General features: G+C 41.2%; 1 protein-coding gene and 1 pseudogene across 1 annotated transcript; both read left to right on the forward strand.

Annotated features, from left to right (window-relative positions):
- The first annotated feature begins 21,976 nt into the window (after positions 1-21,976).
- Positions 21,977-161,655, forward strand: Dchs2 (dachsous cadherin-related 2). The gene is made up of 21 exons (XM_090356547.1): positions 21,977-22,149; positions 22,249-24,508; positions 91,290-91,481; positions 98,557-98,788; positions 108,692-108,928; positions 110,056-111,072; positions 115,224-115,411; positions 117,030-117,139; positions 117,887-118,073; positions 119,441-120,254; positions 126,159-126,398; positions 133,402-133,536; positions 133,750-133,959; positions 134,569-135,426; positions 140,612-140,725; positions 148,080-148,291; positions 149,461-149,612; positions 154,059-154,189; positions 156,311-156,597; positions 157,447-157,576; positions 158,707-161,655. The coding sequence occupies exons 1-21, from the start codon at positions 21,977-21,979 to the stop codon at positions 161,289-161,291; spliced, it is 10,464 nt and encodes a 3,487-aa protein (XP_090212673.1). The 3' UTR covers positions 161,292-161,655.
- On the forward strand, positions 145,919-146,675 carry LOC150047411 (ATP synthase peripheral stalk subunit b, mitochondrial pseudogene; annotated as a pseudogene).
- Positions 161,656-208,021: the final 46,366 nt, after the last annotated feature.

Here is a 208,021-nt window from a genome sequence, read left to right on the forward strand (position 1 = left end):
GAGAACATGTGCCTGGCTGCATGTACTGGTGGGATGTTGCCCATGGATTAGTTGTCATTCTTAGGAGCAACCTACATCTAAGCGCATGGTTAGTGCTAGCTCATCTAAGGAAGAGGCAGGGAGATCCTCTTCTTCCAGCACTTTCCAAGGGGTGCCAAGCAGTACGGTCTCCCAGAAGCCACAGATAAACTGGAAAAATGTGGTATCAGTGTAGTGATTAAATAGATTGTTTTTCTTTGTAGCCAGACACTGGTCAGTCATGATTGTAGTCCTATTTACTCAGACTGAGATCTGAGGATTAGAGTTCAAAGCTAGCCTGGGCTGGAAATCTAGGGAGATTCTTATCTCCCACTAACCACCCAAAAGCCAGAAATGGAGTTGCGGGTTAAGTGGTTGAGTACTAGCCTTGAGCATAAGAGCTCAGAGACTGCACCTGGGTTCAAGCTCCAGGACCAGCACACATAGAAATATTTCCTTTATAAAACTCACCTTCTTAGTCCCATTCAGAGACTCTTTTACTGCTTAAACAGTCAAGGGAAGCGAGTATTTCAGCTTCAGACTGTTCACAATGCTGAAATTCATAATACAGTATTCTGTGGGTGGTCAATGTAAAAAAAAAGGCCTGAGAGTGGATTTTTAAAACAGGGGCTAAAGACATTTGTAAGACAGATTATAGTTATTATCATTATTAATAATTATTCTTTAATGAGTAGTTACTATGTGCCAGGCTATATATATTTAATGAATTATGGAGGAACTCTCATTTCATTCCTACAACTGTAAGTGGGGGGATTAGAAATGATAGTGATTAGAAAAGTTGCCTGGACAATTGCAGGTGTTGGGTAACCATGATATACTGGAATCTTTGTGTGAAGGTCAGAAACGGGGAGAGGACTCATTCTTTCTTCATGTTGTGTTTTTTCCCCTATTTATTTTCTTTGTAGTCTTTTTTTTTTTTTGCCAGTCTTGGGCTTGGGCTCAGGGCCTGAGCACTCTCCTTGGACTTTCTCAAGGCTAAAGCTCTACCACTTGAGCCTCAGCACCACTTCCGGCTTTTTTCTATGTATGTGGTACTGAGGAATCAAACCTGGGTCTTTGTGCATGCTAGGCAAGCACTCTACCACTAGGCCAAACTCCCGGTCCCTTTCCCCCTATTTATTGAATGATGTGTCTGGACCGTGTGATTTTTAAAGATTTACAGAACTCAAGTCAGGGAGAAATAGAATGAAACAATAGGTATTGGATATGAGACTGATGTATCTTTGATAGATAGTTTACAGTAATTTACACATTTCAAGTTCTATTTTTTAAAAATGTTTATCTTTGATTATTGACCACAACTCCTGCGTGGGGGAAAGCAGGGTAGATTTTGCCTCACCACCCTTGGGAACAAGCCTGAGAATATTATTCTTTTTTTCTTTTTAAGAAATACTAATGAGAGGACAGTCCGCTTTTGTTTTTTTTCTTGCAGTCAAAGCTGTGGGAAAAGTAAATGAAAGGTTCTGTGATTGCTAAAACAAATATACAAAGAATTGTAAAAGCTTGGCTTTTTGCATTGTCCACTGCAAACAGTTTTACAAATTTTCATGTTATCAAAGGAGAAAAAAAATCATGCGAATTGTTTCTTTTGACTTGAAAAGGCAATTCAGTCTCCTAGCAACCAACACTTCTCCAAATGAGAAACATGTCTGGAGGAAGGGAGAAATTGCAATTACACAATGAATAGGGTAGAATTCTCAGGAGCCTGGAAGAGAATCATAAAAGGTATCCTTACTCCATTTCCGTTCTTCCAGTGATGGCTCTGGGATCCTTTGTGGCTCTAAGCAGGGTCATAGTGTTTGCCAGGCAGGACACATTCAATGGCCCATCTCTTGTTTCTGCCGGTGCAGTGGCAGCTTCTTTCTTATCCTCTTATCCACTTAGAAGTTTACCCTTTGCAAAATAAAAATGAACAGCAAGGCCGGGAGTTTGGCCTAGTGGTTAAAGTGCTTGCCTAGCATGCATGAAGACCCAGGTTCGATTCCTCGGTACCACATACATAGAAAAAAGCCGGAAGTGGTGCTGAGGCTCAAGTGGTAGAGCTCTAGCCTTGAGAAAAAAACCCAAGGACAGTGCTCAGGCCCTGAGCTCAAGCCCAGGACTGGCAAAAAAAAAAAAAAAAAAAAAAAAAAATGAACAGCAACAAGAACAAAAACAACCCAACTCAAACCAACTATGACAACAATAAAACAGCATTTATATAACCAAGGCCTAGAAACCTTCCAGACCAGCCCTATCAACAGAAATGGTAGCCAATAGCTACATACTGTGTGTGTGTGTGTGTGTGTGTGTATGTGTGTACGTGAATGTACTAGAGCCTAAACTCAGGATGTGAGCACTGTTCAAGCTGATACACTTTATCATTTGATCCACAGCTCTACTTATAGCTTTTTGTTGATTAATTGGAGATAAGGAAAACTGCTTACTTACCAGATTACCAGTTCATTACCAAGAGAAGCAGCCAATAACGAGATGCATAAGGGAAGTGTGGGGATGAGGGTGGCAGTTCCTCGGGGGACTACCTTTCCTCCAGAAAACTGATGTTTTCTACAGATCTAAGTCTCCAGGTTCTGGCAACAGTCATAATGGGAGGTCACAAACAATAAAATTTCACCTCCAGATAGTACAGGATTGTTTGATTGTCTTAGCAGTCCCTTTATTTGACCAGCAGGCAGGGAAGCCTTTGCATTCATGCTTCGGAATGGATCAGGATTTTCAAAGGTAGGATGGGATACTTGTTTCTCCTGGATTTCATCAGACCTGTTTCTTTTTTTATTTTATTTTATTTTTTTATTGTAATTAGTAAAAGGGTTACATGATATTTGCCAGATAGAAGGTGCATTAATTCACGTACATTGATACTCTTTCACATGTCTTGGTACCCATTTCCCTCCCCCCCCACCCCCCAAGACCTGTTTCTTTCTATCGAGTGCCTTCATCAGCTCTTTGGATGGCCCATCCAATTTGAAGTACTCACAAGGAGGAGATGGAGAAGATGAAGCTGCAAAAGACAGAGATTGGACATTCCAGTGATGTTTTTTACCTTTGAATTTGCTTGGTGCTGAGGATGAACCCACAGGTTGGGCATACAAAGCAAGTCTTCTCCATGGGGCCAGTCTCCCAGCCAAGCTTACATTCTGGATCCATCTGGGTTGCAATCAGGAGAGGACTGGGGTGGTATGCCTCAGAGCTAGTTGTAAAGTGCCAGTACAGGCCACCCGGCACAAATCCATGCCTCAGCCCTAACTCCCAGGGCTGCTGGTGTCCCGCAGAGCCAAAATGTGTGCCATCGATGCTTATGGTGGACAACCTTGACCACTGATGGATGGAGGGTCTTCCTACAATGCTGGAGTGAGTAACTGGGCTGGATCCTTAAGTTACTGAGCAAAGAAATATCTTACGCTACAGGTTTTGTTTTTGTTTTCTTTTTTTCCATTTTGATTCTAGGGCTTTCACAGTTAAGACCACATTCATGAAAATGTATCTTCTGCCACTGAAAGGTGAGTCAATCTTCCATAGATTGAAAATGTTTTCTTCAGAAACAATTCTTCTCACATGTAAGTTGCCAGAAGACCTTTAAGCTGAGAAGTATCTGTCAGTGTGAGGGGAAATGGTAGGAGCAAAACCAAGAAATCTTTGAAACTTTGAAGTATAAAAGTGTGAATTATTATGAAATGATGGATTCTTCAAGGACCTTGCAATCTTGCTTGCCCATGAGACAGAAGCATGATATGACTAACAATGCCAGCCAGGAGGATGCCTGCTGACGTGCTGGGGCATGACAGAGCATGTCTATTCCTGCCCATGGGGAATTGATTTGAAATTAGGATCCAAGCCAGAATTGATCCATTAACTCTAGTCAAGCACACCCTCCCACATGGCCACCATATGGTGGGAGCAGATCATGGCAGAGAAAGAGCCAGATGCGTAAAACTGAAAGGTGCAGGTTCATGATCCTGTTTCTCCAGCAACTCCATCTGGCAGCCAGCAATCTTGAACTGAGAGAAAAGAAGATAACAAAAGCCATCTTCCTTCCTGGAAATCACCCAGTAAGCCAACATAAACACTGAAAAAGACTCAGGTTTCAGGAACTTCCTTTATGGATACCAACTGACATCCTCAAGTCCCCATTTTAGTCTAGGAATAGAGAACACATAAAGCTATAGATGAACATAAAAAAAAAAATCCTTGCAAGTCCTTTCAAGTCAACCACACTCAATCACTTCAGGTTAGAAGTAAGGTCAAACTGGGATTTGAACTTACTGAGTAGACTATTCTCCCTCCTCCCTCCCCACATCCCCGCTCCATGCCCCACACTTTCATTCCTGCATGTGAGCTCTGGAAATCTCCTGCGTGGTGCACGGTATAGCAGGATTCATCCAGGTTGAGGGGGGCACTCTGAAGCTGTCATCTCCCTGAGTTATGTTTAGGAAGGAGACTCTGGTCTTGGATACCAAAGCATACTTGAAGATTCCTGTTTCCTTCTGGGAAGCGCAAAGTCGCCCTTGTAATCCGTGTCTAAACACCTTTGTGCTTGACTGTCTCCCACATCCATCCCGTTCTTTCCAGCCCAAGGTTTATTCTTGCTCCCCTTTGGGTAGAGAGAAACTGTGTTTATTCTATAGTTATTCTACTGATCATTCTTTCTTGTCTCATCATTTCCAGCATGAAGTCGCCTTGATTTGGGAACTATACATTCATGTCTCCTTCAACTAAGCTAGGTTCTTGCAAATGAATGACACATTTTCTAGTTTGTTATTTCTGTAGCAGATATATACAAATTAAGTTACTGCATCAGTGGATGTCTTTGCTCTTCTCCACTGATCCATTCCTGAAGAGCCCAGAGGTAAGTAGAAACTGGGAATAAAGAAAATGCATCAGCTACTAGGTCCCCTGTAATGACAGGAGGGTGGTAACATTAGATGTTGAGATGTAGGATGGGCTGGGCACTGACCTAAGACTTCTCTTTATCTGTCTCATGGAGTACTCAGAAGGAGTCTGAAATAGGCCCAATTTCCATCTGACATGTCTAATAGTGAAACAAGCTTCAGCCAGAAAATATGACTAGGATGCTGTAGGTAGGAGATGGAGAAGGAGAGGCCATGAGTTTGGACAAGCTGACCCTTGATTAGAAGCCCCCATGTATCCTTTCTTCCTGAACATTCTTCCAACTAAAGATAAACAGCAGCAAAAAATCATCAAAGCACTCTCACCAGTTGGTGTTAACTTTTTCACACTTTCACTGACAGATAATACCACAACAAAATGGTATCAGAACATTTAAAAAGGAAACAAACAACCAATTCAACTGATTTTCGGTAATTTTAATGTGCTAATATGAGCTGGAAATAGGAAGAGAGATGGCCTTCAAATGAAGCGATAATTTCCCGAAGCTGTATATGCGTTGTAGCTGTCTAAAAACACCTATTTAATTCGTTATTTTATCTCTTCCTATCCCAAACTCAGTTCCTTTACCTGCTAGCAGTACTTGGTGGTCCTGAAAAAACTGGCACTTATCTATAACAACAGACATAACATCATATGATGGGTTAGATTCTTGTTCATTCGCATTAAAGAATGTTGCCCAGTAGTTCTTTAAGGTTCTGTTAAGTTTAGATTTTGAGACTTCCTCATTGAGGCACCATGCAGGCCACATGCAAGCATGCTGGCTTTTAAACATCGCCAGTTTGTTCTCTAACCATGAAAGCTGACCCTGCTACATAGCAAGAGTAAAAGCATGAGCTATGAGGATAGCTGTAAATGTAGAGATTCATAAATGTCTTGGCATGTATTAGACAAGTATAATATAATGATCCACCACACCCAAGTGAAGCTTGATCTAGAATATTAATGGGCAAGTCCTCTAGGAATCAACACATGGAAAGCAACAAAGAGGCTCAAAAAATAATAAAATATGTTAAAATGAAAAGAGAAGCAAGTTCAGGCTGGGTATTTTATATAGCAAGAAACAGCTTCCTGGACCTCAGCGTGTGTCCCGAGGGCCCTGGAAAAATGAAGTCATATGGTGTTCTCACTCTTAAGAGGAGAGGTCTGAATATTTTATTTAAGAGGCAGAATGCAAGCAAGACATTAAAATACATGTAAAAAGTCCATTCAGAAATCATTAAAGGGACTTTTACATAAAAGGGAGAAAATTATCTGGAAATGTTACCTCCATTCTTTGACAGTGGTTAGTTGGATAAATCATTAATTTGTACATCACAAGATGTTTGAAAAAAAAAGTTAAAGAACAAGACAAACTGCTTCCTTTCCATAAGGTCTTTATCAAGTGTCTGTCTGTGGGAGATTAATAAGTGTGCAAACGAATGTGTAAAAAGAATGCAAGGTGTAAAAGTGAAGGGTAGGGGCCAACAGAGGCTAGCATGGGGGAGCCCAGGAAACAACCATTCCCATGAGCCTCATGCAGAGCTGGAGTGTATGTTCTAGAACATTTGTCTAGTAGAAAGTGCTGGATTTTATGCGGGCAAGCCAAAAAAGGGATGCTCACCTGTGCACATCCTGAGATTCCATTACACAGTCAGACATTTCCACAGTTACTGTTACAGACAAATCCAGTTATTCTAAAAAATTACTCTGTCATTAGATTCATTTCTATAGAATCAAGGCACTCACACAAAGAGATTCTTAGTGTTGAAAGTATGACTCAACTGGTAGAAGAACCCAGGGGTTCAATCCTCAGGTGGGAGAGAGGAGAGAGAGAGGGGGGGGCACCAGGGAATAGCTTTCCTATCAGTAAATTGGTTAAAATAATGGCATCTTAGATAAAGAACTATCTCCATTAGCTCTCATTTACTGTTTGCCTCTGATCACACTTAAGGGTAGCTAGCTACCAGCACACGCGCATGCGTGCACACACACACACACACACACACACACACACACACACACATACACACAGAGCATGGAAATGACAGGTGAAGAATGGCAAGTTGATTCTTCATTCGATTTTAGAGTCGACAGTCCCAGGAGCCTCCAGTCCTACTAAGCTGAAAGACAACCTTTGAAGTATTTGTTTTTTAAATCAGTCTTATAGGCGTTTCAAAATCTATCTTTTAAAAATATGTTTATAGTTATTCTTTTTTTTCCCCAGTCCTCGTTCTTGGGCTCAGGGCCTGAGCACTGTTCTTGGGCTTTCTCAAGGCTAGAACTCTACCATGTGAGCCACAGCACCACTTCTGGCTTTTTCTATGTAGGTGCTACCGAGAAATCGAACCCGGGCCTCATGCACTCTACCAGTAGGCCAAACTCCTGGCCTCTAGTTATTCTTTATGGTTCTCTTTTCTTCTTTTATGCTATCGTCTTAAAGTAGCTTTACAAAAAAAGGCTCCATCTTAAAATGTGCATTTATAAGTGCAGTGCATTGTGACCAGTGACAGCCCTTCCAGCATTCGCCCACCCCAGTCTATCCTTTCCATGACCCCTGAAGTTTCGTCGTCCTGCTTTCACATATGTACATTGAGTATAATAATGACTGTGCCCACCACCATTCCTCTGTCTATATAGGAAAGACTACTTTGTGCATTTGATTTTTTTTTTTTTAAGTTTGAGATGGAGACGCAAACTCAGTACCTGATGTTTTCCCTCACTGGCTGACATTCTACGACTTAGCCACACCTCCAAGCCCTTGTGTATTTGAAAAGATAGATGGTTTCTTCTTATTACTTGCTGGGTCTTCCACCAAAGGGGATGGAGGCTTGCGGCTTTATCTTTGGGTTGTAGGAAAGCTGTGCTGATATGTTTTGTTGTTGTTGTTGTTGTTGTTGTTGTTGTTTTAATTAGGATGGCATGACTAGCTGCAGAAGATTGAGTCTTTCAGAATACATTGGAATTCCAATGGAAAACACATGAGGCCACATAGATTCTGGATCCTTCCACCCAGAGTCAACGTCTGACTGTTGCATCTCTGACTCTGGAGCTAAGCCATCTTGGCTTCTTTGCCTTTGCAGGCTATTGTTTCCTTTTGCTTACTTGGCTTTCAACTCAACCAGGCAGTAAAAATTTGTGTTTTATCCAGGGATCAGTCATAATGAAAATCTTGAAGGATCATTGAATCCCTGGCGGGGGTGTTTCATTAAAAACTGTCACCCTAGAAGTGCATTTTGATATATGCGCCAGTGATATGTGCAGTTTAGCTAAGTGAACTGATAGGTGCCAGACACGAGGAGCTGGTGTGTTTGTTGGGGAGCTGTGTGTGGAGGAGCTGGTGCTGTGTGTGTGTGGTGGGGGGAATTTCTCTAGTGTCAATCCTCACTGTGCCAAAACAGGTGTGTTACACAGATCGCTAATCTTGAAAGACCAAGAAATGACATGAGAGTCACTAAACTCAGTGGTAATATTCAAGTTTGCTGTCTGATCAGTCAACTAATTATTTTTGTGATAAATTCACTTAGACTGGTTTTTCAATATAAATCTATTTATAGGTCAGGAACTGGTAATTTGTTCTTGAATCTGTGAAAAACAAATTATCTATAAAAACATGTATTCTAAAATACCACATGATACGAATGAGACTTAGAATGGCTGTTGACTTTTCTAAGGAGTTGACATCTGAGTATAAGACTTTAGTGGCTGTCATGCTGTTTGTAAAATATCCTGTTTGGGGAGTGTGTGTGTCCGCGCACATGCATTGGTCCTGGGGCTTGAATCTCCAGTTCAAGTGGAGATTTGCAGCTCCAATGTTACCTGAAACTTTTCTAGCTGCATGTGCTCTGATTGGTTGTTCCTATGGTGATTAGTTGTTTTGGAAGGTGACACTTTATTGGTTGGGTCCCACTCTGATTAGTTGTTAATTTGTAATCAGGCCTCTTCTGTAAATCTTTTTTGATTTGGGCATGGAAGAGGCAAGATAATTTGAAACAATGTCTCGTTTGCATCTAGTGTCTACCTACTAGGTCAAGATGTATCCAGAAGTCCTGGGTCCTAACTAATTTACTCTTTCACTGTTTGAAGGTTATACTGGCAGATAGTGTCAAACAACCCATTGCTTACTTGGAGAGCTGCTAGAGGAGATATGGAGTATGTAACAGATCTTTAAAAATAAAGGAATGAAGTGGTGAATAAATCCAGTTTTCAGGATCTTTCTAAAATAATTCCCGGTACTTTGTGGTTCATCCTCTTTGTGGCCACTAGATGGCGGCGTTTCTGACCTTTCATTCATACTGTGAGCAGATTGTTGCAGGAAACCTGAGTACCTGAATTTAAAACAACCAGCAAATACTAAAAACCGGGTTGCTCACTTTTATTTTTTTGTTTGTTTACAGTATTGGTTTGCATTTCTGATGGAGTAAGCTTGTGCCTACTGTATTGAATGCATCTGAAAGCTTGGGAAGATGGGGTTGGATGGGGAAGTCAGCTGGGGCTCTGTAACACTGGGCATCATATAGTGGACTAAGGAGATTTGATTTTGAATCTCAGTGGACAATGTTGGTGACAGGCATCATCAGATTGTATTTCGGAAGGGGGACCAGAGCGCTATTTTAGGGTTGTCAATGGGAGATGGGCACCATGAGACACCAGAGGCAGGCTAGCTTGCCATAATATCCATCCAATGCTTTAAGTCACACCTAGTTACCTAGATTAAGATGAGAATTGCCTTGCAGTTGAAGTTTCATCTGTAGGATTCTGATTGTTTTGAGTCAGCTGAGGGAGGCAGAGGGAGAGGAAGGGATAGGGGAGAGTGGGGAGCTTACTATATGGAGCTTACCTATTCTAACTCAGCAAATTGTATCAGATAAAGAAAGCAAGTTTAGGAAAGTAAGTGGTGCTTTGGTAGAGGAGGGATCTCTTCAAATATCAGTTACACTGCCATCAGTTCGGAGTCAGGGAGAAAGCAAGCATAGGATCTTAAAGTCACAGTTTGTTAGTATAAGATAGAGGTCATGGGAGGGGACAAATGCAGGAGTGTAAATATGGGATACTTTGTTTCCCACCCCCCTAAATAACCACCATAGTAATAATGGCAGCTTACATTTTTGTGAATCTATAACTCATGAGTACACAGCAATACAGTAATTGTTTTATGGCAAGTTGTTTTTATCTGGGCATCTTGATTAAATTTCCCACTTGTAGAGATCTGGAAATACATATGGCAAATGAAAGAAATGTGTTTCCCATGCGATGATGGCTAAGTGGGCTAGAGGTGAGTTTTAGGCTAGTGGTTCCTGCCCACCCTCCACCCCATCTGGAAAGTCACCTTTTGACCAGGGGAAGCGGTTGTCAGCTTTGCTTGTGTCATCACAGTTCCCTAGGGCTCTTCCCAAAGGCTCCATCTATGGAGACTTTGATTTAATGGGTCTCAGTCAATGCCCCAAGAAACATTTAAGGGAAGGAAGATCTGGTCATTCTTGTCCAAGGCAGTGGAAAGGCCAAGTAACATGTAAATAAGACTGTGCTAGACAGGGCTGCTAAGGAAGCACTAAAGCCTCTAGCAGGGACATTGTCATGGGCAGGCATGGAGGTAGATTGTTGAAAAACTGAACCGAGCAGTGAGGGATGGGGTGAGGTGAGAGGGCTCTTATCACTCAAGGAGCGATTTAGTGACTAAAAGAGATTAGAACCTATGGATTTTTCTTTAAAGAGAAACTATAAAACTGAATTAATTTAACAAGGTAATAAAGTCTTCTGTTTTTCTTTAACTGTTACGTCTTCCTATCAATTTAATGACCTAAAGCTGATCATGAAACTGTCTAAAATGGAATCATTAAGACTGGAAGAATCCAAATCATGGCTCTGAAAGATTCTAGGACTTCAGTCTAACTTGACAAAGAAATCTCCTTTCGACAGTTATTCCTCATGTTTCAGCTTCTGATATTTTTCTCATCTTTACAAATCAACATGTTTTTGTGTACCTTCAGGTTGCCAAATCTCAGCAGAAATATTTAAATTTCCCTTTAAAATCTGTATTTGACTTTTGAATGCATTTCATTCATGAGAAGCATTTCATTTAGGAGAGAATTCAGGTTCTAGGCCTGGGCAAGTTGAGCAAGTGGATTTTTCCTGGTTCAGGACTGGCTTTCTCCTGTTGTCTTGCCTGGTTTTCAGTAAATGCTTGACAGCAGAGGAGGATTTCTTGGTATTAGAGTTTGAACTCATGACCTTGTGCTTCCTAGAGAGGCATTCAATTGCTTGGGCTATGGCTTCCAGTGCTGTTTTTTCCCCTGGTTATTTTTGAAGGTAGAGTCTTACCTAGGCTCTCCTGGAAATCAATGCGCCCTTTTACGCTTCCTTTCCACCACAGGTGGATGACAAGTATATCCCACCATGCCCAGTATCTTGTGTTAAGATGGGGACTCATGGGACTTTTCTGCTTGGAATTATCTGGAACCCAAATCCTCCCGATTTCCACTTCCCAAGTAGGTAGAAATGCTGGGTGTAAGCCACTGGCACCAAGCAAAGCAAGGGATTGTTAATATCCTCCTGGCTGCCACCCCATATCTACATCTACTTCCTAGAAGCCTTTATTTGTACCCATCACTTTCCACGAGCGGCCATATCCTTCCACACAAAACAAAACTTTTTGATGGAATTTGATGGGCTTACAAAACAAAGTTAGAAAAATAATTTTTTTCTGGGCTATGAAGAATTTTCCTAGACTCCCAGAATAGTGGATTGCATACATATCGGCTTAATATCACAACACTGTCCTGATTCTCAACAGAGCAGAGTAGGCTCGGCTTCTCTCTTATTATTGTTATAATTTTTAATCAAAGTGTCAGGAGACAGTCATTTACATTATAGTTTATTGACTTGTTACATTTTAGTGGCAAGAGCAAAGTCATTTCGACAGAGGGCAATTTAAAATAATTGCTTCCCTCAAAATGGAAGGGAAATCAGCCAGGCTGGTAGATCCACACACGTCTCCTTATGTCAGCTCCCTCTCTGCACCACCTGCTCGAGCCCTCATCAGGAACATAGACCAATGAATCACTGCAGCAAGCTATAGATCCTGGATGAGTTAACTGGTTTGCTTTTGCTTGGTAATGAGGAGAGTGTCTCTGGAAAATAGGAAATTGGAATCTGTCAGCTCTCAGCAAACTAATGAGTGATTGCTGTTGTTTTGTATCTCGGTGGGGTTAGCAGAGCTTATTAGCGATTCCTCAGCCCCTGGGGTTTACTGTCACTCCTCTTTTCAAGTCACCGGGTGAGAAGGGTGTCTCCTAACACAGCTGTGAAAAACACAGTGATAGTGATTTTCCTATCAGGCTTAGGGCCCAGCTGCAGTTGTCTTGTGTGGTTCTTAGCCATGAGTAGAGGAAGGTGATTTTTCAAGGTGACACTGGCTAACAGCATAAATCAAAGTGATCTCTGGAAGTAGCTCAAGATGCTCCCAAATTTCCTAAAATCAAAATTCATAATCCCTAATGCTAATATATACAGCAACGCTTTTAACCACATCCTGTCTTGATGAGGAAGACATTGGAGTTTAGAATTGATAATTAAGGAACAGGAAGGAGTCAAGATTCTTTTCGTAGAACCATGTTTTATGAAATGAACTTGCTGGAAAAAGCAATCCAAGATGTTAGTTATTCCTTCATTGTATTACGAAAGAAACTTGGGAACTAGAAAAAAACCATTAGCACAGAGTTGGAAGAGATCTTAAAGATATCTAGTTCTAAACTATCTTTTCATTTACAGTTACAAAGGTAATCATGAATAAACAGTCACAGCTAAACTGGGAAAATACCTGCTTCAGTGAGAAATAGGACAGTTGATGCCTTTAAGTTCCTGGTTATTTAAGCACTTGTTAGTTTGGGTCATTATTTCCTGAAATAGCAATGGAAGAGTTAAGGGGGCTGGTTCAGTAGTAAACTGAGTTTCCTGCATACATGAGGCTGTGAGTTCAGTCCCTGCATGACATAAGGCAAAACAACCAACTGAACAAACACAAATAAAAAAAAAACCAAAATTGAGAATAATATCCATAAACAGGAAATTTCAGAATCAATGTCACAATGTAAGCAGGGTGAAATGAAACTATCGTTTCAATTACATTGTGCACTTTGTATGCCTTAGGATATGAGCTGTATTTCTTCCAATGGCTCAACAAGGCCTGGAAAACTGTGTTTCCACTTGAGATTAGGGAAGTAAAAAGAAGTAGATGCTTTGTGTGTGCACTGGCAGAATCCCTACTTCTGCAGCAAGTGACCTCTATTGAGTAGATTTCATGGTCCATTATAGAACACTTAGGCATGTATTCACAGTTAGAATTTATTTCTCTCTACAATATAACCAGAACCCCATTTTCTGGTTGTTGGGCCAAGTACATTTCTTTTTTGTTGTACTTAACTCTCTCAAAAGGCTCTCTTTTCTCCTTGGGAACAATTGTGATTACTTCTCAACTGTATTTCAATTCGCCTCTACAGTTTTAACAATCCCAATTGTGTCTTATTTGCACAATTATTTCTTTTGCCTTTTAAACCAGAGTGTTCTTTTGTAGGAGATCTTTTTTCCCCCCCAAAGACAATACTTGGGATAATGCCTTTCAATCAAAAATAAATTTCATCCTAACATTGTAGGAAACACATTTTGCTAGATCTGCCAAATTTCCAGCTGGGTAGATCCTTGGGGATAGAGTTGGCTAGAAGCAAAGCCAGTGCTGGGATAAATTCCACCCCCTGTGCCATGAGAACCTGAATGTTTTCAAGAGATGATGGTATTGGGAGTGTGATGTTCAGGAAGAGAGAACGCAGTGAGGAAAGCTGCCTTGAGACCGTGTGGCTATCATTTCCCATGCTGCTGCTACTGCTATTGCAACAAACCATCACATACTTAGTGGCTTAAGATAGCACAGGCTTACTATCTGCTCCACAGGTCAGTCCAGCTCTGTCCTCGCTGGGCTGACAAAGGCAGGATGTGGAGCTCTGGAGGGAGATTCCAATTCCTTGCTTGGATTCTGGGACTCATGGCTTTTTCACTAGGTCCTCTGCTTTAGTGGTCCCAGCTCCTCCTTTGACTGGTTCCTCTGGTTCTCTCTAAAGGCTCATGAGATCCAATCTTTGGGTCTCAAGTTCCCTACCTTAATGACATCTGCATCTTCCTGTTTGGATGCAAAAGTGCATTCCCATGATTCAGGATTAGGATGGATTTCCTGGAGAGGGAGGATGGGAGTCTGCCTACCACAGGGGACTGAGAAGATGTGTCTAGAAGGAAGGGAAAGTCAAGTTCTTAATATTCCAGCAGGTTCCTGTGTTTGTGAATAAGGCTTTGCTGCTGGTGACATCTATGCAGAAGAAGGGCCGTGGTCCTGGAGACTTGCATTCTGGGCACCTGCAGTGTGGAGGGACTGGGGGCTTCAGCCACTCTCGACAGCTACACTCCACGTCTGGTATGTCTTCACCTTTTTGTCTCTCCAGTTCAACCACACACTTGCACCTGGATGCGGGTGACTCAGGCTTGCCATCCTAGCTGCTCAGAACTCTGACGATCACCGTTCAAGCTAGTCAGGACAGGAAAATCTGGGAGACTCTTATTTCTAACAAAGCCAGAAGTAGAGCTCTGGCTCAAATGGTAGAGCTCTATCCTTGAACAAAAATGCTCACGCACGGTGCTCAGACCCTGAGTTCAAGCCCCAGGATGAGTGCTCACACACACACACGAGTGGTTGCATCTGCAATGGCTGGTGGTTGCTTCACAGCACTTACCTTCATCTGTATCTCTTTATCATTTATGTCTTTAGAGCATCTCTTCTATGCTACATGTTTTATGGCTGTTATTTTATATTCCTCTTTGTTATGCCTGGATGGGAGACCAAGACTTAAGAGCAAGAAGGTGGAGCAGAGTAAACTGGGGATCAGAATGCAGGAGATTAGCACACAGCAAAACTATAGAAGCTGCATTTGTAAGTGAAGCCAAGGTTTGGAGGATAAAAGTCCAGGAAGGCAGAGAAAAAGTAGACAGGTTTGCAGATACAGGAAGCAGCTTCTGAAGGCCCGCTTCTGCAAATGCAGTCTTGTTGCTTGCTGGCAATCCTGGCCTGATGGTGAAAACATTCCATGACCAGTGGTCAGAGTGGAGTTCACTGGCCATGGGAGCGAGGCTTGCTTTCCTGAAAGACCATGGGGTAGTCTTGCCAAGCATCTGGAATTTTGTTCCTCTATATTTCTTTCTTTTATGTTGAGATAGAAATAGTGATGGAAAATAAAGATCTGTAAGGTGTGTGTGTGAGGGTGTGTGTGTGTGTGTGTGTGTGTGTGCTGGTATTAGGGTTTTAATTCAGGGCCTGAGCTTTTTGCACAAGTCTGGCATTTGGTAGCTTGAACCACACCTCTGCTTCTGGCATTATTACTATTAGTATTTACTATTGAACTGAGCCTGAAGTGCTTTATTTTCAATAAAGAAATATTCACATCGTACAATTTTCATGCAGATTTACAGGATATAGATTTGGCTGTTTGATGGTCAGTTGGAGGTTAGAGTTTCTTGGATTTGTCTGCGTGGGCTGGCTTTGATCCTCAATCCTCAGATGTCTGCCTTCTGAGTTGGTAGGATTTCAGATGTGAGCTGCTGGCGTCTGGCGAGAATTGGGGGCTGACAGAGGAAGTCAAGAAATAGTTGAGTGTGGAGCAGTTTCTTCTTCACAACACAAGGTCCTGTACATGACCTTGGGTGGAAGAATCTCTCAGAACTCAGGGCCTCAGGATGCCCTTCAACTTGAGCTGTGCGATTCTCAAAGCTTAGGCTTTCTCTTCTGGGTTACCATGCCTGTCAATTAAAATAATTTATTAAGGATTTAGAAATATGCAGCTATTGTGTTAGTATTAAGAAATCATTGAAAGCAATAATTGAAAGTAAGACCCTGTAACAAAGAACAATGCACTCAACAAATATCAATCATAACGTAGTTTGTCAGGTGTGAGATGACAGGAATGTCAGTCTGTGGGTAGTTTATCATTTTTGTTTAGGATTTAATACTTTCACTGTTTTAGTCCTAGAAAAAATTAAACAATCAAAAAGGATAGTAAAAAAACACATTTTTACAGAGATTAATCACTGACTTGCTTAAATAGGCGAATTCCTAAATACACTGATTATTTAAGGCATGGGCATATTTACCTAATTTTCAGATTAATTTTGGGGCCAATCAAGGTATTTTTAAATTGTAGATTGTCTTAAAAATTGAAAAAATGTAGTGCAAATATTACATTAGACCCCAAACAAGTTTTTATGCCAGTGAGAAAAACAGGGAGAGGGAGAGGAAGATGAGGGAGGGTAGGAGAGAGAGAGAGAGAGAGAGAGGGAGAGAGAGAGAGAGAGAGATGAAACTATATAAACTGGGATGATAGACAATCATGTGTTTTTCAAAAGGCTTTTATGCCATGGCATTGTTGACCTTTCTAAAGGAGAAGGAGATTGACTTAGTTTTGTGTTTCTCTACACACACACATGCTAGCAGACCTGTGTGATCCAGGCACCTGTAATCAGATCCTCTGACAGAACCAAGAACCTAGGGCAGCATTTTCCTCCCAAATGTGTGTGCACCGAAGGAGCTGCTCCTAGATGGTTTCTGTCCCCAGGACGTCCCCGCCTCTGTGTGTTGGTCATGAACTCTGCTCCAATCCATTAGGACCTACCTATTTCTAACAGGACTGAGCCTTGATCAAATGGGATTCATGTGTGCATGTCATACGGCGTAGACGCACTGGGCCGGATGTGGCCCTGTTCCCTGCCTGCCCTGATTCAATGCAATGCAGGCATTTTCCAACTGAACAGCTGTGGCTTGGGAAGCATCCAGGTGTTTTTCTCACTGAATATTTGCGGATTGGCAGGATCACAGGTATTTCCTTTGCTTTTTCTTGCCTAAAATGATTATAACATACTATACATATAGTATTATGTATTTATAAACTTTGCCTTGTCTTAGAAAACAAGTAGGTTTCTTGAGTTTCACACAAGTGACAATAGCACCAAGAAAAACAGGACTAGGATGAATGTCATTTATCTGTTGCAACTGCTAACTATATCTTTAATTTGGTCTTATAAAATACATGACCATTTGAAAAGTTCCTTAGTGTAACATCAAGTAGATTAGACTTTTGCATGGAATAATGATCCACTTGGAAGATGCTGCTTTATTGGAGAGGTGAGAGGGAGAAGTTACACTTGTTCTGACACCTCCTTGTGAAGAACCTGTTGGATCTGGCTTTGATTTCTGATGGAGGAAGCCAGTCTGCCTTCGGAGATTTGGCAAGAATAGTCCTTGTTAGAAAATGGTGTGTGGTTTTGGTTCTTACATCTTATATGATATGTAGGAAAACTGGAAAGAGTTCAGAGAACAGAAATAAAATGATTAAAGGGTTGGGGAAATAAGAAGCAGGGATTATTTCAACTCAAGAAAAGCAAGATGCCGAAGACAGAGCCAGGGAAGACAAATCTTGGTTGCCACATGGTGAGCAATTGTTTCTGGTTATTCCTTGAAGGCCATCCTGAGTGAGAAGGAGGGGAAGCTAGTCTACCTGAGCGGCTAAGAAGAGGAAATAAGCAAGCTGAGAAAGAAAGACAGCCCTGGCAAGGGCCCAAAAAATATTGCTTCAGTTAGGGACTCTTTTGTTGTTGTTGTGGGGCTTGAACTCAGAGCCTGGGTGCTACCCCTGAGCTCTTTTACTCATGGCTAGTGCCCTACCATTTTCAGCCGAGGCTCCACTTTCAGTTTTCTTGGAGTGTAACTGAGTCATGTACATTTTCCTATCTGGGCTGGCTTTGAACCGTGATCCACAGATCCCAGCCTCTTGAACAGTTAGGATTACAGGCATGAGCCACCAGTGCCCAGGAAGTTAAGGATTCATCTCACACCTACAATCTTCAGAGGCAGGGATAACTTCAGTACAAATACTACTTGGTTTGCAATGGTTCTGCATTACAAAAGGTACATTTTCATAGACATAAACCATCAATGGAAAATACTGTTAATTGGAAAAATGTATTTAATACACCTAACCAACCTGGTGAAGTGACTCATGTCTTTAATACCAGCTACTGGGAAGGGAGAGATAGCAAAGATTACAGTTTGAGGCCAATCCAGGTAGAAATCTAGTGAGATCCCATCCTAACAAAAATGCTGGATGTGGTCATATGCACAGTGATGTGCGGTCCCAGATCTGCAGGACAAATATAGAGAAAGATTGGGGTCCAGGCCTGCCTGGCAAGATGAAAGAAAGCTGACTAACACTGGCAGATGAGCACATTGCAAACTCTGCCCACATTTCTCCGTGACACACTTGAGAATGCAGGTTTTGTTCTGTGGGATACCTCCATGAAATAAAAGAATGTATCTTGAAGGCTTTCAACTGACTAGACTTTACACATCATGTAAAGTGTACCGATTGTAGTTTTCCATCATGTCCGCAATATACTTTCACAGCAACATCTAGACTGCTGTTTGACTCATCAACTGAGTGCCAACAGCCTGAACCTAAAAACGTGAACCTCTCAAGCTTTAAAATGCGCTTGCCCTCAAATCTTTTCAGAAATTTGACACATACACTGCAATGTTAAGGGGTTTTGTTGTCATGTACCCTACTGCCTTCTCTACTCCCACAGGGAGGGGGGAAGATGGGAAGAAATCAGTTCATAGGCCCCTTGTCACTCACCTGTAAGTATCATCTCCTCTGTGTCTCCCTTCATCCACCCAAGAGTACACACTTGTCAGATTCCTGCTACTTCCTCCCAGGTCTTTCTCGAACTTGCATCCCTATACTGATGTCAATGGGAGTTCAGGGGACAATCTGCTTAAAGAAAATGGCAGAGGCAGTAACTGACCAGTAGGGGCTCAGTGACTGACTGGTGAAGAGGCTGAGCATGGGCCCGAGGTCCCATCCACTACTCTCTTCCTGTGGGACCTCAATATCTCTGAATCTCAATTTCCTCATTTGCAAGACCAAGGTAATTATGGTGGAGCCTGGTGACTTACCACCTGTAATCCTAGGTGCTCAGGTGGCTGAGATCTGAGGGCTGCAGCTTGAAGCCAGCCTGGGTAGGAAAGTCTGTAAGACTCTTATTTCCAGGTAAGTGAAAACAAGACAAAAATCTTGTGAGTGGAGCTGTGGCTCAAGTGATAGTGGTAGACAGCTATCCTTAAGCAGAACAGCTCAGGGACAGCTCAGGCCCTAAGTTTAAGCCCAAGCTCTGCTTGGTCACCCCAACAGATAATTATAAGGGTTGATGTGAGGGGCTTTGAATACTGTTTTTGAGCACAAGTATCTATTCACTGAACTATTATAAAGTATGGGAGTGAATGAATTTGGACAGACCACCTGTAACCTCGTGGCACTTTGTGAAGATTTGCCTGTACCACTCCATTTCAGACTGTAGGACTTTTACCTCCTCCCTCTTCAGGTATTTGGGGGAGGTGGGCTAAGGAGTCAGAGTTGGAGATTGCTGAGAGTTCTGAAACAATTCATCCCTAAGACATCCCCCCCTGCCCACCCAGCGAAAGGAGCACCAATCCACACGTAGAAAGACATTTAAGTTAGATGTAAGATTCCCAACTTAAAGGAGGAAATGGAAGCTTAGCAAATTGGCACAACTTGCCTCCAATTTGCAGGGCCGAATGAGGGTTTCCCAGCTTCAATGCCAAAGCAGATCTTGATCTGTTTCTTGAAGGTCACTGAAACCTGTGCTATTAAAAGATTTTTTCCCCACATATTTGAGAAATGTTCTGATCTGGTTCCATTTACTAAATTGTATTTGTAATTCTAGGCTGTTGCTCAAATCATACTGTCACAAAGTGGATCAAAGCCCTGCATTGCATGTACTTGGATTAGAAAGCTAAGGAGCCATGGGAGCCTAGAAGCTCTAGACTTTCCCCATGTTTCTATAAAAACAAAACAAAATACTGTTTACAAAGAACACAGCAGTGAAAGATGCAGAAGAGCCCTGGTTATCCTTTTTGTCTATACTCAAGTAATTATTGGATAACAGTATAGCTTACAATCTAAGTTGAAAAAGCTCTGAAATAAGCCCAAGAAGCTTCACAGGATGATTAAAATGAGTTAGGCTATAAAGGTAGAATTCATAGCAGTAAAAATTCATTCTCAGTTGTGGCTTCAGTTCTTTGCTTTAACAAACTCATCTATCAGTTACCCGCTGTCCTCCCAGTTACCCACGTATTTGGTGACTAGAGACCAACTATAGGGGTAAATTACTGCTTTAAATCTATTAAGAGAGTTGAGACTAATAATCAAATAAATAGATGACAAATGCTAGCTGATATTAGGGCTTAATGGTTGTTATGAATGACTAAAATGTGATACTCCAGGGTTTATGGTGAAGGAATAAATAAAAGGTGATACTGTAGGGTTTGTGGTGAGAGGCTGGGTTAGGAGGTCAGAGAAGGATTCTGTGAATAATTGTCAGAGTTGAACCGGACATGAAAAGCTATAGCAATTCAAAGGGTCCATGATCAGACAGAAGGCAATATGGTGGCTCCATTGTGTGGTGAGGCAACAGCAAGGTACTTTAAGAAAGGGTCTGAGTGATAATCCAAATGTAAGATGGCTTGAGTCCGACTGAAAATCATCAAAGTGAACGCTATTATCCTAACTACTCAGGAAACTGCAATAGGAAGATCATGGCTCTGAGCCAGCCTGGACAGGAAAGTCTGAGACTTTGATCTCCAATTAACCACCGAAGCAGCTAAAAGTGAAGCTGTGGCTTAAGTGGTAGAGCACCAACCCTGAGTGATTAAGATAAGGGACAGTGCCCAGATCCTGAATTCAGGCCCCAGTACAGGTACACAAACTTGAATGTGGGGGAGAGAATGGCTTATAACCCCGGGAAAGAGCAGAGGACAGAGGATTTCTTACCATGAGATTGCAGAGGCGGAGGAGAAATAAAACTCCAAACACTCATACCAATCTCATAAATCAAGGACAATTCATCAAGAAAACTGCAGTTCTTTTAATCATGGCCCCGTGTGTTACAAATCTACTACAAAAACAAATTGATTGGTACAGAGGATGGCCTGGCTCTGGATTAGCAATGATACACAGGCCTGTGCATAAAAGGAGGTATTTGGCTGGAGCTAGAAACCACCACAATGCAGGACCTTTTGGGCCATCCAACAGGTAGACAGTGTCTACCAAAATAATTTTTTCCTCTGGCATAACTGCAAAATTGCAGAAACCACTGGCAAAAGATGGCTGGCCATTCTTAAAGGGCAGAGCGCTTACCTAACCCTGAGACCCTGGGGACTGGCCGGCTCAGGCACAAGCTAATTTGAAAGTGGGTATCTGGAGAATAGGGGCCCTGGGTGAAAACTTCCTTGCTTAGGGAAGGTGGGGGAGGCCGTGGGCCTGGGCCGCCGGTCTTTCTGCCCATATATCAGCATCATAAAACGTCCTACAAGTGTGATGATGGCCGCGGAATGCGTAAAACAGGTTCACAAGCTCCATCTACCGGGCTCCTTCAGTGCTGGCAGAGGACAGTGACACCCATGACTGGATAGTGGCGCGGCAGAATAAAGCCTGGAGAGCACCATGTGTGCCACAGATTTCCCCGGGTTTTCTCGAAGGCTTCTCTCTCCACCCGCCCCACCCCCCACACACCCCTTTCCAATTCTGCCTCCCCTCGCTGCAGTCATCCTGGCTCCAGCTGTGCCTTTGACTCCATCTGTCCTTCCGCTGGGAACCGGTTTCTCCGGGGCAAATGGAGAACACAAGTTTGGCTCTGCAAAGTGATTCCAGTCCCCCACCTCCCCGTGTGCGCAAGGCCAAGCGTCAGGGCAACGGGCGGCCCGGGGAGGCAGCGGGCGGCCCGGAGACGCGCGGCCCCTCGGCACCCACCGCCCTCGGCGTGCCAGGCCGGGCAGGGAAGGGCCCCGCCGGCGTCCGCCCCGCCATCCACGTCTTGCTCTTGCTCCTCTCCCGCCCGGCCGCCGAGCCCGGGCGCGCAGGTTGGCTCTGATGCTCGTGGGCGCCGCGTCATGCGCGGGGCGGGGAAGGAAGCCGGGGCGGAGGGGGCGCCGCGGGGTCCGCGAGACGCCGCCGCGGGGAGTGGCCGCCCCCGGAGGAGCCGCCCCTCCCACCGCCCCCTCCTCACCCCGCCCTTGACTCCACCCCCTTCCCCGGCCCGAGCCCGGCTCCTCCGTGAGAGCGTGCCTTAAATAATTTCCTCCTCCTCCTCCTCCTTTTTTTTTTTCTTTTCTTTTTGGCAAAAGAAACAATGCACCTGACTTCACCCGGGGGAAACGAGCAGCCGGGCCGAGCGAGGCGCAGATGGAAGAGGAATAAAAGGAGAGAGGAAAAGAGATGAGACGCGGTTAGAGCCATCCCGGGGCCGAAGCGGCGGCGGGCGCCGCCCCGTCGGTCTGCGTGCGCGGCGGGCCGGGCGCCGATGTGACCGCGGCAACTCCGGGCTCTGCGGGCTTCTTTTTGGCTCACGCGCCGCGGCCGCTCCTGCCATTGCGCCACCCGCTGGCAGAGATCCCGGAGCGTTCCCGGGGGCTGGCGGGCCGCTGAGCCCCTGTGGGCGGAGGATGGGCGCCGGGCGTCCTGGCCAGGGGGCTCCGGTGCGGAAGCGCCGTGGGCTCCGCGGACTGAGCCGCTCGCCCCGTGGGTGGCCAGGCGGTGGCGGCTCCGGGGCGCAGCGCGCCTTGCTCGGGCTCTGCGTGCACGCGTGGCTGTGGGCGTCCGCGGGCTCCTCCGCGCAGGTCTTCAACCTGAGCCTTTCGGTGGACGAGGGGCTGCCCCCCGACACGCTGGTGGGCGACCTTCGCGCGGCTCTGGCGGCCGCGCAGCCGCAGGGGGGAGACGGCTTCCTCCTGTCCGAGGACTCGGACGACTCCCCGTTGCTGGACGACTTCCACGTGCACCCGGACACCGGCATCATCCGCACGGCGCGGCGGCTGGATCGCGAGCGGCGCGATCGCTACCGCTTCGTGGCCGCCACGCTGCTGGGCGCCGTGGTGCAGGTGGAGATCCGAGTCAACGACGTGAACGACCACTCGCCCCGCTTTCCGCGCGACTCCGTGCAGCTCGACGTGTCGGAGCTCAGCCCGCCGGGCACCGCCTTCCGCCTGCCCGGTGCCCACGACCCCGACGCCGGGCTGTTTGGCACGCAGGGCTATACCTTGGTGCAGCTATCGGATGGGCCCGAGGACCCCGAGGGGCCGTTCTTCCAGCTGCGGTACGACGCTCCGGGGCCGCCAGCCCCGGCGTCGTCGTCGCCGCCCCTGGAACCGCTGGACTTGGTGCTGCTGCGGCGTCTGGACCGGGAGACGACGGCGGCGCACGAGCTGCAGATCGAGGCGTGGGACGGCGGCAGCCCGCGGCGCCGCGGCCGCCTGCGCGTGGAGCTGCGCGTGCTGGACGAGAACGACAACGCGCCGGTCTTCCAGCAGGACGAGTACCGCGCCGCGGTGCGCGAGGACGCCCCGCCGGGCGCCGAGGTGTGTCGCGTGCGCGCCACCGACCGTGACCTGGGACCCAACGGGCTCGTGCGCTACCGCATCCGCGCCCGCCCCGGGCCCCGCTCAGCGGGCGACGCCGCCTTCTTCACCGTGGAGGAGCTGAGCGGCGCGGTGCGGGTGCGGAGGCCCCTGGACCGCGAGGCGCAGGCCTGGCACCAGCTGGTGATCGAGGCCCGGGACGGAGGCGCCGAGCCCGAGGTCGCCACGGCACGCGTGTCCATCGCCGTGCTGGACGTGAATGACAACCGGCCGGCCATCCACCTGCTCTTCCTCACCGAAGGAGCGGCGCCCCGCGTCTCCGAGGGAGCCCGGCCAGGGGACTACGTGGCTCGCGTGTCCGTGTCCGACGCGGATGGCGACCCCGAGAGGGCAGAGGCGGCATCCGGGGAGCCGGGCCCAGGCCTTGGGGGCGGGGGCGTCTCGCTGGCCCTGGAGGGCGGGGAGGGGGCCTTCGCGCTGCGCCCCGGGGCCTCCCCGGGAGTCTTTTTCCTTTGCGTGGAGGGGGCCCTGGACAGGGAGAGCCGGGATCTGTATGAGTTACGACTGGTGGCCACCGACGCGGGGGCCCCGCCATTGAGTGCAGAGGAGACGCTGCTGCTCCTGGTCACTGACCTCAACGACCAGCCGCCTGTCTTCAGCCAGGAGCTTTACCGGGCCTCGGTATCCGAGGCTGCCGGCCCTGGCACCACGGTGCTGTGGGTCGAGGCCTCTGATGGCGACGAGCCGGGCACCGATCACGCCCGGCTCCGCTATGCGCTCGTCCAGCTCCAGGCAGGCTGCGACCCGGAGGCCGAGGAGTGTGCACCGGCCTTCGCCATCCATCCCGAAAGCGGTGCGGTGCGCACCGTCCGGGCTCTGGACCGCGAGGCCCAGGAGGAGGTGGAGCTGAGGGTGGTGGCCCGGGACCTGGGAGAACCCCCGCTCTCCGCCACCTGCCGGGTGCTCGTCACCGTGGACGACGTGAACGACCACGAGCCGGTGTTCCCCAGGCAGGTGTACAACGTCACGCTGGCCGAGCACGCCCCGCTGGGACACTGCTTTCTGCAGGTGAGTCTGGACCGGAGCCACGCCCGCCCTGCGTGCGTCTTTGGGAACTCAGAGTCAAGTTCATGCTCATTGTGTGGTCTAAGAACCCCACCCCCACCCACCCCGAGGTGTTCCCCGGACTCTGAGGAGTAGGGGGCCCGGTTATGTTTTATGTTGGGGCTCTGTATCTTGTACTGGGGATTAAACTCAGGGCCTTGAGCTCTCGTTTGGATTTTTTTTTTTTTTTTTGCTCAGTGCTGGTGCTCTGCCCCTTGAGCCACACCTGTATTTGTGGCCTTTTGGTCGTTTATTGGAGATAAGTGCCTCCCAGACTTTTCTGCCCACCTTAGCCTCAATCCTCAGATTTTAACCTCCTGAGTTGCTAGGATTATAAGCATGAGCCGTCGGTGCCTTGGCTGCCTTGTTGTTTGATTGTTTGTTTGCTTGTTGAGAATCTGATATGATATAGGTTGGCTGGTCATCCTCTATTTAAGAGGGAGACAGACCTAGAGTGACTTCTCTTAGTTCTACCAATACTGTGTTGAGTAGAGTCACATTTCGAGGATTTAGGTGTACTGCAAAGGAGATGGAGAGGAGGGCAGGCCGAGGATATCCTTTTAACAGCAAAGTCATAGCAAGTGGGAGGTTGGGCTAGTTGAGTCCCAAGATGTCTTCCCTCTGGAGGCCCTTACGGGTCTCATACAAAATTGAACTACTTGGATGCATTGGAGGAACAAGGAACAAGAAATTAAGGTGGGGTAATTGTGACTTCTGTGACTAGAGAGCACTTTCAGGATTCTCTTAAATTGGGAGACGATTCCTCCATGTGTGAGGTGTGTATTTATCTTGTTCCCATGACTGGGGCCATGGAGCCTCTAGGGCTGACCTCCTGGGAAATGCACATCCAGCAGTTGCACAAGGCCCTTTCCACCTCACCAAGTGTTTCTACAGATGGTGTGATCTGTCTGGAAATTTCAAGGTGTAGCCCTTCAAAATTTGCAAAAGCCCCCTCATTCAGCGGGCCCTGGCGGCCACCCCAGAGCAGTTGTGGGGAGCTTCCATGTCCCATCCACCCACTTCTGTCCCCTGAATTCCAGAGTGAGCGTCACTGAAGTGTTACCTTTTCATGTCTTTATTCCACTTTGCACAATCTGACCTCATCCTAGTCTTTGAATCTTAGGGCCTCTGCTGTGTTCCAGGGCTTGGCTTAGTTCCGGTGGGCATATTTTTAACAATTGTACTCCTTTTTTCTTGTTCTGGACCAATCTACCTTCTTTAGAACTCAGTACCTACTCAGTATCTGTCTGTCTTCCAAAATCAAATAACAAAAGCATGACAAACAGCAGGAAAAAGTTCTTTCCTGCATTTCCTATAAGGAATACCATGTTACTTAATTATATAATTAATACAATTAATGGATAATTTATATACAATTGTTAATAATTAATTACATAATTATTACTTAATTAGAACACAACCTGGAAACTCCAGGATTGTTTGCAGTCAATTGTTCACTGACAGAGCAATAAGACCAACTGTTATGCAGTCATTGAGTACATCCTCTAAAATGGAGCCACTTGTCTGTCTGTCTGTCTGTCTGTCTGTCTGTCTGTCTATCTCTGCTATCTGTCACCTATTCAATCTCTCATCTGTATAATCTATTATATATCTGTCTGTTCGTCTGTCCATTTGTCTGTCCGTCTGTCCATCCATCACCTACTTTCTGGGATTGAACTTTATGTCTTGCATAAGGCCACAAGTATTCTACTAATTGAGTATTTATTTGTCCTAGGGTCTTCCTACTATGTCTGCCTAGGCTGGCTTAGAATTCACACCTTGTCTGTGTCTACCTCCTGAGTGCCAGGGATTACGATCCAGTGTCCCTCCATCTAGGCTAATAACTCTTTACATGACTTTCTTCTTTTAAGTATGTTACAGTTCTCGTATGGTGACTAACAACTTTGCAGGTATTTCCCTGGATCTATTAACTCTGCTCCATACTTACCCTATGTGTACCTGTCCATTCTCAACACCCAGCCCCTTTCCAATTCCTGTGACTTTCCTGGTCCAAACAGAGAGGGTCTCTATTCAGGACACTCCAGTTCTAGTGTCTGACTGGATTCTCTTTTTCTCACATGACTACCCTTTCAATTGTGAACTGTACTTGCTTGCAGCCTTTCCTTGTAACCAGATCTGAAAACAGTGCCAACTCCAGCATTCAGGCATGGATTACCCATATGCGAGGACAAGCTGATATTTACATACTCCCTCTGATGCCATGCTAATTCATTCTTCCATCCACCCATTGAGTCAACAACAACCAGAAAGTGTCTTTGGTTCTAGGGATACAGCAGTGAGCAGGGTTCTGTGCTAGCAGTGCTCTGTCTTGTGTTTCTCCATCTCTGTTCCTTCCCCCAGCAGGTCATTTCCTGATTACGCTTCTGACCTTCCTCTCCTACTACACTAAATCCTGCCTCTCAAGTGCATGTGTCTGTGTGCTTCTGTTTCAAATGCAATGGACTTTCCATGGTCACAGCCTCACTCCTTCTCCCTGAAGCATATTGGCGGGTTGCCCATTCCACTTCCTCTTCCTGTGAATCTTTTGTCCCTTTGCCTTTCCTTTCTGTCCCTCCCTTGACTGGTCTTTGCTGCCTCGGCACACCCACTGTGCTAGAAGTGTCTCCAAGGCTCTCTGTCTTTTTTGCCTGTCTCTTCTTCCCCCACTTTCTTGTATATTACCAGAATCCCTTTCTCTTTTGTTTTTACACCTCTCCATCTGGTCACACTCCTTTACAAGTTTCAGATTAAGCATTTTTCTGTCTGCCCTTTTAATTGGTTTGAATTCATGGCTTCACATTCCTATTTGGCTTTTTCTATCGACGCACATCATAGTCTACCACTTGAGTTGAGCTACATCTCCACTTCCAGATTTTTTTTTTTGGTTAGTCCTGATGCTTGAACTTAGGGTTTAGATGTTGTCCCTGAGATCTTTTGCTCAAGGCTATGCCTCTACCACTTTGAGCCACAGGCCCACTTCCAGTTTTGGAGTGGTTAATTGGAGATAAGAGTCTCACAAGGACTCTCCTGCCTAGGTTGGCTTTAAACTCTGATCCTCAGATCTCAGCTTCCTGAGTAGCTAGGATTACCAACATAAGCCACGAGCACCCAGCTGCTTCCAGCTTTTTTTCTGGTGAAGTGGAGATAAGGATTTCTTCAATTTGTCTGCCTGCCCTGGCTTTGGCTCTCCTCACATCATCAGATCTCAGCCTCCTGTGTAGCTAGGACTATAGGAATGAGCCACCTTGTCTAGAAAGAGCCAGTCTTTCTCTTCTTCCATTTTGTCATCCTCTTCTTTTTCCATTTTTAGAGCTCATGTCTACTGAAATCATTTTTTTGTTCAAATCAAACACATGCAAGATGAGAAAGAAAAAAAAATTGCTCCTAGGTTTCCCAGGAGGAAATAGTAGCTTACATAGTAACCTAATTATCTCCCTTGCTTGGCTCCTAGCCATCTATTCTTTTAGGAAACTCCTGCTTTAGATAATGTAGCTTTTCAGTAGATGTGTTTACACTTTTGCTGCTCGTCTGTGTGTGTATTTGCTGTGTGCTGGTGTGATTCCCTTTCGCATTGTTGAAAACTGTCAGAATATAGAGAGGAAGGTCATGTCCTGTGCCAATCCCTTGGGCAAAGAGCCGACCTTGAGATTCCAAACTGGCTGTGGGAGAGAACAGCTGGCTGTGGTCTGACTTTGAGAAGCCCATGGGGGTTGGCTGGGGTGGAGGTGGGGTTGAGGGGGACCATGATGAGAAGGCCTGATCCCTACTCTGCCTTGTGAGCTAGAAAGGACTAAAGCAGATCTGTTTCTTTGGGGACTACTTCCCCTCAGTGGGGAGTAAAGTCTTTCTACAGCTTTGCCTCAACCATATTATGGAAATAGAATTGGAGTACCATAAATTCCCCCAAGGGGCCAGTATGTTTAGAGCCGGCTTGTTAATCAGTCATGTGTCCTGAATGAACAAGACTGTGAACAATGATGGCTCTTAGGGAGAGCATGGGCACTTTTTAATACTGTGCATTTCTCTCCATATCTGACCACAGTATATGACGAGGCCTTGTCGTATCTGTTGCATCTACCTGTCCATTCTCTAATGCTCACTGGCGTGACCTGGTTCTGTCCACTGTCACTGTTGTCCTAGCATGCTTAGCATTCCTTCACACTGGGGAGCTTGATGGCTCCAGGGCCACCTCCTTCCCCTCTGTGGCTTCTTACTCTATCCACTTCAGTCCTTAATGTTCCTCATGGTGTTACGGCTGTTTCCTTGTGTTAGGAAAAACAATAGATTGGGGGTACCAGGAAAGGGGGGGTGATATTTACTGGTATTTGAGCCCTCTCTAGTTTTCAGCTTCTTTAATCTTGTCAACTAGAAGATCATTAGCTGCTGTTCAGGCTGGCTTTGATCCGTGATCCTCAGCTCACAGCCCCCAGCGTGGCTAGGACTACAGGCGAGTGAGCCATTGGCTCCTGTCTCTTCTGTCTCTATTTTTATATGTCGTACAGTATATCGCTTTGATACCTCTCATGAAATCAAGTAAATTACTTATTTGTATTCACTTTATAGAAGTTAAAACTTGTGTTTTCTATTTTAAATGGTTGTAGTAATTTTTTTATTGGTTCAATATTTGCTTTGATGACATTGGTGATTTATTTTACATGAGAGCCTCAGACAAGAAAATACAATCTGTGCCAAGAGCAAGAGGGCCTGGCAGTGAGGCTTTGCTTTCCTCAGTGGGGCAGCAAGGGGGATAGAACATCACAGAACCCCGCAAACCCAGTGGGGTTAGCTGTCCCTCTGAACATCCTACCAGAATGCTCCACCTGCAGGTTTCGACTATCTTGAAATCTTTTCTGTTCTTCACTTGAAGTAACTTTGCAGACTGGCTAGTGGTATGTTTTGAAGAGATTAAACACAATTGTGTGGTGTACTGTAAACAGTGGTCTAGTTTTGATTGAACAGTGGTCTACTTGGAAAGCTCTCATGTTCTATGTTTCTACATCTAGAAACTCAAGGCAAGTTTGTGTTTACTGAGGGCTTGTCTTGTCCAGCGTGGAAGCATGTGCGTTGTACCAGAAACGGGCGAGGAGGTGAGGAGAGAGCTAAGCCTGTGTACTGTTGATGCTCCTTTGAAGGTAAAAGTCTTTGAGATCACTACAAAGGCTTCTGTGTTCCATAGGCACAAACAAAGCCCTGTTTTCAGGTGCAGGTCGAGTTCCTGGGCTCAGTTTACCAGGATCTTTTAATGGTGTGTGTGTTTGTGTAGAATCTCATTGTCTTGTTGATGGCTTTCTCACTTCCATTGCCTCTAACAGCATCCAGCATAAAAAGAGGTGACAGGAAAGACATGGTGAATTCGAATTTCACAGTTCCCAAAGAGATGGTCTTGCTTGGTTACATTAAATGTACAGGTTTCATAAATTTTTCCTTGTTTCCATTAAGCATGTAGAGGCCATATTTATGGCAATGTACTCTTAATATCATAACGTGAATTTAATACTTTTACCTTGAGTCTTGTAGCTTACTACATATTTGCTTTGTGTTAGTATGAGTGTTTGAACCTGGGGACCAGGTGCTCTCTTTGTTTGCTCAAGGTTAGAACTGTGCTATTTGAGCCACATCCACTTCTAGTTTTCTGGGGTTTTCTTGGGTGTTGGTGGTGGTGAATTGGAGATTAGAATCTCACAGATTTCCCCATCTGGCCTGGCTTTGGACTTCAATCCTCAGATCTCGGCCTTGTGAGTAGCTAGGCTTACAGGTGTGAGCCACTGGCACAGGCCTCATGTCCTTCAGACGCGTAGCGGAAGGGCGAGGAATTCCTTCTCGCCACACACTGAAGCCCTGGCTTGAGCTCCACCACGTTGCCACTTTGACCTTATGCTCCAGCCTTCAGATCTGTGAGGAATCAACATCTGCTATGGAGTTGTGTTATGACAGCTCAGCATGGCCAAGGCCCTGGATGCTTCCGTTATGTGGAATGTGCTGTCCTACAGTCCCTCTGCCAATGGCTCTCTCCCTTTCTGGCTCTGACTTGTTCCTGAAAGCATCATAGCCTTAGGAGACCTTCTCTCACCAGCAGACACCCCTGTGATCACAGATAGTCTCCTCCGTCTTGTAGATACTTGCAGATCATACGTGTCATACCGTAAGCCCTGTTGGAAGCACACCTTGCCTGGGTAGTTGTTTAGTTTTGGATGATGGCAGAGATCTTATCTGACTTTCTTATTGCGAAGCACTGCCTAGAAAGCCAAGCACATAATGCAGTAAGCTCTGTTCAGTGATCAGATGCACTGTGGATGACACGCTGTGGGCAAAAAGGCCACTGGCTTTGGGAACTAGGCATGTCACAGGTAGCTGGGAGGCGTGTCTAACAGTTTTCATACTCCTCACCACTTCTCCAAATGCTCTCCTCTGGAAACATCTGCCACCAACTCATACCACAGGGCGATGGGTAATTCTGTTTTTTTTTGTTTTTATGCTGTAATTTAGTACCAGACACATCTTTTCATTTCATGTATAAAACAGGATGGTTCTCAGGGCCTCTTTTTTACTGTCAGCACATAAAGACTCGAGAGTGTACACATGTTAGCAGACATATTACAAAGACTCAGTTCTAAAATGTGCCAAGTTAATGGTTTGCTGTTGAGCTTCAAACCTGGCTGGAACAAGCACACAGGCTTCTCAGTGGTGGTCCCCAAACAAGTGGCTTGCAGTTTTGCTTGAGAAGATGGCAGTATTTTAACCTTTCAGTTGCATCTGTCTCTACAAAAAAATAAACAAACCAGTGTAGAACTTGCAAAAAGGAATAATTATAGGAGATGTATTTCCACTTGCATTTGGAAGAAGGCCAAGCTGGTGGAACCCTTTTCCAAATCCTCTGAAGCAGAATACAAATTGACTTATTAATAATCATGTGCTCAGTGGGAGAGATTGCAGAGACACTGAGTATCTTGCTCTGCTTTTGAGGGAGATGTGAATTATATTTCCTTTCTGACTGACAGAAAAGAAAATGAAACTAGACTATATCCTGTGAGGTTTAAGTCAGGTTGAACATGCCTGTTTTTGCGGATATTTATTTGTTTGTTTGTGGTGCCATTAGAGGGTCTTTGTGCTCAGTGCTAGCATTCTGCCACTTGAGTCACATTTCTACTTCCAGGTTTTTGCTAGTGAATTGAAGACAAGAGTCCCCTAGATATGTATGTGCAAGCAGGCTTCGAACTGAGATCCTCAGATCTCAAGCTCTTCAGTAGTGAGGGTTATAGACCAGTACTGAGCTTTACCATAAAGATGATGTACAGAAGGGTTACAGTTACATGAGGTAGATAAAGTGTATGCCAGTGTATTTTTTTTTTTTTTACCATTTAGTACGGTTACTTGTTTCTTTATAGGCCCATTCTACCTATGGGAACATCATTGGGGGAATCCAGTCCTCTGGCCTTTTGAAGTGTATGGGGCACGTACAGTGCTCCACTGTGTGGCAGGAGAGCTTCCTAGCCTTCTGTGACTATGGCATAGGACTGTAAACCAACCTTTCTTCTTCACGCTACTTCCTGGCCTCTATGCCCATCTTCTATGGGACCAAATTCTTCATGTTCCACGTATGATATCATGTGGTACCTGTCCTTCTTTGTCTACCTTATGTGACTTAATGTAATGACCTCCTGTGCCATTCACGTTTGTCACCAATACAGGATTCCTATTCTCTTTCATGGGCAAATAGTACTCCATTATATGTAGGTGCCGTGTTTTCTTGATCTGTTGACAGGCATTTCACTTGTTTTCATGTTTTGACAGTTGTGATAATGCTGCAGTGAACATAGGAATGCCTTTGTTTTCCAGACAACCTGTTGTGCTTTTCTCATGGACTGTGGTCCTCTTGTCTATGCCTTTCACCTAGCTGGCATGCGCTACCACATCTAGCCCTATTTTTGTTTTGTTGAGGAGCCTCTATACTGCTTTCTGTAGTGGCTGTGCCAACTTAACATCTCATCAACACTGTACACGCGCTGCCTTTTCTCCCATTTGGACCAGCACTTGTTACTGTGGTCTCTTTTGAGGCGATGGCACCTTGTCACATGCACTGAAGCAGACATGGTTCGAAGCCTGTCTTTCATGGACCTGGGTGAACTTGCATGAGGCATCATGGGAAAGGTTCACTGCCCGAGGCAAACAGAAAGTGAGCCCTTTGTCTGCTGGGCTCATTTTCCTTATTTGCAGTGATTTTTCCCGTCCCAACATATAATGAGATTGGACCAGGTCATAAATGATACAGCCTAATACTGAGGAACACTAATTTAAAATATGCCACCCAAATGTAAGATGTGTGGCCAGCGCTTTCATGATGTCAGCGTATAAATTGTTTAAGAATACACCTTCAGCATTAGAATTTGGTTGGATGTGTGCAGTTATGCCAAGTTAATTTTAGGGTGACTTTCATGGAGAAGATTACTGTGATTGAAAAACTGACAGTTGAGTCTGTTGTCATAGTAAGAACATGACAGTGTTTATTCCAGGATGTTTTAATTATTATGTGATTTAGAAGAAGGCAAATGTCAGCAAGATTCCTTTCATTGTCCTGTAATCACAAATGCTAGACTTGGATGAGATCTTGGGTACAGAGAATTACAATCATTGTCAAGGGGATAAAGGCTACAAAGAGAAAAGAGCCTTGGAAAACTGAGGATTATTTACATATGTGCCACACTGTTGACAATGGTCCAGAGAACTCCTCTGTGCTTCCCTATCCTGAAGCTTTGCTGCCATGTTAATTAATAACTTCTTGTAACTCCAGCCACTTTCTTTGCCCAAAGCTGTGCTGTAAATAGCAAGTTGTTTTTGTTAGAGACTCACAGCCATAAGGCCAGCAGTGTGTGTAGTGATCTGTTGTGATATCAATGTCAATTTAGATACCACGACATTTTTCAGCATAAAAACAGTGGGAGGTTCAAGTCCCCTAGCTACCTGTAGACCATCTGCTCTGTCTGCTTAATCTGTGAAGTGAACTTTTATTTCTCTTCTCTGCCTTGGTGACACTTTTTTTTTTGGTGTGTGCCAGTCTTGGGATTTGAACTCAGGGCATTTGTCACTGCCCCTGAGCTTCCTTTGTTCAAAGCTGGCACTCTACCACTTTGAGTCATCACCCCACGTCTGGTTTTCTGGTGCCTGATTGGAAATAAGAATCTCAGCGACTTTCTTACCTGGGCTGGCTTTGAACTGTGATCCTTAGGTCTAAGTGTCCTGAATAGGCAGGATAACCGGTGTGAGCCAGTGGCACCTAGCTAGCACTTTTATCTTCTTTGGTGAGGATTTGGCAAAGAATTGCTGAAATGAGACTCTAAAGTATTCTCTGAAAACATAGGAGGGTGGACCAGGAGCCCTTGTTCCTATGTCAGTAGTTGGCTGTATCTCTGGGCTAGCAGAAGGGGTTGTTCTCCGCCACTGTCTTTCTAGTTCATGGCAGCAGGGTCTGTGGGCATGAAATCTGAGCCTGGATTTAGAAAGCAAGCAATGGAGGTGTGATGCCTGGGAACAGCCAGATAGGTCTTTTTGTTTGTGCTGGTCCTGGCACTTGAACTCGGGGTCTGGACGCTATTCCCTGAGCTTCTTTTACTCAAGGCTAGCACTCTACCTCTTGAGCCACAGAGCCACTTCTGACCTTTTCTGAGTAGTTAATTGGAGGACTCATGGACTGGGCTGGTTTCGCAATATGAGCCTCAGATCACAGCCCCTGAATAGCTAGGACTACAGGTGTGAGCTGCCAGCACCTGGCTGGCAGATAACTTTTAAGATAAACCCTTTGACGCAACCAGAAATGTTACATCTTACAGTGACATTGCATGGAGAGGGAGGCCTACTGGGAGTGGATAGGGAAGCTTTCACACCAGTGACACATGTTGTGTGTCATGAGAAGAGCATGATCAGAAACACATTTCTTTAAAAAACAATAACAACCATTTAATGCTGGCTTAAATCACACACATGAGCCTCCACAGATGTAAACTATAGGGAGGAATCTTTATATGAGCAATTGTGTGGTTTGTGGGATCATTGGGCTACAAAACTGGGCTGTCAGAAACCCTGTGGAGTGGAACCGTTTCTTATCTTCTTCCTTTCTTCTCTCCCCCTTTCTTTCCTTGTCCTGGGGTTTGAACTCTGGGCCTGGGTGCTGTCCTTGAGCTTTTGTGCTCAAAGCTATTATTCTACCACTTGAATCACAGCTGCACTTTCTGCTCTTGTTGTCGTTTAAAGGAGATAGGAGTTTCAGGAACTTTTCTACCTGGGCTGACTTCAAACCTCGATCCTCAGATCTCAGCCTCCTGAGTAGCTAGGATTATGGGTATGAGACACTGATACCCAGTTAACGTGCAGTTTTTAAGCGAGTCAGTGTGTCCCGAGGCTGCGTGGCAATGGCTACATGAGCCAGCCAGCAGATGCATGCATACATACACATATAAGCACACGCATATAAGCACTATGTGTGCATACACACATATGCACACACATGGCATGCAGTTATAATACACACATATCACACACATACATATCTACATATGCAGGATGTTAAATTCTAGGCCAATAATAGGCTAGTTCTGAGCTTAAACTCAGGGCCCGGGCACTGTCCCAAGCTTTATCTGCTCAATGCTAGCACTCTACCACTTAAGCCATAGCTCTTCTTCCAGCCTTTTGGTAGTTAATTGGATATAAGAGCCTCATGCTTTCTGAGTCTCCATGGGCACCCAGCTAAGTGCTTGGCATTTTAATGAATAGATGACTTTTACTACCAGCTAGTAGACCTATATCTTACAGCCAAGTCTGTATATAGTGGTGATATCAGTGACTAGATTTAATGATTAAGTTAGTCAATGTAAGGATTTTCTTTGAAGGCAAACCACAGTAAAATAAGAACAAGGAATGTTGTTATAGAGTGGACTACCTTGACTTATTTAACTAAATGCTATTAGGACATAAATTACGGTGATATTCCATTAGTGCATGACTTTGGAGCGAATGAAATCTTATACTGTGTGGCAGATGAGAAATTTAATGAAAACATTCATAAGGAAACACAGGCCATGAACACACTGGAAGGTTAGCATCGTGGATTGGCCAGGCAAAAGGGTAATTCTGAGAGGGAAAAGTTTTCATTAGGGAACGTCAAATGACACAAATACTCAAGAAAATCCTGGGAACGTTTAAGAAATAAAATGATTCAATTTCCCTCTGTGAAACTCACATATCCGTATACCTTATGCATTTCATAATATTACTATATATTTTAGTCCTGATTTGTGTTATGATTTGTATCTAGATGGGTCGAAGGAACAGCTAAAAACACTTAAAATGTGATATTACTGTTTGCAAAACGTGCATGCACAGTAAAAGTTTCCAGTCACGGTGCAAAAATGTTGAGCTGGAGTACTGCCTGCAGTTAGTAATTTTTTGTAAATGATACAACAAATTGGAAAGCACCATGAACCCAAAAAGGCCAGCACATAGACAAGGGTTTTGCTTTCAGAGCAATGGTGGCAGCTCATTGAAATGAACTGCTGAGTTAGACGGCGATAAATGCGTTCTTCCAGATTGTACACACTACAACCACTATGCACAGGGCACACGCATGTTTCAGCAACGTGTTTTTCATACTTGTACAATGATCTTGGCATGGACATATGGCAGAATGATTTCATCAGGCCTTGGGGAATTTGATATTAAATAACATTTTGTAAACCTTTCCAAGGCATGGAACAATGTGACTGCTTTGAAACAATTGTAAATTCTAAAGATGTACCTCTTTTCTAAGGCAAGATTACTTTATAGATGATTTCTTCAAAATTGCCTTTCTGTAGCATTTTTTATCTTATATTCACATGGTATCTCAATTTGTAATTGTCACCTACTTTTATTCAGTGTTCCTTCAGAAGCAGAAAGAATAGATCATTATATGTATAGTAATGGGTACTATTTGAACTTTGAATAGTTCTTTTTTCTTTTTGTCCAGTCCTAGGGCTTGAACTCAGGGTCTGGGCACTGTCCCTGAGCTTCTTTTGCTCAAGTCTAGCACTCTACCCCTTGAGCCATAGCGCCATTTTTGGCTTTTTCTATTTATGTGGTACTGAAGAATCAAATCCAGGGCTTCATGCATGCTAGGCAAGCACTCTACCACTAAGCCACATTCTCAGCCCAAACTTTGAATATTCCTGTAAAGTCTTCACAGTAATTGGCTAATAGTTCTGTTGAACAGTTTCATTATCCATTTTCAGAGGCAGATTCCTCTGCTTAAATGATGGTAGCAACGGCTGTTAACATTTAGAATGAAAGCCACTTAAAATCTAGTTGTGATAAAAATGGGAAGTATTAATATATCATATTTTGTTAAGGAGAGAGATGAATGAAGAGGAGAAAAGAGGAAAAACGGTCAAGAATTCAGTGTATATGCTTCAAAACTAAGGAAGGGAAGGGAAGAGGCTGGTGGGTAGGTGAGAATGTTAAAAGGGGTGGCACTGATCAACTTTACACATTGTATTAATAACTGTATTATATTCATATGTGGCAACTCCTTTGAACAACTACTTAAAGATAATAAGAAACTAAGTAAAAAATGTAGCACACTGTCACTTTGTGTCTGGGAATGCTTTTGTAAGAGTCAAGTGAAGAGTGCAACATAATAGAATCCTGAGTGTCAGGATTCTTTCTCAACAGCCAACACCTCTGTGGATGTCAAGGTTGTAAATAACCTTTCTTCCACATGGACAGACACTGATATATCTGATAGTATGAACAGTTTCTGTATCCATGCACAAACCTCAGTTTTTTCTCTTGGTAGGAAGCATTCCAGATTAGAAAGGATGATTATTATAGGTAATTGGAACTATCTCTTGCTGAGGACATTACTAAAAAACAATTCTTTTGGCCCAATAAACTTGTATAACGTTGTAGATTTTGCTGTGAACACTTAGACCACTTGTTTTTTTCTGTCAGGTTTTTTTTTCTATTTTTTTTATTGTAATTAGTAAAAGGGTTACATGATATTTGCCAGATAGAAGGTGCATTAATTCACATACATTGATACCCTTTCACATGTCTTGGTACCCATTTCCCTCCCTCCCCCACACCCCCCATTCTGTCAGGTTTTTAAGACCGGTGGATATGGCAACAAGAGGCAGTAGAGCTCTTTTGGAACTTTGTTGATGAAGTATCACTTAAATGCTAGTAAGAGAAACTATAATTTAAAAAAGGAATTATAGTAAAACTTATTTAAATCTTAAAATTGCCCTTTAGTTAAAAAAAATAGAGTATACCTTGCCTATATTTTTTGAGCTTAAAGAAAAGGTCTTAGATCTATTGCCTAAATCTAACTCTAGCATTAATGCTCTTGCTTGATTAATAAACATTTTAAGCATAAACAATCTGGTCTCTTACTTTGGCAAAGAATTGCTGAGCTTTTAGAGCTGTCCTTCTGACTTCATTATCATGATTTACTTGGATAAAACACACTTAGTGTTAAACCGAGGTCAATTTCCCATCGGTCCTGCGTGTCTTCCTGGCTGTGTGGAGAATGTAAATGTAAATGTACTGATGGCTCTTTACCTGGATCATTCATTTATCAGGTTAGCAATTTCAGCAAGAGGCCTAGAGGGATGAAGTATTAGTCCATCCAGGACAAAGAGCAGGGGGGTTGCTGACTCCTCGATGTACCTAGCGCGTTCTTCCAGCTCTTTGTTTCAGCAATGGTTCTGCTTTGCACAGCATCCTTGAGATGAGGACTTGGAGAAATGATGTGGAGGTGCCCTGCTCCCGCCTCTCTCTTGCTGTGAGTAATGAAGCTTTTTGTCTCTGCTCCAAGAGGCTTGGTGGTGTCAGATCCTAGTATAAGTAATTGTAAGGAAGTCTTGTTTATGCTCCATTCATGGATCACAGTTTTGATGTTTAAAAAGTCGTTTCCTGTCTGTCATCTGCCAGCAGCTCATGCTTGTAATGCTAGCATTTCAGGAAGCTGGTACCTGGAATATTTGTTTGAAGCCAACTCAGGCAGAAAAGTCTGTGAGACTCCATTTCGAATTGACCAACAAAAAGTGGGATAGAGGCATGGCTCAAGTGGTAGAATACTATCTGTGAACAAATGAGCCTGTAATAAGAGCATGAAGCTCTGAGTTCTTTCCAGTGCCAGTACCAACACTCAAATACATAGAAGTTATTTCCTGTGTTTTGTCCAATAGTCCATTCCAAAGTAACATTGTTATTCCTACAAGTAGAAGTTGATTGTATAATTAAATTAAACTCCTTTGGTTTGATAAAATTTGTCATTTTTTGTTTTTAATCTCAATGAACAGAATACATGCACAGCTTCTCTGACAATCCATATCCCGCACTTGGGGCTTAATGGATCTGTTTTTAGCTTTGCATTCTTGGTGACCTTTGATGACATGAGGATATTGAATTTCTAGAACTGTTTTAAATAAACCGAGACATAGGATGACTGGAGGCCAGCCTCTAACATGCCCCCCAAGCCTCCGTGAGTTCATGAACAACTGGCTTGGTAACTTGTTTCTAGTTGGAAATGAAAGTGGCAGGATTGAAGCCATGACTCAGTTGAGTAGAGTGCAAGCCAGTGAGCAAAAGGGTCAGCTCCTGAGTTTGAGTCCCAGTATCCAACCTTAAAAAAAGAAAAGAAAATGGTGGCCCAAAGGGTAGGCAACTAGTCTTTAGCAAAAAGTCAAGCAAGAGCGAGAGGCCCTGAGTTCAAGACCCAGTGCAGGCATCACACACACACACACACACACACACACACACACACACACACACACAGAGCAGAAGAAATGCCATGTTCCCTTTGTGATTAGATACAAGAAAACTCTTTACTTTTGGCTTGTACACTTGTGAGTTATTTGATTTTCACCTTTTCATCAGTCATTTTTTAGAGATTGAGAAGGTGCACATGTTTCACAATGTTATGCTAGTATTAAAGAATGCTGAAGCCAGATGCCAGTGGCTCACGCCTGTAATCCTAGCTACTCAGGAGGCTGAGATGTAAGTATCATGATTCAAAACCAGCCCAGGCTGGAAATTCTATGAGACCCTAATCCCCAATCAACTACTCAGAAAATGCCAGAAGTAGTGCTGTGACTTAAGTGGTAGAGCACTAGTTTTGAGCACAGAGAGGCTCAGGGACAGAGCAGAGCCAGGCCCCACATCTGGGGAGAGAGAGAGAGAGAGAAAGAGAAAAAGAGAGAGAGGGAGAGGGAGAGGGAGAGAAAGAGAAAAAGAGAGAGAGGGAGAGGGAGAGGGAGAGGGAGAGAGAGAGAGGGAGAGGGAGAGGGAGAGGGAGAGGGAGAGAAGGAGAGAGGGAGGGAGGGAGAGAGGGAGAAGAAGAGGGAGGGAGGGATAGGGAGGGAAGGAGAGGGAGGGAGGGAAGGAGAGAGAGAGAGAGGGAGAGAGGGGGGGAGAGAAAAACGTGTTTACTAGGTGTCTGGAGTTTGACTCATCTTTAGCTATGGATTTTATGTACATGAAAATCTCTTAGGCTACTTTTTCCCACTCCATTCAAATGTTTAATGTTTTCTTTGGTTGTATATCTTACAATTACTAAGTCACCGTGAGTCGGATTTCAAGTTCAAATTGTTGGCTATTTGTTTATACAAGACTCAGCGCCAGCAGTTTTGGAAGGAATTTAAGTTCTATCATTTAATAGTTTGACGGCCTGTGTGACGACATTAAGCAGCCATTTTGCTCTCTTCTTTCTTCTTCCATCTGGTACATAGAGCAGTATTAGCAGCTATTTTCCAGACAGTTTTCTGAGACTATGACTAATGATAAGGTCTTTCTCATATATCTTCTAGGATGATGATGAAGAGAGACAAATAATTCATAGGAAAGTTTTTGTACTCTGTAAAGCAATGTGCAAACAGAAAGTATGATTCTTTGTAGTCTATTAATAGAGGGTACCGAGACGTCCTTCTTTCCACACTTTGAAGTAGGATAAGATAGCTATTGAAAGAAACAGAGAGTATTTATGGAGCCAGAAATGCAAGTAAAAAATTTATTTATCACTCGTAACTCAAGGAAAAAAGAGAAAGAGATCCAGAACAGCTACCCTGTGTTGAGAAATGGGATAATCACTCCAGCTGGCTCTGAAGAGGAGGAAGTGGAGACATCTCTTGGTGGTGGTGGGGTGTGGAGAGAGAGGAGAGTGTTGTTGCCAGATGGCTCTGTCCTTTTCCTCTCTCTGCATTTAGAAAGCATGACCTCCCTCTTGTGCTTTTGATTAGTTTAACATCAAGTACAGGGCATTGGATATATTGGCTCTTGACCTCAGGGAGAACTTTCTGGAAAGCAAAGCTGTGGAAAGCAAATGAAGATGGTTAAGTCTTCCTCCTGCAAACTTCCTCTTCTAATTCCTTTGCTTTTGTCCACTGAAAATGTGCAGATTCTGCTTGCATTTCTCCCAATGATAAATCCAGCTACTTAAGGATGGAGCTGATGGGACCATATAGAAACATCCTAAAAGCATGGGAGGAATAAACGCCACTTTCACATTGTCTCGCTCTCTGTCTCTGACTGTGTCTGTCTGTCCGTTTGTCTGTCTGTGTTGTGTTTGTCCTGAGGATTTGAATTCATGTACTGGGTGCTGTTCCTGAACTACTTTCTTACTCAAGGCTCTACCATTTGAGCCATAGCTCCACTTCTTGCTTTTTTGGTATTTAATTGGAGATAAGAGTCTTAAAGACTTTTGTGCTTGGGCTGGCTTTGAACCACACTTGTCAAATCTCAACCTCCTGAGTAGATAGGATTATGAGTGATTATAGGCACCAGTGAGTATCTGGCTTTTGGTTCTATTCTTTTAAGTCTGAGACTGGGACTTGAACTTGGTATCTGAAGCTTTTGCTCTTTGGCTAGCCCCAGAATGTAGGGCTCCAATTCCTTAGCTCTTCTTATATGTGATTTATGTACTTCCTCTCTGCTTTCCCTACTCTTTCTTAGAAAATAGCCCTATTAGGATAGATAAAAACAAAATTTCCATTGAAATATGTTAAATAGGGAGAAATCCTGAGATAAAAAATAGAATCATTTGTTTTCATGGTTTCTAAACCATGTGCTTCCTTAAGAGAACAGAAAATGGTATTTTTTAGAACAAGGGGGGATAAATGTATTCTTCTTGAAAAGATTCTAAATTCTCAGATGTTGGGCCTAAGTTTTGGGGGTGCTTTAGTATGCTCATAGATTACTTCTTTCCTTTTTATTTGCTTTTCTTGCCTGGAACCTCATTTAGAAAACACTGGTAATTCCATTAAAATTTTTAGTTCAAAGCTGAAGCTGGAAATAGAGTCTGTATATATTCTATGGATATTTTAGGCTCATAGTTTATTATTGTTGTTATTATTATTTTAATCAAATGCATAGCCTACAAAGGTTTTCTTTTCCTTTTAGTTCTTTCCAGTTACTAGCATGAAGTTATAGCTGACTATAAAATAATAGCTAACATGTATTGTTGTCTGACTATGTGCTTTGCATTTACTTTATGGGGAATATCTGACTTAGTCTTCATAACAGCCCCATGCAGTAAGACCTGTGAGGAAATCAATAGGGAGATGTGTATTGAGGTTTAAATAGAAGTAAAACAGCATTCTCAAGATCAAACAAAGGGCATATGAAAGAATCAAGATGATTATGTTGGGGAATTTGCACTCTTCTAGGAGACAACTCATCCTTAGAAAAGAAGTTCCACTTTATACTTAGGAAAGTATGTACATAACCATCTACTAAGTTGCTCAGCAAAAAGTTTATCCAAAAAGAAATTTGGGCCATCAAAATTCTTTTTCTCATTTGTGTAGAAGTATGTTCTCTTGTTTTGTCCCTTCTATACTTATATCTCTGATAAAGCCATTGGAGACATTTGAAAATTAAATCCGTGTGATTAATGCTAGCATACGATGTAAAGTGTGATCCATTTGAAATGGTAGAAATGGGCTGGAGGGCCCTGTGCAACCTTGATATTGTCCAGCTTCTCTTGCTTTGTTGCTGTACAGAGAAGATGGGGTCAGCTGCCATTCTAACAGGTATAATTGGTGACCTGGAAGATATAGTGATTGGAAAATTCTACTTATTTCCTGTAGAATTAACAAAGTCCGTGTAGGGGTGCGCGTGTGCACACACACACACACACACACACACATACTGGTCTTGGGGCTTTAACTCAGGGCTTGAGTACTGTCCTTGAGCATTTTTTCTTCAGACTAGTGCTCTGCTACTTGAGCCACAGCTTCTCTTCTGGCCTTGTTGGTGGTTAATTGGAGATAAGAGGCTCACAGACTTTCCTGCCATGCCTAGCCTTAAACCAGAATCCTCAGATCTCAGCCTCTTGAGTAGCTAGGATTATAGGTGTAATCATTTAGATCTTGTGTGTGTGTGTGTGTGTGTGTGTGTGTGTGTGTGTAAAGAGAGTGAGAAAGAGAAAATGTTAGGGAAATTGAATATAGATTGCTATTTGATATATTGAAGGAGTTCTAAGTTGTGTGTGTGTGTGTGTGTGTGTGTGTATCTGTGTGTACACACATAAACACAAAGTAAGAACCCATTCTCCTGTGCTATCATCTCATTATGTAAATATAACCAGAAGCCAGTTAACAAGGGCCCCACAGTGAGGCCGACTGGCGGCCAGAGCAGAGCAGCAGAGCAGCGGGGCTGCCCTGCGTGGCTGGCCAGCCTGGAGAGCACAGTGGTCAGTGCTGAGTTTCTTCTGTGTTTCACGAGAGAAGAGAGGGAACACTCCTGGTTTGGGGAGCTATTTCCTGACGCATACAGACTCATTTATTTCTTCTTGGAACATGATGAGGACTGTAAAAGGACGTTGTCATTTCGGATTCTCATGGATTTTCCTGTCCAGGCTGGCTTTGACCTGTGATCTTCGGATCTCAGCCTTCTGAGCAGCTAGGATTATAGGCATGAGCCACCGGCACTTGCTAATTTCCTTCATTTAATTACAAATTGATGATTTATAATTAAGCAAGTTTACAAGATCCAAAATAATGTTATAATTTATGAATACAATGTGGACTAGTTAAATCAATCTAAGTAACATATCTATCATCTCAGATATTTAATGTTTGATTAAATATTTTGTTGGTAATATGGATTTTTGAACCATTGAGGAGAGCAACTTATTTTTTTCTTGTGGTGATTTCTATACCTAAGTGGGGAGCAATTCTACACAATGTTTCCAGACTCATGAGGAAGAGATGTTTTCTCTTTGAGAACTTCTCAAGTAAGACTGGAAAGGGAAGAGCTGTTTGGGAAATAGTTTTATTACTATAGTATTTTCTGTTGCCAAGTCTTCACGACATTTTTTGGGGGGAAAGATTCGATATATACGTTTTGTAAGTATGTGTTTATTGTGTAATAGATACTAGAGTTGCTTTGCTTTCTGTGGAATCTTTGTATACACTCGTAAAAAGATGAATCATTAGAGAAAAACAATTGGAATGCATAAATTTCTGGAACTTCATAAGCCCTGAGCCAAATAAGGAATCATCAATCACCCTTTAAACTTCAAAACAAACTAGGTGATGCCAAGAAGCATGGCAAATGGCTATATCCCATCACTTGGGAGGCTAAGCAGGAAGATTTTGAGTTCAAGGCCCACCTGGGCTTCATAGTGAGACTCTTGTCTCAAAACATTAAGAATAGCCAGGCACTAGTGGCTCAGGCCTGTAAGCCTAGCTACTGAGAAGGGTGAAATCTGAAGATCAAGGTTCAAAGCCAGCATAAACAGGAAAGTCCAAGAGACTCCTATCTTTAGTTAACTGCCAGAAAACCAGAAGTGGTACTGTGGCTCAAGTGTTAGAGCCCTAGCCTTGATTTGAAGAGCTCAGGGACAGCACCCAGGCCCAGAGTTCATGCCTCATGACCGACCAAAAAAGAAAAGGAAAGAAAAAAAAAGAACAAAAAACTTACAAACAAACAAGGCAGACACACTGTGAGAGTTTCTATTCCAAGTTCGTGTCTGTAAAAGTAAGGCTTGCTTGAGAAAAACTGGGCCAGCTGATTCCTGATGTGTCCTTAGGAACCACAGCTTCTGCATTCAGAGTTTATGATCCAAGTAACTCGATTCTGTAATGAAAATCCCATTCCTTTGGAAAGAGGACGCAGATTTTCTTTTTGAACAGTTAGACATCTTTATTTAGACCTTAGCAAATCTCTGTTTCTCTTTGCATGAAACAAACCTGTTGAAAAGTAAAATATTTAATTTCAAAATAGTGCTGTTTTAATTGTGTACAATTACCCATCCTTTGGTAACTGTTTTCTTTTAACTGGTTGCATTTAGCAAAAGCATGAATGAGTGTGTTTTCATTAAGAAAATTATTTGTGTGAGCATTTATTTCTATATTTATTTGAAGATTGATGTGGGAGAAAATGTCTTCCTCATATCACCTATAAGGGCACAGTGAATGCTGCTTTCCTTGCAATAATGGAATTATCTGGTGTTATTGCAATGCTTTTGTGCTCAATATTGGTAAAACTGTTTTCCAGATCATTAGCTTTCAAATTGTTCTCATCCCTGTGGCATCAGTGTCACTTGAGAACCTGAGGCTCCCTTAGGCCTACTGAGGCAGAAAAGTTGGGTGGGAGGAGGGACAGAGAGAGAGAAGGAAGGGCAACCTGTGTTTTTTTTTGACAGTCCTGAGGCTTGAACTTGGCCTGAGCACCGTCCTTGGGCTTTCTCAAGGCTAGAGCTCTTCCACTTGAGCCACAGAACCACTTCTGGCTTTTTCTATGTATGTGGTACTAAGGAATCGAACCTGGTCTTCGTGCATGCTAGGCAAGCACTCTATCACTAGGCCAAACTCCTGTCCCCCTTTATTTTAACATGACTTCCTGGTGATTCTGTGCATACTAGAATAATTACTATAATTTTATATTGCTTGTTAATTCAGATTGTTCTTTTGTCAAATTAATAAATGGCATAGATACTCTTTAAAAAATGACAAAAAAACCCCCAGCCACAATAAACATTGGGACTGGGGCTGTAACTATTTTGTGTAGTTAGCAGGACAAAAAATGACAAAGATGAGTATGAATCACACAGAACACTAGCTACGTGTAATCTGTGCAGTTGTTTGTTCAGCCAGCATGTACCTGCTCTTGGTGTAGGAGCATCAGCAATGAAGAAAACACACATTCCCATGGAATGTGGGTTCTCAGCAGGTTCTAGTTGTATTTAAATAGCTACATATTTGAATTTAGCTGTGAAAGCATATGTAAGTAAATTGAGATTTGTGGGAAGAAATGTAATCAGAATAGCCTCATGTGGAAGAAAGACAGTTTACTTACTCACAGGTCAATTTCAAATGACCATTTCCAATGAGAATGAGAAAGGAGTGTCTGCAAATGGAAGTCAGACACCAGTAAATTCCTTTACTGATCCCTTACTACCTCCTTTGCCTCTAACTCTGACTCAGTTCATTTCACAGAATGGCTTACTTGACTCACTTTGAAGGTGCTCAAGTTTCCTAAATCCATCAAGCCTGCTCTTTTTTTTTTTTTGAAAAGGTGATGAGCAAGGAGGCATTACATAATGCATAAATAATGTAATGAGTACATTTGCTTTTTTAATTAAAAGATTTACTAACACTGATCTTTTACATCATATTTCAAATGTCAAGTTTAACAAACAAGTATTCATGAATGGAATCTCTGTATGGAATCCCTGGCACATAAATTTAAGACCAAAATTAAAATTAAGCTGAGAGTTTTTTGTATGTCATAGTTCATGTCGATCTATACATCACTATGTCTATACAATGTATAACCCATCATAGTTTTTATGTCTGTGTAGTTATATTTACATCTCCAAGATCATGTCAGTGACTGAGTACCGAGGATTGAGTCATTGCTCTTGCACGGTTTGGATCTAATGTCCAAATACCAAGGAGACCGCGCACCTTTTGTTCCTTTGGTCGTGGCTTATCTCACTCAACATGATTTGCTCTAGTTTCATCCACTTCCCAGCGAATGCCGTTATTTTATCTTGTCTGGTGGCTATGTAGAATTCCATTGTATATATGTATCACATTTTTTGGTAGCCTTTCATTTGTAGTGGGGCATCTGAGTTGTTTCTTTGCTTGGCTATTGTAAATAGTGCAGAGATGAACATAGCTGAGCAGGTGTCCTTATCATATCCTGGGTTATGATGTTCAGGATAGATGCCCAGGAGTGGTATGGCGGGATCGTAGGGAAGGTCTATTTTTAGTTTTTTGAAGAACCTCCATACTGCCTTCCCGAGTGGCTGAACTAGTTCACATTCCCACCAGCAGTGCAGTAGGGTTCCTCTTTCTCCACATCGCTGCCAGCATTTGTCGTTGTCTCACTTCAGAATATTGGCCATTCTGATTGGAGTAGGGTGATATCTTAGGGTTGTTTTTATTTGCATTTCCTTTATGACCATGAATGATAAGCATTTTCTCATATGTTTCTTTGCTATTTTAACCTCTTCTTTTGATAAGTCTCTCTTTAGTTCCCTTACCCATTTAGCGATTGGTTTGTTGGTTTGGGGGGGGGATTAGTTTCTTGAGCTCCCTGTAGATATTGGATATTAAGCATTTATCTGATGTATTATTGGTAAATATTTTTTCCCATTTGGTTGGCTGTCTTTCTACTTTAGTAGTTATGCCTTTGTCTGGGCAGAAATTTTTATTTTTAGGTAATCCCATCTATCGAGTCTCTCTCCAATCTGTTGTGACCCTGGGATTCTGTTTAGAAATTTTTTGCCTGTGCCTATGAGTTCCAGTGTCTCTCCAACTCTTATCGTGTAGCAGTTTCAAGGTTTCCAGTCTGATATTGAGGTCTTTGATCCATTTGGAGTTAATATTTGTGCATGGTGACAGGGTGTGATCAATTTTTAGTTTGCATGTGACTGCCCCTTTTTCCCAGCACCAATAATTGAAAAAAGCCTGCTCTTTAAAAAAAAAATTTTGTTCCTGAGATGCCCTTACTTTCCTCTTTTCACTCAATGGAATCATGCGTATTTTGCAAACAAGGAACCATTCTCAGGTTTCAGCATCTTCTGTGAACTCCCTTAGCTTCTCAATCTGTAGAAAGCTTGCTCTAAGCCTGGATAAAGCTCTAAGCCTGGATAAAGACCAAGTCCTGGGGGTTTTGGGGATCCAGCATCATCTACACCCAATTTTACTACTGATTACACAAAGGAAAAGCTAAAGAAATACATGTTGAAGAGCCAGTGTGACATGGTACTCTGATTTCCACTTTGCCTCCTCTTTCGAGGTAGCAAATTCTAAGAGTTCAAGCTAGGTGTTGCGCTGTGTGCCTGTAGTTCATCTACTACTTAGAAGGCTGAGTAGAAAAAAATGCTTGAGTCCAGGAAATAAATACATTTTAAGGATTTCTTCCTTGGAGAAAATTATGATAGCAGGAAAGTAAGGATTCTTATAACTTTATAGTAAAGGTGAAACCAAAAAAAAATATGTGTGTGTAAAAGCACATACATATATACATATATACGTGCATAAGTACATACATACATATATAAACCTGAATTACAAGAGAAATGGTAACCAAATGCAACCCTAAAGTGAAAGGAAAATTAAAAGATATTCAGATATTTACGTTTGCTGAGGTAGTGGGCATTGGTGGGCATGCCTGTGATCCTTGATATTCAAGAGCTACTCAAGATCCTGGGATCTCAGTACACCTGAGGTTTGGAGACAGTGGTTTGCAGCCTGGGAAGGGAAAAAAAATAATTCTGTGATTGTCTTATCTCTCCTAAACTATAAAAAAGTCAGGGGTGGAGCTATAGCTCAGGTAGTCTAGCCTGTGTCAAAGAAGCTTAGGGATAGCACCTCGGCCCTGAGTTTAAGTCTCAGGACCAGCACCAAAGGAAAATAAAATCTATTGAAGTAGCTGCATAAAGATAAAAAGCATTTGTTCTCCACTATATCTGGCTCTGGGGAGCTGATAGCCAGAGACTTAGTGTTGCAGAACCCATTTCACTCTTAAAAATTAGAAAGTTGTCAGGCGTCAGTAGCTGACACTTGTAACCTTAGCTACTCAGGAGGCTGAGATATGAGGACTGCAGTTTAAAACCAGACAGGGCAGGAAAGTAGACTTTTATCTCCAAGTAGCTACCATAAAGCTGAAGTGGACGTGTGGCTCAAATGGCAGAGTGCTAGCCTTGAACAGAGAAGCTTGAGTGGAAGCTCCCGTTTTAAAAAAAATGTTAAAAAATGTATTAGAATGTTTTGTTTTCATTGTTTGTTTCATTGTTGTGCATGTTAAGTACAATGCTGTGTCACTGAGCTATACCTTCAGTTCAGAACATTGTTCTGGGAACTCACTCCTATCTCAAATGTGATGTTAGTGACATTAACTAAATTGGTTTATCTAACAGTATGACTTTTTATTACTTTCACTCTAGTGGCATTCTCTTCCAGGATAAAATATTGTACCTTATAGAATAGCTAGAAAATATACTTTCACATCATTCTCATACTTCGATTAGAACCTAGCTTTCACAAGGCTTTACAGAGCTTTCCCAGGCTTTACAGAGACACTTGTGAGTATATTTTTGCTAACACCCTCTTGGAATTTTGTGTTGGTTGAACAAAGTGGGACATGATGCAGTGCACAAAGGTGTGGATGGGATTCTTGTTTGTGATCTGGTCCCTGTCTGCCACATAATCAATGTCTTATCCAAATCTCTAAGAATCCACCAGTAGTCTTTTCCTTTTCTATAAAGTGGGACCAAACAAATTTGGGGCAGAGTTATTTTGATAATTAAATATGGTGTGTGTAAAAGCATTTAATAAACAAAGACCGCTCTCGGGAATGGTGGGAACTTCCATACAAAATCTAGGTTAAGGGACAGGATTCAAGCAATGGCCAAAAGTATCTAATGTTTCCATTCCCATCTCTTCCTTCCTATAGATATTTCCCCTGACAGTTTATGGAGTCAGATGAGTCTTTGTTTATATAAAATGGCCCGAATCCAGTTCTCATGAGTTAGCCTGGATCTTTCTCAAGTAGGTTTGTTACTGAACTTAAAGGGTTGGTAAATTAATTATACATTTTAAAGGAGGAAATCAGATGTTCAAAAACAGAACCACAATAACAGCCGTAGACCTGGTAAGTTTAACCATGGCTGGGATTTTGAAAGCTTGTGAAAGAGCATTGACTACTGGACAGGCTGTGGGCTCATTGCTGTTGTTTAACATTTTGTCTTCACATGAGTCATAAGCAGCTGCCTCCATTAGCATCTTCCATGATGAAAATCTTCTGTGACACCCATTGACAAGAATGGTTCAGAGAACTGCAGTTTAGCATAAGTTCTGAAGTCAACTGCATCTCGTGTCAGTTCCTGCAAGCTGCCCCTCTCTGTCTTCTCCCTTTTAGGTCCAGATCATCTCACAGGATAACTGGACAGAACACATTTGACTGGAGTAGCTCACATTCTATTTGTCCTCCATAGCAGCTGTGTTATAAGCTAGTCTAACTTATTAACACCCCAAAGGGTGAAACATATCCCAAGATTTATCAGAAAGAAAAATACATTCAGAAGTCAATGGAACATTTGGGCTTGGAGATGGGCTGAAAGAAAACCCAGAGCCTGGGGTGTGGTGTAGGGAGGGGAGGCCTGGAGGGAAATGGGTGGGAGAACTTGAACTACAGTGGTCAACACCAGGAAGACAAGCAGAGCAGGGTGTAGGAAAAAGAGCTTGGAAAGACTGAAAATGAAGAGGAAGGTGTTTTGAGCACTCTCATCTCCTATGCAGTTTTTCTTGGCTGTGTACTCAAGGAGGCTGCACAGAAAAGCCAGACAAAAACATTTGTTTGATGACAACCAACATAGTCTAAAGTATAATTGCATTCGGTACATGGATATTATTATTCAATTGGTAGTTAGTACATATATTGCTGACTTCTTGGAGGGAATGAATTTCCCTTGAAAGGATATATACATAGTTTAGAAAGCTGTGCATTTGTTGTCTGAACCACAGGGTATATAAAACCATTGGATCACTCTAAAACAGCCATAGTTAATACTTAATATTGTATTCTTATCATTGTGTATATTCAATAATAGTTTTAGTGTAAAGCTCAGGGCTGTACAAGTATTTGTCACCTGAATGCTTTTAGGCATAAGTGTTGCAGCTTCTTCATGAAATTTAACGGGCTATGCACTGAGAATAACAGTACGTCCTTCTTGTGAAACCATCTGCAGGCTCGTATGAACTGCCACCATGGGCTATAATAGCCAGCTGAGGTGCTTCGATAGAGTTGTGAAGGAGGTGAGGGGAACAGGATAGATGAGGACAGAGACAGCCACGCAGCGGTGGAGGGAAAAGAGTGGGGTGGTCCTCAGCGGACCTTGATAAGTGAAACACTGGACAGGGATGGCCCCGCCTCACTGGGCTCCATCAATGTCAGGGAGTCACTGAGGAAGAGGTTGTCCCTACCCTGCACACCTGGAGGCTTTCAGGTGATTGCCCCGCCCCCTCCAGCAGGTGCCTGTATTAGTGTAAAATTATCAATTAAATAACCACTAGGCTTTTTATTAAAAGATTTTATTAACACTGATTTTTAGGGTAATACTTTTAAATTTTTTAATTACTGTATTTTATTCTCAGGGTAATGTAGAGAGGGCTACAGTAACGTTCTTCAGGAGGTGGGTACAGTACTTCTTGAACCTTGATATCCCGTCTCATGATTTTCTCCCACCGCCTCTCATCATTTTGTACCAAGTCATTTTTTTATGACAAAGATGATTGTATCCCAAGAATTGATCTTTATAACACTGATTTTTTTACATCATATTTCAAATGTCAAGCTTAACAAACAAGTATTCATGAATGGAATCTCTCTATATAATCCTGGCACATAAACGTAAGACCAAAATTAAAATTAAGCGGAGAGTTTTTTGTATGTCATGGTACATATCAATCTATATATGTCACTATGTCTATAGAATATATATCCCATCATAGCCTTATATGTCTATATACTTATATTTATATCTCCAAGTTCATGTCAATGACCCGAAGTACCTGATTATTGAGTCATCGCTCTTGTATTGTTTGGATCTAATATCCACATATCAAGGACACCATGCGCCCTTTGTTCCTTTGGTCGTGGCTTATCTCACTCAACATGATTTGCTCTAGTTTCATCCACTTCCCAGCGAATGCTGTTATTTTATCTTGTCTGGTGGCTGTGTAGAATTCCATTGTACATATGTACCACATTTTTTGTATTCATTCATCTGTAGTGGGGCATCTGGGTTATTCCCATTGCTTGGCTATTGTATCTACTAGGCATTAAAATTCACTTCCTAAATAGGCAGTGTAAACTATGGGAATTTTACATATGGGGGTATAGGGAATGAAAAATATCCTGCCCGAAGTTTCTCTATAAGCATAGGAGATCATCTTATTGGACCTGAAGATTTATAGTCATTGTTGGATTTCATTATTTATTTTATTCTATATCTAGGATCTAGGAAGTAGTACTAGCTTTCTTTTAAAATAATCTTAGTGGCGTTCTCTAAGTGTAATCTACAGTCATTAAAAATGATATAGCTGGATGTCAGTGGCTCATGTCTATAATCCCAGCTACTTTGGGGCTGAAAGATGAGGATTATGGTTCAAGGCCAGCCTGGACAGGAAAGTCTGTGAAACTCTTATCTCTAGTTAACTACCAAAGCTAGAAGTGGAGCTGTGGATTCAGTTGTAGCACGCCATGCTTGAGCAAAACAATCATTAAACAGAAAATCAGACACAGCACCTAGGCCCTAAGTTCAAACCCCAGTTCCAGCATAAAAGAAATACAGGAATCACTCTAGAGTTTTCCTTCCTAAAAATGGAAATCTCTAATCCTTCAACCTGAAAATGAATTAATGAATGCTCAGCTAACTTGTTGGTATCTCTGGGCACGAATATATATATATATATATATATACATGTATATATATACATATGTATGGATGTATACATAGGTATACATACATATATATATGTATAGGATTTGAATTCAGGGTCTCATGCTTGTGCATTACCACTAGAGCAGTTTCTTTATTTAGCAAACTCTTTTTTATTTTGTTTATTTTTTAAGCTGGGGAGGTTTCATTTTTGTCCAAGTGGTTTCAGACCATGCCCCTCCCATGTGTGTCTACCGCCTGGCTGGGTTTTCCCTGTGCCCTTTACGATGGTTTGAAAAATATGCACACAGCACAGAGATTGTTAAGAGTGTCTGCAAATATCCCAACAACTGGCGGGATTTGCTGTTTTCTGTGAGAAACCTCCCCGCAGATGGAGCTCATCTGGGAGCTGGTGTCGGTGGCCTATGGAGTACCCTGGTGTGTGGGCTCATGCCCAGGGAGGAAAGACCCAACTGCACCCATCCTACCCCGAAAATACAGCTGGAGCCCACTCTAGGAGGGGGAACTCACATACAGCTATTGTCATTGATAGGTGTTTGTTAGCCCCAGAGCTACAGAACTCTTGTCTTGATCTGATCCTGCAGAGACCTGTTTAAGAAAACGCCACAACCCAAGGAGCAGGGCTTTGAGTTCACAGCGAGTGTGCCTAGAGAGACAGCCTCCTGTGCTGATGGTCTTGGGAAGGGAAGGAGGTAGGGAGGACTTGGAGAGTACATAGTAGGCTGAGAGGGTGCACAGTGGGTGTTCAGAACATCACTGGAGTGCCTGGCTGTGAAATTGGAAAATACCTGAGATTCTGTGGATGTGCCGAGGTAATGCAGTGTGGCTCACACCTATAATCCAAGCTGTTCAGGAGGCTGAGATCTGAGGGTCAAAGTGTGAAATCAGCCTGGGCAGGAAAGTCTGCAGCAATGTTATCTCCAGTGAACTCACCAGAAAGCCAGAAGTAGAGCTGTGGCTCAAGTAGTAGAGTGACAGCCTTGAGTGAAAAAGCCAAGCAAGTGTGAAGCTCTGAATTCAAGCTCCAGTACTGGCACAAATAAATCAAATCAAGCTTCCTGGTAGCACATCAAATAGAAACTTCAGAGGCCAATGTGTGAGGGGCTGGTCAGAGCCACTGAAGCTGGGCTATGGCTTCAAGTCTGACTCCATGTGTCATTGGAGTCTGAGGAGATGCTCTCTGAGTGTGTGTGTGTGTGTGTGTGTGTGTGTGTGTGGTGTTTATGGGGCTGGAGAGGAAGGGGAAGGTGTGAAGGAGAAGAAGGAACGAAGGAAGGAAGGAAGGAAGGAAGGAAGGAAGGAAGGAAGGAAGGAGAAAAGAAGGGGAGAAGGACAAAGACAGAAGCAGATCAGGTTGCAAATGGATCATAAAATAATTTTCCATTCTGCTTTTCAGTTAACACTCCATTGAATGGCTGCATATTGCAACCATTTAATTTCCCTTGAAAATATGGTTTTAAAAATGGGTATGGATTGTTACATCATATGTGGGTGCAATCATGAATTTAATTCTTCCATTTATGCATGCTTAGGATTTCATCATTTCAATTTGATGGTATGATGAACATATCCTTTCTTCTCTCATTTGTCATATTTTACGTCATTTCTTTAATAGCATTCTCTCCAGTGGGATTTCTGAGTGAAAACATCTCTTCTCCTGATTTTTGCCACACATCGTCTATTTACTTTCAATAGAAGTTTATTCTTCCGCTGGCAGTAATGAGATGGACTACCTCCCTAAGGCCACTTTGCCATTTCAAACTTCTGTGTAGCAAGTCATTCTTTTCTTTTTAAATCTTCCATGCTTGGATGAAAAAAGAATCACTTAAGTACTTGGAATAAAATTGAGTTGGAGTTTCAAACCACATGCCAAAATTAATTCCAGCTGCAATAGGAATTAAATAGAAAAGAAGTCATAAAAATTCTGTTTGCTATAAAGAGGGGTTTGTTGGTTCCCCATTATGGTCTGGTTTGCTGCTGTTGCAGTGAGATCCCTAGAGCCCATAGTGGAAGGACGAGTTTCCATGTCCAGGTCCTTCTCTAACTAGGTGGAATTAGATAGGCATTCTGCTCTTACAGCCTGCAGTCATTCACCACCACAGCAGGATCCTGGCTTAGTGCCCAAGAGAATGGTTTTGGAAGCCTGATGCAGTCCTTAGACCTTGGCTTTCTAGAAATACTGAGTACATGTGATTTCCCAAGTCTAACTCTCTTGAGAACTATCTTTGCCTCTCTTCTACCCTCTTCCTTTGGATTTCATACCTAGGATGCATCCTGGTTCCTTCCCGTGTCTTCCCTCTTTGGTCTCTGAAGGCTGTTATTAACAAAGTACCTTCATGAGTTTTGGCACAAGGTTTGGCTCCTTAGCCTTGTCTACATGTGCTGGACATCTCAAAGCCTGGTTTCAACCAAGAAGCAGCCTCTTGCCTCCTTGTTTTCATCCCTCTTGCCCCAGGTCTGGTGTTTAGCAGTAGCACATAGAGAACTCAGTAAGGCCTAAGGCTTGTCATGGCCAATCCAGTTTCTGTTTGATTTACTGCCAGGAGGCTTTAATGTGTGTGTGTGTGTGTGTGTGTGTGCGTGTGTGTGTGTGTGTGTGTGTGTGTGTGTGTGTGTGTGTGTGTGTGCCAGTTATGGGGCTTGAATTCAAGGACTCATACTCTTGCTTGGCTTTTTCACTTAAGGATATCATTCTAGCACTTGAGTCACAGTTCTACTTCTGGCTTTTTGGGGGTTCATTGTCACAAACTTTCTTGTCAAGACTGCCTTCAAACTAAAATTTTGATGTCTCTATAATCTAGTTGTATTTTTCTAGTTTTACTTGTAGTGCGTGCGCACACGTGTGCATGTGTGTGTATATGTGTGTGTGTGTGTATGTGTGTGTATACTCACACCTGCTTACATACATGTATGGTGTAGGTATGTGAAGGTGCCTTTTTGACCTACATATTTATCACAGAGATAGATTTACCTACCAAAGTAAATAATCTTTGATGAAAGAAAAAGTTGATTCTCTAATTTGAAATAGTCACTGGTAAATTTTGTATGTCTAAAGAGATCGCAAAGCAAACAGAGGCAAGTCATTTGCCTGGCTTTACTTTTGAAATAGGGGCAGGGTGTTCACAGTCCAGAAGGGCACACTGCGTCCCTCAGCCCCCAGCTCCCTCCACCCCTACACTACAGTGGTCTCAGGCGGGGCACCTAGCCTTTCTCTCATTCCGTTTACTCATTGATACAGTGGAGATTATATTCCCATCAAGTTAATTTTGAGGATTTAGTGGAATAGTTATTTTTAATCATTATTATAAAGGGGATATACAGAGGACATATCGTTTTATGCGTCAGGAGATGAGTACATTTCATTTTGGACACTGGCACCCTTTCCTTTGCTGTCTCCTAGGTTTCCCTCCTGTCTCTGTCCACACGTTGTGTAGTTTGTTTTCAACAGAGCACATTATTTATTTAGAGCTAATTTCTTCAGGACCCAAATCTGTCCGTGAAGAAGATTTCAGATTTAGATTGTGGGATTTATTTCCCTCATTCTGTCTGAAGCCAGACCTTCTCTTGACTGTAGGTCTGTGATAACTTTAGTGAATTTTTAACTTTTGATTATGATATAAATTTCCATATGTTGTAGTACTCAGAGATAGATGGACTCTGATAAAGTATCTCCATTTCAGAATCACGATAAAGCTTTAAATATATAGCCTTTAACCTTCAGAATTTTAATCTAAGATAGTAGGACTTAAACTTTTAAATCTTTGCCATTTCCTGAGCAATCTTATTGATTTATTAAAAAAGGACACCACATATCTAGCATAGGAGATTTCGTCTCATTATTGGAATAGGAGAAGGTGAAATGTTCTTTCTGACAGGAAAATAGAGATGAAATCATAAAACATTCTCCGAGGAGTATTCTCATCTTTTATAAATTCAATAATGAAACTATTTTTATCCTTGTACCCTGAGAGATCATTCTGAGTCATTTTGGTGTGGAGAGGCGGTAGATTTAATGCATTCTTATAATTAGGATTCTCTAATCAGTTTTCATTCCACTCAAGGGATACAGAAATGCTCAGCCAGGGCCAGGTGCCCTAGGTTTTCAGTATAAGAGCAGTTACGACAGCTGACTATTCCACTCTATCCTAGGGCAGGAGCTGGGAGAAATGTGATAACTACATTTACACTAAAATAATAAAAAAAAAGATTTTTCTTTTGTTTTGAAAAGGTGTCTCGTGTCCCAATGCCTGGAGAAATAGTTTTAGAGTTTTTCTTACACAATGGCACATTAAGGTTCCAGGCTTCTGTTGTCAGTCATGGAAATAGTGTGGTGAGGCTGAAAACAAAGTCTCTGCCTTCTGAGATCCACTCACTTGGAAGACAAAGAGGAGGAAGTAACAGATAATTCATGGCGTGGAGTGACTAGTGCTCTGAGGAGATTAAAGCCGGCTGAGAAGATGGAGGCATCTCTTAGAGTTTTAGATCAGGTGGTAAGGAAAGAAGGTGCCCACTGGCCTGAAAGCGGAGTGTTGTGAGGAGGTAGTGGCCTGTCGGACCCTTGGGGACCAGCTATCTAGACAGGATAGACAGCAAGTACAAACACCCCAGGGAGTGAGTTCCTGAGATTCCAAGAGTTGAATGAAGAATGAAGAGTCAGCATAGAAGAGACAAGTTTGGAGGCATAGCTAACGACCAGCTGATGTAGTTCTTCCTCCTAGGCTGGGCAGTGAGGTGTGTGTGTGTGTGTGTGTTGAGGGGGTAAATGGAGGCTTTTGAGACAAAAGAGATGCCATCCTCTGATTCTGCTTATTTATGTGTGGGATTGGGAAATAGAACCCAGAATTATTCAGGCTAAACATCCATCCTACTACTTTGCCACTTCCCCACCCCAATTTACTTGGCAAAAGGCACCTGGAATTAGTAAACGGATGCGTGGCTGTGGTGACTGAGGTGATGTAGTGATGGTGGTTGAGGTGATGGTAGTGTTGGTGATGGAGGTGGTGGTGATGGTGTTGGTAGTGCTGAGGAAGGTGGTGATAGTGGAGGTGTTGGTAGTGTTGGTGCTGGTGTTAGCGATGGAGGTGTTGTAGTGATGATGCTGTGATGGTTGTGTAGTGGTGACAGCATGTGATGGTTGTGTGTAGTCACAGCATGTTTTCAAACAGGGACTGTTCCTAGGAGGCAGTTTCAGTGGTGAAGTAGCAGGGTGAGGCCAGGGGGAGCGGCGTGGAGGCTTCAGGTTCAGCCTAGATCCTAAATGTAGGAACGACAAGCTTTGCTGATAGATCACATGCTTTCTAAATAAAGAGCTGACAGTCTAGTCAAGATGTCGCTGATCTCTCAACGTGAAGACATTTAAGAGGTTCAAACCAGTTGAGATGTGCTGACTGCTGTGTTGTGTTCCGGTTTTTAGGTACAGCAGGGTCTTTCAAATGAAACATAGGGGAGAGATAGTCTGAAAGTGTTTTTATTCCCATCAGACAATGATCATGAAAACAAATACTGAGATTTCCTTTTTTATCAGTTTATGATAAGTATTTTGCACATTGTGTGGCTTATAATGTACTTTATGTGTGTTTGATTTAACTAAGCTAGTGGTGGTGGGGGATGGGGGTAGAATTGAAACAGAAGATTATCCACTGTGCTTAATTAATTCACTGTAATCCTTTTTTGTTTAAAGTTGCTGCTCTGTAACATTATTTTGGGGGCTCTCAGGGATTTACCAGGTTGCTGTAGTCAATGAAGAAATCTTTTGAACATTACCATTCTGAAGAAATTTTGGCTAAAGTTTTATTTATTTTTTTATAATTTTTTATTTTTTATTGTAATTAGTAAAAGGGTTACATGATATTTGCCAGATAGAAGGTGCATTAATTCACATACATTGATACCCTTTCACATGTCTTGGTCCCCATTTCCCCCCCCATCCCCCACCCATCTTGGTTTTCCCCTCTTCCCTATCAAATTTCAAATATCCAAATACAAATAAATTCAATATATCAGATAACAAAGTGAGATACTATAACAATATGAGATAACCAAGGGACAGCAAAGGAGATGAGAGACAACATAGTACATTAAGGACAACAATCATTCATTATATGGCTTTTGTTTCAATATCCTGGAGGTCCTTTCAATTAGCTTCATACTATATGGCCTTATGTATCAAGATTTTGCTCTATTGCAGATCTCTGCTAGTAGAGCCCAAGGTTTCTACTGATTATGACGAATGAGGGAAACCATTGAGCCTAAGTTCCCTTGAGTCTGGCTTACTTCACTTGATATGATTTTTTCTAAGTCTTTCCATTTCCTAACAAATGGGGCGATGTCATTCTTTCTGACAGCAGCATAGAATTCCATTGTATACAAGTACCACAACTTGTTGATCCACTCATCAACTGAGGGACATCTAGGTTGGTTCCATATCTTTGCTATGGTGAATAGTGCTGCAATGAACATTGTTGTGCTAGTGGATTTAGTATGTCCTTGTTTCTGGATGGTTGGGTAAATGCCAAGTAGTGGAATTGCTGGGTCATAGGGGAGTTCTATGTTTTTGGCTAAAGTTTTAAAATATGATCAAATCAATTTCCCTTTAGCTTTCAAGTCAATGAGGTTTTCCATTCTACTTTAGTATGTGGTTCTAACAAAAACTGGCTCCCTTTCTTTGTAAGGTACCCTAAAATCAAAAGACTGTTGGAGTTCTGATTCCTCTTTATTTTTGCCCATGCCAACAAGAGTTGAAGTCATTTTGCTAAAACGCTAGCAAGGTTCAAAGAGACTTCATAGTAATTTCTAACTTACTGGTAAGAGATATGTGTGTGCTCTTTGCACATTCTAACTCATGCCCCAAACTTTTTCCAGTAGCATGTGAAGTAATAAACATATGAAAGACATTATTTGTTGAAACCCAGAATGCCTAACTCGTGCAGCATGAACAGGGTTCAAATGTGACTTTTAAAAATACCACTCTTTTATGTATGTTTGTGTGTCTCTTTTCTTTTTATTATTATCTTTAAGTAGTACAAAGGAATTATCATTTGATAAAGTAGTTTATGAATAACTATATTCTGATCAATGTCACCCCCTCAGCATCCTCCCTCTCCATCCCTTCCCTCATTCGTCTTAATTTTATAGCATACACACTGGATTCTCTTTGTATCTCCTTTAACATATTTTTGTAGGCATATCAACTCTGGCAATCAGTCCATCTGTCTGCCTACCTATCTGTTTATTTATTTATTTTTTTTTGGTATAGGTATTGGGTCTTGAATTCAGGATCTGGTGCTATCCTTTAGTTTTTTCATTCAAGTCTAGCAACCTGTCACTTGAGCCACACCCCCATTTCCAGCTTTGTGTGTGTGTGTGTGTGTGTGTGTGTGTGTGTGTGTGTGTGTGTGTGTGTGATTGGAATGAACTCCTGGACTCTTCTGCCCTGGCTGACTTTGAACTGTGCTTCTCAGCTATCAGCATCTTGGGTAGCTAGGATTGTAGGTGTGAGCCAATGGTGTCCACACCATAATTTTTAAAGACGTGGAAAAACAGTAGCCTCGTCTTTTGAAGTGGAAATCCAGTGCCATTATATAATATAAATCACTTCCTTCTACTTCTATTTCTCTGTTCTCTGGGCATCTTTTCTCAAGTACAGTTGCATTTGTTTTCCGACCATTGGTCTTAAGACTGAACTTGCTCACATTTGTTTATTTGTAACCCACAGAGGCCTCTTGGAAACCAGGGCTGTAAGACAGGATATCGGCTTCCTCATTTTCACCTGCTCCCTGTCATTTCCTCCCAGAGCTGACTGTGTGTGGGGGGGATATGAGATAAGGAAAGTATGACACTTGGCCTGGAGTATTTTGTAAGGAAAAGTGTAGACAGCCATGGGATCCCAGAGGAAGAATGGTTAACTTTGCCTTCTGGAAGGGAGGCGGGGGTGGAGGGGAGAAGGATTCAACAGAGAGATCAGTCTAGGAAAGGAGTTTGAAAACTTGGCTGGAAAAACAATTACATCTTTATTTTCCAATTAGCTCCATATGAAGTCTTTTTTAATTACTATGTGGCAAACCTTAGGGATATTATCAGGTCTCAGATTTAGTTGTCAATAGAAACCATAGACATTTCCATAGGACATTACAGTAGTTGTAGGTATTTTAAAATCTCATCTGAAATGACAGAGTCATCTCCAGGGTTGTTTCCCAGACTGTTAATGAAGCATGTATTTTGTTGTTATTTTTGTTGTTGTTGTTGTTTGGTTTTTTTTTTGCCAGTCCTGGGCTTGAGCTCAGGGCCTGAGCACTGTTCTTGGGCTTTGTCAAGGCTAGAGCTCTATCACTTGAGCCTTAGCACCACTTCTGGCTTTTTTCTATGTATGTGGTACCAAGGAATCAAACCCGGGTCTTCGTGTATGCTAGGCAAGCACTCTACCACCAGGCCAAACTCCTGGTCAGAAGCATGTATTTCGTAAATCTCAGTTAACCACATGAAAATTCAAAGGTTCTGTTTGGCAAAGGTCAGCATCAAGGTACAATGAAAATGACAGCATAGAATTCAGTGTATAGGAGACAAGAGAGTCATGATAAAAACAGAGTTCTGAAAGCAGATTCATGAGATTAAAGGGAAAGGCCTTGGTTTATCACAGAGCTCCTAAGAAAAGCAAGTTTATAAAAGACATTCAAACAGCCAGTGTCAATATAAATTTATTAATTTGACCAATGGAAATAATTTAAAACAATTAATTAAACCTAGCAAATTTCTAAAAATTTAGGGTAAAAATGTAAAATATGAAGAAATGAATTTTTTCATAATTTCGGACCAGGTGCCAAGCCGTTTTCTTTGTTAGAGGCAATTTGAGAATAGCATTTGACTTTAAAAAAATTATTTTGTTCAGTTATGGTGCCTTAACTCAGGGCCTGGGCTCTGGCTCTGTCCCTGAGCTTTTATGCTCAAGGGCTCTACCACTTTGAGCCATAGCTCCACTTGTGCTTTTCTGGTGGTTAATTAGAAATAAGAACCTCACTGACTTTCCTGCCAAGGCTGGAGTAGAACCATGACCCTCAGATCTCAGCCTCAGATAGCATTTGACTTTTTAAAAAAATGAGTGACTGTTGACCTACAATCCCTCTCTTTAGTTATTTAAAAATGATGGTCTATGTATGTATGTATGTATATATGTATGCATGTATATAAGTAGACACACATATATATGTATATATCATACATATATGATAAATAGTATTTGAGCTGAGAAAATTCTGAAGTGACTTAAATGTCTATTAGTAAGGAGGTTGGTTGAAACATTGTCTAGTTCTCTATTTTGGGGTAGAGGAGGCAAAAGAGTATTTCCCTATGTAGCACAGGATGGCCTTGAATTCTTGATCCTTCTGCGTCAGCCTCTCTCTCTAGTGCTGGGACTTGCAGGGATTACAGGCACGTAGTACTGCACCTGCTCATTGTCAGATTGCTATAATGACATCATACGCAACTAAAGATATAACTCTACTGAAATAAAAACTTCAGATAATACTGCTGGATGGAAAGTCATAGGGGAAAAAACGCAGTGCAGTTCTGTTTATGTAAAATATAACAAAGCCAAAAACTCAACCAAATCCAAAGAGCACAGAAGATTGTGCGGATGGCTGAGAGCCCAGCTCCTCATGGAGGAGTGCTGTATGGGGGTGAACGGGATTTGGAAAGATGAATGACAAGTAGGTTTGTTTTTAATGTTTTGCAATGACATTCTATTCAGGTATTACTACATAAATTAGTTAAGGAAAATTAGTGAAGGGTAAGAGTTTTAAAAGTGATTACATTTATATATACACTAAATGTATTTATATACATTTATATATACAGGATATGTATGTATGTATGTATATATATATATAAAAAGACATACAGTGCTCCAGGATAAATTTACCAGAAATGTGCAGCCCCTTCATAAAGAGAACTATTAAATTTTGCAGAGCTATGTAAAAGATGATCTAATAAATGGAGAGATGTACAGTGTTCTCGCATTAGGTGATTCAGTGTAGGGTTATTGATGTTAGTATAAATCTAGTCGAAGCGCATAGGAAATTAAACTTGACAAAGCGATACTGCAGTTCTGTATGAAGAACAACAAAAGGGGGCGAGTAAAACCCAGGAAATCTTTAAAGAGAAGAGTGAGAGTATTACCTAGGCAACTAGATATTAAAACTATTCTAAAATTTAAATGATGGAACTAATGAGCCCCCAGCCCAGGCTTCATTGCCGTCCACTAGAGTGTCCTTGGCATTGGCTGGAGCGTCTCATAGTCTCTTTGCTCTTCCAGCTCTACAGCAGCACCCAGACTTAGCTGCTTGCACTCCATGGGGGCGTCTTAGTGTCCATGCACAGCCTGTATGACCTGCATAGCATCTCTGAACTGTACCACGCAAACTCTGTGACCATATAACCTCTGTGACCTTCAAAATTTGTATCACCTTCCTCTGTAACTTCCTTGATCTGCACAGCTTCTAATCTCTAAGACTTTCTTTCTTAGAGATTGTAATCTATGTAAGTTGTATGCGCTCTTTAACCTGTATGACCTGCACGACCTTGACAACTTGCATAATATCTAATCCAAAGTAAGGCTTTGTGGAATAAGGGGTTTCTAAATAAGAACATGGGCAATAGTTGTTTTTGGAGGTTTTTTTTTTAACATAGTGATAAAAATACCATTTTAGAGAGAAGTTGAAAGAGCTGCTGCAAGTCTGCTGAGGAAAACCAAACTCTGTTATCTGAATGAATTGCCTACCAATCACAGCATATTTATAGAGAGCAATAAAGTTGAGGCTATCACACAAATTGGTTATGCAGTGTCTGAAATTTTCTCCCTCAAAAGAATACTATAAAAATACAAATGGTATTGGTGTAATCTAACTAGAAATGTGAGACCAAGAGGCAAACACCTAGACAATGTCATCGATGTCATCTGATTTCATGTCGTTGTTCTGGGGAGTTGCCAGGGGTCATCTTGGATGGCCATTTGCCTCTCTTTCTGCCCAAGGAAGACTAAGTGACACTTGTTTTGTTCTTGCCTGTCAGAAGAGCCCTGATTCTTGTCCAGGTCATTGAACCCTTGTTTCCTCACCTTTTCTCTGTGTGAAGATGAGCATGGCTAAGTTGCTGGCTGATGAGTTTGGGATGTTTGTCTGAAACAGCCATTCTCATTTTATTCTGCACAGGAGACCCCCGCTGGGGAATTACAAGCAGATGTCTGAATGGAGCTTCTCTTAAACATGGCAAAATAACACTTTTGCCTACTCATTGCTGTATTGATTTTCATAATAAAACATTTATAAATCATGAAAATCCAACAGCAGTCTATCTACAGAGATATTTATTTATCTTTTTTAGAGTCATTAATATATTCTTTTAAAAATAAAGCCAGGCACTGGTGCCTCACACCTATAATCCTAGCTACTCAGAGGGCTGAGATCTGAGGATTGTGATTCAAAACCAGCTTGGGCACGAAAGTCCAGTGAACCACCAGAAAACTGGAAGTGGTACTATGGCTCAAAGTGGTAGAGCCCTAGCCTTGAGCTGAAGAGCTCAGGGAAAGCGTCCAGGCCCAGAGTTCAAGCCCCATGACCTACCAAAAGAATAAAATAAAATAAAATTAGGAGTTTGGTATGTCAATGGAGCCAAGAAACCAAAACTAAATCTGGCATCCTGTGGTCTTTCAGGCTAGGATTAAAATACCCTCTTGTGCACATAGGCAGACACACTCTGAAACAGCTTTGACGAAATTTAGTGGACCCACGCCACTATCTGCATAGGAAAATGCAAGGATATATAGGAACTAAGAATTGGATTGTTTCTTTACAATGTACAAAAGTAACATAAAACCTCATAAGCATTTCTATATGGCAGTAATAAGCAATGAGGAAAGATAAGAGATCTAGTAGGAATATTACTACCAAAAGATGTGTTACATGTCTACCAAAGCATTTATGTTAGATGATCAGAAAAGTCCAAACCAATGTGGAGTGTTATAACTGCCATGATATAATTAAAATGTGCTTTGAGTTTACTCTTACTGTCTTTTTTTAATATATACAGAAACGATAATTACCTTCTGTACCTGGATTATGTCTTGGACAGGCTCTGACTTTTCTGGTTACTCTAATGTAATAAGGCTTGTGTTCTGCTTAAGTCACACAGACATAGATTCTTATTTCAGTAAAGAGGGTCCCCAGTCCACTATAATAGCCAGAACCTAGGATTTAGTTTATGTTAAATATCCCTCTGCACCCCAGCTAGGTGTGTTCATTTATTTAACATTGTGAAGATGCGAACACCGTCCTGTATTGATTGGCCCTTAGATTCTATGCAATTCCAATAAAAGTCACAGCAGTTTTTTCTTTAAATTTTGGATAGAGTTTGACAAGATGAGTTTAAAGTATGAATAAACACATAGAACACTGTGAATAACTGCAACATTCAGATGAAGGCCATGTGTGAGGACCTAGACTACTGCTAGGAATACGAATAATGAAAGCATAGGGCTAGGAGTTAAGGCAGGCAGTGCATTGCTGGTGTGGGAGCGGATGGATGGATGGAAAAGGAAAATGCTCAGGAATCAACTTGCCCGTGTGGGCACTTGAACTATCGCAAGCTACTCTGCAGAGCCCCAGGGCAAGAGCGTCTTTCCAAAAAGTGGTGCTGAGATCATTAGGGAGGGAAAAAGTAAATTGAATCCCCAAATGAAACAATGCTAGGGATAGATAGAGTTTTGCAGGATAGTGACAGATACTACAGTACCACCGGGTGTGTGTTTAGATGTTAACATGTACATGATGCAGACCCGAGGGGACAGTTGATCTGAGAGTGTTACAGCTCTCTGCTCAGACAAACTTCGATTTTTATTTTGGAATGTAGCTAACTGCTCCACCTGGGGAGAGTCTCCACTTTCTCTCTAGGAGAGTTCAACGTTTATTCGGCCTGGGATCTCTGTTAAGTCTCACGGGAACATCTAGGGAATCCTGAAATGGACTCACATTCCTGAGGATGACATTTGAGTCCTTTGCAATCTCTCTAGGCTTGTAACCAATGTTCTTAACTCACTTTTTTTTCTCCTAAATTGCCTCATTTTCAGTTCTTAGGTGAATTCTTAAACCTTTCTCTGGCCTCAAGGGATACCCTTAATGTGTCACCAGTATAAATGTGGCTGGTTTTATAAACTGACATTATAACATTCTTTGCCACTTAGGGAATGGGCAATATTTCTGCCTTGACGCTTCAATTTGTTTCCAATGGCATAAAGGACATAGACCATAACTTATTTAAGGTACAAATGCACTATTGATGTCATCACATCAATAGTCACCCACATTTGTGGGTGTCAGGCCCCCTGGGACATACCTTTCTATTACCTAACTTACTCTTTTCTACAGTTATGAGCCCTCATATACAATTGTAAAGACTGGGGTTTCTTGTGCAAGTGTCTGGTTTAAAGATCACACAGTTTGGGAACAAACCCAGGAAACCCTCCTCCAAACCAAGTCATGGGTTGTCCTTACAGGGTAATGCTTCTTATTATGTACAGAAGAAATTGATTTATAGAAGTTTTAAAGTTATGACAATGGATTCCAACCCTGACTGATTTAAGTTAAAAAAAAAACCCCACAGTTCTTGGAAAGATATTGAACAGCTTTAAAAAGTGATCCAAATCGTAGAAAGCTAGAGTAGAAGCTGCGGACGCTAGGTCACATTGCATGCATGACCCACAAAATCTATCACTGAGGCCGATTCCTACACCGCCCCCTGTCTTTGCTACACTGGCTCAAAAATTTAAGTTTTTCCCCTAGAAACATCTGTTTGGCCAAGCTTAGGACACCTGTCCATGTTTGAGCTGCTGAGAGCAGGGAGAGGGAGTAATGAGCCGCTGCCTTTCATAGTGAGAAGTGGAGCTAGCTTTCCCGTTACTTGGAAGACTTCCCTACAGAAGAATGGGAGATGCTCAATAGCCAAGATGTGCTGGGCTCTTCCTGTTCACACTTGTCATGCTGTTTGCACTCTTCTTGCAGTTTGAATTCTGCCTATCCCCAAAGGGTCAGAGGCACTCACATGGCCTGCAGAGCTGTGTGCACAAGCAGATGAAGGCTGCTAAATGACAGTCCCTTGTGGTTGTACAGGAGATAAAATGACCCAGCTCAGAGAACCAGGCAGTTCTCTTAAGTTTTAAACATCTTCCTGTATGTTTAGAATCACAATTAAACGTCTCATTTCTATTTAGAACTTGATTTCATTCATGTTTTTCTTCCTCCCTTTCCCCTCCCCTCCCCTGGTTCCACAGTACAGTGGGGACTGGGTGGAGGTCAGGAGTAGGAAACAGGACCAAGAACCCTGAAAGAGTCATGTTCTGGTTTAGGCAGACTACACCTTAATCCATAAATATATATATATATATATACACACATATATTATATATGGTGAGGAGTTCAACCATACTAGGAGAGCAAAACAGTATAAGAGCAGGACATCCAAGAAAGATCCATGAAGGACTGACCCCAAGATGGCCAGCCCTAAGGAAGCAGGCAGGATAGCAGTTACAACATGTTTTAGCAGTACTGTATAGTTTGACCTGGAATGGCCTTTCAAGGTTGCCATGTCAAATGGTTTAGCCCAGGACCTGTGTTTCTACTGGGAAGTAGAGCCTTTAAGAAGTAGGACTTAGCGAGAGGAAGTTAGATCATTGGGGGTGTGACCTTGAAGAAGACACTGGAACCCCTCCCCACTGCTTCCTGGCTATCATGAAGTGAACAGACTTCCTCCACTATGTACTCCCACGAGGATAAATGAAACAGGGCCAAGAGACATAGTTCCAAGACTGGAATCTATGAAACCACGAGCCAAAAATAAACCTCTGTTTCAAGCTGATTTTCTTTTAAGGTATTGTGTCATGGAACAGAATGCTGACTCACAGAAGCCGTCGAGTGTGTGATCCTGCTTGCCCAGGGCCAGTGGCTTTGGGAGTGTGGGTGGGCCTAGCAAAGAAGCAAGATAGAACCACTTGGCTGGGCTGAAGGAAGCTGATGACAGTATTGTAGAAAGAGCCAGTTAAAAATTGGTTGTGGTTCATTAAACATGGTGGTTTGTGAGTTCCCTTACAGCTGTGTGTTTTCCTTCAGTTAAATGGAGCCTGATGAACCAGAAAGGCACTTTATGTAATGTACAACTCTGGTGGAATAGAACTTCAGTTCCTGAGAAGTGTTAAAAATGCCAAATTCTCCAGATAATCTTAATTACTTTGTGGCTCAGGGCTCCAGTGGAAATGACGAAGAGAATTTGATCCTTGGCCTCTGGCCTCCAACTATTCAAGTATGGATTTTGTCTTTCTTGTCGATTTAATTTTGTTTTTAAGCAGCATTTGGAAACATAAGCCAACTCAGTAGATGAAATCATTCTATTAGGGGGAAAAACGTATGTATTTTAGAATGTTTCATTATCTGAAGATTTAAAGGATGGAGATGAATTTTGCCAATGCCATTTAAAGAATGGAGATAAGTGGAATTTGCTCAATGCAGCCACAAATGGGCAGATTCCTTGGGCAGTGCCAAAGCCTGGAAAAAGTAGTTTGTCCCTTCTTTCAGCTGTGACTTTGGGCTGACTTTGGTGCTAAATCTCCTCACAGCAATGCAGCAGCCATTGTGCATTGTTGCCATTGCCTGTTTGCCCACGATCCCTCAGCTTAGCGAGCCCGTTTATCTGTACCTGTCAAAGGTGGGCTTATGAGAAATCTGCTGTCTACAGCGCCTGGAAAAGGATGTTAATTAAAAAAGAAATAGAGCTGCCAGAAGTGAATGATTGAGTTCTGTGCTTATCTTGGGGTTTTACCTGTTGCAGCTGTCATCATCATGAGAGTACAAGGGGTAGGAGAGGGGAGAACGTGTAGGCAGAGTCTGCCACCTGTGATTGCTTTGCAGAAGAGAATTGCACGGTGTGTGTGTTGATAACATAATCTTGTCTCTTCAGTGGGAGGGCTGGCAAGTTGTCTTCCAGGTTTCTGTCACATGTCTGATTGGGTGTAAAGGCCTCCATAAGCACGCAGACCTCACTAATTTGCTAAGGCCCTGGGAAGTTTTTTTGTATAAGTCGCGGCTTTTAGAACCCCTGGTGTCTTTGTTCATGCATCTCTTCCTTTGTGCTGTTTATACTGAAATCCGGAAGTTGCTAGTTTTATTTGGTCATTCCTTTCAGTGTCCACATGATGTATTTTTCTCAAAAGATGGCTCGTTTTAGTTGTAGTCTGTAGCTTACAGCCATTTTTCTTTTCTATTGGTAAAATTTAATATACTTTCTGGTTCTTATAAATGTGATGTACAGGGGGCTTACAGTGCCACGAGTCAGGTAATAAGTACATTTCCTTTCGTACATTGTCTTCTGTTCCTTTACCATCTTCCAGTTCCTACCTCTCATTTCTACCAAAGAATTGCATTGGTCACTTTGATTTGTGTCCAGTGAACTCCAGTACTGCACTTTTTCACCCTTTCCTTTGAGTTCTGTACCCTCCTTCCCCACTTTCCACAAGATAAACACTTGAGTGCACCATACATAAAGAAAAGAAGACAGAATTTTCATTTTCTGGCAATTGCATCTTCTTTTATTCACTGTAAGCCTTTTGTTTTCCCATTCCCTGTGTTTTCTCAGTTTATTTTCCATCTTATAATAATCACTATAATGACATGTAAGGCCTTTTCTGTTGATAAAATGGTACATACCTTTGCTTGGAATTTCAAGGAATATTTTTCTGGACTGTTTGCTTGTAGTTACAGTCAGCACAGTGACTAATTTCTGCTTAAATCCCTGCCTTCTAGCTGTCGGGGATCTGATTTTACTCTTTCCTTTTTTCTGAATTCTTGCATTCTCAGAACTTTGTGAATTTTTTCCATTGCTAGTATCCAAAAGCCAGGCAATGGATACAGCCATGGATACTTTTATATGTTTGGATTGTTTCTACAATGACTAATTCAACAAATCTTTGGAAAAGTCCTACTATGTGCGATTTAAGTACAGTAATTTATTTTTAAAAGTATTTGACCATATTTTTACAGGCCAGAAGAAGATAAAGTGGGATATCTTAAGATCTTTGTGTGGGCCCAGCCACTTTAGCATCCTCACTTGGGAGTTTGGTGGAAATGTTAGACTCTCAGGCTACACCCAGGATAGGCTGAGCCAGTATCTGCAAATCTAAGGTTTGCAGACATGTTGACACTTAAGAAAAGTGCATGGAAGCATGTAATACGATTTCCAGACATTCTGGATCTTACTGATTTGTAAGTGGTGTTGAAAATATATGATTAGAGATTATAGAATGGGTTTTTATTACTTCAGGGATCAGAAGAAATTCAGTTATTCGTAACTAACACTGAAGTAACTGTCTGTAAGATCTTTGAGCCAACAACCTTTTTTTGAACACATTCCTTTCAAACATCATCTCCTCTGTGTAATGTAGGAAAGGATCACACTGGGTTTCCTCATGCTGTGAAACATACAAATTGCCGGAGAAACAACACATTTTTTGCAACAATTAAAAGTGACTTTGGGGCTGTAAAAAGGAATAAAGCACAGACACTTGCTGCTGTGTTGATGAACTTTGAAAACAGGCTTAGTGAAAGCCGCACATGAGGTCACAAAAGATTGCACACTACAAGATTCTTTCCACATGAAAACATGAGGACATGGGAGTCCGTGGAGATGGGAGAGCACAGGGTGATTCAGGGCCCAGTGAGAGGAAGTAGAGAACAAGGTGGAAAGGACAAATGGGTGCCACATATCTCCTCTTTTTCCCTGTAGGCTTTTTGAAGCTCCAGGATGGCAGTTAGAACCCAGTATCCTTATTTCAACATGTGTGTTGGAGGAGAAAGAACATATGACTATTTCAGGATGTCTTTGAAAGTAGGATTTGCAGGTGGAATGAGTGGCGGGGATGAGCTGTGGGTCCCTTGGCAGTGACTCTTGAATTTCCGAGTTGTATGTCTGGGTGTGTTCAGTGATGGATGTATTCAGTGGAATGTCCCACGGACAATCAAGTGCTGATGCAGTGTTCTATTTAGAGCACTAGGGTGGGAAAAAATATTCTGAGTATCCGAGAGGACTAAAAAGATGGTAGAATATGGGTGGCAGTTGAGGTCATGGGAAAAGACAAAAGAGCTTGAGTATAGGCCATGAAGGGTGAGGAGTGAGGAGGACACAGACCAAGCCTCTGAGAAGTCCAGCATTTGAAGATTGAATGGAGGGGATCTGCCATCAGCCTCGGGGACTGAGAAAGGGAAGAACAGCAGAACCACAAGTGTGTGTGGTTCAGTGCTGTCAGAGAGGCTCTCTTGATTGCTGAGGTCAACGGGGTTTGATGACCAGCAGGTAAATGAAATGAGCATTAGTCTTGTCTGTTGGGTTGGACTTGGGATCATAGTTCATCAGCAATAAATATTTTTGTGGAATGATGGCATTGTAAGTTAGATGGAGCAGATTAAGGAGGGAATAAGAGGGAACAGAAACTATAGAAATGGAATTATTTAGCTATAACAGGGTGTAATAAGGAAAATGGATGGGTCTTGGGCACTGTCCCTGCATTCTTCAGCTCAAGGCTAGTGCTCTACCACTTTGAGCCACAATGCCACTTCCAGTTTTCTGGCAGTTAATTGGAGATAAGAGTCTTATAGACTCGAGTTCCTGGGCTGGCTTTGAACCATAATCCCTAGCTCTCAGCCTCCTGAGTGGCTAGGAAGACAAGCGTGAGCCACTGATGCCCAGATATGTTTTTAGTGTTCACTGCAGACTTAAAGCAGTAGAACAGATCTGAAGAGAGATAAAATTCCTAAAGGGAAAAAGATATGATTCTTTATTTTTGCCAGTCCTGGGGCTTGAACTCAGGGCCTGGGCACTGTCCTTGGGCTTCTGCAAGGCTAGCACTCTACCACTTGAGCCACAGCACCACTTCTGGCTTTTTCTGTGTATGTAGTACTGAGGAATTGAACCCAGTGCTTTGTGCATACTAGGCAAGCACTCTACCACTGAGCCACATTCCCAGGCCCAAAGATACAATTTTTAAAGTAAGTACTTTGATGCTTAATGTCTCATAGTCCAAGTGTTTCTGGAACTTTTGCTTTCTACCAGGCATTTTAGTAAGAGTAGTATTCCAGCAATGAAAACGTATTTCTACTCTCAGGTTTCTTTACATTATATCCTCAAGGTGACCAAGTTCCTTGAGAGATACTCTGTCGGGTTCCTTCAGTCAGCTGTGAGGATATTACCTGTTATAGCAATGATGTCAAGAAAATGCTAGATTGACTAATTAAGCCCACAGGCAGTGGGTATAAATTTGGAACTTTTTCTAGTAACAGTAGTTTGTATGCTGTGCATAGTAGTAATTTTCAAGTTTCTAGTAGATACAAGTTTCTGGTAATGCTTAGGTTCAACAAGTACTCATCACTCACTAAAGCCAAAATAATCTTTCTCTTGGCTACTGAAATGCTAGAATATACTACAGGGTGTGAAGGTTAGTCTTGGGTGTCAATCTGACTGGATTAAGGACTACTCAGATCATTGGCAATTATTTCTGGATAGCCATTAAGGATGTTTCTGGAGGAAATGGGCCTATGAGTCAATGGAGTGAGTGATAAACATGTCTCAGTGAGTAAGTACCACCCATTTAGGTCATGGTTTTTAGAAAACAAAATGGCAGAAAAAGTTGGATTCATTCTTGCATTTGGAGCTGAAGCCATCTTCTCATACTCATAGATGTTAGAATTTCAGGTTTTCCAGCCTTTGAACTTTGGGACTTGCCAGCAGCCTTCTTGCCCCAGAGTAGTTCTCAGGCTGTCTTGTCAGTGTTACACTATTAGATTCCCAGGCCCTTAAACTTGAACTGAGTTATACTTCTGGCTTCTCTGGTTCCCCAGTGTGCAGATAGTATATCATGGGGCTTCACGGTCTCTGTAATCACATGAGCTGAATCCCATAGTAATTTTCTTCCCGTCTGTCTATCTGTGTATAGATATATCCTTATGGTTCTGTTTTCTGGGAGCGTCAGGGCTAATACAGGGTAAATACTGAAATTACTGAATATTCCCAGCCTCCTTCTCGCTACTAAGCTCCAAGAAATAAGTATATTCTCAAAGCAACTAATTAGAAGATTACTCTCTGGCAGAATATAAACAGCCCAGAATCCGTTTTTTTAGTCGTTCATCTCCTTTTTCCATCTGGTCTCTCCAGTCATGGAATCTACCTTTAAGTAGATGTCAAATCTGCCCTGTTTATTCAGTACCTATGGCCACTGTTTTAAGCCTTCACTGCCTTAAACGTGTTAAATTCCTGACTCTGTTAATTTTCCTTCTTCTACATCATCATAAATGCAAACTGGAGGCTTAAAAAATTCAGGATACATTTTAACTCTTCATTTTCTTCTCACTGGCTGAAAGTATCCAGTTCTTCCTCCCATCTGCCCTTTTACTCTAGTCACACATCCTCAGATCTTCGCACACAGGTCTTCTATTCTCTGGCTTTGTTTGCCTGCTTGCCTTGTTTTGTTCTCATTCAGGCTCTTAGTTCTCTTTCCATCTTCCTTTCTGTTCTGGAGACTTGCCTCAAAATCTCTTGGTTGACACCAGGAACTTTTTTTCCTCTGTGCTATCATGTCCTGCAGTCGTTCTAACAACATGCAGCATTTTTAAATGGTCACTTCTCAGTGTCCCACACAGTAGAACATGCTTGAGTACCTCAGAATTTTGGAATAAGCCACCTGAAATGTAAGAATATAAGAAAATACCTATTTATAATGATCTAAGTCTATACTTCATTCTGGACTCTACAGAAATATGAAATGCTTTTGGCACTGACTTACTGTCCTTAGAGTTATCAGGAAATATAATTCCTAAGTAAAGCAAGGGAAATGTATACTTTGCATTATTTGCAACTTTACCATTTTACAAAGTGCACCAGCCATCATAACATTGCTGGTAAACTGTGTAACCTCTGCAGGGTGTGTATGCAAGTCTTTATTTTTACTAGTTATATACCACGTGGTGGTGGTGGTGGTGTGTGTTTGTGTGTGTGTGTGTGTGTGTGTGTGTATGTGTGTTCACATATACCTTTACTTAACCCGGATTCTCTGTGTGGACCTTGTTTCAAGTTTTAAAGTGTGTACACAAGCATGATAACTGGTATCTTACATCTCATTATCCCAAACTTATTCATCAAGTATTATGTACAAGTGTCTGCTGCCTTGTGTTTTGTGCTGCAGTCATCCCTGAGTCATCATGCATTGAAGTACATGGTATTTTATTATAAACCATGACTCCTTCATATCACAGCTAGGATAATGCATTAGTTTTGCAATAGATTTGAACCTGGATGGAGAAGGAGATATGGCTACATGCATGATCACAAAAAGAAAAGCACATGAATCTGGAAGTGGGGAACAACTGGTAGTTACTGTCACCTTTTGTTTTTCTTCCTTGATGCTGGAGATAGAACCGTTGAACATTCTAGACTAGCACTGTGCCACTGACCTGCATCCGCGCATGTAGTTCAGTTTTTCTGTGGCAGACACAGAAATTGTTGGGTTGACTTTTCTTTGTTTTCTTTTGATGTGTCCTTACTTGCATCTGCAGTGGTGTGAGAGAGATCATTTTGAAAGCAGGAGAAGAAGAGAATGTCCAAAAGATGGGGTCAAAGGCATTCATTGTGGGGGTAACTTGGTAGGAGGGGGGCTCCTGATTAAGGTCAGAAGGGATCTAGACACTGAGACATCAAGTTATTGTACAACATAAAGTTATATATCAAGACCCTGTACCCAACTTTGGGCACAGTTTTGGGATCCACCAAGCCTCCCATTCCTGTGTATGTGAGTGTAAGGATTAAAAGGGTTGCATTTGGTCATTTGGAGGAGTGCTCATTTGCTTTGGAAGAATATTGTGAAATTCAGGTCCATTTAAAATTGTCCTAATCAGCTGGGCGTGGTGGCTCACACCTATAATCCTAGATACTCGGGAGGCTGAGATCTGAGGATGGCGGTTTAAAGCCAGTCCAGGGACTAAAGACTGTGAGACTTTTATCTCCAATTAACACTAGAAAACTGGAAGTGGGGCTGTGGCTCCAGGGGTAGGGCAGTAGCCTTGAGCTGAAGAGCTCAGGGACAGCACCCAGGCCTAGAATTCAAGCCCCATGCCCCCCCCCATTGTCATAATAACTAGGAAGATTTTTGCTATGAAAAAATAGTGTAATTAGAATTACAGTAGCACACACAATGAAATTAGAATACTTGTCTCTGAAAGAAGCAACCTTAAGCTAAGAAGAGTTAGACATCTCAGTCTACTGATGTCCTTTAGAGATGGTTCACTTCGTTATCAGTGGCATGTGCTGGGGCTGCTAAAATAATGAGGGAAAAGACTGCAAAAGAAAAGCTAAAAAACCTAGATGTCCCTCAGTTGATGAATGGATCAACAAGTTGTGGTATTTGTACACAATGGAAAGAATGACATCGCCCCATTTGTTAGGAAATGGAAAGACTTAGAAAAAATCATATTAAGTGAAGTAAGCCAGACTCAAAGGAACTTAGGCTCAATGGTTTCCCTCATTTGTCATAATCAGTAGAAACCTTGGGCTCTACTAGCAGAGATCTGCAGTAGAGCAAAACCTTGATACATAAGGCCATATAGTATGAAGCTAATTGAAAGGACCTCCAGGATATTGAAACAAAGCCATATAACGAATGATTGTTGTCCTTAATGTACTATGTTGTCTCTCATCTCCTTTGCTGTCCCTTGGGTATTTCATATTGTTACAGTACCTCACTTTGTTATCTGATATATTGAATTTAGTTGTATTTGGTTATTTGAAATTTGATAGGGAAGGGGGGAAAACCAAGACGGGTGGGGGGGGAGGGAAACGGTACCAAGACATGTGAAAGAGTATCAATGTATGTGAATTAATGCACCTTCTATCTGGCAAATATCATGTAACCCTTTTATTAATTACAATAAAAAAATTTAAAAAAAGAAAAGCTAAAAAATCCTTCTATGAATTTCTTTTTTTCTAAACATTGAGAAAATGGTGTATAGTTATGTTCTTATGGTTGATTGTTAAGATAATTCCTGCCAGGCACCTTTGGCACCAGTGGTTCACATCTCTATGAGATTTGAGGCTCACCGTTTGAAGCCATCCTGGGCAAGAAATTCTGTGAGACTCTTATCTCCAATTAACTATAAGAAAACAGGAAGTAGGGCTGTGACTCACAGTGGTAGAGCACTAACCTTGAACAAAAGAGTCCAAATACAGTGCCGAGGCTCTGTGTTCAGGCCCCAGGACTGACAGGACAAAAAGTGGGGGAAGGGATTAGGGGTAGGAGTAGGTGGGGATAATTCCTGGTGGAGGGTTAGCTTTTGTTTGATTTCTTTTCCAGGTCTTCCTGATACAGATTCTCATAATGCCAGGACACTTTTAATTTTAACCTTGTTAGATTTAGCAAATAAAAATAGGTGTCCAGTTAAAAATTGAATTTCAGCTAAATAATGAGTAATATGTTGTATATGTGTATATGTGTGTTAGTGTAAGTTTATCCCAAACAGTTCATGGAACAATGTGATTTCTAAAATAGTTTATGTTCACCAGGCTATTGATATTTATGGGATCCCAAATCATCAGGAGACCCTTCTTAGAAACAGCTCACAGAGCTCTGAGGGAGTTAATTCAAACAACTATTGAGTATTAACAAAGTACTCTGGCTTGAATGCAAGTCATTCTTGACTTTGGCTGTGAGATTCTCGTAAGGGCCCTTAATCCTGAACAGTAAACTCAAAAATGTGCTCACAGCCCACCTGGGAGTCCCCAGAAAGAATGACTGGAGTCTTCCTTTGTCCTGAGGAGCCACACACTGGGGAGGGATGGAGGGGTGGAGGTGGTGATGGGTGTGGCATGGGTGGCTTGCCCAGCTGTGAGTCTGGTCAAGGGGAGTCACAGAGCAGGGTCCCTACATCTGGTGTTCCACAGAGCAGCTGCTGGGAGCTGTGCACAGGCAGGAGTGACCAGGACAGATGGAGTTGGCTTCTGACAAGGAAGGCGCAATGCATATTAGTTTTGGCCTTGGAGTGTAAAAACATCTGGGAAATGAAATGAGTCAAGCTGGCTGGAAACCTGAACCTTCCTCCAAGACTGTAAGAATTAGAAAGACTAGAGCCTGATGCTTCCCTCTTCATCTCCAGCTGCAAGACTCAGAGCAATCCTGCTGGCATGTTGGGGAAATTGATTTTTTTTTTTTTGCCAGGCCTGGGCTTGAGCTCAGGGCCTGAGCACTATCCTTGGACTTTCTCAAGGCTAGAGCTCTACCACTTGAGCCTCAGCACCACTTCCGGCTTTTTTCTATGTATGTGGTACCAAGGAATCGAACCCGGGTCTTCATGCATGCTAGGCAAGCACTTTAACCACTAGGCCAAACTCCCAGCCCTGGGGAAATGGATTTTATTGAGAGGCATTTAATAGGGTAGATTCCTCCCACTCCACCCAGTCCCACGCTGTGGTCTTGACAGCACAGGACAGTGGATGAGATGAAGCTAGTATGATACTACAGATCAGCAGGAGATAGAGCCAGCGGTGACTCCTAAAAGCTTAAAATGATAGACTGCTAGAGTCATGGGCCAGATAGGGGATGGGGTGCACAGGGGGAGACAGAGTAACAGAGAAGGCTCAAAGCAGAAAGAAGAGACATCTCTCATTAGGTGCCCCAGAGGCCTGAAGGAAGAGAGGGCAAGTGTTAGGTAAACAGCCTCCCTGCCCTGGGTAGGTGATAATCCTGGGGAAGGGTGGGGAGTTGAGTCGTGTCTGTCTGGAAGAAACAGAAAACCAGGCAAGTGCATCTGTGCTCCGTAGTCTGGGTGGTCAATGCTCTCCGCTGCTTCCAGGGTGGCCTCTCTTTCCTGTGGTCTCCTGGATGATGTAGCATCGTCCCTAAATATCCTTTGCCTCCTCAGAGTTCCTTATCCTGTCTGCTGTGTGAGATCCTCTAGTCTCACAAGATGGCATGATTCTGGTGATTTCCCTGAGCATCTCTTTCTACTGCTTTTCCTGTGCCCTTCTGTCTATAGCTCACAAGGGACCTCTTAGTAAAACCTTTTTGATGACCATAGGAGATGTCTAGTTCCTTACAAATGATGTGTAAGAAATGCTATACAGGTCTATCACTACACATCTGCACATAAGGTAAAATAAAATTAAAAATAGGAATGATAAGATAGACACAGCATTTAAGACTTAAACATAAGAAAGATAGAAATAAAATCAGGAGAAATTTAAACGTTGGTTAAATTCGTGTTTCTGTGTTTTTCTCCTTCTGGCTATGTCTAGCTTATCCATCTGAAGAGACCTTGGTGTAGTCCTGCCCCTCTGTGGACTCCCCTTCTGGGCAGGAACTCATCCATATCTGTACCCGAGCCACAGCTCCCATATCTCTCTCTATTCCTAATGACTCCAACTCATGGACCTTTCAGGACATGGGGGTCCCATAGCTGTAACTCTTCAACCCATAATCGATACACATGAGAATCTTTCATTAAAAACATTGCCTTTCTGGCTTTCCGTAGTACTAGAAATTGGTGACCTCCTCTACCAAGCCCCCATAAAACCAGTCTGCCTATGGTTGCTAAAGAAACAAGGGGGACTGTGGCACATGTTATCTCAGTCTAGATCCAGATAAGTGTAGGAACACTTCCAGGTGAGAATGGGGTGGTCCTTTCTACCCACCCCCAGCCAAGGAAGAGTCTTTTTAGGGACTAGGAGAGGGTACAACTCAGAAACATGAGATGACCGAAAGTGGGGAGGAAGTTAGAGTCTGGGCTCCGACATAGGCCTATAAGTCTGTGCCGAGGTCAAAAATGTATGTACAGATCACCATGATTAAGTGTCTCATTAATATTTGGAGGAGATTATTATCAATTTGTTCTGCTAAATGACCGAAATGGCTATCAAATTCCTAAAAAGACTGTTTCTCTTTAGGCTTACTTTCCTCATGTGCGGATTTACAAATAATATCACCTCCCACAGGTCCCTGCTGATAGTCCTTGCTAGGACAAAACAATGATATGTATTTGAGCAAATAAAAGAGCCATACATCAGGCAGTTGAACAGCTGCTAAAGAGGACAGTGTTCTTACAGGGGGAGCCTTTCACCACACCCACATGAGCTCATGGGGGACCGTAGCCTCCACTTCACCCTGCTAGCAGCTGTCAGGGAAGGGAGGGAAATGGTTCCATTGCTGAATTGCTGTATTCCCTGTAGGGAGACAGCCAAAACAGATTCAGCTCATTGGAAACTATTCCGTTCTTTCATTCCATGCTCGCATTTCCCCCTGACTTTAGCTCAGCAAGCAACGCGATGGGCAGAGTGCCAGTTGTTGACAATCTTTCTTTTCGCTTCTTTCCCTTGCCTTTAATTCCTAAATTAATTTTCTGGGTATGTATGTTAGACAAGACGAGCACTTCATGTCTGTGGGTATTCATGGCGTAGTGAAAGGCCTGGTTGTAGATAGGAGAAGGGAAGTTGAAGTTGAATGAAAGTCCGATCACAGTGAATGATGACTTCGTTTTGGGTAAAGGAAACAAGTGGCTGGTGAGCTTAGAAATGCTCCTTGAATTACGGCCTCATTCTTTGGCAAGTATCCTATTTCCCTTGGCTCTCCCCACTCCAAGAAAAAAAAAAGTTTGTTTGGAGTTGTCTTTTTGTCTTCACTTTTATTACACTCTGGGAATTTTGTGTTTTGTGCTTTGCTTTCTCAAATGTTGGAGGCTCAACTTCAGGAGAATCATGTGCAGTGTTAATGTGTTCTGACTGGGTAGAGTTTAAAGAAATACCACATTCAAGGTTAGCACTTTTGTTTTCAATCTTGAAAAGGTAGATTTATAAATGACTTAGAGCATAAATCCTCTAAATATGTAAAGATATTTTTCTGAATTGGAATACACACACACACACACACGCACGCTGAATTTAATTATTGGTTTAAGAAATATTTATTGGTTACTTCCCTTCTGTCTTCCAGAAGCTGAGATAATGGCAGTGGACAAGATACAATGCCTGTCCTAGGAAGCTTGCAGAGGTTCTAAATTGAACACTCAAGAAAGTAATAAGACCATTTCAGATATTTAGTGCAAGGAAAAAAATTAAAGCTAATGTAGTCATGAGGGTCTCAGCAGGAAACAGGCTTTAATCAAGTTAGGATATTTTGAGAAAAGTTTAATACAAGTTCTGTTTGCAAGGACAAGGTAAGGAAACTTCATGAATTAATGTAGTGCTCTGGGTCCAATAATAGAGGGAAACCTTGAAACAGGGGATGTAGGTACTTGAGGCCAAAGAGGAGGGCCAAGTAGAGAGGGCTTTCTCAAGATCTCTGACCTTTAGCTAGCCCTTGAGTTTGTGCAGTGAAGGAACTTAAGTCCCCAACCTTGCCAGTCCCCAATGGGGATAAAGGAGCTGAATGACATAATCCATCACACAGATGAGCTTTGTAGGGCACTGGGTGGGTATGTGAAGGGGGGAGGAGCTTGTGGCTCTGAGTGGGGCAGGAAAATGGGCCATCATGTGGAAAATGGGCTATCTCGTAGAACTTACATTGTTCTCAGATCAAAACATGGATGTCCTTTCTGCTTCAAAGCTACTCTGAGTTGATTTAAAGTGAGAAAAAATAGATTTCTGAATAGGTAACTAGCAACATAAAACTAGATGTAGGTGCCAGAAGTTGTGTATTATCTACACTGTGACTCTTCCATTCCATTTGAGCACAGGAAGAAATTGCTTCTATTCTTGAAGATGGGGAAACATTTCAAGCCCAAGAAAGTTCAAGAAATTTCAAGACAGGCTTAAGGAAGAAATAGATTGTTAATTGCTGGAAAGGAAAAAGGCAAGATCTCAGGAATTTGAAATGTCATTAGCTAGAGTACACAGATGGGACATGTGTCAGGAGCAAGTTGCCTGCAGTAGTTGATGATAATGGAAACCTTTTAGAATCTGACTTGGTAATAAAATTCTAAATCCCATCCAGTATTCAAATTATATGTTTTTGCTAGCTGTCTTTCTCCCCCTCGTGGTTTTTTCCTTCTCCTTTCCCTTTCTCTTTCCCACTTAATTTCTCTGTGTCTCTTAACAAACGTTTATGGAGCATCTTTAATTTGTATAGGTGCAATGAACAAACAGAAACAAGGTACAAGCACGCCTCTGTCAGGGAGTTTTGTTTCAATTTCAGCACCCGAGACATTCCTAATTTAAAAAGGTAACGATAATAGCAAATACCTACAGGAACAATGCATGGCAAGAAGGAATGACTAGAATGATCTCCCATGATTTGGCTTGACCAAGCTGTGTGTGATTGTTTACAAGTGCTCTTTTTTTCTGAACTTCGACATTGATGGCACAATCTACTGCATGACAAGGCAGCGTGCGATCTCAATTGGGCATCCGTTGTGGAAGGCCTATATTAGTGCAAGACTTACTGACATGGAGCGTGATTTTCTTCCCTTTGTGGAAACACTTTCTTCTCCTTTCTGAGATCCAAGACCCTCTTAATGGTGAGGAACTGAGAGAGTCAGCCAGAGGGATAGGAGAAAAGAAATGCTGAAGCATATGGGGGGGGGGGCAAAGCATCATTGGTTCCTCTGTAGAACAGGTGAGAAATATGACATTTTCCCTCTGTCCTCAGAGATGCTTCTGTATAGCAATGTGCCAAGGGTTCAGTTTCCCATGTTGATGAGATAGAATTCTTTATGAATTTCCCTTAAATTTTCCCATTTTAACTTTAGGCTAGCTTAAGGCAATAACCCATATGCAAAAATAGGTGTCCTATATTAGAAATATAGGGAAATAGGTTTCCTTTCCTTGCTTAACATGCATAGTATAGATTGTTCTTCTATTAAACTCTGTCTACAGGAACGATTAACCTTTTTGGAAGGAGTTTCAGGGCTGTTCTTAGATTTGCTCATTAAACATAACTCAGGCATCATCATCCTATGCAAATTAGTATAATCATTGGGCACCAGATGAGATGATGTTATTAATGAGACTTTAAAATGATCTGGCTGACTGTATTCCATGTGAGAGAAGTGTTTTAATTTGCATTTTTATCACTAAAAATTTGAGAAGGTAATCTTAAAATTTCATTAGCATTAACTTTCTCATTTTTCAAGGAAGACGAAAGATGTTGATCAGAGTCCCTGAGAGACAGTCCATGACACCAGGGGACATGAGAGACGAATGGCTCTTGGTGTGGGTGGGAGACACATTATTGTCCTCTCCCACTCACTGGAGAAGGTTCTGCTTGGACTGTACCTGTGCAGCTTGCAATCAGGCTTTGCAGCATCCTGGGGAGACTACATAGAAAGCCCCACAATAACACAGTTGATGACTGTCAATCTGTGTTCTTACAAAGAAAGAGACAACAGTGTGAATACTCAGAAATAAGTATCTGGAAGGACAAGACATTCTTGGGAATTTAAAAAAAAGTCATAATTATTTGTCAACAAGGAGAACAGGTCTTGTATGTGTATTTGGTTAGGAATGTCTACTTTGACAAGATTGAGACTAAAATTCACACTTACCCTGTAACCTTTCTCTGCACCACACTTGAAGCCTTTGAGTTCGTGATATTTATGAAGCAAGTAGGGATTGGTGGGAAACAGGAAGAAATCTGTTAGCCTTCCTGGGCAAGTCCGTAGAAGTGTGGGGCACCTGTGGAACTAAAACTTAGGATGGGTATGGTCATTTCTGTAACCAGATGTGTAACCAGTTAGAAGGCTACTATAAAGAAAGATCTAGAAAACCCATCCCCATGCACAAAGACTCCTTTGACCAAGAATTTGGGTATTTCGTTGCGTACTTTGTCCACCCCATGTGGCTATTAGGAGATTTCTGAGACCTTAGCGTGCATGGGACAAGGTCAGGGTGGCCTGTGTCTTTGAGAGTGTGGGCCCCTCATAGTTCGTTTACTGATTGGTCTTCCGTGCATTCACAAGGTAGAGCCTTGGGTTCACATGTCTTGGAAAGAGGAGGCCCAAGAAGAGGGAAACCTCAGACCCAGATGCTGATCGTGTTCCTTCCCCTCAGTCACGCCTATCCCAGATCCAAGATTGGTTGGCGGAAACTCTTACATAAGCAGTCAGGTGTAGTTGGGAAATTAGCAATAGTGTCCAACGTGATAGCCAAAGAAGAAAGCAAGATGGGATCCGTGCAGTGGATCAAAAAGGATTTCCTTTCCACAGATGATATTGTGACTCTTCGGAGCAAATGCTGCATAATGGTTTTGTCAGTGCTCCAGAAAGTTCTCTTGTAGTAAAACGTCATGAAATGAAGGAATTTAATCACTAACCTTCACGTGTAGTATCGGTTCTTACAAGGGAAGCACGAGGGGCTATTATTTCAATTTCTAGCTACAGTAGTGTTGTTTTTGCTCCTTTTTCCCCCCTCTCTATCCACAAAGTATAGCATCCTAAAATCCAGTCACTGCCTCTTATTCAACAAGACTACCACTCTGCTCAGGCTTTACATCATTTTGCCACAGTTTAAAACGTACCTTGAATCAAAGAAGCTTAACTAACTGGTTTCTTCCCATATGTTTCTCCTCTGTCAAGAATCCCAGGGCCACTCTGCATGTTGACCACACTGGACACCGTCGTTCCACATATTCTGTCTGGTTTTCTGTTGCCTTTCATGGGAGGCTAGGTCCTGTCTCTGTTACTTATGTAGCCAGAAATGCAAATGGTAGCCCTTCATGTTTTCCTTATGAGTTAATCAGAGTAGTCCCCAAAGTCTGTGTGGTACAAGAAGGAAAAATATTTGAAAAAAAATCCCACACTTATTCTGGGTGAAAATCAACACAAGCAGCTGTCAGTGAATTGGAAACAGGACCTTAGTAGTGGTATCTACAGAAAGCTTAGAGATAATTTGATATGAAATGCAAAACACAGATACTTATGGAAAAACACTGACATTTATGGTGAGTGGATAAACAAAGTACGATATATAGAGTCGAGCCAATACTATTCAACATTGCGAAAGAATTTACAACAGAGCATAAAACAGCAGGCATGCATTTCAGAACTTTGTTGAATGAAGAAACCAGAAACAAAGCACATGTGATTTAATTTATAAAAAGTTAAATGACCGGCCAAATTAATCTATGCCAGTCAAGATTACAACTGTGACTGGTTATAATATCTGTGTTGTGGTGGGAGTGGCTAGGAGAGAGAGAGAGAGAGAGAGTAAAGAAATGTCTGGGATGACTGACACACTTAGTATTTTCATTGGTGTATTGATTCGATGCATATGCATTTTTGCAGACAGCTATGTACATGAGTCAGAATCCATCTAGCTGTACCTTATGAGGAATGCACCACTCTGAAAATAAACTGTGCAATGATAAATGAGGGGGAAGGTTTGGATTGATAGAACAAATTAAGAATTCCAGAGTTTCATGCAGTTGGGAGATCACAGGTTGAGACCATGGCACAATTGGACAGGTAGCTACGTGTGTGATGGGAGAGAGCGTCGTGACAGCATTGGAGAGAGGAAAGGTATTTGCAGTCATCATGAGAATGAATTGGGGGGTAACTTTAAGAAGGATTTTAAAGTTGTGTTTGTTTGAAGTAATGCAAAGACTTTCATTATCTTCTTAAGGACACCTAAACCCCAGTAGTCTTCTATCTTAGCTTTCTGAGAGATTTGTAAGGATGTCATAAGGCATGCCCAAACTATGTCAACTCTTACATAACCATACAACAAGTGAAGGCATGGGTTGGGGTGGATGGGTGGTGGATATCGGGAATGTAGTATTCAAGAAATGATCTTGAAGGATGAATCACTTTTTCAAAGTAAATCCTCCTCATGTTCTGTAAGTGAAAAATCCCTGTTGATTTCTTCATGGGTTGTGCATGTAGAATGCAATGCCTCATGTGTTTCCGGGCTTTTGATGCTTAGTTGTAGCAATGTGAAATTCCCTCTCAGTTTCTTCATTCCCAGAGGGCCCCTTAAAATTTCTCTGGCAGCTCTAAACAGTGTGGAGCAATGAAAACCTTGGCTGGATATGCTAGGCCCCTCCAAAATTCCCTTTCTGTGTTGTGCCATTGCTAAACATCAACTCTTTATGGATTCAGCTCTGGTGTGCCAATCTCTTTGTCATCAACTCCCTCTGCTGGCCTTGAATTTGCTTCATCCTACCAGTCTCTTTCCTTTATCAGATAGGATTTGTTTTTTCTCCTTAGAAGTTAAAAAAAAAAGCAACTCCAAACATTAACAGCAACAACAACAAAAACAAGATGAAGTTTATTTATAAACATAGGCACTCAGTAAAACTCTTAGTATTTACAATTCTCATTTTCTTTCTAACTTCACCCTTCCCAGCCCTTCCTTGGTCACACTTTGGTTCAGTAGCTCTGACCCACACCACCTAAGCATATTGTTGGGCTCAGCAATAAGATATCCTTCAAATAATGTGTTTTTTTCTCTCTTACATGCAAAGTACATCCAATATGTATTTCTATAAACTGTCCCTAACTCTGAACAGATTTGTGCTTATGAGTTTTTTTCTATTTTTGGCAGGTTATAATGTTCAAATCTTGCATGCCATCTGATTGAAGGAATGATTAAAAGCCAAAAAGGAGGGGTGGGTAGGTAAAAGGTGAATGATTGTTAATAGTTCTGGGAAGAGGACCGTATTTTCAAATCAATCCAGGATGGAAAATCAAACTTTTTCTCAGGCATGACAATCTAGCATTTATAGCTCTGTTTCTCTTTCCAGTTTTCCCCAAAGACAAATAACATGAAATAGTTATGATGTTTTGGAGACATGGATAAAAAAATCTCTGAACTCTGAGGGTTTGTGCCGAGAGTTCATCTGTTTCCTATTGCCCTTTACCAGCTGAGGAGGTAAGATTCTTGCTTAAAAAATTGAAGATGTCAAAGGAGAAACTCTCCTAAACTAAAGCTTCTTTAGTTCTTTTCTCTGCATATACAAACCTGTGCACACTCCAGTTACTAACCTCCGGTTAGTATAAAAACTTAGTACACTTGGGGGTTTGCACGTGGTGTGTGTGTGTGTGTGTGTGTGTGTGTGTGTGTGTGTGTGTGTTACTGATATTGGGATTTGAACTTAAGGGCTTGTCCTCCTGCTTTTTGGCTGAGGGCTTATGCTCTACCACTTAGCTACACCTCCATGTATATCTTTTTGCTAGTTAATTGGAGATAAGAGTCTTGCACTTGTCTTCCTGGACTTCAGACCTCAGAACTCGGCTTTCTGAGTAGCTAGGATTACAGACATGAGCCGCCAACGGTGTCTTGAGGGGGTGGACCTTTAGACTCAGGCTTTCATTTTGAATGGGAATAGGGACCTGCTCTTGCACTCATCTAACTTCAGTGAGGGGCAGGCAGTCTGTTGTGGAGGCAGGGTCTGTCCTGGAATGTGAATGGCTGAGGATATGGGGATAGCTTCATCGACACAGGAATCCAACAGCATTGATTTTCCAAAAAGCATCCTTGGAAGTGACTCGGATCATGGGCGCGTTATTGGAGGCATGCCTCATGGCTGAACCCACGATGATGCATTGACATGTGGTGCAGGAGAGTGCCGCCATTGCAGGATGGACAAGGGAAGGACTGGAGCTGGCTAGACAGACAGGATAGGGGGAGGCAAGTGAGAACCAAAAGCAATCACTGAGTTCCTTTCAGCCCATGGGCACTTTCCATGAATCTTCACCGCAGCCTTGGGAACCATTCACTGGCCTCCTCTGACACAGTTCCAGAGTTGTTTGTTGGCTGAGGGTTCAGATTCTTATCAGGGCATAGAGAAAATTTACATATATATTTATTCCAGTGAAGTTAAAAGCAAGACAACAAATGCTCATCCATTTTAGTGCAAGTGTGTGTGGGGATGTATATTTCAGAATCATTTTGTTTTATATATATATTTAAAAGATAGAAGGTAAACATGTCAGATGAGATTTCCAAGAAAAGTGAATATTCCCCCCACTTCCTGCCCACCCTTAGCTGCGTTTCCCTTTCTGAACCTTCTGATACAACTCCAACCTTTCCTCTCACGAGCCATTTCCGTCTGTGTGGTTGTGCTCTACTCAGGCTAGAGGTGAGCAGATGCTCTGAAGTGATGAGCCAGGCTCCAGCCACCTGCATCTCTTCAAATTGAGAAAATGGCAGTTTCAGAATACATTCACTTGTAGAAAGTAAATGCTTTCCCTCTCCTGCAAGGAGTTGACTGTGGATTGAGTCCAACCTACACTGTTAGGTGGTATCATCTAAAGCACAGAGTGGCTGTGAGGGTGGACAGCTGTCTAAAACGAGCAGAGGATAATGCCATGTGAGTCAAAAGTTGTTGCCATTTTGCCAAAATAGCAAGTCATATTTGGTAAGGAGCATGACAAGTATGAGTAAACTGTTATATTTCGATGATGCAATAGTTTATTTAACGGGGGCCTCTAATCTTAGTTGGACTAGTCAAGAGGCGTTGTATTCATAAACTTCTTTGTTGAATGACAGCTCCTTTGTACTAACACTTAAAGTTAATTTTTAAAAGATTAAAACAAAACACAGAACGGTGGGAAGGAGAAAGAGTTCACCAAGGAGCTCTGCTCTTCACTATGGGATGGATAGGCTAGAGCTAGGCTAACCTTATTTCAAATTTTTGACCTAATTTATCAAAGATTCTCAACTTTTGACTTAATTTCTGAGAGATTCTGAGAACAGAAGTGGCAAAAGAAAACAGTCATTAAATAGGATTTGAGTAACAGGTAAGAATCATTTTTCCAAACAATTGTTCACTCAGATAACTATTTATGTTCCTTTCTCATTCCCTATTTATATCCCTTCTCTATTCCATTTTTTGTGGGTTTTCTGCTGTTGCTAGAATAAATGTACTCTCTACTTCATAGTGCAATGTCCTTTTATGGTCTTAGCTCATGTCACCATGCTCTTGTGATTTTCTCTCTTCTTGGCTTTAATAGAAGTCCAAGATCTTACTGTTTACTTCTCAGACTGTTTATCAGCAAGCTGCCTTCTCTCAGGCTATGTGATTCCCACCAGCTCTTACAGTTATTGTTTGAAGAAGTGATGTTAAGAAAGCTTGTGCTGTACAAATCTATCCAGTACGGTGAGTTCAGTCTATGGAGGCTCTGGGGTGGTGGCAGGAGCTCAGGGTGGGGAAAGAGGGCTTTAGTGGAGGCATCCGCTACAGCCGGTTGGAGAGGCAGCCATTGGGTTGGGTCTTCGTATGGAGATGAATGGATTTGAGATTTTTATCTCCAGTTAATCACTAGAAAACTGGAAGTGGAGCTATGGCTCAAGGGGTAGGCAGGATCCTTTTGCTGAAGAGCTCAGAGATAGCGCCAAGACCCAGAGTTCAAGCCCCAGGACTGACAAAAAGAAAAAAAAATTATTTTCTTAAAACTGTAAACATTGACTTTGAAATACAAAAAAACCCCACACAAAATGTTAGTGCACTGTTCACACATATTGAAGTCTAGTCACTAAAGCAGTGCTCGTGTCTGTGTGTGTTCCTTTCCTTCTTTAGTATTTCTCATGACTCTGTGTGTGTGTGTGTGTGTGTGTGTGTGTGTGCTGATCCTGGGCCTTGAACTCAGGGATTGGGCACTGTCCCTGAGCTTTTTTTGCTCAAGACTAGTGACCTTGAGCCATAGCCCCACTTCTTGCTTTTTGATGATTAATTGGAAATAAGAATCTCACAGACTTTCCTGCCTAGGCTGGCTTCAAATGGTGATCCTCAGGTCTCAGTCTCTGGTTAGGATTATAGACTTGAGCCACCGGTGTCTGGCTGGGTGACTTGATTTTATGTAGGAAATGGAAGACTGACAAGGTGTTTTGGTCAGGTTCTATGGAACCTGCCGGTGGGCACGTGTACCAAGGATATCCTACCAGATGGAACTCTAATGTCCTAGGAAAGACTGATGCTGTACCTGTGGTGTCATGGTGCCCCAGGTTTAAATTCAGAGGCTAAAGACATTCACCAAAGCAGAGAAGGCAGAGAGAGAAGGGGAGGTGTTCATGCGGCAGTTTGAGAGCTCCCTGTGTGCCTCTTATAAATCTTGGGTAAATCTTAGGTAAGTGAAATCTTAGATAAGAATAACAAATAAAATGGGCTATCAGCTTTTATAAAGACACTTCCTTCTGCCAGTTATTCATGCTGGCTGTTTACTAGAGCTTCAGAGAAATAAAAAAATACTTCGGAGGAAATATTGAGCTCAAATCCTCTTGTTGAATGTGTTTGTCATTTAAGGATTTATGGTATGAGACATTGTGACTATCTGTGATAAACTTAGATTACTTAGATCAGAGTTTGGCAAACTCTGGTACCTGGGTCAGATCAGCCAACTTTCTATTTTTGTGTCATTTCGTCTTTGCATTTATTTTTTATGATGGAAAAAAGAGACAAGTATTTCATAAGTTAAAGTTACACTGAAATTCAGAATTTTTGGTCTTCATCAATCCAATGTTTATTGGAGCACAGCTGTTCATTTACAATGACCTATTGCCCTTTCATATTCAAAAGGTAGAGTTGAGCAGAGATTTGTCTGTGTCCTGTATGTCTGTAAACTGGATAATTCTTTTCCGCATTAGATCATTTAACATGTAGTCTTTCTTTAATCTTTTATTGTATCTATTGCATTTTCTAGCATAAATGGAAACTTCTATATTTAATTTTTACTTGGTGGGTATTTTTTGTTTTTGTTTTATCCTGGGAATTGAACCAGAGCCTCACACATGCTGGGCAAGTGTTCCTATCACTCAAGCTGCCATGCTCTTGGCTCTTTTTGCCTTTAGTTTATCTTTCAGATAAGGACTTGAACTTTTTACCAGAGCCAGCCTCAGACAAGGCTGCGTCTACCTATGGCCTCAAGCGCAGTGCAGTTTACATGCTTATTTGTTAAGCTAGGTGTGGTCGTACAAGCATCTTGCTAACTTTTTGCTCAGCTTCGCCTCAAATCACCTCTCAGGTACATGGAATTACACACATGGCAACTGCACCTGCCCCCTTTGACACTATATTGTGTTGTGTCTTCAATTACACAGTTTTTGTGGCTACCTTAAATTCTATCTTATGAATGAATTATAATTTGTTTAAAATCAATTGTATCTGACATTATATATCTTCTATACAGATAATCTTCTTTTTCTGTTTTTGTAGCAATACAGAGTCAAAGGAGATGAATATTTTTAGATATAGGTGATTGTTTAACATGTGAATTTATTTCTATATAGTCTATCTTGCTGCACATTTCCCAACATTTGCTATATTATTTTAATGGTTGCCATTTTCTCTTTCATTAATTTGATTGCTATTAAAGTTGAATGTTTGAAATGTTATATCTTTATCTTTCTGTGAATTGTCTGTTTATGTGTCCTCTGGGCTATTTTTGATTGGGCAATCAGTATCATTCCAATTTCTAATGATATATATGTATAGATAGATACATAGATACATAGATACCAAGAGCAGTTACCCTATCTAATGTACTTCTAACGTAGGTATTTTGCACATAATGGGTTAGTACATATTTTTATAGTTACTATATTGTCTTATCCTGTGTGATTAATGTTGTCAATTGTTTTAGTTTTAAAATCCCTATTGGCCTTCAAATGTCTTTCCAGTACAAAGAGCAGCCAAATACATATTTGTGCTTTAAAAGATTTCATTATTTGCATTTGACATGTCTGTGTAGAATTTATTTTGGTGTGAGGATAATATCAAACTTGATTTTTCCTCTATGTATTTTGCCAGTTTTCTTTTCCAGTAATTTCTGTGTATAAACCCAAGTCTCCAGTGGTTTCCTTTGTCATATACAAAACATTTATTTTTACCAGAATCTGTTGCAGGTCTTTCTTTTGTGTTCTATTGTTCTGTCTGCCAAATTCTTTTTTTAGATCATACTGTTTGAATTGTTTAGTTTGAAATACTTCAAAGGACAAGTTCTCCTGTCTTGTTGTCTCATTCATTCGGGCTGTTATTTTTAGGGGTGGAAGAGAAAAACGATAATTGAATAACAGGATTTATTCCTTTTTCCTCCTTTCCTCCCTCCCTTCTTTCCTCCCTTCTTTCTTCCCCTTTCTTCCCTCATCCTCCCTCTCTCCATATTTCCCTTTGTCTCTTTCTCTTCGTTTAGAGCGCCTTTCTCTTATCTGAAGTGCTATGTACCTGTTTACTGTTACTACTAATCAGACTATAAGTCAAAGGAATTATGCTGAGCTTATAGGAAGTTTTTTTTTAAACTTCTCTCTAGTCTATTATATTTTTTTCTCTGTACTTTATTCCCCCTTATCTACAGTTTCTTTCTTTGGTTTCATTAACCTGAAGCCTGCTCTAGTCTGAAAATATTAATGAAAACTTCTAGAAATAAACATGTTTTGAATCACTATTCTTGGTAATGAGATGAAAATCTTGCACTATTTATTCTCCTTCCTATAATGTGATTTGTGCCTTTGTAGAACACCTTCTGTCCAAGAGAGAAGAAGAGAGAGAGAGAGAGAGAGAGAGAGAGAGAGAGAGAGAGAGAGAGAGAGAGAGAGAGAGAGACAGAGACAGACAGAGACAGAGACAGACAGAGAGAGAGACAGAGAGAGAGACAAACACAGACACAGAGACAGACACAGACACACAGAGAGAGAGAATACCAAGGCCTGTAGTATGTGATTAGCTGTGGGTGAGTTTGTTACTATTGTTATGATAACTCATGAGCAACTGAAAAGTAAAAGTAACATTTCTAGTTCATTCATGGATGCACTTTCTTTCTCCAGGTAAAAGCATCAGATGCAGATGCAGGGCTTTATGGCCTTGTTGAGTATTCTCTTTATGATGGCTTCCAAAGTGCCGAGGCCCCTCCAGCATTCCGGATTGACCCACGTGATGGGCGAATCTGTGTGTCTCAAGACATCGATAGGGAACGGGATCTGGACACTTTTGATCTGCTGGTGAAAGCGAAGGATGGGGTAAGTCTTTGGGGATGAAGTTTCACATGGGTTCACCAGAGACCTTCCCCATAATAATAAACTATCACTAATCACGCATCATGTATCTGCCACAGCTTTCCTTTGCTGGAGTTTGTGTGTGTGTGTGTGTGTGTGTGTGTGTGTGTGTGTGTGTGTGTGTGTGTGTGTGTTTAAGCAAATACCAGGCACTGTACCATTCGATCCATTATTAAACAATACTTACCATACACTGACAACCATTCCATTGATAATACCTAACAGCTACTGCATATTACAAATTTGGAGATTAACTAAGCAGGTGTTCCAGTAGCTGGTTTGCTTGAATCTACATTCAACTAAGTTTATCAAGTAATGATTGCTATAGCCCTTACCTGTCAATCTGTTTTTCCTCCCTTTACCTTTTCTCCTGTGATGGTATTTGTGTGTGTGTGTGGGGAGGAGGGGCATGGGGCTTGAACTCAGCCTGGGCATTATCCCTGAGCTCTTCAGCTCAAGGCTACCACATTACCCTTGAGCCAAGCTCCACTTCCCATTTTCTGAAGGTTAATTGGAGATAAAAGTCTCAGGTCCTTTTGTGCCTGGGTTGGCTTTGAACCTAGATCCTCAGATCTCAGCCTTTGAGTAGCTAGGATTGCAAGTGTGAGCCACTATGCCTGGCTGTGATGGTATTTTTGTAAAGAAATCAGGTCATTTGTCATGTAGATCCCACAGGCTGAGTTTGATCAATTGTGTTTTGGGGATTTACTTAATTTGTTCTTTTCTCTCCACTGTTTTCTGTGAGCTGGCATTTAGACAACAGACCTGATTAGTTTTAGTTTCATTTAGGAAATGTTAGATGTTCTCATTGTTCCTTAGGGGCTGCAGAATGAATTTCCAATTCTATTCTTCCATTTACATTTCAACCTGAGGCCAGGTATCATATCTGATCTTGCAGGTGCACAGCTTGTTACATAAGCAAATAATTTACCTCCTAGAAGGCCCAATCCCTCATTCTTTCCAGGGTGAACCTAGGCCACATTTAGTTTTGTTGAAAATCTTTTAAGTACCTCCTGTTGAGCTACCAGTGCTTCAAGGGCTTCTGGTTCTCTGAGGGCTCGTTTTCTCACCTTGGCTGCCTTCTGGCCTGGGGAGGCGATCACAGAGTAAAACAGGAAGGGAACAGGAACCCTTCTTGAAGCAGGACCTGGTATGAGGGAGGGATGTATCCTTAAAACCAGTTCTAGAAGACTCTTCCCCCTCCCTCCAACATAGGCTGTGAAAACTGCCTTCGCTCTGCCTGGATATGTGCATGTGTGTGATTGTGTATTTGTCTACCCACGTATGTAATATATATGTACATATAAGTATACATATGTATGCATATACTTCAGGTTACCCAGTATGCAGTATTACAGCACACCCTTCTTGAAATTCTTATGTGATAAATGTGAGTTCCAGCAGGGTGACCTCTGAACCAGCCCCCGTTGTTCTGTGTAAGATACATCCTACAGTGTACATTTATCAGAAGGATGGAATCGAAAGATAAACAGTTGATAATGGAGCAGTAGCCTGCCTCTGAATACTATCTGAACTGCATCCAAGGAGGACATGAATTCAGACAATGTAATTTAGGGCTGTTAGAATTCAGGCCTTAAGGAACAGATTTTAAAGAATTAACTGAACCTCAACAGAAGTCTTTGCACTTTTTTTTTTATCATCTCCTTGACAATCGATGGCATTTTCTCTGATCCTTTCTCTTTGTAATAAATGTCCTGTAGCTCCTTTGTAAGAATTTTTCTGTGAACCCATTTATCATCGGTTTCTGAGAGATTTTTATCTGTCAGTAGAAGAATTTTCCTTTGAAAACACCTTCAGTGTTCTGGTCTTCTTTGCCACGGCTCTATTTCTCCTTGCGGTGGTAGTCGATATATTGTTTTTAAAACTCAATTGCTTCTCCCACTCCGTTGAAATTACTTGTCAGTATTTCACTTTTGCGATTACGGCTGCTACTGTTTATCACATGGGATGAGATGCTGTTCACTTACTTTGTAGAACCAAGTAATAAGATTATACTGACCATCCAGTGGGTTTTCCACAGTAAAGCTCTGATTGAATTATGTCCCCCTCCTTGATCTAACTTCAACATTTTCCTTCTTCTCAGCATTTTTCAAAAGGGAGTTCTCACTCTTTGTGTATATTTTTTATTGCCCCCTCATTTTTTGTTAAATCCTGAATTCTATAGCTGAAATAAGTGTCTAAGTCAAAACTATTCCAATCCATCTCTTCAAGCAAGGATTTGGTCAGACAAATAGTATGCAGAGTAAACTGGCACTGCTTTCTGCACTGTGTATAATCATGATAACAGCCAGCAATTGAAGTCGTGCTAAGAGTGCATGTAGCATTCAGATAAGCCCCAAGAGCAAACTTGCAGTAGAGAAGAGCAAGTAACTTGTTATCCTATTTTCCCCAACGTGTTCCAGTGCTTACCTTTCTCTCCCTTTCTCTCCCTCTCTTTCTCTCTCTCTCCTCTGTCTCTCTGTCTCTGTCTCTCTCTGTCTTTGTCTCTCTCTGTCTCTCTCTCTCTTTTAAATTGCTTACCACCTACCACCCATTGGCTTCTTTTTTTTTTATTTGTGTGGACGGTATTTTCTCATATATTACAAGGATTAATTCTGAGATCTTACCCATAAATTTTCTTCGTTACTTCATTTTTTTTATGTGTGAGTTGTGGGGTTTGAACTCATGGCCTGAGTACTGTCACTGAGCTCTTTTGCTCAAGGACAGAACTCTACCACTTTGAACCACCATACCATTTCCAGTTTTCAGAGCTTAATTGGAGTTAAGAGTCTCACAGGGACTTTTCTGCCTGGGCTGGCTTTGAACTGTGATCCTTGAATCTCAGCCTCCTAAGAAGCTACAATTACAGGTCTGGGCCACTGGCAGCCAGCCATTACTTCATTATTCTATCCCAGAGTTGAGCCTCCTCCTCCTCCCTACCTCCATCCATCATCTTCATATTCTTACCCTGGCCTTGCTTATTAGTCCATCCTTTCTTTTGAATCAATCTCCTCACCATTTTTACCTTGACAAAGTCTTCTACAATATCCTGGAAGACTCCTGGTCCTTTATTTATCAGACTTCTCTGGTTATTCCTTCCCTGATGAAAACTATTGTGTTGCCAGAGTATCCAGGCTGACAATTGCAATACAGACTCTGATAGATGCCTAGATTTTTTACTAAATACAGCGCAGGAGGTGGCGAGGTGAATGGCATCCTGGGTTGTCTTTCCATGAATCTGAGAGAAAAAAGTTCAGACTTGATCCCTAAATTCCTGGTCGATACATCAGATATGTCATTATCTATGCATCTCACCTAGAATGATTCAGATAAGACCTGAACATAATAGAAGTAAAAGTTAAAGTAAGTACTAAGAATGCCAATTAGAAAAGAAGATAGCAGAGAAAGAGAACATGTGACATGGATGCCAAGGGAAGATAATATTTCAACTCATCTTAGTCATCTACTATCCTCTTTTCTTGAATAAGGACTTAAGACCTTGAAGTAGGATTTCTTTCCCACTGATTGGTGCATGTGTTTTTGGCTTCCTGTAAGGTGCTGGTGCCAGAGATTTGCTGTTTGGTTATTGTCTCATTCTTTTTTTCCTTCTCACATCCTCATTCTTTTTTTCATATATTTTTAATGTAATTAATAGAAGGGTTACATTATATTCGCCAGATAGAAGGTGCATTAATTCACATACATTGATACCCTTTCTCATGTTTTGGTCCCTGTTTCCCTCCCCCCACCTCCACCCCTCATCTTGTTTTCCCCCCTTCTCTATCCAACTTCAAATAACCAAATACGTATATATCCAATATATCAGATAACAAAATGAAATACTGTAACAATATGCGATAACCAAGGGACAGCAAAAGAGATGAGAGATAACATAGTACATTAAGGACAACAATCACTCATTATATGGCTTTTGTTCCTATATCCTGGAGGTCCTTTCATTTAGCATCATTTTATATGGTCTTATGTATCTAGGTTTTGTTCTATTATAAATCTCTGCTAGGAGAGCCCAAGGTTTCTACTGATTATGACAAATGAGGGAAACCATTGAGCCTATGTTCCTTTGAGTCTGGCTTACATCACTTAATATGATTTTTTCTAAGTCTTTCCATTTTCTTACAAATGGGGTGATGTCATTCTTTCTGACAGCAGCATAGAATTCCATTGTGTATAAACACCACATCTTGTTGATCCACTCATCAACTGAGGGACATCTGGGTTGGTTCCATATCTTTGCTATGGTAAATAGTGCTGCAATGAACATCATTGTGCTAGTGGATTTAGTATGTCCTTGTTTCTGGATGATTGGGTAAATGTCAAGTAGTGGAATTGCTGGGTCATAGGGAGTTCTATGTTTAGCCTTTTGAGGCACTGCCACTTCCATAGTGGTTGAAGGAGTTTGCACTCCCACCAACAGTGTAGTAGTGATCCCTCCTAGCCATATCCCCTCCAGCATCTGTTGTTATTAGTTTTTTTGATCCTGGCCATTCTAACTGGAGTGAGGTGGAATCTTAGAGTTGTTTTGATTTGCATTTCTTTTATGACCAGAGATGTCGAGCATTTCTTCATGTGTCTATAGGCCATTTTTGTTTCTTCTTCAGAGAAGACTTTTATAGATCCTGGTACCATTTCATTTTGGTCTATCAGCTCATCCCACCAGCTGCAAATTTTACAGGATGCCGTTCCCTGATTGGCTGCTTTTCTAAGTCACATCACTTGTTCCTCCCAAAATCATCAAAGTTGTTTCTACTCCTTTCTCAAAAAAAATTCCAGTTTTGAGGTTCACATGATTAGAATAACCCTTTTTTGTTGACATGATATCCAACTTCCTTTTATTGTTTAGGGCTTTTATACCAAACACACCGTCTTCTTCTTTAACACTGCTAGCAGTTTTCTGTTGCTGTAACCAATTACCCAAGGTAATTAACTGCTAAAGAAAAAAGATTATTTTGGTACATGGTTCTGAAAGTTCCAGCCAGTGACCTCAGGATCACACGGGGCCTCTGGTGAGGCAGTACATCATGGTGGAAGTATCTGGTAGAGCAGGAAGCAAAGAGCAAGAGGCCAGTGTCCCACAATTCCCTGGGACCTAAGCACCTCCCACCAGCCCACTTCTTAAAGGTCCCTGGTACTTCCCAGGAACACCACCTAAGAGTCCTTAAACACATGGACCTTTGAGACACACTCAGCATCCAAACCATAGCAACTCTGTGTCCTATCATTATGGAGTTCTTCAGTAACTACAGGCATCGTGATGTTCTCATTTTATAAGGCTCATCAACAGTAAGCCTGTTGCCCTCCTGACGAGAATGTTTATTTTGGGGTTGCACTTTTTACTCTAGTCGGCAATTCTTCCCCTGTGTGACCATCACTGACTCATTCCCTACCGTTAAAGTCATTCAGTGGAAAAATCTATCTTGTTACACTTGGGCTCTGTCTAAATCTAAATTCTGCACTTCCATCTGAGCAACTGATGGTGCCTGAAGACAAAGAACACGTCTGCCGTAAGAGAGGATGTTCTTTCTTGCCTGCCACCAAGACCATGCAACTTCCTGCTTATCAGCTCCCCTGCTTTCCCGTTCCCATACCTACTATTATACTCCCTATGTCTCTGGGAAATCCCTCCACAGTTCAGGGGTTCAGGATTTTATCTACTTTAGCTGCTCAAAGAGACCAGATCTGGAATGAAGTAGCCAATCCTCTGTGTCTGATATGCTTTCAAGCTCAGAGCTTTCTGAAAGCACAGCCCACCCTAAACAGCGTAACGTGATTAGGAATTCTTATCATAATTTTGAAAATGAAAATGATTAAGATTACATCAAACTGGTGCCTGATTTGTTGATGGAAAGAGACAAAATTAAGACATGCACATGCATGAATGGATATGTAGGTTGTGATACTTGTTGCTGTGTAACAAATTATCCCTAAATCAAACAGCATAAAATAGCAAATGTTTATTATCCCACATGGTTTCTAAGGGCCAGGAAGCTGGAAGCAGCTCAGCTCAGCTTTTCTGCCCCAGGATTCCTCCTGATAGTTTCTAAGTTGGCACAGCCTTGGACAGCAGAGGCTGTAAGAGAATGAGGAAAAATGTGTTTAGGTCTGCTGTCCTTGCACTGTCCTGTGGAACACTGGCTTCTCAGCATGTTCCTTCAAAAGAGGATTCCACAGTCCAGAGGAATGACATGATTGCCGCCATCTTGGATGTCACCTCATCCTAAGTCTTGTGAAGACAGAATTGATACTATAGGCCGCTGAGCATTTTGTGCTGGTCTTGATAGCTGGACTGTGTTTTAACTGATGTCAGATACGTTCAAAGTTTGTGAGTTTGTGAGAAAGTTCAAGTTGTTCTGATTGTCTAGTTCAGCAGTGTCACTGCCACTCAAGACATTTCTATTGGTGAGTCACCAATAAATTGAATTTGGATGGTCCTGGGTCTATCTTTCTTGTTCATGGTCCCATGGTCCCTTCCACCACAATAGCTGGTTCTTCTATAACAGGACTGTTTTTCTGACAACCAGAGGCTGAGGAAATCTAATGATGCTATTTGTGTGTGTGTGTGTGTGTGTGTGTGTGTGTGTGTGTGTTAAGATTTTCTATGTTTCTCACTGTATGTTTCTCACTGTCATCTGGAATTTGTGATCTCCCTGCCTCACACTGCCACATTTTGAGCTCTTAGGTGTGTGCTGCCATGTCCAGCTTTCTTTCATCTTCAAGGATCAACACTGAGGTATAGATAATATGCTATTTACCTGGGAACTCATACTTCAAGGTTAGGAGCTAAACAGCTACATGCGTGCTGTGTGTGTGTGTGTGTGTGTGTGTGTGTGTGTGTGTGTGAGTGTGTGTGTTGTTGCTTCTAAAGTCTATTTTAAGATCACTGTTGATTATTCTGTATCCTAGTGTTTATATATGTACATGTTTTTGTTGTCTCCAAGTCAGCTGTGGGATCATTGTTAATGATTTTGTATTCCAGGGCTCAGCAAAGACCTGTTTGTAATCACTGTCCATTCTTCCCCAGGGGGGGCTGAGTGCCCAGGCTTTCGTCCGGGTGGAGCTGGAGGATGTGAATGATAACCGTCCTGTGTTTTCCCCATCCACCTACGTGACAAGCATCAGCGGGGAGACCCGGCCCGGCACTGAGGTCATCAATGTCCTCGCCAGGGACAGGGACTCTGGGCTATATGGAACAGTGGCTTATGAACTCATGCCAGGGGACCTGTCACACCTTTTCACCATTGACTCCACCACAGGTCTGTGGTCTTGGGACACTTTTCTTGCTCAAGAAGTTTCACAGTCACATAACTACTTACTAGCGGCAGTGAATTAGAAAAGGTGTTCGTTGTTGTCTTGGCATTCGGTTGTGAGGCTTGAATTCAGGGCCTGGTCGCCATCCCCCTCAAAGCTAGTGCTATACCATTTTGAGCCCCAGTGCCATTTCCTGTTTTTGAGTAGTTAATTGGAGATAAGAGTCTCATGGACTTTCCTGAAGCCCAGGCTGGCTTTGACCCGCGATCCTCAGATTTCAGCCTCCTGAGTAAGTAGGATTATAGGCGTAAGCTACCAGCGCCCAGTGTGATGTCTTTTCAGTATCAAGAGTATTGATGATGCCGCTTTCCTGCAGCATGTTGGGAACAGCTGGTACTTTGCTGCTACCTGGGTCTAAGTCAAAGTGTTCCTTATTGACTCAGTTTCCCTGTAGTGATAATAATACCTGTGTTGTGGTGACTTGTGCAAAAGCAGTGGCCAGAATTTCACAGAGCCACCTCTGTTCCATATGAGCATGTGCTCCCGGGAGAGCTTAGCGTCATTTCTTCATGGTAATTTGTGACAGTAGTTCAGGGGTCCGGTAGATCTCCTTCTTGTACACTGCCTGCATTCCCTCATTCGTTTGCTCATAGTTTTCTTCTTTAAAAATGGTATCTCATGTTCAGTGTGAACAAACTGACTCTCCTAGGAGTAATAAATAGTTAAGATAATGCCTTTACTTGCCAATTGCTTTGTTGCTAACAAAATGTTGTAAATATTCGATACAAAGAAACATGAAATTTCTAGTAAACTATTCCAAGACAATGCTTTTGCAATACTTAAAAATGTTCTGGTCCAAAATGAAAGTGAGTTGGGTGTTGATGGCTCATGCCGAAGAGGTTGAGACCTGAGAACAGAGATTCAGAACCAGCCCAGATAGATTAGTCCAAGAGATTCTTAACTTTAATTAATCAATTTTAAGAAAAGCTAACAATATATATTATTCAATCATGTTAAGAAAGTAGATTCTTAGGTGGTCTTACCATAAAAAGAAATGGCACATATATGCACAAATGCTTGTTAAATAACCTCACTTAGCTATTCCACAATATAGACAAATGTTCAAGTGTTACATTGGATATTATCAGTTATCAGTCATATGGAAAACAAAAAGTAAGAGGTAGAGGTGAGGCTTAAATGTTAGCGCATCAGCTGAGAGAGAGCACGAGGCTTTGAGTTCAAGCCCCAATACTAGTGCAGAATAAACCAAAGCAAAATCAGAAACAAAACCATGAAAAAAGAAACACTTTTTTTCCTATTTCTTCACTCTGCTCAGATTGAGAAGTGGGCCAAATGTACTAGTGATGATCATTCCATCCAGACGTGTGGCCGGGTGGTGTTTATAGATTGTCCTTTTCAATCTTCGCAGTCCCTTTGCAATGACCAGCATGCCTCCCATGGGAATTGCCATCTCCTGCTGCCCGCCTTGCTAGCTGGATCCTGGAAAGTGTCCTGTGGTTTGTGGGAGGGGTCTGGGTGGACTAGTTGTTTATACTGGGCATCTTTACAAGGCACAATTTTCTTTGCCCCAAATAATCCACTCAGGTGGCCCTTTGAACATTTCCAAGATCGGAAGAAAATGCGTGGGTAGGAAATGAGTCTGCTTATCTCAGCTTTTTCAAAATTCATCTTAGCCGAGGACCTTTATCATACGTCAGGCTGTAGGCCCCGCAGGGCTCCAGCAGTTCCAATAATATTTAGGCCAGCCAGTTATCTGCCGTCGAGGATCTACAAGCATTTATCAGATTTTGTTTTTAAAGACATGAACACACTCATCATCATGGAAGAGGCTGCAAAGTGAGCTGTAGTACATTTTGCTTTTAGAAATGATCTCTGTTCCTAAATGGGCTGTGGTCAGCGCGCATTTCCCTTCCTGGCACTGGCCAGAGGATACATGCCATTGTTAAAACATGGAGAGCACTTCATACGGGTCATAATCTAGGGAACCATCATAGAAACTATTCTTTCTTTTTTTAAAGCAAAGGCCAAATTCGTAATGGAAGTAGCCTTGGGTTGCTGTTGTTGGCAGTTGTGATTCTGTGGGAGACATTTCTCAGGCACACAGGACTTAGAGTTTGGTTATACTTAATCACAACTCATTCCCAATGTTTCCTTGTAACCTTCAGAGGAGAATGGGGCAGCATCATGAGCAGCCATGGGCACAGGAAGTCCCCAGTTGAAACTCTCCAGATCTGGAAATTCTACTGTCAAAACCAAGAGTATCTTGAATGTATTTATGGTGTGAAAAATGATATTAAGTATATCACGGTAATTACCATCCACCACCTCAAACACTTATAATTTTTATAGTGAGGATATTTAAGGTTTTGATTTATTTATTTATTTATTTATTTATTTATTTATTTATTTATTTATTGTCAGTCCTGGGACTGGAACTCAGGGCTTGGGCACTGTCCTTATGCTTTCTCAAGGCTAGTGCTCTATCACTTGAGCCACAGTACCACTTCTGGATTTTTCAGTGTATGTGGCACTGAGGAATCAAACCCAGCGCATCATACATGCTAAGCAAGCACTCTACCACTAAGCCACACTCCCAGCCCCATCTTCTCCTTCTTACCCCCCTACCCCCGCTTTCTCTCTGTTAGTCGGGGAACTTGAACTCAGCCTGGGTGCTGTCTCTGAGCTCTTCAGCTCAAGGCTAACACTACCACCATACCACTTCCAGTTTTCTGTTGTTTTATTGGAGGTAAGAGTCTCATGGACTTTTATACCTGGGCTGGCTTTGAACTGAGATCCTCAGATCTCAGCCTCCTGAGTAGCTAGGATTGTAAGTGTGAACCCAGCTCCTCTTTCTTTTTAACCTATATTTTTTATAGGGAGCTGAAGAAGAGGGAGTTATGGTATAACACTGAGACTCAATGAGCCACCTAGCCTGTATTACTCAAACTCAGAGTCCAGGCTCAAGTTAGGTGAGGCTACTTGCCCCCATATGCCAAATAAACATGGTGCAGGATGGAAGGAGGAGATTCATTCCATGGCAGCCAAGGAACACAACACTTCAGTGCATTTCAGAGCTACAGATAGTGATTTCAGGTCAAATAGGGAGAATTGGGGACAGAGAGTAAGAAGAAGGTGTGCAGAGTAAAAACAGTCCCAGGCCATTGGTATGTGGCTCGATTGACCATTACCTCAGTCTTTGTCCCTGGCGGAATTCTGGAGTATTGAACTTTAGTACCAGAACAGAACAGGAACAAGGTGATCTCCTGAGCACTGGACTGCATTCTTTAAGATAATAAGACAGTGCCTCTTTGAGGGGCATTCCACACAGAATGCTTCTCACTGAATCTTTTCTTTTCTCCCACAAACCAGGTACCAGGTAATTATAAAAAGAATGAGGCAGAGAACAGCTTAGATCAAAGGGCACAGCTAAAAGTAGGGGGATTTTCAGTTAATTCACAGGACCTAGCAAATTTGTGTGTGTGTGTGTGTGTGTGTGTGTGTGTGTGCGCATGCGCGCGTGTGCATGCATGCGTGTGTGCATGCATGCGTGTGTGCACACATGCATATGCATGTGCATATGCTAGCCAGTCTTGGGGCTTGAATAGGCCCTGGGCAGTGTCCCAGAGTCTCTGAGATCTTTTTGCTTAAGGCTAGCTCTATACCACTTGAACCACAGCTCTACTTCTGCTTTTTTGTTTTTGTTTTTGGTTCTGGGTTTTTTTGTAATTAATTGGAACCAACAGTCTCATGGACTTTCCTACTGGAGTTGGCTTAAAACCTTGACCCTCAGTTCTCAGCATCCTGAGTAGATAGGACTACAGATATGAGCCACCGGCACCCACCTCAAAAGCATCTTTGAAGAGACCTCTTTCGATTATGTCTTTCTGAAAGCTCCTAACATCTCTCAAACATTAACTGAGGCCTTTGCTCTTGGCTTTACAACTTCCGTTTGGGCAACTTGGGCCCCAGAGCTTCTGTGTTAAAGCTTACATAATTTGTGCTGGAGGCTCATGATTTCCTGAAAACAAGAGGCTGCTCACTGGTCTTTGTGTTCCACAAGCCAGACTCAGGCAGTAACAAAAAAAATAGGGCTTTTTGACTTATTATACTCATCTGGTCAGAAAAACGTTTCGGAGAAAACTAGAAGGAGGTGTGGTCATGTCACGGTTGTTTTCTCTTGTGGGTTTATCTTCCTGTTCTGTCTCTGTTTCTGGTTTCCTAAGTTTATTGTTGAGTCAAAGAACATTTTTGTAAAATGCATTTAGGCACCAGGAGAGATATTGCATCGAGCCTTCGCCCAGCCATTGGCTTGCTTTGATGTGGGCATGAAACTGGCCACACTGTTTTGATTTTTAAAAGGAAGAAACATGAGAAGCATAGTTATTAATAGCACTTTAGTCTGTTTTAATCCCATCTTATAAATGATGTGTAGCTTTCTCCTCCATTTTTGAAGGCTTCTCTTTAGTGCCATTAAAAGATCAGTCCCTTAGTTTTTGAGTTTGTTCTATTTATTTTGCAGTTTTACACTAAGGAACAATTTGATTCCTAGTTTTAGATTCTTTCTAGGGAATGGATAAGATAGACTTCAGGCATTTGGGTTCAGAATTTACTGCCAGTCAAAGTGGCATCCATTCCTTCGATTAAATTCCTGTGGTTCAATTCTTCTTTATGGAAGCAAGTTAATGAGATAGAGCTAAATCCACGAAGATTCTCAAGAATGTTTAGGGGCCAGGAGTTTGGCCTAGTGGTAGAGTGCTTGCCTAGCATGCACAAAGATCTAGGTTCAATTCCTTGGCACTGCAATACATAGAAAAGGCCAAAAATGGTGCTGTGGCTCAAATGATACAGTGCTAGCCTTGAGAAAGCCCAAAGACAGTGCTTAGGCCCCGAGTTCAAGTCCTAAGACTGGAAAAAAACAAAGTGTGTAGCTTATCAATTCAAGGCTGGAAATTGGAGCAGACTGCATAGTGAACCTTTATTCAAAGTTCAATACGTCCCAGCCTCTGATGGAAGTATTTGGGATCCATCTGTGAACACAGACAGAAATTCTCTCCTCAGTGGCCTTCAAGAAGCTCATGTTGTTTCACCCGTTGTCCGGTCTGTGTTTCATTGTATGGAATACAATATCCAATTTTAGCACTGTGAAAAAACAAGTAACCCAAAGGATAAGTTACAAACTTGCCGCCCAGGATGAATGTGCCTCTGTGTTTGGCTGAACTCTTCCGTGTGTGTGTGTGTGTGTGTGTGTGTGTGTGTGTGTGTATTTGTGTGTGGGTTGTGTGGATTTTACCATGGGCTGTAACTAACACAGGGCAGACTGTTTTCTTTCAAGGGCGGATTCTTTCCTAATATGAGTTTTCTGCTCAGATTTCATACCACATAATGATTCTCATAATGGTTCATGATCAGCATGTTCAGAGGTTTGACATTCTTCTCTGTAGTTAATAAATTAATACCATACCTTGTTCTATTAGGGATGCAAGCCTGATCATGCCAAATAAATGATGACTTAAAAAAAGTCAAGACAGTGTCTGAAATTAATCCTGAGCACCTAATGATCGTATGTTACTTTCAAAGAGAACAAAAGTGTGCTAAGAGAATTTTCTCATGAGTGTTTTCAGCATAAGATCAGACTCAGTGAGATGGAAAGAATCTTCCAGATCAGGGCTTCATTAGTGGAGGAAGCTATTGAGGAAATTTGATGATTGGCCTGAAGATGCAAGTTGGAAATGCATGGACAAGATGTTTAAGAATATGGCTCACACAGTAATGTTTCTAAAGCATCTTTTCTATATATTGTTCATTTGAGCCCTAAACAACAAATATTTATCTGTGAATTAAAGGGCTGAATATTCTGAATCTTTTGAGGGTTTTTTTTTGGCAGATAGGGGTAGCACTGGAGTTTGAACTCAGGGTCTCAGTGGTCTATATCTGCTTCATCTGGTCTTGAACTCTTAATCCTGCCTCTAGCTTCCCCAGTAGCTAGAATTACAAGTGTAGATCACCATAGGGTTAACTAAGACCATTTTAAACTAAAGAATACAGCTAAGATGGAGACAATTCTATGATTCAACTAGATAAGACAAAAATTATGCATATATACATATATATCGAATTTGTATGTCGTATAATTTGAAGTTTGGTATTCTGATTATTCCAGCATTGCTGTATTTTCTCAGAATTTCTTTAGTTCTCTGGAACCTTCTGTGCTTTCACATGAATTTTAGGAATTTTTTTTTATTTCTACATTGTTCCAGAGACATTGGGATTTTGATGGCATTGCAATGAATCTGTAGATCACATTTATTTATTGTTTTTTTTCTGCTGGTTCTGGGGCGTGAACTCAGAGCCTAAGAGCTATCCCTGAGTTTTGTTTGTTCAAGACAATACTCTATCATTTGAGTCACAGCTCCAGTGCTGATTTTTTGGGTAGTTAACTGGAGATAAAGAATCGCATGGACTGTTATGCCTGGGCTAGCACTGAACTTTGAGCAGCCTCATAAGTAGCTAAGATTATAGGTATGAACTACTAGCACCCAGCAGCTTATTTTTATTTTTAAAACTAAAAATAACCAGTTTAGAAAGGATTGTTTGCAGGTGTTTACCATGCAAAATGTATGTCTCTGTGAGCCAGGATATAATTCTCTTTTATGTCTTTTGGGACCATCATATGCCCATGACTTAAATCAGGCTCAGAAGGTAGACAGCTGATAGACAATGGAAAAAAAATACAAGTTGAGGAGACATCCAACAAAAATAAACAGGAATGTTTACTAAGTGTTTTTGAATTATGTATATGGCTGCTTTGTGGAGAAATGTTTCCAAATGATTCTTTAATGTTTCTGATGTTACCTGTTAAGCATATAAGTTAGTGCAATGTGATGAAATAGATTTTCCTGGAATTGCTTATGCATCTTTTTTTTTTTCCTCTGAAGTTACAAGACAAAAATCAGACTTGTGCTTTATTATTTGAATGGAAGTTGTCAATTGACTTTGTGTCTGTTTTCTGGAAAGTGATTATAACAACACACTGAAATGCTTATCATGTGAATCAACATTGGCTGCTACTGTCCCCATAACACAAAATCCATGAGTTCCTCTGTGTTTATAATTTTTTAGGTGCAGAACCCCAAATAGACATTAAAAAGTTTATTCAGCACACCTAATTTTACTTGTAAAAAGTTTATATCCATTTTTATTTGTCGTGATCTCCCTATACAGGAGAAGGCAAAATTACATACTTTTGAAAATACAAAGATACAGAGGCCTGGTATGTCAATAATAATGTTATGTAATTGTTAACAAAATGTACAGGAGGCCATTGGTTTTTAATGAGTTTCTACACCAGACCCAACAGATGAACGAAAATGGAGTCACTCACATTGGGGTTATCTGTCAGCAAGAGGGCACTCGGTTGTTTCTTACTTTTGCAGGAAGTCAGGAGAAAGAAACTGGGCCAAATCCCCAAGCTGGATTCACCCAGCATTATAAGGAAGTCCCCTTGATCCCTTATAATAAAGTAAGGATGAAGCAACCCTTCCTTGTTTTCCTCTGTTTCTGCTTCCCTCCACCCTTTTCTGTTGTGCCAGCTTCCTCTCCGAGTTCAGGAACACTCATCCTGTTTTGCACAATGAAGCCTTATTCTGTTTTATGCCACTTATGCAACTCTGTTTTATTCATTCTAAATGAATCTGGAATCACAGCTATAAGCCAGTGAAGGCCTTTCACCTAAACTTGAGTTCTGAGTGTATTTAGTAAGCATTTGCCATGTGCCAGGAAACTTGTCTCTATACTCTTCCTTTCATATCTCTTTTAACGATTCTGTCAGAACTTTCATGTGGAAACTGTCTTGTCTTGTTTCACAAGAGAGCAGATGATCCAGGAAAGAGAAGAGGCCTATCTATCTAAGATAACTCTGCTTGTCTCCCAAGCCAGACTGGAACACAGGCTCTCTGGTTTCAGAGTCCTCATGTCAAGTGGGGTCAACTCACTACTTGGTCAGCTTCCTAGAGTTGCAAAACTAAACTTGGTGACTTTAAAGAACAGAATTGAATTGTCCGTGTTAGTTGTGGAGGAGGAAAGTCTGCAAGCAAGCTGTCCATAGGGTTGGGTTTCCTCTGGTTGCTCTGAGCAAGAAGCTATTGCCCTTCCTACCTGCCTTCTGCTATCCCTTGGTTGGTGGCAGCACCCTATAAATCTCTCCCCTAATGGTGGTGGCCTTTGTGTCTGACTACATTGAGGCTGACTTGTTGGCAAAGACCTTATTCCAAATGAAGTCATATCCTGAGGTCCTAAGTGCACAGTGTTTACAGAATGTGTGAAGTTTACAAAGCTGTCCAGTCTTTAAGTAACAGATGATTCTTTTCTCTGCTGTTTTGCTAAAATTATGACTTTCACACAGGACTCTCTCAAGTGACGGAACCCCTTGGGTCCCAATCTTTGAGCAGTTTTGTTTCTGCTCTAAGGAACTAATATTCTTTTGAACTGAATATGGTGATCAGTGGTTGGATTTGTGGTGGTCTAATGGAGGGAATGGCGGTGCTCAGAGTTAATTCTCTGGAGTTATCGGAGTATTTCAAATGACCACAAAAGGTGTCTTTGTCCACTGGCAGTGTACCTGGGCCTCCGTGAAAGGCACGACAGGGCTACAGTCCCACCGTGAACCAGTGTCAGCAGGTTGTCATGGAATTTCACAGATTGTTCACGTTACTCTAGTTCCCCCCACGTTTCCTTTCTACAGAGGTTCTTATTTTGTTTTGTTTTGTGTGCCCAATCCTGGGGTTTGAACTCAGGGCTTGCCAAGGCTAGCACTCTCCCACTTGAGCCACAGCTTCACTTCTGGTTTGGGTTTTGGTAGTTTTCTGGAGATAAGAGTTTCACAGACTTTCCTGCCTGGGCTGGCGTCCAACTGTGACCCTCAGTTCTCAGGGCTCTTGAGTAGCGAAGGTCACACGTGTGAACCACTGCTGCCTGGCCCTCTGTAGATGGTTTATTCACCTAGTAACACCGTACAGTGCTCAAGAGGAAGAGACAGGAGTAAGGTCTCTGAAATCAGTGTGTGTCTGGCTGTGTTCAGGGCACTTCATTTTTAGATGCTCTTTAATCTACACCACAGCTGTGCTCAGTATATGGTATTGGCCTGATTCTATATTATGTTTACTGATGCTAAAGAGACTCAGAGGGTTTATGAAAATTGCATGGAAATTGACAGAACCAGGATTTTCTGTCTAATTGTAGCTGTGTCTCCCAGGTCTTTTACTGGTCCACAAACTAAAGAAAGGGTTTTTTTGCTGTGCTTTTAAAAATCAGTCCCCCAGATGGAAAATGTCTAGGATGCCAGGTTTATGGACTAAGTCTGGTTCTGCTAAGATTCAATCAAAATCATTCACACATAAAATTAGAGTTGAGAGCATAAAATTAACATACAGAATTAGAAATCTAACATTCAGAATGTTCATAGGTAAGCTTTAAAAAATAATTACAAACTTCACTCATTTATATGTAGAGTCCTGAATGGGAGAGCCACCCTTGAAATCTGAGGTAACGAATACATGGTCCAAACATATCCTATTAGTTAAATTGGTCACCTGACTGTCCTAGAAATACCTTCCAAACAGCATGCTAAGTGGGTTCACAGTATACAGATCTCAAGTCTGACATTTTCAGCAAAAATCAAAGTATTGCTTATGTCCCATTGTATAACAGAAACTTTGATGTTTGTTCTAGTAAATGTTCCATATTATGAATACTGTATGATCATATATCTGGGGACCCTAGGGCTCAGTCAAATTGACACATACAGTTACATATCACAGAATAAGTGTTAGCATCAGTATCTATTGCATATTGTCATCTGCTTGCCAACTCTTTTTTCCCCCTATTCACAGGAATTATTTACTTGACATCAGCTATCAATCATTTGGAACCAACCACACTTTTCTTCATGGTCCGCGCTCGAGATGGTGGCGGGCTCATGGCTGCTGTTAATGCTGAAGTCACGATTCATGTTCTCCAGAACACACTGGCTCCTGCGGAATTTGAAAAACCTAAGTACACCTTCTCAGTTTACGAAGATGTGCATGAAGACAGTCCCGTGGGCACAGTGAGGGCGAGGGAGTCTGCGAGTAAGAATTCTTACACTGCATCAAAGTCCATTGCTGGAAATGTCTCTGTAATATCTTACACAAATCCTTGTGTTTTCCCTACAAGAATGAAGCCAGCACAACTCTCTCTTCTCAATCTTGTTTCCACTGATCCTCCAATATTATTGTGGTAACAAAAATAATTATAAAAATAATTTTTAAAGAGGAACTTGATATAATACAGAATAATTATAATGTTAAAAGTGTATGCTTCTATCCTATAATCCACTTAGTAGTATCCACATAGTATACACAGGCACATGCATATGTGCACATGCACATGTACATAAACACAATGAACCGCTTTCCCGCTTTCCAGGTCAACTATAAACTCTCTTGCTTCATTAAAGATTTATGGACTATTTCAATGTAGACTTTTTTGAACATTTCATTTTTTCATTTTTTTTTTTTGCCAGTCCTGGGCTTGAGCTCAGGGCCTGAGCACTGTCCTTGGACTTTCTCAAGGCCAGAGCTCTACCACTTGAGCCTCAGCACCACTTCTGGCTTTTTTCTATATATGTGGTACCGAGGAATCGAACCCTGGTCTTCGTGCATGCTAGGCAAGCACTCTACCACCAGGCCAAACTCTCTGGCCTCACATTTCATTTTTTCCACCAATTGTAATGAAAACTTTTTTGTTAGTTCAAATAGAACTTGAGCAGACATCCTTTTCTGACTCTCTTTCAGAATGTGGGCCTACAAGGTAACTCCTCCTCAAGTCTGTCCTCTACCTGAGCCCCTTCTCTCTCCTGTCTTTCCCTCAATCTCTGCAGAATAAGGTTGCCATTCACAGGTAGATATTGTGGAGAAATGCTAACTTAACATGGCTTCTACAATTAGGTAAAACAGGTGTTCAGATCATTTTCTATTTTCCCCTCTTCGTGCAAGAACAGACAAGTATAATGAAGCCTATGATTAGAAACTATCCATTGGCCACCAAAAAAAATCTTAAATCCTGTGTAAATTTCCCAATAGACATTTGGCAGGGAGGAAGCAAGACATCCCATACCAATATATGCAGACTTAGCCTATAGTAATATTTTCAGTGTCTATCTTTCCAGCTGGTTTGTTCCTTTCACATACAGCGACTGCACTCTCTGTTTTTTCAGATTCTTCAGAACCAATCTTTTACCGAATTTCCTCTGGTGATATGGATGGGAAGTTTTCCATTCACCCGTGGCTGGGCACGATCCACACACAGAAGCGTCTGGATCACGAATCACAGGCCGCGGTAGTCCTCACCGTCCAGGCACAGCTCGGCAGCTCCCCAGTCTACAGCAGCACTGAAGTCAACATCGTGGTGATAGACGTCAATGACAACCCCCCTGAGTTTCCCACAGCCTGTGCTGAGATTAGGATACCCCAGACTACACCTCCTGGCACAGCCTTGTACCTGGCACGTGCGCAAGACAAAGACAGTGGCCCAAATGGACTCATCTGGTACACCATTGCAAGCCCAAGCCCAAGCCTCTTCACCATCGATTCCAGACTCGGATTGGTATTCCTCCATGGGAATCTGGGAGGCCACGTGCCACAGACGCACACTCTGACCATTATGGCTGAGGACCACGGAGCTCCCGCTCGCTCATCTCGTATGGTCCTGACAGTAGCTGTTGAAAAACAAGAACAAAGAGCAACCCTGACCTTTGAAAATTTGGTCTATCAAGTGGAAGTTCATGAGTCTCTGCCAGTGATGGCACAGCTGCTACAAATCCAGGCCTGGCCCCTGGTGCCACCGCACCCACATTCGCAGGTGGTCTATTCTCTGGAAGCCAGTGTGGAGTCTGCTGCATTCGGGATCCACCCTCATACAGGTTGGATCTATCTGAGGAGACAGCTCGACTATGAATCTACGCGAGCATACAGCCTTAGAGCATTTGCCTGGATCCCAGAGGACAGATTGGTACAAAATGGGAGTACATCAGTCACTGTTCATGTCCTAGATGAGAATGACAATTCCCCCACTTTCTTGCATGGCCCATTGTTTCTGAAAGTCTTAGAGAGTCCTGTTCCCCTAGGGGTCATAGGTCAAATCACAGCAGTAGACTCCGACTTTGGAAAGAATGGACAACTATCATACTTCCTTCTGTCAGATGGGAAATTCTTCAAGTTGAATCCCAACACAGGTAGCTATTACTTTCCATTCAGATTGAGAAAAGGAGAATCTATGCATAGTGTAAATGCAAACATACAGCTAAAATGAGAATGTTTAAGTGTACCATTTGATTATCCTGTAATCATGTGGGGTTTTTTGTTTTGTTTTGTTTTTCTTTTTTTTTTGCCAGTCCTGGGTTTGAGCTCAGGGCCTGAGCACTGTTCTTGGACTTTCTCTAGGTTAGAGCTCTACCACTTGAGCCTCAGCACCATTTCTGGCTTTTTTCTATGTATGTGGTACCAAGGAATCGAACCCTGGACTTTGTGCATGCTAGGCACGCACTGCATGTACCACTGGGCCAAACTCCCAGCCAATCATGTGATTTTGAAATAGATACAATTTCACTAAGGAGCAATAGTTTTGCAGCTGCTCACTCACCTGTTAATCCATTTGGCCTGGATAACATGTTCACATGTGGCCCCATGGATTACAGTGGGACTAAAAAATTCCTTCTGCTGAGAATTTTTATTGTTCCTTTTCTATGTTTAAATATGTCTTTGATACACAAATTCTTACAATGTTGCATTTACATGCAGTATTCACCATAGAGATATTCTAGCTTTTTATACACTTAAAGCATATTAGTAACTCTAGCTTTTAGGGAGGTTGAAATCTTAGGGTTAGGATTGAAAAGCCATTTTGGGGCACACAAATTCAAGTGGTTCTTATCTCTAGTTAACCAGTGAAAAGCTGGTTATGAAGGTATGGCTCAAGTGGTGGGAGTACTAGCATTCAGAGAAAAAGACATACCAGAGTACATGGCTCAATAATGATGCACACATCTGTGCATGCAAACAAACACACACACACACACACACGGCACAAATCGGATTGAACAAATCCTAGGCAATGATTTGTTTTCCTCATTAATTACTTTTTTTCATTTGTGAGCTTTAACAACACATGAAGACATATTTTTATGAAATATAAATGTCATAGAGTTACAAGTAGAAAGCAATCCTGTAGTGACAATTTCAGAATCATTTAATATAGGTTGCCTATTCTTTGGTTTTAAAGAGATCCTAGAGGAAAGGGTAATAATGATGGTGATGCCATTCCTTTTGAAAATACTAATTTAAGAATTAAATATGAAAACTGAAATGTCATATTGTGTAAGCTGGACACTTGGGTAGTGATCCGCTGCTGTTCTCAGGCATTGCATGCCTTTGTTCTCAAAGCCCTGTGTGAATGAGGAGGTTCCCCCTTCCTCCAGTAGGTGGAGCTTTTCTCTAGGACATGTAGCTCTCCAGGAAGGCAGAAGGCGGGATGTCAGACCCTCAACCATCCCCTCAGCGGATGTCCCCTTTTCAGGGCCCAGGCTGCACAGTCTGCAGGATGGCCCTGTTTGTGCTTTAGTCCATGGGGCTACTTCTGTTGCATCAAGTAACTGTCTTAATGTGCTGAATGTAGCTGGTTCCTCAAATTCCTCCTCCTTCTCCTATAATTAGTCCAGATTCACAAGGCCAAGAGTCCAGTCCTCATCTTCTGTGGCTTTCAGCCAATAGCTAGAGTTCAGTGTCCTTACATGAGCAGAGGAGAGAATTCCTGACATGTTCTACTTTGTGTCCTCCTCTGAAGGACAGAGATCTAAGTCAGGTGAACGAAGGGGCTCGAAGACAAGTTCTCACTCTCCAGGGATAAAATAGGGCCTGCGGGGCAGGGGTAAGCATTCTTCAGGGCATGGCAGATGACCTGGTCCACTGAGTTGTCTTCTTAGTAACCTGGACTCTAGCTCCCAGTTAGCTCTACCAGGCCTACCCCGGCCAGCCTCACAGTGCCTGCCTCTCTGGCTCCACACAGTTGACTTGTGACATAAAACTCTACATACTATTCAGGATTTGGGCTTTTCAGAGAATTACTGACTGCCACTTAAAAAATGCAGTTGTATATATTACTGATTAATTTTTGCCAGTACTTGGGCTTAAACTCAGGGCCTGGGTGCTATCCTAGAGCCTCTTTGTGTTCAGAGCTAATGTTCTACTATTCGAGCCACGCCACTTCTGGTGTTTTCTGGGTAGTTCAGTGGAGGTAAGAGTCTCTTGGATTTTTCTGCCCAGGCTGGCTTGAAGCCATGATCCTCAGATCTCAGTCCCCAGAGTAGTCAGCTAGTGCCTGGCTCTGTGTGTATGATTTTTATTACTCTCATGGTTAGAGCAAATGGCCTTTAAATAGAGTTTAGAGGGTAAATAGTTATACTAAATACTGAACTTAAGCTCGTCAATGCAGTGACTTAAATGTGAATTTCATTTCTCATTGCAGAGTCTCTTTATTTTGATGAAGAGTTGGCAGTGATGGGCTGGGAGTTTGGCCTAGTGGTAGAGTGCTTGCCTACCATGCATGAAGACCCAGGTTCGAGTTCTTAGTACCACATACATAGAAAAAGCCAGAAGTGGTGCTGTGGCTCAAGTGGTAGAGTTCTAGCCTTGAGAAAGCCTAAGGACAGTGCTCAGGTCCTAAGCTCAAGGCTCAGAACTGGCAAAAAAAAGTGAGCAGTGAGTGCTTTGTGGTAGCTGTTTTATATTTACTTGCTCACAGATAGCTTTCTTCATAAATGACAAGGGAGCCAGGGTTTGGCTCCTAGTAGAAATTGGGCTACTGGAAAGCATACTTGTCTTCTAAAGTCATTAGCATGAGGGAGAAGAGACTAAGACTTCATACCTAGGTCTCCATGAGAGAAATGAGGAAACTGACCCAAGAGCATACATTTCTAGGAAGAATATCAAAAGGAAGAGCTGTCAACCATTAGTAGTTATTTGGGAAGTTACTACCTGTTGCTATACCTTTGTTTTGTGAGATAAAATAAATGTGTGTATACACAAAAACAAGACAGTACCTAAAGAGCAAGACTTTCAGAAAGGAGGATATTTTGACATTATTGTAAAGCAGTCATCACAACTGCCAGGAATTTATAGCTTATAAAACAAAACAAAAATCTTACAGAATGAAACAAAATCTTATTGCCCTTAAAGTATTTTATGAGAGCTATAAATGATTGTTGTAATATTTATAGGCAATAAATGATTGCATTGTTTTCAGTACATATATATATATATATTTTTTTTTTTTTTGCCAGTCCTGGGCTTGGGCTCAGGGCCTGAGCACTGTCCTTGGACTTTCTCAAGGCTAGAGCTCTACCACTTGAGCCTCATTACTACTTCTGGCTTTTTTCTATGTATGTGGTACCGAGGAATTGAACCCGGGTCTTCGTGCATGCTAGGCAAGCACTCTACCACTAGGCCAAACTCCCAGCCCCGAGTACCTATATTTGTAAGCTGTAAATGATTGCTATGATATTTATGTTCTAAATGATGGCATTACTTCTGGTGGCAGCCTTAGAAGGTAGGCTCAGAAGGGGATTGGATAGAGAACTGGAATCCAGATCTAGAACTCGGAGCCAGTGGATTTTGAGTCATACCTCCAGCTCTATTTTACACCAATTGCTTTTTAGATGGCTGTCTTGCTTCCTGCCCAAACATGTAGTAATACTGTGGCCCTTCTGTTTTAGGCTTCTCACCATAGCCAGAAAGACAGATGCATGCCACTATGTCTAGCTTCTTCCACTGAAGTGAGTTTCACACTTTTTTTTTTTGTCCAGTTTGGCCTCAAACGATTATCCTCCCAACCACAGCCTCTCAAGCAAGGTAGAATTGCAGGTAGACCAGACTCAGAATCCAGTTCCACAGCTTTCTACAATTTTAGGCAACAGCATAAAGATGGATAAGCAGTTATTTTCAATCTTCCAAATTATTTATTGCCATGGTCTCATTTTTATTATTATTTTCTTAAAGTAAGTGTACAAAGGAGTTGTCATTTAACAAACCAGTTTATGAATACAGTGCATTTTGACCCATATCACCCTTTCAACATGAATTATTATTATTTTTTGATTCAAAAGAGTAATGGTAGAGAATTTGAAATGCAAAGAATGACAAGTTTTAAGTGGCAATTTCAGGAGCAACTTCAGTAACTTCTTTCAGTGCCATGCAAGAGCCAAAGTACTCTCCACGTGGTCTTGGCAGTGGTACTTTGTCGCAAAGCTTTCCTTTCTGTGGATTGTTTCAGATATGGCTCGTGGTACCAATACTGCAAACACACAGAGTTTATGTCTTTCTTGCATCTCAGGTGAACTGGTCAGCTGGTCAGCATTGGATCGTGAGGAGCAGGGCTATCATCAGCTGACTGTCCTAGTGACGGACCACGGCTCCCCCCCTCGGAATGCCACCACAGTGGTTTATGTCACTGTCATAGACACCAATGACAACAGGCCGTTTTTCCCTCAGTGTCTTCCTGGAAAGGAATTTTACATCAAGGTTTGTGCATAGCCTTGCAGTGACCTTGCAGGGTGCTTAGTCTTTTGTTTTGAGCACCATCTTGTGGTAGAACATGTGAATTGCCTACATTAATAGACTAGAAATTGTGTGTGAGTGAGATGTTAAAACAATTGAAACGAATACATATGCTCTCCAAATTACACTTTCATCTATGGTTCTGCCTGTGCATGCAGACAGAACAGCTTCACCTGCTCCTCTGTGCCCAGCTCCTTGAAAGTAACTGGGGGCATGCCACTAAGACAGTTGGTAACTAAATCCTACAAAATGAATACCAGGAAGTATGTGGAGAGGTCAGGGGGAGGGAGTATAGATGAATAAAGAGCAGAAAGTAAGAGAATGTAGTTGTAATATTCAAAGTATAGCCTATGACACATGGAAAATGGAAGGGAGAGATTGGGTTGGGAAAGTGGAGAGAATATAGCTGTAATATTCAAAGTATAGCCTATGACACATGGAAAATAGGGAAGAGAGATTGGGTTGGCAAAGATGGGGAAGAATGATGAAAAGGCTAACATTGATCACAAACAGACAATTGAATTTTAACCATGCTGTGTAACCACTTAATGATAATGAAAATATAATTTTAGGAAAGAGGATAGTTAGCTGGAAGCAGAATCTGTACTTCTTAAACTGATGAGTGAACATCCAGAGATTTAAACATTGGTCCTTTTGGGCACATATACAAACTTTTAATTATATTTTATTGAGTCTTCTTCTATGCCTGTGTATCTTTTAAAATGTACATGGTAAATTAGAAAACTTACATGTTCATATAAACATGTAGTTTGGAGGTACTTATAATTATAATTATAATTTTATGAATAAAATGCTTAGTAGCTGTGGTTCCAAAACAATTGGACTGGATATTCAAATTGTGCTCAAATACCTATGTTAGAAAACGAAAAATAGATGCTCAGGAAGTTAGTAACTTTAGGCTGAGCTGCAAAAGCAACATTGAAAGAAAAGTTCTACCCAAAGAAGACATTATCGTATTATTATAATAATTTATAATTTATAATTATAGTATTAGAATATCCTGTGCTTTATTGAACAGTTGAACTTCATTTCAATTTTATAGGATAGTTCCTATAAATGATACATTTCCTGTGTAAAGGTATTTCCTGGAATCCATATTTACATTTATTTAGTATAAATAGTTTTATTTATCTCGAACACATTTTAAACTGTAACAGTCACCCGTTAAACAATTACCTGCAAAGATGATAAATGAGAAAATGCCAGAATTCTTTTAAAAATATAAAATATCCTTTAAAATATAAGCTATATGAACTGTGTAAATATATGAAAATATACACTGAATATCCTTTAAACATGCAGTTGTGTATTAATTTTATTTCTTTTGTTGTTATTTACTTATTTGCAGAATTAGCTCAAATGCCTCAGATAATCTGTTCAAACTGAGTAAAATATTTAAATTTGTGAGGAAAGTTCTATTTGGTAGACTTTTAAATGGTATGCAGGCTTTAAAACAGTTAAGCACACTCAGTGTAATGTGCTATTATTACGTTTAGAAGTCCATAGATACTTCTTTCAGAAATTACACTGAATCACTGTAAGCCATTTGTTTTCATGACAGGTTCTAGAAGGTCAGCCGGTAAATACGTTGGTTACCACGGTGTTTGCGAAGGATCTTGATGAAGGAAGCAATGCGGAAGTGAGCTATTCTATCTCTCCAGGTAAAGCTCCGTCTTGCTAGGGGATCGGCGGCATTTAGAATTCCCAGTCTTTGTCAGCAGTCAGGTTCCTGTGCCAGTCAGGGAAAAGACATTCTCTTTCGACTACCCAGCATTGTCTAGCTAACTTAGTATACAGCACTGAATTAAAACAAAACATAAGCCAGGTGATGGTGGTTTGTGCCTATCATACAGCTTCTCCAGAGGCTGAGATCTGAAGTACTGGTTTGAAGCCAGCCTGGGCAGGAAAATCCCTGAAACCCTTATCTCCAATTAACTACCAAAAAGTTGGAAGTAGAAGTGTGGCTCAAGTGGTAGATTGCTAGCCTTGAGCAAAAATGACCAGGGACAGTGCCTGGGCCCCAGGACCAACACCCAAAACAAAACAAATACAACAACCAAAACCAAAAACTTTCGTCCCTCCAGATCTTAGCTCTTAAGTAGGATTACTAGTAGCATGAGACCTATTATTTTTTAAATTTGAAATTCAAAACAATCTGTTATGTATCTTGTTTATATGCTTATTCACATCTTACTTTATTGGATACATAAAAATATAAAACCTGTACATATTAATAGGGTACCACGTACTGTTCCTATCATGTATCTACTGCATAAGGTACTTAAACATCAAGAAACTACAGAATTGTTTGCTTTAAAAAGTTCCATACTTCAGAATGTTGCGAAACTTACAAATATCCCAGGTAATCATAGACATATTGGGATAATTGCTCCTTTGTTTTCTGTCAATTTACATTAGTATCTCCCTTTGTGTTCGTGTGTATGCAGAAGATTATTCTGATCACTTTAAGATTGATAGCAACAATGGTGAAATAAGAACAAGCCTGGTCCTGTCACATGACTGTAGACCTTCCTACAGGATGACCGTCATCGCCAGCGACCAGGGTGTGCCCCCACTTCAAGGACAAGCAGTTGTTAATATCCAGGTAATGTGGTCACCAGAAAATGTGGATGACCCCTCTGAAGGTCTCATCTGATTCCCGAGTAGGGAGACCACAGATGGGCTGTGTGCAGTATAAATACTGCTGCTTGCTCACTGTGCACTGATCTCCTTGCCTGTCACCGGCAAATGATTTGTATCCAAATACATTTCTGCATTAATTTGGTATGGATCTTGGCAAGATATTCACTGGTGCAAGAGCATTTGTGTTGCTTTGCTTATTAAAAAATGTGACTTAGCTTTTACTTATTTTTAATTTCAGAGGACTAGTAAGCTTACAGGAGACATTTGTTGTGTCACTTTTGGCTTCCCCTCTGTGGCAGTCCTGATGCTTGTACTCAAGGTCTTTGCACTTCCCTGAGCTTTTTGCTCACGGCTAGTACTCTACCACTTGAGCCACTGTGCCAGTTCCATCTTTTTGTTGGTGACTTGGGGATGAGTCTCACAAACTTTCCTTGCCTGACCTAGCTTTGAACCTTGATTCTAAGACTTCAACCTCCTGAGTAGCTAGGGTTATAGGCATGTGCCACTGGCACCTAACCACCTAACCCTGGACCTTTTTTTTTTTTTTAAGCTTAGAATAGTTGTTTGAGGTCCATATTGTAAGACCATATTAAATCATAATGAGCACACAAATTGTAGAAAGTCTTTGGAGCAGGAAAATGTACTCCGGGGGTTAAAGATCACTATTCACACCTTTCAGCATGTGGGAACGTAAACAATCCCATAGTTCCTTAATGCTTAAATATTATTGAGTTTTAATTTTCTAAGACACACTGGCATCATAAAAGAACACTTTCTCCCTGGGCACAGTGTCTCACCCCTGTGATCCTACCTACTTAGGAGGCAGCAACTGGGAGAATTGCGTAGTTGGAGGCCAGCCTGGGCAAAAGAAGTTCACATGGATTTCTCCACCAATCAAAAGGAGTGGGATACCCTCAGGCACTTCGTCATCCCAGCTTTGTGGGGAGTTCAGGAAGATCCACCCTCCCCTAGGTGTAAAAGAGAGAACCTATTTGAAATACAACAAAAACATAGTACAGGCCACTGTGGCTCAAGTGGTAGAACATGTATACCCCCAAATAACCAAGAAAATAGTGTTTTTTTTTTCTCACCAATTAATAGGTATTCAGACGAGTTCGATTCTTAAATACCATGATGAATTAGCATATGACATTAGCTTTAGTGACTAGCTCCAAACATCCCAGATGAACAGCAGCTGTTTTTTATTTTTCCTCCGCCGGTCTTGAACTCAGGGCCCGGGCACTGTCCTTGACTACTTTTTGGAGCCTTTTCTGAGTGTGTGGCACCGAGGCATCGTGCGTGCCCCCTTTCCCTTCCTCTCCGCTCCAGGTGTTGGGGTTACCCGGAGGCGGCGCCTTCTCCCCGCAGAGCGTCAGGCACCTCGTCCTCCCGGAGGACCTGAAGCCCACCAAGCTCCTGAGCCTGGCCGGCCCCGCGCCGCCCGCGGGCGGCCCGTGGCACTTCGGCCTGGCCCCGGAGGACCGGGACCCGCACTTCCAGCTCGACAGCTCCACGGGGGACCTGTTCCTGGCCCGGGAGCTGGACTTCGAACGGACGCCCCGCTACCTCCTGCGCGTCACCGCCCGGCCCGGGGACCGCACGCTCTTCCTCAGCATCGACGTGGACGACCGCAACGACCACGCGCCCGCCTTCCCCGAGGGGCTGGTGGTGCTGGGCGTGGAGGAGGACGCCGCCCCCGGCACGCTGCTGCACAACTTCACGGCCCGCGACGGCGACGGCGGCTTCCTCAACAGCCGGCTGCGCTATTCCACGCAGCCGCAGCGGGCCGGCGCCAGCCCCTTCCTCATCCACCCGAGCCGCGGCTCCCTGGTGACGGCGGCCGCCCTGGACCGCGAGCGCCTGCCCCGCGTCCCCCTCACCGTCACCGCCTCCGACCGCGCCGCCAACCTGACCGACCGCCGCCGGCGCTCGCTGCTGGCGCTCGTGCTCATTCTCGACGTCAACGACCACAGCCCCGCCTTCCTGTCCCCGCCCGAGGCCTCCGTGCGCGAGGACGCGGCCGTGGGCGCCGCGGTGCACCGCGTCCGGGCCCACGACCCCGACCAGGGAAGGAACGGCAGCGTCACCTACAGCATCCTCTCCGGAGGGGACGCCGGGGCCTTCGTGCTGGATGCGGCCTCAGGTACGGTGCCCGGATGCCCGGATGCCCGGATACCTGATTGCCCGGATACCCCCCATGCCCGGATGTCCCAGATGACCGGATGTCCGGATGCCCCGCATGCCTGGATGTCCCGGATATCCAGATACCCGGATGTCCAGATGCCCGGATGTCCGGATACTCTGCATGCCTGGATGTCCCGGATGCCTGGATGTCCCAGATGCCTGGATGTCCCAGATGCCTGGATGTCCCGGATGCCTGGATACAAGACCCGTTCCATATGCTTTGCCCTGAAGCCACCCTTCTAGAAGCTTTAGTTTTAAATTTTCTTTTACACAATACGTTATTCTTGCAACGTTGTATGACAGATTTGAGAGCTGATTCCTGCCCTTGCCTGGAATCCCATTTCCCTTCTCATTTCCCGCTCCACCCACCCACCCCCTACCCCATGTGTCCTTCCTATGTGTCTATGAATTTGCCTATTTAAAATATGTCCTATTTTAGAGGAATCGGGGAATATATGTTTTGTGACCGGTTGGTTGTATTGGAACAATGGGCCCCAAATTCATCTGTGTTGTCACAGGTTACATGATTTCCCTTTGTGGCTGGTGGTGGTGGTGGTGGGACTTGAACTCAGGGTCTGAGCACTGTCCTTGAGCTTTTTCACTCCAGTTAGTGTTCTACCCCTTCGTGCCACATCACCACTTTCAATTTTCTGGTGGTCAACTGGAGATGAGTTTCAGGAACTTTCCTGCCCTGGCTGGCTTCAAACCACAATCCTCAGATCTCAGCCTCCTGAGTAGCTAGAGTTATAGCATGAACCACTGACACCCAAGGGGGTCCTTGCAGTAGGCCACAGTGGCAAAGCTAAATCAAGGTGGGATAAGGACAAATCGACAGCATTATTTTTCCATATATTTTTATTGTAATTAATAGAAGGGTTACATTATATTCAGCAGATAGGAGGTGCATTAATTCACGCACATTGATACCCTTTCTCATGTCTTGGTCCCCATTTCCCTTCCCCCACCAGCGCCCCTCATCTTGTTTTCCTCCCTTCCCTATCCAACTTCAAATAACCAAATATGCATATATACAGTATATCAGATAACAAAGTGAAATACTGTAACAATATGAGATAACCAAGGGACAGCAAAAGAGATGACAGATAACATAGTACATTAAGGACAACGATCACTCATTATATGGCTTTCGTTTCTATATCCTAGAGGTCCTTTCATTTAGCATCATTTTATATGGCCTTATGTATCTAGGTTTTGTTCTGTTGTAAATCTCTGCTAGGAGAGCCCAAGGTTTCTACTGATTATGACGAATGAGGGAAACCATTGAGCCTAAGTTCCTTTGAGTCTGGCTTACTTCACTTAATATGATTTTTTCTAAGTCTTTCCATTTCCTTACAAATGGGGCGATGTCATTCTTTCTGACAGCAGCATAGAATTCCATTGTGTACAAATACCACAACTTGTTGATCCACTCATCAACTGAGGGACATCTGGGTTGGTTCCATATCTTTGCTATGATAAATAGTGCTGCAATGAACATCATTGTGCTAGTGGATTTAGTATGCCCTTGTTTCTGGACGATTGGGTAAATGCCAAGTAGTGGAATTGCTGGGTCAGAGGGGAGCTCTATGTTTAGTCTTTTGAGGAGCTGCCATACTGCTTTCCATAGTGGTTGAATGAGTTTGCACTCCCACCAACAGTGTAGTAGTGATCCCTCCTGGCCACATCCCCTCCAGCATCTGTTGTTATTAGATTTCTTGATCCTGGCCATTCTAACTGGAGTGAGGTGCAATCTTAGAGTTGTTTTGATTTGCATTTCTTTTATGGCCAGAGATTTTGGGCATTTCTTCATGTGTCTATAGGCCATTCTTATTTCTTCTTCAGAGAAGACTCTCTTTAAGTCTTTGGCCCATCTTTTAATGGGATGGTTGTTTCTTTTGGAGTGATTCAATTTTTTGAGCTATTAATATATTTTAGATATGGGGCTTTGTTGTGTGGTTAGTGAAGATCATCTCGCACTCTGTAGGCTTTCTAGTTAATTTGCTAGCTATGTCCTTTGCCATACAGAAGCTCTGCAGTCCCACTTATCCAGACTTGCTCTGATTTTGTTGTGTTTCGTGGTCCTTATTAAGAATGTTTCAACCTGTGCCAAGGAGACCTAGTGTATCCCCTATTCTTTCTTGTAAAGTTTTCAGCGTATCTTCTTTTACCTCCAGGTCTTTGATCCATTTGGAGTTAATCCTGGTGCAGGGTGACGAAGAAGGATCCAGCTTTAGTTTTTCTGCAGGTGCTTAACCAGTTCTGCCAGCACCACTTGTTGGAGAGGCTGTCTTTCTTCCATTCTATTTTTTTTGGCTCCCTTATCAAAGATTAGGTGGCCATGGGTCTGTGGGTTAATATCTGGGTCCTCAATTCTATTTTATTTGTCTTCAGGCCTGTTCTTGTGCCAGTACCAAGATGTTTTGGTCACTATAACTCTGTAATAGTCTAAAGTTTGGTATTGAAATTCCTCCTGCGCTGTTCTTTCTGATAAGAATTGTTTTTGCTATATGGGGTCTTTTATTATTCCATATAAAATTTTGGATTGCCCCTTCTATTTCTTTAATGACATTGGGATATTGATGGGTATTGTGTTTAATTTGTGGATAGCCCTTGGCAGATTGCCATTTTCACAATGTTAACTCTTCCAATCCAGGAGCATGGGAGGTTTCCCCATTTCCTCAGTTTTGCTTTAATTTCCTTTTTCAGGGACCTTTTTTCATCAAAAAGGTCCTTTATATTCTTAGTTAATTCCTAGGTACTTTATTTTCTTTGAGGCTACTGCAAAAGGAGTTGCTTTCCTGATTGTTGCCTCATTCCTCTCACTGTTGGCATAAAGGAAGGCAGTTGATTTTTGAGAGTTAATTTGATACCCTGCTACCTTTTCAAAGTTTTGAATCAGCTCAAGGATCTTGGGAGTGGAGTCTATAGGGTTCTTTAAATACAGAATCATGTCATCTGCAAAGAGGGAAAGTTTCACTTCCTCTTTCCCTATTTTGATCCCCTTTATGCTTGCTTCTTGCCTTATTGCTCTGGTTAGGAATTCTAATACTACGGTAAAGAGGAGTGGAGAGAGTGGGCATCCTTGTCTCATTCCTGATTTTAGAGGGAATGGCTTTAGCTTTTCGCCATTAAGTATAATACTAGCTGTGGGTTTGTGATACACAGCCTTTATTATACTGAGGAATGTTCCATGGATTCCTCGTTTCTCCAGAGCTTTTAGCATAATGGGGTGTTGGATCTTGTCAAATGCCTTTTCTGCATCTATTGAGACAATCATGTGATTTTTGTCCTTGCTCCTGCTGATGTGTTGAATTATATTAATTGATTTACATATGTTGAACCAGCTTTGCCTCCCTGTGATGAATCCTGTTTGATCATAGTGTATACTTTTTTTAATGAGTTGTTGTAGACGGTTGGCCAGTATTTTATTGAGAAGTTTTGCATCAATATTCATCAAAGAAATGGATCTATAGTTCTCTTTCTTTGACGAATGTCTGGTTTGGGGATGAAGGTTATACTGGCTTCATAGAATATGTTTGGTAAAGAGCCTTTGTTTTCAATTTCATTGAAAAGCTTGAAGAGTATTGGTGTGATCTCTGCTTTGAAGACCTTATAGAATTCAGCTGTGAATCCATCTGGCCCTAGGCTTTTCTTGGATGGAAGTCTCTTATTGCCATTTCTGTTTCAGTGCTTGAAATAGGTCTGTTTGGTTGGATTAGGTCTTCTTGGTGTGGGTATGTTAATATTCCAGAGCATTATTTAAGGGGGCTTTAAGGAGACTTCTTGAGGCAGAAACTTTATGTTAAGCAAACAAGTATTTGTTAATATTTGGGGGTAATTCATGTATTTTGATAGTTAAATCTCTCTGATCATTAAGGACCTTGCTTTCACACCAACTTTTGCAGAACACTTTTTAGGTTTTTTTTTCCCCCCCCTGGGAATTGAATGCAGAGATATCATTATCACTTCAGTTGTCTGGCTCTCACCAGGTTTTCCAGATAATCTGTGCAAGAAGTTTTTATGTGACTTGATGAAAGAATACATACAAAATATGAGTCTTGTGAATTTGGAAATGACCGTTCTCCACTTGATTGCCAGAGGATATTGAAATTTTAATGAACTACAGTCTTGTTCTCTGAAAAGTAAAGTCATCCTGATGTGAGCATTTGGAAAAAATTCTCAAATGTCTAACACTTGACTCAGTTGTTAATAAGAACATTATCTGGAATAGAACTGAATGTGGAGGATTTAGGAGCCATGATTATGGCCTGGCTTTATTCTGTTGGAAAATTTCATCAAAATATTCATTAAAGTCTTGTCCATATGGTTCCACTCTGGGCCCAGCATAGCCACTACAAGGCCCCACTGACAGAGAGACAGTCCAGACCCAGGCTGCTGACTTCCATGAGAACCACAACTCTCCAAGGGCCCAGTTGGCTAGCTTTCCTTCCAGTGTTTTCTGAGATGGCTAAGGAAAGTCTAGTTTGGATTGCTAATGACAATGAATATAATTAGAATTGTGTCTCAATAACAACATAGGTACATGAATCCTGATCAGTCACAGTAGCTATTTTAGTTGAGGTATTTTTTCAAAGGCATAAAATAACCATTGCTAGTGACATAGATTTTTCCTTCCCCTTACAAAGCTCTTATAAAGAAGACATGGTGAGTTTTCCAACAGCTAATGGCTGTGAAGGATAAAAGGGTGGTTAATTATTGGAAAAACTGTTTCATAAAATCTGATTTAATAAACCTCTTTAATTATTTGAGGGAAAGTTCTTTGAGAATGAGAGAAGCAACAGTCACCCTCCCCCCAAAAATAAGATCATTGGAATCATATAACTGGGTGGGTGCAAGATTTATATGGGGTAGGTGTCTCAATGGCAGCAGGACAGAACTTATTTCATGTATGAATTTTATTTTCTACATTGTAACATTCCTATTCTTTGTTAATAAAGCAAAAGGCAGTTCACTTAGAGTAAGAAGAATAAATAGGGACTCTACAACTATAAATAAGCTCTTTAGCAAAAATCAACTGTTTTGCTGGACACTGGTGGCTCATACCTGCAATCCCAGCTATTCAAGAGTCTGAGACACAGAAGATGGTGGTTCCAGGCCAGCCCAGGCAGAAAAGTCTGTGAGATCCCATCTCCAATAACTAGTGTAAAGCTAGATTGAAGGCATGACCCAAGTGGTAGAATGTCAGCTGAGCAAGCAAGCTGGGTGTAAGACTAATTTAGTAATTTCAAAATATGTCACATGACCTTTACATAGACATAGAATATCTATGTAGGGATATATATACACACATATAAATGCATATTTAGTATAAGGAAAACGTGGGGCAGACCATTTCAAAGGAGAGTTCTCATTAGGCAATAGTATTGGACCCATTTGCTTTATAATTTAAATTGACTTTTCTGACTAAGATTGTTAACTTTCTTTTGTGTCCATGCTATATACCTAGAGCACTCATGGGTAGTGCTCTACCACTGAGTCAATCCCTTTCTCAGGTTTTTTTTTTTTTTTTTTTTTTTTTTTTGCTAATTGAGGTTAAAAGTCTCTCAAATTTGTCTTCCTGGGTTGCTTTCAAACCTCAGTTCTTAGATCCCAGCCTCCTGAGTCACTAGAATTTATAGGTGTTAGCCACTGGCATCTGACTGAGAGTGTTCTTTTTTTTTTCTATAGATAGCATATAAATTTAAATTTAATTCATCATGTCATTCTTATTTGATGATTCACTCTTTGACAAAGAAAATATCTAAGGTTTGAACAAGTTCAAGTAAGTTAGACATAGATTAGACCAAACCCAACTAACCTAAAAGATATTTATAACGAATCCATCTCTTGTTTCTCAAAACAGGACTATTAACTACAGCTCGCCCTTTGGATTATGAAATCAGAACTCAGTACATTCTGACCATTGTGGCCCAGGATGGAGGCAACCCAGCGCTGTCCTCTTCCCAAATGGTGACTGTGACTGTCCTTGATGTGAATGATCAGGTCCCGCTGTTCATGCAGCCACTGTATGAAGCTTCTGTTCAAGAAAACCAAAGTCCAGGAACGTTTGTCACAAGGGTTGAGGCTGAGGACAGAGATTCAGGTAATTAAAAGATATGGAAGCTGGGTAATTACTGAGGAAAAAAAAAACTCTACTCCTGTTTATAATCAATATAATACGAACAAACAGTTGCTACTTATTTCGCATTTCCAGTATTTCACACACATGGCCCAAACACATGACAGCGCATGCTTTTATTTAACACTGTTGATTTTTGTTATTAGTTAGGTTTAAAAGGCAGGGCCTAATTAATAATGTACTGATTTAACCATGGTAGTGGACAGAAGCTTGGAATCCTCCGTGCACTGTAGCATGTAAAGAGCTACACTGAGAACCACAAGGCCAGAGGTGTACCATCAAGAATGGATGAGTTACGCTGCTGGTGTCAAACTTCTTGGGTTCGAATCCTAGAACTCCTCCTTAAGCTGTGTAACCTCGAACAGATTACCAATCCTCTCTGTACCTCTGCTTATATGTGAAATATAGATAGCAACAGTGTTTAATTTGTCATTTTGTTAGGAGAATGAATGAACTATTACATGGAAAGAGCATATACTGGTATCGGATACAATTGTCCTTCATGACGATTGTAGCTATTATTTTTTATTTTTTGGAATTTCTTTTTTATCATTTTATTATTTTTTATTTTATTGTCGGGATAATGTATAGAGGAGTTACAGTTACATTCGCCAGGCAGTAAGTGCATTACTTCTCTCACATTGATACCCTTCTCATGTGTTTGTACCATCCTTCTCCTGGAGCCACAGCGCCACTTCTCCAGGTATTATAATTTCTGTTAACCCCTGAATACAGATAACAACTGTGGAGTGAACGCTTACCCTGGTTAGGATTTTATAAATTTTGTAGACTTATTTCTTTTATATCTTCCTAACTCCTTTTGCATTTAAGTTTCAGTAACATTAGTAATATTCTGTTTTCATTTTAAGCTAAATAATGGTAAAAAAAAAAACCATTATGGTGTAATGTTTTCTGTGCTAATAGAAATTTGAGTTTTCCAATTGGAAATAGCTTAATAAGCCAGTGATTTTTAAATTTACGTTTTCCTATAGCAACTAACACTGTATTTTAGAATATCATTTTGTTCTATTCTTGTAAAAATTGAAACAGATACTTTTATAGCAATAATAATAACACTATCCCCTTTAGATTGTTAACAAAAAAAGTAACAGATTTCCTTGAGTTTCCATACTAAATTTTATACCACCTTACCTTTCTGATAAGAACATCATTTTAATAAAGTGCATTTGACATGAATTTGTATGATACTGTTTTGAAGATTAGCCTAGCTTTTCCTCTTTTGGCCAGACAGCGGCAGTATAATCAAAGAGTTTTTCTTCCTTTCCCAAAGAAAAAGATACAGCTGGAGTCTGCGAACACTGTTTCTTCACTCCAGTCTGTTCTTAGAGAATTTGTTTAGCACATTTCTGCCAGTATTCGTTGTCAGAGCATTGGAATCAATGGAGAACATACATAAACTGTGTGTTTCACAATAGTTCCAGTTTAGTAAAGTTCTGTTTGGAACTTTATTTGTAGCAATGCGTGCTGTCAAGGGCAACTTTATCACTTTTACTTTTTATTTTCACAATGGAATCCACTTGAACAACTTCTTTAAAGAATTTCTCTCAAATTTTTGCATGTTTTAACTAAAGATGACTACTATAAATAAACTCTTCTGATTTTTACTGTAAAAATGTTTAGCCTTAATGCTATTTTGTTTTGGAATGGGCTGTCTGCAGCTTGTTAATTATAATGAATTGACAGCATGTTATTATACTACAGATGATGATTACAACTCTAAATTAAGATGCAAAATTATTGTTTATATTCCCTTGCTTTAGAGGATCTCTGAAATAAGCTTGATGTCTTGAGTCTCATATACTCTTATTAGCTTTCGACATGGTTTGGGTTTACTGGACATTTTAAGTGTTTTCAGTGAGGCCAGATCTGTTAAGCAGGTGGTTATATAAATACACGTGCTTTTGAATATATTTTCTTGCAGTCTCTTTGTTTTTTCCATAGTAGGTTAAAACAATGAAATAGGATTATGCATGTGAATTAAGTGACGTAGTCAAGATCTTAACATAATTGGCATCTTGTTGGAATTTATGAATGGTTTACTTTATAGTATGTATTTAAAAAAATACTATAGCGTTACTCAATACCAGAGAGCTCAACATATGTTTTCTAACATTCTACAATGCAGTTTTTTTAAATGTAGGCGTGGAGTGTTTGGCATTCAAAACCCATGGGGATATGAACATGAATGTTCATGATGTATGAGTCACACTAATTCTAGCAAGAGTTCCTTCTTGTATTAAAATGGGGGGGAACTACCAGATTTTAACTGAGGTATTAAAAGTGCTCCAGTATTCAGGGTCCCCAACAAAAAGCTCCATTGTGAGTGAGTGAAGATCAGTTCATACACCATCTCTCCCTGGCTCCCTGGAGGAAAGAGCATATAACGACTCACGTGGCTCCACAGTGGTGTATACAAAATATCTTACCAGTATAATGTTATTTAGAAATAGAGAGTTCACTAACAAAATTGTGATTCCTGGCTCCTTAGAAATGTATCCCCTACCTGAATTTCCTGGAAAATCTGGCTTTGTGCTGCTTATATCATGGAATACTCCCAAGCTCTACTTGGAGCCAGTTAAATTAATTAAATTTAAAACATAAGATGCATCTGATTTCAGAACCACAAAATATGGGGAACAATGTCATAGATAAGTGGTCTTTGCCCTTTAGCTTGTGGAATACTTCCATGAGTCTCATGGCTTTAACTGCATGGGGAAAACACACCAAAAGGTACCATTTTGCTCACCCCTCAAGGGAGACATTTTAAAATCTGTATCAAGAGATAGGAAAGGTAAATGTTTCATGCATGGAAATTTTGTAAGAATGCTACATACCCTACTTGGTAAAATCCATTGACTATTTGTGTGCACTTAGTAGGTGCTCATTGAAAAGCCCTCTGATTCTTCACCAGCACCAGATCCCTAGTTTCAGATTACCCCCAAAGCAGGCTGTGTGGGAAGAGCCATCAGATTCAGGTATAAATCAGTCTTACTTTGTGCCCAGTTCTAAGAACTCTTATTTTTTTTTTTTTTTGCCAGTCCTGGGCTTGAGTTCAGGGCCTGAGCACTGTCCTTGGACTTTCTCAAGGCTAGAGCTCTACCACTTGAGCCTCAGCACCACTTCTGGCTTTTTTCTATGTATGTGGTACCGAGGAATCGAACCCGGGTCTTCATGCATGCTAGGCAAGCACTTTAACCTCTAGGCCAAACTCCTGGCCCCTAAGAACTCTTATTTTACGTAAGTCTTACCAGAGGAATTTAGAGGTAGGCCAAACCATGAGCATTTCAAAACTTGAATCCTCCAATTTGAAGTCAAGGAATTTTGCTAGAGAAAGTCACAGTGTTATGCTAATGGAAGCTACCATCTGTTTAGGCTACTAAGTATTTAGTATTCACCACCTGCTGAGTACTTCTGCCAACCTTTAGTACTGTCCTGTTTGCCTGTGGCTGACATTTGATTTTTATTTTAATGTGAATTTCTTCTATAAGTCATTTACAGAAATACTCAAAGAAAAAAATAAAGACCAATCATGATTTCATTCACTCACATAATCCCTGTTAACTCTTTGGTCTATATTCTTACTGCATTAAATGCATTATATTATTATTATGTATTTGTTTATTAATCTGTCTCCCCTCTAGGTTATGAACTCCTGAATTCTCATTTATTTTTATCTCACTTCCTTAGGATAATGCAAGGTTTGATATGAGAGCTCAATAAATAGTTTTGATCAAAGAATTTGAGAGAGCAAAGCATATAAGACATGGTCTGCTTCATTTCCAAGTCATTCACATATGTATTCCTTCCAACATCACCAAGCACAATCCTTTTTGTTTTAGCTTGTCTAAGGGTGTGGGCATTACATAGTTGGTGAATTCTCTGATGAAATGGTCTTATCAAACTTTCATCTGGTAAGAACCTTCTACCCTAGTTAGAACTTTTTAGTAATTCTCCACTAGTTTTTATAAAGGGAGTCGGGGAGCAAAGTTTTGTCTTTTTATGTCAACTCTGGACTTGAACTCAGGTCCTAGATGCTATCCCTGAGCTTTTCTATGCTGAAGGCTAAGGTTCTGCCACTTGAGCCATCGCTGCACTTCTGGCTTTAAAAAAGGAGTTTTTTGGTGGAGTTAATGGTCTCACAGACTTCCCTGCCTGGGCTGGCTTTGAGCTTTGATTCTCAGATATCAACCTTTGGAGTAGCGAGGATTACAGGTGTGAGCCACCCTTACCCAGCTAACTTTGCCTTTTTATTAGCATAGTAGCTGAGCATTTTATGAAGTGAGTCCAGTTTACCTCCATCTTTAACTCCTGTTACTTTCCTATCTTTTCTGTAGGACAGATTTTTTTAATAAATTTTTGTTTCCTAGGAAATTATTTAGGTTCATTTTGGTCTTTCTTTAGTTTCTGTTACTCAGCTTTGACATTGCAGCAAGACTACAACCATGAACTCTATGTGACCGTGTTTCAAAAACTTTACACGAACCAAGAAGGGGCCTGATCTTGTCATTTTCTGGTCTGGCATACATGTCTAACTAAGATATCTAAGAAATTGATTACTTCAGTTCTCATGAGGTCATCAAGGAGAGGGTAAATGAGATATCCTAGTGGATTAATTTTAGGAGTGTACCAGTTTTCTGTGATGAGCCATGAAGAGAAGGGGGAAAATGCTTAAGAATTATAGCTAAAGAAAAATATAATTGAATTGAAAACATTTTGGGACAGACATTAATGGTACTCATAGGAAAATTTCAAGAGAGAGTAGTTTAAGAATTATTTTTGTATTAGGGGTGACAAAACAGAGACAGAGTTAATGACAGATGTGGAAGGCTGCAAGAGTTCTTTCCCAATGCTCCATTTCTTTGAAGTACAAAGGCAGTGACTTGTGAGTGTGAACCATGAGGGGACACTTGAATAGGACAGGGAAAAGTTACCAGATGACAGTGGCATTTCAGCAGTCTCCATCTTGTTGTGACATTCTTTCTCAAGACCTGTCAGACAATTAAGCAGAACAGTGAGATGATTGACACGAACCTGAGCTAAGACTTTGCTGGGCATCCATCTTTGGCATAAAGCCACAGAACCAAAGTAAAGAAGCAAGGTGGCTGAAATGAAAGCCATAGACCTGAACTGGATGGGAAAGAAAGAAACGGAAGAAGGGCCTTGAAGGGCAGCACAAAGAAGTCAGGGGTGCAGGTGGTAAGTCTAGCAGCCGGCGTATGGGTGTGTACACACACAAACACACATGTTGACCCACGCACATTCTTCAGCAGGTGTACATCCTAAGAGATTCACAAAATGTGTTCAGATTCAGGTTTCCAAATGGCCTAGCCAACTGATGGAATTAGACTAAATCTAATTCATTTTTACTTTCCTAATTCTTAAGCGTTATGATGTCATTGTTTTTTTTCACAAGGGTGTGTGAGGAGGAAGAAGTGAGGGTTGAAACCACAGAAATGTGAGAAGAATTATAGGGAGAATTATTTTTATAATGTAATTTCTCACTCTGGATAAGAGACTCAGTACAAAGATAAAAAGAACAACAACAAAAGCAACAGTAAACATTTAAGCAAGCACCTCTGTGAGTTTGCCTCCAGAGGTTGAGAATGAACAGAATCCTATAACTGAGCACAGGTTTCTAAATAGTAGGTGAATCTATAGACATTTATGTCATTAAATTGCAATCAGGAGTGTGAGAAGAAGTAATTAGGACTATGTTGTTGGGTTGCATACTTGTAAGAAAAAATTATGGAAAGGAAAAAATCCCAAGCATTCACTGTGGGGCGGTCTCAGAAGACTTTTGAAAATAATGCATTGCAGCTAAGAGGCCTTTATTTTGCAAGCACAACCGATGAGATGTTTCTTTTACCTTAATTTAAAGGCTGGATAAGAATCTTTTTTGTGTGTGTGTCTGTTTTTTATTAAAGAATTTATTAACATTGATTTTTACATCATATTTCAACTGATGTGTTTAACAAACAAGTATTCAAGAAGGGAATCTCTATATACAATCACTGGCACTTAGATTTTAGAACATAATCAAAATTAGGATGAGGGTTTGTATATCATAGATGCATATTAATCTATGTAATAAAACATTATGGCTACAGAGTCATAAGTTTTTATGTCTCTGTAGTTGTGTTTATATTTCCAGTACCATGTCCATAGCTTTGGGTATGCAAATATTGAGTCCTTGCTCTTGTACTGTTTGGATCTAATAGCCACATATTAAGGATACTATGCGCCTTTTGTTCTTTTTTTTCTTTTTTTTCATATATTTTTATTGTAATTAATAGAAGTGTTACATGATATTTGCCAGATAGAAGGTGCATTAATTCACATACATTGATACCCTTTCACATGTCTTGGTCCCCATTTCCCTCCCCCCACCCCCACCCCTCATCTTGTTTTCCCCCCTTCCCTGACCAATTTCAAATAACCAAATACAAATATATCCGATATATCAGGTAACAAAGTGAGATACTGTAACAATATGAGATAACCAAGGGACAGCAAAAGAGATGAGAGATAACATAGTACCTTAAGGACAACAATCATTCATTATATAGCTTTTGTTTCTATATCCTAGAGGTCCTTTCATTTACCGTCATACTATATGGCCTTTTGTATCAAGGTTTTGTTCTATTGCAAAACAAATCTCTGCTAGGAGAGCCCAGGGTTTCTACTGATTATGACAAATGAGGGAAACCATTGAGCCTAAGTTCCTTTGAGTCTGGCTTACTTCACTTAATATGATTTTTTTTCTAAGTCTTTCCATTTCCTAACAAATGGGGCGATGTCGTTCTGACAGCAGCATAGAATTCCATTGTGTACAAATATGACAAAAGGAACATGTTCAAGGGAAAATGAGTTAAGTATTTGGTCAAATTATCCGAAGAAATCGTTGTCAAATTTCACTTTACCTTTTCTTTCTTTTTTTTTTTTAAAGGAATCAATTCACAACTTCAGTTTGAAATCATGCCAGGTGCTTCCTCTGGGTTTTTCACCATCAATCCTGACAGTGGAGAGGTGATAACAACCACCATACTGGACAGAGAAGTTCAAGATGTTTTCACCCTTCTAGGTAAGGGATTTCTACACCTACACCAGCCTCGAACTCCCTCCCCATAAGCTAAGGAAAACTCAGGCACATCAGTGGTATGAATTTTACCTTTTAGTAGAGTGTCTTTAAATGAACTATTATTGATCCAAGCCACTCCATTAGTTTAATCTAATACTGTTTCCATAATTTCCATGTGAGTTAATGGCCACAACCCATCTTTGTGTCCCACACCAGTGCTCGTGCGGGATAGGGGGGTCCCTGAACTATCCAGTACCACGACAATTCTTTGTACTGTTGAAGATGAAAATGACCACGCCCCGGAATTCATTGTCCCTGACCATGACATTGAGGTTCTGGAAAACCAAGAGCCAGAGGTTGTCTATACTGTTTGGGCCTCTGATAGGGATGCTGGTAATAACGGAACTGTCAGATATCACATAATCCGTAAGTATTTTTTAATTAAGATTCTCTCCAGAGTGTAGACTGAGTTGATGCATAGTATCTGTTGGATATCTGTTTTATTTTCCTATGAAATGTACATGTAGTAAGAGCTGATGGCACCATGGGCTGCCTCTCTACTCCTTCTGAATTCAGACATGCTGAACCACTGACCTCCAAATTGTTTGAGAACCTGGCCTAAAGCTGGGCATAGCGGCACAGGTCTGTAACCTCAGGAAATGGAGGCAGGAGGACTGAATGTCTAGGTCAGCCTGGGCGAAAGTAGTGATGAGCCCCTGCCTCAAAAAGAAAATAAAAACAAAGACTGGGCAGGCTTAGTGGAGAGTCCTTGCCCGGCCCTAAAAATCTAGTCTGATGAACTTTCCTGCCCAGGCTTGCTTCCAACTGTGTGATCCTGAGATCTCATCCTTCTGCAATAAGTAGGACTTCAGGAATGAGCCATTGTGTCTGGTTTAGTAAAGTTTAAATCAATCAGTCAATCTGTCTGTCTGTCTGTCTGTCTATCTACCTACCTACCTACCTACCTATCTAATGTTAGCAAACAGATATCACCTTTGCAATTCAAACAGATTTTTCCATTGCTTTCTGTAACAGATGGGAACACCAATGACTCCTTCGCTATTCATGAAATGTCAGGAGAACTCTCAACCACGCATGCCTTGAACAGGGAACAAATCAGCAATTTTACCCTGTTCATCCTCTGCTCCGACCTGGGGCATCCAGCTCGGAGCTCTGTGCTGCAGTTGCAGGTCAGGGTTTTGGATGCCAATGACAACAGCCCTTCCTTTTCTCATCTGTATTACCAATCTTCTGTGAGAGAAGATGCTCCAATAGGAACTGTGGTTCTGGTTCTGTCAGCCATGGACAGGGATGTGGGCCCAAATGGGCAAATAGAATACTTTCTGCTGGATGAGTCGTCTAGAGCATTCACCATTGATTCTACAGCAGGAATTCTGAGAACCAGCCTCACACTGGACAGGGAAACTACATCTCAGTATACATTTCGGGCTGTGGCCAGAGACTGTAGCATCCTGGGCCCAAGAAGCACCATAGTAACTGTAAACATAGCTGTCACCGATGCAAACGACAATGACCCAGTTTTGGAACAGAACCTTTTTGATATCTTTCTTTCACCCCAGTTCCTAACAAACCAAACAGTGGCTTTTGTGAAAGCCCATGATCCAGATGTGGGGCCCAATGGAACTGTCACTTTCAGTTTTGCTGATTCCCAGTCAATTGTTTCTATTGACACGTATACAGGAGAAATTACACTTCTGCAAAATCTATCTTCAGAATACTTCCCTATCTGGTTACCATTAAGAGTCACCGATCAAGGGGCGCCAGCCAGGGCAACCACAGGCCTCGTGGTCATTCACATGGAAGGAGAAGCTGTGAAGGTTTCCTTCAGCCATCATTTATATAAAGGACTTGTGATGGAAAACTGTGAAGCAGGTGAGTGTCTTCTCAAGTTGTTTGTAGACTGTATCTGTTTTGATCATTGAAATATTCAGTGATACGGATGTTGCTGGAATGCTTTTGAAGATTCTGTGGGAAACTTGTGAGTGGTAGGAGCATGCGGTATTGGCTGCTCACCTCATGGTGGCCAAGAACTAGAAAGTGGAGATGCCAGTGCCCCAGCCTTTCTTCCTGCCATCTATTTTACTCCACTCCCCCTACCTTTTTCCTTTGGGATGGTGCCATCCACATTTGAGGGTCTCTTGCCCTCAGGAATCTCTGAAACACCTTCACAGAGGTACGCACATAGGCGTCTTATTTACCTCTTCCAGCATCTCTCAGTCTAGTCAAGTGCTCGCTTATTCGTGAGTGATTACACCTAGTCAACCCTAGGCAGAGGCGGCAGTCTGCAGCATGGCCAGAGGAGCGATCCATGGAGCCCCCCTGCCCATTCCACTCCTGCTTCTGCCTGCCAAACCCCTTCCCCTTGCTTCCTCCACCCCCAAAGTTGAAGCTAGATTAGAGAGAATTTACCCATCTTGTTGAGTCCAGCCTAAAGCTAAGGGAAGAGCTGGGCCCTGGTAGCTCACGTCTATAATCTTAGCTACTCAGAACACTGAGATCTGAGAATCATGGTTAGAAACTAGTGGGGACAGGAGAGTCCATGAGACTTACCTCCAATTAACCACCAAAAATCTGGATGTGGTGCTGTGGCGGAGGTGGTAGAGTGCTCGCTTTGAATTCAAGTCAAAACAAAGCAAAAGCTAAAGAGAAATCTCCCGGAGGCCCACAGTGTCCAAATCTATGAAAAAGTGTAAAGGAACTTTCTAGAAGCCAGCTTTGGTTTCTCTTATTTTCCTTCGGATACAGGGTATCCTCTAATGAGGATGAACCAACGGCCATCTGTTTGCCTAGGCTGTTCATAAACTCATACATTTCTGTGAATTATATTCTGGAAAATTCGGAATGATACATTGTGTTTGTACCCTGATTTGAAGTAAACACTCTAACTTGGTCAAACTTGAAATAATATTAAAGCATGATGACACATGGGGGCACTCTAACTAGTAATATATATTTAATATTGTCAAAGAAATTACTGAGGTCTTGGAATTTGGGAGGGGAAAAAACAACCTTTCTCTCAACCCTTTGGCAGTTGATCCAGAGAATTCTGTCTGCTACTGTCTGTGCTCAGGGCCATATGTCAGAGTGAAAACTGTGACTGGGTCATGGAGCCCACTGGGAGAGATCTGTGTGGCTCCACAGCACAGCATGGCATGGACAGCTTCTCCTCTTCCCCTTAAGTGGAGACAAGAAGAGCCTGTCCCTCACTGCTGGTGGCTCACACCTGTAATCCTAGGAACTCAGGAGGCTGGGCTCTGAAGACCACGGTTGAATGCCAGCTTGGGCAAAAAAGTCAGTGGGATGAATATCTCTAATTAAGCTGAAATATAGCTGTTCCTCAAGTGATAGAGCATCGAGTCCATCCTTGAGTAAAAAAGCTAAGGGAACAGTGCGCAGGCCTTGAGTTTGAGCCCCATACTTTACACACACATGCCACGCCACACAAACCACACACGAAACTTGTCCCTGGGGTACTGTTAAGGATTAAATTGAGTTGTAAAGGATTCTTACTCATCACCTGGATTAATATTATTGCTATTTTTCTTCATCTCAAATCCTTACTTGCAGTTTATAAAGTTAACTGGGCCATAAAGTCTCAACAAAGCAAAGTAGTAATCATATAACAATTGTATGATCATGGCAAAATGTGGTTTTAAAGCCTTATCCATTTTACTTTCTCTCTAAAACCAGGTAAGTGTTAAACTTTCCAAGGAGAAAGATTTTTCTGTGGATGGTATTATGACATTGATTCTGAAATATAGCCCAACATATAAATTCCCCCCCCCCTCTTTCTCTCTCTCTCCTGGTCATGTGGCTTGAACTGAGGACTAGGTTTTTATTCCTGGGCTTCTTTTGCTCAAGGTTAGCACTCTACCACTTGATTCAGAATGCATGCCACTTCTGGCCTTTTAGTAGTTTATTGGAGATAAGCGTCTCAGATTTTCCAGCCTGAGCTGACTTTCAACCACAGTCCTTAGATCTCAGCTTCCTGAGTAGCTAGGATTACAGGTGTGAGCCACTGGCACGTGGCTCCACATATAAATTCTTATAAGAGGGAGAAGAAGGAAGTAAATGCTACTTGTCCTTCCCCAGTCATGACTTACGTGCAGTCTCACATTTGGGATGATGTTCACTGGAATTCATACCATCTAGGGAACCGTTGATAACACGAGATTTCATGACCTGTCTTCTCATTCAAAAGTAACTGCAGGATGGAAGCTGAGCTTGAGGGAAGGCTGGGTTTTCTGCCTGAGGCAGGTTTTATCTTTGAATTCATCCCAGTTACAAATCTAAGCTTCAGACAAACACCTCTGTTTTATGAAAATAGCAAGGGGCTCCTCTCCCAGGATGTTAAGGGACAGGTACTTGCTAGCTGTTATGAGAGGGACTAGAAAGTATGCCTATACCATGATGCCTTCACATTTGTTTGTTGAAGTAGGATTTCTCTGGGGATTATTATAGTTGTGTTGAAATGACCAGTTTTCTTTTCCTAGAGGGGAAAAAAAAGATGCAGGAAGCATAGCGGTAATCAGAAAGTCGCTGGCTAATCCTAAGCAGCCAGGAGCAGGAGTTGAGTCGCGTGGACTGTCCCCAGCCAGGCAGCCCGTTTTTTGGAGCAGAGCTTTCCCAGCACTCACCTCCAGGCTGGGCTTCAGGGACTGTCTGAGCCTCCGTGCTCACCTCCTCCTTCTGATTCTCACGTTCCTCACTGCAGCACCTTGCATCTCTCTAGGCTTCGGTCCTCGGAGCCATTTAGAGTGTCTTCATGGTGACTTTGCAGAACCCTTTGTTCTAAACCATTCTGTTTTGTTGGTAGATGGAATCAGCGTTAATATTTTAAAACTATATTGAGCTAGGTACTGATGGCTCATCCCTATAATCCTAGCTACTCGGGAGGCTGAGATCTGAGGATTGCTGTTCTAAGCCAGCCCTGGGCAGAAAAGTCCCTATGAGACTCTCATCTCCAATAATCACTGGAAAACTTGAAGTGGAGCTGTGGCTCAAAGTGGCAGAGCTTTAGCCCTGAACAAAGAGCTCAGGAACAGCAACCTGCCAAAACCAAAACATTATATTGACTGACACACACACACACTCTCTCTCTCTCTCTCTCTCTCTCTCTCTCTCTCTCTCTCTCTCTCTCTCTCTCTCTCTCCCCCCCCCCCACTGCCTCCTCCCCTCCCTCCCCCAGCCTTTCTGTGTATGTGGTATCAAGGAATTGAACCCGGGTCTTTGTGCTTTGTGTTAGGCAAGCACTCTACCACTAGGTCAAACTCCCGGCCCTATACTCTCTTTTTAAAAAAGAGTTTGAGATGGATTGGTGTTCATTAGATGCTTATTATAATTACCCAGTGAAGGCATTGTTGGTCCTGTTGGGGTTTTTTGTGAGGGGGGAGGTTAACTACTATTCAATTTCTTTTAGTGTAAGTCTGTTCAAATTTTCTTTTTCTTTATGATTTATTCTTAGTAGGTATGTATTTCTAAAAATTATATATATATCATTTCATGTATAATATCTTTTTTAGTGTATTTATTCATCTGTCATAAATAAGTAATACTGTCTCCTCTTTTACTTGATTTTTGTTGAGTTTTTTATTTCTTTAGTCTAGTGAGAGTTTTCCAATTTTACTACTCTAAAAATATTTTAAAAAAATCTTAGTTCACTGTCTTTTCTATTGTTCTTATTTGATCTATTTAGTTTTTTACTCTTGTTTTTATATTTACTCCTTTCTACTCTAATGTTGATTGAGTTTGCTCTTTTTGTAGATCCTGTAGTGTAATAATATGTTGATTTGAGACCTCTCTTTCTCTCACCCTCCCCTCCCCTTCTCTGTCTTTCTTTCCCTCCCCTCCCACTCCTCTCCCCTCCCTTCTCTTCCTGTCCCTTTCCTTTCTAATGCTTGAACTCTGGGGCTTGAACTCAGGGCCTCAGAGCTGTCCCTGAGCTTTTATGTTCAAGGCTGGTATTTTACCACTGGAGCCATAGCTTTCACTTCCAGCTTTTTGGTGGTTAAGTGGAGATAAGAGTTTCACAAACTTTCCTGTCCTAGCTGGCTTTGAACTGTGGTCCTCAGATCTCAGCCTTCTGGTAGCTAGGATTATGGGCATCTGGCTATTTCATTGTTAACATAATTTTTCCTTTGTCCTTGCTTTTGCTGTATCCCATAATGGTCATGATGTAGACCTTTTGTTTTTTATCTCTAGATATTTTCTTTCTAGTTTCTTTGTTTACTTACTTTGTTGATGCATTGGTTGTTCACATATTTGGGGATTTTCCAGTTTTCCTTTTCCTAATTATTTCAAGTTTCATTCTATTGTGGTTGGAAAAGATATTTGGTCTGATTTCAATCTTGCTAAATTTATTAGCACTTGGTTTGTGACCCAGCGTGTGAGCTGTCCTAGAGGAAGTTTTGTGTGTCCTTGAGGCTAAGTGCATTCTGACGTTCGTTAGCTGACATCTATTCCATGCATCTGGTGTATATCCAGGGATATCCAGGTTCAGTCAAGTCCTCTGTTCTCTATGTTATCTTCTGTCTGGTTGACCTTTCAGTTATTTGTCACTGTTTGCTTATTTTTGGGTGTTTTACTGCTAGGTGCAAATATTTGTGATTGTTGTATCTTCCTTGTTACTGGATAATTTTATGGTTATGAAATACCATGTTTCTCTACCATTGCATATTTCACTTTCATCCATGTCCAGTGTACTGCTGCACTTAGAATCACAGAGGTGCAATACCCTTCCGTCACGTCTATCATGTGCACTGCTGCACTTAGAATCACGTCTATCATGTAGCCTGTTTCTTACATCTTAGTGCAGACTCAGCTCTGCCTTAATGATGTATTTGATGAATGGTTGATCTGTGAGGAGATGTACATTTTCTAGATCACTGTACCTTCCCCATCTGGTACTTAATGTGGGATCTGGCTTATAAAGGTAATAGTTATTTGAACAAATAACTAAATAAAAATACAGTGTATTAAAAAGTTATCGGTATTTGCTCTGTTTTTCTATGAAATTTTCCTTCCTAAAACATTCATTTTCTTAAAACTAATTTTACAGGTACTTCTGTTGTGACTGTTAAAGCTTTTGTTCCTGATTCAATCCAGGATAGTATTGAATATTCAATTTTTAGTGGAAATGAAGATGGAATTTTTTCCCTAGGTTCCAAATCAGGTAATCCTTCTTGTCTTACAATAACTTTATGTCATGTGTCTAGTAATACATACTTCTGTAAAATAGAAAGATATTGCTAGAATTAAGTAATTAATAAAATAAATAGGATCTTTCATAGTAGCTGATAAAAAGTTATGAGAAAACTGGAACTATGAATTTGTTTTTATATTCTCACTAAGATTTCTGCTCTGAATATTTCTAAGTTTGAGTCTATCCTGCCCCTTGATGTTTTGAAGATGGATTCATTCTTATTTGCAAGTTATACTATCTGTTGTTTAGAAAAACTAGATATATAGTTAGAGCAATCATTGATACTGAATTTGATATGGAAATGAGCACATATTCTTAGCCTTAGAGAATTTTCATCAGAGATTCTTCTAATTTGCCCCTGAAAATTAACAATGCAACAAACAAAGACAGCTGGAAAAGTTTCTAAGTGGTGGTAAAAAAATGTTGCAAATACAGAATATTAAAGTTAGCTTTAATAAAAACTTGCTGTGTTTTAGATGAATACCAATTCATTGTTCCAAGAAGGCATTTTTGGTAATAACTATATAGTAGATGTGTATTTCTGGCTCCCTCATCAAACTTAAACAAGACTGATTCTAATAGTTTCTGTATGGTTCTACTACTTCCTTGTTTAAGCTACTCTAGGTATACATGAGAAAGATGAAGAGGGATTGAGCTCTTAAGTAAAGCCTTCTCTCCCGGGGCACACAGGCTTTGACAATGAGCCACTTTCTGAGGCAGCCTGCAGGAAGTCTTCATCTCCTGGTGGAGTGAAGGGATGGTCCTGGAAGCCTGTTACAAAAGACACTTGTTGAACATCTCCTCACCTTGTTTCTCACAGGCCAGATGTCTGAGGGGTCTAAATATGAGCCAAGAATACTTTTTAATTCTTTCAAAGTATTCATGATTAGTACTTTTAATAGCTTTTTCTTCCTTTTGCAATTTTAAGTGATTTTTAAAATTTTTTTGACTTTTTTCTTCATATTTTTAAAATGGTTATTATAAAGGTGATATACAGAGAATTACAGTTAGATAAGTCAGGTAAAGAGTACATTTCTTTTTGGACAATATCAGCCCTTCCCTCACTCCTAGTTTTTCCTTCCTATCCCCACCCACAAGGTAGATAGTTGATTTTCCATATTGTGTCTAATGAATACAGCTGCTCTATCTGTTCACCCTTGTCCTACATTTCTGTGCCTGCCTGCCCCTACCTTCCCAAAGTCAGATAAATGAACAAATAAGACAAAAGGAAAAGAAAACAAACACAGCAACAAATAACCTCTTGTCTTTGTAAACTGTTTTTTATATCTCAGACTTTCTCTGCTATCCTTTTCTTTGTATTGAAATATCCTTTCAAGATATCCGATTTTGCCTGAAAAAAATAGCTTTTATTCAGTCTTTGTTTAAATATATGTATTTTTCCTGGTTTTGTAATGTTAGATTCACAGTTAATTTCTCTTATCATAGTAAGACACTTTTCTACCTTCTCCTGGTTTCTCCTTGTTTCACAAAGGAGTCACCTGGAGATCGGAATGTCATTGACTTGTCATTTTTATGGGAACTCCACTTAGACAATACAGGTCTCTTTTGTATCACTTTTTCATTTCTTTGTCCTATTTCCCAAAGTTCTCTTGTTTTTTTTTTTAACTTGTCTTGATCTAAAAACAAAACAAAAAAAAACGACAACAAAAAACTTGTCCCTTGATCATATTTCCAAGAGTTTTTTTTTTTTTTTTAATGTACTGAAATGTATAGCTGGGGATGTAGCTCACTGGTAAATGCTTGCTTCAAATGTGTGAGTCCCTGAGTTGTATGCCTAACACTACAAAATATAAGGTGTGTGTGTGTGTGTGTGTGTGTGTGTGTGTGTGTGTATGAAGCAAGAGGATACATAATTCTGTGTGCAGTCATTTCAGTACTGTGCTTCAAGGCTCATTCTGCTTTCTACCGGTTTGCTTCCTGCCCTCCTTCCTATGTAGTATTTTGCTGTGATTGATGTGTTCTTTCTAAGCACAGAGTCATTTGTTTTCCTTGTAATTTTGTCAGAGCAGCCTTGGAATTCAGGGTTGAATTTGTACCCTTGAGAGCAAATTTTCTTTCTCTTCTGAAACTCACCTGGAGACATCAAGTGGAAACTACTTTAAATTTAACTCATAGGTGCTTTTCAAAGGTAGAAAACTAGGACAGTATGGCTACTACCTACAAATTCAAGCTTAAGTTAATGAATTCTCGGAGGTGATTTTTCTTCCTTCCTCTCAACCAAGACCAAAGCTAAGAAAATCAAGTTTCTATGTATCCATTTTTAGTTTTATTTTAACTTTTAATAGTGATCAATCATTTAGGACACACACACACACACACACAGTTTAGGGTTCCCAACTGTATTTGGTTTTTCTCCTATTTGCCTCTTAATCTTTTATGGGTCTTATGTGTTTTTCTCACCTTGTCTTATATACTTTATACAATTATCAGAGATGTAGCTCAAAGTAGAAGGTCTGGGCAGAAACACTCAGAACAAACCTGGGCATTAGAAATCCTGCTTTCCTCCCTGGATTCTTGTTTTATCCTTTGGGACTTTCCTAAAAAGATACCAACTCAATAATTAATTTTCATGCACATACATATAATGTATATTCATTTGTAAAATGTATTTATATGTGCATATGTATCTCATCAAGCATTTAATTGTTTTTTTAAATCATGTGTCAATCAAGGGCATGATTTATCATATTGCTGTCAAGAAATCTTTTTCAAGACTTAAATTATGATATGAAATGAATCTCTCATGCTGTCTTTGGCACATTATCACTAAACTTGTATCTAAAAGTAGCCAAGAGAGGTTTTCTGGATGTGCATATTTTAAATCATAGACTGGTAAAAGTAGAAAACTGGCACATAAAACACATTCATAAAATTGATCTCTAAAGTTGTGACCATTTTTCCTGGGGATAAACATGTAAAGAACCTTTCTGTTCCATAGTTATAATCCAGTGACTAACTTTTGTATTTAAACTTCATGTCTCTTTGGATTAAAAACATCTATTAGTGTCGAAACCAGCATAATTTTAGAATTTGACTGAGATTGTGAATGTAAATAACAGATGGTAGTGTTCAGTCCATTATTTGGTAGGTAGTGGGCGAGAGTTTAAAAGCTATTGGATAACATAAGTATTTGTCACATTCTGCTTTAGATTCACTGGTGCAGATGAAGGCACACAGTGTGTAACTGTGTGATTGGAGTAACCTGATTGTATTATCAAGCAGGTAGCATGTGAAGAATCTTAATCTCATTTTATGGATGTTTTATAACTTGGACAAAAGCTACAGATATACATGTATTGGAAGGAAACTATTTTTCTAATAAGTAGGAACATTGTAAGTGGTATTCCTGCTGTAAGAAACATGGACATCTCATCCCACACATACCATCCGCAGAGCTCAGAACACTCGTTTCCTTCAAATCCACATCTTGAATATCTCTGAGAAGAATACGCACACATATCATCCAAGGTGAAATGAGGATTCAGTCGCTGTGCCAGCCCTGAATTACTGGCTGTTGTCCTCTCCATTTGTACAGATTTCACAGCATGTGCCAGTTATTATGCTAAAAATAAACCCTAAGCACAGAAAGCATTAGACTTGAAGATCCATTCCAAGTGTAAAATTCCAGTTATCAAAGCTCCAGCACAAGCCTTCTCGTTTAAAAACCACTTTGATCTGTACTATAATTGGCACACTTTCTACTAGATGACACTCCAGATTTACTGTGGCATGTCCGTTTTATGTTTCCTTTAGGAGGAGTGTGTGGTAGCAGTGTTTTGCTTGCCAGAGAATGCTCTGGAGCTGAGGGCTGTGCTTCCACTTCAGACACGGGTTGGGGGTATTGCCGTCAGCTCATGAGCACAGACATCATTTCACACCAGTTGCTTACAACACCACTCCATAAAAATATACCAAAATGATTTTGTAGCTGCCAAAAATATGAGGGCTCTTTTCTCAGGAGTATTGGTCACAGCAGATGGTGGTTTGTAGAAGGAACTTTGTCCTGCTGGGTGCAGTGTTTCCCTCCTGGAATCCTCATTACGTGGACGGCACAAGTTGGGAGGATTACAATTTCAGGCTATCCTGGGCAAAAAGTTAGCAAGACACCTTTTCACCACACTGTACAGGTGCGGTGACATGTCACTGTCATCTTTGCTACTTGGAAGGCATAGACATGAGGATCGCAATCTGAGGCCAGCCCTGGAGTAATGCAAGAAAACTTACCTGAAAACTAAAGGGGTGGGGGCATGGCTCAAATGGTAGAGTGCCTACACAGGCACAGGGCACAGGGCCCTGACTTGAAAACCCTAGTATCATCTAAACAAATGAGCAGCTAGAGTCTAACTTAGTCCTAGCACTAATTCTATACCAAATTATAATGTCAGAAAATGGCAGGGCATTTATGACTGCTTGATGTGGTAGTTCTTAATATAGAAGTCTTTAATAATTCTGAGTAATGGAATGTAAACTATAAAAACCTCTCTCCACACACTCAGTGCCAGAGAGACATTACTATACCAAGAGACCAGTTTCACCAGAACTTAAGAAACTACTAGGTTTCTGGAATATTTTTCTGGATTAGCTTGGGTATCTGGAAAACATGCATGGCCTGCAGGCCAGGTCTTTTTATGCGTCTAAAATTCCATGTATATTAGATTTTTCTCTTTCTAAATCTAGAGTTCACAGAGACAGTAAGTCTAGATGGTGTAGTGACAGACAGACAGACATAGCTGTGTATGCTGGAATCTACTTGTGACTGCAATGAAACATTCCAGACTCCAATATGTCACATCCCCCCCCAGAGTGCCCTAATGAGGTATGACTAACACCTCTCCACCTTGCTTTAGAAAAGAAGAGCCATGGCTTTGTAGGACCTGGTTAACTTAACTCTAGGTCACAAAAAATCAATAGATGATGGAGTCAGGCAAGTCACCTATATTACAAAACCAGCATGGGAGGGAGAATGGGAAGGAGTTCTATTCTTGGTTTCAGGTGTCTATAACTCCACATCAGTGCTCTTTTATAAATCTCTATTTTGGAGAATTGCTGGCGGCCATCTTGCGCCCGTCCTCAGACACAGTCTCTGGGTCTCTGGTGGAGGTTACAGGGATTCAGTGGCTGCTGTATGGACGTTTGCTAGCCATGTTGTCCTGGGTGGCAGTCTCCACTGTCAGCGCCATAGCTCCCTGTCTGAAGAACTCAGCCTTGCTGGGACCGGGGCCCTGCAGACAAAGAGGATCTTTCACACTATACAGCCAAGTTTTGCCCCTGTACCACCTCTTGCCGAATATGGAGGAAAAGTAGGTTTGGGGGTGATTCCGGAGGAATTCTTCCAGTTTCTCTATCCTAAAACTGGTGTAACAGGACCCTGTGTGCCTAGAACTGGGCTTATCTTGTATTTTCTATCCAAAGAAATATACGTGATTACTCCAGAGACCTTCTCTGGCTTAGCAGTATTAGGATTAAGGGTCTATGGTATTAAAAAAAATATGGAGCCTCTTGCACAGATTTTATTGATAAACTCAATGAGCAAAACATTGCCCAACTAGAAGAGGTGAAACAGGCTTCCATCAAGCAAATCGAGAAAGCAATTGATCCAGAGAAGGCACAGCAGGCACTTGTTCATAAACACCACTACATTTTTGATGTCCAGAGGACTAACATTGCTCTGGCCTTGGAGGTTACTTACCGGGAACGGCTGCATAGTGTATACAAGGAAGTAAAGAATCACCTGAACTACCGTATCTCTGTGCAGAATATGCTGTAGTGAAAGGAGCAAGAGCACATGATAAACTGGGGGGAGGAACGTGTGGTACAGCAGGAAAAGGAGACAATTGCCAAGTATATCACAGATCTAAAGATGCCGGTGAAGAAGACTCAAGCACAGCCGGTTATGTAAATGAACCTCCCATCAGAGATCACCAGAAACAGTTGGCTGAATTGAAATTTATGTGCAAAAGTCTCTCTGTATTACTATCTATTGGAATCAGTTGACTTCTCTTAAAAGGGAAAAGTTCAAGTTTCATTTAGTAAACTAAATCTATTGTCCACTTTCTCATTCTTCACTGTCTTTTGAGTTACAGTATCACTTTTGAATAAGCAGTTAGCTTTAATTAAAATGTGTTGTTAATTTAGGATTATTACCAAGTTACAGTTTAATTTTGTAACTAATTTCACCATCTTCCAATAAAGTGGCATCATCTTCCAGGTCTAAAAAAATAAATCTCTATTTTGATGAAATTTCTGACAGTGAAAACCAAGTGCGTTGTAACAGTGAATTGGATCAGAAATCTTGTTTTAAAAAGGAAAGAAAGAAGCAGAGCAGAAATTAGAGAAGGTAGTTATTTGAAAGGAATTCCTTCAGTTAGGGAGAAGCATCAGCCTTGGCCTCATTCTCCAAAGTCTGCTTCTTAACCTGGTTGTGTTCTGTGTGAAGGTGTGGCAACGTGTGGCAACCTTCTGCGGGCCGGCCCCTGCGCTGAGCACTGGAGGGAAAATGCTGGGTCAGAGTCAGGGATGGTTTCTGACTCGTCAAAGACACAGCAGGACTGCATGACAACATGGCTGGCTGCCGTGCAGCTGTTCTAAAAGTCTGCTCGAACAGTGAAGGTGAAAGTCAGGGAGAGGCCTTGAGAAAGGCTGGATATTTGGGGAGAGGGCAGGAGAGTCTTTTCAGGTAGTTGGGGAAGACGCCTGGCATCTCTGGAGGTGAGCAAGGCAACATGAGATGGGTATGTGCCGTGGCTGCCCCAGAGATGGCAATATGAAGCAAAATGATGAATGAAACCCCTGAGGGGAACAGTGGGAACGAACCCAGTAAGTTGAAGCTACTCAGCGCTATCACAGTGGCCAGGGAAGCCCAGGAAAAGGGTGCTGTATGCAGGATGATGGTGGCATCCTTTGTGATCTAGTTCAGAATGGAAACCGGTTTCATGAAAAGATCAGATAATTCAGGAGATCAAGAGTGGAATGCCTGGTGATTCGGCAAGGCGCAGTTGTGGGGAACCGAGGGGGATTTGGATGTGACGATGGCTCGCTATGGGAGCGGGGGCTTGGTATATAAGAGGCAGCGCTCAGACATTCAGATTTTCTTCTTCTATACATATTTGAACTTGCAAATATCTGTCCATTGCCATCTTTCATCACTGACTCCAGTCAGTGGGCCAGGGAGGCCCAGTGGTAGTTTTCTGAGAGACAGATGAGCCCATGGATGCATGTGAATCAATGGTTCTATAGAATACTTAAAAATAACATCACGTTGTTTTCTTTCCCCGTTTCTTTTCCTCCTTGGAAATAAATACAGGACATCTCACGGTGAAAGAACCTAGACACCTTGATTTTGAAATCAGGAGTGAAATACAACTGATTATTTTAGCCGAAAGCAGTGGTCAGGGAGCCTACAGCAAAGTAGTTGTCAAGATACAGGATGTGAATGATAATTTTCCACGATTTGGGCAAAAAGTTTACCAAGCATCGGTGTCTGAAGGCCAGCCCTACAACACCCATGTCATACAGGTAATAGAAATATGTGTGTGCGTGCACATGTGTGTGTGTATGTATATGTAATAGAGAAAGAATCATCAGGCAACATATATCAAAACATCTAAAGCCTATGTCCAATGCAGAAATTAAAATTCCAGAATCTGCAGGACATATACATTATTTGATAGATTGGATCAAATATCTTTAATTTATATTTTGATTATCTTTAGATGTACAAAGGGATTACTCTAACAAAAATTCTATGAGTGCAATGCATCTTAAATAATGTCGTCCTATTCATCATTCTTCCCCATCCATTCCAATCCAACCCCTCCCCTCAATTTGCTTTTTCATAGGATATGCATTGCATATACTGATTGCATTTTCCTCCCTTCCTCTCCTTATTTGTCGGTCCTTATTTCCTCTCTCTTATTTGCCTCTGAGGGCCACCCTTGTTTGGTGGTTTCTCTATCTGCCTTGAGACCAGCATCCTTTCCCTTTCCCTTCACTACTGAACTCAGTCTCATGAAGTGAGCACCAGAAGATAAAGTCAGCATCACCTTTCAGATAGTCTTAGCATTACTTCTCTGTCTCACATGCTAATCAGACTAGTGTCAGACTCTCAGAGTGGAGTAAATCCAGAGAGGACACGTCTAGTGTGGCAGGTGGGAGAACCTGGTCTCCTTATACATCCAGCAGTGGTTAGACGTGTAGAAGGCCAAGGCAGGGACATAACAGTGAATGAATTAAATATGTACAAATATAAATTATGAATCTTAAAATAGGAAGAGCTGCTATTTTTATAGGTCACTTAGTTCATAGGAAGCTAGCTCTGCCATTCTCTTTCCTATTCAGAAAGAGAAATGCAAAAGGCCCTAATGTAGAAGGTTCTAGTTCATGTGGTGGCTACTTCCTGTATTTTTCTTCCCACTCCCCTATTGCGGGTTGCAACCTAAAAACTCCCTTTGAGGGGTTGATGCTCCTCTGTGGGGTGCAGACTTGGTGGGCCCACTTCCTCCCTGCCCCCTTGAAGGCATTATGATGGAGTACTTTGCCTGGGTCAAAACTTCCCCTTGGAGCTTGTATCTCAGATGATGGGACATCAAGACAGAGGAAGAGCAGGGCTCATTTATCTCCATGGTAATGACTCGAGGTAGTTGGTTATAGACACTCATCCTAATTGAAGAATTGGTTTCTCATAGGTGTTTGCTACTGACCCGGACAGTGGGTTGAATGGCCTGATTGAGTATTCTTTTCTTCATGGAAATGAAGAAGAAACCTTCCATATTGAAGCCATGAGTGGTGTGATAACCACAGAGGCAGATCTGGATTATGAGTCCACCAGCTCCTACAGGTTTGTCCAGGACTGCGATTCGTGGGATCGCCTGTGTTCACCTGTTAGTTAGGGGTTCAAGTCTTGTGTGTAGACAACTGTGTTGTCAACTGGGCTTTCCCTTTGATAGAGGTCATGATCACCTTTATTTATTTTGTGCTGGTGCTGGGGCTTGAATGCTGAGGCTGGGTGCTTACAGCTTAGAGAAAGTGTTTGGACTAGTGATAACATGTGCATAAACACTCAGTGATGGTCATTACAAAGACCACGTTTGTGAAATGTCAGTGGCGCTCTACCACTTGAGCCCCACCTCCAATCCTCATTCTTTTTTTTGCTGTAGTTAATTTTCAGATATGGTCTCATGGTTTTTTTTTTGTCAAGGGTCATCTGTCTCCTGAGTAGCTGGAAATCTAACTGTGTGTGACTTTGCTCAGGTTTCCACCATGCGAAACGTAGGCATAGCTTGTTTTTAGGACTTTCCGTTTCCCATGTTTGGTTTGGGTAATTGAAATGTAGCATGAGCGTCCCTGCAGTGAGGCCAGTGTGTTTCATTGCATCTTCATCATAAGGAAGTTAAGAAGCCTGAGAAGGGCCCAGACCTACAGTGGCTTCCTCAGGCCTTTCTGCTATCTGGGATCACATTTTGATTTACACCCAGAAATTCTGATCCAGAGTCATATTATTTCCACCATACAGTCTTCGGAGACAACTTTCTGTTTAAGAAAAAATAGAACTCTTAAGTCTGTGTCAGTATTGTCCTGTGACTTGCTGGCTTTCATGTTTTATGAAGAAAGTACAATACATTCATGTGGTTAAGCAATGAGAGCTGGTTAAAACAAAATATGTTTGGCATATTTAACCTCTAAGAAAACATTCCAATGAAAAGTTTAATTAAATGGGCTTTTTTCATTTATTTGGTTAATATGCTTTTAAATAGTATTCAAAAGTATTTTTAAACCTTATGACTCTACCATTAACTCTTTGGAATTTTTTTGAGTAATATTTTAATGTAATTAGTTGTTCTTGTTTATAAATACCTTAAAACCTATGCATGCATTGTTTCTATAGTAATTTTAAGCATGAGGAGTTTTTTCCTGTCCCTGGAGTAATGCAGGTAACTCTCAGCCCAAGTGTTATTTGAGTGATCACAAAAAGAGATTATTGGAAGTCTGTTTTATGTTCCGTGAACAAGGCATTTTCCAGTTGTAAAGACTTCTGTGAAGTGTTCTTTCTCAATGGAGCCTAATTGATCATTAAATCTAACTTTCAACTCTTTCCCATTTGCGTCATAGTTTCTATGTTCTCAACATTTAAATTAGTACCACTGTTTTTTTAAGAAAACACCCTTTTTACTAATTTCCTATGAAGAATTTAACTCAAAATTGAGAGAAGCAAGAACCAAAAGAAATTGACACTCTGACACGTATCTGTGAGGGCATCCTCCCTCTCTCTTTTTCCCACTTCCTCCTTCTTCTATCCCTCCCTTCCCTTCTTTCCTTCTTCTTTTCTTCCTTTCCTCTTTCTTTCCCTTCTCCTCCTCCCCCAACCCAATCGCCAAGGCAAGGGGATATTTTAAACTTCCTGCATCTCTAGGCTCTCCTTTGCCCATCCCCAGCCCTGCCTTATCTCTGCCTTCCATCTTCTTTAGTGCTTTTCTTCACAGTTAATGAAAAATGTCAGAAGACTTTGGTGAATATTTGAGAAATGATGTTCTTTAACTTGTAAGTTTTCTTGGCTTTTAAAATATTTGTATTTTGTTGAGGCAAGAATTTCACCCAGTTTTTAATGGATTAAGCTGGGGAATCTCAAGAACTTTATACTTGTGTGGCCTTGAACAACAATTCTCCTGTTCTCAGCCTCCCTAGTATCTAGGATTACAGGTATAAGCCAGCCTCATTTATTTAAAAAGAAAAAAGCCCATGAGTTTTGATTGAGAAGTTTTACAGAGTTTTAATTATTTTAATGATGATTTTCCCTTTCTCTCTAAGAAGTTTTTAGGTTACTATTTTATACATTATATTTAGAAATCTTATTTTATATACTTTGAGTCTCTTCAAATGCTGAATACTAAGTTCTGCTTAAATAAGAAGACATGCTTCTATTTTCATGCATTATTGCATTGAGAATTTGCTGCTTTCTGTTTTATTTCTTTTTTTTTCTGTGTTTCTTTTCCCTAGGGCCTATGCAATAGGTGTCAATCTTATTTACAATGCTGGATTGTCACAATAGATCCTTAGTTAGTTACATATATATTTTTTCTGCTCCCCATTTCTTCTTTTGTTTCTTGGATTCTTTCTGTTGTTTTATTCCTCTGGTTATTTCCTTAATTTTAATATTATAAATTTTATTTTTTGGATTCCAGTCAAAATTGGAAAAATATTATAGTTACATATTATATGTTACATATTATACACATGAAGCACACATACATTTGCATACTTCCAGAAAGATTTTCCATGATCTTTGATATCTTTCATAGTACCTGTTCTTGTTTTATGTTTGCATTATCTCCTTGTGTCTATCCAAGGACACTGGTTAGAAGTGTTGTCATGTTTTCTTCCTTTCAGAAGCCACTTCCCCTGTATTCTTTTCTCTCCTTGTCTACTTTGAGTCTCTTATTTGTTCTGGAGGTAAGGGACTGATGACCCCTGATTATGAGGAAGGATGGAGAAAGTCACTAAAATCTCTGTGAGTAGAGGACTCTGGTTTGCACATTGCTCCTTCAGATCAAATAGGAGCATGGCAGCAGAGGCATTGATGACTTTTTGGGTGACATATGTATGACAGTATATAGATGGCATATAGAGAGGGACTATCATTTTTCCTGGAAAGCGCCTTCAATATCACTGCATAGACACTGCATCGAAATCCCCAAGTTATATTAGAGTCCACTTTTGGCGATGCACTTGCTGTAATGTGATTTTCACCAACCCTCATATCTTTAAGCACTCCTTAATCTCCTGCCTCTTCCAGACATCTTGATGCTACTCATCCCTTTCACCCACTAATCTCACCTTCCATTTCCCTCTAGTCTTGTGAACATTATTTCAAACATCCTCGCCATCATGTGAGTGGATTTTGGGGAGAACAAGCAGATAAACTTAAGAAGTCTGCCTACCATTTCTTTTTTACCAGGAATCCCCATTCTTTTTATAGGCTTACTTTTCTTAGAATTTCAGAAGGATCAGAAAATTCTTGGTAGACATTTAAGATACTGTAGAGGAAGTCTTTGAAAAACTCCCCTGCCAACAATCCCAGTATGTTAAAGCCATCAGGCTAGATCTTGCCTGGTCAGAGGCCTCATTTGTAAGTTTAACAGAATGGAAGAAACTTCCCGTGGCTGGGGGAACAGGAACAAGATGTTTTGTCCTATGTCTGCTTGATTTCACTGACAGTCTTCGCTGATTGCACTAATCAGGGCAACAGTTCTGAGGGACAAAGCCAATTGGATGGGTTGCAACCAATGGTTTCAGTCCCCATGCCAAGGAGCCTTCAGAGATGAACTTGAGGTCTCCCAGACCATCTCTCTGGCAGAATCTCTGCAGATCCACTTCCATCATTTTTCGTTTGTTCTTCAAGCTATTGGAAAAGCTGCCCCTTAACCATTTTGTTTTGAGGCTGAATAATATATCTCCCTAAAAAAATCTCATATTTTCCTCCACCTGACAGGGGCATTACATATATGGCCATGTTACAAATGTAAGGGTGACTGTGTCTTCAGGAAAAGAAGATGATGGGACCTTGATTTTGATGCCTTGGCTTAGACTTTAGGTAACAAGAAGGTGCAGACTGCAGAGGGATAAAGCATTACGAGTTGATTATTTTCAGTAAAATCTTTCCATATGTCCCGGACAGATGGTCATGCTCACAAAATCACCTCCCCACATGGAGTTATTCCTCCACTCCAGACATAACTGTAACTTTCAAATTCTTCTGTTGAGATCCTGGCAACGCTAGTGTCTCAAGCACCATCTCGGAGCCTTGGGTGTGACAGGTACACTGTGATTGTGTGCTCTAAGTAAAGTTCCACCCAAGAAAGAACTGATGCTTATTTTTACACCTTTTTTTCAGAGTTTACGATTGGAAAATGAAACCTAAAGGATGCTGCTAACAAGGGAAAAGAAATTGTATCCAATTTCAAGATTGTTTCTTAAAAAATAATAGTGTCTACAATTAGCTAAGATGAATATTCTACACCACCACACCCCAGCTTGCTTTCTCTTAAGAGAAGGTCTTATGAACTTCTTTATTCTGAAGTCTGGAACCTCAATTCTCCTCATCTCTGCCTCCGTAGTAGCTAGGGCTGCAGTGTAAGCTATTGTGTCCAGCTGTGAAATACATTTTAAATGATGCCATTTACAATAAGCCAGGGGAGAAATGAAAGCTGGTAGTCAGCTCATTTTTAAACTTTCAACTGGTATCTATACTCGTCTGAACATAACATTCTCTGATTCTTTTTCAAATCAGCTTGATCGTGCAAGCCACAGATAGAGGGGTGCCCCCACATTCTGACACAGCTGTGATCAACGTCCAGGTGACTGACAGAAATGACAACTCCCCCACTCTGCTCCCGTTGGATGCAGTAGAAATAGCAGAAGGTAAGTGTGGAGTTGTATTTTTTTTTAGCTTGTATAGTACTTTTGTCTTTTTGTAGCCAGATGACATACTAACTGTGTATCAGTCCTCAACAGTCACACAAGCTAAGTACTTCTGCCTCCATTTTATAAAGTAATAGGTGGATGGTGGCAGCTTTTTTTTTGTAGTAGAGGAATAACAGTGCTGGAGTTTGAACTCAGAACCTTGCACTTAGTAGGCAACTACTTTACCACTTGAACCATGCCACCAGTCTTTCTGCTTTAAGCATTTTTTTCCAGATAAACTCGTGTGTTTTTACCTATAGCCAGCCTCAGTCTGCCTTCCTTCTTACATCCAGTTTTGCCTCTCATCTATACAACTTATTTTCATATGGCGGAAAGTACTACTTATCCCCATAGGTAGCAGCGTGAAGATACAGTCATGTGCCCATGCTGTAGGCATAAGAACAGCCCGCGTGAGCCAGAACAGACTGAATGCAGAAGATGTGGTTGGTGAGCATTAAGAATGTTTACGCTTGGCTTGGCGCTGGTGGCTCATGCTCTGATTCAAGGCTGAGAGCTGGAGGATAGGGTTTGGAAGCCAGCCCAAGAAGAAAAGTCTACAGGATTCCATCTTCATTTAGCCACAAAATGCTGGGCTAGAAATATAGATCAAATGGTATAACACTACCCGAGAGCAAGAAAGGAAAGCAAGTGGGAGGCCCCTAGTTCAAACCCCAATACAGAAAACAAAACTACTGAACCTTGAAAACTGAAAATTCAATCTCATATACAGTGGAGTCATCCTTACAACTTTTACTACATCCAAACCTTGAAAACAAAGCACAAAAGGGGGAGTTAGGCTGGAGAGCACATGTATATGAGATACTCACCTATAATCTGGAGTTTGAATTCAGGACCTCACATACAGTTTACTTACTTTACAGAAGCAGGGCTTATTCAACTAGGTAGTGCTCTACCACTTAGGCCACACCCCTGGTCCAGTGTTTTGATGGTTATTTTGGAGATGGAGTCTCATGGATTTTTCTTTGTCCAAGCTGTCCTTCAACATCAGTTGTCTAGATCTGAGCCTCCTGAGTAGGAGGGTTAAGTTGTGAGCTATCACAGCCTGACTCTAATTTATTTTATGAGTAATATTAGAGATTTGTTTTCATTTCTAACATGAGTTGTGGTTTGTCTTTCTGTAGGTTTTTTTTTTGCAGGGGGAGTCTGCGTTGTGTGTGTGTGTGTGTGTGTGTGTGTGCGCGCGCACGCGCGCGCGCACGTGTCTGTGTGTACCCACACACACATTTGCTGGTTTGGGGGCTTGAACTCAGAGCATGTAAGATCTGTCTCTGAGCTTATTTTTTGCTTAAAGCTAGTACTCTACACTTGAGCCCCAACTCAATTTCTAGTTTTTAGTGGTTAATTGGAGAAAAGAGTCTCATGGACCTTTCTACCTGGACTGGCTTTGAATCACGATCCTCAGATCTCAGTAGCTAGGATTACAGATGTGAGCCTTTGGCACCTGGCTCTTTCTGTAGTTTTTTTTTTTTTTTTTTTACTAATTTTGCGATTTAAAATTAACAGCAGCAAAGAATGTACACCTCCTCAGAAGGGATAACTGAAAACAAATATAAGGAAATACATACTAATTCTAACATCTATAAATATATAAGCATTCTCATTCAAGTCTGGTCTGCCTTTCAAATTTTTTTGTTTTGGATTAATATTTTGAATACTATTCTTTTTCACATTGATAGCCCGAGAATATATGCTTTTGATGTAGAAATGATACCATAGATCTAAGTGCCTAGGTTATTCTGGAATTGTGCTATAAGCTTATAATGAAAGAATGCTACATATATATATACACATAGATATGTACATGCATATATATACATATATATATATATGCCCTGTTCCTTGAATATCATACTTTGTGACACATTTCCACTTTGTGATTGGGTTCATAAATTCTTCAGGGTTTTTGTTTAGTTCATAGAAAGTTTAGTATGAGAAGTCCTAGAAGAAAGAGCAAGCCATATTGGACTTAGGATGAAAATCCTTGGGTTGAATGGTAAGAGACGCTCCATTGTCAGGATGAATTGTAATGGAGGCTTACCTTGGCCCTGGTTATTGCAGATTCCTTGCCTGGTGTCACTGTATCTCGGGTATTCGCTCATGATGTGGATGCGAATCCAGCTTTCATCTTCACTATCTCCAAGGCAAGCAATGCTGGAACCAAGTTCGCTATCGACCAGAACACAGGAGAAGTGGTGTTAGTCCAGCCGCTGGATTTTGAAGAAGCTACAGAATATGAGCTATTCATCCAAGTTTCTGATTCAGTGCACCACACAGAAGGCTCTCTCCTCATCCACGTTTTGGATGTCAATGACAACCCACCAGTGTTTTCTCAAGAAATTTACCAGGTACAGGGGTTACAGAGAGACTGAAGCCACAGTGGCCACCCAAAGAAAAGTGATGTCAGCCTCTCATCACCCACTCACACAATAGGCAGACAGGACTGAGATTGTCCTCTTAAGTTAGTGCTGAAGGTTTTAAATTCAATAGTTCGTGGAGAATGTAAGTACATCAATGTCTCTTTCAGTTCATTTGAGTAGGTCATCCGCTTAAAAATACTTTTTAGGAGTTTGGAATCCAGTTGTTCCTAACAATTGAAACATAGCTAATATTTGCAAAGCCAGAGATACAGCAGGGGAGTTTGGGTTATCTGAAGTTAATTTGATAAAGTCATCTCTTTCTTAGGCAGAGTGTTTATTTCACAGACTAACATCTTGGAGAAACAAGTCATGAGCAAATCTATAAAAGGCAGATTTGGGGTCACAATGCATGTTTATAGACATGGGGGCAATGATAATATCCCCTGAAGAAACAAGCTCCAGGACTCTTGATTGCACCAAAGAAAGTTCTAAGACTGAGAAAGCTGACCTAAGCCAGGATCTCCTGGGAGGCCTTCCGGGCATTGCACAGCATATAAGACCTTAGCCACTGCAGTAGCCTTCTCTAGGCAAATACCTTAGAAGGAAAACACTTCATAATAAAAATCAAAACACAGTGAAATGATTTCTTTCTGAATCCAGTGACTACTAATGTAATATTTTAATATGTCCTTCACATAGATCAGGGTGTCTGTGGAAGTGAGGTTTTCTTGGGCAGTTTCTATAATAAAAAAGAATAGAGGGATTACATGGTCAGCTCTGTTTATAAAAATTATTTCTTCTTTATGTATCATGTCTTCTTCTCCCCGCCCTGCTCAGGTGACAGTTCCTGAATCTGTCCCTCTGGGGCACTCGGTATTATCTGTGTCAGCCACAGACTTAGAAAGCAATGAGAACATTTCTTACAGAATCCTTTCTTCTCAGGAGTTTGCCATTGATCCTGTGAATGGTGAGTTATTCTAGTGCTTCTGGACCTCCTAGGTTTAGGTTGTAGGTTGGGAATATGGGCTAACCCTTTCTGAAGGGTCATCTCCTAAAATGATCTCCTACCAAGACCTCTGAGAGTATAGGCACCACCTTCTGTGGGCATGCAGTATTTCCACTAGACTGTGGCTGGGTGACTAATATCTACATACAAACGCAGCAGGAATCTGAGTGTCCTTCACTCCTGTACTCCTGTCTCTCCTCAGATGGTGTCAAATGCTGACACATACTGTCCTGACCACAACCCATCACTGGGTACAACAACATTGTGTGTATGCTGTTCCTGATCTTGGGGCTTGAACTCGGGGCTTGAACATGATCCCTGAACTTTTGTGCTCAAGGCTAGCACTCTATCATTTGAACCACAGCTACACATGTAGATTTTGGGTGGCTAATTGGAGATAAGAGATAATTACAGACTTTCTTGCCTGGGCTAACTTTCAACTGAAATCCTCAGATCTCAGCCTTCTGTGTAGCTAGGATTATAGCCATGAGTCACTGGCTCCCAGATTAGAATGCTTTGAAAATGCTGAATGTTTCAAGTCAATTTAGGTCCTAGAATGAATTGAAATCTGACAATTAAATGTCAACAGTGTTCTAAAAAGAGAGCATACTTAAAATACGTTTATCTTAAAAATGTCATGTACATATTTGTAAAATGATGTATTTCTCTATTTAATAAAACAAAATGTATTAAATATTTTTACCACTAAGAGAAAAATCCATTTATTGAACTGTGAACTTTAAGTAGTAGTTATAACTTTGCACTGTCATTTTTACTGCTTTTATTTGGCTCCAGTGAGCAAAAAGCAGTATTTCCAGAGCAAATATCTTTTGTAAACATCTTTTTTTGTAGTATTGAGAATTGAACCCAGGACTTCATGTATCCTTGGCAAGTGTTGTATAACATAGCTTATCTCCAAGCCTTAAGAAAAAAACACATTTATTTTGAGATATTTCTATTTGAACTTGCTGGTTGGTACTTAACATGTCTGATCAAGAACCAGTTCCATTTAAATATCCACTAAGTATTTGTTGGCTAAATGAATGAACATTCAAGGTCACACCATTGACGCTCTCTATCTTGTTTCTCAGGTACCATATTTACTATCAATCCTGTCTTACTTCTTGATAAGAGGTCAGCAATTCGATTTCTTGTTGAGGCCAGTGATGGTGGAATTCCTCCCCTGAAGGCTCTGACATTAGTGGAGATAAAAATAGCCGATCTGAATGACCACGCCCCCGAGTTTCCTGTAGAATTCTATAATCTTAGCCTGAGTGAAGACACACCCATTGGAAGCACACTCATCACCTTTTCAACTACTGACCATGACTGGACGCTTGACAACACACATGTTGAGTATTTCATCATTAGTGGTCAATCACACAACATTTTTAGTGTGGAAACTGGTTTCCTTCACTCAGAATACCCTTTGAAGCAAGTTGCTTCTCTTGTGTTGCTTCGCGATCTAGATAGAGAAGCCAGTGACAGCCACCAGCTTGTCATTCAAGCATCTGACCGTGGCTGTCCTCCACTGAGTTCCACAATGGTGGTATCCATTCAAGTGCTAGATGTCAATGACAGTCCCCCAGAATTCACCAGTCTGGAATACCATGCCCACGTCAAGGAAAGTACCCCCACCGGAAGCCACATCACCATGATCTCAGCACATGACAGTGACGTTGGTTCCAATGCAGACATCATCTATGACATCATCTCTGGAAATGAGAAAGGACATTTCCACTTAGAAGCAAAAACGGGAGTTTTCTATCTCATTAAGCCTCTGGATTATGAAGAAATCATCCAATTCACTGTAACTGTCCGAGCCTCTGACAAGGAGAGGAGACAGTTTGCCTTTGCAGTAGTGTGGATTCATATCTTAGATGATAATGACCACAGGCCTCAGTTTTTGTCCTCCAGTGTGAATTGTGTTGTTGTAGAAAATCAGCCTATCCCTTTCACTATATGCTCAGTGAATGCTGTGGATTTGGATTCAGGTCCCTATGGAGAAGTGACATATTCTATTCTATCACCCTGTTTTGTTACTCATGGAATGTCTCCTGCTCATGATCTCTTTGTCATTGACTCTTTCACAGGCGATATTCAGGCTACGCAAATCCTTGACTATGAAAGGACTGATTCATACTGCTTCATGGTTCAAGCCAAAGATAGAGGGGACTTAACTGCCTCCTTGATGGTCTGGGTGGAGGTCGAAGGGGTAGATGAATTTGAGCCTATTTTCACTCAAGATCAGTACTTTTTCAGCCTTCCTGCCAAGAGTGGAAGGAGACAGTTGCTTGGCAGAGTGGAAGCCTCAGATGCCGACGCAGGCACTGATGGGATTGTCCTCTACTCCCTGGAAACTGCATCTCCTTACTTTTCTGTGAACAAAACAAATGGCAATATTTATTGGATGAGAACTTCTTCCTTCCTAAACAGTCAGATGGGCAAAGAAGATACATTTGAAATTAAAATAATGGCTCATAGTCCCAAACCAGGTTCCAAGTTTACACTCTGCAGCGTGTTTGTGAATGGGTCTTTCTCCTCCGCAGGAAACCTTGCCACAGTGTCTGTCCACACGTTCTCCATCAGTCTCACAGTCTCCTCTTTGGTGTTTCTGTTCTTCTTTTGTGCTCTCATTTTCCTGATGTTAAGACATAAACAAAAAGAAGACAGACCACACAGTCATGAGGAGGAGAAGACATCAAACCTTGAGACCAACCTGCAGATGGTGGAGAATGACAGCGTGCCCCCAGCCTTCCGGGAGGTGAAGGAGGGTGGGGATGAGGCCGGGCCTGGGGGCACCATGCCGGAATGGTTGGGTTTAATAAGCATCCTACAGAAGGACGCTGTCCACTTTTACGGACACTCAAACTCCAGTGGTCGATGCTCAGTGGAAGGAGAAACAGCAGAAGATAAGGAAATCCAGCAGATAAATGAACATCCTTACAGAAAGGACTTGGACTCTCCTCTGAGTGATCGGGGGTCCAGGGTGCCAGACTCGGGAATCCCGAGGGATTCAGATCAGCTCTCCTGCCTGTCTGGGGAGACAGATGTAATGGCCAGCGCCGAAGCAACAGGATCTAGCCACAACTTTGAGGGGGGAGACAGAAGTAAAGGCTTGATGGATACCCCAAATAAGGAGTTACCCCGGCTACTTCAGAAGAGAGACACAAGCCAGGAAGTGCAGGCTGATGGATGGAATGAGTTTATTTCAGAGGATCAGGAAGCGAGCTGTGCCACTTTTTCACGGCCAATCACGTGTGATCATGATGTCAGAAGCAACGACGCCTGGAACTACCTGCTCAGGTGGGAACCCAAGTTCCAGCCTCTTGCTTCAGTTTTTAATGATCTTGCAAAACTAAAGGATGAAAGTGTACCAACACCTGGCATTCTGAAAAAGAAGTCTTCTGTTTGTCTGCCTCCTTTGATCACTGCAGTAGCCCAACCTGGCATTAAAGCAGTTCCACCAAGACTTCCAGCCATGGCCCCAGTGCAGGTGCTTCACAGATATCCCCGCTCCCCCATTCTCTACCATGGCAGTTCTCCGCCAGAAGCAATGTCTCCATCTTTTTCATTCTCAAGCATTCATGCTTCTGCCACATTGCCAGAATTATTAGGAACACACCAAAGTGGTACATGCCTTGAGCTGGAAGCAGGGGATGAAATTCAAACATAAAACAATATGGTGCCAACTCACTTCTCATCATCAGTCATGAACCACTCAACAAAACACTCCCAAACAAGCCCTTGGGGACTGGCCTCATTCTTATCTAAAAGCCAAGGATACCATTTAGACAATATTTTTTTAAACCTCTCTAGAGAAGTTCCTCCAATTTCTTCTAGCCTCAGTATGAAGTTACTTCTTTGAGCCTTTTATGGTTTGCTCGTAGGACTTAGCCTATGTGGACATGTCAGTTACTATATATTCTTTTCTGCCTGGTTTTCAGGATTTCCAAAGGAATTCCCATGAAAAGTACCAGCTGCCAAAAACATTTCAGTGCAATGAAGTACTGAATACCCCGGTCATATTACTGATGAGTACACTGCCAATTGTGACGGTAAAGAATGAGGGGAAAAGAACAATGCAGTTCTTCGAAACAAGGTGGCAATCTGTGCGCTGAAACATTTGAAGATACATTTCTCTAACTGTTCCTCTATCCATAATTTGAATTCTAAACTGGTGTCTTTGGAAGGCCAATGAGAAACTAAGAATGAAACTTGTAAAACTCTATGCCACTAGGATGAAACACATACTTCTTTCTGAGTCAGTGAACCAGACTTGCATGCTGGTGGCAAGAAAGCAGGCATCAGTGGGTAGCAGTGCTGTGCCAATGAGTCCCTGCCCCCCATGCTCTCCTCTTTATTTTCTTCTTCTTCTTCTTCTTCTTCTTCTTCTTCTTCTTCTTCTTCTTCTTCTTCTTCTTCTTCTTCTTCTTCTTCTTCTTCTTCTTCTTCTTCTTCTTTTTGCCCTGTCCTTGGACTTTCTCAAGGCTAGCACTCTACCACTTGAGCCTAGCACTACTTCCGGCTTTTTGCTATGTATGTGTTACCGAGGAATCGAACCCGGGTCTTCATGCATGCTAGGCAAGCACTCTACCACTAGGCCAAACTCCCGGCCCCTTTCTTCTTCTTCTTTTGACTCACTTGGGTCTTGAACTCAGGGCCTGGATGCTCTCCTTGAATATTTGTACTCAAGGCTAGCCTTCTACCACTTTGAGCCACAGCTCTACTTCTGGTTTTCTGGTAGTCAATTGGAGATTAAGAGTCTCATAGATATCCCTGCCCAGGCTGGCTTTGAACCACAATCCTAAGCTAGTAGTGCCACCAGTCCCTGATCTCTGTGCACCCTCTTTTAATGGAGTACAGGTACGGACTGAAACTTCCAAGATTAATTTATAGAAATTTCTTCTTTTATTTTCTTCTAGATACAGTAACTTTGGTTGTAAAATAATTGATCTACTCAGTCTCCATTTTTAAAGTTTGTGTAGATAAAATTATGTTACTAGCTAATTACAAATTGCATAGAGTCATTTAGTGATATATTTTTAATGGATTTTTATATAAAGTTTTTACTATAAAAGTGAAGAAAGGATGTCAGAATTTTTGAGGTTTTTTTCCTCCTATTTGCTCATACTTACGTTGTGCTTCACCTTTCTTTGGGCATGTTTGCCAACGTGGTGGGAATAATTCTGTTTTGCACAATTCTTGTTTCAGAAATAGTGCGATGTAGGTCTGATGCTTACATGTCATGTTATGTTGTCTCCAATCAGCCTGAGGGGCCATCATGAATGCTTTTCCTGTTGGGATGGCAGAGAGCATCCTGTGATCATGGTCCAGTAGCCTCCCTCAGTAGAACCTCTAGCCAGGATATGGAACAGTTGAGTAATTACAGTATGAAATCTCAAAGGCATCTCTCACTATAGAAATAATTTCTTTTATCTTTTTCCATGTGCCTCGTCTTTGAAACTATATGGACTCATTCACTTCTTTTTACTGAAAAACATTGTAGTACAGTGTTTAATATCTAATTTTGTAGATAAATAATCTTATGGCGTTCTATGCTGATATTATATATTACTATATATCAATTCAAATTGAGACCATGTTTATGTATCGAACCACATTAGTATATAGAGATATGAAACATAAAGGTCTTTGGACAGGTCTGCTCTCTTAGAAAAAGTTACTTAAGTGTGGAACATTTAAATATTCTAGCACTCATGTACACCTCTCCTTCATGGCATCTGGAGAAGAAATTTCAGGACTATTGGAAAAACACATTTAATTGTTTCAGCATTCTCATATTTTTTGTCTTTCCTCAAAAGATTGTATGGAGCAGAGGAATAATTCTCAACTATTTTTTTCTAATGATGCATGGAAACTTCATTCTGCAACAGCATCTTGGAAATTAAGAACATTGTATTGTTTTTAAGTACCCAGTTCTTCATTTATTTATGCTTTAAAAAAAGTGCCATCCATCTAAGTCATTTGAGTGTAATTTATTACTAAACATGATTCTGTATTTTCTCTCACGCCATTTCATAAAAACAGAAGACATGAAAGTATTGAGAGCTGCTTACCAACATTTAGTGCATCTTTAATTGATGACTGTACTAATACTGGATTCCTGTGCCTCTCCTCCCAAACTACCACAAGTAGGGGTTGAGGGTAAAAAATGTGAACATGTTGGTTAAGTGTTCATAATAAATCACATGTCAGCCCTTTCAACTGGAGTGCTTTTTTCCTAAGTAAACAATATAATGTCTACAGTTTTCCTTCCAGTTCAATATTCATTTGGCTCATACAGTCTGTGTTACTTGACTGATCTCTCTCTCCACCAGCGCGTTAGCATTCAGGAGGGGTTACAGAACTTGTTAGTGGAAAATCATATTAAGTCCCAAATTCATACGCTATAAAATAAAAGACAGTTGTCTCTTGTGGAATAGTTGGCTGCCTGCAATTCTGGACTTTCTTGTTGGCAGCCTTAAAAATACTGGTGTAAATCAGTACCAAATGGATATCAAAATTCCATATCCTAGTAGTAATCATTGCATTGGCTTCCAAAACAGATTCCTGGGCAAATAGGAAGGGAAAGGCTGTTTCCTTAGAGATTTGATCATTTTGCTGTTTTTTTTTAAATAATAAAATGTGTTACCCACTACTGGTAAGTCCCTTAAATGCACATTTAGTTTATGTTCAACATTCTGGGTACAATTTGGGCCTCAGTGCCTAACACCTGGGTGTTCTCCTTGCTATATTTCTTAGAAGGGACAGGGAGGAAAATTAATTATTAATTTAAAGCTCTTGGTGTCCAAAAACACTTTGGTTCTTTTGCCATTTTATAGCTACCTTAACTTTAAGTTAAAAAAATCAAAAGGTAACTAAAGGTATAAGGTGTAAGTCACTTCAAATCAATGAAATAGATGGAACGAATATGCCCATATGATGCTGTAAATAAACTTGTTGACTTTATTTTCACGACGTGTTTCACATGATTTCAAAAGGGATGGGCCAAGGTTGAGGATGTAGAATGGAAGATCACTCTGTGTGAGAGGACTACTGGATAAAAACTTTATATAGAACCCAAAGTAGGTGCTCCAATGTGAGTCCTATTTCACATTCTATATAACCATTTTTATATTGAGGGTGCAACAGGTTCAGATAGCTGAGTTTGGGCATAAAACAAAGTAAATAGAAGCTCAAAGGCAAATAGGATTAAAGAATTGTAGAACTTACTCTTTTTTTCCTGATGGCTAGTCCCTTTTTAAAGGGGCTTACATAATAGTTGTGGTTTATTTGGCTGTCAAATATTAAATTTCACATAGCTTTTCAAGCAAAGTAAACACAGAAGGCATCATTGGTTGTTCTCAGAAAGCCAGTTTTTTTTTCTTTGTGACAGTACTGGAGTTTGAACGCAGAGCCTCATCTCACTTGAATTGTTTGCTCTTCTAGCACTCTACCATCTGAGCCATGCCACCAGCCTGACATTTTGCTGGATAATTGGAAATGGAATCTCATGAACTTTTCTTCCTGGGCTGGTTTTAGCTTCCTAAATTAGCTAGGATTATAGGAGTGAGCTACCAGTGCCCAGCAGAAAGTCAGTTTTATTTGAGCTCTGGTGATGTAAATTAGTTTGATTCTATGTTGATGAAAGAAATATCTCTATTTAAAAAAAAAAAAACAGAACTGGCAATCTTTGAAAGACCCAGCTCTTCATGACTGCTCTTCATCAACGTCTGCCTTTCTCCTGTAAACTCAGCACATGGCTGTTGGATGACAATGAGCATTTTCTACTGTTTTGATCTACCTAACTAGTCATCTCACTCAATGCATTCACTGAACCCAAACTGCTAAGTGAGTAATGGAGAGGGTGAGGCTTGCCAAGCAAACAGCCCATGGACACGGCCATCTCTCTAATGAGAGAGTATTATTTGGGTTAGGAAACTAAATAAATGAATGTCACTGGTAGATAATCAGCCCTTGGGACAAAAGCCTGGTCTGCACTTGTATTATGAAGTGCAGATGATGTTAGGAAAAATGAGGACATGTGTGAACGGGTGGGGAGGGAAGTGTGTTACACAGGCCTTAAGCTCTTTGGGTGAGAATTCTGACAGTTCTCTGATTTTAGCCAATCATAGGCACAGAGAGTAAGTGCAAATATCCTATTAGAATATTACAGAGTATCTTAGGAAAAGTCAAATGAACAGCGATTTCTTCTAAGATAGTTTGCTTTCTGTTTTTCCTTTCTAACAGTGTACAAATAGGAGTGTTTTAGACATCATAGAAACAAGCAATAAATGACTTTCTAAAGCACACTAAGATGGCAGCATGACAGGACCAAATATATCAGCTTATCTCTAGATTCTATAGTAACCCAAGGCTGCCTATGTTAAAGCAAGAAGTTCTATCAATGGGAAAGAAATTTGGTAGATAAGTCATGTGGTCATATGAAAACTTATTACAATTAAGGTAAAAATAATCCAAGAAATTTCTGAGAGGTATTACTAAATTGGCATTCATTTAGTATGTGATATAGGTAATATTTCAAGCAAGTCCAGGTTGCTTAATAATATATGTTGAAGAATAAAGGTAGATGCTGCATATGAAATTAAGAGAACATATATATGTACAATCCTTAGTATTAAACAAGCTCACAGTGGTCCTTGTGTGTGGGATGACATAAGGTCTTCAAATTTGATTGTAATATATTTTACTCTGACAAATGAGAAGGGAATAAGGCAAACTATTAAGCTTTCATAGAGATGGATTGTTGGGAATATTTTCTAGTTTAAATGTGTAGTATTGATCACACAGAAGAAAATCTTGTTTTCAAAGCTCAGCTGTATCTGAGCACATATTGGTACTTCTGAGGAAAAAGGGTTTGGCTTCTGAAGGAGTGTGCCTTTCCTATGCAAATCTTGGCGATGGATCTTCAAGCACTGAAATGCTGTGGAAAATGTCTTAGGCAGTATGCTTTAATCAGCATTTGCCAATGAGTCTTCTTTCCTATTACAAAGACATGCCAGTAAAGTGAATGCAATCATGTAGTCTCCTTACTAGGGGTGAACCACAGAATCTGAGAACTGTCGGCTTTTTAGAGGAAAAAAAACAAGCTCATTTTAATTTTGAGAAAAACTGCTCCTCATTTCTGTGATGAATGCGATGTGGCATCTTGTGATTGGCAAGTGACCCAAAGAAAGCGCACAGAATGATCAATTTCACCATCCAATTTCATAATTAACTGTCGTTTTGCTTGCGGCCTTAATTGCCTTCGTTGGAAGCTGAGTCCTTGGTTTCTCAGTTAGAGCTACATTTTTACTTGCCTATGCAAAAATGAACAAGAAGAGGTAAGTCTCTGGAGCAACACAGACTTGGGAGCTTTATTCAGTATGTGTATCTCATTATTTTGCTGCCATATTCTTCCAGTGGGGGAGGTGGGGCAGTAAGAGGGTAGGAAGAAGCAGAGCTCTTTTATTATCTGGGCACTTAAAGCTAATGAACATTTATCTTTCCAGCTAAATGCTGTTAATCAAATTTTTTCTCCATCCTGGCTTGCTTCCATTCATAAACTGGTGGTCAAATTTTCTCGTCCCCTGACATACCTATACATACACATTAAAGAACATGAGTATGACATTTCTGCACAATCATGATTGACACTGTCATTCTAAAATAAGGAAGATTAAAAATATGAAAAAATGTATGTTTGTGATGATTTATGTCCTGAGAACCATTTCACAAAGCGTAGCAGTCCTAAAAGTAGGGAAAGTAAAGCCAGGTTAGATCATGTCTATGTGACTCTTGCAAGGTAAATGATTCTTAGGACCTAGTGCTTCTTTGGGGTTTCAGGGAGAGGTAAGAGGATGGAAAGGATAGGATGTTTTCTTTGACCAAGCAAGCCCCACATTTTGTCTGCCCACAATCAGTGCTTGGCAAACTCTGGGTTCCCAGTGTACCCAGGATAGTTCCAGAAGCAGAAGCATGCCCCGTGACTATAGTGGGATGGGGGGAAAGAGCCAGCCATAGCCTGTGCTCTGCACAGCATGCCAGTCTTTGTGGAAGAGACAGCAAGGCCCTACTTACCAGAAAGTGTTCTAGCACAGGGTAAGTGTTTTACCTGGGATGGAAGGGAAAGGAATAATCTTAGCAAAATCATGATTACCTCTATTTTGTGTCATACTGTTTGCCATTTGTCAAACTGGGTTAGGAAGTCAGTTTCTTAAAAGTATCACTTTTCTAAAATAATGTCCTTTCCTTAAGGAAGACAGGACGTGATCCATTGAGATGTGCACAAACAATCCCTCTGGACAGGTAGTACCCAACTTAACCTTTAGGTCAAGGTGAAGTCAAGGTCAAGGGCACAGACCATCCCCCTAGTAAAGGCAGTTTATTGTCGAAGCAGACAGTCTCAATTTCTGGGATAATTCCTTTAGGCAATAGTAGGAAAAATCGTTCTGGTATTCAGCACTACAACCTCGTTTTGCTGGGCTAATTAAAATATTCATTTCTATTTCTTCAAGGTGTGCATGATCAAAGACAAGCCATTCAATGTGTTTGTCTATTCTACCCCATCTTCCTTGGTCAGTGCCTAAAGCCCATGGCCCCTCTCCGCCCCCCCCCCCCCTTTCTGAGCAGCTTCATGTGATTCTCTAGGCTTTAATTCAGTTAAATTGGCTTTGGTGTCCTGAGGTCAAGGCCAGCATCAGGTGAGGGAATGCAACTGGAAAGGACTTTGTAAAGCTTACAGGTGTTTTCCATTTTGCAATGAATCACTTTTCTATTGACAGGTAAGTGTGTACATTATAGCTCTTGAGTCCTTAAACTTTGAAAAGTTTATGAATTATAGTTAAGCAAACTTGGAGGGGAATTGCAGGATTGTTTCCAATCATATTGCCCACCCATGCCTACAATGCACGTGACTATCTATAGTATAATCTCTAACACCTAGATTTCCACATTATAGATCACTCAATATAGCAGTATATTTCATGCTAAAAGGCATTTTTCTAAGCCACAAATGTTCCTTCGTTAGACAGATAGCCAGGGCCATTACACTGCCACCTTTCTACGGTGTTACTGAAATGATGGTGGTTTTTATTAATTATATATAATAGGAACTAAACTGTAAAATCTCTCCTCTGGTGTAAAATTAACAGATGCCCCTTTCTCACCTTTATATAGTCAGCTTGCCCTGTTCCTGGAATACAAAACTTGACTACCTATTTTGCTTCTGATGCTGGCAGGAAAAGCAAAAATCTCAGTGTCACTCATGGAGAGGAAGACATCCCCACTGGGCTCCAAGGAGTGTTGGCACACAGCTTCCAGTGGTACCAGCAGCCAGACAGTGACAAGAGCCTGCTGGTGAACGTCAGAGGGAGGAGAACCAGGCTGAAGCTCTTCCACTTACATGGGCTGGATTAATCCAATATAAAAAACCCATGAAGTAGGAATCTATTTTGTATTTCAGTTATACAATTCTTTTGATGCTCCTCTTGTTTGCCACAAACTCCATTGTTGATTAATTTACACCTATACAAGGTCCCAAAGAACCTTCTAGGCAGAAAGCAACAACACTAGAATCTAATTCCAACTGTATCTCCTTCTAAAGTTGTTGAGGTTTTGTTGTTTTTTAATGACATGACCATTTACCCCTCAAGTCTCCTGTATCCAAAGCTTCGGTGGCTGGTTGAGAGTAAGTGTAGCAATACAAGAGAATTGTCCATTTCAAGTGTTTTAGAAGACAAGCCATCTGGAGCTGGTGTGGCGTGTTTGAGCCCTGTGCCCCGGGACCACCAGATATGTCAGTGTGCCCCACACTCAAAGCACTTACTTTGATTTTTCATTTTGTTTGTTTATGCCAGCCTTTCTCCTTTCAAAGCTCCTCAAATGGATGAAATCATCTAGGGAGTAAAAGGCAATAAAGTTCTCAAACTTGCCTGGATCATCTTTTCTGAGACAGGAAGGGAGAGCCAGAGACCGAGATCACTGAAACTATGTTAATTCTCCAGTCAAGTAAACAGGACAGCCCAATGTAGCCCTTACACAGTTTAATGGAAAACATAATAACCAACCCTGACACTCTTCAGGGTGAATCATGACCACAGATTCTGGCAATCCCTTGCTCCCAACCCAGAAACATGAAGGCCAATCTGACCTGCGCAATGCTAGCTAATTCAGCCTTTTATGTGGTGGTTGATGTTTGAATGTCTATTTGACTGGGTTAAGAATTCCCAGATAGCTAGCAAAACGTAAGTCCTTTTTTTTTTTTTTTTGATTTGTTAGTAGATCCTGAGACCATCCCTGTTTTGCTGCAGACCCAGGCTGTGTGGGTCATGGTGAGAATGATTTGGTTGTCCCAAGCTTGTCACAGAGGGATGCTTCCAGAGATTGTTGTGCATTGGTGGACTAAGTGGGGAAAATTGGTCAGGTATCAACTGATTGACTAGGAGGTTCAGTGGAACAACAAAAAAAAAAACAGTCTGGAGCCAGAACGCCCTGGGACATCCCAGTTCCAGGCTCTCAAGGACTCACACTGGACCAGCCCAGGATCAGACTGAAAGCTTTACTCTCATCCCAGTTCTTGCCCTGTGGACTTAGATTGAGCCATGATACCAGTGTTCTTGCCACTTCCTGCTTGCTGACAGCTTATATGTGTGTATATATACATATATATATATATATATATATATATCCCTAAATCCTGACTAAAACCAATGCCTTTCCCCATGACTGAAAAAGAATTTCTGAAATCCCATGTCATTTTTAGAATTCACCAAAAGATGTTCATCTGCAAAATCTTCTGCTTGTTCTTTAGTTCTAGGCGACACATAATTCTACATTCCTAAGCATCAGAATGGAGTTATTCTACCTTTAGGGGAGACAAGAATCCTCTTAACAAAATATAAATTTCCTTGAGCTCTGTGGCAAAGCTCCTTCCTTCCCCACACAAGGTACTGGTTCATCAGATCACCAGCCAAGCTGCCTTCTCCCGTTTGCAGCGCTCGCACCTCATGTTGCTTTGGTTCAAAGGTAAATACACAAACTTTAATTAGTTTGGACTTCACAAGTTTGAAGATAAATCCACAGATTTGGGTTTTCAATAACCTAGGTGAGGTTCTGCTTTGTGGTTGTCTATTTTACAAAACAGACAAGCTGAGCGTTGTGAAGAATTGCTGTACAATAGAACTTGCCAGAAAGTTAGAAATACTTCACATTACCAATTTCCATAGCCTACTCATAGCTGTTAGGCATTGGAAACATTGCAATATAACTGCAAAACTACTGCTAAAATTGTACTAGGTTCTCAAAGTAGGCAATTTTCTATCCCTTAGAAATGAAATATAGAGTATAAGAAATATTTGGGGAGAGAGATAAATAAGTTCACCATAATTTGAACATTGCATAATATTGTACAAGAATTGAACCTTTGCACTTCATAAATATGTACAATTTTATGTGTCAACTTAAAGTAAATAAAAATAAAATTTAAAAACAATTTTAGGTTTCTGAAAACAGACAACTTTGAAAATGTACAAAATAATAAAATAGATTTTTCTTTTATTTTTGCCAGCCCTGAAGCTTGTACTCAGGGCCTGGGAACTATCCTTGAGCTTTTTCAAGGTCATCACTCTACCACTTGAGCCACAGCACCACTTCTGGCTTTTTCTGTGTACCAAGGAATCAAACCCCAGGCTTCATGCTTGCTGGGTGAGCACTCTACCACTAGGACACACTCTTGAACCTGAAATAGATATTTCCATAAGGAGTTGATTTAGATTAACTGAAGAACTCATACTTTCTTCATAGAGTTGACTACTAGCCAGTAATCTAAAACCATTATCCATTAGGGATAAATGATAATAATAGATGCAAATGTATGTCAGGAAAAGGCAGAATAAGAAAAGAGCACAGCTCTGTACCCCAGACTCCTGACCTAGGACATTGGCCAAGTTCCTAACCGGCAGTGGCTTCAGTCCTCAAGTGAGACTGGGACATTATTGGAAGGGGTAACAATATTCAAGAAGTAATGTACTCACTACCTTACAAATATAACTGTAACCCCTCTATTCATCACCCTGACAAGAAAATTTAAAAACAAAATAGATTAGGACGTTATTGATGGTTGCCGTATTGACTGCGAAGCCATAGGAAATAGTTAGAATAATGCCTTGCACCTTGGCTCTGACCCTCTTTAAAGAGGCATTGACCTTAAGTTCAGAAGTAAAGATAGCTCAGAATCTGACCAGTGGCACTGTTCTACGCTTGGTTTCTTGTTCTAAAAGGACTCAAGTCATTGTAGAAGCAGATGATTTCTGTGGGGTCTAAGGAAGTTTGACATTTAGCAAATACCTTGTGGCCTCTTATCAAAGGTCTTTTGGTGGTAATTGTCAATTAGTTATGCCCAGGCCTGTCTAGGGAATTTTCCTAAATATGGTTAGACAGAAGGACTCATTAGCAAAATTTTTCCCTGAAGAAGCCTGATACAGAAATCTCACAGAGTTAGACTTAACCCACTTGCAACAGAATTTACCGACACTAAGGAAAGACTTTAAGGAGCTGGAATTCCTTAAGAAATACGTACTGTTGGGCCGGGAGTTTGGCCTAGTGGTTAAAGTGCTTGCCTAGCATGCATGAAGACCCGGGTTCCATTCCTCGGTACCACATACATAGAAAAAAGCCGGAAGTGGTGCTGAGGCTCAAGTGGTAGAGCTCTAGCCTTGAGAAAGTCCAAGGACAGTGCTCAGGCCCTGAGCTCAAGCCCAGGACTGGCAAAAAAAAAAAGAAAAGAAAAGAAATACGTACTGTTATTGGTGAGAGAAGGAGTAGATATAAACAGCATTGTCAAGTCATTAGCTGATTATGGTTGCAACTCATTATTATGAACATTGGCTACATTGCTCAGTTTTTTTTTTCTCAGTCTACTACATGTAAGGTAAGTGCATTGGAAACAATGATTAAAAAAAAAAACTTCACCTTTGTAAACGCAAATTTATGAAAACTCCAGAAATCAACCTAAGAATATTGGGAAACAGCCTGTTCAAGTTCTAGGGAGTCAGGAAGAAAGGCTCAGGCCTTTCTCCCAGGCCCAGTGTTGCTCTGGCCTCTTCTAGTTCTCTTTTTCATTGTATGTGACTCTCTCCTGTCTGACTTCTAAACCACACATCATTCGCTACCCTGGCTTCCATGTCTCCTGCCCTCCGATACTCTCCTGAGTTCTCCCATGGCTGTTAACTCTGTCCCTGTCCACAATATGATAGTAGCTTGTGGATAATGGATGCTACTCGGATGCTTGGATAATTGTGCATGCCTTGCTTCAAGATGGCAACCCTTCTATTGAGACCCAAAGCTGTCTGATCCCATGTACCTGTGAAAAGAGCATAGATAAGATCTGTCTACTCTCACACATGCTAAGTGGCACCTGTTATATGCCTACGTCTTGAGCTAGGATCTGGGGTGCAAGAGTAAGCCAGGGGGCTGGGAAGTGGATAGCTTGATGGCAGAACTTCTACCCAGCATACGTGAGTTCCCGGGCTCAGTCTTTTAGCACAAATAGTAATAAAGATACAGAATTGTAGGTAAGAGCTAGCATTCCTGGGTGTGACCTCAGGGGCTTCAGAGATTCCTAGAAAGCCATAGGGTCTGGTCTGGTGTTTGACACATATTATATATTTGTCTCTCTTGTTTATTCTCTTCCTTGAGAACACAGAAGGCACTCCCTACTTAATAAATATGATTTAATGATGGTAACAATGGACACTGGAGCCTTTTCTGACTTCTTTGGCAAACTGCTCTGTGGTGAAATGAGGATATTGTCATTTTTTTCTTTTAGTCTATCCCCTTTAAAAGAAAATGGTTATAACAGTAGACTTGTGTTACACGATTAAGATGTTGTAAGTCATTTGATGGATTGTCCCCAGATGAGAGATGTGTAAGCAAACAAGTGGGCAGAGAGTTTGCCAATTCTCTGGATGTATTTATTTAGCTTGTCTCCTTGCACAACATTTCTGATTTCTCTCTTCTTTTTGATTATTCCAAGATGAGATTGACAAATGAGCTGCATTTATTCAAGGACAGACTGAAGAAAGAGGAGGTCAGCGGCTCCCAGGATCTCACTTGCAGATAGTATTTGAGTCCAGGGATTGCAGGTCTGGTATTAGTGGGGCATGTGGGTCTGAGGATCTTCCTACATTTGTTTCCAGATCCTGCCATTCTTCACAAGACACTTGTTTGTTTTTCTTCACCTACTCACTTGTGTACAACTTAGGGTGGCTGCGATCATCAGGGTAATTCAGTCAATTGCATGTAGATGCAGTAGCATGCAGAGGACTCAGCAGAGCCACCCCAGGGGAACATGGTCAGGCCTCCTGGGCTGTCACTCACCAATGCAGTGACCCACTGGGCGTGGCACCCTTGCACACTCAGGAACACACATGGCCCCATGGAGGGCCTAAAGGTGAGAGAGCAAAAACATGTATTGCCCCGGGCACAGCTTCCAGAAAGGAAAAAACTTAGGTATTCCTTGGAAGTAATACAATAAAAAAGAGAAAATGATCAGTTGAGCTAATTAAAAACAACACACAAGAGTTTCTCACAAATGATTTGTTTGCTGATTGCTCATTTGGACTCAGAGATTTAGGAGTTAATGATAAATGTGCTATGTTCTGAGAGGGTGTGACCCACAACCTGATGCAAGCAGACCACTAGCCAGGGCATAAGTAATGTAATGTTCTTCATCTTGCTTTGCCTGTCACTGTTGTCAGGGTGGAGAATTGATGAAAAGCGTAGGACTCAAGGCAGTTAGTGAGCGTGAGAGGCGGGGCGCCACGGTCAAGGCTAGGCTGGCATCCTTCTACTCCTATGGAGCTCACAGTCAGGCACTAAGGAATGATGTGCTTGTCACCAATGGGCTCCATATATGACAAGTGGTCTCGTCAGATAGTAATGGGCTAAACAATTTTGCTTTGTTGTATTTCCACTGTAGTAATGCCACAGCAAACCCATTACCCATAACTTTGTAGTATCTTGTGTAGAAAAAAAAAACCAGGGGCTGTGAGTTTGGCCTAGTGGTAGCGTGCTTGCCTAGCATGCACGAAGACCCGGGTTCAACTCCTTGGTACCACATACTTGGAAAAAGCCAGAAGTGGTGCTGAGGCTCAAGTGGTAGAGGTCTAGCCTTGAGAAAAAATCCAAGGACAGTGCTCAGGCCCTGAGCTTAAGCCCAGGACTGGAAAAAAAAGAAAAAAACAAAAAACAACTATAGCCCTGCCCGTCATTAAAGTCATATGAAAACTCAAAATTACATCGAACATAATTTCTTGATGAAATAATAAACTTGTATATCTATATATTATATATATGACTTTGGTCATGTTGTTATTATCTTTTGATTGCATGGAGAGGCCATGTGAGGTGACTGACTTCGATTGTGTAGATTGATGAGAATTCAGCCTACAGTGTCTTCATACTGACAACTATCACCTAGCGATGCATTCCTCAGAACATGTCCCCAGTATGAAGTCATGCATGACTGCATTTCACTTGCCTGCTCCCCAGGGTAGGACAGGGATAGAATCCCATGTGGAAGCCAGCTGGGGGGGTCCCTGCCACCCTGGGGAGGCAAATAAACCACAAATCAACAGCAGGGGATCTGTATTCAGGGACAGAGATTCTTAGAATAGCTCCCAGTCCCAGTACAGAACCAAATGCGTCAAAGCCAGACGATTTCCTTTGTGCCAATCTCTGATGGAGGACAAAACCACATGAATCAGCACATTCTGGAGAATCTACCAAAGCCCCTTTATCAGTTATGCACATGGTTGTGGCTGGTGTGTGGGAGAGTGTGTTGTGTGTGTGTGTGTGTGTGTGTGTGTGTGTGTGTCTGTAAGAGAGAGAGAGAGAGAGACAGAGACAGAGACAGAGACAGAGACAGAGAGGTGTATTGGGCTTCAAACTCAAGACCTGGGTGCTGTCACTTAGCTTTTTTGCTGGCATTCTACCACTCGAGCCACAGTTCCACTGTTGTCTTTTTTGCTAAATAATGGAAGATAAAAAGTTCATGGACTTTCCTGCTTGGGCCGGCTTTGAACCACAACCCTCAGATTTCAGCTTCCTGAATACCTAGGGTTATAGACGTGAGCCACAGGTGCAAGACACTATGACTGTTTATAAAAAGAAACTCGTCTCTCAAGTTCTTGTAGCATTATTCACAATAGCCAAGGTACACAGTCAGCCTACGGGGCCATTATTGTGCTTGCTGTCTGAGAAGTTGTGAGCAGACCTCGCATTTACCTGAGAGAGTAGCTAAATCAAGATGGAGGGGAAATGAACAACAAATAATTTGACACTAGCATGATCTTTCAAAGTGCTTTCTGTTCTAAGCTGTTCCTGAAAATAAAACAAAACATTGTGGTGATATTTAGACAAAAATGTAAATGGACTTAATACAATGAATGTTATACTTCAGATTGTTACAATTACAGTGTTTGCTGTGTGTATCTTAATCCAAGACTGTGCATGCAAGTATGTCGAAATGAAGCCCCTCAGGCAACACACAGAGACTTAAGAGACCACAAAGCAAGGGAGGCTCTGTTCAGTTTGACTCAGAGAACTCACGCTGCACTCACAGTACCTGCATTGCTTGCAATGGAGACAAATGCATGTTGCTCAACCATAAATGGTGTACTTTTTGGACTTTTGTTCTGAAAGAAGAAATAGAGAATGAGATTGAGGGCCTTAACTGCAGAAGCTTTTCTTCTGCCTTCTAAGATGCTTTGAAAAAAAAAGTCCAAGTGCTCTTTACCAAATTTCAGAATAAAGATGGATCTAAGATTACTGTGTTTGCAAAGCAGAAACTCCTCCAATGGCCTTCAGCCTTGGCTTGCTGTTATGCTGTTGCCCTGCAAGGGGACCTGATGTTTAGGACCCTGGGCTGAGCAAGGAGCCAGAAAGCTTAGCTTTGACAGCAGAAATACCACAAGTGTCTCCAGGACAGTAGATCTCAGAATCTAGATCTACTGAAACCATACAGGCACACCAGATATGAGTAAGAGGGCCACAAAGCAAGACCAGGAGTCTCAGAAGATGGACTAGATATAGATCAAGAATGCCAAAAGGAGCTGGATTCCATAACCATGGCTTATTTCGTAGTAGTAGTCTTCTGTTTTAGTCTATCTTCCTGAGAAGGCAATTCTGAAGGCCCGGGAAAACTGAAAAGGGGACTGAGAGTTGAGATATTTAGAAGAAAGGTTATTGCCAGTTCATAGCAACCAAGACTCCCCCGTGCTGTGTGGAGTGACATCCATGTTTCTGGCAGAGTCCCGAGCAAGAGGCATACACTACAATGAACCCTGGACTCCTTGAGGGGTGTGTCGTTGCTCTGTTTTGTAGACAAGAAAGCAGGCTTACATGAAAGACAGCACAATTGAACACATCAGACTTCTCAGAGTTTATTTGGGAAAGGAAGTGACCTCATCTTTTCTTTTCCCTGTGATTGGCCTCTTTCAGCATTTCGACTGAGAGAACTGTTGTTATGAAGAACTGTCACAGATTATAGGACAGGTAGCATCTTTCGTCCCCATACGTGAACACTCCTGTCACACAACAATACCAGACATCTGCAGTCGAACACAATTTGCCCACTCCACTTTGGAATAGCATTGAGCCTTCTCCTTTGGCATTATTTTGTTTCTCTCTTGGCAAAGACCTAGAACTGCATCTCATAAATCTCATATGTTGAGCTTCTTTCACTTTCATCCTGTTCAAAAATGTTATCTCCCCTTTTTATTGTTTCTTTGATCTAGAGTTTATTTGGAAGAATATTATTTAATTTCCACATATTTGGGAACATTGTCAGATTTCTACTTGTTCCTGATTTCTAGTTTAAATTAATAGTGGCAGTTATACTTTTGGGGATTTTTTTTTAAAGTTAAGGCTTCTACTCTAGTATTTGGTGGGTTTCTTTATGTCGTTCACAGCAGTCCTTTTACCAACATGTCACATTTTACAACACCATGATTAGATTTTTGAAAACAGTATGTATGGAAATTTGTCAGAGGCCTTTTGAATTTCTCAGTGACTGATAACAACTTACTGTTTATAGTTACTCCCTTTTTATGAATATCATTCTTAAATCATGTCCTTTTGAAGAATTCACGCTGCTTCATGGATTATTTTATCTTTAAAAGTTTGACTGTCTAGTCCTATGCTAATAATAACCTAATGTCAGCTTGTCTGGAACAGAAATGTAATGATTTAAAGTTCTCAGATTATGTCTGGACTTAAAAAAAAAAAACTGAAATTACTTCCATTTTGGGGGATGCTGGAATTTGAACTCAAGACCTCAGATTTTTCCAAGTAGACTTGCCACTTGAACCAAATCCTGTCTTTGTGCTTTCATTTTTTTAATTTTTTTGTCTTTTCTTCTTTTTGGTACTAGGGATCAGACCCCAAATTACTTCTAGTTAAGGTCTTGTATTTCTCCCTGCTAGGATGGCCTAGACTGTGATTTTCCTATTTGTGACTCCCCAGGAGCTAGAATGACAGGAGTACAACTCTATTGCAGCTGTTGGTTGAGGCTGGGTCTCATGAACTTCCTGCTTGGGTTGGTCTTGAACTGTGATCATCCCATTATTCCTTTCCTATATAGTTTGGATTACAGATATAAACTACTTTTCCTAGCCCTCAGATTACATTTTTTACTTTTCTAGTCTTCTGTTATGATGATTATGGCAGGTCAGATTTTATATTGTCACATATTGTTGGTTGTATATTTTAATTACTTTAAGAATACTATTTGGTTCGGATGGTTTAAAATGAATTTTTGACTAATGAAAACTAATATTTATTGTGAATGTACTAGATGGCAAACAATGTTCTAAGTGTGTGCTTTTTTTGTCTTCCAGTAATACTATAAATTGCCTTTATTTCTATTTTCAAGTATAAATTTGTTTGGGAACACCCTGAATTTTGATGACCATTTGTTTTAATATTCCTATTTTTCTTTACACCATGGAAGAAATATTGAAGCTGCACATTTTCTTTCTCAGTAAACCTTTAAAGCGTAAGATTCCTTGACTCATTGTTTAAACTGGTTCCATAAAAATAAAATAATTTCTCCCTTGGAGAGGGGGACTTTAAAAAGTGAGACACATGGCAAAGACAGGAAGTTGTCACTCAAAAAGCTAGAAATGCTGAAGCTGCCAGCAGAGATAGACTCCCATATTGTGGGATAATAAATAATATTTTATTACTCCCAGATCCTCAGGGCTTTTTTTTGCTAATGTTTGAATAAAGCAGACATATTTTATGATTTTTTTTCCATGTGTTTCTGGCTCAGTTTACACTTCCCTTGTATTCTATCTCTTTGTTTTCCTATTTTGGTTTATAATTTTTCTTTCAGTTTGAGATATCCTCTTGTGCCTCTTTTGCTTTTAAAATATGTCTTTTAAAATTTCTTGCTTTTCATTGGCTGATTCTTTTTATCTATCAGTCTTCTATTTTAATTTTCCATTCTTATTTCATCGACCTAGCCAGTTCTGATTTGTTTTCATCCTTTCTCTTTATAATTATCTGCTGGAATTTTTCTCTGCATCCCTTCAAATTTTCCTTTCTCTTCATTACCTTTTCTTTTTATAATGAACTGGAATCTGATTTCTCCAGCATTGTAAATCCTCCTTTCTTCCTTTCTTAGACTCTTTGTCCAGCACTCAATTAGGTAATATGCTGACTTGAAACCAAAGGATTCTATCACCTTGCCATGAGTAGTCATAATCCAAGAAATTATCAACTCTGCTTTTAATCATTCTGTTTTCAGCTCAGATAAAAGATATGTGACAAGTATAATCAGATGTGTCCTGCATTAATCTTATAGGGAGACCATCTGCATATTGGATTAGCATGCAAGAGCTCTTACTGATAAAAGCAAAATGTCTGTATGCTCATTGGGGCCAGAAAGTACTCTCCTCCTTCATCGAGTAAGAGGCAGGTGAGTCCCTTCTGGTGAGCAGTTATGAATCATAGAAAACAAGAGCAGGGACGGAATGGTAACATAATGGAGCAGCAGCATGCCTGTTCACGAGGAAAACTTGTCATATTGTTAATATGCCAACTCAAAAACAAAAATGTTCTCTCTGGTCTCATTGCTTTCCTTGGAGATAATTTTTCAGTCCAACATGCATTGATTTGGTTCTGACTTCCCCAAAGCTGTTGACATTGTCCTATTGGATCCTATTCATAATTCTAAGAAAAAGGACTGTAGTCAGGTCCTTCTCGAGGTATAAGTAGGCTAGTTCAGCCATGGGGTTTTACTTGTCACTGTGTTATTCAGTGTTATATTACTGTGATTAAAATACCTGAGAAAAAATGATCTTATGAGAAGGAAAGCTTTTCTTTGGCTCATGATGCTTAGAGGTTCCAGTTCATGGAGAGCTGACTACAGTGCTTTAAGTCTATGGTGTAGCACTGTGTATCATGGATGTGGCAAAGGAAGCTTCTCATCTCATGCTGCCAGTGAGCTGAGGAAGAAGAGGGGAGGGGAGGGGAGGGAAAGGGAGGAAGTGAGGCCCCAATAGTCCCTTCAAGGACATATCTCTAATTTCCCTAGTATCCTTGCTTCCAAAGCTCTTGTCTCTTAAAGGTTTCACTACCTCCCAATGGCACCAGGGGCTGGTGACCAACACTGCAACACATGGACTGTTGAAGGACAGTTCACACACAGACTATAGCACCTATCAAATACATGCTTCATAGAACACAGGGGTCCCTTATCCATAGCTCTTCAGTTTCATTCTTTCTCAACTTTGATTTCTAGTATACTCTCTAAACGTCCTCTGCACTTCTGATTCTGTCTTTCAACCCTTTCTTCTATAATTGGGGAATAGTTCATGTTTATCACAAAAAAGAGCTAGGAAACTATGTGCTAGGAAAAGAAAGTGGTGGTCACTTTCATGTGGTCAAACAAAGTTCACGCATGATTTATATGTAAACATCACCTAATAATCATTCAGGTTAAGAGTGTTATACCCTGTTCATTAAAAAAAAGACAAAAAATAAAGACAGTGGAACTGAGGTCAAAAGTGGTGGCGGATGTACTTGGGCTGCAGTTCAGTAGGGAAGAAAGCTGCGAACCCTACACAGGAGGCAACAGAAAACCAAAAAAATTGAGTTTGAGTTTTTCTGTTGCCTTCCTGTAGCATCAGCAGCAGACCAATCTCTCTCTCCCTCTCTCTCTCTCTCTCTCTCTCTCTCTCTCTCTCACACACACACACACACACACACACACACACACACACACACACACACACACACACACACACACACTGCCAGGTTCTGAAATATTCAGGAATCCAAACTGACTCTTTTTGTTTCCTTGTGAAGGAAACCCACACATTCCTGGATATCTTCTTTTCTTAGCCTAAGCATTCAAGGGTTGGGCCATGGTGTTCTCAAGGGTTGTTTTGTTTGTTTGTTTTCTATTTTGTCTCTCATTTGGCATCTTGAGAGCGGAATGGACCCTGTGTTTTCATATTTGAAAGTTCTTGCACTCAAGGTCACCCTTTTTGTTGTGTACTGAGTTTGGACTTGACCTCCATTAGTACTGCAGAGGTATGAGGACGCTTCTGGCTTAGGTGTGGGTGAAGCAGGCAAGGCCCTATGGCTAAACATGAGGTTGCTTGTCCTCCGATCGATTTTCTTTCTTTGGCTGGATAGATTTGCTCACTGATAACTGCAGTTGCACGCATTTGCATTAGTGGTGTTTCCCAGGGTGCAACTGAGAATGAGAGAGTGGAAGATGGGGTCAGAGTGGGAGGTCCCCAAGCAAATACCTCCTCTGGACGTGGGCTCCTGGGTTTTGAAAAAGTTGATAGCCCCAAGACACTGAGTGTGTGGAGAGGCCAGCTGCAAGACAGAGGGGCTGGGTTCCGCGATCCTAATTCTTGATCCAATCTAAGTTGATGGAAACTGTCCTTGGAAATATTTAGTTGTGAACTAACTTGACTAACAGACCAAGGGTGAAAACAGATCTTATTCTGTTCCCCTGCCATCATTCCTTTTCAGTCTTCATGCTAGAATGTAAAGATACCAGTTTGTCTAAGCAAATGAACTATGTATTTTTAATGGCCAATAACAATGAAAAGTCTATTTCTCACCAGTTTAAGTACCCCAGAAAATGGCAAAGGGAATTGTCTTTCCCATAGCCAATAACTTTCTCCTAATGATGTTTTTCCAAAGAGTCTCACAAACTTAAAAAAATATATTGCAAATACCGTTGAAAGTAAACTGGGTTTTAGACAATGAAAACATTTTATTCCTTTAAATTAAAGCAGAATGGCAGTGTCCTGCTTTTAATTCATTGTCCATGAAATCGAAGCAATGCATTCATTTAATTTTTCATGCTCATTGTCCCTACTTTAAAATGGTTAACTTCAATTGCCTATTATTTGCTCAAGTTGTTCAATTTTGAATTTGTTTTTGACCAACAATTAAATAAGTGCATTGAAGCATTATTGTTTATCATGTGGTCAGAGTCTCCTTTAGGAAAGTTAGTTGTCCTGACAAAGTATGTGGAGCCCCCCAAAAGATGTTATTTTCTTTTGATAATGAAACACTGTTGTACTTAGGGATTGGATAAAAGATTATTTGGTAGTATTAGAGAAACTAAAATTGAAAAAATCTTCATGAAATAGAAGCCAGCATATGTAGTCAGATTATGTGTGAGTGTGTGTGTATGTATATACATATACATATACATATACATATACATATATATTTCATGACTTTCAGAGCTGGCTTGACAGTTTGAGAAAGACAACTGATTAACATATGTTCTGAATCATTTTGTAATCTGATACTGATTATTTCTAAAATCCTTCTTAAGCCTCACACATTTGAGATATGTGAAAAAGCATATAGAAGTATCTTAACTTTGGAGATAACAATGTCACATTTTTTACACCAAAATCCTCCAGTTAAACTCAGAACTTATGTTAAGATGTCAGTTTTTGCCACAAGCACAAAATTTAAGTATCCTAAATATTTCAAAGTCACATAAGATATTATATTGCTCACTATACAGCAAACACTATGCCTTAGAAATATAGATATTAATTTGTACCGATATGTGTCTTCTATACCCATTAAGTTGTGTAGGTCAACCACATTAGTCATGATCATTGATTTAAGACAACATTTACATGTTTTCTATTTAGAAAACCACAAGGCCTGGTTATTGAGATTTTAATTTACAGACTAATCCTCTTAAAGAGATCAGAAACTTCTCTTCTGTAACATATGTAATAGTATTGCATATATATATAAATACATATATATATGAAATGAAATAATGTCAGTACTCAATAGACATATACTAAAAACCAAACAAAACAAAACAACCAAGGGCCTTTATATTAAAAGCACTTACCAACCCTGAAAATGAAAGCCAAGCCAAAAGAATCTTTACTCTTTAGTTCTCATTTTGAAAAAATAAAAATAAAAAAAATGGTTCAGAAAAATCAAATATTTTATTCTTAATAGCCCAAGACATTTTCAATAAGGAAATGATTTTCAATTTTCTATTAAATAGAAATCATAGGAGTGGTGTTTAAATTATGTAAAGTTCTGGATTAGTAGAGTGCAAATTAAAGAGGAATTATAGTAAAATAAAAACAGACTGCACAAGTTAAGTTCTAGAGAGAGGTACTTCAAAACCTCAGCCACAAAGCAAGATCTGGGAACATGTTGTGATTACAGAGGGATTGTGTGGGCCACGGCTGTCTTCTGAGTTTGGAAAAAGGCCGAACATGGAAGTTGCCAGAGCTCTATTTCTCAGACAAAGCTATATTGAAATGGCTTAGCAATCTTTCCCAGGATTTGGTTCAAGAGAAAGATGAATGTGAACAAGAGAGAATATGACTCCATGTGGTAGAAAAAAGATTAATAACCATATATGTGATTGCAAATACATGATCACCGATCAATACGTGCTGATACAGACATGGTCGTGCATTTACTTTACCCTTAGTAATTTGGAACCTAATTACATTTAGCATCACAGATATCACCCAAATATGAAGCATTCTTTGGGCTGAATGATCTCAGAGAGAGCATCCAAGGATTTGCGGAGGAAGGGGAGGGACAGTCTGAATTCTTTAGAAAATGTTTCCCTACTGCTCGCTATGTATTGTCTGTCACATTGCCTTCTTTGATCCTTTGCTGTGAATCACGGGCATTTTTAGCATGTATTTAAGAGAAAATAACATCCAAGATCCTAGGCCAGGCTCTGAACTAACAGAGAAATAGGGTAGAAATCAATTTGGTAACCAGCTGTTCATTCAATATATTGTAAATGTAGGAGACAAATGGCGTTATAATGTTGTTGTGGATTAAACACTCATCCCATAAGATGTATGGAGGCAGGATTTACCCCAAATGAGGCAGATACCCATTTTGAGTTCCATTTTGACCCAAATGGATCAAAGATTTTAGTGTAAGATCTGAAACTTTGAAACTACTCCAGAGTAACTTGGGGAAAACTCTGGAAGATACATATACACTGCACGTTCTTTTTGGAGTAAAACTCTAATTACCTAGAAAATAAGAAGCAGGAGTTGACAAGTAGGACTGTACCAAATTTACAAGTTTCTGTGAATCAAAGAAAACAATTACCAGAGTAGAGAGATAACCCACAGAAGGGGAGATATTAACTCTTTATCTAGAACATACAAGGAGCTCAGAACATGAAACTTTGAAAGATCAAATACTCCCACGAAAAGATGGGCAACCAAACTGAGCTGACAGTTCTTCGGGGAAAAACAGCTAATAAGTACATGAAGACATGTTCAACATGCTTTGCCATAAAAGAATTGCAGTCAACATTTTCAAATGGCAATTCCTTTGTATAACTATTTAAAGATAATTTTTAAAAATAGAAAAAAACCATCACAGTAACGTTCTGTGTCACCCTGTCAGAGTGACTGTCATCACAAAAACAAACAACTAATGCTGCTGAGGTGGGAATGCAAACCAGGGCAGCCACAACGGAAATCAGTGTGGAGGCTCATCAAAAAAACTAAAAGAGAAAAGCTTACAGGCTGGCTTTGCCATAATACTCCTACACATAAATACTAAGGAATCTTAATCAGTGCACAAAAGAGATATCCATGTTTATTTCAAGTCTTTCACAACAGATGAACTGTGGAACAACTGATACATATTAAAGGTATAATATATACATTACATAGATATAATTTTACACACACACACACACACCATGGAGTATTACTTAGCCATAGTGAAAAATAAAATTGTGTCATCTGCAGGAAAGTGGATGAAAGTGGTGATTATTATGTTGAGCTAGATAAGACAAACTCAAAGTAACAATTATTGCATGTTTTCAACTCACTGGAATATACATATATAGATACACTTATAAATAAGTATGCATATAATTATAATTATAATGACATAACTAATGTCAATTAGTTGATTATTTTATATATAATTGAAACTATGAGACTTTTTATGGGGACAAGGAGAAGAGAGAAAGACAATGATGTAGGGTGAATAGCAAAATACCTTGCAGCTACATGTGAAAATGGCATAAGGAAACAGAGTTCTTGTATAGTGGGGGTTAGGGATAACACCAAAGAGAGCAATTGATCTGACTAAAAATAAATACATAAAAGAACCATGGCAGGGGGTGGGGCGGGAATTTGGCCTAGTGGTAAGAGTGCTTGCCTAGCATGCACAAAGACCTGGGTTCGATTCCTCTGCCCCACATACGTAAATAAAAGCTGGAAGTGGTGCTGTGGCTCAATTAGTAGAGTTCTAACCTTAGAAAGCCCAAGGACAGTCACTGAGTCCAGACCCCACAACTGGCAAAAAAAAAAATAAAAGAACCCTGGATGCGGTTGATGATGTATACTATACGTATGCATGGAAATATCATAAAGAAAACTCCTTGTACCATTAATACATGCCAGCAAAATGTAAAACAATCAATAAAAAGAAACAATCTCTGTTTGGGAAAGGAATTAAAACCCATAGCAGAGTCATAAAGACAACAGAGCTGCAGTTCATACTTCACCAGGTTTCCTCTGTCAACATTTCATATTACTATGATGCAGTTACCACAACTAACAAAATTAACATTGCTGTAATTCTGCTCAGTGGGCTACTGTATTCATTCAGATTTTGTAAGGTTTTTTTTTTAAAACTTAGTACAACTATGCAGACCCATGATTAAACCCAGGGATTTACATTGCATTTCCCTACCATCTATTTAGTGTTGTCTCATTCTTGATTGTCCATTCACTCCTTATTGTGCATGATCCTTGCTTCAAAAAAAAAAAGTAAAACATAATCAAGTACTTTTTAGAATTAACCTCAATTTGAATCTGCCTGCTATTTTTCTTGATTAAATTGGAGTTGTACATATGGATAAAGAATGCCACTGAGGTGGTGATGTGCCTTTCCTTGGAAACACAGGTATCAATGACTTTTTCCTGGCAATACTAATTTTAATGTTTAATTAAGATTTTGATGACTGGGCTTCCTCATAGAGCAATTGCTGCTTTTCTTTCTGCCAATGAAATTTGTCTGTTTCTGCTTAAAATTTTGCAGACTAATTTTATCTGTCATGGGTGGCTTGCCTGAAGTAATTACCATTGTGGTATTGTAAGGGTGGTTTTCTATTTCCCTTATTCTGTCCATTTTTTTAACATTCAAGTGATTCTGTAAGGTCTGTTCTTTATCCTCCATTTACTGGTTTATTCTGTCCTTTAGCTATATCAGTATGGAACTATAGACACTTATTATTTTAACTGTATTTATTATTATTATTATTCAGACTTTCCCATCTTTGGACATTAGAAGTTTTTCCTAATGGCTTTTAAGACTTAAATATATTTGCACTTGGGAGGGAAAAGCAGGAGGATCACAAGTTCAAGGCCAGTCATAAACTGTCATAAATACATAATAGATTGATTGAAAACAAATAAAACAACTAAAATGAAAGACTTAGTTTGTGACGTGTTCTTGCCTTACTTTATGCTTTCAACCAGATCAATGAATTAACAAGAAATGTATGTTCATTTTACTGGAGAAGATATGTAGGAATCACACACACAGAGGTTATTTGAATATGAAGACTTACAAATGAATTTTTGTTTATTTCACTGGAGAAGGTAGTTAGAAATCACACAAACAAATAAAGGTTATTTGAATGAAGACCAACAATTTACAAAGGAAGTTCTGGGGAAGGTATTTAGTAATCTCTTTCTCTGTCTCTGTCTCTGTCTCTGTCGCTCTCTCTGTCTCTCTCTCTCTCTCTCTCTCTCTCTCTCTCTCTCTCTCTCTCTCTCTCTCTCTCTCTCACACACACACACACACACAGACACACACACACAGAAGTTTTTTGAATATGAAGACTCACAAAATCATGGATGATAACCACACGTGCCTCTATATTTTATTGTAAGTCCTGCATTGTACCTCTCAGTCTGGCCAACTATGACCTCAGAATTTTGTCCTAATTCTCTGGGGTGCTGCTCAGCTTTTTAACAACCATCTAATTGAGCAAGTAGAGTAGTCTAGAAGATTCTGATGGGCTCCACTATCAACCTAGGTAATACAACCTATGTACAAAATAGTCTTAATAATTCTTTGTAGCTTTTCCCCCTTCTGGTTTTCTTTTAAAAATTATATTTTATTGTCATGGGAATGTATAAAGGGTTATGGTTACATTTGTCAGGTACTAGGTACATTACTTCTTGAACATTGATACCCTTTCTCATGCTTTTCTCCCACTTCCTCTCCCCCATCCCCTCCCAATCATCTTGTTTTTCCCCTTCCCTTCCCTAAGCAAATACACAATATGTATGTTTTTAGTGTAAGTAAAGTTTGTTTGATGAAGTTGGGTGCTCCAGCATTTGGTGTGTAGATATTTAGAATGATTATATCCTCTTGAAGAAGAGATCCCTTTCTTAGTATGTAATAATCTTCTCTTTTTTTTTTGTGGGTCATGGGGCTTGAATTTGGCCTGGGCCCTGTCCCTGAGCTCTTCAGCTCAAGGCTATAGCCCAACCCCTGGGCCTGGGAGTTGTCCTTGAGTTCTTCAGCTCAAGGTTACCACCCTACCCTTGAGCCAAGCCCCACTTCTCATTTTCTAGAGGTTAATTGGAGCTAAGATTCTCAGGTTCTTTTGTGCCAGGCTGGCTTTGAACCTTGATCCTCAGATCTCAGCCTCTGAGTAGCTAGGATTACTGGTGTGAGCCACTGGCCAGCCAGCTGGCTGTAATAATTTCTTTGTGTCTTCTCACTAATTTTATCTGATATGAGGATCTTCAGTTACAGAGATTCTGTCTTCTGCGTGTCTAACCTGCTATCAATACATTCTACTTTGTTTTTCATCTCCCTTCCTTCTAGTTGGTCAGTTTTGATCGCCTTCAACTCTTATTTTAGACCTTGCAAGGACTCCTTTCCCTCCTTGATTTTCATTTGAGTGCTCTCTTTGAAGTCCTTTATTTCAGTGGCTGTCCTCTCCTTGGACTTTTGTTGGAATTCCTTCAGCTGGTCGATTCCATGAATTCCTCCATTAGCTGCATCACGTCCACACATGGCCTATTCTTGCTAGCAATCTTTCATTCAACATGCTTATCAGTAGCATTTATGAGCGTTTTGAGGACGCGCCTCTAGGTTTTTCATTGACTGCTCTGCTGTCTGTCTATTTTAAGTGGGAGATGTGATTCCTTGACTTGCTATTTTTCTTGTTCTGCCCATTTGGCAATGGGAGCAAGACTAATATTACACAAGATTATAATTTTAAGATAAGAACCAACCTAGTACTCTATAGCTTCACAGACTACGAAGGTTCACAATCGTAGGCTAGTATTTTTACTTCCTTTAACCTTTTGTGCATTTAAAAACAAATCCAGTAACAACAGTAAACACAATTTTAAAGCAAAAACCAATCCAATCCCTATGAGATTTAAATCAATCTGGACCTACAATATAATTTGACAAATACATGTAATGTCTGGGCCAACAACAATCAACTATAGATTCACGAACTATGGAAATCAAAGAAGGAGCAAAGGGTCAGCGACAGAGAGGTATAATGAAAGACAAGAGGAGAAAATAAGAGAAGAGTAATATAGGGAAGGAAAGAGAGTGAAGATAACTGAGACCTAGAGCGAGAGAAAGGGAAAATTAATGCATAAAAAAATTAAAAATTAAAGTTAATGTTTTGTTTCATGATCGTATTTTCAGTTTTACAAGCGTTTTTCCCCTTCCTGTCATAATTCCTGAAGGAAAAACCTCTTAGAATGTGAATAATTAATTTTCTACTACTGTGTATTATGATTTAAAAAATTACTTGGTTGTCTTCCAAAAAATTAAAATAAATAAATAAAAAGAATATATAAAACCAAAGGAAAAATATATAGAAGAGATCAATAATTAAAAAACACTTTAGAATTATGCAGATTTAAAGAAGTAATACTAAAATTAAGAATACTAAGATTGAAAATAGGGGATTGAATAAATAAAAGTACAATCTGAATTAAGTATGACTTTAGATCCTATTGTATGATATGGGATGGGAAAAGCTGAGTCCAGTCCCAGGACACACACACAAATACACATAAATACACACACACACACACACACACAGAAAAGAAGAAAGTAAAAAGGCAAGCAAGAAAGAAGGTAGTAAAGAGCATCCCTGACAGAGCTCTGTACTTTCTTCTGATTTCTCCTCAAATCCAGCTGTTTACTGTTGATGTTGATGCTACTTAAGTCTATAAAAAGTATTTTGTTTAAACTATAAATAGTTTTGGTTCCATTAGCTTTGGAGTTAAATTATATAACATGGATGCTCTCTGAAGGTAATTTGGAAACAAAGGAAAAAGTGCTAGGATTTTCTAGATCAACTCGGGGAGGGAAATTATACCCTGGAGTTGGGGTGTTCCCCTTCATTTTTCTTCTTCTTTTTCTTTTTTCCTCATTTCAATACATGGAAAAACATATGGGGTTTTAAGAATACAAAATGTCTTCAATCTTCTCCGCTAAGCTTGAATAAAATTGGTGAAGTATTAAGGAATTTATCAACAAATGAAAATAGCATAGAACACGTGTTTTTCCCAATTAAAATCTTGAAAAAAATTAATAAACACCAAATGTAGAGGTCTAGATGGAGTCATATGCTAACACATACATACTCTAAAGTGGTACAAACTGTCTTTGTGAAGTGTGTGTGACAGAGAAAGAGACACAGAGAGAGACAGGGACAGAGACAGAGAGAGAAAAAGGATTTATTAATTAGTGCTTTAGAACTTTGAGGAAACTACATCAGAGAAGGTTATGACAGGCATGTACATAGACGTATACATTTAAAATACAGATCTGATCCTGGGCGATTGAAGCCTGGATAAGAAACACAATAGTCACATAAGCGTGGTCTCAAAAGAACATTGACTTTTTCTTCATGCTTTCAGGGCGAGGAGTGAGCTTAGGAAGGGCTGTTAGCCCTTGATATGATCTATGGAACATCCTAGCTTAGCAGAACAAGACACAGTACACACTCCAAGGACAAAAGGGTAAACAAGTGTAACAGCAATATCCACGAGACAATACATTATAAATTAACTCTAAAATGGGGAGGAAAAATGGGAGAAAAATATAGGAAGGTTATCAACGTTCAAGAAGTAATACACTCACTACCTTATGAATGTAACTGTAACCCCTCTCTACATCACTCTGATAATAAATTTTTTAAAGACACAGTACACAATTGTCACCCGAGGTGACTGACTGGGAGCTGTGGCTCACACCACCCTCCAGCAGAGATCCACCATCTCAGGAGAGAATACTGTATTATATACCTCACTCACCCAGGAAAAGGTAAAAACTCAAAGTCCAGCTTCTGCAGAAGTTGTATGACTTTCACATGGTAAAGTCAAAAAATTGTGAGTTTAACTGTCCTAAATCAGAGACTGTTCTTAAGATTTATGTTTCTTGGTTACATAAAGGACTCAGCTCATCGCTTTGAGGTCCTTTCTCAGCATGATACAAATTGGAGCCAGGCTTGCTCAGTGGAGAAACTAGGGTGGAATGGAAAGAAATCTAGACCCAGTGGGGGCTCTGTGGCTGGGACCAGCCCAGCCACTAACCTGATTTATGTGGACCTCCACTCCTGGGGACTTCTCTGAGCTTTGTGCAATATGGCAATATGGGCCTCCTCAATGGATGCTTTTTTGACATCTAGCTTTTGTGAAATACGTCACAGATGACAGAGAACTTTCACAATGTCAGTGCATGAAATATTCATGTAGTCTGCGAGGCACCGGGGACCCACATTTGACAGATAATGACAGCCAAAGGACTCATACATTTGGCAAGTAGCCAAGGCTATCGCAACACACAGACTTTTGCATAGAGAAGCAATGTGATTTTAGGGCATGAGATACAATGATGGGTTCTCTTTAAGGGTTTTCTATTTCTCCATCAGAAGAGACAAATTCATTCAAAGCCCATTGTTGCCCGGTAGTTAAGGAACTAATTAGGGTGTTTCTGTTGTAGTTTAAACTCTTTTTTATTGTTGCTGTTATTGTTTTTAGGTACCATATTTCTTTATTTGAATGAATGGTGCAAGTTAAGAGAACTTGGATGCTCTGGTACAACTATAGAGAAAGTAATTCTAACTTCAACATGCATGCTCTGTCTCCCAGTCATCACAGCCCTGTTTCTTGATATCCTGCTGGAAGATGCAGCCACCACGCTGGTTCTGCAGCTTCATCTGATGAAGCTCCCCTCACGAGATTGGTGGAAAAAATAATGGGCAAAGTTCTTCAAAGCCACATCATCTCGGTCAGATGGTGAGACATGGACAGGTAGACATGGGAGGCATAGAAGCTGCAGGTTGATCTGGTGGCTGATGGGGCCTCTGAGTCCAGGTGGTAGTTCTGGGGCACCAGCAAGGAGGATGCGGTCTTGATGGTGGCTGGTGGTCGTGGGAGAGCTGCAGGGTGCTGGAGTAGCAGTGAGGCCAGGGAAGGTCTCGGGACACAGTGGGGAGGTGGTGAGAGGCCAGAGGGTGTGGGGCCAAGCACCGGATTCCGATCACACGCGGTTGAAGCAGGAAAGCAAGGCGACTCTCGGTGAAGTGTCTGGCTGCATTTTAACTCTTTATAAAAAAAGTTTTAATTGGCTATATTAGCATGAAGGTTAATGACCTTTTAAATTTAATTTTTGTTGTCTTTTGTAGAAATTGAGCTTCTACAGGTGGGACTCCCACCAGACAGTCAATGGTGGAAGTTTTCAGAACGTGCTTGCAGAATTAACTTGGATAATTTGGTAGAATGCCAATCTCCAGATTTCTATCCCAGGCACACAACAAATTGGGGTCCAGATCAGTTTGATGCAAATGGTCTAAGGTTCACAGATTTAAAGTCTTTCCTTTTGTTCATAACCCCTATACATTCATGGCAACTGACGGTTTTTTTGAAATTGTCAGAAGGAGACCATTTCTTTCATGAAAAAGAAAAATCTCTGTCATCTTGACCCTGCCAGGGTGCTGAAAATCACCCCTCCCCTAGGATTCCGCCCCCTGGGTCATTTTCCTTCAGAGAAAACATTAAAATTCCATATAATGATCAAATGGTTTATGCAAAGTCAAAGATAAACAGTCCAGGATTCGCATTCACCCAGAAACACCCTGGTTCTACCCGCAAAAGATTCTGATATGGTCAGTCTGGGTTCACGCTCAACATTAGGAATCTGAAAATCTTTCCAGATGATTCTGAGCACCACTGCCAGCCCCACTACACAAGAAGGAAGTGGAATGGAGCACGTGGAGAACACTGCAGCTGTGAAACTGAACATCAAGGAGCTGAAAGGACCAAACAACCTGATCATCCGTATTGCTATGTTCTCAGGGGCACCCAAAGATAAGGTTTTTAGAAGACCATTTTTGCCTTGCACTTCAGTTTCTGATAGCAAAGATAAAAAAAATCAGTAGATCTCAATAACAGTGGAATGACCACCAGCGTGTGTGTGTGTGTGTGTGTGTGTGTGTGTGTGCACAAGTCTGTGGTTAATTGCAATATGACTGTGCCAGGGTCCCCTGCCTGTGGGCAGGCGCATTAGGGGAGAGAGCACGCAGTTAACTTTGTCTTTGTGTTGTGGGAATTGGGTTTATCTCAAAGGCCGTGTGTTGGCTTTCCATTCAATTAGTGGATTACAGTGGTGTGTTTGGCGTGACTTTCCAGCACTGGTCTCCACACTGCTGAAACCTTGCTGTTCAACACTGACCTATAAAATGTGTTATAACGATCTCAAATAAGGAAAGGAATGAAAAATAAAACCAGCCACAGAGGCATTCTGAAATGAGGTAAGATTTAGAATGGCTTTGGCACGTGGCGTGTTCTTTAAAGTCATGTCCAAGATTCAGCCTTCCTTTCCATTTGTCAGAGAAGGCTTTGCAAGTAAAAAACATTCATATTGATAGGAGGAAAGACTGAAGATGTTGAATCCATAGCAAAACACACCTTACAGAAAGAATACGCCTTTATCCATTGTGAACATGCCACAGCCAGCCTGCAGACTTTGCAGGTCACACATTTTCTCCACTGTCTTTTCACCAGGAAAAGTGTGTTGTTGTATAAAGCTTCTCTGGGGTAGCAGTCAGTACCCACCACAATAAAACACCTCGTTTCCACATGCCTGGCAACTATTGAATGGCCAAAAATAATACCATCAACATTCTTCTGGGGAACAAGCTTGCATACGCCAAATTCAAAAGAAAGAAAGAAATGTTCTAACCATTACCACCTAGCAAACCAGACCCAGGCCACCTGCTGAGAAGATGACATTTCAAGCCCAAGAAACATCTTCCAGATTTGTATATCCCACAAAACGTTCCTTCTCACTCTTTTTTTTTTTTTAAGGGAGAAACTATCTTAATGACGATTTGGTGTAGGAGTCAGGTAAAGCTGGGTTTGACTCTAACTTCTGGTTCTTATTGTTTTACCAGTTCTGTGACTCAGTAAGCTACTTTGTCTCTCCAAGAAGCAGTTTACTAATTTATAAATTTGTGCTTCCTACTTCAGAGCACTGGTATACAGACCAAGTCAAACGCTGAATATGGGGTGCCTGATTGAGCTCGGGGCTCACGGTAGCATCTCCTGAACCAAAGCAGCATGGGCCCTAATTCCTCCTGTGACCTTGAACTTGGCATCTAGGGGAGGCTGGATATTGGGCACCAGGAAAATGAAAGATGACTTTCAAAACATTTTGCTTAGTAGTCTTCCTTTCTGTCATTGTTTTTCTTTTCTTGCTAGGATTCTGTCTTGGGTTGATTTAATGTTTTATAGCTGAATTTTAATATTAATTTGTCACCATTGTGTTGTTCTCTGTATTTTACTAGTTACATAATCTTCTTTGGTGACTTAGTCATCAAAAAGAGAGAGAGGGGGGAGGGGGAGAGAGAGAGAGAGAGAGAGAGAGAGAGAGAGAGAGAGAGAGAGAGAGAGAGAGAGAGAGAGAGAGAGAGAGAGCGCCATAGTTACTGGGTTAAATTTCAGGGATCCAAATTTTGAAGTTCCTATAACTTCACAATCCCCAAGAGCAGGCTAGACTCTGATGCTGGCATGGGAGGAGATGGTGAAGCTAAGTTCTTCTTATTCTCTGCCACTCTGCATTTAACTTATGGTCAATAAATATTTATGGAAAGGAATGAATGAATTAGCCTTGCTCTGCTGCATACTCACAAATACATGAGTGAACTAATGATCATGCTTCAAATAACTGAATTCCTGAGGAAGCCATTAATATTTATACTGAAAACACTGGCTTCGTTGATGTCTGAAATATTTAACACTTCATAAGCAGTTTGCCCTTATACTAAAGCATCTCCAGAGTATTGGCTGCAAAGTCCATGACTAACTGGGTGGACAGTCAAGAACATTTTATGGTGCCTTTTCTGAATTTGGAGTTCTTTTTCTCATTTGGGAACTATTTTCCTGTGTGGATCTCAGTTGGAACTGTGGCTTACATCTCAGGAGATTTAAATGCATACATTCTCTCAGACTCTTTGCAATTGACAGGTCCTAAAGTCAACTCTGCAGATGTTTCATGAGGTCCAGTGATCAGAGACAAAAACCCACGTTGTCCAGAGCCACTGGGAAGTGCGTTGGCCTTCCCGCTCAAGTCCCTACATGGACATGAGAATGAAGAGTTCTGCGAAGCAGGGAGGGCCCCAATGAGTGCCTGGTGTACACTCTCATCTGCTCATTTCTTAAGTCTCTACCCATTTCCTAAACTTAGTTCACTAGACTTTTGGCTGAGTCTGTCCCATCGTAAATTCTTTTTCTATGAAGTTACCCAGATTTAGTTTGCATGGCTTTCCACCACGATAGCACAGTGAAGGAAGATGGGGCGTTGTGAGGGATGGAGAAGAAGAACCAATCCATCAGTCATAATACTCTTATTTATTAACGTTGATCAGAATCTTCAGGGTGGGGGCCTTGACTAGTGCTGTTTGAGGAACAATAACAAATACTATAGATGTTTGTGTTTTCTATATTTACTGTCTATCTATCCTGTGCTTAGCACAGAGTAAGGACTCAATACAAATTTCAGTTGAGTAAATGGATTAGATGAATAAAATGCAAAAATTGACATGAAAAAACTCCCTGGATGATCCTGACACCGGATGGGACATGCAAAAGCCTTGGATTGGGATTTGAGTAGAACATTTCTAGGCTGCAGCAGCTATGATGAAATTTAACTTGGTGGTTTATGTCCCCACGAACCTTACAATCTAGCTAAGAAGAGGAGACTGACATTCAAGAAACAATCTGAGAACAATAAAAGCCAGAATTACATGTAAATAAGGAGCAAGTGGAGGGAAGTGATGTAAGAATGTACATGTTGTGTATGTTTGCATTCTTCTTTTGGTGTTTGTCTGTCAAATTATCCCTCATTTGCCAAGAATAAAGAGGTGGGAAAGAAATGATCCAGAGCAGAGTATGTATGTTCTCATTATATTCATTTTAAGTGATGTCAGCTCAAGCACTTATTTTCTTGACAGAGCCACAACACCAGGCTTGTCTGGGCAGAACTGAGTTTGGGGCCAGGAACAGCCGTTGTGCTCTGTGCTCTCAAATTAGAGATGATAAGGTACCAGAAGCCATTGTCAGTGACTTTGCTGCCATGGAGACCACTGAATCCCAGCAAGAAGGCCTCTGTTTCTTTGTGTGCCTGCCACTCTCACATTAGGACAATTTTAGGAAGACTTCAGACAGATTATTTGCAAATGATGTAGGGAAATTAGATGAGACGTGGCACTATCCCTGTAGTTGTTAGCTCTTCAAGGGACAAGAAAAATGAAGGAATAACAACCAAAACCTATGGAAACTACAGAGCTCGGGTGAAAACAGCATGCCAATGTTGACTGAAACAAGTGAGAAGGGGTTTATGTGGTGCCCAGAATGAAGATGGGAATTTTCTATTCTTCTGTTCCATTTTTCTATAATGCTGAAATTTTCACTAAAGAAACATAAAGTTTTTTACTAAAATGTCATACATGCCAACAAATGGGACCAAGGAGAAGAAGAACAACAAAAGAATATAATTATTATTAAGAACATATTAAGAAGATAAAAGTTTCAGGGCCAGAAGCACAATCTAGTGATAGAGTACTTGCCCCGCATGGATGAAGCCCTGGGTTTGATTCCACAGTACTACATACACAGAAAAATCCAGAAGTGGCACTGTGGCTCAAATGGCAAAGCACAAGCCTTGAGCCAAGCTTCCAAGGACAGTGAACAGGCCCTGAATTCCAGCCCCATGAATGGCAAAGAAAGAAAATTTCAAATGTATGTGATTTTTATGTTCAAGAAAATATACATTAAGGTGGAGACTTTTAGGAAGTTAAAATTTATTTTTAATCAAAAAGAAACACATGAAAATGATATGTTAAATTATTTTTTTCTTACGTAATTTCAAATAAGTAACGCAGATGATATTGACAGTAGATTGGATGTGCAAAAGATGAATGAACTGAAAGACAGGCTAAATACTTGAAAGATAAAGAGAAAAGAATATAAAATATCTAGACCATAATGAATTATCCTGTATATGTACATAGGATGTTAGTAGGACTGAAGATAAAAAAATACAATAACCATGAGATTTAATAAACTTATCTCCTGAATGGAAAATGTTATAAGCTTCAAGTAGGATTAATACAAAGCAAATGACTTTTAGATGTGTTGCAAAGCAAAGAATGATATAAACATTTTAAAGCAGCTGGATGGTATAGGGGTGATTATCTACCATCAAAGAGGCTGTCTTAAGATGGAAAACTAGCCTCTCTGCAGAAGACAACAGGCAACAGCAAGAAAACATCAAGAATTCTATGCCTGGTATAAAAGAAGGAAAAGGAGTTAGGAATATATCTGACAGCTTGCCTAAAATGTCCTAGGCATACGGGGTTTTGTGGAAAGAAAAGAGGAGAAAGAGACCAAGAGACAGACAAACATGGCGAGCCAGAGAGAGAGTGAGAGAGGCAGACAGAGATAGAGAACATTCCCAGTCACACAAAACAGAGAATTCATCATCCGCAGATGCAAACTGGAAGAGTTTTCAGAGCAAATAGAAAAAATACAAAAATAGAAATACAAGAAGTCCAAACCAATAACGATAACTACAAAAGAATCTTAACTATATGAAACAATAATAGTAATGAGTTGTGATATCAATCATATATGTAGAATCAAAACTCACAGAAAAGTAAGACCAATAGTAGGCAAAAAATAAAGTGTTTTAGAATTTGTCCGGGAATGAATATTACATTAACTATAACAAATTTAAAATGTATACTGTAATCTCTGGGTAATCACCAAACAGTAATAAAATGCATGACAACAGAATAAAGAACTGAAAGAGAAAGCCATAGAGGAGGTTGTTTTGAGCAAAATATAGTATGTGTATATCTGAAGTACTGTGGAGAAATCCCTTAATACAGTTTCCACACACTAAAAAAACACATGAATGACAGGAAAGTAAAACAGATTCTGTCGTGGGAGGCTGCAGTGGGAGTGAGGTGAATAAGGATGGATATGGCTCATGTCGTTTGTTTGCATGTATGAAAATAGAACCATAAAACGGGGGAAAGGAGAGTGATTGGGGTCATTCATAAGGATATTCTATACATGTATGGAAATTTCACAATGAGACCCCCTTTATATGACTAATGTACTGTAATAATAAGCAGAACTATAAAATATTTTGTTAATGTAGTAGAAAGCAAGAAAGAAGAGAAAGGGAGCATCAATCAAAAATAGATACTAAATGGATTCTGGGAAGATGGCAGAGGTTTCCCTCATTTGTATACATCTAGGATTCTCCTAGCAGAGGATTATAATAGCTCACAAGCTGTGTACCTATGGCCATATTGGATGAGACTAAGTGAAATGAACTCCAGGATAAGGAAACAAGAGGGCTGTCTTTGTGATTGCTGCCCTTAATGTACTCTGTGAAGTTATTTCTTTCCTCTTTTTTTCCCCCTGTGGTTTATCTCATGTTATTGTATCTGACTTTGTTACCTGGTAAATAGTATATACATTTATTTGTTTATTTGAAATAGAGAAGGGAAGGGGAAAAACAAGATGATTGGGAGCGAGAATAGGAAGGGAAAGTGGGAGAAAAACATGAGAAGGGATATCAATGTTCAAGAAGTAATGTACCTACTATCTGACAAATGTAACTGTAGCCCCTCTAAACATTACCCCAGCAATAAAAAAAGAAAATACATAGTAAGATAGAAAGCAAAGACATGAGCGTGTCAAAATCACATCAAATGTAAACAAATTTTCCAAAACAAAACTAGTCAGATCACATTATTTGGAAAATTCTAAGGGATATGGAGACAAAATCATGAGAAGGGGTAGCAATGATTGTTAAGTAAAGCACCTTCTATCCGGTGAGTATACTGTAACCCTTCTATTAATTGCAATAAAAAAATAAAATAAATAAGAGCCACATGTTCCTGCCAGGGGTGGAGGGGGCCCCATGCTCCTCAGACAGTGGCATTTTGAGTTTGTGGCCATGGTGGAATACCTGGCAAAACCCTAGCTCAAAAAAGACAAACAGAGAGGGAACCATACCTTATATCTAAGGCGACAGGATGGAAGAGAGATAGATAACAAGAGCCAAAAGAAAACTGAGATAGCCATTTTTCTTTTACCAAAATACCCTTGAATGCAAAAGGCATTACAGTAAAATGTTAATCTGTCAAATACAACAATTCTCTCTCTATTTGCAACTGATCGCAGAGCTTCTGATTCCAGAGAGAACAGTTGAAAGAATCAAAAGGAAAAAAATGAAAGCGTAAGCTTTAAGTCATCTCTCACAGTTGATAAATCAACTTTTCAAATATTTTTGATGAATCAAAAATGATTTTTTAGAAAAACCTATGTGGTGCAGCCATAGCTATACATTATAAAAAATTATAGTACTAATTCATACATTGAAAAAGGCCTAAAACCATTTATATGATGCGATCCACAAGAATAAGAAAAAAACAAATTCTATATCCCAACAATGTTATTGCTAGAGACAGCCTCAATATAAAGTTTCCAGTCTTTACAATACGGCATGTGCAAAAGCATCCAGAAGCACAGCTACCAGTAAGCCAAAAGGTGGAAATAATTCAAATGAACATTTGTCTTCCAACCATTTACCATACATGGTGGTATGTTTCTACTGTGGAATATGATGCAGCCACAATAATAAAGTAGGAATCATTTCATAGCGCATGTCACACCAGCAGAGCTCTGCTTGCTGCATGTGCACAAACAGCTCACAGATTGCGAGCATGAGTAATGCTTTCTCTTCCAACCCCCTAACGACCATAGAAAAGGAAGCAAGGGTGACACAAGAAACCTTTGTACCAATAATTTCTTGCTTTCTTGACATCATTCCCTATCAGACAGGGTGAGGCACTGTGACTGTTACCAACTTTGGGCATATTTGGAAGTAGGTTCGATTGGTTGCTGTCATCTTGTTTCTGGAATGTTCTAAGTGTGGTCATTGGATCATATCACTGTGTTTCTTCTCCCTTCTTGCACCTTGAACTCAAGAGACTCGAGACAGGTACCCTGACATAGTGTGTATTATACAGTAGAATACAACATTGTCGGTTTTATATCTGAGTTTATTTCTGACTCTCTCTCTCTTTCTCTCTCTCTCTTTCTCTCTCTCTCTCCCCTTCCTTCTCTTCTGCTTCCTCATCCCTTCCCAGCTTTCTGCAGCATCCATGACACCCCTGTCTATGCAATTCCTAAGCTCTGCCTCCAGTCTTCTCTTTCATTTTAACCATAAACAAAATGTATTTCTAGTCTGTCTCTCTTGCAATTACTTTCTTTCTGAAAGAATGATTTAGTCTTAGAAACATCACTTCTTACCCAACTCTTTTCTCATCTAACTCATCCTCCTTCTAATTCCACACCGCTCTGAGAGCTATCAGAGACTTCATGGGCCAGCCCAAGCATCTTTCCCAAAGCTTGTCTTCCTCGGTTCCCATGCACCATCTTGCTCTGTACCCATCTCCTTCCTTGGAATTGTGTGGCCCTCTAGTACTTTGTAACGCCACTCAGCCAGGTCTCTGTCTCTTCGCTCTTGTCCATTGTTCATTCTTTCATTCCATCTTCAAAGAGTGCGTTCCTTTAGCTGCAGCACTGAGACAGCCATTCCACTCCCTTTCTCTTCATTCCTGCAGTGCGGGACTTGCCTCTCTGAACTCCAAATGAGCTCTAGCCCTACAGGATGCTCTTAGGTGAGACTTATGGACACCTAAACATTTATTTCCTTGCCTTCTTTTCAGATGATATTGAGCTGATATTTGGGTGCTCACATGCTTTCAGTTTTAAGGAACCAAAGGCGACACTCCTGGGTACTCACAGTGTGATCAGAAGGGCTGCTCTCCTAGCCCCTGCTCCCTAGTGCTTCCCCCAATGACTCGGTCTCTAGATGTAATGCCGCCACACATTAAAACCAGTCAGAAAGATTCAGTGCTTCTCCAGCAAGCGTGTGAATCAGCGGCCACAAGTTTGCATTTTGGAAATAGTTTTGGCAGCTGGGCAAATTATCTTGAGGTAGCTGAGACTGTTATCTGTGAGTGGAAAGAAGGAGGAATGAGAGCAGGGGTGGGATGAAATCAGCAGAGGGTTAGCAATTAGGCGAACTCTGCAGCAGCATGGCGAAGGTTAGAAGCAAATATTCTGCTGAAACTGAATGTGATTTAGAGCCAGAAAATTCCTGGGAAACCACATCGGCCAAACCTCTCATTTCACAGATAAGGGGCCCAGAGAGGTTGCTATTTAGTCTGAGTTACACAAATAAGTCAAAGGCAGAACCACAGTGGCACTGGAGAACTCAGTTCCCAGGCCAGGACTTTTAACTATCTGTACTTTCCAGCATACTCCCATTATAGTCTGGTCAGGGTCAGGGTGCTAGGCTCTCTGTTAGGCCTCTTGATCCCTAGAATTTGCCAAAAGCATTGTCAGCTAAAAACTTAGCCAGTGTATGCTAATTATCAACGAGTTCAGAAGCCAACTTGTTCACAGGGTAGGTAGATCTTCTTTTTAGCCAGTCTCTGGCATTATCCTGCCTGAGGGAGTGCCTGTGCTCACTCAGCTCTCTTCTCAGCTTCACACTTCCCTATTTCCTTTCTCTCTACCTGTCACTCATGTCCAGTCTTAGCAACGTCATCCTGCCCTTGGCACTATCAGTCCGTTGGGGTTACCATGACAAAACACCACACACTGGCTGGCTTCTGAACAACAGAAATTCCTCACCAAGATTAGTGCCAGTAGACCAAGATTAGTGTCTCAGTAGAATCACTATCCAGTGAGGGACTGTTTTCTGGTTTAAAGATGATACCTTCTAGCTGGATTGTCTTTTGGCAGAAACAGGTGAGAGAGTTGGCTCTATGTATTCATCTATGTATGTATCTATCCATCCATCCATCCATCCATCCATCTGTCTATCATCTATCATCTATTTGTGAGACAAGGTCTTGCTATGGAATCCGGGCTAGTCTCAAACTTGCAATTAACTTGTCTCAGTCTCCTAGGTGCATCAGTGCACCTGGTTTGGGCCTCTTTGTTAAGGATGCTAATCTTAGTCATGTGGGTGATTCCTTAAAACCAAACCATGACCCAAGGACCCCAGCTCTCAACAGTAGCATGTCCTCTCAGAAACGTTTCACTACAATGTCTACTTGTAATGCTTTTGCTTCTCCCTCTGTAGCTAGCAACTTCTTTTTCAGGATATTACTGGGCCCGCCATGCCAAACTTCTGTTAGCATCAATTTTCTTGCCCAGCTCAGACCACATAGTCAATCATTGTAGCCACATTCTTGACAGCGCCTCTACATCCATCAGCCCCACACACTTCCAGCATTGAGTCCAGCCGTTTCTTAGCCCCACCATACTTGTTTTCCCTGTTCTTGACATGCCAAGTTCAGATGAAGAAGACAGTGACAGTGCCATACACACATCATTTCTACCCTCACAAGCTCTCAATACAGCTCTTAGACTTCTTTTGTTTTTTAAATTATTATTATTACTAACTCTTTCCTTGTTTCCACAGAACGGCAAATAAAAATTCTTAAATTGCATCTTCCATTTGATTCACACAACTTTCAGGACATTAACAAATAAGGGGCCAGATATGGAAATTCTTCCACGTCTACCTCCCACATAAACACACCCCCACCCACCCTTTCCCACTTTCATTCGTTCTTTATTTATAATTAAGCAGTTGTACAGCAAGGTTATGAGTCAGCTTATGAGTCCAGTGCATCTGGGTCAATGTCACTCCTTCCACGGTCATCTGCCATTTTCTCCTTCCTGTACCTATACTCAAGTTACAGTTCATATCCTGCATGTTCTACCTTTTCTAAAACTTGTGGAACTATTGCGATTCCAGAACCACTCCTCTCTTTCACCCCATGCTCTTTCTCCACTAATTAAACTAGTCATTTCAAAACTAATACCCATTGCCATTTAAGCAGCTAAACCTCCCTCTTTCCCTCTCTCATTTGCCAGTGGAATGTCTATACCTAATTGTCTCTGAGTTTCACACACTCGCAAACACCCACATCCACAAAGACACACAAGCACACTTAAGCACTTAATGAGCCCACACAAGCCAGTAAAACCATGTCATTTCAAGTAACAGATCATCTCAATACAACTCAGAAAGAAAAGAAATGATGCTCCTTGTTTCTGTGCAGGTCCTGCTGATTCCACCAGCAGCCGAAAAGCCGAGTGTTGGCAGTCAACAATGCCTTCCAACCTGCTGACATCATCTCAAGAGGGAAATCTCCAAATTCCCAATCTTTTTATTTCCCAACTTTCCAAATTAGCAAGTCAGCTTTGGGAGACTTTACAGAGTGCTTGTGATACGCATGAACTCAGGTATGTTTCCCAGAATTCTTTTTAAGCGGCAACCACATCCATGATACATTCCCCATAAACACCGTTTCCATGGGGGAAAATCACTTCGTCATCTCTTGATCGGAAAAGTAGACACTTGGATCGCCTGAGCCTAGGAAGAACTGTGCTTTAGATTTCCCACAGGAAGGCTGAGGAAGGTTCAAAGGCTTGGTTTCTTGTAGATAAATCTCAGGATTGCTCTCTCCCTGTCAAATACACAGAACTGCTCATTTATGCGCTTCTTACTTAGATCTAGATGGCTGTTGAACTCAAATCCTAGAGACTCAGAGAAAGAATCAATGCCTTTTGTACTTCTGCCAAATCTCAGAATTTCACTTTGGATATTTTCTAATCTCAAGCTGTTGTCCCCTGCAATGTTCTTAAGTCTAAGATTCACATTCATTCTAAGCGTACCTTAGGCTGTCACCCCCAGCTCTAGAGGGCTGTGTTGCACAGACAGACATGGAGTGGGAGGAAAAAGAGCATTTGCTATTGCTTTCTATCCTGAATGGCTTGTAACCTACTTATTATATGTGGCACATGACACAGTGTCCACAGCTGTACTTCCTTCCTGAATTGGTTTTGGGGTAATAGCTGATGGCCCCTGCGTCAGCTTGGGCTGGTTGCATGAATAGTGCCTTTTTTTTCTTCTTCCTTTTTTTTTTGTAGTTATTTTTCCCCGTGTCAGAAATAACCTTGTAGACCTCATTATTTTTCTTTATTGAGTCTAAAGAAAGTTGCATGTCATCTGATAGTTTATGAAGTAATACTTACACGTTCTTTCTGTGTCAAGCAAGCACACTGGGCTTTAGGACTTAGACATTCTTTCTCTGCCACTTTTCAGTGGGAGTTAAAAGCGTCCACTAGCAGTTATAAGTAGGGCTTAGAGGGGTGTGTGTGAGTGTGTGTGTGTGTGTGTGTGTGTGTGTGTTTAAACATTTACCCATTTGCTGAAAATGCTGGGGAAAGTTCAACCCCACTGAGGAGGATTTATGAATATTTATCAAGTAGGGCACTTTGCAGATTGTAAGAAGGAGGAGGAACTGTACCATTCTTACTTGCTGTCAACATTTCCCAGTGTTCCCAGAGCCCCGGACACCTCTGTATACCACATCCCAGAACAATAAATGCAGCAAATTAAATATGGCTCCAGTGGTTTTGGACCTGGCCCAGGAAGTTATCTTTCTTAATGCATTCAGGGAAAAGGTCTCACTTTTATTACATTGTTTCTTTAATGATAAAGGCAGGAACTGCACTGATCAAAAACACACCAAAGGAATCTCAGGCTTTTGGCAGCCAGGTTGGTTTCCCTGTGTGTTTGGTGCATTTAGGACTTGGCCTGGTCCAAGCTACCCAGTGCTGGGTTAAAGAAGGAGCCTCTCTCCTCCCCTCCCCTCCCTTCCCCTCCCCTCCTCTTTTACTCTTGCAGCCTCTCTTTGCTGACTCTGGCATTTTCTTGGAAGGAGCTGAAGTTTTGACACATAAATCCCACTTGTCAAATGATATTGTAATACAAGCATCCAAGTGTCAGCACATGGCCAGCTAGTCTGGGGACTAGAGAATTGAGCTCGGAACACCTCCGCGCAGCTTTCATCTGCCTCCAGCCATCTGCAAGTGATTGGAAACTAGTTTCCAATGCGGCTAGGTTATGTGGCCTGGTAACACAGCACAGCTATAAGAAAGAGCCAGAGACATCAAAACCTGTTAACTCATAATGAGTAGATTGAACAAATCATAATCATAATCATGAGTTATTAAAACCTGCGTCAGAATAATCCATTAGCCTTTGGTCACATGGTCTGAAGTCCTTCAGTTACAAGTCTCATCTAAAAATCTCTGGCCCTATTCAAATATCACATCTGAGGAGCTCTCTGTCCCTCAACCCAGTCTGTAGACTCACCAATGGCTGAACCTGGCTAGGATTTCTGTGATCCTCCAGAAATTCCTGTCTGTACCTGGGATGCAGCCTCTCACTGAGGCCTAAAACATACTCCAAGACAAGATGAGGAACGGACAGACCTTCGAGGATCCTGGGTACCTTCCTGGTCTGGCTAAATCCATACATATCTGTGATTATTCTTTGTTCTTGGACTTACAGGAGGTCTGGAGTTGGATGTCCATCAGTGAAGAGACAGATCAAGGCAGAAGGGGTTGGGCACAGTGGCACGAGCCTGGAATCCTAGCTATGTGGGAAACAGAGATAGGAGAATCCCCATTTGAAGTTGGTCCAGATAAGAAGAGCAAAACGTTGTCTGAAAAAGAACTAACGTTGAAAAGGTCTGGGTGAATGGTTCAGAGGATAAAGCACTGACCTAGAAATCTTGAAGTCCTGAGTTCAAACCCTAGTACCTGAAAAACAACAACAAAGTAGATCTAGGAAGTGGAGGTGTAAGGGGAGGAAAATCCAGTTCTGGCCTTTTCCTGGCCAGAATCAATCTCACTAAATTTCAGTTTGCTCATCTGTAAAGTGGTAGAACCCTGATAGCTACGTTGCAATAAGTCTAGAGTAAAGGGTGCAGTGTGGTTCAACGGTGTGCTTGTTTTTGATTTTTTGTCAGTTGTGGGACGTGAACATGAACTCAGGCCCTGAATGCTGTCCCTGCACTATTTTGCTCAAGGCTAGCGCTCTACTACTTTGAGCCATAGTGCCGCTTCTGTTTTTCTGTTGGTTAATTGGAGATAAGGGTCTCACGGATTTTCCTGCTCTGGCTGGCTTCGAACTGTGATCCTCAGGTCCTTAGTCTCCTGAGTAGCTGGGATTACAGGCATGAGCCACCAGAACCTATTTTGTGTGTGTGTGTGTGTGTGCTGTGTGTGTATTTCTTTGTTTGCAGTATGAACAAGCATAGAAAGCCAGTATGAGATAATTTTTCTGGGGCTCTAAAGAAGCCCTCTGTTTGGGGACCTCTGGGGTTCAGCTAAGCACCTACAAGTTCAGATAATGACAAAACTGGGAGAGGCAAGATGTGACTACAGTAACTAATTACTGTTTTTATTTGTTTACTAGTTTGGTGCTGTCATAAATGCTTTAACTCAGGGTTTCCCTCTCTTTCTCTGTTTTTTTTTTTTTCTGCCATCTGAGCCAGGCCTCCAGTCTAGCTAGGATTATAGATGTGAGCCACCAGCTTTAGCACAAGCTAGGTTATGACTGTGTGTATGCTAAGAGAATTTAAAGTCCAATCTAATTGCATTAAAAGACAAAACAACCTGAAAAAGAACACCTATTTTCAACTTGACAACAAAGGCTTCAGGCCATCGTCAGGGTTAAAGATGGAAGAAAACATTGAACAAACAATAAGTTAATAAATTTTGGCCAGTCCTACTAGAGGAAATATTAAATTATCTTTTTCCCCTTTCAATAAAAAAAATGACACAAAAAAGCACTGTCATACAAAGGAATGGTCAAAGAGTAGCCAGAAAAGTCTTTGAGAGATGAGCCATGAAGTAAGTGGATGAAAATATTATACAACTGGGGGGATACTGCAATGTGATAATGACAGTTTTCCGAATTTTACCACTTGTTGTGATTGCCTGTGTCATTAAAATTAGTACTCACTCCCATCTCCGTTTGTATCTTCTCCTCAATGAGGAGTTGCAAAATTACGAAAGTTCACATTTCTCCTGAAGCAGGACTTCCTTCTAGGAAAAAGGCACAAAGGAATTCAGGCAAGCTGAGTAGGCCGGGATCCACTTGAACTAATTTATTTCTGAGTGCTCTTTGTTCTTTGTTTTGTTCTGCTTTCTGTTGCTCTGCCCAGGTCACTTATTAAGACTAATGTCTTCGGAGCCTGGTGCCAGCTTCTTCTAGCTGCATGGAGTCTGGTGAGTGCTTCTTGCTAAGCAGAACCAGGAAGAGGGTCTCACCTGGAAGCAGGCAGACTAAGCGTCTACTGCCCGGTGCCTCAATGCCACCTGCCATCCTGGCTCTAGGGAATACCACAAGGTCTGCTCTTTGGCTTAAACTCAGGGCCTTGTGTGATTGCTTAGCTTTTTCATTAAACTGGAGCTCTACCACTTGAGCTGCATCTTCATTCCTGGCGTTTTGCAGGTTAATGGAATAGGAGTCTCTTGGAACCAGCTTCAAAACTTGATTCTTAGATCTCAGTCTCCTGAGTAGCTAGGATGATAGCCATGAGACACCAGCCCCTGTCACAGGTACTGATTGTTTAAGATTATCCTACAGTGTAAAATCCATAGCTATTCTTCCATGATTATTATAACTAATTTGAAGCGTGGGACAAAGGCAACCAAGAAAGAGTAATAGCAGTGATACAAGTGGTACTCGGTTACTACGAGGTCTGGGTCAGAAAAGAAGCAAGGGCCTTTTTGCATTGGGTCCTGATAATTACACTTGGAATAATGAGTGTCAAAAAGAGAATGAGGCTGGTAATACATTTACTGTAATAACTTTTTAATGGGGTTTGAATCCAGGGCCTCATATTTGCTAAGCAGGTACTCTGCCCCTTGAGCCCAACCCTTTCTTCTTCACTTATTTTTCTTAATCTTGCATTTTTGCCTGGGTTTGACCTTGGGTACTGATCCACGTACTTATATCTAGCTTGTACTGCCAAGCTTGGCTTATTGGCTAAGATGAGGCCTATCTAGCTTTGGGCCTGAGTAAACTATAAACCTCAAACTCTCAATTTCCCAAGCAGCCACAATTACAGTGAACATTTAACATTTTTTTAGTTATACTATAGAAGGAACAAAACAGAGAATAAAGTTTTAGCAGAATTTCCACTAGCAGATGAAGAAAATGATGCTAGGATCATAATCTCCAAGTATACTTGTCAGAAGCAAAGCTCATTAATTGTAAAGATTAGGGTAAAAGATTGTCAGAAAACAGATTCATCACATGGTCAGCGATTCCCCCATGGACTAGACAGCACTAGTAATGGAGGGGCAAGCT

Source organism: Megascapheus bottae, chromosome 23 (assembly GCF_031878675.1).
Source record: "Megascapheus bottae isolate mThoBot1 chromosome 23, mThoBot2.hap1, whole genome shotgun sequence".
In the NCBI taxonomy this organism is placed as follows: Eukaryota; Metazoa; Chordata; class Mammalia; order Rodentia; family Geomyidae; genus Megascapheus; species Megascapheus bottae.

Bases quoted from the DNA above. Each gene is read 5' to 3' on its own strand.
- Dchs2 (XM_090356547.1), top strand. From the start codon at position 21,977: ATGCGCGGGGCGGGGAAGGAAGCCGGGGCGGAGGGGGCGCCGCGGGGT. The intron at 135,427-140,611 runs GTGAGTGTCTTC...CTAATTTTACAG, and splicing joins GATGGAAAACTGTGAAGCAG to GTACTTCTGTTGTGACTGTT. The intron at 156,598-157,446 runs GTACAGGGGTTA...CGCCCTGCTCAG, and splicing joins TTTCTCAAGAAATTTACCAG to GTGACAGTTCCTGAATCTGT.